Source organism: Scatophagus argus, chromosome 2, assembly GCF_020382885.2.
Source record: "Scatophagus argus isolate fScaArg1 chromosome 2, fScaArg1.pri, whole genome shotgun sequence".
In the NCBI taxonomy this organism is placed as follows: Eukaryota; Metazoa; Chordata; class Actinopteri; family Scatophagidae; genus Scatophagus; species Scatophagus argus.
Genome location: NC_058494.1, coordinates 22,490,153 through 22,764,086, shown reverse-complemented (window position 1 = coordinate 22,764,086; position 273,934 = coordinate 22,490,153). Strand labels below are relative to the sequence as shown.

The window sequence follows — 273,934 nt, the reverse complement described above, 5'->3', positions numbered from 1 at the left end:
TGCAGTTTTGTTGTGTGCACACAGATATTTGTGAGTTTTATCACATTCATTGGCTGAGTTAAGTAACAGCTTGTTAAGGATTTACACTGTTTTACCTTGCCAGGTGTGTGCTCTAGTAGTTGTGCCCATGTTTCCCCTATATACTATAATTATTGCAAAGGAGGACTTTGATTTTTTGTGCAAGCAACAATGAGCAACTATAGCAACTATGCAGTTTCCCGTGTTGTGCTGCAGTCTCGTTGCTGTTTCTGCACAACGTGTTCCTGACTGACTGGAACACGTTGGGTTCTACTGACACACCCTAACAACTGTCTGCATACTGCATCTATTGTTGTTTTTATCTCATGTTAGGACTTTGTTCTAGCATTTGTACAGAGCATTTAGATTAGATATATGATCACCTATATATATATATATAAGAGCACTTTACAGGCTGCAGCAGATTTCACCCAGAGGTCGAGGTGCAGCTATGATCATTTGAATGTTATTTAACATACTGTATGTGGCACTGAAATTTTAATTGCTCTCACTTACAAACCACATGTCACAAGATTATTGTAAACCGCTGTCATTTTGTCAATATCCATTACCTTTGATTCATTTGTTAATTTTTAATTTGCAGACAACCTTAGACTAATTCACAGACATGATGTCTCACTTCAGGTAGGAATTTGAGATCACTGAATCAATAAAAATCTACACCTTTCATCTGCATGCTCTTCCCTTACAAGCAGTGATCTGCAAAGCAGTTTCTTCTTCACAATGCTTCACATGCACCGTCCTGATAGCAGCAGGGATCAGTGAGTGCTTTAGATGTTTGGTTCTGCATCTCAGCAGATGATATCTGCAACCAGATGGAAGCAGCTGAACTCACTGAACAAATGATGACTGTGGTCAGCCAGAAGTGACTGGGCCTCCTTTGTGACCCTGACCTTACAGACCACAGAGAGGTCATTTAGACGTCCATTTTTAGAGGTTATTTAGATTTGATACCTACTAATCCAATCTGGTTTTTCAAGGGAGGTGATCCAAACCAACAGATAAAAGAGAAGGTTAAAACAAATTCAGGAAAGCAAGAATAAAGCAATGTCATGAAAGTCATGTCAACATTATAACTTCAGAGCTTCTGATAAAAACTTCATGGCTTCAAATATAGCATCAGTGTTTGGTTCAAATGTTAACTTGTCATCAATTATTGCCCTCAGAAATTTGTACTGCGGAACATTTGTTTTGTTTTAGACACATTTATGTCCAAGAAGGAGAGTTTACACCTGTCACTAAAGTTCTCCAATACCGGACCGTGATCAGTTTAATCATTATAGAGCAGAGACACAACAACAGAATCAACTGCAAACTTAACAATATGCAGATCAAACTTTTAGAGTTCTTTAAAAGGTTTAACACGATGACTGAAGAAAAGGACAAAATGACCTCTGATCTCAGCAAATCTGCACTATTCCAACTTACTACATAGAGCTATAGACTATAAATTATTTTTATGGTCCCTTTTCAAAGTCGACAGCATCAGAATCCAAATCGTCTTCCAGTGGTTTTACATCTTTTCAGTCTTTTACAATTAATTCTCAATCTGATGTATTGAAGGCTGCTGATATTATCTCCCTGTAACATTTTTCAGAAGAATTTTCTACCTGTGCCCACAAAGTTGATGTTGCTGCTCCACGTCCAGTCATCAAAATCAGAGGCAAGAAGGGAAAGAGCCTATGTTCTTAGTTCAGAGATAAGCAGAAGATGAAGCTTGTTATCTTCTGTGATGGAGCTTGTATGGTTGAAAAGGGAAAGTAATAAAGAGGAGATAAGGATAGTAAAAATTCAACAAGGAATGGGTTTCCCTTAAAGGTTCACTGTGTATAAGGGTCTACTGGCAACAATATAACACAGTGTTCATTGCTATGTTTTGATGAGTGCATAATCACTTGAAAATGGTAATAACTGTGCTTTTGTCACCTAAGATTGAGCTCTTTATATCTGTTGAGGGTTCAGGTCCCAGATTTTTGGTCCCATGCAGCACCAAAACTGCAGGCCTGAAAACGACTAGTCTAGAAATTGTATGTAACTTAGTTCTACTCAACTGGCAAAATTTGAAATTCACCAGCCAGTAATACTGTCTCTACCAGGGCATTGACCTTGGGGTTCCAATCTTGGTACCATATTGCTTTCAACCAACATGTTCTCTCTGGGTCAAGTAATTTGTGCTTCTGAGATTTATTTATAAAACTGCAAATAATAGATGTCTCATAGCTCGAAAGGAAATATAGTCTCCTTTCCAAGAAAAAGAGGTTTCAAAGCAAAGTGATCACTTTGTAAGATTGATTGTAAGCTAAAGATTGCTAGCTTTATGTGCAATTTGGAGAGACACAGCAGGCAAACAGATTGAGCCTTAACATAACACACTCCACCATTTTACACATGATTTTAAGATGATTTCTTGTTGACATGTTTAAACATAATAAGCAGGTATGTTGTTTGATTCTGTTCTTAATAAATGCTTAACTCTTAACCCACCACATCTTCAACAGATTTGTGGCAATGTTCAATGTGTTCTGACCAAAGTAACTCAGAAAGAAAAGAGCTAAACAAAACAAGAGACTTACAAAAAAAGAGATTCTTTAATGATGAAAGAAAAACATCTCATGACAACAGTGTAACAGTTCATCTGAACTTTGATGCTTTTAAGAGCCGAGAGCTGAGCTGATTGATCCATCCATCCATCCATTTTCTATACCGCTTATCCGTCAGGGTCGCGGGGCTGATTGATAAATGTGGTCAAGTTTTTGATACATATTTACCAGAGGCTTAATCTGAGTTGTTTGGTAATAAGATTTTAGATATGGGAGTAGCAGATCTATGGAGCCAAATCAAGGCAAAAAGTTTGGTACATTTGACGAAAAATATTTGAAATTGAAAGTTAACATTTTGATTTTGAACTTAAAAATATAAAATAACTTGAAAAATACAAAATTGTACTAGAATTAAAAATAAGTGTAGAAAAAACTTTTTTCAGTTTAAATATAACTCTTGAGTTTTGAAATTCTTTTGAATAAATGATCTATTTTCAATTTTCACTTTCATACATATTTCAAGGATTCAAGGATTCAAGGAGCTTTATTGTCATTTCACACACGTAGAACATGAGTGGAACGAAATTAGTTTCCCCGGTCCCAACATTTGAGGTCTTATGTTTTTCAGTTTCAGATCTTTTTTTCATTTTCAGGTCTTATTTTCTCAGTTTCACGCTTTTGAGGCAGATTGTCCTGGTGGTGCAGGAGCCATTGCTAGCCAATACTTCGTTGCCAAGTTCAGTTTAAAATGGCTTGCTAAACAGTTCCTTATCAATGGCATCAGTTTTTTCTCTGCCAATGATGTGAATATGATGTATAGAAAGTGTGGAGTCATACTTTTCCTGCACTTATTTTTAGTTTGAGTACAATGTTGTGTTTCTTCAAGTTCAACATCAAAATATCAATTTTTTTCAAATGAATAAAACTTTTGGCTATGATTTGGCTCCATACAGACATCCTTTACTTACAGGAAACAGGACTAATTTCTGAGAGTTTGGGAGAATGTTAGTTTTACCTGTTTCAATGCATTGGATCAATGCCAGGAAGGACAGCAGACTCCACCTCAACAACATTTTTCTAATGTCAGAAAGCTGTGGCTAGTTTTGCATCAAATAGTGATTTGTTCTACTGTTTGCATGATGTTGCATACATGTCTGCACAGTGTTATAATTTTACAGCTCACGGTAAGTAAATGTCTTAGCTTGCTTTTCCAACTCATTGTTGATAAGGAAATGTGGTGTGGAAACCGAAATGTGTCTGTGTGTGTGTGTCTCTAGATTTGATTCTGCAGTCAAACTCACACAAATAATGCAAGGAACATTAAAATTTGCTTCTCTCTTCATGTGAACTCGGCTAGCTTGTTAGTCTCAGCTAGCTTGACAGCTTTGAGCTAGCTGGGTGCGTTTCAGTATCCAAGTTTTATTAGGCTTGTCTCAGCTACACACACACACACACACAATCACAGACACATACACAAATATGTGAAATACTTGTTGTTATTCATTGGGGTATTGTGGTCAAGTCAAGTCAATTCATTTAGCAAACAAGCTGGTCTTATTTCTCAAGTAGGTTGATGCGCTACAAACATTTAGCACAAATGACTTACAAGTTGGGTTGAAAATGCTGTTGCTCTGTAATGTTATCAGTTCATGAAAGCTCATCATGCTGAAACATGTTCATGGCTGTGAGATGTTGCTTGTACACTGTAGGTACTGCCGTAATAACCTTATTCGTTCCGTGGTTGTTGTGTGGAGTGTTGAAGTTGTTTGCAGCATTACTTGCTCTTCAGTGCAGAGAACCTCACGTGTACCCATAGCTTTGGAAAGAACACAGTTCTAACCCATTTTCTTTTTGAGTCTTTATTTCCATGACAGGTCTATATTTATAATTCTAATCAGCAGAAAACCAAACAAAATTATATATATATATATATATATATATTTCATTTTGAAGTGCATATGTAAAAATGGTTTCTCACTATAGAGATGGTTTGTACCGGTTACACCTGTCTCCAGTCAGATATGGGTCGCAGGTCAGTGTGTACTCGATCTCAAAGCCGCCTCTCTTGGCTGGACAAGTTAATCTGTGTGTCCCCTGGCTCAGAGTCCAGGTACATGATCCCAGAAGGTCATCATGTTGCAAGTCCTCATCCCAAACCTCAACCTTCAAGCCCAAGTGTGTGTCCACCTTCAGAAAAAACATTTGAAGTTATGAAATAAAGAACTAAAATTCTTTTGAGCTGATGTGTAATGAGAAGATTCACTGACCTTCCCCAGATTATAGCGAGCATTCCACCAGGGATCGTTTGAGCGTATCATATGAGTCTTGTGATAGATGGAACCGTACCACAGGTTAGCATAGCTGTGAATGGGAGAAAACAGGGAAAAGCAACTGGTGAATTAATATTGTTGTTGAACAGAACACCATCAGATCTCAGTCCGAGGCCCCACTTGACCCACCTATCAGTCCTGCCCGTTAGATCTCCTTTTAGATTCCAGCCTCTGATGATGGTCACCACCAATGTTCCCCTTGAGGCCGCTTGAGGACAACAGTTGGACCTCAGGTTGGGAGTGTGTCTCCCACAGTCTGGTTCTTTGGGTGAGATTTTCACAGCATTGTCTTCTAAGTACTGCTCGATGGCAGCCTTCATCCCTGCCTTCTGTGTTGCAGTAGGAACCAGCTTGTACATTGGCCTAAGAGAGTATGAAACGATATCCGGGTGGTCCTTGAGGGTGCTGAGCCAATTCATGTAACCCTGGGAGTCATTATGAGCGACTGAAAACTCCCCCATCCAACCAGTGCCTCCTGCCACCTCTGTGTAGTGTTGGTGGAGACCAGAGCTGTATGAGTTGGAAGTGTCCTGGTTCTGTAGGACTTGGTTACAAGATTGTTGGGAACCAGATAATGTCACCTTCCCGAGACCTACGGAGACACCCAGTGATAAGCAGGAGTGGACCTAGAGGACAGAGGAAATAAGATACTATTTATAGTCAACGTATAATGGGAGACATTTACACAGTGACACAGTTGTTTTTCTGGAGTGTCATGTTCGATGTCTCTCTTTCAAACTCAACACTGAATGAATCATCATGAATCACATGATCAATCTGTCCCTAATAACAGGCTATGTACCCCAGTCCTTTAAAGTACCGTAGCTGTAGTCAAACCTCTCCTTAAAAAACACACACTTGATCCAGAGGTTTTAAGCAACTATAGACCAATATCTAACCTTCCATTTCTTTCCAAGATCCTTGAAAGAACAGTCGCCAATCAGTTATATGACTTTCTTCAAAATAATAACTTATTTGAAAATTTTCAGTCTGGCTTTAGAGCTCATCATAGCACAGAAACAGCATTGGTCAAAGTCACAAATGACCTCCTCCTGGCATCAGACAAGGGATTTATCTCTGTCCTTGTACTGTTAGACCTTAGTGCTGCATTTGACACCATTGACCACTTTATATTACTGCACAGATTGGAACACCTAATTGGCATCAAAGGAACGGCATTAAGCAGGTTTCAGTCTTATTTATCAGATCGATTTCAATTTGTTCATGTTAATGATACATCGTCCACACTCAAAAGTTAGTCATGGAGTTGGTCATAATATTGGCCCAAGGTTCTGTCCTTGGGCCAATATTATTCAGCCTGTATATGCTCCCCATTGGTGATATTATTAGGAAACACTCCATACATTTTCATTGTTATGTGGATGACACACAATTGTACTTATCAATGAAACCAGATGAAACAAATCAGCTAGTCAAGCTTCAGGCATGTCTTAAAGACATAAAAACCTGGATGACCAGCAACTTCCTACTTCTAAATTCAGACAAAACTGAAGTTATTGTTCTGGGCCCCGAACACCTTAGTAACAAATTATGCAGTGATATTGCATTGCCAGATGGCTTAGCCGTGGCCTCAAGCTCCACTGTAAGAAATTTAGGAGTTATCTTTGACCAGGACATGTCCTTTAACTCGCACATAGCAAATATTTCAAAGACTGCATTCTTTCACCTCCGCAATATCGCAAAGATTAGGCACATCCTGAGTCAGAAAGATGCAGAAAAATTAGTCCATGCATTCATTACCTCTAGACTGGATTACTGTAACTCCCTTCTATCAGGCTGCCCCAATAAATCCATAAAGACTCTCCAGCTAATCCAGAACGCTGCAGCACGACTACTGACAAGAACCAGCATGAGAGATCATATTTCTCCTGTTCTGGCTTCTCTACATTGGCTACCTGTAAAATTCAGGATAGATTTTAAAATCACTTATACTCACTTATAAAGCCCTGAACAGTCAGGCACCATCCTATCTTAAAAAGTTAATAGTACCCTATTATCCCACCAGAACTTTGCGTTCCCAAAATGCAGGGCTACTTGTGGGCCTTTAGTTATCAAGCTCCTCTACTATGGAACCATCTTCCGGTTTTGGTCCGGGAGGCGGACCCCCTCTCTATATATAAGAGTAGACTAAAAACTTTCCTCTTTGATAAAACTTATAGTTAGGGCTGGCCTAGGCCAGCCCCTAGTTATGCTGCTATAGGCTTAGACTACCGGGGGCCCTCCCATGACGCACTGAGCTCTTTCTTCCTCTCCCTCTCCTTCTGCACACATTCATGTCCCATTAATGCATATTACTAACTCAACTTCTTCCCTGAAGTCCTTGTGCTTTCTTGTCCCGCAGATTCCTAGCGATCATGACTGGACCTCCTGCTGCGGTCCTGCTGTCATCCTGCTCAAAACCTACTGAAATTACTACTGATTAGTCATAATCTGATTTAAATCTGTTACGACTCAGTACAGCTACTACCATTATTGTTACTACCATTGTTATCAAAATCACCATAATACCTTCTGTATACTTCATTGTCATTATCATTATCTACATTTCGATACTTCTGGTATTATTACTGCTGCTATGCATCTCTGCTTGTGTGCTCCTTCTCTCACACCCCACCCCCTCTGCATCTCTCCCTTGCTCTCTCTCTCTCTCTCTCTCTCTCTTGCTCTCCTGCTCTCTCTCTCTCTCTCTCTCTGTCTCTCTTTCTCTCTCTCTCTCTCTCTCTCTCAACCCAACTGGTCAAGGCAGATAGCAGCCCATCTTGAGCCGGGGTCTGCTCTGAGGTTTCTGCCTTCTAAAAGGCAGTTTTTCCTCGCCAAGTGCTTGCTCAAGGGGGAATGTTGGGCTCCCTCTATTTACAATTTAATTAAAGAGTTTGGTCTAGACCTGCTCAAATTGGAAAGTGTCATGAGATAACTTTTGTTGTGAATTGGCGCTATATAAATAAATTGAATTGAATTGAATTGAATTGAATGAATGTTGCAGTTGCCACACTGAGCGTTGCTCTGTGGGTAACATCATGAAGACTACGGCCATGTTTTATACAGTCTGTGGCAACAGTATGAAAATATTATAAACATCAAGCTTCAAATCATCTCTGAGGTGTCTGCCTAAACTCCCCGTCTAACAACATTTGGGTTTGTGTGCATATTGCGTGTGTGCATAAACGTGCACTTTGGTTTCTGCACACACTGTACAGACACGTGTGCTACATGTACCTCGCTTGAGGAGAGCCCATTCAGCGAGGACAAACAGACACGAGTAGCTGTGACACGCCTGAGTCGCCCACCAAGATAAACCTGGAAAGAAAAACAGTGTAGCTGTTTTGTTGTACAAAATGGTATTTTTTTACTTGTGAAATGAGGAAATTGAAATGGTGTGTGTGTGGTAACCTGTCGGATGTAGTGTGTGCCGTAGGTATGTATGAGCTCACTGTACTGAGCCTTGGTGGACGAGTTGTAGTGATTTGGCAGCCTGGCCAAGTCCTTCCTGAACTCAGAGCTGAGGGGTGGCCTGCCTGACACACGGTAACTAGACACACAGAGACAGACTAGTAAATTATCTTAACTGAAATCATCTTCACAAACCTGACTAACAAATCCCCTGTTGTGTTGCAGGGACCTTCACACCCTACCGATAATGGCTGCAGGTGACCCTGTGAATGCTGAAGGAGTAGCGATCCTCTCTGGTCCTTTCTGTGGCAAACTGATACGCAGTGGAGCGTGTTCCTCCCACCTCCAGGTTGGCAGACACAAACTTATCTATATTGAGCCCAACCTGATAAAATAAATAAAAAAAACAAGTCATGAGCTGCTTGATATCCACCCAAACTCATCATACTGGTGCTTGTTCATGCATTAATGGCTTACGGTGAGGACAATAGATTCAAAAGAATGAGCCATAAAAACTGTTCAGTGAAAATAATATTCAACACAAACATTTCCTACCTTCCAGTTGTTACTTTCCTGGGCGGCGAAAGTGTCAATCAATGAGCTGTGAGCAAAGTTTACAAGAAAAATAAATACTATTAAAGTCTTACATAGTCCATTTAAGTTTGTAGTTACAAATTAACAAGAAATAGAACAGTTAGATCTCCACCTGTAGTTAACATGATAAGGACAATGTTTATATAAGTCAAATGATTATTAAAAGGGAATTTTACAATATTGTGAAAGTACTAACAAGACAGAGAACTTTTTGATTCTAATGTGACTTTGACATAAAAGATAATCTATAGACAATAAATTTGGAGTGGAATTTGAGTCATAGTATAATGCTTTTCATGTCAAATTTCATTTAGAGAGACTGATTGGATGAGACAATCACAGTCTGTGACTTTGAGTTCTCCTGCCTTTAGCAGTGAAATAACATATACCATAACATCTAACATGTGAAAATGGCTGATCGAAGCCATTCAGTATACAATACCTAACAGAGGTGTGTGCGCTGCTATAGATGTCAGTATTGCATCGGCTGAGCGCACGCCAATCCTTTGCACAGATTGGCAGCTATAAATAAAGGTGAGGACACCGTGGATAACATGCACATGATAAAGTTGCTGTCAAAGTTGCTGCAGAACTATTGTGTATTTCTTAATTACTTTTTGCAGGTTATCATCTTGAAGAGGGTTGGAGCAGAGAGTACAGGTGTCTTTTGGAGTGAGGAAAGTCTTCACGTCAATCATGTAGGCTCCTTTACGCTGCAGGGTGACCACATCAAAGCCCTCCCCCACCAGGTTGTGGCCTGGCACAAAGGGAGCAGACTCACACTCTCTGCGAGTCCCAGTCCTACAGGAGAGAACAGGGGAGTCAGAGGACAGGAAGAGGAGGAGGAGACTCAGGTGGAGAGGGGGTGGGGTTAAAAAGGTCATAGTTGGAGTCAAAGAGACACTGAAATATACCAGAGAAAGACAGAGAACAGAAAAGAAAATCAATGAGTTATTATTTAATCTGTGTATGATCATCAGTGAAGATAAATTTCAGCTCCCTGTTACTTCTCCATCTAATATGCAGTATATTAAGTACAGCCTGATGGATGTTGGATGATTTTCGATATGAAACACATCACAGAGCCAAATCAGATGTCACCAACAGCAGTGTGGTTTTCCACAGAAAGACAATTAACACGTAAAAATCACTGCAAGTCTGATGAAGTTGAGTAGCATATGGGACAGGCTATACGACGAGCAATGCCAGCCTTTACTGTTAAAGCTGCAGTTTTGTTGTGCGCACACAGATATTTGTGAGTTGTGCGATTATCACATTCATTGGCTGAGTTAAGTAACAGCTTGTTAAGGATTTACACTGTTTTACCTTGCCAGGTGTGTGCTCTAGTAGTTGTGCCCATGTTTCCCCTATATACTATAATTATTGCAAAGGAGGACTTTGATTTTTTGTGCAAGCAACAATGAGCAACTATAGCAACTATGCAGTTTCCCGTGTTGTGCTGCAGTCTCGTTGCTGTTTCTGCACAATGTGTTCCTGACTGACTGGAACACGTTGGGTTCTACTGACACACCCTAACAACTGTCTGCATACTGCATCTATTGTTGTTTTTATCTCATGTTAGGACTTTGTTCTAGCATTTGTACAGAGCATGTAGATTAGATATATGATCACCTATATATATATATATAAGAGCACTTTGCAGGCTGCAGCAGATTTCACCCAGAGGTCGAGGTGCAGCTATGATCATTTGAATGTTATTTAACATACTGTATATGGCACTGAAATTTTAATTGCTCTCACTTACAAACCACATGTCACAAGATTATTGGAAACCGCTGTCATTTTGTCAATATCCATTACCTTTGATTCATTTGTTAATTTTTAATTTGCAGACAACCTTAGACTAATTCACAGACATGATGTCTCACTTCAGGTAGGAATTTGAGATCACTGAATCAATAAAAATCTACACCTTTCATCTGCATGCTCTTCCCTTACAAGCAGTGATCTGCAAAGCAGTTTGTTGAGCCTTTCTGAACTGAAGTGTTGGTCTACTAACTAGAGAACAAACGTTCATGAAGGATAAGGCAGAGAGAGCTGAGAATTTAGCTGGATAAAAACAAAAGCAATTCACACAAAAGACAGGGAATTACATAACACGATTCACCGTCCTGATAGCAGCAGGGATCAGTGAGTGCTTTAGATGTTTGGTTCTGCATCTCAGCAGATGATATCTGCAACCAGATGGAAGCAGCTGAACTCACTGAACAAATGATGACTGTGGTCAGCCAGAAGTGACTGGGCCTCCTTTGTGACCCTGACCTTACAGACCACAGAGAGGTCATTTAGACGTTTTTACACGTCCATTTTTAGAGGTTATTTAGATTTGATACCTACTAATCCAATCTGGTTTTTCAAGGGAGGTGATCCAAACCAACAGATAAAAGAGAAGGTTAAAACAAATTCAGGAAAGCAAGAATAAAGCAATGTCATGAAAGTCATGTCAACATTATAACTTCAGAGCTTCTAATAAAAACTTCATGGCTTCAAATATAGCATCAGTGTTTGGTTCAAATGTTAACTTGTCATCAATTATTGCCCTCAGAAATTTGTACTGCGGAACATTTGCTTTGTTTTAGACACATTTAAGTCCAAGAAGGAGAGTTTACACCTGTCACTAAAGTTCTCCAATACTGGACCGTGATCAGTTTAATCATTATTGAGCAGAGACACAACAACAGAATCAACTGCAAACTTAACAATATGCAGATCAAACTTGTAGAGTTCTTTAAAAGGTTTAACACGATGACTGAAGAAAAGGACAAAATGACATCTGATCTCAGCAAATCTGCACTATTCCAACTTACTACATAGAGCTATAGACTATAAATTATTTTTATGGTCCCTTTTCAAAGTCGACAGCATCAGAATCCAAATCGTCTTCCAGTGGTTTTACATCTTTTCAGTCTTTTACAATTAATTCTCAGTCTGATGTATTGAAGGCTGCTGATATTATCTCCCTGTAACATTTTTCAGAAGAATTTTCTACCTGTGCCCACAAAGTTGATGTTGCTGCTCCACGTCCAGTCATCAAAATCAGAGGAAAGAAGGGAAAGAGCCTATGTTCTTAGTTCAGAGATAAGCAGAAGATGAAGCTTGTTATCTTCTGTGATGTATGGTTGAAAAGGGAAAGTAATAAAGAGGAGATAAGGATAGTAAAAATTCAACAAGAAATGGGTTTCCCTTAAAGGTCCACTGTGTATAAGGGTCTACTGGCAACAATGTAACACAGTGGTCATTGCTATGTTTTGATGAGTGCATAATCACCTGAAAATGGTAATCACTGTGCTTTTGTCACCTAAGATTGAGCTCTTTATATCTGTTGAGGGTTCAGGTCCCAGATTTTTGGTCCCATGCAGCACCAAAACTGCAGGCCTGAAAACGACTAGTCTAGAAATTGTATGTAACTTAGTTCTACTCAACTGGCAAAATTTGAAATTCACCAGCCAGGAATACTGTCTCTACCAGGGCATTGACCTTGGGGTTCCAATCTTGGTACCATATTGCTTTCAACCAACATGTTCTCTCTGGGTCAAGTAATTTGTGCTTCTGAGATTTATTTATAAAACTGCAAATAATAGATGTCTCATAGCTCGAAAGGAAATATAGTCTCCTTTCCAAGAAAAAGAGGTTTCAAAGCAAAGTGATCACTTTGTAAGATTGATTGTAAGCTAAAGATTGCTAGCTTTATGTGCAATTTGGAGAGACACAGCAGGCAAACAGATTGAGCCTTAACATAACACACTCCACCATTTTACACATGATTTTAAGATGATTTCTTGTTGACATGATTAAACATAATAAGCAGGTATGTTGTTTGATTCTGTTCTTAATAAATGCTTAACTCTTAACCCACCACATCTTCAACAGATTTGTGGCAATGTTCAATGTGTTCTGACCAAAGTAACTCAGAAAGAAAAGAGCTAAACAAAACAAGAGACTTACAAAAAAAGAGATTCTTTAATGATGAAAGAAAAACATCTCATGACAACAGTGTAACAGTTCATCTGAACTTTGATGCTTTTAAAAGCCGCAGAGCTGATTGTTAAAATGTGGTCAAGTTTTTGACTGCGCCATTTTTGCATATCCTATGGGGGAGGGGGCATGCACCTTTCAAAGTGGGCTATGAATATAACTGGTTTTATGCCACTGAATATCTGCAACAACGCCTTCATGGACTGCAGGGGGTCTGCAATGGTTAGAAAGCACCTTTAAACATCTCAGGAGTCTAAAACAATAATGTGGAACCGCTTTGGCACACATAAAGTCGAACTGTAAAAGGTGACAGGAGGAAACGTACAGTAAATGAAGACATGCAAAACACACGCTTCTGCTGATGCTTTCTCAAACTTTGCGCATCATGTGAAACTGTTACCGCATTGGCAACCACTTCAGCAGAGTCACAGGCTCTCGCGTGTTTTTACTTCTAATGTGCCACTGCCACGGTTAATAAAAGCTCGAGGTCATGCAGGAACAATCTGCAATACTCCTTGATGTTCAGTGAGATTAAATTCATCAATAGTAACTGGAGCAAAAAGATCCCACTTAAAATAATGCAATTCAGCGCATAATCATTGTTTATTGGATAGTGTGTGTCATTAAAATAAATCACAGGTCTGGCTGGGTTTCGCTCTGTATATGTTTGTGTGTGTGTGTGTAAGAGAAGACATAAGAGGAAAGTACAGTTTGTGGCCTCCTCCCTTCAACCAGTACGTAGGATGATGTGGACTCCAGAGTCAGTAAAAACGGGACCACTCATGTCTCCCACTTTGAGAGCAAATGAGGCATCTTCAAAGGGCTTCTGCATTTGACCTGCAACACAAACACAGACACAGACACTGTACCTTCAAGTCAAAAACCAACAAAGTATCCAGATGTAAATAAAGACTCCCACACACAATATGTCATGCCTCATGAGCTTTCTTAATACTACTAAATAATCTTTTCCATAGTGTTTCTTTTATTATCTTTTACAAAACATTCAATTCAGTCACTTCTTTGTTAACGTTTATTAGGTTTCATATAAGTGAGCGCGTCATGTTGGCACAGGCAGTCATTTTTATTAAGTTGAAGGTCTGCCACTGCAGTGCTGAGAACTAAAGAGCTGTTGTTTGTAGAGATAAAGGAGATGGGTGTAACAAAACAGGTACGCTGAAGCTCTGCACATGGCTGAGAAGCACCGACTTGGGTGAACTGACTCTTTAACTGCTGGCTAATGATTAATGCACATTTATTATTCTAGTCCATATTTACGGCAGCAGGATGATGTATGTGTGGTTAACTCAAAATCACCCACACTGTTCACTACACTGAGGGAACAACCCAGCCACAGTAAAATTGTGTGTGTGTGTTTTAGCAGTTTTGGGAAACAATGGAGCTCCAGGGCAAATAGAAAAAAGCCACATCAGTGGCTACACAGAAAATACTTGTTAAAAGGAGGGAGGGTGTGTGTGTGTGTGTGAGGGGGTCTGTCCAAGGGATGTAGGTGTTCTTCAGACCTATCTATTGACCAACCCTTTTGTATTTCTTCTCTATTTTATTTGAATTTAAAAAAGCTAACAACAACAATAACAAAACAACACATAAAACACACACACGTATTCAACCACCTATGGCGTATGTGTGGGTGTGTGAATGAAGTGGAGTGTACTTGTGTGAATACTTGTGTATTGTCGTGCGTGTGTGTGTGTATGTGTGTGTGTGTGTGTGTGTGTGTGGTGTATCTGAGTGTTTACCTCTGCCAAATAATCCCAGATCTCCTCCGTTCTTAGCTGAGCTGCAGTCGCTGAACTGAGAGGCCAGGGACTCAAACTTCTCCTGTCCAGACTTGATCTCTTCTATGTATTCTACACAGAACAGAGAAATGAAGAGCAGATTCAGTAAGCTGATCAGATCTCATCAAAACAAAACCTTCCCTCCCTCCCTGATGTCTTACTTACTCTGAATGAGGTCCAGGGCCTCGTCTTTAGTTCGCGTGATATTTTGTTCCCTCCAAGAAGATGGACGACGTGACTGATTGTGTTTCACCAGCAGGTGAGAGCAGCGTACCTGAGTAAGTGAAGGACTCAAACTGATCAGTGTCAAAACACCTGGGAATCAACTAGAGAGATCAGGGTCTGGTCTTTTGTCAGTGTTCTCTTTTACAAGAACAAATAAGTTATTACTTTTACTGAACTATTCATTAATGCTTTACAGATCATGATTAATCAATTAATAAAATCCACTAAATCATTAATAAAATCCCTTATTCTGAATCCCTTATTCTGTTTACTTAATTATCTCTTTTTAAATCAAGCCAACACCTTACTAGAAACTGACCCCCATGACCCTTAAGATTTGCTCACATAACCTCAGGGCTTATTGGAAAATGAGTAAATTATTGAGTAAAATGTTTACATATGCTTCTTAAGATTTTCATTACACAAAGGCTTGAAACTGCTGTATGAAATTAGTGGGGTGTTCAAGTGCATCAGTGCCAATATTAAAAGTGCTGCTATAACGTCTGCAAACCACCAGATGCCACTGTTGCACTGTTGATGCATCCATCACGAATTTTAATTATCACTAAACTAGCTTCATTTTGTTTTTGTGTTATGTTGTAATAGTTTAGTGCTATTTTTTATAAGAAATACACATAATAACCTTATCTGGTTCTCCACGACCGTCTCCCACTGGACGTTCCCACTGGCTGGCATTGGTGATGTGGTTAAAGTAGTACACTTTGCCTGTAGGGCAAATAGAGTCATCAAAGTCATTGATTATTTAGCAAATGACATATCATCACCTCACAAAATTACATATACATTATTCAGCAGATTGTGTAACAGCGCGACGGATCCATAATACAAATTCTTTGTCAATACTGTCATGTCACCATATAAAAGTCAGGGTTTCTACACTTTGATGCATTCATTCAGTTATAGCAGACTGCCAACTCCATTTTAGTGCCACAGCAATCCCTGGTCTCATAATACTTCACATAAAAATTATTCCACTGGGCTCTACACAGTCAGCTGCACAGAATCTAAAAGTGGCAAAAAGAGAAGCTGGTATTTGGTATCAGAATCAGCATAAAGGACATGAACGTTCACACTGGTGCTACTTTAGTTGGCAAACAGTTATTTATACATAATGCAGACAAGAATCAACAATAGCAGTCCTTTAAAGGTCCTGTTGCTGATAGGCTGATGAATGGGAGTCCTTTTAGCTCCATCCAGGACTACATTCACACAGCAGCTCAAAGTGACCCAGTTTTGATGTTTTTCCCCCAGATATGATCTTTCAAGCCTTGACTGTTCACAGTCATCTCTATATGGCACCCGCATCTAATTCAACTGTACCTTAACACCACATTTCTCAAAAAAATATAACTGGCACGACAGACCGTCATCAAAATTAATACAACAGTGGCACAGGCTTTCATTTCCTGTGTTGCTTGCTGTGGTAACAGTAGTGTTTCTTTCACTGAAGGAGTTTCACATATATCTTAAATTTGCAGTTTCCTGTCTGCCACTCGTCAATGCTGCGACAATCTGTATTAGGCTTTGTCCACCACTGCAGACAATCGATGCAGAATGATGTAAACAGTGATCTGACCATTCACTCTGCCATCAGTATCTGACTGAGGACCACATATCGAAGTGGTCCCAATCAGAACAGAAAAATCTCATTTCACTTGATTTGTGCTGTTCACATTGCCATTGGGTAGTCAATAGCAAGTATCTCAAAGCTCATTTTTTAGTTAGTTTAAATTTAGTTTCGTTTTACAGCTGGCTATTGTGGTTTAAAACAAAGCTGATTTAAATTTTTATTTTGATGATGACTGTGTACAGATGTCGATTCTTTTAAAATTAATAATAATAAAAAAACTAAAGTGAAAAAAGACAACAAAACTCTTGACCAACAACTGAAGACCGACAGATCAAAACAGACTAAAACACAGCCAGTGGCAGTTCTGTCAGTTTGTCCCTGAAGCAACCCCTTTTGACATGTGATTGGATTCACTGGTAAAATATTGATTAGGGCGGTTTTAAGTATTGAAAAGCACCTTCAGACCTAGCTTATATGTTGAGTTGGGACCTGTTAGCGACAGGTCAACATTTTAACAGAATTAGACTCTACTAAGCTCTTTGGCCTCTCAACATAAACGTATAAAAACTGTGCTGAGGCTCGCCCTGTCCGCAGGTGAGGTACTAAGGCAGAATGACGTCATGCAGGGCCCTGCAGCAGCAGCCCGGTTGAATGGATTAGCTCTGGCGCGATCATGTAGCAATACGCTTATCAACAGCAAAACACCACATTCAACAAAATGCAACTATGATACCGAGTTACAAATCACTAGTTTCAGCCCATGCCCATTTAACTTAAAGTTGCATCTACCTTGTTCCACAGTAAACCACGATGCTGCGGTTGCTAGCTAGTAAGTTAACGGTAAGCTAAGTTTAATACATATTGATATTTAGCTGGTTAGTTAGCATATTTAGCCTCTCGTGGCTTCTGCTTTATTACCTGAAGAGCGACTCATTCTCTTCTCCCACCCAGCTGGTAGCTTCTCCTCGTCTGCCATAATTTTCTATACAAATTTAATTTCAATCTAGCTACCGTGTGACAGGTTGGGCTGCAACTAGGAAATTACGACAGTTAGCAGCATGTTTACGGTACGAGTTGTTTTCAGGCGCAGGTCCGCCTTTGACTTGCTTTTCTGTGCTGTCATTGGCTAATTGGAGCTGTCAGTCATTATTGTTTCTATTTGATTGGTGAAGAGGCTGAAAAAAAACAACTAAATCAGCTTTACGATAACCAGGACGGAGAGCGTTCCAGAAATTTTCAGAGAAAGGGGAAAATTCGCTGTTATTCTGGGAATTTCCAGGTAGAAATATCACACTTAACGCAGTATTATTATAGATGTAACACGGTGCTGGGCATTTTCAAGACAGAAAGTCGGATTAAGTGCGTAGTTTACAACATGACGCACATTCGTCGGTACGACGGTGTTGCGAGCTCTAGCAAATGTTAGCTAACGTACAGCAAAGAAACCTGATTGATTTAAACTGATTGTGAATGCTCTTATTCTTCACTATGACACACTCCGAATGAACCACATCAACTACAGCTTTTAACTGTATGTTATGTTTCCTGTATGGGGAAAGATTTAAATCGACTTAACGCTGAGGTGTTATGCTAACTCTGTCTCGTTTCCTTCGACCGACAGGAACTGAAGATGATCGAGGTGGTTTGCAACGATCGCCTGGGCAAGAAAGTCCGGGTTAAGTGCAAGTATCCTTACAGGCACTTTGATTATGACGTGGAATAATGTGCCCTGCCATATGTTCAAATAATAAACATCCATATCCGGCTAACGGGAGTGTTGAGAGAGGCCTACATTGTACAGTTCTAAAGTCTAACGTTTATTTGGATTGTTGTCATTATTGATTAATTGATTGGTTTGGTATATTGTCAACAGTTGCAGAGGCTGACATCACAACTTCATATAATTTTATTTTATCCGAACAATACTCCAAAAACCAAAAGATACTGAATTTATTGCCGTGTAAGACAAAGAAAAGAAGTCTTAATATTAAGGATTTTTTAAATTATTCCGGCTTTTGAAATGTGCCTTTAAATATCTGTAGCCATGAGTGCGCTCTCTATTCATGTTGTTTTTAATTTAAAAAGAAAGCTGTTCTTTTTCACTTTCTCCAAAATCAGCACATAAGGTAATTGGCACCAGTTACATTTGACCGTGCTGCTCCCTCCTTAACTCCCGTCTTTCAGCTCTGAGGATAGCATTGGGGATCTGAAGAAGCTCATTGCGGCCCAGACGGGAACGCGATATGATAAGATTGTGTTAAAGAAATGGTAAGATGCTCCTCTGGAATGACACCCTGCTTTACCATAACAGCTGTTTCAGTGGCTGTCTTCAGCAGCTAAATGTTCCCCATCTGTTCCCACAGGTATACCATATTCAAGGACCACGTGACCCTGGGTGACTGTATCCTTTTAAAACATTTTTTTCCTCTTCTATACTGTAGTACCAGTTTTTATGTTTCCACAGAGGTCAACATACCTTAGGCATCAGAACTCAATAACTTGTGTAAACCGAGGATGCAGTGGTCTACTGTACATACTGGATGTAGATTTGGAACTGATATATAAAAGCCAGGAAAAGTTACTCGTAATTGTCTATCTGTTTTGGCAGATATGATGACCAGTAGCATGACTCTTGCAACTGCAGAGGACAAGAAATACACATCAATACAGTGTTTGTAAACAAATTGTGATTGGCTTAAGAATATAAACCATAGAGTGTAATATATCTGTCTGTCTGTCTAAGAAAGGACATGCCTACTGCCTTTATGGTTGTTTCTCAAAATTATAGTGGACAGTAATGCCATTAATGTCCATTTATTTATGGCATTATTTCACTTCCAGTGTTCTTCCAGAGTCACTAAAGAATTGCAGTTACTTTAAGAAAAGTCTCATAAAAAGAAAGTGAAAATGTAATTTTTAGGGCTGGGCATTATTATCGCGTTAATGCATTGGTTGATTAGCACCGACAGTTGTTTTGTCGCGCATTAATGTAGTTTTTTTTATTATAGTAATTATTTTTAAAGTCCACTAATAATACTGTGCTCACTAAAAAACTACGTTGATGTGCGATAATAACACGTTAACTTGCCCAGCCCCTATAAGTTTGCGCGCAATTTTCTAATTTGCCAGCAGATGACAAACCAGCCAGCGATACATATTTTCATCCCTGTCATAATCGCAAATTTAAAAGCTAATTTCCACCTTTATTAATAGTCTGAAATTCTGTTTACCTTTACTGTATCGGGGTGGAGGCATAGGTCTCAGCAGTGGAGCACCTTGAAACCAAACTGGCAAATAAATTCACAAGTGTTTGCATGTGTAGATGCTGCCACCACTGATTTGGGTGAACTGACCTTGTAATAATACTTGCAGTTGCATATTTTTAATTACTGTTGGAGATCATGCTCATTTAGGCAACTATAGATAAGATGGTTATTACAAGACAAAAATATGTTGTGACATTGTGGATGTTAGTGGTCATGATTTGTTTATAAATCATCTTTACATGTAACTTAAAGCAGTTATTGTTTTCATATCAAACATGATTATCCTGATGCCTTCATCATATTAACAACAACAGTAATAATAAACTTGAACCAAGCAGATCTGTTGTACTTAACCACGACCTCTGCAGATGAGATCCATGATGGGATGAACCTGGAATTGTACTACCAGTAGATCCGAAGACAACTCTTGTCCATGCTACACAGACAAGCCTCCTCCTTCAGACACACACACACACACACACACACATATATGCAGAGATAGAATCGCTAGAATTTGTTGCAGGAAACCACTATGATCAGACAGCACAGCTGAAAGAGAAGGAGCAGCATCTCCACAGCGGAAAACCATACAGACAGGACATTGATCTCAGTTTTAGCTCACCATCTTTTCCCTCAAATTACATGAAAGACATGTCGTTGTTGTTTTTGTTCTACAATTTTTGTTTTGATATTTTAGAAATAAAGCAAATGTTTACCTACCTACAAGTCTGAGTGCTGGTCACTGTTGTGTTTTATTTTTTTATTTTTGTTCTATTTTTTTTGCGTAACACGTTTCCAAATTAGTCGTGATTATAGGGATGTTACGTCCGTTTCCTTTTGAAAAGCCTGTATTATCAACTTCTACTGAATGCAAAGGTCATTGCACGACTGCCAATTGTACAACATGTGCTAAACTTTGATTCTTTATTTTCTAGCTATGGAGAAGAACACCAGTGTGCACAAATATTATCTAAAGGAATAGCATCTCAGTACACACTGTGGGCAAAAGTATGTGGACAATCCTGCATACATAGAAGTGTGTACTTTTGGTCTGTTTTTTCCAAACTAAGTGCAAACTTGATTTACGTTACCTGAGTGTTAAATTTTTTATTATTATTATTTTTGTGCTTCTGCTCCATTACATTTCAGAGGGAAATCTCCTTGTTACATGTGCCTGACAGCTGCGGTTAAATGATGCTTAACACGATTAAGATTTTTTTGATGTAAACAGTCTAATCAGTTTGCTAACGTAAAGGACCCAGCAGTAAATGAAGCTGTTCAAAGGTTCCAACCAGCTACATCACGGAAGTCCTACATGCACACTAATGCATAAGTAACATTGAAGCAGTAATATTAAACCTTTATGTAAAATACTGAAATCAGATCTTGACAGATCTACTGTCGCCAAGTGCTTGCTCAAGGGGGCATGTTCGGTTCTCTGTATTACAATTTAATCAAAGAGTTTGGTCTAGACCTGCTCTAATTGGAAAGTGTCATGAGATAACTTTTGTTGTGAATTGGCACTATATAAATAAACTGAATTGAATTGAATAGATCTTGTAATGGAATATTTTAGAACTTGTACTGATACTTGAGTAAATTCTCTGAATATTCATCCACCACTATTTGACTGGGACTGTTTTTGCACAGTTTGGGCTTAACTTCTCTGTTCCAGTGAAGGTAAATATCAGTGCCAAAGTGTACATTTCATATTTCAGACAACACTGTGCTTCCAGCTTTGTGGCAACAGTTTTAGGAAGGGGACCCTCATCTTGTCTGAAAGTCTCACACCAGCCATCTTATGGTGCAGATGTTCAGCAGTCACATCTGGGTGTGATGTCTGAGCGTACACTTTGCTCCAAGTCAGCCGGACGTCAAAAAAGCCATTCGTCGAGGTCAGCTGAACAAAAAGTTTTATTCACATCACTAGACAGTCATTAGATCACAAGTAACCTCTCTCACATGTTCACAGCCACACTCGTGCATACGGGTTAATGCAATCAGGGGAAACCAGGCATCACACAGATACATCCTACACATACAGTATAGTATGTAGTATATACACATACAGCGTCTACACATCTCCTGTGGAGCCACGTCAGCAGTAGTCAGAGTAGTCCTCCTCCACATAGTTTGCTGGAAAGAACCCCACCTGGAAACACAGCAGCCATGCAGATTAGACAGGATGAAACCTGTGAATGTTTGTTTTTTTTGTTTGTTTGTTTGTTTTTTTTTCCCTTTAATACGTGAATGAAATTCCTCACCCGACCATACACCTCGCCTTTCCACCAACCGCTGTGACCCTTCTTGGAGAGGATCTTGATGGTGTCTCCTTCCTGCAGCGACAGCTCTGAACGGTCCCTGGCTGAGAAGTCGTACCTGGCCCTCGCTATACCGAAACACCTCACGCTGCCTCCTGTCGGACCACATGGATAAGCTTAAAAGAATGGCCGGACATCTCGTCAAATTACGTCGTTTGACTTCTTCCTAAGGGTTTCATGAATCTCGTCTGTTAAATAGAAAGCTACATCTTTGTTTGCATAAAGACCGCCAACAGAGAAACACAGGTTGAGTCTGTCCGAAGGTGTGGATGGAATAATCAAGACGTGATGTGGAAATTGCCAGCTTTACAGGTGCATGTAGGAGGATTTTTAGCTAGCAGCGTAGCTCTGAGAATAGCAATGGCCATCTGTTGGCTGTTCTTTTGATTCAGACTGAAATAACTCAACAACCATTTAATAGATTGTCATGACATTTTGTGCAGACGTTCATGGCACCCAGAGGATGAATCCTCCTGACTTTTGTTGATGCCCTGAACTTTTGTCGAGCCCCACAATGAGGTTAACACTTCGATTAAGACTATCTTCCAAAATGTCAAGCTATTAACATGATCATAACCAGCAGGAGTGTGTGGAGTGACACGTACCTGGCGTGCTGTTTGGCGTGCTGTTAGCCGAGTTGCTTTCCTCTGGTTGTTTGTAAGGTGTTCGCAGCGTGGTGTCCACCTCCTTGAAGTACTCCTTCAAAGAGTTCTGCTGGTAAAACTCAACCAACTCCTAACATGAGGAGGAGGAGGAGGAAGAGAGGAAGAAACATGTCAGAAAGATGCCAGCTGTGGTTTGAGAGGAAACGAGGTTACTCGCAGTTCACAATGTGAAGGTTTTGTCAGATTTTGGTCGAAGCAGTTTGTGAGACTCACGATTAAACCCTTGAACGCCTTTTTCTCATTGATGCGGTACAGGCCGTCAGAGGATGTGACCTTAATGTGTCTGATGTCCAAGTTGAATCTGGAAGAGCAGAAAGAGGCGTATTGATTAAAGACATTAATAACATTAAAAGGGAAAGTTCAGCGTTTGGGGAATTTGAATTATTTGTCCAATTCAGCTTAATAATCAGACAGATGGCTTTCATAGGACAATGGTTTTGTAGAACTGACACCAATCCATTGTTAGAAAAGGTATATTTCCCCACTTATGAGAGGAAGTGATACCTGGGCTCACTGACATCGGAACGATTTATCGAAGCTTACATATTCCATGTAGTTGAACAAGCACAACTTTGATCTTTTACAGGTCAAAATGCATTCAGTGTGTGGGTTAGCTCGTTTAATATAGAGAACTGCAACCAATCAATTGAACAGCAGATTCTTTTCCTCTTTTAATCGATCAGTCCTTTGGTGCCCAAGGATCCCAAGGTTACGTCTACAAATTTTCAGTTTGGTCTCAACAGGAGGTCAAACCCAAATATATTTGACCATTTAAGACAAAGAAAAGCAGCAGCTCTTTATAGTTAAGAAGCTTAAGCAAGGTTTGAGGCGTTTTTGCTTTAAAACGATTCTAAACAATCCCCGATTAAGAAAGCGCAGCATGGATGCTAATTTTTTTCTGACAATAAACTGCAAACAATTAATCATACTGTTTTTACATTTTACTGGGAGGCCGTTTTCAGCCTAAAAACAGAAGAAACAAAATGAACATCCCTGATAAGATAAAATTCTCCCAAAATTCAACCATGCTATCACTGATGAATTTGAAAAGCTTACTTGATGCTGATAGCAAACTCTCCACCATCTTTCTGTCGCACAAGGAAGGTCCCATCAGACCGGGAGATCAGCAGGTTTTTGGCAGCCGTTCTGTCCATGTTGCCCGCGAACCTACGAGCACAGCGTGAACCAGAAACTTATTCATTGCTCTAAGCAAGACGATTAACGTTTGAAAGAAGAAATCCACTCAATCTGCAACATGTAGAAGAAAAGTCAAATCCATTGCTGATTCAGCTCCCTGACTTCGTGACTCTGTTTGGATGGGCTACTGCCGCCGTAACACTCACTTGAATTGGATGTTTCAACAGAAGCCACACAGTTTTATGGCTGCAGTAACACATTACTTTAAGTGGCCCCCTTTAGCATTTCTAAGCAGCACACTAGAAATTATTCAGTGAACTACAACACACTATAACGTATTATCTGCTCTAGATGGAGTTATTATTGTTGATGAATGCATAAATAACCCGCCACACAAGTTAAATATTAATTAATGTTTCACGCTCTCATATTTTATATATTTTATATGACACAGATATGTTTCACAATACTGCGATGCAAGCAAAGTTTTTGCTTGTAGAGAAAATGATGCAGTCAGTGGGTTACTGCTTTTTGGTTTTAAGTCCAGTGTCATATTTGATTTCATCACCAGGTGGCGCCAAAGAGTTTCATTTTTAAATACTGTACATGGTGACTTTAAGGATAACAGCGTGTTCACATGCTGCTCACTGCGAGTCCTCTGGAGTTAGCACATCTTTGTTATTATCATGAGCTCGGGGCAGAGAACAGTGACTACCAAATAGGTGACTAATTGAAGGTTATTTTATACATGGAAACCAATGGTGGGAAGTGCTAGATCCTGTCTGTGTCACAGTAATACAGTTTGTCCCAGCAGCTGCTTTAAAAGCGGCAGCACTTTCAGTATCTGGTTCTGTTTTTGTGGCTTTATTAGCCCTGAAGTGTTTCTCTGTCCCTGCTGCGCTGTGATACAGGAATTAATGAAGCCATGAGGTTAACAGTGATCCGACGAGCCAGTCATTTAACTTTGTTCCTGTTGATACTCACCAGTGGAAGCTAGACAGGTCTGGGGTCGGCCTCTGGGAAACGGTGAGATCACGTTGAGGTTACATGTTAAAAAGGACAGTGAATGATCAGCAGGGTGACACATGATACCACTGAACTTTACTTTACTGTTAAGTTTTTTTCAGTTTCTTGGTGGGTGTCTGTTATTCAGCAGCTCGTGCTGGTTGGTGCATCGTACTCACAGAGAGGTAGGGCTGAACTTTTTGGAAGGGGAACCATCCCACATTTCCAACAGTCAGGTTCCTTCCCTGAGTGACAGGCGTGCAAGAAAACAAAAACAAAACACATGACCGGATTGGGTGAACCAAGCAGTCATTGCAACATAAAAATGAATCATCAGAAAAACATGATAAACAGCAACAACGTTACTCAGTGCTGCAGTGCAGATCTGAGACAGTTCATGGCAAATTTGTATGCAGGGAACAGTGAGGTCTTCTGTATTTCTGCTCCCGTCAATTTGACTGAGCAAAATCAATTTGAGCTTTCATGTACAGATGCAGCTAAAGGCAGTGAATGCAGGAACTGTGACAGGAACTCCGATTATCACTATCATTATCCTTCCCCCCCCCAGTTTTGCTCATCATTATGTTGGACTCGAACACTCTAAAAATTAGTTTCCTCCAGAAACTAAATGTAACGTAAACACGTAAACAAAAAAGCACATCATCCAAACGGTTTTATATTGCAGGGAGTAAAGTCTGAGAATGGATTAAAAAAAAAAAAACAACTACAAACTCAAGGCAGGCTTTGGGAAAATGATGAGCAACAAGGTAAATGTCATCTGATAGGCCCTTTTTCACCGCAGACACTTTGACTGGTCATAGTTGGAAAAGGCACAGGTGTTACTGATAACACTAACAATGGCTCCGTTCTATTCAAATGTCCCAGTCAGCCATGACAGTGTGACGCCGATGAGCGGGGTTTGATTTAATTCCACATAAAACATTTGAAATGAATTAAACAGTAGAGATACAAGCGCAGGTTGGGCACGAGGGAGTTTTTGTAGAGAATGAGATACAGAGAGGAAAACGACAAAAAAAAAAAAAAAGACAAAAAAGACAAAAGCAGCTCACACCTACATGTTAACCACAGGAAGCTTGAGAATACAGAAACGCTTGTGATCGGTTTATAATGTTACCTCCCACCAAGGCAGGTCAGCATCGGCTCGGGTCAGCTCGATAATATCACCTTTGGAGAGGTGAAGCGGTTGGCCGAAGCCCACAGGAGGTGGTGGCAAACCATAATACTCTTGACACACCTCCATCTTAGGGAATCCTGAGGAAGAGCGAGGAGGAAACAGAGGAGGCGTCAAGCTATGAGGAAGCAGATCTGACAGGTAATGAGAACACTTTAATCTCGTCAAATATTTCATCTACTCTTGAACAGTTAAGGAGCTGGTTTTGTAGAATACACATGAACAAGATTTTCTATTATGAATTTCTTACCAACGCTGGAATGTCCGGAGGACCTCTGCGGTCTATTCTGGAGGAGCAAAACATAGAGATGGAAAAGGGCATTAAAACTGACGTGAATTTGTGTGCACGAAGAGGAAAAAAGTCCCAATAATAATATAAAACATATGCACAACATCAAAGATTAACACAGTCTTACCTTCTTCATAGTACCAGCATGATCTGTAATTTGAAGATTACATGTCATAGGTGGTAATTATGCTGATAAATGATACTTAAACCAATAAGACGGCGTATTTAAAAGCAAACGCAGACCTGAGTTTCGCCCACAGGCAGGGACTCTGCCTAAACACTCTTTATGTGCAGCCATTTTGCAGCGTGTGCAGCGATAGCCCTGGAAAAATGTCCCCCTGCAGACGACAGAAAAGGGGATTCAGCCTCAGGAGATGAGTTTCTTTAAAAAAAAAAAACAAACAAAAAAAAACTGAAGCTGAGAGAAGCAGCTTATGAGACGAAGTACCTTAACAGCATGGCACAGGCCTTGCACGAGGTGGTCTCCTCAAAGCAGTGCATCTGGAAGTCATGGTTGTTGGCTGTCGAGTTCTCTGGACTCATGTTCGACCTGCAATGGTAAAGTACAACTGTTTCGACCGCGCTGGGGTAACAAGCACTCGCACAGCTGGTTGTTTAAACTGGCAGGTAGTTTAAAAAAGCTGTTGTTGCACTTATTGTTAAAATATTGATAACAGCTGCTCTAAACATTCCTAAGATTGTCTAATTTATATTTGAAGACTGCAGGAATGACTGCAGGATGCGAAAATGAATACTTGGGGAAGGGATGCATCCACCATCAGATGCAGTACCATCACTATGAGAAGGCATGAAAGTAAGTAATTAATCAGCCATAGTACTAAGTTTCTGACTGCTGCATGAGATCACTACATCAATACGTGTGTGTGTGTGTGCGTGCGTGTGTGTGTGATAACCCACAGAGCCATCTCGAACTGCTCCAGCCATTTCTTCTTCAGTTCTCTGGTTTTGAAGAACAAATCGTACCCACACCTCCCATAGCAGTCCAGCAGAAGGAACAAATGGGACCACTGCTCACACACAAACACACACACTGTTAGCTTCATGGACGCCTAACTGACGCACAGAATGGCGTAAGTGGTGCTACGGAGTCACAGAAAGACCTTCTTATTCTCCTTTTCTCCCGTGGTTTCATCTCGTATCTGGTAGTTCTGTAGTTCAATGATCTCCTTCAGCTCGAACGTCTCTCCGCTCTTCTTCTTACACACAAACATGGCCTTGTCGAAGAGGAACGCGTGCCTGAGGAACAGCCAAACGCACACCGACACAACTCGAGGTTAGACACGTGGCATTAGCGCGTGTCAAAATGCACCGAGGCACGCACAACACACACCTGTCCTGTTTAGACTTTTTCTCCGGGGTGCAGATCTTCAGCTCTCCGTCGATCTTGGGGCGACCGTAGAGAGCTAAAGACTGTGTCTGAAGAGACGAGGACAGAGGACAGTGAGGACGACCAGCGAAGACGAACAAAACAGCAGATGAAAAAGTGCAACACGTGACCTCACCAGATTTTCAATGGACAGCTGGAAGGTGGTGATCTGTCTGATGATCTCATTGTCTCGTTTAACCTCGTTCACACACTGCGCCAGGTCCTGGAAACACACACACACAAGAATTAATGAATGTTTAAGTCTGTGACTGACCTAAACACACAACGTTTCCCACTTACTCTCATGGCATCGAGAGCTGTGCGGAGGTTATCCTTGTCTGCAGGGTCCGTGGTGTGCTTTACCAGCTCCTGCAGGCATAAACAGACTGATTGTAGACTAACTGTAAAAAATTTACATGCACGGTCGCACATCAGCTACACACACACACACAAACACAAACAAGACACACACCTGTACAAACATACCTGTAGCAGCAGGTGATATTTGAGGACCCGCTGCATAGGGACCATGAGTAAATCTCTGAGAGAAAAACGCCCGCTGTTTGCTCTGTTTGAACACTCCTGACACAGAGAGAGAGAGAGAGAGAAGGAAGTGAGCATCTGCAGTAAATCGTATCTGCTAAGAGGATGTTGCGTGGCAGACAAAGCCTTCTGCCCAGAATCACCTTCTAGAGCCTGTGCTGTATGTAACACTGAATTTGCAGTCTACATCCAAGTCGCTCACATAACAGTGTATATACAGTGAAGGAATTTAATAAAAGCCATTAGGTGTAGTTCTTGGTGAAATGGAACTTATCACTATGTTGACACGTCTCATTCCAGTGAGGAATTTCAAGTGAGAAACACGTTCAATTCAATTCAATTTAGTTTATTTATATAGCGCCAATTCAAAAGTTATCTCATGACACTTTCCAATTAGAGCAGGTCTAGACCAAACTCTTTAATTAAACAGTAATACAGAGAACCCAACATTCCCCTTGAGCAAGCACTTGGCGACAATGGCGAGGAAGAACTGCCTTTTAGAAGGCAGAAACCTCGGAGCAGATCCCGGCTCAAGATGGGCGGCCATCTGCCTTGACCGGCTGGGTTGAGAGAGAGAGAGAGAGCAGGAGAGCGAGAGAGTGTTGTCATCACTCAGGGACTATTTTCAGAGAGGAGGACAGAGGACTGATGTGAGCTTGGTCACCACAACCATCAACTACAATCATCTTAAGCTCAGTGTCATCCAAACCAGTGGGTCTGTGGTGGACTCCAATAATTCAAATGTTGTTGCAAAGACGCTAAAGATTGTAAAACGTGAAGGTTCAACCCATCAGCACAGGAGAGCCGCACAGTCAGCACAGTTACAAGGTGAACACGTAAGATTAATGTCACCAATTCAGCATCTTAAAGACGGTCACAATCTGCACTTCTGTTCCTGAGTTCTGCTGTCGAATGAAGTCACACTGACGTCGACCTTCGATTTTTTGGATAAAGTGTCATCACTTCATCATTTATGCTATTCCCTCTGTCATAATTAATGCATGAATTCCTTATTTATGGCTAAAAACATGTTTTGTGACATGTTTTCGCCAAATTCTGATCAGCTCTTCTGCCAAATTTGCTGAAATTCCCTCAAGGCATGACACCTTCATAGAAGTTGGACAGACTGACGGATGGACAACCCGAAAACATAATGACTTCAACCGTGGCTATCTCCAGAGTGGAGGCATTAAAAAAATACAGCAAAGTATGGTATGTTAGGAATGCAAGTTACATTCAGATGAATGGGCAGCAATTTTGCTATCCCATAGTGTTCATTAAAACAACCATGAAAATGAGAGAAAGTGCTTTCTCTCTCGCTGCTTCGTTTCTGGATTGTTTCTTTCTCTGCACCTGCTGACTCATCACACTCGTTTCAGATTCGCTTTTTTTAGGATGTGGGAAAGTTGTACAGTTTCAGAAGACAAAGAGTGCAAAAGTACTACAAACCTTTACAAAAACACAAAAACACACATTCTGCTCATCATGTGCATGTTATGGTACATGGAGTGTGTCCTCCTCACCTCCAGTTTCATTCTGATGTCCTCCCTCATATTTGAAAGCTTGTCGAGGTGTTTTGTTGCCGTTTCCACCTGACTGCAGTAATGACCATACAGTAACAGTCTGGGTGGGGGGATAAGCACACGTTAGAACATACTAGAACATAGATGTGGTGTTACTGTATAACAGAATCAGGTGCGTGTGTGTGTTGTGTACCTCTCCTTGTAGTTTAGAAACACCTGGTGCAGGTTCTTGGCTCCATAAGTTAGGATGGAAGTGCGGATCTCCGCCAGCAATATACGGTGGGTGTTGGCCAGATCCTGTGAACCCACGCAGACGGAAAATACGTAAACAAAGTTAACACATGAAGGTAAACCTGTACACATGACTGTGATGTGGAGGTCATCTCTCCCATACCTCTATGTTGATGAAGATACTCTCAATGTCTTGCGCATGGAGAAACTTTTCAAGAGGCTTCATAAAGTGCTGCACAAAAACAAAGGCATGGTTGTTACGTGGGGGATTTTACACGTGTGTAAACGCACGGATCTTCGTTCGACAGAGTGAAAACGTGCACACCTGTAATATAGACTCCAGTGTATCAGAGTATTTCTCTTCTGTCTGTCTGATCTCCTGCAGGCAGCACTCTCGTTTGTCTACTCCAGTCTTCTGCTGCTGTTTACACACACACACACACACACACACACACACACGTTAACTGCCAAGGACGCAATTAGTAGCACTAAGATTTGTTGGAACTTGCATCTTGGTGCAGTTCTGTCTGTTTGTTCTCCCGTCCACCACTGAGGTCTTTATCAGTAATTACATTTCTTTAATTGATTTATTTTTGCATCGCATTTGTGGTTGTTTCTGATGACGCTGATGTTCCATTTGTCTCACACAGCTCATGGTGGACACAACAGTCCAGCTGATGCATGAATACAGAAGACAGAAATGACAAAATGCACAGAATACAATCCTACAGCAAGGCATTTCGATTTCTTTTTCCTCTTGAGGTCCTATTAATTTCTGACCCTGACTCTCGCAAGGCCTCATTTACACCAGCTGTCACAGTGTCTCACAGCCATAGTGTCTCATGTGGCTTTATGAATTATGTAGCTGACATTTACTCTTAATGCCTTTCCTGGATGAGGCTGCTAACTGAAGTTTTCTGTTAATGTTTCTTCTATCTGCATATGGAGACGCATGTCTGTGCATATGGTTTGGGTCAGCGGTTCCTGGGGTCACAACAGCCAAAATAAATCTGAGGGAATTATACACATCATTTTGCTACACAAAATTGTATTTGTTTCTCCAGACTGCCCTTTAACCTTTGTTTTTTAGAGAATAATTTTACTTGTGAATGTATCTAATAGGCAAATTGAAATAAAAGACAGAAACCGTGTAACCAGTGACAGGAAGCTTCTAGAAAAAAATTGCTTAATTTTAAGGGTCACAAGTCAAAACTGATGATCAGGCAGAGACTTGATTTTATACAATTACAATACAACTACCGTATTTTCTGGACTATAGAACGCACCTGAGTATAAGCTGAACCCACCAAATTAAAAATATATATATATATATTTGTACAAATATAGGCCGCACTTGACTATAAATCGCAGGTGTCCACATGTGACATTACCTCTGAAAGCTTTTGTCATCTTTTTGCATTGCGTCAGTTCTTCACGCTGCCGTCTCACTATTGATGCATTTACGCCAAGATAAAGAGCAGCAGCTCTATTTCCTTCTTGGACAGCCAGTTCAATTGCTTTTACTTAAAAGCTGCATCATATGCATTTTTTTGAGTGTTTTCCATGATGACGGTATGTGCATGACATGCAAAATGACTGTTAAAATTTACGCTTAAAACTAGCGTCTTCCTCTTCGCATCACCGGACCGTTAGCCCGTAAAAATCTATAGATTAGCCGCATCGTTGCTTAGGCCGCAGAGTTGAAGGCGTGGGAAAAAAGTAGCGGCTTATAGTCCGGAAAATACGGTACACAACCACCAAAAGTCAAAGACAGATTTGAAAGGTGGGTGTGGATGTTGTGTGGGCTCCACTTACAGTTTCAGGGTGTTCCTCTGTCCTCATCAAGTCTTCATAGATCTCACCGCCTTCGTTCTCCTCGTCCTCCACAAAGTCGTATAAGTCATCGTCCTCATCTACCGTGTCGCTGATGGGCATGGTACATACACAGCATTGTCACCATCATAGTATTTGTCTTGCCTGAATTAAGATCCTTACAATGAGCATCACTGCTTCACTCCACATCGAGGTCAGAGGTCACAGAACAACACAACACGGTTCCTCTTTTTCACAAGTTTTGGCTGAAAAAACTACATGTGCATTTTTAAAAAAATGCTGTAGACGAATAATATGTCGGGACAGGGTTTACTTTGTATTATTTGTCTTATTAGTGTGGCAAACCTGGAAAGGCTGAAGCACATATATTTAGCAATGTCATGTCATCAGTAAGGTTTCATATGGATCTCCAGATTTGTCCTCATCTTTTAAAATTCATTCAATTTCACTGATAAACCGGGAGCTCAAGATAAGTGTTTTAATATTATTGAGAAAAAGGCTTACTCTATCTGGTCTGACAGGCCGCTGTAGATCTCATCATCAGGAGTGCATCCTCCCAAAGGAAAAGGCCTGGAGGAAAGTGTGTGTGTGAGTGTGTGTTTGGAGAGAAAGAAAAGTGTAAAGAGAATAACAAAAACATGAATATTGTTATCAAGTAGCTGCTATCAGTAGACAGGCCCCCATTACTGTAACAGCACCACACTAAACCAGCATACAGCGTTGTGATGGATGTAAATGAATCACGTTTTTAAGCACCAAGAAAACTACACATAACTGTTACATATGTCAAACATAGTCATCAAATACCTTTAAAGTTGAGATTATAATCTACCAGACTTCACTGAAAGATATTCCAGTTTTAACAGGCTGTGTTGACATCAGTTAGTCTGACTTTGGACAGAACAGAGAATAAAAGCCACAACTTCTGCTGCATGAAGGAATCAGTGGAGATTTATAAAAGTAACACTTACTTTTATAAATCTCCATTGAATCCTCATGTTTCCATCACATTCGGAGCAGCACGCCAACAAAGGGCCGACCAGGGATCATTAAAGACTGAGCGATCTGCCCACACAGGGCCAATGCTGCACTGCCGCCCTGCTGATCTTTTGCTGTCTGGATACTGAGCTTTTTGGCTAAAATTACATTTTTTCAGAATCACGTTTTCTGATTTTTTTTAAAACAATAATATCAATAATAAATATAAATGATTTCTTCTGATTAAAATGCAAGAAACAGTAAACTGTGAGACAAGCAATTAGATGGATTAAGTAAATGAAGTAGTTGAAAGAAGCACCTTAACCAGGTGCAACATTAAAGTGATGAACACATTAATGCTTCAACAATTATAATCCAATAATATGAAGTATATTATTATAAAATGGGTCATTCCGCATAATGAGTCATTTTATATTTGGTACTTTAAGTATATTTTAATGCTAATTCTTTAGTACTTAAAAAAATTGCTGGACTTGTCGAAATACTGCACATTAGTAGGCACTTAAAAATGTCCTTTTTCTTTGAAGAAGAAGAGGAAGAATCACTTTATTGGCAGTATATTTATTTTTACATACACACACTGAATTTGTCTTCTGCATTTGTCCCCCAGTTGAACACACATGCAACACATGGCAAATTTACATGCAGTGAAACACACACAGGAGCAGTGGGCAGCATCAAGCTCCCGGGGAGCATGTTGGGGGGTTAAGTGCCTTGCTCAAGGGCACATCAGCCGGCTAATGAAGGGGGGGAGCATTTTTTTCCCATTAATCACTCCACCACACCCAAATTTTTCCTGCCCGTCCAGTGGGGGAATCAAACCGGTGACCCTCCGATCACAAGCCGCTTCTCCAACCTCTAGGCCACAGCTGCCCCCAAAACAACTCCATGATAGTGTGTAACCATGGCGACAGTCTGTGCCTGAGTCACATCAGGCGTAAAAATCACATTTATTTATTGGACATTTATTCCACTATGCACCTTATCTTATGTGTTTTTTTGCATAATTAACCTGCACTTTATAACTAATTTCTGAGTAGCAATCCGTGTACATATGTTTACACTGAGGCTCTTTAGTCTCTTGTTTTATACACACAGTCAATCTGGTTGACCTGCTTTCTCTCCACTCTATTGTGCTTTATGTAGCATATGTTAGTTTATTTTGTATGCTTAGTCTATTTTTCCCACTAACAGTTAGGCCTTGTTTGCTTGTTTGTTTGCTTACTTTTGTCTAACCTACACTGCTGTAATGGGCTACTGGATGCTTGAATTTCCCTTGGGATCAGTAAAGTATCTATCTATCTATCTATCTATTAAGTGTTTATATGTTGCTTATAAACGTTCAATAAGGGGGCACCAAAAACCTGCATTAGCATTTCAACTATGTGACAGAGGAAGGAAATTACTCACTGAAGTCCTCTTTGCGTAGCAATGGATGAATGAGAGAGGATGGACAGTGTCTCTATGACCTGTCACACACACACAGACACACACACACAGGAGGTACATAGTTAGCATCGTGTACAGAGAGACACAGACTGGTGGAGAAACAGTCAGAGCTGTTTCACACTTCAAACACTGACACTGAAAAACTTCCCGCTGAGCTGGTTTCACTCTTATTCTAGCACAGTTTGACTGGTAAACTTAGAACTGCAGCATCACGATGAGTGATCGCAGATGTGATCAGAAAAACACTCAAGACTGTCATACAATGTGTGTGTGTGTGTGTGTACTGTCCAAATAAGAGTATATTTCTCAGACAGTACTGAAAAGAGGAAAGACATGACATCAAATGAAAGACTGTTCAGAGAGAGAACATTAACCGTCCTAGCGAGTATTTTTTTTTATTAACAATATACATATAATTTTATGAACAATACTTTATAGGAGTCGTTCAACATTTTGCTTAGACTTAGATGAGATCCACGTTCATGTTTGAGAGGTTAGTATGAAACCGCAACTAGCAGATGGTTAGCTTAGCTTAGCATGAAGACTAGAAATAGTTAACCTGGCTTCATCCAGAGGAACCCGAGTCCGCTCACCAATAACAGTTTTAGGAGGATTCATTTTAGGAAAAACCCTGCTGAAAAAACTGTCATCCCATTTTAAATTTCTGTGCTATGCTAAGCTTACCTGCTGATAGCAGCAGATTCACACTGAACACACAGACATTATCATGATGGCATCAGTTTTGTGCCCTAACTCCCTCCCAGAAAGCGAATGAGTGTATTACCCAAAATGCTGAACTATAACTATAATGCTGTTTAACACTAAACTCCTCTGAACAGATTAAGTCATGCAATTATGCGTTACGTTATCTCGGGGGAGCAGAAATAAGGCACCACTGTTTCAGTTCTGTTTATCAGGAGGCCAGAACACTAAGTTAAATTTTGTAGTATCTGTGGCAAAAACCTGAACTAGTGTAGTGCCCTCACTCAAATTTTCCATGGTAGAATGTATATGTAATATTCAAAAATTATTAGCATTTCCACCAAAGAGATTTTTCTCACACTTTAGGCCAAAAGACGTCAAATGATCCAATATTTTACAATAAAAGCAAAGACTGGAGAGAAGTCTGAGAAAATGAAAACAATTTTGTGGAACTTTGATCGCCTTTCCTTCCCTATTAATCGTCTCAAAGATTTATCATTGGATGCGGTGCAACTCCTTGGTTACGAAACACTGGACTTAACAGTCTGTAAATAGGTCAGATTAGCTCCACTTCCACCAGCAGCAAAAAGCTACTTATGCATAGAACCTTCAGTATAACAGTCAGACAACCTTACATGTACATAACCAGGGTAAACAATCTTTTCCATGATACACAATACCTGTGTGTTTACTGTAGGCTGTTTTATTGTACTGGGTGACTGGAAGCAGTAAAAAGAAAAGGGAAGCTCAGTGACTATGACATGCTGTGAATCGAATAAACTCAAGCAAAAATAAAAAGCAAAACTAGAGTAAGGCTGAGGTTGAGGTTCACCTCATGTTAACTAATTTTTGTTCTTTAGGACACTGCTTCCTTGTGCTTAGTACATATAAACCAGAAAGTCAACCAAAAGTGACTGCACTGAAAATGAAAGAGAATTGTCAAATACTGAATTCATTCGTTCACTTCAAGCACAAACTACTTCCTGTTAGGGTTATGTGGGTGTCTGCAAGCTGCAATGAGGAGTGAGGACTGCTTCTGACTTCTACCACAATGACTGGAGTATGAGTGCATAATTTCTGTCCCTCACACAGGAGTTAACATTACACGTTATAGACAGACAGACAGATGGAGGTGGTGGTGTCATACCTTGCCAAAGTCTCGAACGTCGAACAGGTCAAAGGCCTCAAACAGTTCATTCTTTTTTAGATTAAACCTCGTCTGACAAACTCCCAGAAATGTCCGGATATTCTTCAGGCACAGGAACTAAAACAAACAAAGACACAAACATTTCTTTACCTTCACTCCACTGCAATTTTGAAATTGTAATTTTTATGCGTTATATTATTTTTTTTCCCCACAATTTTCTGTCGTTCGAGCGTTTCTAATTAACATGTAAATGTAATTAATTTTGCAGGTGTTGGGTGAAACAAACCGAAGCACTGGATGAATTACCAAAGTTATTACAATTCATCTTGATGGTGGGAACATGACTTTGTGTAATGTGTGGAAATCCGTCCCCCGGTTAATGAGGCATTTTAGAAAAACCCTCATTCCCAACGGTGGTGTAACAGAAAGTCAGTAGAATTCTTCACATGGGGAACCTGAAGACATGTACTCTGGTGTGTGAGTGCTTGTGTGAATGGTTATCGCTGATGGGCAGATGGCACCTTGCATGGCAGCGTCTGCCACCAGTGTCTGAATGTGCAGCTGAATGGATGAATGCTGGCTCGTGTTGTCAAGTGCTCTGAGTGGCCTGTAGAGTCGAAAAGCACTATGCAAGTACAGCCTGGAACAAAATCTGGACAAATAACTACCCGACTGACCTCTGACAAGCACGACTGAAAGCAAAAACACAAAAAACTAAGAGCAGTCGACAGCATTAAAGCAGCAGACTAAACATTTAAAAGACAACATAATGTGATCAAACAAACAGAACATGAACATAACACACATAACAAACATGCACACATAAAGCACACACAGGCAACATGAAACATGATGATATATGCTGTTGAGCATTGTGAGATCAGTTAAATATCTCGCTGGCCCTGCTGTTTGTCTAACGAGCAGAGTCTTTAACCTTGTTTCATTAAGTAACATCGCTGCAACGAAGAGCTGCTCTTAAAAACCAAAGGGTGCATAAATGCTGATCAGTCACAACGACCACATGAAAACGATCAGCAAAGAACCAAGACAGCACAGCGCACACAGTGCAGGGAACCACTGCCACAGTGGTCAGACACGCTGTTTGCATAACTTCCTGCACCAGCTGCTCTCTCTCTTGCTCTTTCTGTGTCTCTGTCTGCTCAGCAGTGGGGAATGCGGAACTCCAATTTCAGAAAAGGGGAAACAATGAGTTCTAACTGATACTGCTGCACACATCCCATTGCTCAGGAATACATAAACGCATACGTACGATCTTACAGCAACAAACCTTGTTGCAAAAGAACAGGGAAGATCCTCTGCTTGTATCATGTCATCAGGTGTGTGTGTGTGTGTGTGTGTGTCTACACGTCAGGGTGGACTATCATCTTGTTAATCACCGGATGTTTCTTAACCACTCTTGACCTCACCGGATTTCCCGGAGTTTCACACGCACGTGTCAGAGCACATTAACCCCTGCACATGAACACGTTTTAACACAGCACGGTGAATCCCATCAGATGTGATTCAAGGACTTCCCTCGAGACATTTTGGGACAACCACGTGACAGCCTGTGTCGTTTTTATTTTGTGGTCACGCCTTCTTCTTGTTCTCTGTCTTTCTCACGTCTTTGTCTGTTTTGTTCATTTGTTTTAAATACATCTGCCAGGTTGTAGTTTCAATCTGGTTTTCTTGTGTTATTGTTTATTATTAAACATGATATCTCAAAAACCTCAAAAAGGCAGCCGTGATCCAAACAGTAAAACACCTGTTTTGTTTCTGGTGTGGGCCTGGATTCAAGTGAACCCAGGAAATTTCTGAAAAGATTTCTTAAAGGATTAGTTTTATATTATAAAAATATGCTCATTCACTTTCTGACAGGACAAAATCCTACCAGCACAAAGCTCACTAACACTTTTTAATATATTTATTTAATCCCCACAAAATTCAAAATAGGTAAGTAATATAGGTAATAGGTAAGGTAACTTGTTATTTATTTTTACAGGGGGTTATGGTCTGAGAGCAGACCCAAGCAACCACCAGATTCTACAAAGGGTAACCACAATTAATAAATAAAAGATAAAGAGATGTGTATGACAGATATAAGGTATTATTTGGTGAGCTGGTAGGCAGATGTTTTTTTTAATGGTTTGACAAACAGGCTAACTGCTCTTCCCAGTCTTTACAGTATGCTAAGCTAAGTTAGCCTGCTGTTGGTTCTAGCTTCCTGACAGTGTGACTGAAGAGGTGCGCTATTGAAACTTCTGATCTGTCAAGACATTTTTGAAGATTGTCGAGTCATCGAGTTCAAAATGCGTCAAACAAGACAATCTGCTAAAGTCGTGAGATGATTTTAATTGGGTTTCTAAAATAAAAATTCTGTCCCTTTTAAGGACAGCAATGGTGATACCTACAAATACCCCAAACAAGTTGTTTTTTCTTTTTAAACATAATGACTTTTGGGGTTCAATAATAGTTTTCTTTCATCACCATCATCATCCCATGCAATCTCTGCACACTCTACCGATGTGGACAGATAAAGATCACAGTATTTTCCTATCAGACATCCTCAGGGCTTCAGCACTGGCTTCTGATCGCTATGGAAATGGTCTATGGAAATGAAGCAGGAAAAGTGTGTGTGTGTGTTACCTGGGACATCTGTGGACGCAGGTTGATCTCTCTCAGGTTGACGGACTGAGGCAGCAGGTTGTTGAGCAACTGGCAGAGCAGCACGCCATCTCTCAGAGCTTGAGCCAGGTCACACACCTGCCCAGCACACACACACACACAAAATTAATCTGACACAGGATGTGTGTACTCATGTGCAGTTGTGTGAATTTGTGTGTCACAGCAGATTTACCTGGGCACCCTCCCATGTTACCCGGTGGTTATCTGGAAGAACTCTACAGTCAATCAACCACATCGCACACTGCCGCCACAACTCCATCTTTGTTCCCTGAACATTAGACAGACAGACAGATGGACAGGTAGACAGACAGAATGATAGATATTTTGTTATACCATATCCAATCTTACACAAACAATATTCAGTAACCAGTGATCACTATGGCTTTGTACAGCACCAACAAGCAGTAAATCACTTATGAATTAGATTTACAAGGAGCCCAGAACAAAGTCTTTAAGATCATCTGTGAAGTTCACACTGAATAGAAACTAAAGACATTCAGTCTGAAATTCACACATACAAAAGCTCTTAGAGCATGATCACCATTGCTCCCGCATAGCACAGATAAAACAGCGCTGAATCTCACTTTGTCACAGTTTAACTTCTCCTCCTTCCATTTTAGCAAAGCAGCACATGGATGTGGAAATTATTTAAGATTATTCAATTCGTAACAAAATCAGTACACATCACTTGGCCTACAGCGAACACTGAGCAGCCACTCTCACTCCGTCCTTTCGCAGTGAAATATTGAAGTGGCCTTCTTGAAACCCAGTGAAATAACAAAAAAGCCGCTCTTCATAGTTCTCCAGCTGAATATCAATGTAGGGTGAATATCACAGTCAGCTCTCACCTTCACTGTCTCCTGGAACTTCTGTGTCTTCTTTCTCTATGTTCACCTCCCTGTCTTCCTTTCATTATCTCATTGCCAGACTTCGACGCGCTCGTTCTGCCTTTCTTCCGTGGTGGGTGTTCTGCAGAGCTGCACTGTGTCGAAGGCTTTTAACTTCATCCCGCAACTTCCTTTTTCCTCTGACGCGCCCTCTCACAGTCGCATACACACTCACACATGCACACAGTCGCACATGCAGACACACAAATCTGCTGCTGTTGCTGTTGCTGCTGCTGCTGCGAGCGGCAGAAGTTGATAAAACCAGAGTGTGGTATTTATGTGAAATGATGTGTATTATATGAGTACACAGATCAGATGAGTCAAAGTGCATGTGTGTATGATGCAAAAAAAAAAAAAAAAAAAAAAAAGTTTATCTGAAAATAAATATCATACAATGTCAACATTATTTACAAAACCACCAAATTTCAAGGATGTTATCTGTGCATACTGTGTGCTCTATAAGTTTGTGGGTCTAATGCAAAATTTAGAGACATCAGGTTCAAAGTGTCTTCCCAAAGACTGATGAAAGAGCCACTTTCACATCTCTAAAACACTTCATGAATGACAAGATAAAATTGATCAAACCCGTTACAATATCTGAAGGGAAGATACTGAAGTATATTGATATAATATTGAAAAAAAAACTCACATTTAATTTCTGAAGTCTGTCCTAAAGCTGGACAAGTTGAGAGATGAACTGCTGCCACGGTGTCATTTTAAGAAAAATCTTGGAGCTCAGACAATGACGGCACCTGGTCACGAGTTTACTGGGATGGGGCCACTTTTGTCGATTCACAGCTGGGAATCTTTACAATCAAAACTCATCAACATCTCAAACAAACAACAACAACAAAAATCTAGGAGTCACTTATTTAGGGTCACTGGATCAACAGGCACAAGTGTCAACCAGTACTTTGGAAACTCAAGCCATGAAGTGCTGATTAACAACACAGGAAGTACTGATGTACAACAATGAAATGCAATTTGAGAACTTCCATTACATGTTACTTTGTACTGCACTACAAGGAAATGTAAGTAAAACCTAAGAAAAAGATCAGCAGTCAGCAGACCTTTCACTTTCACTGCCACAAATCGCCTAAAGTGCACCTTTAAGAAAAAGAAGTCAAATGTCAACACTAGGTGTCAGCCTTACACACACGACCAATTTTCCAGCAGATACTGTATCTCCTGAACAGACAAGATTGCCTGTTCATGCCCATCTCTGACTTGACATGTTGACAGCTGCCTAACAGACTAACATTCTCATATCCCCTTTCTTGTTTTTCTGAACCCTATCGCTCTCTCCTGACAGGCCTCAACCTGCGCTCTCCACCTCCTGAGAACTCATGCTAATCCCTACGATGTGATTTGTTGTTTTCAGTGGGGTACTGTGCACCCGCGGTGCAATCTGATTGGCTTTTTGAGTGACCCTGAAGGTTTGAGGGGGAGCGGGCTTCCAGCGTAACCGCAAAGAGAAGGTGAGAATCAGACTTACTGACAGAGGTTACAACTTAGATGAGAGCAGCTGCAAAGGAGAAAGGAAAACAGACAGGAAGTCAGAAAAGTAAAAGGCATTATGAGATAGATAATATTACAAGGAGAAAGAGAGAAGCGATATCCCATAGTGTCTCGGTGGACCCTAAACAGGTAGGTGTTACATACTGCAGCTGCTGCAAGGCAAACAACACAAGGGCTCTCAGCCTGTGTGTCTGGTTGGCTGATTTGTAAAAGTAAGCTGATGTCAGACAACTCTTTCGTTTGTACTATTTCTCAAAACCTTGTGCAGAAAAAACATGTACAAGCATGAGTGTGAGTGTGTGTGTGTGTGTGTGTGAGAGAGAGTGCGTCTTCGTGGGTACGTGCATGATGGTATGCAATCAGTATCTCTTCTGTCTTTGCTGTTCAGACATGAATAATCGCTCGATCGCCTGGTGGCTGAGACAGATTGGCTTGTCCCAGTACACCAAGACACTAGAAAGTGAATATTATGGTCTGGAGGTACGTGAAAGTGGGAGATGCATCTCTTCTTCCATTTTGTTTTGCGCCTCACTCTCCACAATTCTCAATTTCTCTTTAATCCTTTCTCACTCATCTGATTTTGTTTCTCCTCAGGGTTTGCTGAACGTGACAGATGGAGAGCTGAAAGATGCAGGAATAGAGGATGCAACACACAGAGAAACCATCCTGAATCAGCTGTCAAGGCACCGACAGACACTGGACCCACACTCCGGTGACACTCACTGGCCACATGCACCATCACATTAAATGTTTATCAAATTTAAACATATCATGTTGTGTTGCATCCAATCAGGCAGACATTTTTGTTTTAATTTAACACATAATGTTGCAATGACCATCAGTATGAATATTCTGTCTTTATAGCCTGGCCTTTTTGATATAAGAACCAGTGCAATGTCTGAATTTTGGTACAGATACCAAAACAATACTTATTTTGGTTACTTACTTTGAGTCAGATCACCACTTTGGTCCAGAATATTGCATCTCAACAGCTATTGGATGGATTTCCATGAAATTTGGACGAGACGTTCAGATTCTTCACAGTATGAGTTCTAATAACTGTGTAGATAGTCTGAATTTTCCTCCAGCTCTGTCATCGGGTCTGTCCTGTTCTTTGTCTTAAGACTAATACATGCAAAACTAAAGACATTCTCATTAGTCTCCACTGTACTTTGTGCCTGGTGCTAATTAGGTACACATCGGACCTGCCAGACATCAGGTGTTGTTAGCATTTAGCTCAAAGCACTGCCGTGCCTAACTACAGCAACACAGAGCTGCTGGACTCTTAGGAGTATTTCTTTTAACATTTTCTCAGTACAGTAATTTTGCCTAAATTGGATTAATAATAAACAAATAGATGAACACATTTACAAATCCCACCAGAGATAAGATATCAGCATTAAGTACTTGATCCTTTTCCATATTGTGTTACAGATGCATTTCAGCTGGTAAAATATGCCTAATTTGATACTGATTTCAGCCATATCACCCAGTTCTAGTGCACACACTGATGCAGATTTGGTTTACATTCTTATCTTGGGTATTAGTTTATTCAAGTTTTTGACTGACTGTTCATGTAAATATATTTCTGTGTTATGAAACAGGCATAAAAATAAACTCTTATCTCTAAAACATCCTTCTGCAGAGCGTGCTATCTGTGGACATCAGTCATGCATAGCGTGTACAAACTGATTTATCAAAGCAAACTGTTACACATAAATTTATTTAGGGTGTTTTGTGGCTTTTTTCTGCTTGATACGCTGAGTTTGAAAATACAGACAGTGAGACCCGAATTAATTCAAGTAACAGTTTTAAAGTAAGTTAAGTAATGGTTAAACCTCTAAAGCTAACACATCACATCTTATTTCTTTCAGCTTCATATTTAACGGAACACGAGAGCGGTATGTATTTCTTCTTCTTTAACTTTCAGCAAAAAAGCCAATACGCATACAGCATTTTCCAAAATGTTGACCTATTCCTTTAAAAAGTGCTTTTGTCCTATCAGGCGTGCAACTGGAGCGCAGGGTGAGCCGAAAGTACTCCCTGGGATCGTCTATGGATGTGGTGAGAACATTAAGTTGCCACTACACAGCAATAAAAACCAATGATAGCACACAATGGTAGACAAAGACAGTGCAGGTCCAGGACTCACACTATTTGGGTCAATATCATTTCCTGCAGGTGAAGCTGAGGAAGGATCTGTTTCGTCAGAGCATTCTGCCCCGCCTCCAGCACACTGATAAAAAACACCGCCTTTCTGCCTCCTGCTCCCAGCTCCGCCCCCTGAATGAGGACAACACTATAAGTTATACAGAACAACGTCAGGACAGCAAAAGCAGGCAAGCTGACCCCCAATGGGGGTGTATGTGTGTGAATGTGGGTGGAAGAGAGGGTGGCTGTGCGTCTGAAAAATCCCCTAGCTCCAGATTGGAAACGTGTGCTTGGCTAAAAATTAACTAGTGCCTCATAAAATATATGTCATAGTGTGTCAGGTGAAGTAGGTGTACATGAACAAGATGACTGACACGATGGACTTCCTCTCAGGAGCGGCTGCAGCTAACACAATAAACAGCACACCCTGCCACTGAGCTGACATCATAATATTTTGGCCACTTTTCCCCCTCACTGAGCGGTGAAGAATGACAAAGTCCAGTATGTGTGTGTTTGTCAGGTCGCTACAGAAAAGAAGGTTCACCCATGTTACAAAAAAGACATGTTGATTTTCCACTCACTTTCTTGTGCTGTTAAACAACAGAGATGGATTTGGTGACTTTAATCACAGATGTGAGATTACTGTTGCCATACAGTTGTCTGTAAAGAGACAACATTCCAGGACTGAAACACACACACACACACACACACACACACACACACACACACACACACACAAAAACACAATCACTATTTGGACAGAACACTTTGGCTTTCCTACAACAAATGTTAGTCACTTCATACAAAAGCTCTGGTTTAGAGGCCCCCCTGACATCCTGGGCCCCAGACCAGTACCAGATGTTATTTTTTACTGCACAAAACTCAAATTAAAATACTACTGGGGATAAGTAAAAGGTTGTAAACCAAACATGTGGGTCCCAGAGTAACCCCCCCCCCCCCCCCCCCCCCCCGCGCGCTGATTGGCTGAGACACTGTCGAAAACAGGTAAAATAACTGATAAACACACGACCGCACAATATTAATGCGCAGTCTCAAAATTACCAAAACTGCAATTTTTAAAACTAAGTAAACATTTGGGAAATAAATAACAGACAATTATTGATAATTTAAAGAGGACTTTTTTTAAATAATGATTTGGTGTGGCTGTCCTGGAGTAGTTCCGGTCTTTGCACGCCTTTTGCTTCTGTAACACCGTTGGGCAATAATTTTCAGTTTGTGTAATAAAATGTCTGTCAGATGGACATGGCACAGCTGAAGAGACTAAATCAGTACCATATGTGGAGTTTACCGTCACATTCCACCCTGTACAGCTACCTACCATATAATACTGACTGTAGCCAGGTGATGTGTTAGCTCAGCTTGCGTCGGTATCCGAGGAATGCCAGTCAGACAGCGGCGTTGCAGCACCGGGCCCTGGGGCGGGGAAAAGGAGGGCTCGGGACAACTTGTGAGAACTCGTCCGAAACTGCGCACAGGGGAGGGCGAGGAGACGAGGGGGCTGGCTGGGAGGGACCGGAGAGGAGAAGGCTTGTCCACCAAAAGTTCACACAGCTGTTGTTTGGTGGCGTTAGCTTAGAGCACAAACTGTAAAACATGTCCAACACGAGGGAGCTGTGAAGAGCCCTGACAGGTAGGACCGTTGGCCGCTGCCAGATCGAACGTTTTTTAAACAACCGATGAGATTTTTAATTAACGCGAGACTTTCGATTAAGTGCGTGCGCTTTTTTTTGCGGCAGTTGATAAAACATTTCTGATGTGCTTTCTGAACATGTAATGCTTCTTCTGACACGTTAAACTGCTAAGATCTCGTTTTAATCTCGTTAGCCCTAAAGAAAGTCGTCACTTACTTTGATTACTTTTTGCTACCTTTAGCCTCGCGAGCCGACGTCAACCTACCTGTTGCACAATATTGAAGCACTAGCACTCAGAATGCCAGAACGTGTTGCCCAGGTTGGAACGAGCGAGACATGTTCACAGTAATCGGACTACAGTAATGTGAGCTTTTAGCTTTGAGGAATCGGATTAACAGTTTGACTGGTGAAGCCGGATAAAACATGTGTGGAACATGGTTATATATGGTGTCAGGTTGCATTTCCCAAAAGTGGCTCTTCAGCACATTGCACAGGTGTTTCTGCTGTGCTACCTGGGCCAACGCCCCTCAAACAGGATGTTGCACCTTTTCACTTAAGAACAAATCTCACAGCTGTGATTTATTTATCTGGATGTCTGGATATTAATGGTGTGTGTGTTCAAGTGTGTGTTTCTGCTGTCATTTAACTGAACGTACAGCTAACAATAACAGCCGCCATGTTATTAATAGGTGCGCCTATTTTTCACACAACCGACCTTTATTAATGCTAGTTTTTTACCATTATGTTGTTGAGTTTTTTCTTAGAGATTTTGATTCAGTGTTTATTTTGGATGCTGTAGTTTGTGGTATTATTTAATTTTACTTGCAGTGCTTTTAATAATTTATTCATCACAGGTGTTTGTGTGCACATGTATGTGTCTTCAATGGAGGTTAAAGGAACGTTTCACCTCAAAATCAAAAATGCACATTTTCCCTTTTACCTGTAGAGCTCTTTAACCATCTAGATTGTTTTGGTGTGAGTTGCGGAGTTTTGAAGATACAAGTTCAACAGCTCAGCAGTCTTTTTCAACGAATTGTGACCCAGTTAGTTGAGATAATCCATAGACCTTATTGTGAGCAGTTTCATGTAAACCTACGCATAAGAAAGAAAATATGTATTTTGGATTTTGGGTGAACTGTCCCTTTAATCTCCACTGAAGCATCACATGCTTATGTACACACACAAACACAAACTATTTTGCCTTTTCATTGGGCAACCCTAAAAATAAACAAATTCAGTTAATCTACCCTACTTGACAGCCCACAGTGGATAAAATTTTAAAAGCACTTTACAATTTAAGTACAATTTATCAATACGACAAACTACAATATGTATTTTTGATTTTGCGGTGAGCTGTCACGTTAATAGTTAGTTATATTCAGGGTCAAAACAGGGAAAATAAGTAAAAATCACAGCACTGTTTATGCACATCCCTCCAGCAATCCTTGAACTCATGATTTGTTCCACATTGATTCCACGTATTCACAGAGACGGAGAGAGGAGGGTTTAGATGTAGATCTGCTAGAATGGGTAGTAGCTCATCAGATGGCTGAGTCTTATGGTGTTGAGTTCTCTTGTGGATTCTCTGAACTGTGTATCTGTGGGCCTTGTGTTTACAGAGGCAGGAAGGTGGAAGCTTTGGGAGGAAGGAAGGAGAAAAAAGAGGAAGGCTATTAAAAGTCCCCCAGTTTGTATGGTGTTAATGACAGACGCAGACCTTGACAGTGGCCTTCCATCTTTGTCCTGTTCATGTTGAAATGAAAAACATGGCACCATCATCGTATGTGGCTCCCCGGGGTTTAGTTTTATAGCTCCAAATCACCTCTTTTCTCGTGTTTTTCAGCAAAAGGAGGAGCGTCAGCGCATATTTCAGCCAGCTGAAGGTAAGGGGTTATGCAAACGTCCTCTCTGTCTCTCACTTCTCATATCTTCACACATGCAAAATGTGAACGCAAAAAGTGCGAAACTACAGCTGGGCTGCCGCCGTGTGTGTTGTAGGTGTTTGGTGGTCGGAGAGAGATGGAGTCGCTGAAGAAAGAGCTGGAGGAGGAGCTGAAGCTCAGCACTGATGACCCGAGGAGCCATGCATGGTACCACGGACCGCTGAGCCGAGAGGTGCTCAATGGACTATGCCATTCTCAAAGCTGCTCGCTTTCACATAGTAAAACTATTAGTTGAGATATGCGCTTATTTCCTTTCTTGTAAAGATCAATGCCAGACCCACCTCCTGACTACAGGGTTTTGGCATGTCCTTTGTTTGAATCAGTATACTTTACATTTGCTGTGCATGCATGCTGGTGTTATTAAAAGTGTGTTTAGTTAATGGGCAATCAGACGAACCCCCCCGCAGCTTAAACTAATGCAGTTGACCCTATTTATATCAATGAGGGGAGGCTAAAAAACAGAAACACCAGTTGAAACCCCAAGCACAAACAACAGCCTCCAAAATTATCAAAAGTTGAATGAACAACTCTGCAATTAGAACAGAAATTGAGCATTATAACCCTCATAAAGGAACGATTGTATTGACAGACATATTGATTTTTTTTTCATCTTACTGTCCAGCCAAAACGCAAATAGTCTGAGTTTAATTCCCATGTTAACCTCCAAGCCAGCTGAGCCACTTATCCTGCCGATTTGTCTCCAGGCTGCAGAGTCTCTGTTTGAGAGGGATGGAGACTTCCTGGTCCGAGACTCAAGCTCTGCCCCCGGAGACTACGTTTTGAGCTGCTTTTGGAAGAACGGACCCCTGCACTTTAAGATCATACGAGTGACCCTTCGTCCTAAACAGGTGTCATTTTTATGTTTCCTTACGTTACACAGCTTCTTAAATTCTTCACTTACTTCCTTTTTTTGTAAAATTATTGCTAATTTTGTATTGCTTATATATTTAATGTTGGGGTTTTTAAATGTTGGTCAGTGGGAAAACAGCAACTTGAAGGCATCACTTTGGACTGAAATATCTTTCAGTATAATGAGGTTGAGCCCAAAAGTGCCGGACGCAGAGTCAGCAAAAACTGAACAAACCAGGACTCTTTCAGGACTGTTATGTAGTTAAGATTTCATTGTATTGCACAGGCGAACATAACAAACGTATATTTTAGCAGTCAGTCAATGACAGTCAAACATGGTAACCTGTTATAACCCAGGTTTTAGTTTGCTGTGCCTTTGTTAGGGCAGGACTATGTTGTGAATAAACTGTGCTGATCACTAAACGATCTTTTCATAGTCAAACACTCACCTCCTGTAGGCTGCAGGGTTGAGTATTTGTTACTTTTGTTGGACTATTCCTTTAAAAGGCACTGCTTGATGTATTATGTGTGTGCCTTCATAGGGCTACTCTCGGGAGCTGTTCCAGTTTGAGGAGGATCGCTTTGACAACGTTCCCGCTCTGATCCGATTCTATGTGGGCGGGCGCCGGCCCATCTCCCAGGCCTCCGGCGCTGTGATCTTTCACCCAATCACACGCACCCTTCCTCTGCGCGTCATCGCCGAGCAGCACGCGGAGCCCGGAAGCAGCAGAGGCGGCGCGGGGGGAGAAAAGCGCACTGAATCCAACAAAAGACGCAGCTTCAGCACTGCACACACTGACACACTGCAGGTCGTCAATCCACTGCTGAGGTGGGGGGAAATCTGATGAAATGTAGCGTAACGTGCACTGAATCACTCTGCATGTGCACAAATACAAATAAATTCTCTGATGGAATTAATTTTCTGCGTGGCAGGAGCGGAAGTCAACCCTCTAACTTGGAGAACGTGGGACGGAGGCCTTCGCTTCAGTCTGCCCAGTCTGACAGCAACCTACGAACTGGTACATTTATCAGAAACTTAAATACATATGTGTGTCTGTCAGCACTAATCCCTAACATCCACACGATCCAGCCGTCTTTCCAGCCTCTGAGCACAGCGTCTTGCTTGCAGTTCATGCGGGGCTCTTCTTTCCAATTCTCCATCTTTACACGCCAGGTCTGTTTTTGCCTGAGAAGCCCAACAATCATCTCTGAAGCATGAAATTCACTTGTAAATGTTTTGAAATGTGAATATTTGCCGACAGTTGACAGTAAGTTAATGTTTAATGATGGCTTTCCTTTTTCTTCCTCTCTTCTTCTGTCTTTGTCTACGTACAACAAAACTAGTTTTCCCTCCTCTCATATACATTATTCAGAAACTACAGATGCAAAGTGATGATTAAAAAAATTTTTTGTGTATCGTAGTTCACAAAGTTCATAGTACGACCTGAAAGGATCCGTTGCCGCACTGATTATAAATTGAGCTGCAACGTGGTTTCAGTATGTTCGTGAAGCAGAAAAGGTATCGGCAGAACAACTCTGAACAATATTGGATACATTGCCCCATTTTTAAAGTGCTTTCAGTAGACATTTGTGGACCATTTGAACCTGGACAGAGGCATGACTGAGCCGTTGTGCAACCTGAAATGCATCCAGTGGACAGTTAGGGTCAGTCTCCTTTCCTGCATGGTCAGCCTGTATTGTATTTCCAGACTTAATGTAAGAGGATGGAGCAAAACCCCATAGAAAACCACAGAATCTGTACATCACTCTGTTGTTTGTCTGTTGCTCTTCCTCATCCAGGTGTTCCACAGAACACTCAGTCGGAGGACTCTGGCCCCGCCCCCATCTCCCCTGTGTTTCGCACAGGCAGCGAACCCCTACTGAGCCCACGGCCGCGGAACACACGCCCCACCCATCTGGGTAACGCGCACACCTTAATGCTTTTCTTTATAGCCAGACTTTTTAAAAAACTTGTGCGTATAAATACTGAACACATACTCCTTGCAGGTGGTGGTGTAACTTTGCGAGGTTCAGATGGACAGCTGCACCCCAGAGCTCCTCCCAAGCCTCTCAGGGTCTCTGCTGTGTTTCCCAACACCGTCCCTCCCCCACCCACAGAAAGGGACTGCGACCCCTCCTCTTTCTATGGCGAGCTGGTCGTGCAGGTAGGGCAACTGCCCCAAATCTCAACCCAACCCTCAGCTGATCGTGTTTTTCCATCATCAGGTTTCTTTCTATTTGGGGGACATGAGGCAGGCATTACAGGCTGTCTGTAAATCCTCCATGGAGAGTTTATCTCCACTTCCTGCTGTGTTCAGGTGCCACAGTCCAAGCGGAAGGGTCATGTGGACCGACTGCGTGCAGAGGAGAAGTGGCAGAGCCGCGCCCGCCTCACAGAAACTTCCTTTGGCTTTCTGGAGGCACAGAATAACGAAGCATCATCACAGCTGCCATTGCTGCCGCAGAAGAAGAAGGTAGAGGAAGTGGAAGACTGGCAGTTTGAAAAGCCACAGGTTTGTATAAATATATGTATAATTTAGCAAAGTTTTAGCATTTGCTTCTGTGAAAGCAAAGCAAAATGCCAAAAATTTAGTGGGTCAAAGTTCTCAAATGTAGTGTATTATTTGTTTGTTGGCAGAATTTGAATTCTTTGGGCTGTTGGTCAAACAAAAATGGAACTCACGTTTTATAGACCAAATAATGCATTGCTTAATCAAGAAAATAATTGAAAATTTAATTGAAAATGAAAATAATTGCTTGTTGCAGCCTACAGTAATGTAGAATTGACAAAAATAAATGCAGACTTGATGTTCAGTCTGACGGATTACTTAACTCAAGCCAGTTTCAGGTTTCTGCAAATAGATTGTGATGTCAATCAGAAAGTAAAGTACATTTGCACTGATATTCTAAAACATGCAAAGCTACCTTTATTATCAGTGTAAGAGATCGTGTACAGGAATCTAGTTCATCTAAAATGCTTTTTAAAATGGTGACTGAGAGAAGCTGATCAGGATTTAATGTCGGCCACCAGGTGTCAGAGTGATACTGTGTGTGACGGTGTGTGTTTTTAATCTAATCTGAGGTCAGTCCTGGACTGCACTAATGTGTTCTAATATCCTTCTTACACCATCACAGGTGGAGATGGATTCGTGTTTCCAGTTGGACAGGTTTGAGTCGCTGCTCTTGCCGGAGAACAACCGGCCTTTAGATTCCAGCGTCCTGCTGGTGCTCAAAGAGCTCTTCAACCGATCAAATGCCAAAACTACCTCTCTGCACATGCTCAGTGTTGACTGCCAGGTAGCTCTCAGCCATCAAACTTCACCAAGAACATGCTCAGATTCAGTTTATTTATTTATTGTTGTTTGCACCCCTGATAAATATGATGCAAATAAAATGTAAGATGTACTATAAAGATACAGCTTTTACTCCAGTCACTTTTAGTAGTTTGATAGTCATGGCTTCTCTTTTTTAACATGGTGTACACAAATAGGAAATAGCTTGAATAATCATTCAACAAACTGAACTGACCATTTGACTTGTCGTTGCTGTGGTACTGCAGGTAGCACGCATAGTTGGGGTGACTGATGAGCAGAAGAAGACTATGGGAGTTGGATCAGGGCTGGAGCTCGTCACTTTGCCACACGGACGCCAGTTACGACAGGACTTGTTGGAAAGGTACGCGCGGGTGATGCACTTCACGCACTTAAAGATGGATAGCTGAACTGAGAATCGGTGTCCTCGTCCCTGTGGATAATAGAGGGAAAATGCTATTGGCAGTTTCCAGAGGAATTGTTTCTTTGGATTATTTGGTGTATAATACAGAATAACTGGGACGGAGCGGACAGAGATGTTGCTGCATGTAAATGTTCATTTCTGTGAGCACCATAAAACTCCATTCACCTTTACTGTATTCGAGTGGATCGATGCCACTAGTGGGAAGTGAGAGGACTGTTCTTCACCAGCTGCCTTATTCGATGTTCTGCCCACTCTCTCTCCCACACTCCTCTAAACCATTAATCTCTCATTTTTTAGGCATCATCTAATAGCACTGGGAGTCGCAGTGGACATCCTGGGCTGCACAGGGACCGTGAGCCAGAGGGCAGCCGTTTTACATAAATTAATCTTATTGGCTCAGGCCCTGAAAGAACACGCTCACAACCTCTACTCCTTCTCAGCTGTGATGAAGGCTCTGGACATGCCTCAGGTGGTGTAATTATGACTAAAGATCTGCTGACTTTTATGCAAACACAGACAAAGTGGAAGCTTTTTGACGCTCTCGGTATGTTTGTGCATACAGATAATGCGGCTGGAGATGACATGGCGAGCGCTGAGGAGGAACCACACGGAGACTGCGATTTTATTTGAGAAGGAACTCAAACCCTTCATGAACTTGCTGAACGAGGGAGACGGTGAGTGCTGGCGTTTAAAGAGAGAGGCTTGTTACACTCCATTACATTGATTTGGCAGATGCTTTTATTCAGTGCGACTTTTCAGGCTCGACAGCAGCCGTCAGTTTGTTTGATCTTGTTTCATCACTTCAGACATTTTATCAGACTTCGTAAAACTTTCATTTACATATATAGCAATACTCCTTGAAACCCATAAACAGACTTTGATGTGTAAAATCACATGTCCCCAGGATCTTTTACTCCAGACAGGTTTAAACAAGCGATACAAAAATAGCACTATGGCCCAGTTTTTAGGTAGTGAATGTGTTGCGCTGAGTCTAATGTGTCCTGTGTGCTCATGTTTTTCTCAAGACTCTGTAGTCCAGGGTCCAATAGCTGTGCCTCACCTGGTTCCCCTGCTGATGGCAATGGAGGGTGAGGACCCAGTGGAGAACAGTGAGCGAGGCTGTCAGCTTCTCTTCAATGTCCTCCAATCAGCTCGCAGTGCTGCCCTGCACGCACAAGATTATCAGCAGCACGCACACTCGCTGCTCGCAGGTACGCACACGCCTCTGGTCGCAGAGCTACACGCAACAGGAACTTTACCTTAGCCTGGACTTAAAGGAGGAGCTGTGAGTTTCTGAGATCTGGTCTTGAGCACAGACTGCCCCTCCAAAACTGCAAAGTGTTCTGCTCAGTTTAATGCACAAAAATTTTACCAGGAAGTAATTTATGTTATTATTTTGGACACCATGAAGCTTCCACTCCTGCTGTCAGAATTCAGCAAAAAAAAAAAAAAAATCGGTACGTCAGTCGAAGTGCAGTAAGTCCTAAGAAATAAAAGCTGCCAATGATGGAGCAGTGATGTACTGTGACAGAAACAAAGAATGACTGGTTTGATACAAAGATGGAAACTAAAAAGATCTAAAGGCAAGTTGGTCAAGAGGACATGACAGACATGATTGACTGTCTGCGTTTTAAAGGGGATGATCTACTGGACAGCAATCAAATTGCCATGCAAAAATATGGCCATAAAATCTCACAGCTGTTTTGTCAAACCTCAAATTGGCAACCTAACGACAGACGATATGGTGACAGAATTTTAGTTTTATCGGTGTTTATTAAGTGTAGTTTCTAATTTGTATTTATAGTATTTTTTCTTTTAGTTGATTTCTGCAGCAAATTCATTCAGATTAAAGCTGCAATTCTTCAGTCAGACAAGAATGAACAAAGACTGCGAACATGCGAAGTCTGTTCTTACATAAGGTCTGTTGTAAGGGAGAGTAAACACACTTGCTCTGGCAGGATGTGCAAAAGTATAGAGTATTATACTCAAAAACCATGTACATTGTGAAATGACATAATTTATATCAGTTCTGATCAAATGTCCATCACGCTGCTTGCGCAGGAGGCTGGGAGCCAGTCCCTGAGCTGCTGGAGGCTTTCCGAACAGAGTTCGCCCTGCGGCTGTTCTGGGGTCAGTCGGGGGCAGCGGCGGACAGGAAGGAGCGCTACGAGAAGTTTGACAAGATTCTTTGTGTCCTCTCGGATAAACTGGAACCCGTGGAGATCATCCCACAACAACCCGACCCTCTAACCTGAGCCCCGGGGCCCGTTTCATGAGAGGAAAATAGTAAGCACAGATAAAAGTGAAATGTTTTTATTTGAACCTTGGCGTGTTGCGGCAGCCGAGGTGGAGATCTCGCCCCTGAGATCGCACAGACATAGAGAAAAGTTGTTTTTGAGATGTGAGCGTCTGTCAAGCTCGTCAAGTGACGACTTAACTTACAAAGGAATGAGTTATATCTGCAATGTGAGGGCCCTGGGCAGTCCTTCACTGTGACAAGGGCTGCACTGGAGTCTGACATTGATTAACCAAAAACCATCATGTGTCTGCTCCTTCAAATGCAATTGCATTTCTGACACAATTCACACCACTTGTTTGGGATTCCAAAGGACCAACAGGATCACTACATTTGTATATAAACAGCTGCTGTAACGGATCACACTGGAAATTTTGTTTTTCATTTCGGTGTTTCTGATTCAATAAATGATATTTGTTTATTTTTGCTGGCAGTTTTTGCGTGTAATGTTTCTCATAAATGATACTGTAAAGAAACAAGACTTTTTTTTTTTATTTCCCCCTCTGACTTTATGACTCCAATGATACATGTAAATACATACACTTTCTCTTTAAAAATGCATCATACATTAATACCCCTTAAATGCTGAGCAAACATCTACTAGTGCAGGACAAAGTGGTAGACAAAGATGAGTAAACCTTATGTGGCTCAACAGGAGTGAGATTTACAAAATCCCCCTCCACTCATTAATATATTCTGCTTATTCCTCATTCTTTGGATGTTTTACGGTCACTGTGCAGACTGACGTATGTGAACAGTTGAACACTACAAGACTGATTTCCACCATATCTGCTGAATGAGGAAAGCCTCTCTGTACAAACCATCGTTACATGAGCGTGATTTGTTAACTTTAAACCTCAATTGCACATTCACTGAAACATGAACTTTTCAGCGTATTCATAGATTCTGGATGAGAGAGAAAGAGATGCGACTTAAAGACCACAAAAGACACGCATTTATTATTCACACCAAGATAAACACTCTGGAGCGGATCTTTAAACACTCCTATCAGATTTTAAAAGTGCTTAAATTTTTTCATCACTCCTGGCAGTGATCCAGTGAGGAGCTGAATCTCACATCCCTCCGAATTCAGTCCCGATGTCAACAATTCTTTACAAATTCGGCTGAGCAGGTCATGAGGGTCAGAATAAATGGTTTCGGATGTTTTGAGATGGCCAACAAGAGTGAGATTCAGAGGTCCAGAGGCTCAGTATAAGAAAACAGGCAGTTAAAAACCATAAAATGAGTACACATGCATGAGAAAGCTAAAAAACAAACCAGTTGATGACCAGGATTGTTACTGGTCTGCCACTTTTGTGCAAAGTGGGACTTCAAAATGTGAAAACCTAATGTTTGCTTGCTATGCACTGCTGGGTTGCTCATCTCGAGTCAGTGCTCTGTGATGATCTCTGAAGCCGCAACCTCACACACTCGCAGTTCACCAAAGTATTTGTGCCAGGAATTATAACATGCTAGATGCTGTATTTTTACTTAGCATTGAGCTTTAACCGTTCAATTCACAACAGACCGCAAAGCGAGTTTCTTTGCAGATGTGGTAGAGAAACTACATTTTATCATACAGGTTTACAGGTTTACACAACCTGTTTTTATTGGCTATAAAACATCCCCTCCTAAAGTGCTTCCAACGTGCATGTTGGGGAACAAATTTCATATTATATTTGAAGTTTATCAGAAGCTAATGTGACCCCCAGCAGATCTGAGTTACTCATATCAAGTTATCAAAGTTAGAACTGAAATTCCTCTGTTTTTCCTGGACAGTGTTGTCCCGCTGAGCTGCAGTGGAGGGATATTAATACAGAAAGTAGATGGATTTATATTTAAAACACAGAAACTTTGGGAGATACCCACTCAAGTTATGCCAACTCAGACTGCTGGGGCCTCAGATTAGCTTCACTGAAGCCTTTTCACTCGGCGAGGACACTTACATCAGATGAAGAGATCCTCTTTAGGGCCAAGCTGAACAGCTGGAAAATGGATTACAGCAAGCAAAAACCTGTTTCAATGTCCATATGACATTCGTGAATATGTCCTTTACGGTGAAAGTCTATTGAGAGAAGTTCTGTTTTGCACACTCCCTACAGAGTAGTGGTTTTAATCCAGCTATAAGTCATAAAATATCACTATGATTAAAAAAAAAAACTCACATTATCCTCTCAAAAAGAAGTTTAAGCAAAGGACTAGTCTTACAAAAAGTTAAAGGTGAACAGGTTGTTAGAAAAGGCAGCGGGAAAGTGGAGTGCGTGGATATATGGACAGAAGGAAATGTGGCGCCAGGCTACTGTGATGCTGAATGTGTTAACGAGTCGTCACTCAGCATGGTGACAAAAAGAGAGTTTCGGCATACGTTCAAAAGTCTGGATTTAAAAGAGCTTAAATTTATAAAGATCAGACAGAAGTGACAGTCCGTGTTCGGAGACGGCCTCTCCTGCTGCAGCGAGCGGATACAGGGAGTGATATCGCAATCAGCCTCGATAACGAGCTTTATAATCACTCACTTTCATCTCACTATGCGCGTCCCGGCTGAGATAAAAGATGTAGAGAACAGTTCCAATTATCATGGATGACTTTGTATTCACCTTTGGCTCTTAACTTTGTCTCACAAGTGTGTTTGTGTGTGTTTGTGTGCACGTGTGTGTTACGGGCTATGTCTGACATAGGAGGAAGGTATATATCCCTCCTCTCCACTGGCTCTAAGGACTCTCATCCATCCATCTCCTTTATCCTCCTCCATTATACTCAGCTGCTCTCCCTCCGTAATGGAAATGGTGCCCTCACTGTTGCCTGGAGACAAACAAGCACACACAGATAAGACACATGTAAAAGCTTAAAATGAGGTCTAATTAGGAACACGTTTGGTGTAAATGTACCTTCAAAGGTATACAGAGCCGTGCACTGGCCAATAGGAGTTTCTACGTCATCGAACTCGTCGTCGAACTCCGTGTAGATGTTCTGAGACTGATCAGCGGCTACAACACTGAAAATACACATCACCAAGAAAAAAAAAAAAAAGATGTGTAATGTGTAGACATGTCATTTCCTCAAGGACAGTGTAAAAAAAGAACCACTAAAAAAACACAACAACATGCAAACATAGCATCCAGTTAATTATATTCTGAAAGCCACATTTAAGGATCCCTGCGATATGAGTTAGCGTTCACTGTGGTGACAGATATGCTATGAAGAAAGTGTAGTAAAAAAACAACAAATGTACTTTTCAGTCAGTTCCTACTGTGTCTAACCCACAGTCATATAGTCCTCTAATGACGCGGCTCACACAACCAGCAGTGAGCAGCCCAGATTAGCTTGCAGGCGGTACATCGGTCAACCTCACTCTGCAGGTTGTCCATGGAGAGCCTGCCTGCTTCCAGCCTTAATGCTGAGCTGAGCAAACCACCTGCTGGCAGAAGCGTCATGTTTACTGGAAAAACTTGAAGCTGTTCCTGTCTCACCTATGTTGAGTATTATTGTTGATGACGTTGGTAGATTCCTCTCCTCCCACTGCTTCTGACAGCCACGTCTGTAATGAACCAGCAACAGATGTTGAGACTTGCACAGATTCGCAATACTGAACTCTGATCTGCCATCCACACAATATTAGCACGTGTAAGTGTATGTATCATCTATGGCATGTGTGATTACTTCATATTTGGTGAGCTCCCCCCTCAAACGGCCAATGTTCTGGGTTGTTTCTGTGATCTGAGGCTCCAGACTGGAAGGGTCTCCCATCTGAGGATTCTGCTCGTACACACCCTTCATTTTCTCCAGTGCGTCACTGAGGTCACATGGAAGCAGGAAACTTATTGTTTTGGAAACGCGTGCACTCATTAAGGAAGTTTTTTTTCTTGTGCAGCACTGCTGATAAGAACAGGAGGGATGGGCAGAAGTTTTGTTTAAATAGTTTGAAATACTTGCTGAGGGGCCTGACTTGTAGATACAATTCATTCCAAAGAGTTTCGCATTGTGTTGAGGTCAGGGCTCAGTGTGAACCAGTCAAGTTATTTTACACCACTGAGAAAATGACTTCGTTATGACCCTGGCTTCTTGCTTATGAGTGTTTAAACGGGAGAACGTCTTCTGCAAACTGCTGCCACCAAATTAGGGACACGCTATTTTCCAAACTATCACAGTATGCTGTAGCATTAAAATTTAAAACCTTGACAGCAATGGAGTTCTGTGCTAACATGTACTTTTCAACCAGAAGTGAAAGCTGCTTTGTTTATTTAATATGAGAGACGTTTGTGTGTGTGTGTGTGTGTCTGAGTGTATCTGAGTTATGGGCTTGCTGTCAATCAAACCTGGGAAATCTGATGAAACAGTTTAGCTCCTGTGTTAAATGTTTAATAAATAATGTTTAAGGATTTCTTTTTTTTTCTTTTCTTTGGTTGCTGCTGATTTCTTTTCTTCAAAAGTGAATGAAAAGTATCAAAATAGTTCATAACAGATCAAAAACATCTAAAAAAAAAAACAAAAAACAAATTGGACAAATTATAGCTAATCGAGACAGAAGAGGAACTGAGGGAACTTCAGATGATCACAGTGAACATCAATCAATCGTTATCAACTGTTACTCAGCAGCACCTTTGGTCCTGTGCCTTCTGCAGATCTTTGGTGATTTCATCAATCTTCGCCTGCAGCCTCTTCTTCCTCTGCTCTGGAGGAAGATGAGAGAAATCCTCTGCCGCTGGCGGCTACACACACACACACACAGCAAACACAGGGACATGCTCACAGTAAATGTTCAAAGCATCATTGTACACAACAGCCTTACCAACGATCACCACCAGATGTCACTCCTCCTTGTCTCTATCTCTGTTTTCCACTGCTAATCAAACGTTTACACACAGACTGACAGGTTAATACTGCATGTTAGCCAAACAAGCCTCACGACACTGAGCCACAAAATTATTCTGCGGGTCGAGGAAGCAAACCCCATTCGAGGTACGGCAGCAGTGATGTGAAAACAGAGCAGAAAGAGTGAGGAGAATGACTGTTTACAACCTTATCATCCCATGAGAATACCACTGACTTTCAGCTGTGCAGTTTTGCACTGGGGCATACTGTATGAACAACAGAGACAGCAACAGACAGAAACAACAAGTAAGAAACTCTACTGTGATGCCATACCAATATACCATTTGGTGAGCACAATGACTCAATAATTCTTATTTTAAACCAATATTAAACAAACAAAGATAATGAATGCAACTCATATTTAAACAAAAAAAAAATACTTGATCAAGTTTCTCTAAGATCTGGAGACTGAGTTTCTGAGTTGAGAAGTAACAATGGACTGAATCAGCTTTAGTTTTTCTATTCCTGAGCCACTGAAATATCTTCGTTTGTTTGAAAGATTTGCTCCAGAGTTTGAGTGAAGCTTGTGCAAACTGACTGAAAAAGGGTTTGAAGAAGCAGCCCAGTTTTTCATCTCCACAAAGACAAAGTTAAATATTGGTATGAGATTAGATATTTGAGACTATATCACTAGAATGCAACAAACAGTGTGAGCATTTCTTTGAGAGAAAGGCTGTTAAAAGTGTGTTGTTTAAAGTTGGGTATCAGTATAACATCACAGAATGAAGACTTGCTTCTCTCATATTCAGTTTGAAGAGAAAGAGTATAATGTTCCCTGAATAGATTTTAGTTCCCTGTTGAATGAGAAGAATGCATTTACTTTTGTATATTAATGAGTAACTCCACCCAGGAAAATAATCTTGCACCTGACCAGCAGGTCAGGTCACATGACATGCAGTCACACCTGCATTTAAAAGGGTAAAATGTCACAGCAAATTCTTCGAATTCTTTTTATTTTTTTAACATCAAGTTTAATTTGGTGAACTTTCACATAAAACTTGACAACAATAGCCATCTGTCTTGATAATTCTGACTTTAAATGGGTACAGAGAGCAGGAGAGGTCAAAATGGAGGAAGCTATTGCAGCTTAATTAAAAGCGGCGTTGCTTCATTTATTATTAATTAATTTTATCTTTATCTTTTTTTTAACCTTAATTTTTCTTTTGACCAAACTAACTGGTCTAAATTGGTGCCAATATGGCACAATAACCTGCTGCTTGTGTTCAACAGAAAGGGCAAGGACATGTCGCATTTCTTAAAAACAAACTTTTTAAATTATTATGCGGCACATTTTCCCATTAGAAGAGTCTCAGAATAGCGTTGTTTTGTTAAGTGGCCTTTTGGGTTTTTAGAAGATGGCAGGTTATTTTTGAAAAACTGAATGCTTAGAGCTACGATTTATCTATCTATCTTATTAATCTAAGAGCAATACATGAAAAGCAAAACATTTTATGCTAGTAATAGCCTAGCAAGCTAGGTAACTTGATTTTTCTTAACCTTTTTTCCTCTTCAGTAACTTGATATTTAGTAATATGTACAATCTTAATGTGCTAGCATGTTCGTACCTGACTAGCTGTTAGCGCAGACGCTACAGCAGTTCACCAGCTAGCAATGTGAGTGGCACTTTGTCAACAATGTGCTGAAGAACTTCAGAGTGCTACCTCCTGGTGTGACTGAGCATACCTGTTTTTACCCACAGAGGTCAGCACAGTATGTTCCACTGTAGAGTTACTCATCTGAAAACAATCCATTACCAAACAATCCAACATCAACATATTATTTAAGTGTCTTTTAAAGGTTCAGTGCCTAAAATTTAGTGGCATCTAGTGGTGAACACCACTCATCTTACTCTTGGCTGCTAAAATGTGAAAATACATAAAGTCCTCTGTAGGGCCAGAGTTTGTAAAAGTCTCATTCTAAGTTAACAAAACATGATTTTTATTTTCATGTAATTATACACTAATGTTAACATAATTCTGAATATTATATCCCAATAATGCCCCTGAATCTTACACACTGGACCTTTAGATCTACCCTCCATGTGACCATAATAAGTGTTACCATGTGCTTTTCAGCATGCGATATCTACACAGAGAGAAGGGACACTCAGAATGACACAGGTGTACAACAAACACAACACATGAGGAAAAACACATTTACAGTAACAAAGCTTGGTAGTTGTGTTTACAAACGCAAAGACCAAGACCAGAGTACAAACACTCGCGTATGTTAGCTTATTTAAATGAAAAACATCAATGAGATATATGGATGGGCTTGGGGAGTTACAGAACATGACAGAAGGGGAGGATGTGGACCGGACCTGAGCAGATATCGTCACTCACCAAGTGCTGTTTGTTTAATATCTTTAAGGTGGAAATCCGGGGTTTTACAGAGCGATTAAACTCTCTCAGACAGAGAGTAAGGGGGGTGTGCTGCAGCTTGGCGAGGGGGTTGCTTCCCGGTGGGAAAGGGGACGGGGGAGAGAAAGACGGAGGGCCAAACTGAAGGGTGGGGAGACAGGGAACAGGGAGCAGAGGAAGAGGAGCAAAGTAGAGAGAAAATTATACTGGTAAAAAGAGGAAAACAAGAGAGGGAAGTGAGTCAAACAGGCAGAGATTTCTGTGGTAAAGTGGATAAAGAGTTAAAAGGAGCAAAGGGTGTTTTGGGGGCAAGTCTGTGCAGCAGAATGGAATTAGAATTGGCCCCTGAAGGCAACAGGGTGGCGGGGTAAGACACGAGAGGAATGTGTGCTGCGTTTCCTGTGTGTTTGTTTGTCTTAAAGCGTTGTTTAGAAATTATGTGAGCGTCACTGTGCACTTCTTCAATGGTCAGCAGGAGCAAAAATAAGTCGAGAGCTGGATCCTGCTCTTTGAGTGATTTTTAAGTTCTTTACAGTTTAAAATGTATCTGCGACAGGTCGTCAAACCAGCTGTAACACGACACCTTTTCTCTGAGATGTTTTGAGATGCGCTGGTGTAATTATTATCAGAAATGAAAATGTGTCAGTAATTAAAAGATATGTCAAGTGATTTTCCGCTACATTTGTCAACAAGTCCAATGAACAGACCATAATACATCTAATTCCTCTGAGCCAGAGGCCTCCATTGTTGTCCTAAAACACATCAATGAACCACAGAGTCGCACAGGATTTATTTCTTACAATGAGCACGGGCCCTTTAGTGTATTGAACAATCCCACATACGTCACCCTGGACAGGTTCCATAAAAAAAAAAAACATCACCTGCATTCAAAACGCGTATTAATCCACGTCTTAAAATAGTGCCCAACAGATGCATTGTTTACTCCTGTTAGAGTGATGTTTGCTATGAACTACAATGCCCAGCTGTTTTGAAAAATTACTGGGGCTATTTTAAAAACTAAACCTGTTTGTTTTTGTTTTTTTTAAAGATCAACTTCATTCTAAAGATTAAAGGTCAGAGTGTTGAGAGGTGGAGTAATGCTTTACTCATTTCAGTCCTTTAAATGAGGCCAGTCTTACCATTTAAGATACTGTCATTGTATTTATCACTATTAAACTTCAGCTCTTGCAGTAAGAGTTTCCTGTATCTATACATGATTTAATGTTGAATTAAATTTGCTTCAAGAAACATTATTGCAGGGTTTAATTTCATAATTGCAGTAATTTTAAAGCTTCAAATTAGAACATTTAAGCACTTTCTAACTCGATTATAGGGCGACTCATTATTGTTTCCAGACTGTGCTCATGTTGCCTATTTCAAAATAAGAGCATGTAGTGTTTAAAAGACACAAAAGATAACCCTGTTAAACCCTCTAAAGAACCAGGATAATAACAACTTCAGAGCTTTAATTAGTTGAGCCCCATTTGAAGAACAGGACAGAGAGGATTTTCAAGTTGTCAAAAGTAGAAGCGGGTGAAGCAGAGAGGGGAGAGGCATCGTCTATCTTGTCCTTAAGACAGCACACTTTTTGTGCAGACTCAAAGAGGAGAAAATCTAACATGCAAATTTACCTTGTGCTTCTTGCTGAAAGGCCACAGCTTGGTTCGCACTTTGGGTGGGTTGAGGCTGGAGTCAGAGGTTGCTGCTCTGATTCCTTGGGTGTAATCTTCAAACTCCACATCGCCAGGTCGCTCAAAACCAGACTTGTGCTGCTCTATGAACAGTATGGAGTCCTGCAGGGAGACCAACAGTCAATGTGGATGTAAACAATGCTGAACTTTTACTACTTGTGTAAAAAAATAAATAAGTAAATAAAATCTGCTTAGCACACATGCGTCTCAATAAGCAACAGTTAATGTAATCAGAACTTGTGTTTGCTGACAAGATAACTCCACAGGACACCTATGAACTGTAAGAGGTATTCAAAAATAGTCATTTTGCTTTCTTGTCAAAGGACTGATGCCACTCTAGTTTGTGTATGGTAAAATTAAGCTACAACAAGATGATTAGCCTAGCTTAGCATAAAGGCTGGAAACACTGGAAAAGCAGCCAGCCTGGTTCGGTCAAAATCAGGAGTGCGTCACATTCGGTCTAACAAACATCTACCATCTACCTGTTTCTCATCAATTTTCTTCCCTGCTGTCGTGATCCCATCTAGACACTTGGAGATGATGGGCAGCACCTTCTTCTCGATGTCTGAAAACTGGCAGTATCCCTCCGCCAGCCGTCGAATCCTACGCTCATCCATGTCCTGCATTTTCTGCATGGCACAGGAACATACAACCGCCTCCTTAAACTGCCTTTTTCATTCACACTGTCTGCGTTTATTAATTGCGCACTCAAATGCATATGAAAACAATGACATATTGAAAGATAACAAAGGGTTGTGTTTGATTTTATGTCACAGTGCGCAGGCGTGTGCTGCTGTACTGCTTTGTGAATGTGTGTCTGTGTCTCACGTTGAAGATCTGCGGTATCTCAGTGTAATAGAAGAAGTTTTGTTCCTTGTTGTATTTCTGGAGCAGTGCTGCATAGTCGTTCCTGCACTCCTCCGCCGTGTGTGTGCGGGCATGGGCATGCTGCTTGGCCTTCACAGCGAACCACATGGAGGGGGGAGGGGGCGAAAGGATGCAGGAAGCGAGAGAGGAATGAGGAGATGCAAAACAAAATGCAAAGTGGGAGAAATGAGGGAACAGATGCAGGGAGGAAGTGGATGGAAGGGATGGGACACAAGGAGTAGAAGGCAGCCACAGAGGGAGACAGACAAGGACAGTCAAGGATTTTCACTGAAAATATCTTAAAAACCAACAGGTGAAAAAAAAATAATAATAATCAGCATGTGTGCTTGTGTGTGTGTGTGTGTGTGTGTGTGTGTGTGTGTTTACCTTCTCAACGTCGAGTTTCGTGGCATTGAGGTCGTTCTCTATTTTCTCTGCTTGTTGTGTGGCTTTTTCAGCTTCCCCCCACTCCTTGGCAAAGCGCTTCTTAGTCTGCAGAGCATTCAGACAGACACACACACACACACATTTTAATTTTAATACACTTTTTTAATATCATTGAATATAGCCTTCGAAATATTAAAAGTCAGGGAATTCAGTGCCATGAATGATAAATGTTTACTCATTTCCCTCTGGTGGTGCACACAGATTTATTTTAGTTTGGCCTGGCTTTGAGATAACAGTCTCAGAGATCACAGATCTTCTGTCAGCTCCCAGAAAAACTGAGGATTTGGTTTGTGGCGCTCAAACCGTTAAAAAACATTCAATACCATTTTACAAAGTTCATAAATTTCTTAATCCCTCTATAAAGGATGTATAAGTTATAATGAGTTAATTACTGGTTAGCAAATCATTCACTAAAGTCTCTTCCTACTGACTGTGTTGACCTCTGACCTTGCGCAAAAATGCTGCCGGGCATCTTGACTAAAATCCGTTTTGTTAAAAGTTATTATGACTTGACAGTTTGCTGAAAAACCCTTTGTTGTTGACTTGGTGGCATTTATACTTTCAGATGACTCACTAACTTTTGCTGATGGCTTAATAGAAAGTTGACGACGTTAAATATTGACTGTATTGATAACCTGACAATTAATGATTGGCCAGAGATTTTTCACAACCTGGCAACCCAAGACTTGTTCCCATTGATGGGACATAAACCATCCTGCTGAATGAAGTCATTAGTTATAACTTATTAACATTTAAGTAAGGGTTCACAATTATGAGACCAAAATTATAAATATTCAGCAGCGACACGTGTTTCCTTTGTCCCTGCGTTACTGTGAATTACCCACAGTTCTTGCTGTGAACAGTTTTCAGTTTTCTTCCACAGAAAGAAAGAAAAGATGTTTCCACAGCACAAACAAAATTCCATTCACTGCTTTGGCCTGTACGGGAGGGGCAGAAATCTGAGATATTTCCAAACCTGAGAAAGTGATACAAAAATAGCAACACTTTATTTTGCACATCTGCAAGTCTTTAATCATTTTCTAGATGTTTCTTGGGAAGAACCACCTAATTTGTTACTAACTATAGTCTTGTGGTCTGTGTGCGGCGGGTTTGTTGAACATGCAGAAATGTGCCGTCAACATACATGAAGATTAAACCAATGATGAACACCAATAAATATTTCTGCTTTTGAAATATTTATTGCTTCCTTCTTCCTTCTTCAAAACTAAAATAAGGGTCTACAGACTTGTAGGGCTGAATTTCCCACATAAAATTAAACTACATTACGCAAGACTTTCAGGGAAACTTTACCGAAATTGTTAGGAAAACATTAAAAAAGGAAAACCCGTAAAATAAAGCTTTACAAAATCTATCTGTATGACAAGATTCCATCTATTTTTTAATTTTATTTAGGTGAACAAACTCCTCAAACATGTGATCCAAGCAACAACATGAGACTCACGCTTTCTAGGTGTTTAAAGCTGCTCTCTAAATTCTGCTGGGCCTTCTTGGCTTCGGCCAGGTGCTGCGGAAAGGAAGAGAATTACGATGACACAATGAACGACGTCATTCTGCAATCCGCCCTGCTCCCTTCTCCCCTCGTGTCCCTCCCTCCCGCTCTCACCGTTTTGCGTTCCTGTTTCAGATCCTGAAGGTATTTGGTGAGCTCCACACAGATGCTGGTCATCATGTTTTCAGCGATGAGCTCCCGTTGGCCGGCGTAGTCGTTCAGCTCGTTCAGGATCTCCTGTAACGATGCGTGATTGCTGAATCTGCGGACCAAAATTTGGAAAATCATATCAGCTGGAGAGGCCAACAGTCGACTAAATCGCAGCATAGCAACCCTGACTAACCTACAAAACGAACCTGGTGTTACGCTCAAGTTAAGTATTTAATTAATAAGATGAATGGTTCCCCTAAAAAATATCTTGTCAGGACTTGAACATCCACCACATGTGAGCCAAGAAGCAACAATAAATAGTTTACAGTTAGTGTCCTGCTCTTGTCTCCGTTTGGGGAAGTTCACACCACAAGAAACTCCAGCCAAACTCGTGTTAAGACAGAGCAACATTTTCAGTTATTCCTCATGCTGTTCTGCTGTCTAAACGAAGCACAACCTCTGAAAGCAAGAACACTGAAGCATAACTTGCAGCTACGCTCGTCATTTCAGCTGTCAAGATCCACGTTTGTCAGCCAGAAATGAGAAGCTTTTTGCTTTTGTTTACTTCTCTGCGAAATCGAAGACCTTTAGTTTGAACATGCGCTGTCAATTACGGGTCGTAAATCCGCCACCGTTATCATTCCTGCTGTATATGAACAGAAATAGAAAACTTGACGGGCTTACAGCGGCGGTAACTGAGGGAGTTTAGTGAGTACAATTTGTATGTGCAAAATAAGAAAGGTGAGGGAAACATAAAGCAAACAGGATGTTTTATTGCTGTCTCACTTGCAGTCTTGCTCGTCTTTGCTCCCTCGCTTGGTGTATTTCTTTGTTAGACTCCTGTCAGACAGTGAAAAAGAAGCAGCGTGACTCTCCATTACCCGCACAGACACATTCATGTAAATGGAAATGAACTTTGAGAAACAAGCTCACAGAAACGGACAGCACACCTGAGCTGTTTGGCGTAGTTCTGTTCGATCTCCGTCCGTTCCTTCACAAACTTTATGTAACGCTCCAGCAGGTCGAGGCCCGACTGCGTGTGCTTGTCGATGTGATCGTACTGGTCCTGAGAGAGGAAGAGCATAAAGCATGAAGAGCATTAAAAAACAAAACAAAAAAACACGTCAGCTGATACATGCTTGTGTCACACACTGAAGGCACCTGCTGAGAGAGTCAAAAACCTCTGATTTGAAATTTAAAATCTTCAAAGTTGAGGTTGTTTTACATGTCTCATTTAAAAGTCAAAGTTCAAGATCCAAAGATTTTTATTGTCAGTTCACTATATGTGTTGGACATACAGGAGAACTGAAATACTGTTTCTCTCTCACCTTAGGACTGGTGCAATATAAAAATAACTAACAATATAAAATCCAACCTATGTACAACAATGGCAGTAGTGCAAATACAGTCACACACAGTGAGTCTTTATGTGCAAAACAGCTGAGGTAAGTCCTTGTGTAAATGGGTGTGTTACAGTCCGGGGGTGGACAGGGTCTAGCATCCTGACAGCCTGGAGGATGAAGCTGTTCTACAGTCACGGTCAAACTGCATGTAGCGTGAAATGGTCGACTTGCATGACGTTCTGGACAGACCAAATGAGTCACACGACCTCAGCTGTCATGCGTTTCCTTTCTAGCGAGGATCAGACTGAAAGCAAAAGGCCTCCGAAACAAGAAGTGAATCTGGCTGCAGTGACGGTCAGATAAAGAATCACTGGGGAACAACATGTGTGACTGCGTCATTAGTTAAACTGTTGGAGGCTGTGTACTACGTGTCTGCACTTTGGTTTGGATTGAGTCTAATTGCACTTCTGCTTTATTCTATACTCTGATTGTTTAGTTTCTTCAAGTTTATCTGTACTTAATGTAACCCAAATTTCCCCTCTAGGCGATCAATAAAGGATTATCTTCTCTTATCTTGTTCCTTTTCTTCGTCTCAATATTTTGTGATGCACAGATGAGTGACTGATAAAAAGTGCTGCAAATACCGACTGTTTTCATTACTCTTTAATGGCTTTATAGATTTGGTTAATCTATAAAATGTGAGAAAAGTTAACGACAGATTCCTCACTTAAGAGCCTATCATTCGATACGCTTTTGATAACAATGTGCGAAAAGACAGTCTGAAACCATTCATGAACTCATCACCTGAACCAGAAGCTCCTCTCGGTTTTTACCGACCTTCACAGAGAGTTTCAGTTCACATCTTTAGTGTTACACTGCTGTCAGAGTGCCATTTACAGCAGCAGGCAGCCATTTCCAGGGACCGTACGCCACCTCGTCAGGACCAAAGCCTGATGGGTTGATCCATTAATCGACTCCCACTTCGGCTCTAATGTGACTGTTATATTCACTCCAGCTCCACCAGGCTGTGACACAAGGACTGTCTGATCTCAAGGAAATTCAATCGAATGGGACTAGTCCCAGCCTAGTCAAGCAAGCATGAACTGACGAAGCCTCTTGGATGAGAGGTGAAACGTCTTCAAAGACAAATAACTAAGTCCAGTTGCATTCGATTGAATTTCCTTGAGATAACCATGACCTGGATGAATGAGAATATTCACAGGCTTAAGGACTGTCTGAGAAAGTGCAAAAAATGTCCAAACACAATGAACATTTTTTGCACTGTGCGACATCTTCGGGTACTGACAGCGACTAGACTGCTAGACTGACGGCTGCAATTAACCACTTCATCCATTATCTACCAGTTCTTTTCTTCTTCAATTAATCGTTGTCTTGAGAAAACAGCAGAAAGGCACATCACAAGTTGTCGATTTGTCCGTCTAAAACAGTTGACTGTTACAGACGAGCAAAATGTTTCCACTTTTTCTCTTTGACTTCAGCGATTAACCATTTATCAGTTGCTGATTCATTTTCTATGGATGATCTGAGCCACCAACTTGGCCCGCCAGATGTTTCTCTCAAAAAACTAACAAAAATATAAATCTTTGTTTATGCTGTACTTCCTTTGGTGAGGCAAAATGCTCTTTAAATATGTCAGGTCCCTGATTATTGTTCATAATCTCAGCAAGACAAGCCGAGTGACACAAGCGGACAGTCAATTAGTTCATGGAACTTGGGATCCTAGTAGCATTTTACATTTTAACGATACAACACAAACAATGCTTGCTTTTGGCCGTAACGTTCAGTTTGGGCCCCCTGGGGAAAATGTTTGGGCACCCCTGGACGAAACTGACTGCTTCCATTTGGATCACATTTCATCAGGCTGTGGAAACACACACACACACGCACACACACCTTTTCATTTTCCCATAAGCTCAGAAAGTACAAAGGAGCAGAGAATAGTAGTAGAGAATAAAGGCAAACTCTCCTTTCAACATTCCTCTCTCTCTCTCTCACCCTCTTTACACACATCCTTGCATTCAAAACACACACACACACACACGCTCAAACCTGTCGGACAGGTAACATTTGTCCTCTCTGTCCCCACTGACTTCTGTCTATACAGTGGCGGCACATACAGTGAAGAAGCTGAAAAACTGTCTGGTGTGATTGCATGAACGCACGAGAATCAGGACATACAAAGCAACAGGGTGGTTCTGTTGTTGTGTCTCTATGAAATACAAAGACAGACTCCACCTTCCTGTTGATTGTGTGTGTGTGTGTGTGTGTGTGTGTGTGTGTGTGTGTGTGTGTGTGTCTCTCTCTCTCGCTCGACAAGCTGCAGGGTCTTTTGGAGTCAGAGACACAGATAGCGAGTCCTCAGAGGAGGGGGAAGCTAAATGGAGATCATACAGTAACACAGTTAGCAATGTCCTGGATACGAGAGGGCTGAGAGGAGGCAGGGGAGGAGGAAGGAACCTGATCATAAACCTGCACCAGGAAGGAGAGGGATCAAGGTGAAGAGATGGAGGCGAAACAAACTATGGAGAGATTAAAGCCGGTGTGAAGTTATTCCTTCCAGCACTTTACTGTAGTACATGTGCATGTCTGCGTGACAGGCGGAAATACCGAAAGTGAAGCAGAGAGGGTTCAGGAATGAGATAATCATTAGCTCAGCGTGAACCTCCGCCCTATGACTGACGGTCCCGGGGGGACTCTCCAAACCCTGGAACCAGTCGGACTAGTCCCACCCCTCACCGTGACGGAGCACAGAAGCGTGCGCCCTTCCTGATCTCGACTGATCTGAGGTCACATTGTAGTTCACCTCAATCATAATGTTACAGGACTGGGTTACACCAGCCATAACTAGGTTTGTGTGAAGCTCTTAGCTTATTTACATATTTCACAACAAACTTTAAAAGGTATGCTATGCAGGTTTTTCCAATAACACAACGTGTTCTGGGCATCTGCGATTCTGAAAAAGACACTCGATTGTTGAGTCTCATTTTCAGGTTGTCCAATACTGACGTTTTGGGTTGGCGGTGATTTGAAGATTGGGGATGAGACTCAGCATTTATTTGTCTTTCTCCAGAAATGGCTTACAAACAGCCACCAACACATCCAGGCCTTTACATGTCTCACCTCGTAAAGACTTTAGTGACATTTAAATTGGTTGCTAGGAAACAGTTGCAGTCCTGTCCTACTGAAAGTGCTCGGCTATGTCTCGTTTGGTTTGGTGCAGCCGTCTGAGGTGGAACCAGATAACGTGCGACGTGTAGCCTTTGCTTGAAAAATGACACAGTGCGGGTAAACGATCATTTGCTCAATGAATGATGAATCGGTTAGCAAACTGACAGAAAATTAAGCATCTGTTTAGTAGGGCTGCAGCTAAAGATTATTTTTTATTAACAACTGACTGCTCGGTGGGTGAAATGTGAGAAAATTGTGAAAAATGCTCATCGCAGCTCCCCAGAATACAAAGTAAAGGTTTCTTCTGTCCAAACAACAGTCCAAAACTCAAAGACTCTTTAATCAGCAGCATAAATGACAAACAGGAGCAGTCTGGACACAGCAAACGTTTGATATTTTTTGGCTTGAAACGATTAACTGATTATCAGAGAAGTTGCAGTTGGTTTTCTTCCCGTTTCTTTTCTTTCCAGCGAATTCATTAATCAACTAATCATTACAGCACCACAATTTATCAAACACAAATTCATTGTTTCTAGCATCTCAGATTGGAGCTTTTCCTGCTTCTTTTCTTATTCCAATGAGACAGGATATCTGGATATCTCAAGGTTTGGATTACAAATGAAAATAATTATTAGTTACAGTTTCATTTTCAGTGGAACTGAATAAACGCCCAGGAGTTTCAGCTCTGATGTGTTTTGGTTTTTCCCAAAAATTAAGTCTGATTAAGCCATCGTTTATCAAACACGCCCCGAGCAGCAGCTGTCGAATGATTTTTGAATTTCAACTCTTTCCCAACAAACGGCCAGCATTTAAACAGGCAAGCCTCACCCAGTCTGTGTTTGACTGTGGTATAATCTCAGAGGCATGTGCTCAGACTTTGACCACAATCACAGCGGGATTCGGGAAAATGAGTTGTGTTTGCGCCTCATCGCCGGCCATTTAACCAACCATCATAAACACTTCAAGTCAGTATGTCTTGTTCGAGCCAAAACACACACTGTTACACATAACACGCAAGTCGTCTTCCACATGAGTGTGTGTGATCAGTGCAGAGCTAAAAAAAAAAAAAAAAAGAAAAGAGAGAAAAGATCAGTCTGTCAGTGGTTGGACAGCGATTGTCCAAAAATTAATCAAAAACATTCTGATTAATCGTTTTTCAGGCAAAAATGCCAAACTTTCTCTTGTTTTGGGCCTCTCTAATGTGAGGATTTCCTGCCTTTCGTGTGGTATGAGGCCGTAAACAGGATGTCTTTGGCTTTTGGACAGCTGGTAGGACAAAAACCAACACTTTTGAAGACATAATCTTGTCTCCTCTTCTAACATTTCACGATTATCTTTGTTCCTTTCATGGTCCAATGTAACGAAAAGTGAAAATAATCCTTATTTGCAGCAGCCTGTGACCCCCTCTGGGTCGGTCCAAACCACTGAAATGTTCACTGACTGCTGGCTGGTGTTGTGTGTGATGACTTGTTGACTGTCAGTGTGACTCACTGCTTACACACTGGCCAGTTGGTTAACCTGAACGCTTCCTGAGAAGTGTTGTCGCATAAAGCATATAAGCTAAGGAGTGGGAAAGAAGAAGAAGAAGAAAGATTACACCTTCAGCCCTCAGCAGATAAGGTGCCCATGAAGCAGGCTAATAAAAGCCTCCTCTCTCTCCCCTCTGATTATGATAAGGTATGCAGCAGGAGTTGCGAAATCCTCTGGCTGCAGGCTTTACAGAAGGACTCCTGCTGCTTCAACATTACTTAGCTCAGGCCTGCCGTGAAGGAAAGGAAACAAACAACAGTCCCGTCTAGCTTGTGACGACGGAAACAATAAGCAGGACAGCCTGCTCCTTGTGGGATGTTGAAGGTATTTCTTTTAAAAGACTTCTCCGCGAGTCTACTGTCAAACTCACCCAGAGATCCGTCCCCCAGTCCATGTCTGCCAAACCTCGGATGGAGGGATCCCCTCTTGTTGTTTTAGGGCAAAGAAAAGACTCAACCAGGTGGAGGTGGTGGAGGTGGAGGTGGTGCTGGAAAGTCTTCTCTCGTTTGCACAAAGATTCCACAAAACTTTTGAGCCTCGATGGCGGAGGAAATGTGTGGAGGAAGTCTACGCCTTCTCCTTGGCACGGACACGGCTGTCCTGTTTCTCCCAGCCAGCGAGAGAAAAAAATATGTTCAGGCGCTTTTTCCTGAAACAAGTTTAGTCCCATAGAGAGGGAGGAGGGGGAGGAGGGAGGGAGGGAGGGAGAGGGGGAGGAACCGGGTGGGAAAACCTACCAGCAGCGTCTCTGTTTGTTTTATCTTAAAGACGCAGCTTGAGGTTATTTCCATCAGAAGCGACCCTAAAAAGCGGAACCTTAAAGTAAACACATGGCTGCATTGTGTGGCAGCGAGGGCCGAGTGCCCTCCAGTTGTTACGCTGTGCACATGAGCAAATAAAAGTAAAAATGCAAAGATGAGTTTTACTGGACGACACCTGAACTGCTCACCGCCCAGTAAAAAGCGATGGATCCTCACCGTTTAACACTGCGGTTACTTCATTCAGACTGAGCTTTGACAAATAAAACGGGTGTAAAATATGATGCAATCAAAATATATTTACTGTGTTCAAGTTTGGGTTTTGAGGTACTTTACTCGGGTTTTCCCTGTTTTGTTTTGGGTTTTTTTACCACTTTGTACGTCTGTTCCCCTACAAGGCAAACGTTACTGCGCTGTATTCACCTGACAACTTCAGCTACTGGTTACCTAAAATATAATAATAAATTCCGGTGTAATATTATAAATTAAGATGATAGTTGAAATATGACAAGTCTTTAGTTAATTCAGATTTTTTTCCTTCATCTCCGAGCGCCACCAGCAGGTCAACGTTGTCATTTGTTCTGTTTAATATTTCAGTATTGGCACTAAATGTGTACAGACATTCATGGTTCCCAAATGTTGAATCCTACCGGGTTCAGTGAATCCCTTATCTTTTAGTCTAGCGCCACCATCAGGTCAAATGTTATAATGTTTTCACTAAGCACATTCTTATCAGCCTCAAGTTAAACTAAGGCGGTGAACACGATAGATATATATGTGTTGTAGTATATGTGATCAATTTTATACTACACTTCAATATATTATAATATAAACAAAAGCCACAAAGGCTGTTTATTCCCTGGCTCTACACTACTGCTGATAATAATAATAGTGATGATGATGTGATGTGATAATAATAAAGTTTATTTATATAAGTCATATCAAAACCAGTTACTGCAAAAAAAAAAAAAAAAATTAACAACGTAAATATAGCAAAATGAGCGACTGAATAAACGAGACACAGCAGGCAACACATGCATTCAGTCTGTGCAACTTAAATAATGTGACCGATTGTACTTTCACTTTGCTGTACACGTTGCTGTTGGTGAATTCAGTGATAACCACACAGGAGGCGTTTAGGCTAACCATTTAACGTTTGCATGAGCACGTGGCGACGGATCTGATCTTCATGGCGACAGTCTTGAGGGAGTAGTTCCAGCCCTTCCACGCGTGCCAAATGACATGGACGTTTTCAAAGCCGATGGCACCGTGAGGCGCGTACATGCCGTTGGGGTTGCTCATGTGGCAGGCGTTGTACCAGAATCCACCGAGGAAATGCTGAGCGCAGTTTTTGTCCCACTGATCCTGATCTTTGTCGAAGGTGGTGAACTTCATGTTGTTTTGATTTGTCAAACTGTCCCCTGCGAATAAAGACAAAGAGTTGAATTATTTATTGATTTGTATTTATTTATTTGTTGCTTTCATAATGTACACAGCTAGTCCTGTGTGTGATCTTTATGTCTTTAAACGCCTGTTCAGTGCAATAAAAGGATAAAAGTAATTTGTTGCTTATGTTGTGTTATATAATAGAGTGTCTTCTTTCCGTCATTTGGGGTGGAGTGTTCAAAGAAAATATTAACAATGGGTTTGTTTTTCGGGGGTTTTTTGTTTGTTTGTTTTTTACAAATGGGGTTTTTCTTCTCCCTCTTCCCACCCCAGTAATTTTTCTACAGTCCCTTACTGACTCTACACTCTTACTTTCACAGACTGGATCACCTGCTTTATAAATCCATCCATCCATTTTGTATACTGTTTATCCGTCAGGGTCACAGGGGAGCTGGAGCCTATCCCAGCTGACTACGGGCGAGAGGCGGGGTTCATCCTGGACTGGTCGCCAGTCAATCGCAGGGCCAACACACAAAGACAAACAACCACACACTCTCACACTCACACCTAGGGGCAATTTAGAGTAGCCAATTAACCTAATGTGCATGTTTTTGGTATTGTGGGAGGAAGCCGGAGTACCCGGAGAAAACCCACGCAGGTACAGGGAGAACATGCAAACTCCACATAGAAGGGCCCAGACCGGGATTCGAACCTGGAACCCTCTTGCTATGAGGCGACAGTGCTAACTACTGCACCACCGTGCCGCCCTGCTTTATAAATCCTAGAGATAAACAAGGTGCCTTCAGCTAAACGGGCTACACAGGTATGCTTTTAGAAATGAACCAAAGATTATTTAATTTTTCTCTCTGGGGAGGCACATTTTCACTGGTATCACAAAAATCAATGTGAGTTGTCAGCACTGTCTTCTGTTCTGTTAGCCCACAGTATTACATCCAGCTTTACAAGAATGCAGTAAAACTTCTAAGATCCCCTCCTGACGTGTATTACATGTTTTGTAATAACTTTCTTTTTCAACAAAAAAGTATAATTTCTACATTAAAGTCCTTAAAAGGCATCTAAAGGGCATCTTTTTGATTTCTAGTTTCTACCTAACTGTAAAGTTACTGTAAAGGCAGACTCTGAACATCAGTCTGCACAGCAGAGTTCAGAAATCCAACTGTAGGAATACAATGATGTAGGAATACAATGATATATTTTTGAGTGGAGAGGGATTTTAACTTGCAAAATAAACGATTCCATTGTTGAGTACCAGAACGTTTCTCATTTACAATATCCATTTGCCTTGACATTAAAACCTGAACTTCCCAAAATAAGATCCGCTCAGTGATCCTCACCTGCCCCTCCGTCTGAAAAGCTTCCCAGGTGAAGCTGATATCCGGCGTTCTCTGTATCGACGGAGAAGGAGGAGTACTTTGCGAACGCCTGGTTTCCCTCCCAGTCCTCCATGTCAACCCGCAGCTCGTTCTTCTTCCTCACAGTCAGCAGGAAGATGTTTTCCAGCCCTGAAAAGTTTCACAAACATCTGTTTCAAAAGCCATCAGCACCAAAGTCCTTTACATTTCTCTCACCCATCGCCCAGTCGAACCTTGTGCCTCATCTCACTTCAGCAAAATGGAAGTGGGAGATGGAAGGCGGCACATGTTATTGATGTGTTTCTCCTCCAGAACTCACCAAGCCAATATTCACCAGCCACGTTCCCAAATCCAGTCTTGTAGTGGCTCCAGGGTCTGAAGAAGCTTTCAGTCCCGTCCATCCTCCTCTGAAATACCTGAGAGGGAGAATCAGAGGAGGCGGGAGAGACAAAACATTCACTCATCATTAATTTAATATGTAATGCTATACATTCAACTAGTAAGACCTCAGATAAGTGTATACATCCCAACAGCCAACCAAGCACAACTTTGATGATTGTCTGTGCCGGGTTACATCTACAGTAGCTTTCAGTAAGTAAGTAAGTAAGTCAGTAAGTCTCTAACTTCTGCTGTTTTCATGTCAACAGAGTCAAGAAGTGAACTTTCCTGAGCTGGATGAGGATTTTAAGGAGACAGAGCCAAAAGATACTCAAAAGATTCATTCATCATTGTGAGTTTTCAGTCCTTCGACCCAGCCTTAAAGAAATAGTTTGACGTTTAGAGGAACAAAAAAACAAAAACAAAAAACAAAACACCTGTTGGCTTTATTGTTGCATGTCCTGAGTCTTCATAAGAAAATCAGACGCGTGACGCACTTTTCTACTGTTGCAGCATATTGTTGAAAATCTGAGATGTCACATGCAAGTGAAGCCTACAGCTCTTCGGTGTTTTACTCGAGGGTTAATGATTCAAACGCACAGACTGATGTTCATCCATGTTTAAGATTAGAAAACGATATGACGTGTACTGACAGTCCATCCTCCTCCATCAGTGTCCATGTCGCAGTAGACGCTCAGGGGCATGGTGGGACCTCCTGGATAGATGATGTGCACCCCACTGGGGGTGGTGTTGTCATGGCGATGGATGTCATCACAGTCGACAGGTAAATAAAACTCAGGGTCTCCATAAACTGAGGCTGCTAGAACCAGCAGAGCTCCAAGTAATGATGTTGCCTGGAAGTGAAAGAGATTACTGTGATTATCTGCATTTTCTTTTTTACTTTTTTTAAGTCACACAGCTTGTCCTGAGTGGGGTTTTTGTTTTTGTTTTTATTTTCACTTTTGTTTCAGAAAAGTCCGTCTCCGCACAGCAGTTCGAGCAGCTGGGATTTCCCTGCTGGCTGAGTTTGAACACATCCCACTGGATGTTTGCATTACAGCAATGCTGTGTTAATTATTAATCTGAGTCTCTCGGGAAGCAGAGGCTGTTAAACCAGATTTGGTTGAATGAAACTTTACCAGACACAAAACTTTATACTCCAACATACGTCTGCGTCTGTTCCCTGTAATGTTTCAGTGGAAACTGGACTGAACTGAAATCAGTGAGTTCACACGTGTGGAAACAGATATGAGTTCGCTGTGACTGAAACATCTGAACAACATTATAAAATCAACAATAATATCCTCAATAATCAAAATCAACAAACTCTACATAAAAAAGATCAAGATAAATCAGTTACTGATGTTGCATTTTAGTTATCAATTGGGTTGAATTTAATAAGCGTTATTGACTTATTCAAGTTACCAATAGCAAAATGTTTAGATGACTCAGATCAGCTATTAGAAAAACTTCCAGCAATTGATAAGAATGAGCAATTAGATCAGAGTAAACTGTTCTGTTATTGTTGTTGTTATTATTTTGACATTTTCTCACAGATCATTTAAATTGAGAGGAAAATCATTCATGAGAGCAACAGCTTGTTTGTCACAAACAAAATAATTTGGTTTAAATGTTCATTTCTGCAGCTTGGGTGAAATCTGGTGTCACTCTTACCTGCATCATCGTTGTGGAGAGGAAGGCTCACAGCTGAACTGGACTCCGTTTGGTCAGTCGGTCTGTCTGTGGGCACTTTTAAACAGTGCATGTGAGGTGTGTCTGTGGAGGCATGTGACACACTGACGCTTTGTGAAAACAGACCGACAGTCATAAAGTTCATCACTGTTATTCAGGGAACAGCAGAAACTGAAGTCGTACTGTTGGTTTTAAGTTTCTGTGGATGTTGTGATATTACAATCTGTAGTTAGACATCATGATTTTATTTTAATGTGGAGTCAAGAAAGAAAAAAGGATGGTATTCATAATCACATCCCTGACAAAGTGGAGGTGATAAAACTTGATACGAGTAGTATAATCAGAATATTTTCAAAACAACCAGACAAACAACTTTTAAATATGAAAAATTCACTGGTGGAATTTGCACTCATGACCTCATTATTTGCAGCGCATGACTAACACTGAGAGTATTGATTATCTGGTTACTCATTAAACGTAATTACCCATTTTACTATGAAAACTAAAGGCAAAACAAGAACAGAAAATATTTAGCCACTAAATGTACTGCAAACACAATCATAAACAGGCTCCTTCAAACTCATGCAAAATTCTGGAAATTCCAGTTTTATTTTAAAACTCCTTGCAGCAGCTCTTGTCCTGTGTGGAAACCCCACAACGACATCACAGCTGCAGGGTACAGAAAAACTGAAGCAACTCCGGAACATTCCTGGTTGTTTAGATATGATGTTGTTTCATGTGTAGCTGAAGTGTTTCTGTAGTCCTCACTATATTCAAACAGGCAGTGAAGCACATTTTCATGTCATGTCGTTCATGCATAATTGACTGTTGGACCATTTGTGTTTATCCCCCCCCCCATAAAATCAGTTTGTTGATACCGACTGCAAGTTAGCACATTAACCTACCTGCAAGTTCGTGTTCAACTCAGCCTCTGACTCAACTCAGAACCTGCCAGAAACTTTCTGCTTCGTTTTATTTTATTTCAGTCCGGTCTCTCGCCTTTTTTAAATCTCTAAACCGTGTACGTTTGTGAAGCAGATTCATGAGGCTCCAGACGAACACGAAGCTTGTTCTCAAGTCGAGACCTTTTGCTTTACTTTGTAACCGCATTTTCACATTGACTTTGTTTGTAATTGCTGTCATCACTGTGGCGTGCAGCCAGCAGCCACAGGTAGTGACTATTTTTCAGTCAAAAGATGCAAACATTGCCCTGTTTGCATGACTCAAAGCCAGAAAGGGACATTTTAAGATCCTGATTGAGATACTGTACATCCTAGTGTTTTTATATGCATGTTTCCTAGGATGGCATTCAGTCATTTTAATGAGACTGCAAGTCAAGCTCTTTCTAGCCGAACGCTGGGCACCACCAGCCTTGTACCTTTAAACAGTTTATCATTACCAGTGAGGTGGGGTGTGGTGACTGAAAGAATGAGAACAAAGCTGCAAAGCTGCAAAGTTTAGTTTTGTTTAGAGAATAGCAGGCCGCTGAAGGAGTACTTCTTGAAGGAGAACCACTGCTGCTTTGTAACAGTTTCAGACAGCTGAGATGGCTCAGGCGTCTGATTATGACACCTCATGGACGCCTCCATCTCCCATATCTCAAGTACATCAGACTGGGAGACCCTGCCACAGACCCAGAACCCTGGAGGGATTAAACTGTGTACCCCATCAGGCCTGAGTGCTCAGAGAGGACTCGGTTACAAAAGTGTCTGGACCACATCCAGTCCCTGGCCTGAATAGGCAGCAGAAAATGGATGTGTAGATAAAAATGGATGCTGCTGTCGTGGCGCTGTGGACCGGCCGACAGATTGACATGCCATCCCCCGAGCCTGTAGCGAGGCTAATTTGTAGCAGAAAGACAGAAGATGCTGCACATCTGAAGCCATCACAACCACCACATCAGTGTGTTCCTGCAGCAGTTCCTCTGCTGTGAGCGCCGTGGAGGCAGTACAGCGAGCCGTCTTTCTGTTAGACACCCACACTGACAGGCACAGACAGGCACAGACTGGCACACGCTGCAGGTGTTTCATCTTTTCTTCCTTGCACTGTTTTGATGCTGACTTTTAAATGTTAGGCATTTTTATATCTAAAAATACATGTCTGAATTTATATCGGGCCAGCTGACCATTAGGATGTACGTTACAGATTTGGTACAATAAAGACTTACTTAGTGAAGTCCTTCACTCGTCCAGACGCCTTGCTTTAACTCTTTGAGTACAATAAAGACTCAATATTTTCGACCACACTGATTCAAATGTAAGATGAGGATATTTGATTTGAAAACACTAAACTGGTTTCTTTCCCAGCTTCTGCTGCTGGGTCTCAAATTAAGCAACAAAAACAAAAGAGTTTGACGTCGTTGTGAAGTAGTGTAGGATCACGGGAATTGCTGTTGAGAATCTGACATGACCCAGACAGAAACGACTGCATTACAAAATGTTGTATTAACGTTTGGTTTGCGTTTAGGTTGAGCCAACTTCCTTCCTCACTTTCTGACTCTCTCCAGGAAGTTGCAACAACAGGGAGGAGACGCACCATTGCTTTGAATAAATCTGTGGTTTTGAACGTTGTTGGAAACATCTGATGAACTGATGATTTAACCACATTTAACCACCCACACACACCCCCACACACACACACACACACCCACACACACACACACTGGGTGTGCTTGCTCTAGTCATCACTTTTTGGATGTTTTGGTTGCACGTTTTGGTAGCTTTTTGACTGTGTGAGTAGATGAGCTGAGTTACATGTCCTCCCCTCCTCCTCCTCCTCCTCCTCCTCCTCCTCCTCCTCTTCCTCCTCCCCGTCTCCCCCTCTTCCTCCTCCCTCCTCCCTCTCCTCCAGAGGAGCAGAGTCAGTGGCTGCTTGACTTTAACAGCACAGTTATTGATGGCTCAGCACAGACACAGAGAGGAAAATCAAACACAGAGGCTTCTGAACGATGAACCAAGAAAAGGCCAATGATGGTCAATCGTTCTTCCATTTTCCTGTCTCCCTCCTCTCTCTCTCTCTCTGTCTCTCTCTGTCTATCTCTCTCTCTCGCTGTCTGTCGTATTACCTTTAATCTCAATCCGTGTGTCATGTCTGTGGTGGTGTATCATTGCAGAGGAAGAGACAGAGAGAGAGAGAAAGAGGGGGGATAACTGCTGATTTTCTGCCTGGTTTTGTTCCTCTTGACATATAATCCATGTTAATAAATGGCTCTTGAGGTCGTCACAATGTAGCTGGAGGGAAAACAGGCGAGATAGAGACGCAGGCAGAAAATAGGTTTCTGTGTGACTGAGACAGCGAGCGAACGAGAGAGATTCGAACTGAGAGCACACAACCTTTACTGTTAAACCTGTTTATATTTTTGGCATTGTGTATATTTTGTATTTTATACAACTGCGACTGCCGCACAACAGTTTCCCTCAGGACAAAGAAGGCTCAGTTTCATCTTAGGCTGATGCATGTGGCCAAAAATATGTGGACAGATCAACATTCCACCTGCATGTTTTATTCCAAAGCCATGGGTGTAAATCTGCTGCTGTAACAGCCTGCACTCGTCCACGAAGGCTTTTCACCGCATTTTGAAACCTGCCTGCAAGGATTTTTATTCATCCAGCCAAACCAGCATTAGTGAGGTCAATTACAGATGCTGGGTGATAAAGCCTGGCTCGCAAATCAGCGTTCCGGTTCATTCCAAAGCTGTCGGATGAGGGTTTAGGTCAGGGTTTTGTGCACGACAGTAAATTTCTTCCACAGCAACCTGATTAACATTTTGATCTCTCCAGTATTGTTAATGCAGTAACCCTACTTAAAATCCTGTTCAGTTTGCTTGATAAAGACGATGATTGATGATCATGAGTCTCTCATGATTTATTCTTTTTTTAGGAGGACAATAAATACCATCATGTGAGGCCTGTGAGTAGGTAGACTGCTGATCGCACATATTCATGTCATCACACCACTTGTTCCACTCTTTATGCTCTTGTGTGCTGTGAGTGAAATCTTACACAACAGTTTACACAAGTTTACTCATGAAAAAGTCAACATTTGTATCCACTCCTCTCATCGCTCGCTCTGCTGTCTGGACAGCAGAGGACAACGTTTGAGAGATTTTAGGAAGACGGTTAACTTGAAACAAACTGTAGACACAACATATCAAAAATCTAAGGGAACAATGTGAGGGAACAATTGTCTGTTTGTGCGTCGTGTTTCTCATGTTTACTCTCCTTAAGAGCTCCTGAGAAAATCTTTAGCTGCTAAATGGTCCACTTTGCTCACCCGAAAACTGCTGTCTGAGGCTGTCAACAAAGAGACCTGCAAGACTGAACCTAAACAGGTAACAAATTAGCGAAAAGACACCAAAACCAAAAGAATAACCACATTTGCACATCACTTTTAAAGGCTTCAGAATCTGTGGTTTGAGTTTGTGTCACAGGTGTTTAAATGTGTATCTGCGTGTGCTGCACTCTCAAAGTACCACACTCAAGGTCAGAGTGTGTGGCAGGGACCATATGTTGACGGTTTGCAGCTTCTTCGGAGCCGAGGACGGAGGGCTGAAAGCAGCCGACGTGTTGTGCATTGGGTTCGTGCGGTTACGAATGGGCGGCTATTTTTGTCAACAGGCAAAGCAGCGCAGATGAGCACAACATCAACAGATGTTATCAACAGAACAATAAGAGAAACCCTCAGCGCTGCAGCGCCTCTCTGAGCCACTGGATGGCACTGCTCTCTCATCATCCCCTCGTCCTCCCTCCCTCCCTCCGTCCATGCACTCCTTTCCTCTCTCGCCCTTTCCCTGCGTCTCCTCATCTTGTGTAGGAGGAAGATTAGAATTGCCAGAGAGCACAACGAGGATTACCAGATCGATATCGGAGACAATCTCTTTCTCCCATCTCTTTTACATGGTCTATCCCTCCATTTCCCTGTCCTCCCCGCTTCTGTCATTCACTCGCTCGCTGTGGGTAATTTGTGTTTTCACCCTCTGCCCTTCAAGTCCCTCATTGCTTCTGGGTATACAAGAGGAATGAGAGAAAGAGAGAAAGAGAGAGAGAGAGAGAGAGAGAGAGAAGGAGTGGAGGAGAGTGGACAGATAAGCAGAGAGACATGCACAAATAATAAAGAGAAAAAGGCCGATGCAGCTGAGATGAGAGATTCGGTTTCCTTTCACTCAGATGTCATTGATTCACCATGACCTGCTCGCACACACACTCATAATACGCAACGCTGTTAATTCATCTCACAGCACCGGCTGAGCTGAGGCTCCGGGAGAGACGGCATAACCCATTTCATACACGGACACAGATTCATAGCTGAGTGGCGGTGATAAAAACACCTAGAGGTGTATTTCTGTCCTCTCAGACAGACTGAGGCCCGAGGAGGAGAGGAGAGGAGAGGAGAGGAGAGGAGAGGAGAGGAGAGGAGGAGAAGGATAGAAATAAACACACACACACACACACACACACACACACACACACGCACACACACACACACAGGTGCACAGATCCATGCCAGTTTAAAATAACAAGTGGAAGCGAGGAGCCTTGTTTGTCCAGTTCCTGAGCACACAGAAAGGTGGTAAATGAAATCCTACAAAGAGAAGATTAGTCCATAAACTCAGGTACACACTTACAGATAAAATAGGGTGTGTGTGTGTGTGATGTGTGTGTGTGTGTGTGTGTGTGTGTGTGTGAGACGTGTGTGTGCATGTGACACAGAGGGGTAGAGAAGGACTCATCTTTTATGTATGAGTGTTTGTTTAGCTGCACTTGCAGCTGTGCCTGGGTTACTTCCCATCTCAGACACACACAACTGACTAATAAACCCTCTCGCCACTTTTAAGCACACACCACGAGACACACTGCAGTTAAAACTGTCCAAACAATCCATTCCTAAACATGAAGACAAACACAGAATCTGTACGATGTGTCAATTTGTAAAAACATTAAATATTCTCATGAGGTTTGGTGTGGCTCAGAGTTAATCGCCTGATTGGACTTGAACTTGTTTGTTTGTGCATGGGTTTTTGTGAGTGAACAGAGTGTGTGCGATTGTGTGTATGTGTGTGCAAGTTTGTGTGTGTGTGTGTGTGCGCGTGTGTGCGAGTGTGTGTAATGGCCACCTCCTGGTACAGAGTTCTTTCTGGGACAGCGTGGCTCACAATCATCTGTTCCCGACCAAACACCCATTTCCTGTGTCCAACTGAGATACAAGCTGGCCACACGAACACACACACACACGCACGCACACACACGCACTTCCTTTCTATCTTACATAATCAGTAAAGTTAAGTATGCCAAAACTCGTGGCTGTATCAGCAAATCCACATATCAGAAAGACAAAACACACACATGCAGATGCGTGCACACAAATCAACCATGACTTTACAGATGTGTGTATGTGTGTGAACCTCATTGATATGCGTGTGCGGAGGCGTGTTATTGGTTCCTACGGGCTCGTTTGGGGCTAATTAGAGAGAGTAATGAGATAAGAGGAGTGGGAGAGGGAGGCGATGCTCTGATGGATGTGAGGAAGGGGACGGCATCTCAATGAAGAGAGACTCTGAGGGAGGGAGGGAGATCAAATTAGAGGATGAAAGGGAACAAGAGGGAAGGTAGAGAGGATGGAGTAATGCAGAGAATCAATAATGTGGGCTGAAAGGGAACCTCAGCGTTCAGGGGTAAACGCTCGCCACAAAGTAGATCATCTTGACTCTGATGCAGACGGGCTCATTTAAACTTCAGTTGCTTGAATAATCACGATCAGTTGCTTTGTGTTCGTGTCCGTCCGTCCTCAGTGCTTCACGCTGGGAATCACACAGGGAGATCTTCTGAGCATGTCTGTGTTGGGGTCTGACCAATAACCACAAAACGTACGGGAAGACAAAATCAAAAGTGATCAATTCAGCAGGAAACGGAGTGACGTTTTGTGGCATCTCAAAAACAACATGACCCCAAAATTAAAGCAATTAAAGGAATTATTTGTTTGAGAAATACGCTCATTTGCTTTGTTTTTGTTGAGGGTCAGACGTCCACTCTTCTGGGAAGGCTTTCCACAACATGTTGGAGTGTTTCTGTGGGAATTTGTGCCCATTCATGCAGACGCAGCAGAGCATTTGTGAGGTCACACACTGATGTTGGACCAAAAGGCCTGGCTCACAATCTCCGTTCCAGTTCATCCCAAAGGTGTTGGATGGGGTTGAGGTCAGGACTCTGTGTGGGCCAGTCAGGTTCTTCCACACCAAACTCATCCGACCATGTCTTTGTGGAGCTTGCTGAAAAACAGCCCCATAAAGACATGTGTCTGGATACTTTTGTCTATTTTGTCTACTGCAGACGCCTGCAGAAGTTTTACACACAACTTCTGAGGTAAAAGTCGACAGAAATGCACATTTTGTGGTCTGGGAAGCTCAAGTTAACACGGAGAAAACATGTCAACATGTTTGCAGACACCGTGGATGCATCAGTGTCAGTGTTTTGTGATTAAGACATTACATGGACATGTGGAACACAATCATTACATTTAATGTTTTATTGTGCATATTGAACAAATGAGATATAACGTGATAGCTTTAGACGTGCTGGTAAATTGATTTTTTGTCTTTTTTAACCTTTGAACTGAGCCAGACTTGCAGTTTAATCCCAACTTAAACAGCAAGAAGCATTCCTGTGATCTTAGTAGAAGATGATTTTTTTTTTTTTTTTGGACTTGAAAATGTATGCGCTGCAGTCTGAATCTACTTTATAGTCATAGCCACAACAATAAAACCTTCTTCATAATCATCAGTCATCTGAACGGAGAATACGAGGTGTTTGCATTAAGTTTCCCCAGGGATTCGGCAGTGCAGTCTCTGTGTAGTTTGTTTTATGTATGCAGAGTGTTTACGTTGCCATTTAGGCTTTATTGCATTTAAAAGTCAAGATTTGCTGATACAGCTGTTAATCTTGGCTTTCACGTACACCCCAGGAAACTGAGGCACTCCGAACGTGTCTCCGCATATCAGAGGAGACGTCTTTTGTTTTGTTGATTGATTTGGGTTGTTTTCATCTGAACACAGAGGCACAACAAAGTTAACCCAAGCAAAACTTTCCATGAAGGCCACATGGGCTCAACGACGGTATGAATGAATTCAGGACGTGGACAGGAGGAACCGGGCATCAAACCCCTGACCCTGTGACCTAAATGCACTAAATTAATTCAATAACCCTTTGAGCTTCTTCTGTTAATTAGTCTCTCCTCACTGAACCGTAGAAACGATGTCCAAAAGCAGGTGTGGACACACTGGAGTGAAACAAGCGCACTCTGCATCTACAGTTGGACACTGAAACAAAAGTAAGTCGCCTCTGCCCTGCAACAGCTGCAACACAGGAGGCTTTCAGAGCAGGTTTAAAACCCTGTGCGTCAATTTCCCACTGAACTGTAACACCGCTGATTCACATCAGCGCCACCACAACAATCCCCTCAACTGAACATCAGCCAGGGTCATCATTAGCGGTCAGTGTCCCACAGAGGTCCCGCACAGCTTTGTGAGCGACGGTTTGCTCGTGGTGGTGTAGCTTGATTTTAATTGGCTGATTCCCCACCTCCCCTGTGTGCTCTGACTTCTATTAATAGAACAGGAGACGAGCCCTCTTTCCTCTCTCAGACCTCCACACCCCTTCTGTTGCTCGTTAACTCCCCTCTTTTTTCTAGCAAACTATCTGCCACCTCCCCCGACCCCCCCGTCATCCCACCCGCCCGTGTCTCCATCCAAGGCTATAGTCTTTCAGCCTGCGTCCTTGCTTAATAGGCCGAGCCCTCCATCCATCATTAATTAAACATGATCACAGGCCATGCGAGGCTTCCCATCCCTCTCTCCCATATCAAGATTTTATTTCTCAACTAAAGGTCCTGTCCTCTCTTATTTTCTCTTATCTGTCCTTCCTCATGTTAACTCTCCCCGATCGGTTTCCTCCTCTTCCTCCTCTGTGCCCCTCAGGTGGTCTCTTTTAACTGCAGTAAATTATTCAGGATATCCGCCCAGGAGACCAAAACCAATGGATAGATGGACACACAGAGATGAATAAATAAAAAGGTAAAAATGGGATATCCGGTGTCTACCTCAGCATTTTATCTGAGGATGTGTGTCTGTATGTGTGTGCGTGTGTGTGTGTGTGTGTGTGTGTGTGTGTGTGTGTGTGTGTGTGCGCGCATGACGGTGTGACCCTGCGTGGAAATCTGGTGGGTCTCTTCCGGAGAAGCACTTCCACGGTGCAGCAAATCTGAGCCAACGATGGTTATAAATGGATAGAAGGGAACCTAGCAGTCGGGACTGTGCCCAACTGACTGGGTCCCCGCCAAAGACAGCAGGGATGTGGGCAAACGAAGAAGAGAGAGAGAGAGAGAGAGAAAGAGAGAGAAGGTGGACAGAAATCAAACTAAACTGTCAAGTCTCTACAGATTGTCGCCGCCAAGTGAATCCTGCAATATACTCTTTTGTGTCAGAAAGCAGAGTTAAAATGTGTGCCAGCTGGTTATGTAACACGTCTGCAAGGATAACACCACAAACTGCAATACTGTACATGTGCTTAACTGTGTGCAAGAGACTGCAGTGAGCTGGTGAGGAAGGAGGAATCTTTTGTTCAACGTCCTTTGATGCTGTGTTAAAAAAAAAGCACTTTGGAGCTAATTTTATTGTTGGTTGGACTTTTAGATAACACAGAATTAAAGGTTGGTATTTTCCTAATGAATTCCTGTGAGGTTTCCTGGAAAGACACATTTGATTTGGTACTAATTATAGGGAAAGCGGAGGCTGTTAAATTGGAGCACTTAGTTGCTAATCTAGAGAGTAATTTAGTGAGTGCAAAGCAGCTCCGCTGAACATGCAAAAATGTGAAAAACGTTTAAAAGGCAAGCAAACAATTCAACAAGTGTGACAAGTAAATAACAATATTAATAATAATGAATACTCTGGTTTAAACTGAGCACTTACTTGAAGGAAATAAGTCCAATAAGTGCCAAATTACATTATTTTCATCTATCCAGAAAACATGGCTAATTTTAAATGTCTAAGCGGATAAAGTGTTAGACTTGAGGAGATATAAGATACAGGAAGTGGAGCTCTTTTGTTTTATTTTTTATTATTATTATTTTTCAGCCTTGATGAAGAATTGGAGTGTGGCATCTAATCAGACTACGCTGAAGGAAAAAAATAAAGAGTCAGTGCAGCTTTAATCGATATGTTTATCTCTGCCGAGCCAGAGGCCGCCGGTGGAGATCCCTTCAGCCAACGTGAAGCATGGGAGAAAACCTTGTTAAGGCTTCGATCTAAGCAATTGTCTTACTGTGGTTATAATCCGCTGCTATCTCTAATTACTGTTGTCGGAAAGGAAATGAGCAGGTGCAGGGGTTCACACCTGTTCTCTCTCAGGGCTGTCGCTGGAAATTTAGGAAAACACACGCTGAGCAAGAAGTCAACGAAGCAGGCTGAGGAAAGCGAGGGGGGAAAATGTCCCGAAACGTCGTGAACTTCACAGTTTATGACCGCGTGAGACTGGACTTTTCCTGCAGGTGTAAGGATTACTGATGTGTCCGAATGGAAAAGTTTCGATCCCATTTCATTTTGAGGGGCGAAAATGTTATCATTTTATTAACTGAATGTCCCTAATTAAAGAAATTTGGGTCGAAACTATTCGCCGGAGGATGTGGAGGCAGATCTGTTCTTCAAAGCAGTGACCCGTTCTCGGGGCAGTTAAACGCAACATCATCACAGTCACCATGGCAACAGAATAGCCATTTGTGATGTTTCCACAGTTACATCCGCGTATAGCCGAGCCTCTTCATGATTATCCTCCGTCGCTCTCCATCCATCAGCTGTCTTCTTCTTTGTGTCCACACGTCTTTAGCGGGTATGAACATCACGTCCTGCGTGTGTCGGTCACTTCTATTTTAACGCATGATTGTGTGTCCGTGTGTTTTGCCAGACTCAACAAACAGTATGGAATCATCTGTGGGGAAGCCACCGTCCGTTTTCTGCTCATAATCCATTTTCTATACCGCTTATCCATCAGGGTCGCAGAGGAGCTGGAGCCTATCCCAGCTGACTACAGGCAAGAGGCGGGGTTCACCCTGGACTGGTCGCCAGTCATTTGCAGGGCCAACATACAAAGACAGCTAACCACTCACACTCACACTCACACCTAGGGGGCAATGTAGAGTAGCCAATTAACCTAACGTGAATGTTTTTGGTATTGTGGGAGAAACAGGGGAGAACATGCAAACTCCACATAGAAGGACCCAGACTGGGATTCGAACCTTTTCAACCTTTAGAACCTCTTGCTATGAGGCCGCCCGCTCATAATGGCCACTTCTATATAATAATGAGCAGGTGTGCTTGACCCAAACACAAAATGACGCTTTCCTCTGAGCTCCCATCATCCATCACACGGCCATTAGAACCAATGAAAACATCATTACACAAAGAAAACTCACAATACTGACCGTGTGAATGTGGCTTGAACTCCAAAGGCAGCTTTTATGTCACGTGACTATGTGGACGGTGTCAGCAGTGTGACAAAATGAAATCTGCTGAAAGGTTATTGCTTTTATTGGTTATGCATGTAACCTCCAAAAAGTGTTTGTCTGCCTGGTGTCTGCTTGAATGATCCAGCTGTCTTTTTGACAGTATAGACATATTTCTGGCCATTTATGCCTTTGTTGGACAGGACAGTCAAAGAGAGTGACAGGAAATGACAAAAGGGGTGAGCACGCCAACACACACTCTGCCACACATCATCCCAGTGACCATGAGCGCTCTGGAGACGAGCTAGTAATTATCAGATGTGTTCACCATCAAATGTGAAACACCGGCCACAGAGGAAAAGCGTCGGACATCGTTTCTCCAAACACTTCAACCCTGCGGTCAGGCGTCCGAGTTCAACAACGAACGACATTAATATTCTGAAAAATTAAAACTGTGCATGTACAAAGTGGACAAAGTGCAGACATCTCACACTTTCCCCACGTTTCATTATTTAAGGGTTGGAGTCAGTGGTGTAGTTAGTGTGCATCATTAACTTTATGTGTGAGCGTCTCCTTCTAGTGTTTCTCACAACGGGGCCCCTGCAGGGGATAAAATATGGTGTGAAATTGAGTTGAACGCATAAGATTCACGTAGAGAAGACTGGAACTGCTGCCTCACAGTTTCATGCCCTTCGTGCGTCAGATCAAGTCGCAGTTTACATCCACGTCCGTCTTCACACACCTGTTCAACCTCTGGGAACACGGAAGATCTACTGCGCCGACTCAAGGTGGGCACCTGAGATTAGTGTCACCAGTCCAGGATCTGAGCAGGTGTGAAATATGGACACAATCTGCACTTCTGTTCCTCAGTTATGCTGTTGAGTAATGGACAGAAAGCACTGACGCTGTCACAGCGAGGTCGACCTTTGACCTTTTGGATATAAAATGTCATCGCTTCATCATTTTATTCTATTAGATATTTGGGGGGGAATTTCATCATAATTAGGGCATGAATTCTTGATTTATGGCTGAAAATGCGTTTTGTGAAGCCACAGTGACCTTTGGCTCCCAAAATCTAATCAGTTCATCGTTGAGTAGATATTCATGTATTATTCCTGTCGTTGCTTATGGCTCATAAACACTGCAGGGTGCAGGGCAGCCTTGTGCAGGGCGTCACGCCAGAAAAAGTTTGAGGGAGAGCTCATAGCTGACATCAGTGTCATTGTTTTTCCCTTCCTGACACACTTTAATTATTTACACAGTTTAATTAATCATTTATGTGCTTTGGTGTGTCCGCTTCATAATTTTCGTCGTGTGAGGCTGATTAGCCAGCGTCTAATGTTTTAATTATACTCATTAATTTCAAACCCAGGCCTGTGAAGATGGCAGAGTGGAGAAAGAGAGAGCAAATCCCTGCTGGCGCGAAGCTCTTTTGTCATGCTGGAGGTCACCTGTGGGCGCTGTTTTAGGTTTACGTTTCAGTCAGGTGTTCCCTGGCATTTCCCTTCCTTATTTGGAAGCTGGCTCTGGTTTATTTAGAAATAAATATAATTTGTGCAACTTACTGGCAGGCTTGTGTTTGTTAGGCTGTTTGAGTCACTGTTGCATAAAAGGTCTTAAGAGAGAAGAACAGGAGGTTGACAAACCGACATCAGTCCACGTGTGTGCAGGTTTGATTCATCTTTTGTTCTGTGTTACCGCCGCCAAACAGAGACCGTGAGAAATAAAAGAACCCACCACAAACACACATATTTATGGCTAAAACCGATGGCTCGTTTCAGCTCTCAGCTCCGCGGCAGGACAGAGAAAGACAACAGTCACGGCAAAGTTTGACAGTAAGATTTAATGAACGAACAACCATGCTGACTGAACAAGTCCACGATCACATCACAAACCCGGAACATCTTCATCAGGTCCGTCGCCACAGCTCGAGGTTTGGAGCAAGTTAAAATTCAGTTCACGAGCTGCCTTTTTTTTTCTTTTTCTTTTTCTTTTTTTTCCTCGACAATTGGACCTCAACCTCCAAAATCACTTCTCGAGAAGCAAGTGGAATGAAACGCAACGGAATATGGATGAGCTGAAACTGTCTGACTTCCTTCTTTCTGTCAGCGTGCGTGAAGCAGTGGCAGTTAATTCCCATCTTCGCCGTGATGAACGCTCTTGTCCGTGACCTTTAGACATGTGTTCGACAACCACGTATTGTGTCTGTGTTATTAGCCCAGCGAGCTCTCGCAGTCCTCAAGTCATTCACATTCAAACAAAGACAGCAATCACTTTCCTGATGACATGAATGGCCACTCTCTCTCTCTGTGTGTGTGTGTGTGTGTGTGTTTGTGTAAATTTCAGTACCCTTTAATGACACAATGCATCCTCCTCTACTATACTCCCTCTCTTTTTTGCCATTTCCCACGTGACGAGCTATCCGTCGCTCCGTATGACGTGAAACAGTGTGACGTTGTAGAGGACCTGGTGCCCGTTGTTCCAGGTGTACAGCGCCCTCTCTCTGGGGTTGTAGTCCATCATGCTGATGTGGGAGTACTGGTTGTGGAAGGGGATGTCGGTGTATTCGTACGTGGAGGAGTTGGTGTGGTAGGCAAAGTGGACCTTGGCCCCGGCCAGGTGGGAGTTGGTGACGTACAAGGTGCCGCAGATCATGAAGGCCTCCCCTGCACTGCGCTTAGGAAAGCCCGTGTCCCAACTCTGCAGGACCTCCAGCGAACGAGAGTCCAGACGACTCACCTGGAGACAGAGAGGGAGGGTTGGTCACACATGATTCAGTCTGCGATTTGATCATAATGCAGTTCACTTCTGCCAAAACCAATGGCAGAAGTGAACTGCTGTTGTGTAAAACCACAATGTCGAAACCTCCTCATCCGTCCATCCATCCATTTTCTATACCGCTTATCCGTCAGGGTCCCGGGGGAGCTGGAGTCTATCCTACCTGACTACGGGCGAGAGGCGGGGTTCACCCTGGACTGGTCGCCAGTCAATCGCAGGGCCAACACACAAAGACAGACAACCACACACTCTCACACTCACACCTAGGAACAATTTAGAGCAACCTCCCCATTTATAATCCAAATATGTTTGCCAAATGCAATAAGAGGCAATGAAAATTGCAGCAGATAAAAACATCACGTTTGTAGAGCAATGAGGAGAGCGTGACCTGCCTCAGATCAATACCTGGAACAAACGCTATCGGGATTGTGTCTACGTGGTTATCGCACATTTGCGGTTTGACTGCGTCATCTTTTTGCACCATCTTCTCCCGCATTGGCTCAATGGAGAATCAGCAGCTGTTTATCACAGCGTGTTCAGCTCCTAATATTCAGACGTTACTACAGCAATGGCGCATACTAAAAGATGGAAGATCATGTCAACACGTGTCCTAAAAAAGGCAGGAAACTTCGATTGACCTGGAATTAAACAATCGCTGCTCACAGGGAAGGATTAAGTGATCGGTCAGTTCATTCTGTGGTACCTACTGAACCTTAAGTTCGCATCAGTTTCATGCCATCCTGCATTTTCCTCCCTCAAACAGGAAGTTGAGTATTTTGAATTTTCTTTGGGGTGTAATTTAGTTTTTTGAGACTGATGAATTTTGTCATTTATTATTATTTGTTAACTAAGACTTTTCCACTTCCTGTCGAATTTATTTTTTTAATTTTATCGAAACCCACTCACACACACACACACACACACACTCTCCCTTCTTGTCCCCTTGTTATAACCACTGGATTGTAACAAGTGCAAGTAACAGAGAACATTAGCTGCAAATTGCTCAATAAGATTGAGCAAAACTGCAATACACTTGATATTCATTATGATAGATTACGCTGTTCAGTGCAGCAATGTGTCTCTGTCAGAACCTTTAACAGATTTTTATGGATTTTTTATTACTTCTGGAAAGTAAAGCAAACTTGCTGTCAGCAGTACCTTCTGACCGGAACAAAAACGCCAGAGGGTTTAGATTTGGTTTAAGTTTAAAAATCAACTTTAAATATCCCTCCTCGAACAGATTCAGAAAACACAGGAGCGCAGGAACACACACAGGGGCAGACTATACCACAATGTTTCCAGCATTTGGGATGGAGGTGTAGACGGCCCAGAGTCCCATCTCATCAGCCATGAGGTCGATGTCAGAGGAGCCTCCCCAGCTGTAGGGAAATGTGTTGTTGTACCCGGCCCCGCTCAGGCTGCGCTGGAGCAACACGCTGCGAGAGCGGAAGTGATACTGAACCTGGAAAGACAGACATTCGGATCATTTACTGTCAAACTCTTACTTCTGCCCTGTTTCCCCTGCAGCCGGTCTCCTACCAGGATGTTGCTCTGGTGTTTGTTGTAGTAGAGGGAGCCGTTGTAAACCACGTGGCCGGTTCCCGCCCAGGGGTGGGGCAGCAGGTGCTGCACAAAGTTCTGCCCCTTTGTGAAATCCCCCATGGTTCTGTACTCCAGCACGCGCCGGCCCTTATAGTAGCCGTCCATCGACCACACCTGGTGGAGGAGGAGAGGGGAAAACAAAAGGTTCGATCTTGGCTCTGCATCCGGGATGAAACACGGGCACCCATCAAGCACTTCATTCTGTAAAATCTGCTGAGAGATCCATGATGGCCTCCTGCCACGCTCACCAGCAACTTGATTAGATAATTACATGGTGTTTTGGCTGATACCTGCTGGCCACGGCACACCTTCAGCCAATGAAATCAAGGCCGATTATCACAAGAGCGATAAAACCCCTCAGCAGAATAAGGGTTGTCTAATGGATTTGATAATCAACATAAAGAGACTTTGGAGCGTTGTGCTTTCTTAAACTGCCTTTCCTAAACCAAGAATACAAGCAAAAATGAGCAAATTAATCTAACGCTTAAACGCTGGCTAATCTGGCTATCTATCTCACCACATACAGAAGTAATTAGTGTTTTACACATTCGTCATCCTCATGGATTTTTCTGCATCATCACTGCATTATTAAACCATTATGAGCTAGCTAGCTCCACCCGACAATACGAAGACAATGCTGTTTCTTAATTTCCATGTCTTCTACATAAATCATCAGCTGGTGCGCCTGAATAATATTTCCTGAAAACATACAGCTCTTCCCTCAGTCTTATGCACAATATTATATATGCAGCCACCAAGTGCATATCTAAGACCCTTTTACAAGCCTTCACAGCGTTCGGCCCACAGTGACACACGGCTACAGCTAATAAAACCTGCTAGATGATGAAGGACACCCACAGAGATCTGTGGAGAAACAAGCGGGCAAAGAACGAGAGAAGACGAGTGGGAACAAGAGAAGAGATGGGAGGGAAATTGAGTGTCGACAGCACGGAGGATTAATTACCCAAAGGGGGCCGAGAGGTGAAATAGATGAAAGAAAAGAGCAGAGAGCGCTGGCAAGAGAGAAAGCACTGTTGGTTAAAAAGACTCTTATTCCCTCTCAAAACCCGAGGAAAGTACAGAAGGTAGAGAAGAGGGAGCCCATAAAAGGGATATTTTTTGTGTGGGTCAAAGAAAAGGAAAATCACTCCTGCAGCGGAAGCACCATTTTATAAATTACAGTGAATTTGCAGACCCAATATTCGAAATTCTCAGACTTTCAGACAAAGGGAACTGATTGCAGCAATTCTGAGGGACCTCAGTAACAAAATGTTTAGTTGAGACTCAGCTTGCGGTTTGCAAAGACAATGAAACGGGCTGATTGCTCGCTCTTGACTAAAAACATTTTTTTCTCTCCTCTAAACACTCCCATTCTTCCCTATTTTTATCCCCGCTTTGCCAGATCATCTGATAAAGCTCGCTCTGTTTTAATTTCTTTTTAAACTGTGTTTCAAAGGAACACGAGTGCCTTTGTTTTCTGGCAGCTGTAATCTTCTCACATTTGACTGCACCCATTTGCTTTATATAAACCAGCTCCAGATGCTGATTACACAACAACTGGTGCATGCATATACAACAAACACCTTCCCACTTGGCCTAAACCCGAACTCCTCCTAAGTTTACTCTAATAAAATACCTGCAAGCCGTGACGCAATCTCTTCACAGTACAGCTACGCCGTAAATGAACAAAATCCACAGTTCTGGTTCTGTGCCAATATTTGCCCAGAAGTTCAGAGCGTCGGACAAAGCACAGCCTGCGCTGCGTTTCTGTCTGCCCTTAGGCCACTTTTTCATGCAGTCCAAAGACCAAAAGAAAAAGAAAAAAAAAGATTAAGTGTTGCCTTTCAGCTCCGGCCTGAGCTTTTGACAAATGAACAAAGAGGAATTAAACTCAAAAATCATATGAAGTGACTAGAAACCCAATATGAGAAACGTTATTTGAAGGGAAGAAAGACAGTTTGGAAGACAGAAGAAGAACTTCAAACTTTTATTGTCAGTATATGTTTTACATACACCGAAATTCTTCTCTGCATTTAACCCATCACTGACTGAACACACACATACAGTGAAACAGTGCAGTGCCATTACCAGACACCAGACAGCCGGGGAGCAAATTGGGGGGTTAAGTGCCTTGCTCAAGGGCACAGGGCACATCAGCCAGCTAATTGGCGAAGGGGGGGGGGGTTGATCAATCACTCGACCACCAAATTTTTTCCTGCCAGTCTGGGAGGAGGGGGAATCGAGCCAGCGACCCTTCGGTCACAAGCTGCTTCTCCAGCCTCTAGGCCACAGCTGCCCCCCAAGAAGAAGAAGAAGAAGAAGATGATGGATTCTGAACTAAAGAAACTGTTTATGTCAGACTGCTGAAGCCTCATACTGTCTGCAGCTGCAGCAGTGGCTGCGGATTTCGTCCTTGTCATTTCTCACAGAGGAGTCACGCCAGGAAGGGATCACTTCGCGGTCAGCGGGGAGACGAGGAACGATTACAGCAACCAATGACCCTTTAAAAACTCAAGCCCCTTAGCATCTCTAATGTCTGCTGCAATCTGTCCTGACCACTTCTTCCCCCTCTTCCTCTCTGCTGTTTTTTCATCATCGCCTCCCATGCTGCTTTCATGTCACCCCGCTCATCTGGCCCGTCTGCTCTTCTTTTGAACAACCTTCCCCCGTCTTGCTCTTACTCCCTTTGCTTCTTTCTCTTTCTGTCCACCTCCTCTTTCATTTCCCTGCCTCCACTTCCTGCTTCACACCTCCTCGACAACAGGCCACATTGCCCCTCTCTCTCTCTCTCTCTCTCACACCATCAGCAGAGACATCTTGACAGATCAGGGGATATCCACACCTCAGCAGCTGTTCTCAAATGCAGCGACAGGTGTGTGCAGGCGCGCGTGCGTGCGTGTGGGAGTGCAAACGTACACACACATTCTCGCACTGATGAGCTAATGAAGAATTCATAAATGCCAAACTGGGACCCTGTGAAGACACTGTAGTCATGGATACCAAAGGATGTAAGAGAATGACTTTACTTACAGAGTGTGTGTGTGTGTGTGTGCGTGTGTGTGTTCCATCCATATTTAACTGATAAGACACAGGTTATCCAGCCTGGAAATTTATATGATTTTTATCTGACTTATTCCATTTAAAAAATAAAATTAAAAAATATGAAAACTTAATTATTTTTGCTGGTTGTTTTCTGGTGCTCAGTGTCAGCAGCCTTATGTAATGCCCTAATGAAATATCAAAGGCTGCCAAGGTCATGCTGGACAAATTACAGACATCACTGTTTGGATGTGTGTCTGTAGTCCTACAGAGAAAAACTCCTGTCATTGAAAAATTGATTAAGTTTACTGTTCTACAACCAGTTAGCACAATAGTGAGGTAACAACATCTGTCAAAGTCACAAAATCTTCTTCACAACATCCAGGTCTGCTCCTTGTGCATGTTTTGTGTTTGATATTTATGTTTTCTTGAAGTCCCTCAACCCTCATACATTATAATAGAGCGTTCAGCAAACACCGAGGCAGCTTTGTGCACTGAAAATTGTTCAGAAAATGTCATTGAGGCCATGTTTTGTAAAATGTCAAACCTGGACTTTAGAGCAGTTCTTCTTACGCCTGCATTAGGTTTTTCATCAGGTGTCCAGAAATCTAAAGTCCGGTGGAGTGATAACGTTGGTCTGTGTCTGCTGAACGTGTTTTAACAGTCACCACTTTTCCAACGATGGTGTACGGGAAAACTGCTTTCTGGGCCATTACAGGAGCAGCTGTAAAATGCTGAATACATCTTTTCAAGCGTGGCAAAGACCCTGAAATGACTCTGTATTATCTGAATGTCCTCACGCAGCAGCTTGAGGAAGCTTTTTCATCGAATGTGTCCAGTAAGCAGCATTCAGGGGAATGAATGGGGCACAGTCTTTGAGAGCAGTTCTCCTCAATGCACCCACAGCTTACTGTAAACCATGCAGGTGGGAAAATAAAAATAAGTTCTACAAGTGTTTTGTGAAGAAAGAAACGAATCTGACACATTTGTTAGGCCTCCAGGATACGCACAGTGCATTTTGGTAAGAAGGACTAAATGTAAACACAAGTGTTTTGTTTATAAAAGAGCTCCGCAGGGGTTCCTTTACGCCTGAAGAGAAGTAAGATAAAAGTGATTTCAGCAGATTACAGCTTTTTCATAGTTTCACCGGCTTATTCATGACACAAATCCAGAAAGAACATTTACTGGATTTGTATAAAATGCATGCATTGCTGAATGTTCAGTCAGGTTCAGGAACGTCTCATATTAGACAGCATTAAAAAATATAGAGACAGAAAAAGCTCCCTACTCTTGGGACAGGTACAAACAGACGTGTGGATCAGGAAAGAGCCCGCACCCATAACCTCGTAACAGTAACAGGAGTCGCATTAGTTACTGGCAAAGAGAAGGCAGTAACTGGGATAGGGCTGCTGTGTATAGCTCTGTCTCATCGCCTGGGAGAAGCTCTAATGGGGAACAGGCAAGGGTCACCATGGCGATATAAATCACACCTGGCAACTGGGAGACAGTCGCCTTGACAACTAGTTTAATATGCCTGAACAAAACTGAGAGTGTGTGTGTGTGTGTATGTGTGTGTGTGTGTAGGAAATAGGTGAAGCAACGTCAGAGTGCTCATAGGAATCATGTTAGATGTGAGGCAGAAAGACATAAGAAATACATTAAGAAAAAAATACTGAGCTAAGAAGTACCATGTGGCCACATTAATAACACCTGCTTTACTTGTCATGCACACAAACACACGCACACACACACACACACACACACAGTCTGCCTACCCTGCTGTCGGAGCTGGGAATCATGGCGTCAGTCATCCAGGAGCCAAAGCGGGAGCCCGAGGCTCTCACGGTGATTGGGCTGCTAACTGCAGTCAGACGACCACAACCTGTTAACAAAAGATGGACATACTGTGTTCAGTATGAATGAATACGGTGAATTTTTAAATGCAGAGAGCAAACACAGAGGATTATGGAAGTGAAATATGGGGGTCATAGTTTCTGGCTTGGAGTGATTGATGCTGCCTGTCAAGGTCACCTGACCTGCCTGTTTATGAGCAGCCATTGCCTTCCACAGGTCCCAACTCAATTTACCAACTTTCATGAAATGTGTTGAAATAAAATACACTTGTGGCCCAAGCACGAGCTGTGAAAAAAACTTTGCTTCTTCATTACAAGATGATAACACAGACACGATAGAGACATGACTGCAGAGAGGGTGAAGTTTGAGAAAAGCTTCAAACTCAAAGAAAATATTTTCACCCATGAGTCAAATCTAAATTTTTCATGAAACTTTTTTCTTTTTTAAACACCAGACTCAACTACTAAATCCTTGAAGTGTTTATCCTCTTAGGATAAAATACTCACCTCCTGCAGCTTTTAAAGGTGGCTGTAAAATACAGTTTGCTCTTTCAGTGAGGACTGTGGTCAGCTCGGATTCCCAGCACTTCTATGCTGTCTTATCAACAGGTTCAGTAAGTCCTAACTATTCCATTTTTAACAAGACACTTCTTGCCTCTATCCCAATGTGTTGTGACCATGTCAAATTGTATGCTGATGTTTAAAAAATGTTTATATCATTTTATTAATTACTTTTGTTATCAAGCCTTTCCTTGTTTAGTAAAATTACAGGGCGTACAAGAAACAAACTAAAACTGAACGGTCAAATTTGGTAAAGCAGTGGCCAAGATGTCCCACGTGCTGTTCTTTGGTTCCTCGCTCCCAAAACACTGGATACTACGATTCCCACAATGCAATGTGATAGCATCTGCTGTTAAACCCTGCCTGTTTGATAAATATCCAATGTCAAAGGCAGCAATACCACTGAATAATATTAACCGAGTGCTCCTAAAGCTCCGGCACATACCGAGTTTGTTCATGCAGCTGTGCAGCCTGGTCTCCAGCAGTAAAACCCTCTGCTGAAGCTCCTCGTAGTCGTACGCTCCGATCTCTTCCTGGATGGCCGTCAGGATGACTGACAGGTTGAGGAGCTCCAGTCGCAGGGTGGCCAGCGTCTGCAGGTCCAATCTGTACTGCTCCATCACTGAGAGGAGGGGCCTTAGCTGAGACATCTGGCCCTTCAGCTCCTGAGGTGCACAAAATATGGAGATGAAAAATGAGCTCAGAGAAGAGAGAAGATGGGGTCCAATGCGGTTAAATCTGATAAAACGTCTTCTTCCTCTCTCTTTTTTGGTTGAGGTAGCTCAAAGGAAAACCACCCAAGTGTGACTTCTTCCCTGTGGATGAAGTCTGGGTTTGTGTACCTGGGAGGAGACACCTGTTTAGTAACTGATCAGCTGACCCGATGGTGGACGGTCAGAGGAACGGTCAGGCTGTTGCGGAAGCAGCGAGATACCAGTGAGAGAGTCTGACAACTTTAACAGATGAACAAAATTAACAGATTTATCATAAAGTATAGAATTAACTGTCCAACGTGTTAATGTGTATCACTCATAAATCACGAGAATGCAATATATATATTATTTTATCAGTATTGGAGCAGCAGCTATCAGGTGTTTCCCTTGAAATTTTCACTTCATAATTTCTAAAAAATATAAAAATCTATTTGATTTTCTCCTTTTCTTTAGTTTTCAATGTCAAAATTCAAGCAGAGGGAGTAAAAGCTGCACTGCTACATCCTCCTTCAGTGTGCTTCAGTTTGGCAGGTCTGACAGCAACTCTGACTAACACCTGCTGCACCAGTTTTTAATGACGAACACTCATTTTTTTTGGTGAAAAGTTTAAAAAGACAGGCAGAATCTCTTCCTCTGGTCTTCAATTTTCACATTGAAACCTGGAAGAAAAAAAAAATCTCTGCTTCACATTTCCTCACTTGCACATGAGTAAAAAGGAGCTAAGGCGCGAGAAAGAGACACGAGGAGCCGCCTTATCCAAATGGAGACCGAGAAAATGCTGGAGGGACTGCATTTATTCCATCTGCCCTGGGAACGCTTCACAGTCCCACAGGAGGGAGAAGATGTGGCTGGAGGACAGCTGCTCTGCTGGCACTGCGACCCATATAAACGCCATAAAATATATAGACAAATCAAACACAATCAAAGATCTTTTTAAAATGGTCTCACGGTGGAGAAATCTGAGCCAACGTGAATTTTTCTGCTACTATTTTGAAGTAAGACCCTATGAATTATATGTGTGAGACAGATGTGTGTTTCAGGCGACCTCTTTTTACTTCTGTTTCAGCCCAGACACTTGAGATGTCTTCTCACCTTCAAATCCCTCCCAAAAAGACTGTTTGCTGCGTGGAGAGAGGAGTTCAATTTGATATGGGGGGGGATTAAAAGAGGTGTCAAAAGCGAAGACAAAAACCTCATCATCTCCTCAGAACATCTCGTTCCCCCGCACACAAACACAACAACACGTCCAGGAAACAGCCTCCTTGGCAGTCAGTCAGACACTTTGTGTGTCTAATCCGTCCCCTGCCATACTCAAATTAAGGCCTAAATGCTCCTTTTCTGACATTGCTTCAAAACATTTTCTCATGCTGTTTCGGCACCAGTTTTCTACGTGCTTGAGCTGCCCTTAAATTCGGCTCCTTCATTCTCACTGATTGGTACCGGCATCATTATTTGCATGTAATTCTGAGCTAATTAATATGTATTAAAAATCAATCCTGACAAAAAGCTGAAAATGTCACAGCCTCCTTCATCTTTGCCTCTCTCCTGTCCTGTGTCACTCTCTCCCCCCTCTCTCTTCCAAACCTTTACCACCTCTCTTTATTTTACTCATTCCTCTCACCTCCCCAACCGACAGGGAAAAGTCATAATATGCAATCAGGTATTTCTTTCTATCCATTTCCTCCCCTTTTGTCCTCTATCTCTCTCAAGTTCTCGATCAATCCATCTATCTGTCGGTCTTAATCCTGCTCTTTGACCTCCCCGTCTCTGCTTCCCTTTCCCCCCTCATGGGATGAAAATACTGTTTAGTTATTGATAAATTTACTGTAGCTGCACATTGCATAAATATTCATAAGTTCTCAGTGCAAAGGCAAAAGCTTATGACTGTGAAAAACCCCCAAGGAGCGAGAAGATACACACACACACACACACACACGTACATACACAAAAACTAAGTGCATAAAAACTTAAAAACAGACCCCAGAGGCCCGTGATGTTGTTAAGAAGATTCTCGGAAAAAGATGAAAGTCAGAATGGATTCTTTTCTCTATTTGGGGAGGTACTGCGAGGGGTGGAGTGTGTGTGTCCTGTGTGTGTGTGTGTGTGTTTGTGTTGGTTCACCTCTTACAGAGCTTCTGTATCTCCTGGCATCTCATGCTCTTGGACATTAGATATATTACTCTACAATCTTAGGTTTTACGCACTTAGTTAATCTGAGTTATGTTAACTGTTTGGCAATTTGAAGCAATGAGTCTGTACAGTCAATGTGCAGCTCAAGTCAGTAGCCAGTTAGCTTAACAACAAACAAACACAGGAGTGGTATTAGTCTTCTCAATGACCGTTCTGTAAGACACAGAAAATTTCCCAAAACTATTTCTTTAGTTCTGTATGTGTTGCTCTATTATTTCTGTTGCCACCAGAGTTTGTGTGACCTTGAGTGAAGGCAGGAGGCCGAATGGTGTGATGAAAATTCACTTGTGAGTAGGGTTGCTATGTTATCAAATTATTAACTTTATTGTGTTTTGTCTGTTTTCTGGCAAACAAATTACACTCAAATTACACTAAAAAAGTGTAACGAGGTGGAGAGACCCTGAAACCACAAACGTGCAAAGGCCTACAATTAAAGAAATGCAGTTTATTAATCGGAAAAAGGCAACCAGATGAACCACAAGCTCTAACATCTAACATAATGATACATAATCATATGTATTCTCACCTCGGTATCAATACGAATAAATTGTTCTTTTACTTCAGGGGTTCAGACCGAATGAGAGTTTAAACTATCTCCTGTCTAAAATTGGTCCGACATCCTGCTGGTAAAAGTTCACATCACATTGCAAAATGAACCAGACCAGGATCAGTCCAGAGGTGAATATGTCTGCCTTTGTCCTCATCGGAGGTAACAGGGAGCGCGTCACCACACTGTGTCCCTTAAACGGTGCTGATCTGTACTCAATTCCAATCATTATACCGTGTCATGTGTTATTTCTGTCTTATGGGAGCATGTGGCAAAAACAATGTTTGAGTAACTCAGTAAGGCCTGAGCTGGTGATTTGCAGATTAAACAGACACGCAGACGTCTGGTTTAGAAAAGGGCTAAATTTGGTTGAGAATGACTATACTTAAATGTGAAGCATGTGCTAACTACGGACTGAAGAGCTGTTGAAACAATGATGTGCCCTAGATCTAAAAAAAAACTTTTCAGACAATTTTAGCCTACTTTTCACACTGACGTCAAGCGAGACACAAATACCCCAACTCAGTGCTTCCTGGGAAAGTTACATGCAGGTGTAGACAGTGCACACGGATTTACTGCTTTTGGGTGTCAGTATTATTGCCAATTACAGGCAGACAGACGGACAGTCAGACAAGCAGCGTCACAGCTGATTTAACTGTTCAGATCATTTGCCCTTCATTCCTCAAATACGCAGCCTTTCATTCTCTGCAGCTCTTGAGATAATCTTCCGCTTGCCTGCTGGTTTGTTGTTGGCACAGACGCCTGCCAGCAGCATGATGGCAGAGAGCACCGAGCCTGATGAGATTAGTACTCCTAATTTAAGAAGTGAAATACATTTAGATTCCCCTCAATAAAAGGCAGCACCCATCCAGCAAAGAATCATTTTCTTCTCAACTGCAAATTTAGAGCACAGACATCAATCTGGAAAAAAAAAAGGGATGTCACACATGAACTCTGCCTCTGCTTTGTGTGTCGATATTATGTAAATCTCTTCATTAATATTAAAATGTCACACTCATTCCAGACAGATTTGGGGTTTTGTTTTGTTTTTTTCTCGCGGGCTGCTCGAAGTCCTAATGTGTGCAGTGATGCTGCAGTTTTGCTGGCACCTTCTGTACAAAGCTGCGCGGCACTTTTACACAGCGGACATGATGCCACCGAATTGACAGCTTCAAGACAAATTTTGTCCCCTTCATGAAAGACGCTTGCGTGTCTGAGTGCAGACAGCAAACTTCAGCTTGGCATGCGTGAAATCAATGTTTTCACACCAAAGGTTATGTGCTCCCCGCAGCGACTGTCTTAAACTCTGTGTGTGTGTGTGCGTGTGTGTGTGCGCGTGTGTGTTTATACCTGCAGGCCCTTGGCCGTCAGAGTGCGGGGGTTGGCCACGTAAGTGTGTAAGCGTCCGTCCACTCCCCTCAGCAGTGGCTCAGAGTCTCGAACATACTGCAGGTCTCTGGCTGTCCGCAGGTCTACTACCTCCATGGACTGACTCACATTCTGGACCTGAAGACACACACACATACACATGCACAGAGTTCATATTATGACTGATTTTTGTCAGCATCCTCCATCGCCAGAAATGCTTATGACTGGCTCTGGCTTGTGTCTGATTACTGCCACCTGTTATTTGTTTCCAAACACCTGTTGTTTGCCTACAGATATGACTGTGTGGTGATGGGATGGAATATTTAAAGGGCTGCTTCATCCAAACACTAAAAAAGAATAACTTTTCTCACTCATACCCCACGTGGTATCTAGCCAGAAAGCAGACAGTTTTGGCTTTCATCTGCACGGGAGATATCCATCTATGAGATTTCAGCTTTCAGCCATAACGTTAGAGATAAAAACATAACTTCATGTCAGCCACATATAAGCATTGAAAAAATAGTTCCTCTAGTTAATCCGCATGGGGACTATTTATTCTTTAGTCCTCAGATATTTTGTTTCAGTTTTAGATCATTTCAAACTGCTTTTTATGTGTGTGCATGCAAGGTGCCGCATAATCAATGTGAGTTTTAATTACAATGTCACTGAGATTTAATGATTTGGAAATGCTGGAGCAGATATCTTATCTGGTTGTTTTAAATCAACCTCTGTGAAGCTGTACTAGATGACACCCTTACAGCGATAATGCTATCATGCTGATGCTGAGCGGGTATCATGAGTTCCTTGTTTACCATCTAAGTTTAGCCTATTAGCATGCTAACATATCCTAACTGGCAGGAAACTCAGATTACAGCTGAGGCTGATGGGAATGTCATTACTTTTTGCAGGTATTTGGTCATAAACCAAAGTAATGTGCAAATTAAAATTTCGACCTGACGATGGTGCTAGATGAAAACTGAAGGAAACACAAAAGTTCTTAGAACTTACATAAGTAAAAATCAATTTTCATTCAAGTCAAATAATATTTGTGTCTAAACATAATTTGCGAAGGCCACTGTGCATAACAAAACCCACTTCCCTTCAACTCAGCAGTCAACAAAGACAAAGAAAGACCAATTACAGTACATTATGCTGCAGCTAACTGCTGCAGGCAGGTGGAGAAACACGAGTGAAGATAAATCCACTTTTTAAACCCAAAAGTTTCAAAAAAAATGTAAACTCTGAGCTCTCCTGCATTGCATTGAATTTGTATGAAATCACACCAACCAAAAAAAATTCCTGTTTGGTCTGAACACAAGGGAATCATTTTCAGAAGGACGTTATTGACATCGAGATTTAAATTTGTCAGACTTGTTCAGGTTAAGCAGATAATGGAATTCAATAGTTTTCATTTTGCTATGAAGTGAAAACATCAACTTTATGAGAAAAGAAGAAATTCTGGTCATCCTCAGAGGAGCAGAAATGTCTGATCAAAGTCTCATGAAATACGTCCAGTAGTTCTTGATTATTTCAGTCTGAACCAAAGTGGTGGACCAACAGCCCTGCACTGCCGCCCACAGAGCCCCACAGAGATCATCCTGTGCTTTCAGGGGGGGTTGTTTCTTTGGCAGAAAGTGCTTCTGTTTAAACTGTTCACAATGAGGACATTGAATTATCCAAAATAACAGAGACAACGATTCTGCAAGGACAAACTGTTGAATCTTTTACATCTAATGTTTGGAAAACTGTGATCACCACAGACAAAATGCAATTCACCACAATTATCAAGTGGAGGTGGTGGTTCTGAAAAAAAAAATGCGTACAATGCTTGGCACCACAATTTATTGATTACACTGACGATTCTGGCTCCTTTGAATTTTTCTTTTCCAAGACTGTAGCAATACTTTTTAAAACACCTGCAAGTCTCAGGGACAGATGACTCAGAAGTAGTCAAATAAAATCAAAAGAGGTGTGAGAAACTGTGCTGTCTGGATTTAGGGTGAACATCATTATTCCAACCTCCTTGGCCCGACAACATGACGTAAAGTCACACTGATAATATTTCTCTTGGAAGGAGCTTCCCATTAGACGCATTTAAACATGAGAATCTCATCTGAAATCTGCTCTAAAGCAACAAACAAACACTCCCACGCTTCTTCTCATTAACCATCCCGAAACGCTACCAGATACTTCAAATGTCTTTTGATACCAAATGGAAAAACAAGAATGTGAAAAAGAAATCCATTATAAAAATGACCCAGATATCCAGAAGTGATACACAAACAAACAAACAAACACCCACACACCTCCCTCTGTAACACAAGCTTGGGAGGCCATAAACACACACACACACATTAACACTCACAGCAGGATCTAGGTGTCACTTCCAGAACAGCACTGAGCTAATTAAGATTCATAAACACAGAAGCCTCCCAACAGGAACAGAGAGGAGAGCGAAGACGTTATTCTAGATAGCGCTCATCCACCTCTCTCTCTCTTTTCCTAGTCTATTTGTGTGGAAACAGTACAGGATGCTACACCAGCAGTGAATGTAAAAAAAGAGGTATAATCCTCTTGATGTTAAAGTTAGTGTGCTTTTACTTTGGCGAGAAAACAGGATGCATACATCCTGATGTGTGAGCCTGGCAGTGGTGCATGCTTTGGGAAATGTTTTCTGGTCTGACGGTGTTCAATAATTCATCAACTTCTGTCACAAATCACTTTTGTTTCTTTCTCAGGACACACACATATACAGCGAGAGACACGCGCTTATGCAGCCAGACGCATATCCTCACGTATACACACACCTCAGCACAAACATATATGAACACATTCGGCAGACAATCCAGCATACAAATACTTATATACGGAGCTACACTCTGCATACAGAACAAAGAGTTTCTTTCCCTCCCATCTGTCAGTTTTTCCTTTGAGTTTAAACTCTTTTGGCACGTTGAATGACTGGGAGTCTTTAGAGGATACGGCTACTGATGTATCAGGGATACATCTGTCAGTGAAACCTGACTGTGTGTGTGTGCGCGTGTGTGTGTCTGTGTTCATGTGTGTTTCTGCAAGTGTCAAAACAAAGAGACAGTCCAGTGAATATTTCATTCCAGTACGCTGCCTCTCCCCTGTGCTGCATCGCAATGCTGACCACTGAAACATGCAGGAATGCACTCAAAGTCAGACAAACACAAACAAAACAACACACACACACCTGTTCAGTCAGCAGGCGTAGTTGTCGACTCCGAGGGTCTCGTTTGCAGAGGTTTCGTGCCGGAGCGACCACCGTGCAAACACACCTGCCGTCGGGATCTGAAGCCGTGCTGTACACCTGCCAGCCCTCCTCTGAGCCGGGGTACAAACCCTGCACACAAACAGGCTCTGCGTTAGCGAAGTCACTGCAGGAAAAACACATCAGCCGTGCTTTCAACAGAGGAGAAGGTCAGCAAAGTGGAACTCAGAGTAAATTATGGGATTTAATTGTTTGCATTTTGTTTTTGGCAAGAGCTCACATCTGTGAGGACCACCAATGCTGCTCCCGTTGACTTTGAAATGCGCTTCTGTGACTGGATTTCAGTCTGAGCTTTGCATTCTACCTGATTTAAGTTTTAAATGCTCAGATAATTTTATTCAAACTCATCTACAATTCTACTGGTGACCAATTGTGGCTTTTAATGCATTTTCTTGTCACGTTTTGAACTGTTTAATAGTAATACGAGTTTTCAAAGCCAATTCAAAGTTCCGGTTTTTGTAACCAGCCACTTCTACTGGAGTTTGATTGAAGCTATAAAATCTAAAATGCTTCCTCTTCAGTCCAGCCATTTTGACCAATAGAAGACGACACACACACAGATATCACATATTGATTAAATGTCTTTCTATCACGTGCAAACAGGATTTTAACGGAATAAGACACACTGCTTCTCATATCTGGTGTGATCAAAGAGGACATACAGGCGGTAGTGCAGCGTATAGGTGGCATCATTTTTATTTTCAAACAAAACTAAAGTGGCTGCCGTAGCAATACTTCAAAGTCCCTGAAGTGAATGTTTTATTATTTATTTTTTGTGAGAATCTGTGTTTTTGTGAAGTGCTTTTCAAAGGGATGCAATGAGTCATAGCACTGAAGCAATTTCTTTTGTGTGTTTTCGAACGCAACACGCAGTCTCTCTGCATCTCAGCATGTTATTCAGGTCACACCGTACTCAGACGTGCGGACAAATATTTTCCTGTTAAAATGTTTCCGTCTAATTTCTATCTTGCTGGTGATTCGCAGCGGGATTTCAGAAGCTCTCATATCGTGATTTAAGCGTCGATTTAGGTTCATAAAAAGGAGTATATTGTACTTGACTGCACCATAGACATCTGTGTCTAAATTGGATATTTCTCGTCTGCAGCTAAAATCAGCTGTGACATCTCCCACATGTCTGCATCCAGGAAAGCTTGCAGCACAACTGGAGACTTTCCACCCTCTCCATCCACAGCCGGAGCTGCTGTTCTTTCTGGCAAAAAGTCACCGGCACCCCAGAGCGCCCAGAAATCTGCACAGAAAAAATATTTTGCCCTCCTGGCAGTCCAGGCTAACACACAACTTTTCCTTTTCGTCTTGCTGGTATCATTTAATTCATTCAATTGAAATCCACATTTCATTGACATTTTCTTGTGAAAACAACGTAACTTTTTTTTAACTGTGACTGTTATCGTTAATTTGTAATTTTGCGACTAAGCAAATGAAAGGCTTAGTTATTTGCTTCCATAGAATAAAATCATTCTTTAAAATCATGAACCATAAAGAATAATGAAAACGGTTTTTAAATGAGAACAGGCATTTGTAGATGTTATTTTCAAGGCTGTAGCACACAGCATCAAACATAAATTTATCAATAGTTCTGAAATACCACCTAAGTTGTTATATAATGGGATGTGTTTATTTTTGTAAATTTTTTCTTTTGGCTTATTTGGGAGCTCATTAGGTAGTGCTGAGGTGACAGCAATTGTTCCCCAAGGGTCTACACGTTGGACCCAAGACACAACACATTAAATTAGAGCACATGTGAAACCATGAGCTCATTTTGGTGAGATTTAACCAGGACTTTGGTTTGACCTACTTGGTGCTAACATCCTAGAACAATGTAAACGCATGGCTGAGCTCAACCTGACACATACCAGCCTGTCACAGTAATCGCGCTGAGAAGCTGCCCTACAAACCCTGAAAAAAGAATAACGACACTGAAGAAAGCTGGAAGGATGGAGGAGTGCGAGGAGCTACAGGGAGGAGGAGGAGGATGCCTGGAGGGAAGCAACTGATAAATCAATCAGCTGGGATTGGTGTGGTAACCTTGAAGTCCCGTATACAATGAAGCTGGGGGGGGGGGGGGACAAGGAGGATTTAACACATGAGGACATGGATGGGATGAGAACATAAGCATCGTTTGTGCCGACTGTTTGATGTAATTAAACACAGGAGGACATACGGCACCTAAGGGCTCATTTCACACAAGGGAAAAATGATAAAAATCTACTCAGGCAGCTGAGCTGATTGTGATCACTGCAGAAAGAGCGAGCGAACTGAGAGCTAACAGGGCTAAATCCCTGCAAGGATTGGACAGACAGAGAAAAGAGGCGGAAGAGTGAAGACTGCATAAAGTGTAACAGCTCATTAGACACACAAACATCTAAATGTTCCCTACTTGTACACAATTGGGGGGGGGGCATGTGGAGAGGCTGTAGAGAAGGTCCACTAACATGAAAAACAAAACAATTTAGAGGAAAAAAAGGGAAAATAGAAGAGGAGAACTGTAGTCAAGGTGCTCCTGTGGTTTCTCCCATAAACTGCATTCATCTTCTGATCATCTCTACTACAGTGAACAAACAGCAAGAAACAAATAGCAAATAAATTCAAATCCAGCACACAGAGAACAAAAATTTCAGGAAATACTGAAGTGAACGTAATGTAATCCATCATCAACAATGACTAATTCATGTAATGTGGCACTGCAGTGACAGATAAAAGATTTAAAGATAAAAATAAACAATAAAGCCTGACAGCCTCCTCCCTGGCTTGGCTCCTCCTTCACTGTTTTCTTCATTACTTCCCTTCATCCCTTTTTGTCCTCTCGCTTACTTCACCCGCTCTTCCTTTGGTCCTCATTTTCATCTCTTTCTTTCTCTTCTTCTCTTTCAGTCTCATTTGCCATCTAATTTCCTCTCTCCTGTCATTTTCCCCTTCTTCCTATCAAAAAAAAGCACACAGTGTGTGCACACAGCCTAACTTAGCTACCTGGCAACTGGGCATCAGTGATTACCTAATGCTAGCATGTGTGTGTGAGTGTGTGTGTGTGTGTGTGTGTGTGTGTGTGTGTGTGTGTGTGTGTGTGTGTGAGAGAGAGAGAGAGAGAGAGAGAGAGAGAGAGAGAGAGAGAGAGAGAGAGAGAGAGAGATCTAAAAAATTTAATGTGGGTGGGGTTTGTCTTTAAGGTTGTAGCTTAACAGTTGAAATAGAGGGTTATGTGATAGAGGAATAGCTAAAAGGTAGCCAAATGAACGTGTTAAAATAGATAGCTAAAAGTGAAGGATAAATGACTGAAATTGATATCTATGGGTTATGGATTTGCCCAGTTGATTCAGCTAAAAACTCATGAATAAATATTTGGTAATGGACGAAACCAATTAAATTTGACCAATCTATAACATCAAATTTTATCCAGCGAACCAGCGAATCAGTTCAAATGAACACATCTTTAGCATGAAGGCATCGATGAATGAGTTCAGCTCCTCTGATGGGACTGCGAGAGGACTTCAGAGGAAAAAAACGTACACTCACACGTCGTCAAACTGATTTACAGTAACATAACAGCTCAAGAGATTCTCTGTCCGTCGTCTCCCAAAGAAGCACGAGGTACCAACACCGCACCACATTGAATTTCCCTCGGGATCAATAAAGTATCTATCTATCTATCTATCTATCTATCTACATCTCCATCTGCTCCCAATGGTTGTGTGTGTTTTTCAGCAGGCATCTACTTGTCTAAGACTGCTTGCACTTTGCTGAACTTGCAGAGTGTTGCCACATAGCAACTGTGAGGTTCCTCTCGAGCCAGAAAACTAAATCATGCAAAGCCCAAAGTGTGCATAAACACTCAAACACAAACACGCAGAGTATATGTACAGAGCAAAGAGATTTGCATGTGCAGTAGTACTGCATCTACACGACTGGGGCTGCCAGGTCGCTGCTAAGGCAACAAATAACCGGCTGTCCCTCGAGTGAGTCAGCCTTCCCCAGGAGAAATATCACTCCAGTAAGTCAGAGAGAGCGCAATCCCATTACCTCTCTGCATGTATGCGTGTTTGTGTGTGTGTTTCTGTGTGTGTGTGTGTGTGTGCAGCAGTGGCTTTCTACTGTACATGTGTTCTTTATGACTCATATCAACAGCAAAGGTTTATTTATTTATTATTGCTGTTTATTCCTCATATTTACAACAAGCTGCGCTCTGTTTTCAGCGAGCAGTTTTTTTCCCGCTTTTCTTTCTTTTGCCTGCACCAGCGAACAGATCAAATATCCGTTGCATGGAGGCTAAATGTTCCTGGATGTGTTGATCCTGAAATTTGACTCCTTTGTCTGGTGTTTCTTGGTGTTTTGCCACAATTCAAAGACAGCTAATTTTCTCATCAAATGCAAAGACTGTCACATTAGAGAGCTTATGCAATTAAAGGGAGTGGGTGTTGATTGTGTACAAAACTGAAGCACGACAGTGTACACCCAATATCTTCTGTGATGTTAAACTGACTCCAACAAATTCGTGAAAATGTCGAAAGATCAACTTCTGACAAATTAAAAAAATGTTTTCAATTCTGTGTCTGTATGTGCGTCTGTGTGTGTGTGTGTGTGTGTCTGTGTGTGTGTGTGTGTGTGTGTAGTGCCTATATCCAAAATACATACACTGACGAACCGCTCGTGTGTGCCCTCGGGGGAGACGATGGTTCCATTGAGTCCAACCAGCGACGGCAGAGTCTGGGACATCCAGTTGGTTACCATAGCCATGGTGCTGAGCACCGCGCCAATCTTCAACATGGGAACACTCATCCTGACATGCACACATTCACACAGCACACACACAAGCAGAAACTCTAGCTGGTTCTCACACACAGTCCAAACTGTTGACAGCAGTCATGCTAAAAACATCATGATGCTACAGATTTCAAGAAAAGAGTTTTCAGCTCTACAATCCAAAGTCACCGTTTTGTGATAAAACCACAGTCGGGATCGGCCCACCGCTGAAGTCTGCCACAGGTTAGAGAATAAATCCGGGAGCACAAGCCACTCCAGATGCCTCCATGGGAAGACACATCAAGTGCAAACATCCACGGCTCGGCTCAGGCTGCAGGAGATGCTCCTGGAAGCAGCTGGTTATTCCTCCTGAGCTGGGTGTGTGTTTCCTGGACTCCTTCCTTCGCCTGGCAGTAAGGAGCTGTGGCTGAGCCAGCACTGCTCTCTCATTTATAAACTAACTCTCTGCCTCCCCCTCCCTCCCTCTCTCTTTCTGTCTGTCTCCCTCTCTCTCTGTCTCTCTCCCTCTCACCTATTCTCTTGACTCATTCATCAAATGAGCACATTCAGCTCTCAAATAATATTTTTGTTTATTCTCTTTTCTTGCATTTGTTATCTATTTTCAAACACGTGCCCCTTTTCCCCCTTATTTTACTGTCCTCTAATGCTCCTTTTCATCTTTACTGAACACATTGATTTCTTTTCTTCTCTGTTCATTTCCCCTACTTTCCTTTATATTGATTAAATGCACACGCCTACACGAGAGCACAATGCTCCAGATTGACCTGTCCCTGGTCTGTGTGTGTGCGTGTATGTGAGTGAGTGTCTGTGTGTGGATTTGTGCTTCATATGCATTGCAAACTGACACAACACTGCCACCATGTGGCAGGCAGCGCCTCCCAACTCAAACTTAGTATGCAAGCTGTCTGACACTCGATTTAATTAAAACTTGATGGGAAGTACAAGATGTTCTGAAGATGTTTTATTTGATCTGTGTCAGCAGCGTATCTCTGGAAGCAACAAAGTCCCAAAACAAAATCCAGCCAACGTGCCACTATTGCATTTTGTAAAGTCTGTGTCGACAGGGACTACAGATGAAAAGGAGGTGCTGTCACGGTCCGGCTGTGCCTCTCTTTCACTGCGAGTGCTTTCTGCTGTCTAAGCCTCCCTCATGTGTCTCATTTGTTCCTTGTTTGTTCTCTTTTTCTGTCTGTCTGTATCTGAGTTGTCTGTCTGGGTTCAGTTTTAGTTCAACCACACAGCTACATTAGTTGGTAAATCTTTCCCATTTCCATGCTATGCAGTAAATGTATACAATATATACAAATTGTCTTAATATACTGCAGATGATAAAATGCAAAAAATGAATATACTCAACTCCCTATGGACCTGTTCAAGTTTGTGCTGACAATAACTGTGATATTAAAAACTGAAATGCTGATAAATTAATAATACACATATGATAATTTGGAGGTAAATATTTCACCACAGATGACCTTTGGAATCTTTTGTTTACTGTTGATTAAGTGTAATTGTTCTTACTGTACACTTTTCTGTCCAGTGAGAAATCTGACAGACAGCAGTACTTGTTTGGACATGATACTCTTGAAGAGAAAATCTGATATTGTAACAGTCCAAGTCTGCACACTGAATGTTCTGAATATACTTTTTTTGTCACCTTTCAAGTATAAACTCACTACTTTCTATTTTAAGAACTGAATTAATAACAATTAGTAACAATTAATATTTTGATCTGATGTGTTCAGTCAAACGTTAGATTAACCCTTCATTGTGTGGGGATCCACAGCCTCCACTACTCTGTGTGTACATACATTTTTTAAATTAATTATTATTATTATTTGCCTTTGGTCTGATATTATTAAAAATAGATGTGTAGAAAAGTATTTAAATGTTAGCTAATTCCCTTGGCCACAAACTGGGTTTCTATATAAGATGAAGATGGCAACATGGAAATGATCAGAAACCATGAACCAAAGAAGAAACATTTCACGGTTTATATGCTATATGGGCTATTTACTGAAAAGTCATTCAAGGATACTTTAAGGTGAAGCAGACCCCAGAAATCTCTAACTCAAAAAACAGAAATTCAAATAGACTTATATGGGATTTTCAGAGATACGGGTAGTTCTCATGGTACTATGACAAAATGAGCACGTCTTCGCTGCAGTACAAAAGGACAAGGCTGTTCTGTGGTTCACGCCGCCGGCGATTATATATGGACAATTTAACTAAACAACACTAAATGTTTTATTGTGCCTTTGTTCTCATCAGCAGTTACATGCTCATGCTTTCTTGTCTCAGGAAAGTGCCCCCAGGATACACATGGATTATACATAAAACACCCTTCAGCGAATATGCTGAACTAACATGAATATTTCAATCAGCAGCACTTAAGGGTAACACAGTCGTTAGGGAAATGGAGGTGCACAATAGTGCCGACATGAACATCGTGTCACGTCGATCAACTGATCGATGTGACACAACTTCGGGGTACTTATGGTCACTGACCCAGGTAGTTTCCTCCTAGTATTAGTATGAAATAGAAAAAAATAATGTTTTTTTTAATACAGCAAAAAGCAAAGTTGCAAAGTTGCAAAATACATCACAGCACACCAGATAAAAACAAAACAGTAAGCCAAAATGAGCTAAAAGAAGGCATATTAAAACGCACAATAAAAGATTAAGATGATGGGGATACTATATCTCTCAGTACCAAAATCCAGTAAAATAAATTTATAATAGCGCATTTTTGGAGTATCGGGAAGGAAGACTCTGAAGATGCTGGCAAAAACTCCTTGGCAGCAAATATTATATTTATCTAGTCCTTTTTATGCTGTCAATCCGTGAAGTATTTCATCCCTTTGGACACAGTGCAGAAAAGGCTCAGAAAGATTCAGTGTGAAAGCAAATGTAAATTTTCGAGAAGATGTGTGTTTTGGGAGATATAAATACATTTTACTTGCAAACAAATGTGTGCTTTAAATATAGGAATTGACAGAATGAAAAAAAGTGCTACACTATTTTCCATAGTGTGTATTATTATCCTAAAGTTCACCTTATCTATGCTTTGAGGTCCAGCAAAAACATTCAGTGGCAAATTGTCATTTGACAAAAAAAGGACTTTCTCTCCCAAAAGGATACGATTCTAAATTATTCACAAGCTTGATCCCAGTATATCTGACATAAAGTTGGAAAACTGCAACAATTATGTTTACAAGTTGGACGTTTGAGTATAGTGTCTTCTTACCTTACATGAGCAGACAGTAAATAGCAGCTGCAGCACCCAAAGGGCTTCAGGTGGACCCATCGCCATCTCCTTCAGGTCTCCTTTGTCTTGACCCAGTTTTGGATCACCGCAGAAATAAAAAACAAATCACCTAAGCACTTAGGAGAAACTCATGTACTTCAAGTACCACTGGGGACTGTGCATGTCCTTTAGTTTACTTCAGGGCCAAGCACTACTCTGGTGGCCAGACTGGAGTGAGTGAATGCCCTCTGGTTATGGAAGGAGAACACACTCCTGGTGTTGGCTGCATGCTGAGGAAAGCCACACAGACGCCAGCGGGAGAGAACAACTGTCTTAGAGAAGGTGAAAGAGGGGGGTGTAGGGAAGGAGGAGTTGGAGAAAAGGATGATTATCTGCTACGTCAAAACAAAGGGAGAGGATTACACTTTGTTAATGGGTGTGTGGATGGATTTGTGAATGACGGATTGCGTGTAGTGTTGTTTTGTCGTCATGAAGACACACATCAGAACTACTTTAGAGATAACACATTTGAAATACTTCAGTTTTTCCTTTTTTGTTTATAACCCTACATTGTACTGTAAAAGAGCTGATACATAAAGGTGAAACAATTAGTCAGTCGATCAGTTGAGTGACCAAAAATTACAGTAATCAGCAGCTAAACTGATTAAAATTGAAATCGATTAATTATGAAAATAATAGACATGTTAACTGACTTACTAAAGATGTTTTAACTGCAGTGCTCATTGACTGCCAATCTGAGTCTCAATACCAATTCCAAAACAAGTTTTTTTCAGTCCCTCTGAAGAATATAAACACATTTTTTGTGCCTATTTCACATAAGATGACATTATTTTTCATATGCTGGTTTTCAGAATACATGCAGTTCAATCAAATAATGTAAAACTATTTTGGCAGTAGCAAAACTACAGTTTAAATCAGGATCAAAATAAATAAATAAAAACCACAGGCCAAAAGTACTGGTCACTGATTCACGAACTGATGTATGAATGTATGAAAAAGCAACAGAAAACACAACTGACTTTAAGTTTTTATCAATGCTAGCGCTCTGCAAATAATTAGCTAGACCTACCTAGCTTAGCTGTAGTAGCTGCACCTTGAGCATTTTGGGCAGTTCGTTTTCCCAGTTTAAGCTTTAGCGTTAGCCTGTGTTATTAGCTAAGCAACTTTAGGCTAACTCATTTAATGCCATATTTAGTGTCATTAATTTATGGTTTAAAGCATAACTAACGTCGGAATTTATTGCACTGAACATAAATTGGATTATAATACTAGATACTATACTACTACACTACTACATCAATGTCATCGAATAAATGTGAAACTGCTGTAGGCTAACCTGTGCTCTAAGCTAACCGTTACTGCTAGGAAGAGAAAGTTAGCTAGTTTAGCATAGAACATTTTAACATGAAATGTTTACGTACTGTTGGCGCCTGGTTTAAGTCAGAGAATCACCAAAAAGATTATTTTAATCTTTGAGGAACTTAACTGCTAGTTCCATGTTTTTTTAGTTGACTTCAGTCTGACCAAATTATGGGAATAGGCTACAGACTACTGAGCTTGCTATCATTAGCCAGAGCACCAAGTGAAGAGGTGAACATTTCTTACTTTTACCGTTTTCTTTTCCACCACAATTCCTCTGTGGACACTGACATCTATCTTCAGTAAACTATCTGGAAAGAAATAAAATATTAAACAGTTTTTGACCAATGCTTTCCTGACAAGGATAGACTGAGGCTACAATTATGCTGATCCTCACGCTTGCTCTCACTCCGGGTGTAACTACTTTCATGTCAGGGCATCTATATTTCATTGTTTAAAATTAGCAGCTAAACACTCCTGGATGAGCTGTGCTTCACCTCATTAAAGTTTCAGCAACATTGGAAATGTCTTTAGCTGTGGTACAGATGTCAAGATAGAGAAAAGAGCAGCAAAAGTGGAAAAAGCACAGGAGGGATGGCGGTCAACAAAAAGCAGGCTATGGTCAGCAAACGCAGATTGTTAATACATTCAACACTCACACACACACACACACACACACACACACAAAACCCCTGTTAAATTTAATTTCACTTCATAATGGAAATGAAGAAAAAAAATAGGCTTCATGCTAACCCGAAGTTCACACTCACAATTTAGGGAACCATGTTTCACTCGAACTTGAAGTTTGAAAAGCAAATAAAAGGGCTTATTTATTTTTGTTTGAAATATGTTGTTTGTACTGCAGACCTAAAGAAAGTTAGGCCTATTCATGCCTTTATTTCAACCCATCCTAGCAATTTGCAACAGTCCATATTCTGCACTTAGAAAAGCACTTTGGTGTATGTTCAAAATGCAGCTGCTGGGCTTTTAACTGGAACTCTCTGCCCATTTCATACATTTTATCATCCATCCACCAGCTTGCAGTTGCTTTCACAATATTTTACCAATCAATTACCAGGCATTAAATGGACTTACCCTGAACTATTTTTCTGACCCTTCACAATAAGGTAAAAGCAGCCATTGTGTGTGTTGTCATATAACTGTACTTTGAATGTACTTCTTTAAAAAAGGGATATGCATTTTAGCAAGCAGCCTCAAACATGCTATATGAATAGCAGGAACACCGGATCAATCGCAGCCATAGTGGCCTTGTGAGGGTTTACTTGTGCAAAAGTGTGCTTTGAGCTAAATGTTAACATGCAGACATTAGCATGTTAGCAGGACTCATCATTCTAACGTGTCTGCTAGCATTAAATTGGGAGTTTCTTTCATTTTTACAGATTTTAGCTCATAAACCAAACTCTTGGACAAATTAAAACTCGATGAAAAGTCAGTGACAATCCACACAACTGCTGTTGAGACATTTAAGTAATGCACAAATATCAACCCCATTTAATTAATAGGGTCCTTCCTGTGGGGACCATGAATGTCCCAAAATGGCATGGCAGTCCATCCAACAGCTGTTGAGATCTTTCAGTCAGAGTTTCAGCCAGTCATATTTGTGGTCTGGCTCACATCGTCATCTCCAAAAATAGCTTTTAATTGCTTGGCATTATATTGTAGCACACACAGCCATCAAATACCCACTGCAGTAAGAAAAGTGCAGTTTGAGTATAATAACAATAATAAAAACAGATTAAAGTGCAGATCCAAAAAGACTGCACTGAAAGAAATTTTTGGTCGCAAAGCAGAAGACTGTTCATCTTTCTGCTCCTCAAACCTTTTCTCTGTTGACTTTGCTTAACAAACGCATTCAATAAAACTAAATTTCATCTTATTAAATTAAATGTACATTATGTACTTTTATTAAAATATGTTACTCAGTCACTTGCCCACACACTATGCACAGAAAGACCTTGAGGCAATCATGTACCACAGTTTGGTTTGTTATGTTGAAAAAATATAAAACATGGCTTCACAATATAAAAAAAAATGCACTGCCCCAGTTCCCTTTTGTAATGTACTCCGCAAAGAGCTACATAATAGCACCGTGAAGAATTACACTCCAATATACATCACATGACAGATAATTATAACAACAATACAATAACAACAACAGACAAAAAAGAAACACAACAAATTGAGGTTTGATAATAACAGTACAGCACGATGGGTGAATGTTGCTGAAATATGGTGTGTTTGAATTTTTGCAGATGATTCACTGACCATAATGTTTGCAGTGTTGTGTATGATTATGTATAGACGGGAATAGAGTGCATAGAATTACAGATGTATGAACAGACATGGATGAAACTGTGAGAGCACCACTCACTCCTTCAGAGAGGAATGAAGGAAAACAAGATTGACAGTCAATGTATTTATGTACTGTTCTTGAAAACACGTATGTATGTGTGTGATGAATAAGATGTTCTAATTAAGTCTGAATGAATGAATGCTTGTATAAAAGATGAATATTTAGATGAAGGAACACTGTTGTAGGTAAATCAACTTATAAATATGCTGCATCAGGTAAGTCTTGAATGCACTTTTCTCCCTGCATGTAAAAAGTGTCCATGGCTCTTTTTCCTATTAAATTACTCCTGTACTAATCTCCCCCGGGTTGGCTAACCATTGTAACAGACCGGGCCAACTTGAAAACCAAATTTCTGGTTCCCCTTCCCGAAATCAGAAACGGCTACGTCGAGAAGGGGGAGTGTGTTGGACTGCGGTGCGTCAAATTCCAACACTGTCCTCTCTTGCCCCGAGCGCGTCTACAGCAGAGAAACGAAACCAAACAATCAGAAAACAAACAGCTGGTACATGTTCACACTTTATTCTGTCTCTGTGTTACTCACCTGACACCCGTCATACAGCGCACTGATGTAATGTGTATTCTCATGTGTCAGCTCCTCTCCGCTGGCGCCTCTGAAGCGCAGTGCGTGCTCGTGGCTGTAGGTGGCAGTGTGCAGCCAGGCCGCAGAGTTCAGGCAGTGGTAGGTGAAGGTCTGCTTGGCGGTCGCACTCAGCAGCTGCAGGAAGGTCAACTGGACCACGTGGACTGGAGTGCCCTCTGACCCGGTGTATGAGAACTGGAGGAGGAGAACACAAGAATCACATACAAACATAAACATGCATGAAATACACAGATAGGAACTTGTGTACATTCAAACTAATACTTACAACAGGAAAACAGATTCAGTAGCAGATTATCACTACCAAATTTTATTACTCTAAACCAGCAATGTTCTGACTCTGTCGAATTAATGTGGCAAAAGGTGTATGGGCACAAAATTGATCATAAACAAAATAAAAAAATCATCATAAAGTTATTACAAATTATTGAGTCTATTTTTGCTTTTTACTTCTGTTTGAACTTGCTACCCATGTCTGTGAGCTTATGTGTGATAACCAACAAATCACTGAACTGTTCCTGCCTGCCTCATACACATACATGAGGCAGCAACACTGTGTTGTATCACAGTGTTGCATCATGCAAGTCTTAGGGCCAGTGAGCAGTTGTTATCAACTCCCCAAATCATGAACATGTTAACCAAATTGTCACCTGTTGGTTAGTTTTGCTGTCAACCGGTGTTACTCCATGCAGTTTTCTTCATGAGGGCATCTTTTTCAAAACAGCGACACTTGACTTTCATTTTAAAAATATTTTTAAAGCTTATAAAGCCAAGAACAGACCACCACCTGTCCTCCTTCAGCCCACAGCAGTATCTTTGCTGGAGCAACATATTTCTGATCCACTCCTCGCACAGAGCCACCCTCACACACAACTCCTTGCCAAAACTCACCAAGAGTATCTTGCAGCCTCCGCAGTTGTGGTATAAGCCCTGGGAGAGATCTGGACTGCAGACTGCCTCACCATCTTCACAAGCAGACTTTCATTTTATCTCCACTCTTCAAATAACATGTTGCCTGTTCAAGGTTCTGGTGCGAACTGCCGGCCCCTTGTTCTGTTTTACTTGCCATGACCATGGTAATTTGTACTGCTCACCCAACAAGCACTTACACTTTTTGGCAGCAACAAGGACATGAAGCCTCACCAGCTCACTGTCCTTGTTGACAGAAAACATAACCAAGCTGGATGCCACCAACCACCAAAAGGAAAGCCTCCAGTCTCTGCTGTGGTGGATGGGAGTGTTACTCCTACCATAAATGTACCCTTTGTCAGTCATCATTAGAGAAAGCAAGGAAGGCAAAAAGTATGACTTTCACCAACCAGAAATCTGCATTACAAAAGTGGCTGAAGCTTGTTAGTCGGGTAGAAAACTTTAGTCCACGTAGCAGCTACTGCACCTCCGGTTTGTTCATCACTAATATGATCTGACTGCAGCCAAAAGTTTAACATTAGTTCATCTGATGGTTTGGTCTTTATTGACACCGAGTAGTGAAGTTGAAAAACACCACCTGTCAAATTCTCTGAAAACTCACTGAAGTGTCAGATGCCTTTTATAGCTGCTAATTAGCATTCAACCCAATATGTCCCACAATTATGTCCAGACAGACATGTGTATAAATGTAATTGAACTATTTCACTATTGAAATTGTTTTCCAAGAAAGTGTTGCATGGAAACACACACTGGCACACACTGACAGTGTGTATAATTATCACATAATACCTGTTTTCCTTTCCTGAAATTGCTGTACCAGGTGCCAGGCTTTTCTCCTTTCCAAGCTGCTAACTTCACCTGATAGTAAACAAACAAACAAACAAGTTCTTAATCAACACACAGATGATGACTAAATAATGTTTAATCTCTTTCTGAGAGGCCATTCAGCTTTTGACAAAGGGTCCTGTTAGCTTCGAACAAATACTTGTCAAACACTCACAAAAGCGTTTGTGTGTGCGTCTGTGTGTTTATGAGAGAAAACTAACCGACTGGAACTTCTTGTCAGGGTATAGACATGTCTCTCCTTGTGCGGTGAAGTTACAAAAAACCTTGAAGGAGTCTCTATGGCAACCCTGGTTGGGATCTATCCAATAATCACCTAGAGAGAGTGAAAGAGATACAGAAAAAGGGAGAGGAGAGTGGAGGGGTCAAAGCACACAAGGCCGATATAAAGGTTGACAGCAAACGAAGAAACATCACAAATACACAGATGATATTAGAAGCAGAAACAGTCACATAAATGGGTAGATAAAATTACTCTGGACATGCAGGCAGGCAGCTGTGACAAACACAGGAGGAGACACAAACTGATGAAGTACCGTTGGGTAGCTCTGGGTGGAGGAGCCAGAGCTCCTTGCAGGTGCGGGCGGGGCTGTGGTACGTCCCTTGTGGGTTACGCAGACCCTCCACCTCTACCTTCATAGAGGATAGAGACGCAAACACCTCCTCCATGCCTTGGCCCTCCTTCTCCTTCTCCTTCATCCAGCTGTCCTGCTCCGCCTGGTCCCCCTGCATCCATTCCTCCTCGCCTCCATCTATCATGTCCCCTTGCTCCTCCTCCTCCTCCTTTTCTTCAAGTGCAGCACCATCCACCACGGTGTAGGTTCTCCTTCTCCGTCCCCTATCTGGCAGAGGGGACATCCCAACTGCTGGCAATCCCTGAGGACGTGAGAAACGGGTGATGAGGAAAGCAGGACACATGAGTGAAGTTTTTTATTGTTAATTGTCAGTTAATGAGATGATGATGCGAGTTGTGCGAAATTCCAATAAGCAAAACTCACAGGTGGTCCTGGAGGTCCTGCTGGCCCAGTGTCTCCTCTGGGACCGATGGGACCCTAAATACACACAGGGCAAAGGGATCAGTTTAGGTTGTTATGAGGCTCCAACATGGTAGTCCTGACTAAAATGAGCATCACAGTTACCTGGTTTCCTTTAGAACCCTTTGTACCAATAGCACCCTGTGGGAGAGGTTAAGAGTTCAAGGTAAGATGAAGGACGTCCTAGTGATCCTGACGGTAACGATGGTGATGATGATGATGCTGTCAAGATTATCTTGTATACTTACAGACAGACCCGTGGGGCCAGGGGGGCCGGGGGGACCTGGTGGACCAACTGGGCCCTGATATTGAACATAAAAGAAACAAAACTGTCAGATAAAGAGAACAAATAGTGGTGGTGGTTTTTTATCCTTTCATGGGATGACATGACAATTAGAAAATTAATAAAATATTGCCAGCCCTGTCATTTCAAGATGGATTAACCTGCTGTGGATCCCCTTGAAAAGATCTATCAGGAGCATCCACTGACCACTCCTTTTCCTCAGGGCATTGTGCTTGTATGGGAATCAGGCCTCAGTCTGAACGTTAACTTGTAAACTATCTAAAGCTTCTAATGTGATGAGACTACAGTAAGTTTTAAGTTCATGATTTTTTAGTTAAATTGGAGAAATACAAAACCAAATTAGTGATACACAATATTACATAAACCAGTTTATGTAATAAGGAGTACATGTGTTAAATGTGTTAATGTATTTCTTTACGGCAATGTAATTAAATACATTTTATTTTAAGTGTTTCCTCCCCTACCAAAACAAAACTACAGTATACAGCACATCCAACTGAATTTTGCAGATAGTTATACACCTACCATAAAGGCAGGGCTCACTTAATAACACGAGGTAAACCTGTGGGCAGGCTTCCCAGTTTGCCTGGTTGGTCACCCAGGCCATACAGAGTGTGTGTGTGTGTGTATATTTTCAGCACCTCATCTCCTTTTGGACCCGGTAGTCCCTGGTTTCCGGGCAGTCCTCGGTCTCCTTTCTCTCCAATGTCTCCTGGTGGGCCTATCAGACCTATCAGACCCCCGTGACCCTGCAGGGATGTCACAGATGAGCTCAGAGTCAAAGTCAAGGTTAGAGTGAATGTTTATGTGTGTACTTGTGTGTATGCTTGCACCTTGTCTCCCTTCTTTCCATGGTCACCCTTTAGTCCCAGTAATCCTGGTGGACCCTGAGAAAACAAAGTCAAGATGAGGTCAAACAACTTGAAATGTAGCAAATACATATAAAATCTCAATTATTTACCCCAGTGACTGCTTTAACTCGTCTATTTTAAAAGATAAGGATGTGAAATCAGCATCTGTTGAACATACTGTCCTTAAACTGTCAATAAAATCCTTCTCTTCCCTCGTAATGTCATACTATAGACAGACAGATAGACAGATAGATAGATAGATAGATAGACAGATATCTTACCATGGGACCTGGGGGTCCTGTCTGGCCAAGGGGTCCATTTAAACCCTGCTCACCCTGAGAGAAACACACACAGACAGAAATAATTAAAGCTCCATCTTTTCCATCTTTGCAGAATCTTTTATGCTTCACTTCCACTGCTTCACTCTTCGCTCTGACTTACTGCAGGGCCTGGGATCCCTCTTAAACCCTGAGGACCAGGCTTCCCAGGATGTCCCTGGGCACCTACGGGCCCTGTCTTCCCTATGGGACCCTCCAAACCGGGAGCACCCTGAAACGGACAGAGACGAGGGTGACCTTCAGAAGCTGTGAGCAGTCAGATGTTATTATTCAAGAGTTGATCCTAACGCTCACCTTCACTCCTTTCAGGCCTGCCTTTCCTTCCTTCCCCAGTTTTCCCAAGTGGCCCTGAAGAACAGCATTTTAAAACATTTTAACCTGAATCTGTCATATGAGTGCGCTCATGCACACACGTATGCACACACACACACACACACTATGAGAATACATGAAGGAAAGTAAGTTCAATCTCATTCTAACAAGTGAGACGGATTTTAATCTTTTACTTAAACAGGAAATAGGCAATGAGGATTGAGTGCATAAGAGATGCATGCAGGACAAATGAACACAAAAACACGCAAACCCTTCGGCCAGGAGGTCCAGGTGGTCCAGGTTCTCCTGTCGCTCCTGGTGGTCCCTGAAATATAAAGAAACTCTTGAATGAATGAACTCTTGATGAACTAAAGAATGTCATCGCGCACGATGTTGAAGGAATAAGCTCACCGATTTCCCAGGCTCTCCTGTGTCTCCTTTAGTCCCTGGCAGACCATCCACACCCTGATGAGGCAAGGAAAATAGTGACATGAGCAAAACTACATTCAATTTGCTCCAGAAAATAAAGCTGAACGTTAATCCTGAATTTGCAGCAGTGCGCAAATGTTAACACAATTAAAAGACATAATTAAGAAGTTCAATAAAACATTAAATTGCGTTATTTCAATCATGTAGGCCAAAAATAATATTTAACCACATCATGATATAGAAATACACCATATAGACAAAACTATCCAGACAGACCTCTATGGGGCTGGTTTTCAGGGGTTGGGCTCGGCCCCTTACTTCCAGTGAAGGGAAATCTACCAAGACATTTTGGACAATGCTATGCTTCAACAGGCCCTTTTCTATTCCAGCATGACCGAGCACAAAGCAAAGCTCCATAAAGACATGGCTGGATGAGTTTGGTGTGGAAGAACTTGACTGACCCACACAGAGTCCTGACCTCAACCCCATCCAACACCTTTGGGATGAACTGGAACAGAGACTGTGAGCCAGACCGTTCCATCAGGGTCTGACCTCACAAATGGTCTTGCATGAATGGGCAAAAATGAAACACTCTTTCCCAGAAGAGAGGAAGTTGTTATAGCTGCAAAGCTGTTTATGTATTTAGACCACGATGTCATTAAGGTCCCTGTTGGTGTAATGATCAGGTGTCTCAATACTTTTGTCTATATAGCGTATATAGAAGTGTGGACTACAGAGTTAATCAAGTCATTTTAGTACTGTCGTCTTCAGGCCTGTCTATCAGCCACTTATAGCCATACAGTCTTGCTCGACAGTACACTTGATATAATTAGTGTGAACATGTCACAGTGTGTAAAACTGAAGTCCGTGAGTCCAGCAAGGTGGACATTTGGATTCAACCAAAGAAGAGAAAAAGGAAGGGAAACAGAAAGCCCAGACACTCACATTGGGTCCAGCCTCTCCCTGCTGCCCGAGGTCCCCGGTGACACCTATAGGACCCTGAAGAGAGAATGAAGGAGATTGAGCTACTACAGCATCAGGCGGCAGGCTGCCCTTGGATTTCAAGTGAATTTCAAATGGAAATTGCAGTATCTACCAGCAAAATGTGTCCTTTGAGCTTTCTTGTCCTTTATTGCTCCTTAGGTTTACGTCTGTCTTTTGCTAAGTGTCTGTCCTTCCATCAATAATATTTAGTAATAATATGAAGCATAATGTAGGTTTAAGTGCATAATGACAATGTACTGTACAGTAGTGAAGAGTGGTTTTTGGTATGTTTCTCACAGCATTGCCCTTGGCTCCATCCTCTCCTGGGGGGCCCCTGGCTCCTGGAGGACCAGCTGCTCCTGGAGGGCCTGTATCTCCCTTCTCTCCTTGGTCTCCTTTTTCCCCCTTAAGAATCAGAGGAGCAGAATGAGTGGTTAACAGAGATATGCTAGAGGAGAAGAGCAAAAGTAGCTTAAAAACTGTACATGGAGCGAGGAAGTTTGAAGACGTCTTTGATCAAAATGTGGCTAAGCTCAGACAAAGAAAACAAACTCACTATCCTTCCTGAAAGACCGACTGGACCAGGGTCACCTGCCTCACCATCCTCTCCCTGAGAGAGACAGAAACTAGTATGTCAGAGTCCAGAAAGAGACTACTTGTTTGTTTCATATATTATGTATGCAAAATATGTCAATTTCTTAACCTTCTCCCCAACAACACCCGGCTGTCCGATCATTCCAGGTCGACCATTCGGACCCTGCACAACACAGGGGAGGTCAGAGTATTTTTTCATAGTTCAAAACAATTGTTCAACTAAATGAGGATGCATAAATATTATTGTGAGACTTACCTGTCCTCCAACTGGTCCCTGTGGACCAGTGGGGCCTTGTTGACCAGGGGGTCCCTAAAATCATTGAGTAATGTGGGAGAAATAACATCAGCATATTGTGTAAATGAAGGAAAATGTGATCTAAATAAGGGACAGGTCTTTAAACAGGACATAAGCTTACCATTAGTCCCACGTGTCCGCTCTCACCTTTCTCTCCTGGCAGGCCGGGCATGCCCTTAGAAAACACACAGAGATTTAGAGGATTAAAGTGAAAAGCTCCAAGTTCATGTCAACTATCCAGAAGACATCACTTCAATGATCTGCACCCTGACTGCTGTACAAATCTCACCTGTAATCCTATTGGTCCTTGAGAGCCCTTGAAGCCGCGGGGTCCCTCATCTCCTTTAGGTCCATACATACCTTGCTGACCCCGGGGACCCATCAGTCCATCTATACCCTGGGGCACACAGGAGAGAGGGGAGTGAGTGTGTTTATGACTTTTAAGTGATGATGAAATGGTAGTATTTGTTATAACTGACGGAAAAGCAGGAAGGTTAAAATGTTTTCATTGGTTGGAGCAGCTTAAGGTCAATTAAGTTGAAGTCACAGCTTAAATGCACTCATTAGCTTTCATGGTGAGAGTTGCATGAGAAGTTTGATATCACTCTTGTTCCCGTGAGGTAAGAATGAAGCTAAATGTCCCACAGTCGGTTAGCTTAACACAAAGATGAAAAAACAAGGGTTAATGGCTAGCCTAGTCCTGTCCAGTTTCAACAAAGTGCACCTTAGTCATTAAAGCCAGACATTGAGCGTGAAAAACAGCATCTGTCTAGGTTTTCCTAATCTAACAAATTTTAACCTGTGGGAGTTTGGGGATTCACAAACATCATAGTTGTGACAGAGTGAGATTTTAGTTCTTAAGACATCGAACAACACCAGAGAGAATACAAAGAGAAGAGCAGAATCACCGGAGGTCCTGGCTGACCAACTAGTCCTTGAATTCCAGTGGGGCCTGGGGGGCCCTGTAAAGAGAGAGAGACAGACATGATCAGATCTACTCTGGTTAGAGAGTACAGTCCATGTTCATGTAGTCCTCTAGCCCCAGACTCACTGCTTCCCCTTTGTCTCCTTTGCTGCCTTTCTGCCCAGGTTCTCCCTGTTCTCCCTGTGGACACACACAGAAGAGACAAAAACTTTATGGCCACAGTACTGAAACACACACACACTCTGACTCAAAGACACACATAGTTTACCTTATCCCCGTCGTCTCCTGGAAGTCCTATGGGGCCCGTAGCTCCAGGCATCCCCACAGATCCCTGTTCTCCATCCTGACCTGCTGGTCCAATTGGTCCCTTCTCTCCCTGAAAGACGAACACATCATATTATTATGACCTGTTATTGTGCATTCAAGCTAAATACACAAACACAGACATTAAAAAAGCACCTCATCAAACTGGATGTATTCCTATATGGTTTTCTTTCCAACAGCAAAAACAAAATAAAGGAAATCTAAACAAAAGTCACTAACTATGGTAATTTGAATAAAATGTAGACGTTAGATAGATGTAATTACAGGCTCGCCCTTCTCTCCCATTGGTCCAGCTCCTCCAACTGCTCCAGCCCGACCTGGCTGTCCGATGGCACCTGCTGGTCCTGGAGGGCCCCTCTCACCTGTTGGTCCCTGCAGAAAGGACATGGTGATCCTTGAACTTCTTGGCAATTAAAAGCACATTTTGAGCCACATGAAGCTAAAATATATGCATAAAAACTGTCAGAATCACCATTGTGTTTGATACTGGTGTCAATCATAACATAAAATTGTTGTTTTTAATGAGAATTTGTTAAGTGGAAATCATTTGATTGTGGTCTCGCTGGGCTTGATACCAGATGTGTAAAATAATGAAAGCATGGAAAACATAACAGCTGAAGACGCTTTCTTTTTACAAACATTTAACCCGATTTCAAAGGCATCCTGAAGAAAAGTGATGTATGTAACTCACTATGATTCCTGGGGATCCCGTAGGTCCTGATCCTCCTTTCAAACCAGGAGGCCCCTGGAAAGTTAACACATGGTTTGCACTGTGTAGCTCATATAATTTCATAAGATTAAGGAATCAGGTAGTTTGTATAGAGTGTAGTGTATGTGTTACCATGACTCCAGGGGCCCCTCTGCTACCCCTAAACCCTTTCAGTCCTGGAGGGCCGATCTTTCCAGATGTCCCAGGTAAACCAGGATCACCCTGAGAAAGATCCATTGCAGAATCAAAACATAAATGATGACTCTGTGACGACAATGATGATGATGATCAGAGTTTATGTGTGAGTGACTGTGTGGACTCACCTTTCCACCTTCCTTCCCAGCAGCCCCAGGTAAACCATGCTCACCAGGTACACCTGGTGCCCCCGGGTGACCGCGGTCCCCTGTTGGTCCGGGCTCACCCGATTTTCCCTGGAGAACAAGTGATTGGGTCACTTGTTAGACTTGTTAATGCAGACATGAAGCACAAGGCAGGAGAAATATACAACAGAAGTGATTCACATTGTTGAGCTCACCTGTGGCCCCACAACACCTGCAGGTCCCGGAGGTCCCGTCTTTCCTTGGAACCCCTGCAGTCACAGAAAAAGATGAATAGAAAACATATTCTTGTGTGCCTGTGCGTGTGGTGAAGACTATTTCTCAAAGACAGTATGCAGAAACTGACGACCTCTTACGAATATGACCTCACTCACCGGCTCTCCTCTTTGACCCGGGTGACCTGGAAGTCCGTCCTTCCCAGCAGGACCCTACACACACACACATACACACATACACCAAGACCAAAGTAAGTAATGAATGGGAGTTGTTGAAAGTTAAAGATGAAGGTCAAAAAAAGGTCTCACTAATCATGAGTAGAATTTTTACATTTCACCTTGCTGGCATTTCATTCACTGAACTGTCAAAAGAGGATTTCTTTCCAGTGCATTTTCAATCAGAAGAAGTTCGTTCCCGATTGCACAGAACAGATTTTGTCACAACTCACACTTGATCCTTTAGGTCCTGGCTCTCCATTCCTTCCTTGCGGCCCTTGAGGTCCCTACAAAAACATAGTCATTCGGTGTAACAGGCAATCAAACAACTCATCCATTTATTAATAACATAAATATCAACAGAGTTCCTCTTACCCTCTCTCCAGAAGATCCTGGGGGCCCATCTTGTCCCGAGGCACCCTAAAAAAAAAAAAAAATTAAGAGGGAGAAAGAAAATAGACGCAGTGAAGGACAGAAACTGGTCAAGCACAGCTAATAATGTAAGTGAATTCATCCGTCAACAATGACTGCTGAGGTGTTGCTATTGGCTGAGAGGAGCTGACCTTTTCACCTGGTTTCCCTGTTGGTCCTTTTGCCCCTCTGGCACCTCGTGCGCCCTGTCACAGAAGAAACATGAGTGAGACCAAATCCAGGACAGCCATGAACTTTTACTGACCGGGGACAGAAGGCGTCCAGGTCAGTAGGTAGTGACTCTCTGCAACTTGTGAACTTGTTAGGTTAGTGGTTCAGTGAACACAGTGATGACTCAGAGATCCGCCCATGACTGAAATTTTGAATTTCGTTTGGTGGAAGTGTTCTGTGTGCTCGCTTAAGCACAAACAAATTTTGAAAATCGGTCAAACCATAAAGTTTTTCTTGTCATACTATATTTAGTCTTTGGGCCCATAGGACTACTGTTTTATTCAAAAATGGGAGAAAATGCCTTAGAGGAATAAGAATATAAATTGCAATGATTTTTATTATTTACGTTACGCAGACATGCAAGAAGCTCCTATCTGTACACTTAATATACAATAACAGTTGCACAGAAATGTGCTTATTTATTTATTATTAAGCAGGAGAAACACTGGCTTGAGGAGGCACTCTCCATTAATTTCAATTGGTCTGAATGTATTTTCAGAAGATATGTCTGCTTGCTTCTATTAAACCTCAGATTATTTTTTTTTTGAGGAGGACTCTCAAACTGAGCAAGTGTACTAAGGTTCTATTCATACCAATTCTAAATGGGTATTTTAATTTGAACACTACATCATTTTAATCAAGATCCAACAAAATGACAAGCAGAGTTTAACAACAGCATACAAAATCCAGCAATCCAAGTCTGTAGTTTACAGTCAAAGCCTAAAGGAAGCTGCAGCTGAATGCTAATAAACCAGTCGTCATGCTTATATTTTACCTATCAGTGCAAAGGTGATCACAATATGAACAGTAAAAACATTTTAACTTTAACTGAGAAATACCAAGTACAAGAAAACAAAAGCTAATGGAAAAGAGAGTGCGGCTCTCTATTCCTGGTCATCTGACTCACCTGGTTTTCAAAATGCATTCAAGCAACTCAGAACATTAGCATGTGGCTGGCTTTTGAAAAAAATCTCACTTGCTACACTGTTCTTCACCTACTGAACTACAGAAGGTTTTGGGACACAGCACTCACATTTGGACCCCTCTGCCCTGCACTTCCTGGTTGTCCTGCAGGACCCTGGGTAAAGCCACAAGGGAAAGGACATTAATGGCTGATATTATGAGATATTAATATTATTTTAAACAGTCTACTCACTTTCTTCCCTTTCTCTCCTACAGCTCCCAGTACACCAGGAAATCCATCAGAACCCTGGGGAGGAGGAAGGAACACCCGTTGACTTTGTATAAACAATATCTACTACATCTGTAACGTGTTCACATTCATTCAGTCAATCACTGATCATTTTACCTTCGGCCCCTGTCGCCCTTGATATCCCGGCAGCCCAGGAACTCCCAGTTTCCCCTAAAACAAAGAGAGACAATGTAAGTCTTCACTCATCTTGTATGAGTGTTTAGTGCAAAATGACTTCCCAATAGTTACTGATATTTCTTCACATGTTGACTTAGAAAGCACCTTCTCTCCAGGAGTACCGAGAGGGCCAGGCTCTCCTTGAGGACCCATCTGGCCTTTGTGCCCCTCAGGCCCATCTTCTCCTCGGCCTCCTGGAGCTCCGTTGTCACCAACGTCCCCCTTCGCTCCCATCTCCCCTTTGGCCCCTGGAAACCCATCCTCTCCCTGCATGAATTGGAAGAGACAGCATGACAGTTAAACAGACAACATAAAGTCAGAGATGGAAGTGAACAACAGCATCCACACTGTAGCTGATCTGAGCAGGTCATGTGTTGTTTCCAGGGAATGAAACATCCTGAACGTGCACAGACTTCCCCACCTTTCTGTCTCTCACCTTTTCGCCTTTGCTTCCCTTTAATCCTCTGATTCCATCTGCTCCCTGTCAAACAGGGGAGGAAAAAAATTAAGTGAAAGTCAACAAGAAAACAGAAAACACATCATATAATATAACTTTGTGACATCTTCACGAGGTGTAAGCATATCAGTTAGCTTTGCAGCTGAACAAGACTGCTGGCAGCTTAATTGATTTTAGACGTTGGCTGGGTGGGATGGTAATACAGTTTCATTATCAGATGGACAAAATTTCATTCAAAAGTGGTGTTAATGGCAGGGGATCACTAAAGCTAAAGAGTCACGATGCTTTTACTCATTAGCAAGGAATATTTCACATCAGCATTAACTACCTTGACTCCTCGTTGTCCAGGGTATCCAACAGGCCCCTGCACTCCTAGAGGACCCTGCAAATTAAGACACATGCATTAAATGAACAGCCTGACATTTTGGGGAATATGCTTATTTGTTTTCTTGCTGCGAGTTACATGAGAGGATTGATACCACTCTCATGTCTCTCCACTGATGATGCCACAGCCAGCATCTTGTTAGGTTAGCTAAGAACAAAGCCTGGACACAGGGGTAAACAGGTACCATGACAACTGTTTTTTGTTTTTTTATTTTCCAAGAAGCTGGGAGCACTGATTAAGCATACTTCCTGAAATGTCACACTACTCCATGACACCTTTCAGCTGACCATAAAAACACAAACAGAATATGGCCGCATTAGACTTACCGGCAGTCCTTTTTCCCCTGGTGTACCTTCTCTTCCAGGGTGACCCTATTGACAAGAGGACAATAACTGCAGTTAGGCAGTTAGCTCTGATGTTAAGACTAGCATTAGAGAGAAGGTATTGAATTATGTCATTAGGAGCCTTCAGACACACATGGACACAAACACACATGAACTTACTGGGGGTCCGTCGTTTCCAGGTAAGCCCTGCATCCCTTTCTTCCCTTGAGGCCCCTATGGGACAAAGGTCAGTCAGTCAGTCACAGCTCCTTCAGTCAGTCACAACTCCTTCTCTCCAAAGTGTAAATCCAACTGCAGCTGTCTTACCTTCTCTCCTGGCAGCCCCACTAACCCCTGAGGGCCAGGAAAACCCTGAAGGAGACATGGAGCGTTAGCACTTCTCTTTATTTTCTTATTTTACATTAGAGTCACGTTTGTGAGTGTCTGTTCTCTGCTCGTACCAGGATTCCAGGGTTGCCTTGTTGTCCAGGTGCTCCGACGTCTCCTGGGGATCCCTGGTACAAACAGGAAACGATGTCAAGGGAAATATATATATATATATATATATATATATATATATATTTAAATCAGACTGATTATACTCACTATATTTCCTTTTGAACCTTGAACCCCATCAATTCCTCGAATTCCCTGTGAGCACAGAAAGGAGGACAGTTAATGGAAGTGTCTTCGAGTGCACTCAGGTGGCCTCCATATCAAAACATCTTGGAAAACGGAAGATATTTGAGAGCTTCTTAACTGGAGAACCTTTTAAATGTTCTTTCTCAGGAAAGCCCTGATCTCATTCACGTATCTCATGCACACTCACACCTGGAGTTTGCTCTATATATTATTATTATTATTATTATTATTATTATTATTATTATTATTATTATTATTATTAATAATAATAATAATAATAATAATAATAATAATAATAATAATAATAATAATAATAATAATAATAATTCCCCTGTAGGGTTTTTCTTCTGGCTGTCACTTGAATCCTCTCTTCCAAATATAAATTTACTTTTCCTGCCTGACCAAAGAACATTTACAAGGATGATGCACTGCCTACTACCTTTAATTTTTACATTTTCTTTAGGCTTGTTACATGAGCCTCCTGAGACAACAAATAAATAAAACAGGAAATTATCTGCTACTCTGTTGGTTCAGGCTCTGCCATCTCATTGCTTGAGGCATTTAATGCTTAATTAATCAAATCAAAGCCTACATGTGTATTTTAAAAAGCGAATAGTGCTCCCCCCATGCTATCAGATGAATACAAGTGTTAACTTGTGTTTCTACAAGTGAAAACACAATGTTAGCCCAACCAGAAAGAAAATGTTTGAGGCGTCTGGGGATGTATTGTTGCATTTGGCAAGGAGACCTTTTCTCAGATGAGATAAGAATTACATAACGTCTGGTTTACAAATGGAGAACTTTGGTTACATCACAATTAGGCTTTATTGTGTGGCATCATCTGATATGAAACCACAGCTGAATATAAGTTGGTGGTGAGAAGAAGTTTATTTTAGCTGCAACACGAAGGAGAGATAGTCGGATAATTACTGGTATCTAATGTCTTTTACTTGCCAAGGGTAGAGATTAATGTGTGTGACTGTAAATGTGGTGTGTTTACGCAGATCATTACACAAAGTGTAAATCTGACACTCACAGACTGGCCTGGGGGACCAGGACGACCTCTGGGACCATTCAGACCCCTGGAACCCTGAGAAACAGAACACATTAACATGTAATGGGATATAAATGCCTGCAAATGGAAGTGTGTGCGCTTCCACTTCCATTTTTGTAAGGACCGTTTTGACCCGAATGAGGACACTTTTTCAAAATCTGACTTCTTCAAAGGGTTGTTTAAGGATCAAAGCTTGGTTTAAGGGTTATTATGAGGGGCAAGGGAATCCATTATGTTAATATACGAATACACAAGAACAGTGCATGTGTATCTTTTTGGATGTGGCTGGGTAACAGGCACAATTAAAGAGAAATGGAAATGTGCTTTTAGAGAATACATTTCTGTGTCTTTTGTTTTGTGTACATGTGTGACTGTGTCCATATGACCCTTTGATGGCTTGTTGTGTTTAAAAAAAAGGCTCAGAGCAATGAAATATCAGCTAAAACACACATATTTGTTTATTTATATTTTTCTTTTTGATCAGAGTTAGATAAAAAGATCCATACCATTCTCATGTTATTTCAGTAAATATAGGCATATCGCCAGTTAGCTTAGCTTAGCACAAAAAAAATGAGAATGAGAAGCAACTGGCCTGGCTCTAACTCTGTGAGATCAGTATTGACTGCCTCATACCACTTTCAGAAAGAGAGCAAAGAAGCACATTTCCCAATTATTCCTCTAAGGCTGAAACATGATACGTATATTTCTATAGATACTGTAGGTAGAATAAAAGGTATGGGAGTTAGGCTTGGGCAGATGTAATGTTTTGGTTGTTGATACTTACAGCATCACCTGGATGTCCTCTTGGCCCCTGTGGTCCCTCAGAGCCCTGCAAAAACACAAACATGTAAAAATCCATACATACATACATTGTACATACAGAGTCAGATGTCTGCTTCAAAATGAATGCCCATGAACACAGTGACCCCCTCACCTTTTCTCCTGGCTCTCCAGGAGGACCTGGAAGGCCCGGTCTACCCCTGTCCCCCTGAGAAAACACACAAATCGAAGATGGCAATTCGTATAATAAATTATCTCTCATCTCCTTAGCACCAAAACAATCTAGATGGATAAACAGCACTACATGCAAAATATAGATTTTTTTTTTTTAATGTTGGGGTGAACTGTCTCTTTAACACCACTGACTCATTCAGCCAAATAACCCACTTGATGTCCTTTGTTTCCAGGGAGACCTGGCAAGCCGTCAAAGCCTCTATCCCCCTGTGAGAAGAAAGGGACAGACCAGCTCATATTTTAAGATGACAGTGAAGTATGTGAACAGCGTGACCTTGACATCAGCTCCTCCTCACCTTTGCTCCAGCCTCTCCTATTGCACCACGACCCCCATCTGCACCCGGTCGACCCTAATAAGCAAACACAAACAAGTCAGACACGGCTGATTTCCTGTACATGTTTAAGATTTTGAGAGATTTGACAACATGATAACTGATTGCAGGTGATGATTTTTATTGAAAAAGGCTGCAGTAAATAGTCTCACGCTTTTCCCAAGTCGTCCGTTCTGACCCGGGATACCTGGCTGTCCTGGAGGACCCTGGGGAGACACGGGCGGAGAGAGAGCAGGTGACAGTCGAGCTGGTTGTCAAACAATTTCCAGCGTTATAAAAAGCAGTGAGGTGCTGAGTGTGCTTCCATCTGACTCACTGCAGGCCCCATGTCTCCACTGCTCCCCTTCAGTCCAGAGGGACCTGGTGCACCCTGAGACAAAAAAGTTCACAACATTTAAACTGCTTTGTGATCCATTGTCTAGTACTGCATGAATCTAATACTGGATTTTTCCACTACAGGAACTTAATGACCTGCAACTTAGTGTGCAGCTATTGTCACAGTTGCTGCAGTTGTTTCTGCTGTACTCCGCCTGCTGCGAGGGTGAGGTTCTGAGCCTACATTTGTATCCCCCTTTAGGTTGTTTACAACTCAGAAAACACCACAATTAATAAAGGAGAACTTTTGTTTAGCTGAGCAGTGCAAAGAAGTCTGTTAAAACAATTCATGTTCTGATTCAACATCCGACCTCGGCCGCCCTCTATGACCACTGAGACCTATGAGAAGGTCAGAATTAAATGGTGACTGGTTTCACAGTGTTGGGAAGTACATTACTAGTTTTATAGAGTAATGTTCAGGTTGCACAGGTATTTTGAAAACCATGTCACATCTCTAGTAAATCAATTTTTTTCCACTGCATAACAGAGTAGCTTTATTGTGCTTAACCTTGAAGAAAAAACCCTGACTGATGATTGCACTGCCTTCTGTAGTCTGTTCTGCAGGAATGTTCTTAACCTTATTTACTCTTAGCAAAAAGTAGTATATAGAAAGTATACTAATTTAATACTTCTTCAAACTAAATTGGAACATTTTTAAGTTTATAAAAGCATACTTTAAGTACACTTAATAATGTCAACTTAAGCCTACAAAAGTACAGTATAAGTACAATCATATATATACTACTAGTGTACTAGCTATACACTTCTAGTCCACATTTTAGCTTTTCGAAGTACACTTTTAAGTATACTGTATAAAGTCATTTTAAGTTTACAAAAGCACACTTTCAAGTATACCACAAGTACACTCATCTATATACAACTATATACAACTGTACTACTTATATACACATTTTAGTCTATTGAAGCTTCCTTAAAGTATACACTCTACATTGTACAAGGTTAAAAAAACTGAAAACTGTTAAAGCTGTCTGGCCTGACATGATTAAAACAAAAATCATTGTTGAAACGGTATATATATATATATATATATAAGATATACTAAGTATTAGAACTTTGTGGCAGAAAGAAGTAAAAGGTATACTACAGTAGAAGTATAAGCTTTTTTATTATACTTTAGTAAGTATAATTGTAAGTGTAAGTATTAATGTACTTAGTCTTAGACTTTTCTTTTCACTTATGAGTGTAAGTCAAGTATACTTCACTACACTATTCTTATAAAATATAGTATATAAAAAGTAAACTTCAAGTATACTGCTTCAGTTTTAGTATAAAATAAGTATACTCGTAGTACACTTGAATAAACTACTTTTTGCTAAGGGTAGCCTTCACCTGCACCTCCACATCTTCTGATTAGGAGAACATCAAGCATGGGGCATATGGGATGGGATGATGTGCCTTCTAAACAGCAACCCGGGTTTGAGTCTGGCCTGTGGTCCTTTGCTGCATGCCCTCCTCTCTCTCACCCCCCATTTCCTGTCACTCTCTCTAACATGCACACCAAAATCTCAACAATCTCACTCACCAGCGGTCCAGGTCTTCCCCTGAGGCCGAGCGGCCCTGGAGGTCCCTTCATAGCCAGCTAGAAGAGGAGGAAGATGTGAAAGGATGGAGTCAGACAGCAACACAAAAACTGCAGTAGTTCTACGTCAGCTCCTTGTGTGTGTGTGTTTAAGATGTGACGGCACCTTAGTCTGCTGCAGGATGGCCTGAGCCTGCGCCTCCTGTGCAGACACCACGGTACCTGTCTTTGGATCACCACCTGACTGGAACTGAACACACACACACACACACACACACACACACACACACACACACATAAAAGATGCCCTTCAGTCAAACTCAATACCCCACCTAGTGGCCAATAAGCAGCACTGCTATTAAAGTGCATGTGAGTGAAATAAAATGAAAAATCTGAATAATTTACAAGGCAAACATAATTAAATTAAAATTTACGGAGAAAAGTAAATTGTGCCAAAGCTGATTAATTTCACACAAACACTGGACCAAATACATCCACTAACACGAACGATCGAGGTCTTTGGTTATACTTTTGATTGACACCTACGTAGAATTCCTGTCTTATTTGAGTCCTGGAAATGTTAAGTGAGGGACAGGTGATGGTCTTACTTGCTAACGAACTTATGTAATAACAATCCTGAGCGATTCCTTTTTTCAGTTACATCATTCAAAAATTCCCATTTTCCCTGAGGCTTTGCTAAGGGTTAACAGGACCAAATAACTGCCATAGCAACATCACTGCAGCTTGTAAGGCCTCAGGCAGCGCAGATATATCTTCATGTTACCGGTATGAGCATGATGTTTCCTGGGGGACCTGGTATTCCATCAGCTCCGTTAAGGCCTGGTCGCCCTGGAGGGCCCTGGGACGAGACAAAGGAGGACAGTTATGGAGAGACACCAACATGCGGTGGACTCACACAAAAAGCTGAGGATGGTCCTCACCGGCTCCCCAGGATCCCCTCGAGGTCCAACTGGTCCTGTGACTCCAGGAGGCCCAGGCTCTCCCTGCCGCATAGACAAAAAAAAACACAAAAAAGAGAGTCTGATGGAATTCATTTCCATATTAAAAGCCACTGCAGTTGTGTCTGCCTTTAAAACATGCAACACTATTTGTTTTTTGCCAGAATACTAAACAAAAATGTGTTTCAAGTTAGATGTTGTGTAGCAAAATTCACTAACCTCGGGTCCTGGAGGCCCATGTGGTCCTGTAATCTGTGTTCCCTGCAGAAATTAAACAGAAATTTCCTTTTTGGTTAGGGTGGAACCAGTCATAACAGTGACACTAATTCAGGTCCCAGCTTCCTGTACTGCTACCACTTATATGCCTAGAACTGAATAATACAGGATGTTTGAGGACATTATGATCTTAAGCTCAACAGACCTGAAAATGAATTTTAATATATACTGAATGTGACTTTAAAAAATTGGTTTTATCTGTTGTGATGTAGTCTCTCACAGTCTCCACAGCGATGTGTCAACCAAACACTCTGGCTTGTTTGTATGTGAGCCCTGGCATTAAAATGACCAACGCTGCAACACAAATCTGAAATTGTTTTCCCAAATCTGGAAATATCAGCATATAAACAGCTGATGAATGAAAGAATAAGTAAACATAAAAACAAAATGTTTTCAGGAGGAGCGTCAAGCACATGTTTCATCATGTTCGTGTGTGTTTTTAAGCCTGTGTGTGTGTTTTTCTCACCACCCCCAAGTAGCCTGGCTCTCCTTTCTGTCCTTTCTCTGGCAAATCCTAATGAAAGGAGATAAACATAGACATGAGGCATTATGATAAAGAGGTGAAGAGGGTTTGTTTTCTCCTCTCTGCACACGATTCCTTTATATATAGCTGACAGTTTGGATGGTACCTCCGTGTTCAGAGAGTACTCTCGTTCTCTCTCGGCCGGCCCATATCGCTCGTGTTCTTCCTCATATTCATACTCGTTCACGTGGTAGTAATCTGTCGTGTTGTCATAGTCTTCATACTCTATGATCTGCCCAACAAACATATGCACAGAGACAAATAATGAGGGACAGGAAGAGGCAGAGGGAATAAAAACACTCAGGGCGATTGCTCTCATTGCGGAGTCTCACCTCATACTCAGTGACATTAGGACCAGCGGTTACCGTGGAAACAGACATGTCATCATAGAGGTCACTGTAGTCAAACTCCTCAAACTCCTCGACCACATGTTTCTTAGGTGCTCTTTCCACCTAAAGACCATATAAGAATCAGAACAGAGACGCGTGAGATTAGCACATCTTAATATTTTGTTTATACACACACAGAGGATCCAAACGCACTAATATACTTGATGAGATTAAGAGAAATTTAACTTTTAGGACGTAAAAAATGCCTAACGGTATTTGAGATTCACTTCCTCTAGCAGCCCTGTCTGGCTGAGTGCTCTGTTGCATGAAAGGTAAGAAAAAGCCAAAAAATGCAGCCCACACATGGCATGGCTACAGCTGAGCTTTTTCTTTCCACCTTTTTTTTTTATTTTTTAGCTCCTTCAGGACAGCCTGGTCAAGCATGACGGCTTCATCACAGAGTCATTAGAATACACAAAAGTGTCTAAATTCCACGTTAACGGTTGACTTATTCCTGTTTGGTAGCGTTACAATAAAATAACTGAACATATAACAACCAGGAAGCCTGGAGTGTTCGAGCTGTGAGCCAGATGATAAATCGCACAGCAGCAAGCGGAAGAGGATTTTGAAAGCATTCCCACGAGTGTGGGGCTTTGGCACAAAGAACCTGGCAAAGTATAGTGGATCAAAAAAAAAAATAAAAAAAAAACATACACTGCGTTGTAGCATGAAGAGTAGGGGATAAGGAGCTGAAGGGATATGTGGCACAAGAACTCAGTGGACACTAGTAGCTTTTTATGATTTCTAACTTTCTTTTAAAGCTGAAGCATCACACCAACAAAAAGGAAGCGAATAGCAAACATCTGAGTGACGCTTCTTAAACTAAGACTACTGGGAAGCTGTGTGTGTGTGTGTGTGTGTGTGTGTGTGTGTGTGTGTGTGTGTGTGTGTGTGTGTGTGTGTGTGTGTGCTATAACTTCCCCTCTTTGGGGAAGGCTTTCCACAACATTTTGAAGTGTTTCTGTGGGAATTTTGCCCATTCATGCAGTAGAGCATTTGTGAGGTCAGACACTGATGTTGGACCAAAAGTACTGGCTCACAACCTCTGTTCAGGACTCTGTGTGGGCCAGTCAAGTTCTTCCACATCAAACTCATCCAACCATGTCTTTATGGAGCTTTGCTTTGTGCACTGAGGCACAGTCATGCTGGAATAGCAAAGGGCCTTCAACAAACTGCTGCCACAAAGTTGGAAACATAGCATTGTCCAAAATATCTTGGTATGCTGAAGCATCAAGATTTCCCTTCACTGGAAGTAAAAGGCGGAGCCCAACAGCTCCATACAGAGGTGTGTCCGGATAGTTTTGTCTATATAGTGTACATGGATCAACTCTCTCTCTCTGCCTCCTGTGACCGACTGTTAGACTTACCTCCTCAGCCTCCGTCAGGATGCTGTTGTAGGGCAAAGGTGCATCACAGTCGGGGATGTAATCCTGACAGTATGTCTCAGCTGCTCTGGGGTCATCGATGATCAGCAGCTGCTGGATTTCTCCCTGTGTCGCAAAAACACACACAAATAAATCTGACTCACTCAGTACTAATGAAACCATATGTTCATCGCATTAAGTGACATCCCATTACGGATGTCATTACTGGTCCTCACTGTATATTGTCATTTGCAGCGGTCTCCAATGTTTTTATCTCTAACTGTAATGTGTTCATTTAGTCAGATCAAAGTGACTTAACAGGCTGTTTTTATTGCGGCTCTGCACTTAATCGTCTCCAGAGCTTCAGTCTCGAGAGGTGCCAGCACATTAGGTCCACAGACGGACGCAAACTATTTCTCCCTCTCGCTCAGTTTTACACATCCACACACATGGAAGGGAGCCCAAGCCAAACCTGGGCAGGGAGTTGGTCAGTTGAACAGATGGCTCACCTGAATTCACACTTGACATCTGTCAAGATGACCTCATACTGCTGAGGACACGACAGGAACAAAACTCATCAAAGTTTTTACACCGATTTAGAAGGGATTTTTCCAGTGTTTATCGCAAGTAGTTTTAGCAGAACAGCAGTCAGCAAAGAAATAACCATACTGCATCTACTTGCACAATTGTTTGTCATAGGTTTTTATCTGAGAACACATTCAAATCCTGTGCAGCTTTGCAGTAAAGTTCAGCCAACTCGATGTTTGTGGCAGTTGGAAAAGTGCAGTACATCCTCACAGCCACTGGAGGGCAGTGTAGAGAGACAAGCTTTTCCGTTTATTAATTTGTCACCATCTGATGGAGGCATCAAGGAAGCAGCAAGAAGCAGGGACACTTACACTTAACAGAGTGGATGGTGTGGATGGCATGACCTTAGTCCTTTCTTATATAATTTGTGACAATGGGACATTTCACCTACATTGTGTTTCCTTCATAATATGCCTTTAAGCACATCCATGACCCTCAGTCTTACCTCAAACACGCCTTCGTCGAGCAGTCGCGTTCCAAACACAGTAACCCCCTCAGTGCTGATGTGGGGATCATAACCTCTGAGCAGGTCCAGGGTGTCCACTTTGACACAGTCCAGGTAGAGAGTCACTGACTGGCCCTCCACACTGTAGGCTATTCTGTGCCACCTGACAGGATGGAGAGAAAAAGAAACTCAACTTTTCTTTCTGAGAAGGTCTGATTGTTTTGTTTGTGTGATATGTTTTGAGAATCCAGAGTTACCCACTTGCCATCAGCCAGGTTGATCTTCCGAAAGGTGGGGTAAAGTTCTGGAGGTGGTTGGCCCTCGTGGTCCTCATAGAGGAAGACAGGAGAACGGCCGATCTCCACACCCAGCTGCTGTGTGCCCTGAGACAAGTAGGACGGGTGGAGAGATGAAATCATAACTGGGGAAAGTGTTTACAGCTAGTTGGGATTTAGTTTTATTAAGTTTTAGTGTAAGGTCAGTTTAATATGTTACTATAGTGGAATTTTGATGACGTTCAGCATCGTGAGTGAAAGTTTGGTGTTTAACATCCTGGTGTGGCGTGTGTGATGCGCACCTGTGAGTCGTACAGGGAGAGGAGAAAGACCTGTGAGCCCTTCACAGCTCTCACTGTTGTCATCACTGAGAAATTCATCGGGAATGGTGAATCTGCAGGGAATGGGCAAAGGCTCTCAATGACCAAACGCATTAACATCTGCACTTTACTATCTGTTCTATCAAACAACCCCTCTGAGATTTATATTAAAATTTACAAGGAAAGAGCTGCTTGGTGGGCGCGCTCAGCTGAATCTTCCTGTTGATCTTAAAGGAGAGGTCCGTCTCCTCTTGTCCTTCCCTGCTGGTGCACAGTCCCGACTCCAACGACACGCCCTCCATGTCCTCCGACAGCTCCAGGACCTTCAGGACATCAATAGGGTCGGCTGCAAATAGATAAGAAACAGTGTGACTGGATGGATTGCTGGTTTTGATGAGCAGCTAATCTGCCTCATTGGGGCCTTCATCTTCATTTGGGAGGGTATCTATCCGTCTACAGAGCACTTCATTCAAGATTTGCTCTGCTTCCTTGAACCAGTGGTAGAACATCTGCATGGTCAAACTTAAACTCTAGCAGTAAAAGAAACAAAAAGAGCTTGTGCACGTGTCTGAAAACTACATCCCCCATTTTCTGCAGCTGCTGCCACTGAGTTTCCTTCTTCCTGCTCTGAAAGGGCATTTAATCTACAATTTCTAGTCTGGGCTTCTGACCCAACCCCAGTTTTACAGCACCTTAAATCACCACATCAGAAGCAGTGATTATGTGTCACGAAACAGCACACAAGGAAACGTGCTCTCATCCAGCATATTCACCATCACAGTTTGCATACAAGAAACAATACAGACTTAAAAGCCGATGAGTAGAAGTATTTTTTAAGCTGCTTCTTACTGCTGAGGATATCATTGGACTGTCACGTTAATTAAACACCTGATTGACAGCTAAAGTGTATTATGAGTCAAAACTGTGTTTGAGAAGCTTTGTTATACTTATATTAAGCTGCATTAACAAGGTATCAAAGATCTTATTAGCCTCTTTTAGGTTTTCTTTTCTTTGCCTCAAAACCTTATCACTTAACAACCTCTTTTCCAGCTGAGCCTTTTTCAACAAACAAACTTTGCACAAACCCAGCACCAATCAGGATAAAGTAATTAAGTAAAGTAGATAAAGTGGATTTTTCTTAGCAGTGTGTTATAAATACACAACTCTCTGTCGATGTACACAAATGTTTATTTTCTGTGATGTTACCTATGAGACATGTGGCCCGTAATTAAGCCACCTTGTAAAAAAAAAAACCAACAAAAAACAAAAACACCCAAAAGAAACACTTTATCAGTCAGACCATGTGCTCTTTGTCTGTCTGTCTTTCTCTCTCTCTGTCATTTTTCCTTTTCTCAGACACACACTTGTTGTAGAAGCTTGGTGTGAGTCACAAAATAATGCCAATCTTGTTCCCGACAGCTGCAGCTACAGTCTGCATCACGCAACAAAGACCAACGCCAGCAATAAAGCAATAAAGAATACATGTGCTCTGACAACGATTGAGGCCGAGAGCACCCACAGAGGAGCACAAAAAGCCTCAGCAGAAGTGCACGCGCACATTCCTTTGAACCGTGCGGACACTGCGGATGGACTAAGCAGAAAAAGATGGGATGTAAAAGACGAGATGAGGGGGGAGACGAGAGAGAAATGTGCAACATATTGAAAGTGAAGAGGGAGAGAAGGGGGTAAAGAGAGGAGATAATAGATGGTAGGGGAGAGGAGGGCATGCCTCTACTGGTATGGCTTCTTTTCACACGTATTTCTGGGGCTTACGTAAACCCTCCATCTGCCTCGCACCTTTCGGCACACACACAAGACACACACACACGTGCATGTGTATACACATCCAAGGTTGGCATAACGTCTGAGTCTGAGTGCCACATGTATTTGCAGCTCTTCTTTTTTTTCAGTTTGTCCGTCTGTTTGTCCATCTGTTTGTCTGACAGCCTGCCTGCTGGCATTCTGTCAGCCTGTCTTTCATGTGCAGGATATCAGACTATTTACTGATACAGCCGATAGACGGCTGTCGAAACTTCCAACTTTTTGTTGCTTTATGAGTTGAAATATCTGGAAAAAAAATTTAATATTTAGGAGTTTTGCTTTCAGTTATTTGAGCCCTGATTGCTCATCGCAGCTTCAGCATTTCAGCATCAGTGTTATGCAGAACACTGTTGCACAGGTTGAAGATGCATTTTGTGGTTGCAGTTAGCTGCTCTCGACCTGCTTCCAGTGTTTATGCTAAGCTAAGCTATGCTAATCAGCTGCATCTTTATATTTCCTACAAAGACATCAGAGAGGTATCGATCTTTTGGTCTAACGCTCGCCTATTTATCAAAACATCAAACAATGCCTTTAAAATGCTCTTATCAATCTTATCAAGATCAGAGATTCACGTCAGAAGTATCTTCTCAAAAACACATTTTGACTAAGCACCATTAAATCTAATTGCATACTGCTAAATGTATACATTCTTTTTTTTCTACCCCATACCCTGTGATTGCATTAGAAGATATATATATGAGCTTTATATTTCCAGTCAAATGTTAGCGTGACTAACATGCTTTTCTGAAGGCTGTATTTAGGCTACAAGGTACCTCATGGTGATCAGCATGAAGGCTGCAGTTAGACTAAAGGTGACACTGCTCCTGAGACTCAGGAGGGGTTTCACTTATACATACAGAGAAACGTTCAGCAGCGCTGACATCTGAATGCAGCAGAGGACAAGACAAGACACGGAAACTTTGCTCTTCCTCTATATCCCCTTAAACACATCAGGCAATGTTTCCCTACTGCTGATGCCTGAGCGTGTACAAGCTCAAAACAACATGCACACGATATGTATGCACTCACACTCTCTCTCTCACACACACACACACGCACTCACATACAAGGTACATACACTGTGCTGTACATAAACAAGAAGGTGTTCTGGTCTCCATCAACTGTTGATGTTATCCTGAGGCTCTAAACTGTGGTGTGAAGGACACCACGACCAACATGCACACACACGCAGAGCATGTCAAATGTAAGCCTCGAACAGAGCGACTGGGGTCCAAACAGGAAAATCCACAACAAGAATGAACTATTCAACTACAACAGATAGAAATAGATAGATAGATAGATAGATAGATAGATAGATAGATAGATAGATAGATAGATAGATAGATAGATAGATAATTTGTATGATTAAAGATGAGGTGAGTGATATCTTTAAAGGCATGTGTTGATTCTCATTCACAGGTCGTTCAAAACACTCTTCTGACTGCATCAGTCATTTGACCTGTGAATGAAACCATGTTTCTTTAGAAATGCAGATGTCCAGAAACACCTTGAACACAGCAAAGTAAGAAGAATAATAAGAAGAATAATAATAAAAATTAAATACAGGGAGAGGGCAGGGTCTCTGCCGATACAGACACCACTGCACACTTCTGCTAGGTCACTGATGTTTGAAAAGGATTATTTTTGCATGAAACTATAGATCTGTTTGGTTTTTGGTTTTAGTTTTTAGGAAAATTCTGCACTGTCTACCCATCCATGCTTCCATGCATGTAATGCAAGAAATATTTTTCTACAGGTGTTGATCCAGTTCATTAGTTTTCAACTATATCAGGCTCTGATACACTCATTTTATTTAGCACTGTTTAACACTGGCCTGAGCACCCTGGGACAATCAGCTGACCAGGCCAACAGGAATTCTCCCAGGGCTCTGAATGTACATGAAGCAGTGAAGTGTGAGTGGAGGTCATTGTCTGTTATCAGGGGACCACACTGTGGACCCTTAAAGAGAGAGTGGGGCAGTAAAGCAGACGCAAACAAAACACTGACACACACAGACAACTTAACAGACACCATATTGGTAAGACTACAGATTTTACTGGAAACCAGATGTGTGTCTGTGTTTGTGTGTGCACAGGAAGACTGGCTAAGTGTGGCTGGCTCTGTGTGTGTGTGTGTGTGCGTGTGTGTGTGCGTGTGTGTTTGTGATTAGTCTGTCATTAACTCAATAATAGCGAAGAATGCAATAACATGCCTGTTGCAGAGCCTCCTACACTGCACCAAACACACTCCACACACACATACACACAAACAAGACACCACACTGGGGTTCTAATCCCCCACACAGGTTTTGCCCGGGGAGCCTGTCATTACAATCCTTTACCTCTTTTAGTCTTTCTCGAGCTAACTCTCTTGTTCAGACGCTTTTCTCAAACGTCTCTCTCTCTCTCAAAGATCTGATACAGCTCTCCTCAGAGACTAAACCAGGAGAACGATAAAAAGAGGCAGATGAAAACCAGAGAGGAGGAGAGACAAGAAGAAGAAGAAACAGAACAGAGGGAAGAATAGGATGGAGGGACCATATGTTTTCTTTCCTCTCAGTTCAGCTGGCTTTGATCAAAGAACCACACTGGATAGTCTCTCTTGCTGTCTGATGCACACACACACACACACACACACACACACACACACACACACACACACACAGACGCATTACTTGTGTGAATCATTAATATCCATAACAGAGAGAGGTAATAACAAGCTGGCGGACAGACATGTGCTCCTGAGCTCCTTCGAGGAATACTGCAGTACGATCACACATCATCTCAGTCGAAATCGTCTCTCCTCTTGATCCAAGTTAACGACGAAGGGTCTCGCATACGTTCATTCCGACAAAGTCGCTGTTCCTCTCAACCACACATCAAAGGCTGCATCAATATTAGTCAGTCACAGGGCTCCAACTCTTGTCTCGCAAGACTACACATTGTTTTATGTGGCTCTGTGCTCTATTATTATTGGGCGTTGCGACATACGGTGGCTTTGATTTTTGAGAACAAAGATTGAGCTTACTTTCAAACAAAAGACAAATTTATAGCCCACAGACCTCCTATGGCAGAGTGCAAGGATGAGACTCAGACTTTTTGTGCTATTTTGGTGGAATTTCTGTTCTGCATGCCATATTGTATGACCCATCCTGTATAACTAAAGCTTCCATGAATGAAAATTAATGAGCAACATCTTTACACCAAATCATGAATGGAAAAAAAGAACATCTGTACTCAATCAGAGAAATTAACTTAGAGAGCAGCAGCAAAGACCCCCTACTCTTATGAATGTTCATATTTGTAATCCCCACAAATGCTGCTGTGAAACCTACTTGTTGCACAGCACCAAGCTACAATGTGGTAGTTTCTTTAAGTACCTGATCAAATATTTCAAAATAAAACTCTGACAATGCAGTAAAAACAAAAAAAAAGCTGAGAATCAACAGCAATAAAAGAACTGTTTCTGGACACCAAGCCAGAAGGTTCTTTGGGTTCCCTGGAGAAACAACCAAAGAACCAACTGCACATCCAGTCATCTAACCGAGAAGACCAGTTAGACTCACATCATACATGAAATGACTACTGCTGCTCAACTTGATATTTTTGCCGCCAGCTGCTGGTCAGTCGCTGCACACGTTGACAGAACACCCAGGGCTCAGTCAGTTTTAATTTTGCCCTAAGCCCTGCTTGTGAACAACTGAGCCTTTCAGGATGCACCTCTCATAGCCCATCATGATACCATCACCTGCCTCCACTTAACCTGTTTACCTGTGGAATGCTGCCCCTGTCCCAACTCATTTGAAATGCATTTCTGGCATCAAATTTAGAATAAGCATATATCTACAGTCAACTGAGATATGGCAAAAAGACAAAAAAATTATCAAGTTCTGTTTTATTTATGGTTATATGATTGCTATGGAGAACCTAATCAGGCTGTGCTTATGGATTGTAGTACTTTCTCCAACCAAACACATTTGGGACCCTAAACACAGACACTGGACTAAAACAGTGTGACCACTGAATCATAACACAACAATGGCAGACATCCAACGACATCCAATGCCTACCTGTTTTTAGAGCCCAATGTTGCCCCTTGTTGTGAGGTACGGTTACAGGGACTGCTCAAACTGATCTGAAAACCTATTAACCACACTCCATTACAAGGCCCACAGTCATAAATCACTGCACAATAACTTAATTTAAGCATACAACTCCACAAGTTGTTTTGGTAATAAGAATCATTCGGCTACATTACAACCAGACTCTGGATTCACTGCGTCCTCGTAATTGTTCAAAGTACCCAACATATCTTGGAGGAGATTTAACAGGAACCTGGGACAGCTGTCACCTGGCTGTCACTGCTTTTTGTATCACACTAAAATGGCAAACATATGCACCGTAAACACTGTATTTTACCCATATTTATCTACAAGTAAGCAGTGGCTAAGCACTAAACCACCACCAGAAGGACCAGGGTTGTACAGTATTCCTGGCCTGATACTTCCATCTCGGTGCACAGTGAATTCCAACTCAAGGTTCACCTGCTCACACCTTACACACTGATTGTGGGAAGGAAGCTGCTGAGGGATCAGTCAGCACCACTGGATATTTGTGGCACCTGTATGGAAACTCATCAACATCTGCATACATTATGCTCTTGTGGAGAAGCTTTTTGCTAGAAGCTTAGGTGAGACATGCTAAAACTGGTTTCTTTATTTAAATGTTTTGTTTTATATTCTATTTGTATTCAGCTTATATTTCTATTTTATTCAACTTTTCATTTCATATTTCTATTATCTACTTACTGCTCCTGAGACCTGAGTCCTAATTGCGTACCATAAACATGTAAATGTAAACTGGTATGACAAAAAAAGTTCCTTGAATCCTTGAACATTCATGCCAACCAGTAAATCAGTGGAATTATTATTGACAATCTATGTATGCTAGCTTGCTACCATTTTCCTTATCTTAGTTAAGCATGTTAGCATACTAGCATTTGCTAATTAGCACTAAACAACTAAAGTACAGCTAAAACATTACAATTCACCTTAAAGAGAACCTGACTGTATGTACAAAACTTCCACAGAAATCCATCCTACAGCTGATGAAATATTTCAGCCTGGAGCAAAGTGATGTACGACCGACTTTACCATCCCTAAAGCTGCAAGCATGGCCACAAATATCTAAATAGATGATTTCCACAGTGAATCGCATGTGGTAGAAAACCACTACTGTTGAGCCTCAGGCACATATCCCAACAGGTGATGTCACCGGCAGGTGTTTCCGATCATCTGTCAAATCAAAGACACCTGCTGTAACACCACTTATTGGGGTGTGGCCAGAAGATCACCACAGTTTAAATGTTCAACCTACTGTATGCACATGGATGCAGGTAGTAAGAGTTTATCTTTGCCTTTAATGCTGTGCTTGGCTGGAAAGTCAGGCTGTAGTTGAGGCCAGACAATAAAATATAAGCCCAGACACCGGAGGCAGGTATCCTCCTCTTACACATACTTAACATGTGTCGACTTGGCTGAGGGCACAGATCTTAAACGAAACCTGATTTACTCAGCTCACAGAAAGCTGAGATTTTTTTCAAATTCTTTTCCTGCATTCACACATTGTACAAGACATAAATTGTGTCTTGCATAATCACCCAGTATTTCCACTGGGGACCGGGCTTCCGATTTCATTTTGACTACGGTATTTCTGGAAGAAAGTAATTCCAACTAGGAAGGCTTTAAACTAAACAAAGTTGGATTTTGCTACCTAACGCTGGCAACCGTGCGATCTTAGAATCAGTATTTTAAGTATTGAACAGTTTGAATAGTTCAAAAGCAATAAATAGCGTGGGTCACACCTACTGCTACCTGAATGCACAAGTTCCACACAGACAGTGAGGGCGGGTGAGAGACTGAAACACCTGAGGCCACAGCGTGACACGCCTGACCGTAACTTGACCACATTGCTCAGATAACTGTGATCATAATTCAAACCCAACCTGCTGACAGCCAGGTGTGTGACCTTATTTGACAGTAAGCCAAAAATCAAGAGTGTCATGTAACTGAAGACAATTTAATAATGGGTGCCGAGAAGACAGTTTGTCCAGTAGCTGAACGTGAGGGCCAAGCAGAAGTACACAGAATATTCACGTATGTTTGTGTTTCTGTGTATCTGTGTTTCTCTTTACCAGGATGGTTATTTACAAATAAATTCTTATTTACAAGGATGCCTTCTATGAGCGCCAGGTGTGAGATGCTACAGGGTTCACATCCTGACCTAGTCTGACCCCTGGTGAACCTAAAGGTCCAAAGGTCACATTAGTCACTTCAGTAATGACCTTCACAGACAGAGCAAGGTTTGACCAAGAATGTGTGAGTATTGCTACAGGATATATTTCTATAGGATTATAATACTGCCTAACAAAAAACAAAGCAAAACAAAACTCACTTTTCATTATGTTTTCTTATTTCTGAATATATTGCTGAGTCATGATCAAATAAACTATAATAAGTAGCAGGCAGGCAAGTTTTCTATAATCTTCAGGACAAAGCCAGGTAGTTAATAATGACTAAAAGGCTATGGGGACATAACATTAATACTTTTCCTTGTTCTCAACATCTTCTCATAGTGGAGCCAAGTCACCTGTTAGCTCATTCTCACAACGAATCGCTGATGAAGTCCTGCAAAAAGCCGGTGGATGTTGATGAAATAAAACGCCCATTAGATGAGGAAAACAACGAATACAACAAAGTTGAGATGAAGGATGTGTGAGATGTGTGGCTCAGCCTTGAGGTTTTAAAGACTTTTTTCCTTGGTGTTTCCGAGCGAGATATGCTGATGCTGTGGCCATGTAAAGGCTGTAGCCAATTAAACAACCCATAACGCTAACCATAACCCTAACCCCAAGCTCCATTTTGATCATATTACATGATCTTTATCAGCAGACCTCATCTTGAGTTTGTTTTGATATCCAAGGTCAAAAATGAACTTTGAAGTTCAACTTTTAAAGGAACAGTTTTGGGAAATTCTCTAGTTTGTTTTCTTGCCAACAGTTTGTCTCTGTTTGTCACTTAGCAACCTCACAGAAATAAAAAGGCACCAGGAAGTTACTGCACGTGCCCAAAACACTTTCACTATGGTTTTTGAACAGATTAAACAAGACGTTAATTAATGATCTTTACAGATGTCGATAAGAATATTTTGTGACAGTCAGACAGAAGCGGGCTTGCTGTTTCCTCGTCTTCCCAATCTTTGTGCTAAGCTCAGCTAATCAGGTATCATCTCTTCTCGCCTAACCCTGCGAAGAAAGTGAATACACACATTTCTCAAAACGTGAACCTGTTCCTTTAAGTTAACGTGGACAAGTGGTGCTTGGAAAAAATGTAAAACATCTACAATTACATGGAATCTGACAACTCCATCTTCTGACGATGATCGCGTATTACAAACGAGAGCCCAGTTTAATGAACCTTGAGGTGAGACTGTTTCGGTAACCAAAGCTCTATGCTAATGAACTTTGAGGCTCAACAGTGTATGTCTTACTGGAACAAAACAAAGAAACTTGACTCGAAAACCCAATGACATGCCGCGACATCACAAAAAAGTATTTTTCAATTTAATACTAAAAACTCATCTCAGTCATCTGATTTGTCTTGATGCTTAAGGTCCGATTCAAACAGGTCAAAGCAGACAAAATGTCAGTCTCTTACTAGTTTTCCATGTTTCCTCAGAGGTGTATTACCTTATATGGGACTGCACTACTTTCAGCATATTCCTTCACAAACCTACGCATAACATATTGATGCACACTTATACATCAGTGACACCAGCCTCTAACCCACCCCTCCTCGCATGGTCCCAGTGCAGCTTCAGGGGCTTCTGCACGCAACCAAGTGTTCCCAGTACAGTTCAGCATGGCTCACTTTAATCTGCCTCAGTCTGTTCCCCACTACCCAGCTGCACAGGTTAAATATCCTGTATACTGCTGTATGAGAGGACAGACTGATGCAGCAGGTATGGCAGAACAAGTCTAGACATATAGGCCTATGCTTTTGACTGTCTAGCAAATGTGCAGTGGGCTAAAGGAGCCCAGAACAAGGCAGCTCAGTTCAATAAGCTTTAGGCCTGCATGACCTGGCATGACAAAATCATCTGTCAAAGTACAGACCGAAGTCTATTTTTCTGGCATTTGAGTGGAAAGTGACTGGGAGACGTTTCTGTGGGAGGGTTGGGTCTGCTGGGTGGAATAGAAATAGATCTATGTCTGACAAATGAAGTTTACATCAACACACTCACTCTTAAAGACACAAATAGCCAGGAGTTAGTGTGTTTGCTGCATGGAAAGGATTAAAATGTTAGCTGTGTGTTAAGAATGACATTTAAACCTGCTCGTGAGGGTCGACATGGCAGGTGGTGACAACAGAGGAGAAGAGAAAGTGAGAAGAAGGGAGGAAGCACGAAATAATTTAACTTTTTTTTTTTTTACAGTTTCCAAAATACAATCAGGTGATTGAACTCAAGCCAATTATCTGCACAAAGATAAACAAATAAAAAGTCCCGGATGGGCTAAGTCAACCTACCTGCCCTTGAGGTGTAAAACACCGTGACGAGCAGCAACAACAGCCATGTCTCGCGCACTGAGCTCCATCGATCCATCATATTTCACCTGAAACTATCGGTTATAATAATAATAATAATAATAATAATAACAATTTCCTCGTGCCTCCCCTGAGCTCCGAGCGTGACACCTGCGGTCAGACGAACTTGAGGGCTGCTGCCTCGAGCCCGTGCGTCAACGTGCGCTCCGCCAGGTGGTCCGCCAATTAAGAGCGCGCAACCATGTATGCTGATTTAACGGAACAGAAATGGATCTTCAGCAGCACCCATACGCTCCTGTCTTTGCTGTTTTCTTCTCCTTGGCGGACGGATGAAGAAGGGAGACCAGCGGGGGAAAACAATCCCTTAATCTCAGAAGGTCTTTCCTCCTTCACCCGCAGAGAACTTTCTTCACTTTCCCTTCTCTTCCCTCCTCCTCCTCCTCCTCCTCCTCCTCTCTCCTCCGAGGTGACCCCTCCCTGCCTCCCGCCCTGGTGAGACTCCTGGTTGAAACTCGTGGGGCTGCAGAGGAGCATAATTAGTGCGCGTGTCCTTGTTAGCATCCTTATTGTCTGAATGATTTAGTGGACTACGTAGCGTCTCTACCTCCTTCTCACACGGGCACGAGTTAGCACGCGCGCCTCCGTATTTTAAACGCTGTCACGCACATATGCATGAACACGTGCAATAAGTTTAAATGCTTGATCACAAACCTGCCAGCAAAGTTTTTTTTCCTCAAGAGGGCCTAATACAAAACACAAATAACATGAACAATGAAAGCTTATTTTCATTTTATTTTCTGCTCCTTTTTTCTCTTCTCTCGCTCTCTCTGAAGGCACACACACACATACACACACACACACACACACACACACATACACACACAAAGCATGCTAGGACAGGACAACGGTGCTGCCCAACTAATAAAAATATGCTGCTGCAGATTCCAAATTCCAGTACCTGTCTGTCTTTGCCCACCCCACACACTCTTCAAACACACACACACACACACACTCCATATTCTTCCTATAGGCACCATAAAAACCCAAATGTTCTCCCTGCCTTCTACTTCAAGGGTTCATCATCCTTTGTCTCTAATGTGAAAACATCACAAGAAAGCAGCAGCTCAGTGTGAGATATCAGACGTCTTTTTAGAAGTTTATAGGGTGAAAAGGGCTGACAGAATTGGAGCTCAGTACATGCACACACATGCATATACGCTCATGAAGACCAGTGCGAGCGATCTCTCCTGTCCTGCTTCAGCTTACACTGGTTTGTACTGTTGGGAAATATATTTTTCATGTGCTATTTTGAAACTGAAACGTGACCTGGACTTAGAATAATACTTTGGACAGGACCAATGCCATTATGTACAATCAAATCTAAATGTATTTTTATACTACTGTAGAATGTTTTCAAATTAGTTTGACACATAATAAAAATGCGCTTGATATTAGCTGATGGGGTAGTTTTAGGGAGGAATCACTGCTCTTCTTGTTGCCATTTTTGATGCCATCTTGCAGCAACATTTTAAAAAAAACTGTCACTGCTTTATTGTCTTGTCTTTGTGAAGGTGAGAGCAGATTGCTTTCCAGCCTGTGACTCATGAGCAGATGCACAAACCCTTTTTGTGGTTTTGTGAAGATCCTGGAGAGAAAAAGGTCTAATATTTGGAGACATTTAGCACATTCTGGTTAACTGTAGATTATATGTTTTAAGACACCATAAATGCAGTGTATAATAATTATTAGAAGTTTGTGTTTTGGAAACAGTGCGCACATACATCCTGACTTTTTGGTAGAAGAAAACAGATTCCAGGCATATTTCCAAATGCCCTACCCCCTGCTTCAAGTAGGTTGTCTGTTCAAGTGTGTGTGTGTGTTTGTGTGTGTGAGAGAGAGAGAGTGAGAGAGAGAGAGAGAGAGAGAGAGAGAAGAGGGAGCAGGGGTTCATACGTACTACTTTGATAATAACCACTTTTATAAAGGTGTGTGTGTGTCTGTGAGTGCCTTTACCCTGTCTAATAATAGTTCATAAAAATAAATATACAAATAAACATCCTGAGGTATCATCATGTATAATTTAGCCAGACTTTTCTTGCCTTTGACTACCAGAGGAAGTCAATCCCATTCACTCTCGTCATGCAATGCTTTGACGAATATTCACATTGACCGCTGGGTGGCGCCATTTCTCTTTGACTGGCTTTTACAAACTGATATACAGTGTGGTATAACTTCAAGTCATTATCAGTTTGTTCTTCACACTTTCAGTTACACAGCCAGTAAGAAAGCAAACTTCTCTGAGAGTCATGTGGTTCATGAACTTAAGACTAATGTCTTGGTATCGTCCAGTCATGGATTTAATAAAACAACAAAGGTTTAAATAATAACCACAGTGGGACAACAGACTGCATACTGGTTAGATAATCTTAGTCTTGTTGTGTTCTGTCCATGTGACTTTCTCTCTGTCTCTGTTATCCTCTTAAAGTGCCTCTCACCTCAGATCAGCACTCATCCTGCAGAGCTGCCGGTCTGCTGCTGTCTCTCCCAGTCACAACACAGCGCAGAGGCAGCGGGGCATCATGGCGAGTCCCGGACAGAAAGTGGTGCTCATCACCGGCTGCTCGTCTGGCATCGGCCTGAGGATGGCCGTGATGCTGGCGAAGGATGAACAGAAGCGTTATCACGGTAGGCGTGTGTGTGTGTGTGTGTGTGTGTATGTGTGTGTGAGAGAGAGAGAGAGAGAGAATATTTAATTTCAGTTTCAGTTTGCTTGGTGATACATCCAACAGGTCACACTTGCTTTGCTAAAGGATACAGACAAGGGAATAGTTTAATAGTAAATAAAAACATGGCTGAATAAAATCAGTTAATGACTATTACTTATAGTAGTACCTTTTTTTACATAATTTACATAAGCATTTTTACATAATTTGTTAAACCTTTCACAAACCTCCAGCCTGTATCACTCGTCCACTTCTTCTATTTGCACATAAGATGCTTACATCATGAGTGCACATAAGAGTATTACAGAGTGACACATGATTACGCAGATTAAAGCCACTGTCTCTCATTCCGTGCATCCGAACACACTGCAGATGTGTGATTTCTCTCTAATGCTGAACGAGATGCCATTTGCAGTGGTTTAAATTTAGACGGAAAAACTTATTAGTCTGAAACACATTAGTGGAAATGATGATCCAATTTAGATGTAACAAATTAAATTGAATAAATGACAAATTAAGACAATAAGGCCAGCTTTAGGCTGAGTGCTGTCTGCCGAACACCGAAGAGGAAAAACTCCTACACCACCTACAGTATTTCATCTCCGCACAGGGAGGTCAGAGTTCACAGTTAAATTTCTTGGGGACTCTTCTGAAGAGGCAGAGCTTTTCACAATTAATCTACCAAAAGGCGTTCATTAAGAACAGTGGCTACTTTATTGATTTTCAGCTTTCAAGACAAATGCAGAACCTGGACTCACAGTTAAAACACAATCAGAGCGGTTCAACAACATGAGAAATGGTTACAAGCATCTCAATCTAGAAAGGTTTTCCGTACATTTTTTAGACATTTCAGTGCACCCACAAAGTACAAAGATGAGATTCTCCACCTGCTACATCATTTCTCTCAGCCATAAAGTCAGACTGGGTTGGGCTGGAGGGTTTTTGTACTTTAAGAGAATTAGCCTAGATGCTAATAGAGTGACTGAAGTTTTAGATTACTGCAATTAAGTGATCAGGTTGTGTCACTGTTAAGAAAATATGTAAATTGTTTAATACTGAAAGATGTGTGCCAAGAACACAGGAAGTAGTTTGCCAAGTTTTACCACAGAGAAGTGAAGTCAGAGCAGCATCACATTGTGTCAAATCTAAACTGAGGCTTTGTGTAGTTCTCAGCAGGCTTCCTCCCACTGCTCATCTGTTACAACCCAAAATCCTCCTCCCAACCAGATTTAAGGCACACACAGTCCATATTTAATATACTAGGCTATTTTATATAAATCATGTTCCTTCAACATAATAAGATGTCTACATGATGAAATCACGTACAAATTAAGTATGTAAATATGTGAACATCAATTCATTTGCTTTCATTTTTTTACTGTTTTTTTGGACCCACTTGCTCAAGTTTTACTTAAAAGACCATGGCAGAGTTTTTTTAGTTTAATATATCAGTATATTACTAAAACTAAAACTCATTTTCTGCCTTACATTACAGCTAACCATTTAGCGAAACATGCTACAATGATTTGGAGATTGGAATGTAGTTTTCTACTAGTTTCTACTGTTCCAGATTTCCATTGGTTTCTATTCTTACAGTATTGTTACGAGGGACAGAAGCCCAAACTCATGACAGAGATTCATTCAGACTTAGAACAAAAGGTTTTACATAAGCAAATTAACAACACCGTCCTCTAGATGTAAGAAAAATACATAACAATATCAATCTTTATTGCTAAATCTAAGAAGCAAACTAAAGTTCCCGGCTGAGCCAGCCTCCCTTCTTCCACACACATGGTCATATCTCTGATCCCAACTTAACCTTTGGCCACTCTTACATGAACATGTAAGACCAGACAATAACTAAAAGCCCACTACAGCCTTGCTTAGGCTAATTACAGCCAGGCTCGCTGAGCTCCATTGTGGATGAAGGCTGATGAGGGCTATTCCTGGAACAGCCAGGTGGTGTGAGCTCCACGGCAAGACGCCAACGCTTACATGTAAACTGGCTGCTGTAACAGAACTGTTTACGAGGACAGAGCATCTATATAAGGGCTACTTAAGGTTATCTTTACTACAGTGACTATCTTTACCACTGGCTTTTCTATTGTTGTTATTTCAGGCAGTTATTCAGAAAGTGCTGTCAGGAAAACATAACAGACTGAGTCATAAATGGGATGCATGTGAACACCGTTCCCTTTGTGTGTTTGTGCCTTACCCTCCATTCTCGCCCCATCATCCCGTGTGTTTCTGGGAATATTTTTCTTTCATCTCCGTCCCAGTGCTTCGTAACATTTACTCCTTTCCTTCCCTTCATTCCTATGACAGAAAATGTACACTAAGATCACTTGAGATGCAAATCCTCTCCTAAAACTCTACATATACACATGAATGCACACAGACAGAACATAAATGTAATGCATTTCTAAACATGTATCGAGACATCGGAGTCTACTCAACATAACACAATGCTTATGTGTGTGTGTCTTGTGTGAGCCTACATGCAGAATGAGCCAATGAACTCGGTTTGACTCTCCATGTAGCAATGATGTCTTTCTTTAACCTCATTTGCCTGGGCAGGTTGCCTAATCACACATGCCTATTTACAGCAGCAGCCTGAGGGCACAGTGCTGGAGTTGCGGGGAAGGAGTATTACATCCATTGACAAACTGACACTTGAAAACTTCCCATGGAAATTAAAGGAGCATAATTATACACAGGGAAAGCAGCAGTGTTGAAATGACATGTTGAAACACTAATTGGATTTGGAACAATTAAATAAATTTGCAGCTTGAAACCTCTGTGGAGATGCTACTATTTCCACTAAAGTTGCCAATGAAAAGACCACAAGTCATGGAGGCTGAGGGGAATGTCAATAGTTTTACAGGCATCTGGGTCATTAGCACTGATTGGTGGTGGCATTAGATCAAAGGTCAGGGACCTCAACACAGTTACAACAATTAATCCTGTGGGGAACATGTGTTGGCTTTCTACAAAGCTTTATTCTTCTCCATTTACATGCCTGATTAACATTACCATTTTTTCCAGTCTGTACAGGCTTGTTAGAGATAGAATATTGGTCAAGTAAATCAAAACAAAAGATAAGACAATAAATACAGTGTGTTCTATGCTCCTATGAACTCTGCATTATTCCCTCTTTCGCCCTGTACGCAGTCATAGCAACAATGCGCGATCTGAAGCGTAAAGATAAGTTGGTGGAAGCTGCAGGGGATGCATACGGGAAAACACTTTCTCTGGCTGTGCTGGACGTCTGCAGCGATGAGTCCGTCAAACAGTGTATTAACGGCATCAAAGATCGACACGTGGATATCCTCAGTGAGTAAAACGCGTTTGTATACGCCGTCCCAAAGCGATGTTGATGCTGAACACTTTTTACCTTGCCTTCTGTTTCCTTCTCCTGAACAGTCAATAACGCTGGTATCGGCCTTGTGGGTCCAGTGGAGAGCATCCCCATCGAAGAGATGAAGAAAGTGTTTGAGACCAATTTCTTTGGGGTGATCCGCATGATCAAGGAGGTGATGCCTGATATGAAGAAAAGGAAAGGAGGACACATCATTGTGGTCAGCAGTGTGATGGGGCTGCAAGGTACCAGACAGAGATGTGTGGATGAGTGAAAGGAAAGGAGGTGGAGAGGGGTGTTAAATGATACAGGGAGAAATGATAGGTTTGTCAGCTTCAGCCTGATGCATGCATGAGGTGATGATGTACAAATGGAAGAGTGAGAGGATAATGACAGAAGATGAAGTATGTCTTTACAAGCCGGGATGCTTCTATGACCCAACGAACAAGAGGACCTGATCTACTTTAGTGTTCATGATGTCTGAAAATGAAATGTTAACGTTTACTGTGTTCCCACAGGTGTGGTGTTTAATGACGTGTACGCAGCTTCCAAGTTTGCTATGGAGGGCTTCTGTGAGAGTTTGGCTGTGCAGCTTTTGAAGTTTAACGTCACGTAAGTAACACTGATGCTGCCTCCATCATTAGTGTCAAACCAGAAACATGGATACATATCGTCTGATAGGCACATTATTGGCCTGAAACCTACAAAATATTTTATTATTTAAATATTTCTGATTTCGACCCAGGTGAATTCTTTGAGGCACTGTCCACACCTCTTTCTATTTCTGCAAACTAAACAAAATTCGACTGAGTCTGAGGCTTATACTGCTCTAACAGAGAATGCAGAATTTTCCCTGACTGTTACTATGAAACGTTACACGACTGTGTATGTCATATATTAACCTACAGAAATCTAAAGGTTACAACGTACAGCAGAATATATGGTGACTAAAGCCTCAAAAATATGGCGTCTTCCCACTTTAAAAGCAAACTGACAGTTAAACACGGTTATAAATCTTTTAAAACTTTGAGTCAAAATTGCAAGGGTCTTATTACAAAACATAGTCAATTTGTTTTAATTTAAGCAGATTCCATTCAAATTGTGCTTGGGTGTCGATGGGCTCAGTCGTTAAACTGCTGCTGATTTATATTCAGTGGTGCCATTAATCCATTAACAATTTCAGGATAAGCATTACTCTTTTCTCCATAGAGCTCTACATCAATCTAACCACGCTCTGTTGTTGAGCCTCAGTCTCCTTACGTACCCCCTTTGTTTTCTGTCTCTCTCAGTTTGTCACTGATCGAGCCGGGTCCAGTCCACACAGAATTTGAAGCAAAGATGATTGAGGATGTGAAGCAGAAGGAGTATCCCGGAGCTGATCCTGATACATTGCATTACTTCAAGAATATCTACCTTCCCTCTTCTGTTGACATCTTTGAGACATTGGGACAAACACCCGATGACATCGCCAGAGTAAGTTCACGGTCTGTGACTCGGCCTCACTGTGTCTGCTGCAAAGGCTGACCAATACTGTACGCCTGACCACTAGTTTTGAGTCTTTTTTTGTCCATCCTCTCACTCTCTGCAGTGTACCAAGAAAGTGATTGAAGCAAGCAGGCCGCGATTCCGTAATCTGACCAACCCCTTGTACACACCCATCGTAGCGCTGAAATACGCTGATGAAACTGGAGGCCTGTCTGTCCATGCTTTCTACCACATGCTCTTTAACCTGGGTCCTATAATGCATGTCAGCATGACTGCCATGAAGTATCTCACCTGTGGATGTCTGAGGAGCAGGACAATTTCACCAAACTAGAAACTTACTGTATATCTTGCATGTGTGTATCAACAATACAAACACCCTGAGTAAGTAGACCACAAAAAAGAGTATATTCAACTAACTTGGCTTAGTTTGTCAGAAGAAAAAAGAAATCCATACATGAACAATTTCAAAATGTTCATCTTTTGTGACCTGCCATATTTCCTCCTCTACATATGCAGTCTGTATTGTAATGAACAGTCCTACATATTTTCTCTTCTCTGTATAGCGCTGTAGAGATAACAGATTAAATGCTACAGATACTGATTTGTTAGCCCACCCAGAGTGCCAAATTAGTAGAGTTTGCACTTAAATACCGTAGAGTGATTTCATTATTTTGTCCCAACAAGTCTCACACAACTTTACATTTCAGATCGTTTTAAGCTTGGTTCAGAAAAGCAGTCTTCAACATTGTTTAATTGTAGCCTATGTATTTACATCTGTGTACATACATGTCCATGAAGCATCAATCATGGCACTAAAAATGTTGTTGTTGTCATTTGCTGGAAACTATCACAGAGTTTCCAGCAAATGTAGTTGCACACATTACACGATTATGGTAAAAGCGTATTATATATAAACACTTTCTCTATGCACAAAGGATTCTTTCCTGGCACATTTCAGCAAAAAAATGTCTCTGTAGCTCTTTTATCCTGATGGAACACCATTTGCAATTCTGTTTGCAAATAAAGTAGTGATATAAACAATTACTACCCAAACTGCACTGTTTTGATACAATAAGGGAATAAAGAAATACTGGAACTGCAAATGTGCCCTACACCTTAAGGATGATAAACTTCTTATTTTTGTTTGTTTTTACTAACACCACCTAGTATGTTACAGTATGTAAATATATACTGTTAATATGTTGTGTTATAATTATGGGGGAATTCCTTAAGTTTCCTATGCCCAGAAAACAGACATAATAAATGAAAATATATAATAATAATTATATAATAAAGGCCACACCACTGTTTTTATGTGTTATCTGTGTCTAACTGCAAGAGCCTAAAAATGCGTTAGCTAAATTGCTGCCAACCTTGTTCCATAGTACATATCACTGTAGATTTTTTGAACATACTGAAGATACTTTAAAGTCATAAGTGACCAAATGCTGTACTCTGGAAAATTATCGCTACAAATGTGTGGTAAATGTTATTTTTAGAGGACAATGTGGCAAAAATATTAAGCTTACTTGGCTCGAATTCTGATTACGTTACAGGTTTAGCTAGCGGTCATATCAGCTTGAAAAGAGGCCAAGCAAAGTTTTTTCATAAAAATCCTTCATAAATAGCAATTTACAGATTTGTGAAACTCAAAACCAAGATTTTTGGTTTAATAAATGGGAATATGCTACAGTGTTTTGACCCGAATATGAAGCTGAACTCAAGTATTTAATTTGACCAGTCACAAGGTTCCATTTACCTCCTCCATTCATCTGATCGAGTCATCGGAGCTCGACTGCTCAGGCCTGTTTGAGGGATTCGCGGGAAATTGGGACAGAATCGATACCAGCCTAATCGAACGTCAACATAAACTTTTCATGGACGCAGCAGCGATGCCACTGTAAGTCTCCCCTAAATTTTTACATTAACTACATGGACGATTAAGTTGTCATTTCAACGAACTAAGCCGAGTGCTTTTGTGTGTAGAAAACTCTTTTAACAACAACTTTTAACATTCGTGTTTCGGTGCTTTTAGCTGTGAGCACAATGACGCAAGTGACGTTAAGTTACGTTGACTAATTTCGAAGTATACCGTTAGCTTTCTGGCTATGGAAAACGTAACATTTTCTAACCACTACACACACCAGCTAACGAATGTCATCTTAGTCGTACCGCATGTACACATAACTTCCTGTCTGCGTAAGTCAGTGTGTGTTGTATGTATCCCAGATGTTAAGACCCAGTAAGTAGGATGGAGAACAGTGTGGGGGATATCTTGATTTGTGAGGAGCAGCTGAGGACTACACTGCACTGTGATGACAAGGAGAAGGTATTGTATATTAGTGTTGTATATATTTTATGTCTGCTGACTGCTGCTGACGTTAAGATTTTACCCTCCCAGCTTCGCAGGAAGTTGTTACTGTTGCAAAGGGAGTACATCAGGACAGCTCAGAGATTACAGGTAAGAATCACTCTTTCACTTTACATCTCTTGTGTAGAAAGTCTGTGCTGCTCACGTGCAGTTCTGCTTGCAGCGTGCTGAGCGTTCAGAAGCAGTGCGTAGACATGTGAGGAGCAGGATCACACAGCAGAACCACCAGGACCAGAGAGACCCAGAGGTTACACCTAACCCTTGTCTCAACCCATCTTCGCTGACAGTTGACACCACCAATGGGACAACCTCAGGTGTACCTCAGTGCCAGGGACACACTGGAGGTGAGTGTGTCCTAATCAGCTGCAAAGTACATGTAGTTTGTCTCTTGCACAGTTCACAACACCAGTGACAATTAGCTAGGAAGACAGGTTGTAAAATATCTGAAAATGTTACAGGAAATACATTTAAACTATAGAATCATTCAACCCTACGTGCATCACACATAGGACTGTATTAGTTCATCTATAAAGTCATATGTTGTTGATGCAGTAACTCCTGTCACTGCATGGCAGAGGTGAGATTAATATTTTCAGACTTTTTTCCTTTGGTTGAAATTCACCCTACCTCCTACTTAACTGCAGCTTATTCTTATGCAGACTGAAGTGATTACGTTAAAATTGTTGTTTTTGTGAGCTGCATGGGAAGATCTAGGGATGTTGTGCAAAGAGGGGAGAGCAGTTTCTGAAGATTCTCTTGAAATCTCTTAATAGTGTTTAATTTTACCACAAAGCAATAATATATTTCTTATTGGACTTCAATACGCACGTATGCATATGTATCCCAGAACATCTTGTTATATAGTTAAAATTACACTGTCATTGCTGTTGTGCTTTGTTTGCCTGCTTAACAGATTCTGAGAACTTCACGAGGAGCCCAGTGATCAGATTCACGCTCCCATCTGATGCTGCTTGCTCACAAACCACGCATCCCAGCCAAGATGCGGCTAAAGGTCACAGAACCAGTCCCGCTCTGCGTCTCAGGTCTCGACGCAGCCGCCTGCGCTGGGAGAGGAGGAGCGCTGAGGCTGGCAGGATCACAGACAACACTGAGGAAGGACAGGAGCAGAATGAAAGGATGAATACTGCTGGAACACAAGGAAGTGAAGACGGAGCCAAACACGAGGGAACAGAAACTGTGACTGAAAGTGAGGGGCTGTTTCCTAGCACAGAAGCCGAGTCTCCCTCACTGCTGCTGACACACTGGAACACTTGTGGACAAACTAAAACAAGCACTTTGGAGGAGAAAGAGATACAAGGAGGACAAGAACAAAAAGAAAAAGCAACGGAGTTGAGATTTGAGAAGATTAAAGAATCAGAGTCAACCTCTTTGCTGCAAACATGTTGGAAACCTGCTATACACACCAAAGGAAAGGTTCAAGATGGCTCACAAAATGGAGGAAGAAAGGAGAGAGAGGTAGGAGAGGAAGATGAGGACAGTATAGGACAGAGGGATGGAAGTCTGTGTGAAGACAGCAGTAATAAATATACTGAACAAAATAAAGCAGAACAAATACAAAGTGAAAAAAGTTATGGTAACACAGCTGAAAGAAAAGAAGAAAAAAGTGAGATGGTTGGAGGAGAGCATGATGTAAAGGGTGCAAGCTTCCTGGACTCCTGTACTTTAGTGGAGGGACTGCTTTTCCCAGCGGAGTACTACGTTCGAACCACAAGACGTATGGCATCTTCACAGAGCCTGCCTGACATGCAGGCTGTCATACTCTCCCAACTAAGCAATGGACGACATCGCAGGAGCCGAGGCCGCGGCAGAGGACCGGACAGACACACACAGAGTCACAAAGGTTCAGATCAGCATTCTCAGACAGATTTCTCCTCGCTGATGACTGCATCTCCATCTGTAAGACCTCATATGGAATCACAGGCGGCTGACACATCCGCTGAGCTGGACGATCAGAGCTCAGATCAAATCTCAGCTTGTCAGATCGACACGAATGCTTGTTTTTCTCCTACGGTCAGTGCTGCTCGTTCAGCAAGAGGTAGAAGGAGGAGAAGAGGCAGGGGAACAAGGAGGCTTCAGACCCCCCAACGCTCTCTTAGTTTAGTTCATCAGTTAGCTCTTGAGCAAACCTCAGATGATCCCCAGCCGACCTGCTCCCCGATCTCTTTCTCCCCATCACTCAGTGGAGCTGATGCACCAAAGCCCTGTCTTACCCCCCGAGAAACTGTTCCAGTGCCAGACGACCCTCCACCTGCCTCCACCCAAAGCACAGCTACACAGCTCTCTTCTGGAGGTAATGAGGCTCAGCCTAACTCTTCCCCTGGATGTCAGGTCTATCCCATCTTTCTGAGGAGCTGCAACAGGACAAACAGATCCACGCAAATGAATAGAAGTAAGACTTGTTTTGTAACTCTGTATATATGTGTGTGTGTGTGTGTGTGTGTGTGTCAGCCATGGAGATTAAAGGGCTGCAGGTTTGTCTCGCTAAGATTAAAATATTGATTAAGATGTTATTGTGTAAAGTGAATCAAAGGCTAAAGTCATTTTTATACTACAGTTCAACTGAAGAGATTAAATTTAATTTTCATGTAATAACCTAAGAAGTTCTCAGTGTGTACACACAGTTTGATGTAGCCTGTGACTGATTATGTTATCAGATAGTTGATTGATTTTTGTTTTGGTTTTTTTTTTGATTTTGTTGTTTAAGCAGTCAAATGATCAATCTTTTAAAACTGCCCAATCAAGTACTGTTAAAGTTATGTTCAATTCAGCAAGATAATTTAGAGGGTAATACATTTTATAAACTATAAACATACTGCACAAGAACAGATAATAATAGTACAAAGGAATGTCATGTCAAGAGTCACTAATATTGAACTTTTGCACACTGTAGGGAACATTGTTTATAGGAGAGTTCAGCTGAACAACAGCCATTTGAAAACACTGTCTCCGAGCCTCTGTGCACAGGCTGCAGCTTTTCCCTGCCATCTAAAACAGTTGTTCTAATTATGGATTATTCTTCAGGTTGTTTTTACAATCAATTATCTAGTGCATAAAATATCAGGAATTTGTCAAAAGTTCTCTCCACGGTTAGCCACAGCCCAGAGTGACGTCTTCATATTGCTTCTTTTGTCCAACAGACAGTCCAAAACTCAAAGACTCAGTATTTAGCATCCTGAATGACAAGATTTAAAAGCTGAAAATGTTTTAGAATTTGCTTGAAATTATTAAACAATTGCAGCAATTATCAAAGTAGCTGGCAAATTTTCTTTTGATGGACTCTTTGCTTGATCAGCTGATTGCTTCAGCTCTATTCTCAAACCAGGAAAACTATGAAAATGAATTTTTTTTTTTCTTTGTGTTCTGCAGGCCAAGCAAGCTGGCGATCTCTCCCCTCGTCATCCTCTCCACAAACATCTTTGCTTCCTCTTCCTTCTCTGTCCCTTGGCCCACTTGTTAACAACATGGTGAACTTTGATATTCCACAAGATTTCCATCTCCCGGATGACCAGTTTGCCTCCCTAAAGCTGCACAAGCTCCGCCAAGTTGCTGTGGAATCAGGAGCTGAACGTTTTACATCGTCGTCTTACAACACACGCAGGAGCATCCGGTGCTACGAGTCTCATCGCAGCAGCAGGGATGCGCTCAGTCTCACACCCACAGTCTCAGATTCAGCTAATTCCACTGCACGGTCCGTGTTGACAGGACACAAGCTTACAGATAAACTGAGAAGCCAGTCCTTAACTGAAGAGTCATGTGACCGAGAAAACCCGCAGCAGACTGAAAACCCTCAGTGTCAGACTCAAACCGCCTCCACAGGATTTGTGTCAGTGGTGCAAGATTGTGCTGCTGACTGTGCCGATCAATGTGAAGCGAAAGATACTGCGGACAGACCTGCAGGTGAAGTCAGTGATCATTTCATCAGTCAGTCAGATGAGCTTCATATGAAGGAGTCTTATGTCATTTCATCAGAAGAACACACAGATTGTGCTGGTGCAGTTCATCCTCTCCTCATCCAGATGTCTCCAAACCACCAAACAGAAGACAAAGCTGGTGTCAAGACTCTGCCCTTTGATTGCACTTTAGAGAAAACCCCCGAGGAGCCTTCTGACAACGGCACTGCTGTACATGCATGTAATGACAGTCAAGTTCCAGGAGAGTCTCCTGCGCAGCACCTGAATGTGAAATCTCCTGCCAGAGAAATCTCATTTGAGCCCACCACACGTTCTCCCAGAGAAAATAAAAATCCGGACAAGTGCTTACCACTCCACGGTGTCCACTCACAGCTCCTATTGAGCCCTCAGGCATCAGCACCTTTCATAACCCCACATCTGTGCTCCTCCGCCCTTCACTCCAGCCCCACGCTTCCCTCACTAGGACTCACCCCCCACACTGTCCCTGCTGGCCTCCTGCTGACCTCCTCTCCCTCTGCGCCAACTCTCATCCTGCCTCCCCCTCATAGCCCGTCCACTCAAGCCCTTCCCCCTCCAGATTTGTCTCCCTGTCCATCCCTCACTTCCCTCCCTCCTAGCCAGCCCCCCGTTTCGCCAGCCGTTCAGACCCAGGCTTCATCTGAGCCGTCCCAGAGGGCTGAACCTGCTACCCTCCTGACTGTCTCCGGGGTCCAGTCACAGGACTCAGGTGGACAGGTGGGCCTGAGAACAGAGGAGGCTGTGGAGGCACACATGATGAGGTGCACATACAGGTTGAAGGTAAAACATTTTACTTGTTTCACAGTTAAGAATTAGTGCTCAGCTTCAACTTGTAGTTTTAAATCCAAGACAGCAGCTGGATTGAGTTTGTGTTATTATTATTATTATTATGTGTGTGTTTTGTGTGTTCAGGGCCCAGCAGGAGGCTGTCTGGTCGACGCTTGCTGTCTGCCTGGATCCTCAGGTGGTTTGTGTGTAGCCGCAGCTGGAAAGTGGGCCGTGTGTCTCTGGAATCAGGTCTCAGCTTCTGATTGGAACTTAATACACACCTGGTCCTTCGATGAGGTGAGTGTGTGGGTGTGTATGTCCTTGTATCAGAGCCATTAATTAATCTTATTTCTTTATGACATGCTGACATTTGCTTGTTTTAGCGTTTTTTTTTCAGATATCAGGATTCGTTGCTTTTCTGTTTGATATTATGGTAAATTGAATGAAATCATGTTTTAAACTGCTGGCTTAACAGAATTAACAGAATTAACAGTTTTGTGGCATCAACGTGAAACTTCTAACTGGCTGATTCCACCAGGTGTGGTTTATGTATCAGTGGCTTTTGCTAATCGCAGCCCTTTTAGTCAGTGTGATTGTGTTTTATTGATGAAGGTCGCATCAAGCTGCACAGAGCAGATCGAGCCCAACAGGAAGTCAGGCAGAGGAACAGCATAGAAAATTCAGCCAGTTTTTAAAATAAAACACAATGAAAACAGACAGAAAACAAAAATGACTGTTGGCAAACTCAGCGTTTAGCATGGCATACTTAAATTTTAATTTTTAAATTTTCATGATTAATTTCTGTGTTTGCAGCCAGTGATCAACGTGTTTCCTGTCCTGGATGCTGCTGGGCTGATGTGTGTGACTCTGGGTCAGTTAGAAATCAGAGAAGTGAGGTGAATACAGACTTTGTGAATATATTTTATACTTTTAGCTGATTGTCTGTGCAAGTCTAATGCCAAACTAAAGATCTTTCTCAATGGACTTTTCCAAATGTGTTTATTATTTATTGTTCCTGGGGAAATGAGCTGCTGAAGTTTCCAGCACTTTAGTCTTTCAGAAGTTAATCTGAACTGTGTGTGTGTGTTGTCCATGTGCACAGGATGCTGTCCAGCTCCAGCCTCTTGCAGGTGCTGCTCTGTGAGGGGCTTGTTCAGACTGTCATTTGCGTCACCAAGTCCAGAGTGGTTACCTCGTCCCACTCTGCGTCTGGTTCCACCCTGCAGGTGTTTACGCTGTCAGACCGCGGCAGGTAACGCAGAGTTGGTTGTATTTATTCTCTCTCAGGTGTTTTTTCTCATTGCACAGATATCTCAGTGTCTCATCTCTCTGTGTCTGTCTCAGCACACTGAGCTCTCAGCCTCTTGTGTCCCCCGGTGTTTGTGTCGGGGCCCTCGCTCAAGTGGAAGGACTTCCAGATGCTCTGATCGGCACAGATGAGGAGGGACGTCTCTTCATCTGGTAAGCAAGATTGTAACGGAGAGATCTTCAAGTCACTGCTATGCCAGCGGCTAAAATATTAAATATTTGATGACATCCAGCAGAGTTATGCATACTTATGGACAGTAAAATATACAATAAATGTTAAGTTTGTACACAAAATAAAAATGATAATCTGTCCAAATTTTAGTTAGAAGATTCTGGCTGTTGAAAGGCGAGTGGACCCAAAGCATATATTATTTAATTTGACATTAAAATTGCAATTTGTCATTTGAACACTAAAACGTGTTAAATAATTAACTGTCTAGCTCACTTTGCTGAAAATTGTTTATGCAATTGAAGCTGCATTTTGAGTCATTTTATAAAACTTTCTGTCCCGTGTAAAACAAATGCTGATCATGCTGTCGGTGCTCAACTCGTTTTGCTTTTATTTCACAATAAGAGCATCAATCTTATTCCCGAAAACTTGGTCCATGACCGACAAACCAACTCAGACTATAGCTGGATGGGAATCAAAGAGGATTATTCTCACCTGATAGCAGCTTGTTAGCTTAGATGAGTCAAACCACATTCTAACTTTAACCACAAACATTTAAAAACTGTGTTTCCTTTTTCTCTGCTGTTTTCTGTTGTTGACAGTGGAATGTGTTTTCTGTTTTTGTGTCGCAGGAATTTGGAGACTGGACAGCTGCTGCGGAGAATCATCCTCGGAGATGCTTTATCACACACGGCCTGTCTCAGAGGATACTCTGACTGCGTGAGTCTGTTTCTGGTTATACAGTTGCTTGCTCCAACTCACCTGTCTCCCTCTTCAGGTGATTTTACTCCTGTGTGTGTGTTTTGTTTTGGTTTTTTTGGTGAATGTTGGTGCATACAGGGAGTGTTATTTGTCCTGCTGCAGCACCAGCTGATCATCTCCCTGGAGGACGAGGATAGAGAGCCCACAGGAAAAGATCAAATGTTTCTGGAAGAGAAGAAGAGGGACGGAGAGACGGAGACGGCCCTGCTCTCCTTCGTGGCGGTTAATCCTCTGAGTGGAAAATCCGTCGTGGCTACTCGGCTGTATCCGCCCAAAGCCTGGTCTGGCAGGTGAGATGAGGTAGATGAGTGTTTGTGCTGTCTCTGTGTATGCGATCATGATACTAACTCACATCCGCCTCTGTGTTGTGAAGGCTGTGCGAAGCTGACGTTAACAGCTGCAGCGTGGTGGGCCTGAGTCAGAGCGGCTGTGTGTGCGTGTGGGAGCTCGGCCGTCGAGACTCGTCGAGGATGGTGTGGGCCCCTGAGAGCGAAGGCTGGCAGCTGGCACGATGGGGGGCGGAGGGGGGCACGCTGGTGACTGGACATCACAACGGAGACGTTACCTTACACTGCTACAGTACGAGTCAGCCTTCACTCTGCCGCTAACAATAAAGACTCTTTGATGACTTTTATCAACTGAAAAGGTCCATACGTCGCTGCGTGAATGTTCACATGAAGATTATAACATGGCTTCAGTTGAGACAAACCATTTGAAACACTTCAGCGTCACATTTTCTTCATTCTGCCTGATCTCGAATGCACAGAGAAGAGTCTCTGTAGCTTCCCTTAAACTTAAGGTTAAGTAAATTCAACTTTCATATGCGTGAGTGTCACCTCCAGGCCACGAAACTGTTAAGATAAAGACATTAATACACTGTAAACTGAACATACTCAGTGCTTTCTAAGTTGAACTAGCTTTCCCTCAGCCTTTTACAAAAGTTTCCACTCGTAGTTTTTAGATTACTATCAAACACTGAACCTCTTGGTGTGACGCTGTCTGCTTCATGCAGGATTTTCACTTTTTAGGCTGCTTTAACCCCAGTTTGAAAATCAACTTTGTGTTTTATTACTGCTGCTGATTTCACTGTTTCTTACTTGAACGTGATGTTTATATTTCTTATATTTAAAGAAAAAGAAGTGTCAAAGTTTGTTTTTATAATCTCCATTAAACGTTTGTGAATTCTGTGAATTTGTCTAATTTTGTATCGCTAAGTTGGACCAAACCAACATTTACATGCTGTATTATAATTTAAGAAGGTGCGCAGTGTTGATATGCTTTTTATTTGTCAAAACCTTAAACATTCCCTTACACATTATCACTAAGAGTAAATACAGGGTTTCTGTGCTGGATTACTGTATGTCTCACTAAATTTGCACAGTGTAGGTCTGCATAAAATGTCCTGTAAGCTGTAATAACTACTCGTCTCAGCCAGGTGGCAAAAAATTCTGATTTACTGTAAAGGATATCAGAGCTTCAGTACAGAAACTTTCCAGCTTTCTTCCACTAGACTTTAACAGGCAGGGGAAATAAGTTATTTCACACCAAGCAATTGTCTCCTACTAAAACTTAATTTTATAAGATTGTCTCCAGGCTTCCTTAGTCACACTCCTGAGACCGTTTGTCTTGGGTTTGCCTAAGACATTGGGGATGTATGAAAGGCTACACAGCCTGTTCACTTTAAAGAATTTTTGAAGCAATGTGTGATTTAAGTAGGCATCAACACAAAGTTCATATAGCAGCTATTCTGGAGCTTTCATAACTTTTTCCCCTTTTATGCAAATGTAGCTTTTCTTTAGAGTTAATTTATTATTTTTTTTTAACAACTTTTCGTAACAGCTTCCTAACCAAGAGCTTTTCATTTCGAATGTGGGTCCAGTGAAAATATCATGAGCAGCTAACATGGCCGAAAAACATGCAACCTCGTTAATTTGTCATCTTTCAGAAAATGTTTATTTGAACTTGTGTAAAATTAAAATCTTTACAACATGTATGCATATTCAGCAGTATGTACAAGTTTGCACATCTTGTTGAAAAGAACATCTAAAATAGACAAAGCGTAAGAAGTAACTAGAAGAAGAATGTACATGATGAAGACATAATCACATGGTCCTTTTCTCTACATACAACACATATAAAAACAGACGAAACTTGAGAAGCAGACCAGAGAAGCTTTCGTTTTCCCTCCGTCCACACAGCCAGTCTGAGCGTCAGCCCATCTAACCATCTTAGAAGCGTGACTGATAAACAAATGCAAACGAACAGAACGCTTGAGGAATGTATAAACCCGAAGATGAATTTTAAACACAAGGACACATCATCATCATCTTTCGTCTTTCCTTCCCTCCAAGACGCATTTGATTGTACGGGGCCACGTGTGCTGTGCTACCAGCCGTCTCAGATCACGTCAGCAGGAATGGGTTCGTCAGGAGTAAGCTTCATGAGGAAAGTTAAAGGTAAGAGAAACGGGAGGGGGAAGGATAAAAATCAGTGGCTGAGCGAGTGAAATTCAACGTTCGTGTACAACCATGGGGGAGATTAAAATTTCATGGTACGTGTCAAAGCCTCAGAGGTGACACAGCAACTGCTAGAATCTTCAACAAAATACACGTGACTTTAAGGGTCTGTTCCGTCGCCAGAGAGGCTGGCGGGCAGGAAGAAGCGGCCAGTGATTAAAGACAGAGTGAACAAGTGGTGTTAGGTGGTCTAACGTGGCAGGGGTGGGGGGGGGAGGCTATCGGTCCAGCAGTTTCTCCACCATGAGCTTGGCGTAGCGGAGGCGGCTGGCCAGCTCCTTGGTGCAGCCGAACTCCTCCAGCAGAGACAGCTTGTAGGTGCGGAAGTCTCGCTTCTCGTCGATGTAGGTCACCGCGGCCATCAGCGGACACAGGATCAGCTTGGTGTGGTCCTGGGCAGGGGGAAAGCGCAAGTTCACGATTTTGTGCCCGGGACATCGGGAGAAACACAAAACGGGACTGTGGTTGGTGGGAGTCGATGTGGTGCACGTCTTACCTGGAAGAAGTTGATCTGAACGGTGCCGTTGGTGAGGTGCAGGACGATGGCGCTCTTGGTCCTGAACCAGAGGGAGAGGTAAGGCAGCCGTGCCAGCTCGTCTCCTTCCCGCCGTGCGATGTTCGCTCCGGCCTTCAGCAGGTGCTCGCTCATGTAGTTGCGGAAATATTTCAGCAAAGTTATCTAAAACAAACAAATAAATAAATAAATAAACGAGGGGGGGAAAATGTACAAAAGAATCCATACGATGCTGAGATCTAATAAAGTGTATCAAAATAAAAAGTAAACTGACAGATTAAGTGTTTGGAAGCAGCCAGACAAAGGCCTCGACTAGCCTGCAAAGTTTAACCAAAGGGCTCAGGGGGTAAACGCTGAGTCACCACTGACCTTCTTGTTGAGAGCCGAAGGGTACGAGCGCACGTTGAGGTAGGATTCTGCTGCCGTCTTGTCGATGTACTGCAGGCTGTCCCCGTCGGCGTACATGATCAGACGTGTGTAATCGTTGAACAGCACACCCACGCTGTTGTCACACAGCTGGTAGCCTGAAACACACACACACGTCCATTCTTCCAAATGTAACATCTGATGCATCCAGATAAAACTAAGAGAACTGTTGGCACAGCGTTTGTTTTTCCCTTTGCAGTCACGTGAAGGCTGCTAGCTGAAGCACAACCATCACTGATCAACTTAAGTCACCCATTTCATTCACACTGAGGCCAACTTTTATCTGTGACCTACATACGGATCCAATGTGTGCCAGATTTAGACCGTTTCTATGCCATGTTAGTGTTACTTTCACAAGAACCAAAAGACGCTGAAAAGAGATGATTCTTGTTAAACAGATAAAAGTTTTAGAAAAGTGTAAGCCTTTCTGGATGCAGGATCAGAGTCAGGCTCTTACCTAATCCATATTTGTCAGAGTAGTCCACCCATTTGCTGATCCAGAAGATGGGAATACATGCAGGATCCTCTGCCTCTTCTAGAAATATACACACAAAAAACTCTTTGTATGCAATGTCAATGGGCAAAAAGATTATCAAACACGCAACACTTTAACAATTTCCCGAGTGAACTGAGGAGTCGGCGCCCACCTTGGCAGATGACGGCCTTCTCAGAGGGCTTGGCAGCAATGATGCTGTTGAGCTGCTGCAGCATATCTTTCAGGTTGTTTTCTGCAGGTTCAGCCTCCCTACACGGACAAGTTAGAACATTTAACAAGACAGAAGGGGGAAAAAATACACTACTCTTGTAGAATAATGTCACACAAAACGCAATTCTACATTGTCACACAATCTCAGTGGCAACAGGTGTCGTTCCATAAGAGCTCTTTAAAGTTACAGGGACCACAGTAGGACCGCTACATTGTTAATAACTGAAATGAGCCTAACATATCAGAGAGAAAGTGAAGCACGTTTGTGCTGAAGCTTGACATTGTATAAATGAGCACTGGACAAACATCTCTCACCTTTGGACAGGCTCATCCTTCACATCCACCTTCTCTGTTCCTGCTGAAAGGAGGAAAAACACACCACTAACATTTATGCAGGTGCTAAAACAATTACCTGGACACACATCACCACTGCCTGCCTATTATGCCAAGAAACTTAAATATTCCTGCGTTATTTTTCATAATTTGTACACTAAAGGCTTTTTTTTTGGTCAGTTCTACTCAAGCGATTTACTGCCGGGACAGTTACCCTTGTTGTTAATAGCGGTCAGTGGGCGTCTCTGGTTGAGCTCCGCAGCTGTGGAGGGGCCCATGGAGAACCGCGGGGGCACAGTGAGGCAAGTAGTGGGCAGGCGCGAGGGGACGTAGCCGGTCGTGAAGAACTCGTCCGCCTGGAGGTCAGCGATGGTAGGCCTTTGGGCGGGATCGGCGTGCAGCATCCGCTTGATGAGCGAGGATGCGGCCGGGTTGATGTGCTGCAGAGACGGTTGTAAATTCAGATTATGAGAGGAGTGCAAGTTAGACGTGTAAACAAAAAATGTCTACATATTATATTTTGGAAGAACTACTTTAGTCCAGCTCACCCAGGGGATGGTGTAGCTGTTCTTCTTGATGCGGTTGTAAGTCTCCTTCAGACAGGAGGTCTCGAATGGGGGTTTACCCACCAACAAAGTGTACCTGAGAGAGTACAGACAGTGAGCAAGTTGATGTGACTGCGCTGAACGATGTGGAATAGTACTGCTCAGCGGCAAAACTGTTGCCCAGGTGTGCTTGTGCGTTCAGACTTACAATATACACCCAAGCGACCAGACGTCCACTTCATAGCTGTGGCCTTTCTTGCAAAGCACTTCCGGTGCAATGTAGTTGGGCGTTCCACACAAGGTCTTCTTCCTCTCGCCATCAAACTCGATCTTAGTGGCCAAACCAAAGTCACCTTAAAAAAGGAGGACAGACAAGATTTTGTAAAGCAGCAGACTTTTTAAAAAGTACTAGTTTTTGTGTAAAACTCTGAATATATTTGTGTTTATTTGTGCATTTCACCCTCATCTCACCAGCAGTAAATGGAACCACCTTTTCCAGGAAGTATGACACATTGTACAAGGCGAGGGTTGGGCTGTGCCCTAACCTTTTGTTGTTTTAACGGGACCAACAGGTTGGTTTGTGTGCGTCAAGAAATGTTACTGGCTTTTATTACCCCTAACTCAGGTATGACCAGAGAATCACACTTAAAGGTATTCTATCATTTCAAATCTAAAAGAGCACATTACCTATCTTGACCTCCATGTCATCGTTTAGGAAGATGTTTCCCAGTTTCAGGTCTCTGTGGATCACTCTGTTGTTGTGCAGGTACTGGACACCCTTGAGCAGTTGTGTCATGTAGTAGCGAGTCTCAGGCTCAGTCACGGCCTTACGACGCTTGTGCAACTCCAACAAGGACTGAAATAGGAAAACCAAAAATCAATGTGAAGAAAACCAAGTCTGTTGCTCTAACTTTTTTTTTTTTAATGTTTATTTGTTTGTTTAAAACCCAAAGCATTGCTGGATGGACAGGACAATTATTCCACATATTTAGGAAGTGACCAGGGTAGCTCAAAAAGGGAAAAAGCGCGACAATAACAAACGATTTCTGGTATAATAGCCGACTTAAAGTTAGATTTTTAGTGATTAAAAGAATCGTGTTTAGCTTTTCTTGCAATTTAACCGACCTGCACTGGGACGGGTAGGACAACGGAAGAGGCCGCCGTGATAACGGCTGACCCCGAGACGTGTTCACCAGAAAGAGGACTTGCATTTTCCCAAATGTGCACTCACCCTTCTCCTGCAGATCTCCAAGACAACAAAGACGAAGTCGTCGTCTTCGAAAAACCCGTGAAAGCCGACGATGTTCGGGTGGTCGAGGCTCTTATGGATGGCGATTTCAGAGGTCATCTTCTCCCTCTGGTGCTGCTTCAGGATAAGCGACTTGGGCACGATTTTTCCGGCGAAAACCTGCTTCGTCTCCAAATCTGTGATTTCGTAGCATTTGGCGAAACCACCTTTGCCGAGGAATCTTCCCCTGGCGTATCTTCTCATGGTGCGTGAATCAACCAGAACATCTGGGATTTCTTTCAGAGGAGCTGATTTCGGGTCGACATGTGCCGACGGATTCGCCGGCTTCGCAATGCCTGCACTCATTTTGGATCAAAGCTTTCCTTCGGCGTCTTTAAAAGAAACGATTGAAACTCTTCAGCAGCCGAGGTATCGATAATAGTTCCAAAGATCAAACTATTGTTAACCCTACCTCAACCGACGTTAGTTTAGCTCTGAAAGCTCGCTTGCTCCCATATACGCGTGAATTCAAATCAAAACTAACGTTAACTACCTTTAAACACAAACGTTATTCAAACCTTAGATTTAAAAATAAAAATGAAGTACATAAGAATTTCTAGATTTAAATAAACCTGAGGTACACATAAAATTAATCGCCAGACTCTTCCCTGGGTGGTTGCAGCGTTGCCCTGTTCTGCCTTTTGACAACAGTCCCTGCTACAAGTTTAAAATGCTGCCTCGGTCGTTAAGGTGCTCTCTGATTGGTCGGCTCGATTTGAATTCCAAAGCGGTGCAGCAAAGCATCGTGGGAAGTTTAGTGCAAAAATAGCCAATCACTGAGCGAGAAAGTCATATCCTGCGGTGTGATTGGCTTAACTTCGGTTGCGGTCTGCTACGTTTCCTAAAACACAGTGCTGACGGGAAATGTAGTCGGAGTGGGATTTAAATTGCACAGTCGCTTAGCACAAGCTGATGTTGTTGTTGTGGTAAATTGCTTGCACGGACGGGTTTTAAATTCTTTACTCGGGTAAAAATATCTACAGTAGTGTGTAAAATCTTATTTGTATAAGTTTGTATAAGTATAAGTTCCAACTATTAACATTTCACTTAAGTAAACACCATGATATCCAGCCTGTTGGTTAAGAGTGGTGGACTGACTCAGCTACAATTTGAGATGTGTTTGACTTGATTATGATGGACCCTGTTTCAGCATTACTGGGAATAACTTTCTTCAGTCTAGATTTCAGATTTCAGGGACCTTGTTTGTTTTTTTTTTGTAGCCACTGTGTACTTCCAGTTGTTTTCAAGCACGATCGTTTTACATCATCCAGCTGACGTGGGGATAAGTGGAGGGAGATAAGAGGAGCATAAGTGGGTGAGGAGAGAGCAGATGAATGGAGAGGAATGAGAACCTTGTTGTTTGTGTCTCTATGTTTTCCACTTGACAATGTGTGTATTTGTGTGTTTGCTATCCAAATAGCACAATGTGGCTTCATGCAAATGGATGAGCTATTTCTGTTAAGCATCGATTGATCTAAATATTCTCTCCATGCATCCACTGAGGCTAACAATGGCGGCTGACGTTCACTGGTGTGAGAATGATGAAGACAGAAAAAGCCCTGTCCGTGTGGATCTATTTGTGGAGCCAAGGTGACAGTTTAAAGATGACATTTTGTGTGAGATTTTGTGTCTACCTCTGGAAATTAGTGTGACAGTGACACAGAGAACCGTATTTAAGTGGCTGATGGTGTATTAAGTGGAACAAACTCAGGTGTCCAGAATTCATGAAGGCACCAGTAAAAATGAATGGAAAATCAAATTTTAAAGCATAATTTTTGTCATACCATGTACTTACATAGTATATATGAAAGTATAGCCTACATTTACTTCTTTGCAGGATATCCAACAATCCTGGAGCTGCTTATACTTTAATTATACTTCTACTCAACTACATTTTAGAGGCAAATATCAGACTTTCCCCACAACATTAAGCTGTACTTTTAAGTTATATGTTCAATATATCAAGAGGTTAATTTAAAATATCATGCAGTGATGCAGATTACATTACACAGTTGAAATTACCTTTACCCTAAACCAGCCACAATACAAAATACTGCTTAATGTATCCATAATAATAAACCCAAATGTTATCTCACACTGACAGGGTTCATTTTGCATGACAAGCACTTTTACTTTTGATAGCAATGGCATGTTTTACCGCTGATACTTCTGAAAGCCAAAGTGTCCTGATGTAAAATTGTGAATGTCAAACTTGCACTGTAATTTATTACTAATACTGTACTTTACACTGTGGTACTTGTAAGCCAGTGGTACTTTTACTTTGAATGAATAAAGTATCCCACTCGCTTTCTTTCATTGAACAATGTAAACTTATTTAAAATGTATTAATATTGGGGTGTAGGGAGTTGAAAATATATGAAACTGTAGACACAAATCAAAACAAAAATATTTTATTAGCACAAGATAAAAAAATGTCAGCCTGCGCACAAAAATGTGAATCTTTAACTGGTAAAAAACCAAAAAAAAAAACACATATAAGCCTATCTGAGGTCCTTTTAAACGGTCAAGTTTCCTACAGTTCATCAACTTTCCACCTCTGGACAAACCAGGTAGAGTACTGTGAAGACCAGCAACACCTGAACACGCGCAGTCCAGCTGCAGAGTCCATCACCAAGCGGAGAAAACGTTCCTATGACAGGACACAGCTGTTGTGCTTCTTCAGTGGTGGTCTTTTCTTGACAGCTGGTCTGGGCACCGTGTCTCTGCGCCTCCACACCGCAGGGCTCAGCCGGTGCGGCAGGTTCACCTGTTGGAGCAGCGCGCGGAACACTCCGACGGTGTTTCCACCTGTGCGCGCGGACGCCTCCACGAAGTTGGCGTCCCACTCACCCTCTACTGTGGCCATGACTTGAGCCGCCAGCAGCACGCGGCCCTCGGCCTCGGTCAGATCCGCCTTGCTGCCAACCACGGTGATGGGCGCGCCCTTGTCGCCCCGCAGCTCCAGAATCTCTTCGCGAAGTCGTCGCACCTCGTCGAAGGAGCCGGGGTCGTCCACCGCGTACACGAGGGCGAACGCGTCACTGTGTCTGATGCAGAGCTCACGCATGGCCGGGAAGGAGTAGCTCCCGCTCGTGTCCAGGATCTCCAGACGCATCTTACCGGACCCCGCGGTGTCGTACTCCAGCACGTGAAGCTCCTCGACTGTGCGCGTGTACTTGTGCTCGAAGCGGTTGTGCAGGAAGCGGTGGATGAGCGCGGTCTTACCGACCTCCGCTGACCCGAGGAACACCAGCCGGGTCGTGTTGGTGCTCCCTGACAGAGACATGCTGAGCTGACCTGGGGGAACCCGGAACGAGAAGCTGTGGCGTCCGGGGAAACACTGCTGCTGCACCGAGCGTCCCTGGTGATGCCAGCGGCTCTACTCGCCTCGTTCAGCATTGATGGGTATTTATAGGCCGCTACCAATAAGAGCCCCGCCTCGATCCCTCAGTGTCTCGTGCGCGGGGGTGGAACAGGATGGAGAAGAAATCAGGTCAGGTAACTTGAGGGATGTTAAGTCGAGACCATGCAGCACTCGGACATTCGACAGCACGTAAAAATGGATGAATTCAATGCCTTGAATGTCTTTTTATTTATCCGATATGCCAACAATCAGCCAGTCATATTAGAGGAACTCATACTGGCCATGTAAGCACATGCTCGTGTTTATACGGCCTGTGAATCATCATCTGACATCATATGTGCACAAAAGTTTGTCTATAGATAAACAGGTGAGAAAAACACAATTTATAATATATTAAAAAGATAATTTTAGTCAGCTAAAAGTGTAGACGTATTATTAGCAAAACTAAGGCTCCTACAAGCAGCAGTTTTCACAGGCAGCAGAATTGCCCCAAACATGTTATTTATTATTATATTCTGTACTATTACATTATTTGTCACTGATGCATCCCTGTGTAAATTGTATTTTATGTTGTATTTCTAGCTGGAGCTAAGTCTAAGCAGGCTTATTGTATTCTGCTGAGTAGTTTAGTCTACAAGGCACATTTGATGTGTAATGTGCAGAGCATCTGGTGGTATTTTTTTTCCTTTTCCTTTTATTGATTTAAAATCTCTTTTTCACGCGAGGCCATAAGTACTGAGCAAGTATTTTCCTTTAAAATGCACTTGAATTCATTTAAAGCAATAATCCGTGAGGTTGTTGAATATCACGGATTACAAAGTACACTCTTTGCCTCGAATTTGTACTTGCATGCAGTACGTGTGTAAACCACTAATCACTAATGACCTACTTTATGCACAAGTCATTTTCAGTCATAGTGAACCTGCTTTGCTCCCCAAGCTGAACTAAAATGCCACACATTAATACTTGATGACTGTAACTTTGTTTCTGGTTAATTTCCCTAATTTAGTTTTGCTCTTGGTCCATTGTTCCCACGTGGTTTTTATTTTGTTCCAGGGAACTCACAGTCATAAACAGATGATCATTCATGCACACACACAGCCAAGATACGGACACGTGTTGTCATATTTACACCAGGTATGACTCATGGAAGGTTCCTCTTTAATGATCTCCCGCAAAGATCTGCTGTTTACACTTTGTACGCACATATTTCCTGTTATTCAAAACATTGGAATTAAGTTGGTGGGGTTTTGGTCTGAATATTTAATCGTGGTGCTCGATGAACTTTTGTAGATGATTTAAGCAGCCTAACATTTAGCAAATGAGGGGGTCACACCTGCATGGTTTTGTTGAGAAGCACTCAGTGAGGTGGTAAAGTCAAACAGCACAACAGATGGGTAGGAAGAGCAGGATTTGGAAGCACAGGTCAAGCTCGCATGAGGCCATCGACGTGGTTTTACAGAACCTTTTAATTGTCTTCTCCTGAAGCGTTTCATCATCGTTACGAGACACACATCCAAACCCCGACGTTCTGTCTCTTGCTGACTCTGATTATTTGGCTGGACGTGACTATCGGTCGGCAAACAGATACGCAGATAATTTGTCAGCGTGTGCGTGCACATGAGTGTGTGCATTGGTTTGTTCTGTCCCTTATCTGTATCCTTGAAGAAGGTCAGTGCTTCTGTTTAATATAAAGGAGCAAATAAGACAGGAACAAATTAAATAATAAAAAGAACAAACCTGCCAACAAACTAATATGAGCCCCCGGTTGCAACAGCACGTTCACAGGATGCAGTGGTCGGGCATACTTTAATGTGGACCTGCTCACTCTCTGTATCATTTCAGGCAGGCCTGCCTTTTGGCGTGAATGTCAGCGTTTATGGCCATTTGGAAAGCAGCCATTTGTAATGTATTTGTTTCTCTAGGGCTGAATTCCCAGCAGTACTGTCAGGAGTGTGTACAAAGCCAAACAAAGTCAAACGCGCGGGGCATCCAAACAAAACATCTTGACATCACACCCGCATTCGACTGCTGAACCTCTCGATAAACCGCCTCCAATCTTTAATTTTTGAAAATGAAAAACAAATAAAAGCTAATATTTTCTAAATGCATGTTCTTGTTAAATAATGAAGAATATTTGTTTAGTGTTTCAGGTGCTGCCACAAGATTTTGGAGCCTAGTTTCTTTATGGGGCCTGGTTTTGCTCTGCTTGAAACCTTCAACCTTTGGAGCCTTCAACGAAAAAAGTTTCAAGTTCTGTAAAGTTTGAAGCACACTATTGCATGAAGTATAAGCGTATGCTGTGATAAAAGTGATACTTCTTAACCGAAGCCACCGAAACCATGAAAAACAGAGATGTCTACATACTTTTGGGCATATGGTGCACATCGTGAAACCAGATCAAAATCTTCCTCACACCACTTGAGCGAGACCGCCGGACCACACTAGATGGCAGCAGTAGGCTCATTAGGACAACATTACATGCTCATATGCAATATACTGTACATGTGGAGGTAGCAGTGATACAGTTCACAGGTACAACCCCTTTTAGCAGGCTAATCAAACTGTTTTGGCCGTTAAAGTTCCTTGGCCAACTTGATATTTGAAATATATTAGAAAATCTCAACTCCAGGTCCTCTCTCACTAGTGTTTTTTTCCCTCACAGTTTACTACCAGTTGCATTTTGAGCAAACTCCATCCACTGATGAAGACCATGAGATGCGGAGGATCCACTCAAGTGCCACATTAGCTTTGTTCTAGCAGAGAAATTTAGTGAGGCTCCGCCATTTGTTTTCTCCTACAGACGACAGGTTTTGCACACACAAACACAGACGACCAACTCAAACAAGGCAGAAATGGGAGTATTATTGTGTAATGTGAGCACGAGGGAAGCTCCACTTCTGTCGCCCTTATCTCAACGTTTTTATTTACAAAAAGCCCTTTATCAGTCACTCAGTGTCTTAAGTGCCTGAGAAGCAGTTGTTATTGACTCACACTGTAACAGGGTTTATTAAGGCGATTGATGTGTGTGTGTCTGTTAGATCTCGCAACATCCACCCTCCTCATGCTCCATCCCTGCCACGACCTGTTACCATGGCAACACGCAGAGATTCCGCAGGTCCGTTCCAGTCTTTCTGCATCAGAACACACATGTGAAGTTTAGCACACAGCAGAATGACTTTGCTTTTTCTTTTCTTTTGTTACCAAGTGGGAGAGCTGAGTTTCCTCTGCAGAAGGACAGAGAAAGTGGAGCAGGTTACCTCCCTCTACCCTCGTTTTCCTTTCTCTCGTACAGTTTTGGCTCAGTGAAATCTCAAGGGGACGCGATGCAGGCGCTTTCTTCCTTCTCCCACACACAGCAGCATTTGCTACAGTCATGACAGTGGATTTTCTTATCAGAGTAGCCACGTCAGATAAACTGCAACAACTAGCTAAAATTGAGGCCATGGTGCTCATTTTCTATTCAGGTTTGAAGGGAGGGAACTTCAAAACACCCAGTGTAATATTGTGGCTCACTCATGTGAGTTTAATGCTTTTTGTGGAGCACCAAAAGCATCAGGCCATTGTTGGTTCTGGCCTTTTCAAAGATTTCAGCAGTGATTATTATTTCATTTTATTTTGTTGCTGAAAGGTTTTTGACATGGGAATCCATCGATGCGCATTCAAACATGACCACAAAAGTCTTGATTCCAAAGTGGTGGACTGGCAGGGCTGTAACTCGAGCCATGGCTAAAACAATATGCGAAAATACTGTTTCTTTGGTAGAAAAATAGATCCAATGAAAACTGTCTGAGGAATGTTCATGTATTTATGTAGACAAATCAATGGCAAAAAAAGAGAAAAAGAATAAATAAAAAACGAGCAGGTCCACTGTTCAGAGGGAAAACTTTATTGTGGGTTTTTACTCGGTCATTCAGTTCAAATGTAAGAACATGAAAAAGACTGAAACGCTCTATGGAAGGCACAGGCACAGTAACAGCCAGAGAGATGACTGACTCCGTCGTTGTGTCTAACACCAGTAGCAGCAGCAGCACCCAATCTAAGGCAGACATTTCATCCCAACAAACATGTGCTTTTGACTTCTTGCAGTTGGACACTACATTAATGTGCAGTTTTAGTGTCACAGTTGGAATTCATGTACCCGTGACTGCATACGTGTAAGAATTTCTGTGCATTTGAATGTGTAGTAAGTAGGCCTTACCCATCACCTCCTATTCATTCATTTGAAAAGAAAGCGCTTTGAGGACCATTGCTCCTCACACTCGTCATTTCCTTTCCTTTGTCCCTCCTGAAGTATGACTGAAAACCTTACACTAATCTGAGGAACCAGAAAGAGCAGAGTGGATTATAGACTCAAAGAGACACCTTTGCCCACTTTCTCTAGATGCACTGTCTGCATACAGATCTCATCTGTCTGCACATCTAAGAGGGACACAGGAAAACTGGAGAGGAGCAGTAGGTAACATCCAGGCGGAGAAAATCAGTCAGCCACATCCTGTTTCTTTCACGTCCCCATTTTGTTTCCTATGGTTACTATGTTTTTGACACATTAAGTGAAAAAGAAAGCCTTATTTACAGCAGAGACAGTAACATCCCTTTATCTGAAGTGTGTTATGCTTTACGGTTTGAAAGAGAACAGGAAATGAATGCAGTGAAATAGAGCCGGCAGGACATTTAGCGGGAGAAGGTTAGATATTGTAGGTCATGAGTTATAGCGTTCTACATGTTCGTTTAACACCAGTACTCACCACGGACAGGCAAAAGTAGTAACAGCGGTCATCCTCACATTTATCAAGTACAGCTTGGGTAAATTTGACTGGAAGTGTAACAAGCAATGTGCAACCACACCATGGTACATTCATTAAAACGACAAGTCGACGTAAATCCAAAACTCCAGTAAAAAGCCCAATAAGAAGAGATACTGATTGAGAAAGAAAAATAATACAAAATTAAACACCTATAGTGCTTTGGTGCTGTGACTTACAGTTTGTCAGCTCCAATTTCCACCACACATCCATCCAGACAAATTCACAATTACACACACACATATGCAAAAAAGAAAAAAAAAACAGCTACCAAGAGTATCTATCAATAGTTTGAAGCGTTGTGTCAGACAGTAGAGAAGTCCGGCTGTGCTTTCTCAGTATTCCCAAAGGGTGGCGCTGTCCAGGGAGTCGGCGCTGGCCTTTAGCCCACCGGCATGGTCTCCTTTAAGGTACTTCCCCCCCAGGGCACAAATGGCCATCTTGTTAAGATCACAGAACTCAAACAGGAACTGGACAGGTGTGGAGCTGCTGCACACCACCGCCGTGTCGTCTCCAACACACCAATACTTCCCCTGGGAGTCTGGACAAACAACACACACTTAATGAAGCCTGACTCACCCGTGGTGCATGTAACGTTGGCCGACCTGTTTACGTATTTAAAGTTACGGGTTAAATAATCAAATTGCTGCTTGCTGTAAGGGCCTTATGATATGAACTTCCTTCTCATCATTTTCACTGAAATGTTACATGCAGGGGAAAGACAACAGGCCATACTGATTCATTGTGCAGCCCTAAGTAGGTTTGCTGGTTGAACTGGTAAAAGGTTTCAGATGACTGGCAGTTGTTGACCCATATGGCCATAATATTATCCCCATTAGATGTTTTAAATATTGATTTTCTCTAAAGCACGGCAGAGCTAAACAGGGCTGTGGTGAGCACTATTTTTAAGGCCCACGCCGACACAAGAGCAAACAGGGACATTGTGCAGAGGATTATCTGATACATCATCTGATTATCTGATACAAAGATCCTGAAAAAGCTGAATTTCAAGGATGCCAAGTCATTGAATGCTGCCAGTGCACTGTGCTGATGTACAGTATCCTTCAAATCCTAGAAAAGTCCTTCGCACTGAGATTTTTCAAGGATGCCTGTTTGTATCCTCAGCGCCACAGAAAGTATTAACAACCCTGTGATGTATGCAGCATTTTAGCATCTTTCAGCTCATTGTTTTGGTTTTGCAGCCTGAAGTAGTCAGTCCCGCTGTTCTACTGGCATTTTTTTCCAGACACAGCCGTCCGACAGCTGCTGTTGGCGACTAGCTAAGACTCAGACGCAGCTGTTTCCAGTGACAAAGCTCTGATAATCTGACAGTACATGACCTGTCCAGCACCGAGCAGCGCACAGACACAGTTTGTGGCTAGCTGGTGAATGTAGTTCAGCAAATGAACTACATTACTGCTAATACTGCTTCATACACTATATAGAGAAAAGTATCCAAGACCCTGTTCTATTCCAGCATGACTGTGCCCCAGTGCACAAAGCAAAGCTCCATAAAGACATGGTTGGATGAGTTTGGTGTGGAAGAACTTGACTGGCCCACACAGAGTCCTGACCTCAACCCCATCCAACACCTTTGAGATGAACTGGAACGGAGATTGTGAGCCAGGCCTTTTGGTCCAACATCAGTGTGTGACCTCACAAATGCTCTACTGCATGAATGGGCACAAATTCCCCCAGAAACACAACACAATCTTGTGGAAAGCTTTCATAGAAGAGTGGAAGCAGCTGCAAACCTGTCTGTGTGTTTAGAACGAGATGTCATTAAAGTCCCTGTTGGTGTAATGGCCAGTTGTCCTGATACTTTTGTCCATATAGTGCATACTGTATATATTCTGGATGTGTAATGGGCAACAGATTGCTAATAGGTTTCCAATCTCAGCGTGGTACAATGTTAATGTTCTATTAATTCCTTGTTTCTGATGTTGTCAAGTGGCCAAAAAGTGAGTCACTGTGTGGGATTTGAGCATTTTGGACTGTGACATCACCAAGTGTTAGCACCAAAAAAGAACTTTCTCATATATAGTTCGTATGTCAAACATGCAAAAACGCCACAACAAGTCTTTAAGCTCATTGACTTTTTTTTTCTGTCTCGCTCACCTTTGAGGGAGTAAGCTCCATTGTGGAACTCCAGCTGGAAAACATCGTATGATGCCCGGTTGGAGTCCAGGGTCGCCATTCCAGCTTTGCGAGCGCCGATGAAACCGTGCTCTCCGCGAAGGACGATGATTGGACGGTTGATCAGCTTCATCAGGAACTGTTCAGCCTCCCCTGAAGAGACATGCTGATCAGGATTGTGTCAAACGGATCTGGGCCTTGTAAAGGGTTATGGTTCATCTACAAACTGAAATAATCTAAGCCAATAGACAGACAATGATACTCAAATTATCTAAACTATAAATATGCTTTTGGGAAAGTGGAAAGTGGGTGCCCAGTCTGTTATCTCTCCACTTTAGGGTTGGAGAGAAAACTTTCTACTTGATCAGAAAAACAGAATCCTGATTTTTCCTACTTTTCTATTTGATCAAAGCACTTGTAATTGGTCACTTTCCAGCGCTGCTTCTTTTTCAAGAGTTCGCCTCAGTTCAGAAACATCAGAAACTGACCTGCATTGTCAACAGTAGCAGCGAGCTGCCCGTTCTTCTTAGCGATCACATATTTGCCGTTAGCTGCACGCACACACACGCGACCTTCATGCCACTCCAGTTCAAAGAAAGTGTTGGCCGACCTGTGACAAACAAACTCCATGAGCAGGCTGTGAAGGACGGGTGTGTGTGTGAAATAAAGTGTTTGATATTCAGCGTTATGCAATGTGTGTGTGTGTGTGTGTGTGTGTGCGTGTGTGTGGTTACTTGGTGGAGGCGGTGCACTGCAGTCCTCCACTTGCTGCCAGAGTCCAGTATTTCCCAGCGGAGGTTCTGAAGGCACACTTCCTGTCCTCGCGGCTCATCTCCATCTGGAAGACTTCCTGGTCCCCTTCCTCGTTCTGATTGGCTGACAGGTCCATGCCTAGAAAAGTGGGACAGTCTGCTGTCAGTTTTCATTTGTCTCTGGAGGTTTTTCTCCTTGTCTGAGACTCATCTACCCTCTAATTCATGAGGTTCCCCAGATAGACTCTTAAAGTGACAGATCATCCTAAACTATATGTGCCCTGCTGTTAAAGGTGTGGTTGTTACTGGACTTAGTTGCATTGTGCACCCACACAGGGGATATCCTCAAAGGGACTAATTATGGGTTGGTTTGGGGTGTTTTTGGTCAAGGTAAGAAAAAAAAATTGCAATTATCAGTCAAATGCAAAATATCTTGTTGCTGTGTTGCATTTTGGTCTGATGAGGACACTGTGGACAAATTAACATCTTTGCTTCTCTCATGCTGAATATAAACAGACTTGAGACTTGAATTCAGAACATACACACTGCAAGTCCCAAAAATCATGACTTGAGAGCTGACTTCCTGAAGAACTGACATGAGACTGGAGAGCAAAACCACTCAAGTCTCTTGTGTTGGCCTGATGAAATTAGAAATCCGACAAGCTTTCCATGGCACAAAACTTGTTATATTCACCATTAGGCCAATTTAAAGGCAAGGTCTCAGTAAGAACACTAGTAAAACATTTTTAATTGACTTGCAGAAACTTAGGGGCAATAGAACAGGTTATAAACACATCAGAGACAGAAGGTTGTAAAATTGAAACAACATGCTGCAAAATGTTAAAATACTGCACAGCTGAGTCATTATTACTTTTAATGTAAAACCATTAATTAGTGCAACTTTGCAGCTTTGAAGGGAAAATGTTCAAATCTGGAAAGACCGTCTTATAGAGACTCGAAACTCGACTTTAGACGCGTCTCTGATGACTTAAAAAGGACAGCTGTGAATTCCTCCACTTCGGACAAAAAAAAAAAAACTCTTGCTCTTCAATGAGAGGCTGACACAAAAACCCATTTTTCACAGTTGAGCTGCTGGCTAACAAAATGCCTGTGCATGTCCAAAAAGAGAAGCACGGGTGGCCCCAAAATCATGTGTGTATGGATGTTAAAACACCGTCTCCTTGCCTCTGCTGCATGCATGCTCAGAGGCCATAGCTTCAGTGAAAGACCAGGTCACAAGTCACTGCCCTACAACGACCTCCTTTAAACAAAGATTATCTTCCCTCTCCCACAGTCCATCTCTCCTGGAATGCACACCAACCATTCCTGCATGCATTAAACCTCACTGACTGCATGGTCAAACTACACTGTCAGTGATCAGTCCCATGTGCCCGGCAGGACAAAGAGGTTTCATGTGGCATAAAAATCCACATTCAGCAGGACCGCCTGAGTCACACCTCCCTCAGTCTCTTTTCTCTCCCTCCATTTTATTCCATTGTCTCCTAAACAAATCCCTCCTCATTTTCTGTCTGTCCTCAGTCTATTCTGAGATAAAGAATGACGGATAAGTGCAGGCTGAGGCTGACCCTGAAGCAGCAGCTACAATGCAGGGGTAGAATTACTGCAGAAAAATGTTAAGCTAGGCAGAGGCTGGCTGAGGCTGGCCAAAAAAGAGAGGGAGGGAGGGAGGGAGGGAGAGAAAAGTGAGAGCATGATAATGAAAAACACATGATGTGAAGAATGAAGCAACACGAGTCTCCAATTCTTTTCTGATTTCTCTCTCACACACACACACACGTCAAAATCATGTAACAGCTGCATGTGGTGTGTGCCCAGTTATGCAGTGACTTCATCTTTATATGGTGAAATGTGACCGTCTGCTGAGCCTCACCTTGCCGCGTGGAGACGTTTCTCTCGTTGCCTGCAGTCAGCACGACCTGCGCGTGGCTGCGCTCCAGGCCAAACAGTTCATCCTTCCCAACCCGGGTGCTTTTCCCAGACTTCATTGTGCCGGTTGGGCCCACGGGCGCCAGGTAGCGACCGTTGCAGTCGCGGAATGCCACTTTTCCTGAACGGAACTCCAGCATGTAGCCCGTATCCTTGTCCGTTTTTGCGGACAGGCTGCCATCATTGCGGAGGAAGCGGTTGTCACAGGTCTCGAGGTGGTAGCGCTGGTCACGGTAGACCAGAGTCACAAGCGAGTCGACCCCCCAGGGAATATCCCGGTTTATTGACACCTCCTGCCGCTCCCCTTGCGCGCTCAGGTGGGCGAAGCGTTTGCGCGCAAAGCTGTACAGGTTGACCTGCGGGTGCACAGCCAGGTGCACGCTCCATTTCTCTGCTGGGGACGCGGTCTGCGCAAAGCAGGTGATCCGGTCCTCGCTGCCGCCGAGGTACCGGCCGTACGGCTCGGACTGCAGAGACCACCGCCCGTCCTCGTGCGCGGTGATGACGAAGCGGCAGTCCCTGCCGCGCGTCTCGCTGTCTGCGGTAACGTTGCCGTCTTTGTCCGCGGCGAGGTACCGGCCCAGGTGGGACAGGAGGAACACGGCGCTGCCGTCCTCCCCGGTCTGCTCAAGGGTCCAGGTCTGCTTCTTCTTCAGACTGCTGGCCGAGGCGTTGATCTTGAAGCCGAAAGTCTCCGCGGTCAGATACTTCCCCACGCTGTTGATGAGCCCCAGGGGGATCTGCAGCAGGTCCCCGTCGGCGCCGTTTGTGGACATGATTGTCGTGTGTCAGGAGAAGAAAAAAGATGCTGTGCCTGTTTAGAGAGACGGACGGAGAGGGAGTGAGTGTGGGGGTGTGTGAGGGAGAGACAGAGAAAGAGAGGGAGAGGGTGAGAGAGAGAGAGAGAGAGAGAGCTGCTCTGCCCTGTGCTGACTGATGATGATGATGATGATGATGAGTGTCCCCTGACTGCAAATCCAGACTGCCTCGCTGGAGCTGCAGGAGTTGCAGGACTGGGAGTTTTGTTTTATAACGGTAGTACACGCCCCAGATAGATGCAGGGGCGCTGCAGGGAGATTACTGCAGTTTTGTCTAACCACCCCACCCCTGTTCACACACACACACACACACACACACACACACACACACACACACACACACACACACACACACACACACACAGAGCCAACTGTGTCATCTGAACCATTACTAATACCAGTTTCCCACAAATCCATATTTCCCCCTGCTCTCCCTGCTTTTGATTGTAATCTTTTCAGCCTCACTTCCACATGGACAGAGCCATTCACCCACTGACAGTACAGTGTTTGTGCTCAGGGCTGTGTGTGCAAGATGTGTTGGCCGTGAAGATACAGAGATATCAGAAATTGAACTGTATGTGGCTCAAAGTAGACTTATGTCTGATCACTTGTCTGTGTTTGGGCCAATTAAAGGACATTTTAAAGTACTGCCACAGCACGTGACATTTGTTTCCAACGTTGTGTCCAAGAGTCCTGACCTCAGCCCAGTCCAGCACCATTTGGATGAATTAGAAGAGAAAGAAACACACTGAACTTCTCTTCCTGTCTGTCTCTTTCTCTCTCCTCCCTCTGCCTTTAATTGTCCCTGGTGACATCTTGTCATGGTAACGTATGTTTGCTGTATGGTGAGAGGGGATATGTCTGTTATAACATCTCCCTGCCCCCCTCCCCAGCTCCTGTCATGACTCCACATCCACCTTTGTTTATACTGGAGAGTTTTACTGGGTGTGTGCTTATCTTTTCCTCACACTTAATACAATAATATTAGCAGGGTAATGCAATGCCCCATGAGAAGCCAATTTGTCCAGTTAAGCCTTTTGGGCACATTCTGCTGCTCTGTTTTTGAAATATCTGATTACAGTGAGTGTTTCCTACAGAGTTTAAAGAATACCAATGGAGTGATACAGTTAGTTCAGTTACTTTACGTTTTCTCTAGAGGTGCAGAACTCCTCCTCAAGGCTTAAGAAGCTTTCATTTGCACCGTTGAATGTAATTTGAGGAAACATGACTCGCGTTAGCCCTGTTTTCCTTTGGTGGAAATTCGTGGTCAATAGAGAGCAGGCTTTAGGGGTAGTTCACAGGAGGTTCATTTGCATACATTTGCATGGATCCGTTTCTGGATTCCTCTAAATGACAAAAACAAATTTCAAAGAACAAAGTCCTTGCTCTCACTGTAACTGAACTTTAGGAGTAGTCACAGATTCATATACTGAATCTGTGGCCTTTCAGGTTCCCTGACCTCCAGGACACATGCAGTGCAGTTTGACACTCACTAGGTGGCAGACATGCTACCTTTGCCAACATTTTACACACATGGCATACAGCATGCTGTCCATACTAATATACGCACACACACATGCGAGGTAGACTCTCTTCCATATAGCCAGCAACAATGGAGAAAAGAAGGGAGAAAGAGTGCAGAGGATCATCAGAGGAAATATTTTGTCTGTGTGGTGAGCGGTCGTCGTTTGAGGGGATCACTGTTTGATTTTTTTTAAAAGAAATATAGAAATCACATCAACTGCAAGTCACACTGCACATTTTTCAGATTATTAGATGCTGATTTTCATTGTTGAACCGGTTGAACTCTTTTATTAAAAAACAAACAAAAAAAAGTTGGACCTCTATATGTTTTATATGAGATCTACAACAGGCTTGTTTGCCTGTGAACAAAAGCCTGCTGGTGTGCCGGACTGTGTGCCTTTAGGGGTCCACCACCTGTGCAAACAGTGCGGATGAGAATATGAGACAGTAACAACAGCCCACTGCGTCCTCCACAGAGAGCTGAGAGAGGAGAAGGAGGAGGAGGAGAGTGTGAAGAACCGTGCAGAAGACGAGAGGGGCAGTTTCCACGAGAGAGTGGAGCAAGTTCACATACATTTCTATAGTGTACGAACACAAATGTATCCAGCGATGCGGTTCTCACCTGTGCTGATGTTCCCTCCGGTAGAGGTGCATCAACTGCCTGCTTCCACATGTATGCCAATAGGATGGTCTGTAGGGCAAGAGATGGCAACACAGTCATGACATACTCAGAGTTGAGAAGAAGAAAGGAAGAAAGGCGAGGGATGCGAAGAAGACAGAAAGAAAATACAAAGTAGGGAAAATGTACTAAAAAAATATATGTTTTGACTCACAGGATGCTGTGGGAACTGTGGCTTCATACTCGGGTTTCATGAGAAAATACAGCCAATGCAAGTATTACAGTTTGTCCAATAGGCTGTTGCATTGTTGAGTATTTTTTACATTTGAACCTCTTTATTCAAAAGTGTTAAGCAAAAAATGACCGAAAGATTTAGGTTTTAAAGCTACTGAGAGGGCACTGCCTTTGGTTTGAAATCTGTTCATATGTATCATAAATATTAAAAGCATTATAAATATAGTATAAATAGCATTGTATATTATTTTAAGTAGAAGTATAAACAGTCTTAAGAATGTTTCCACGTATGTTTTATATGTTCAATCATGTTCTGTAAAATGTGATGAACTGTGCAACATGGGAGCCCCATGTTGACTTGCTGTGGCCAGACATGAACGGACCTGCTGGCTCGGTCTCCTTCACCGTTCACTTTTCCTCGTCCACTTCTCTCTTGCTACTGGAGGAAAACACTTTAGATCCCGCCTTTTACAACCTCTCCACCAATGGGAAACGAGAGGAAATGAGTCCGAGGCAAGGAGGGATAAGAAAACTATTTACATTCAGCCCTTAGTTTGGGGTTTAGTTATTAGTTCTGTCAAGCAAACTAACGCTGAATATATACAACCGGCTTGAATTTTCAAGTCAAACCACTCATTGAAAAGCACATTTCCATATTCTTTAAAATATTCCAAATGTCTGACCTGTTTCACTGCATAGGCCATAGAAAAATGACAGTTGGTTGAAATTTGTGGTAACCTTACGCGCAATTTGATAGAAGTTTGCTATTGTTTGCGTTGTGTGTTCTTTTATTTTGAAGGCACAGAGATAGTTTCCGGTGAGACTCTGACTTTTTCTAGCTAGCTTAACGCTGCTCATTAACCGCTACCTGGTTGCTAGACGACTCAATCTGCAACACCGATGTGGAAACAGTCGTCTTCATGGAAAGAAAACAGAATTTTAACGGATATCAGGAAGTTATGGTCAACAGCGTCTCTTGCCGGTTTATTACATGGAGAATCCGCTGTGTTGTGAACGAAAATCCGACTTGTAGCATAGCTAACGTCTCTTTTGTTGCCCCGTGTTTTTACTACTAGCAGGAGGGGCAAACTGAAGTGCGCTTTTTGATTTAGGGAAGAAAATGAGAGCATTACACACGGATAAAGTCAAGTTTTCCAACGTAACGTAACGTTTGCTTACCAGCTATGTTTAGTGCAACTGCTAAAACGTCTCTGGAGGCGAGTGATATTCAGACAGATGAAGACTGTGAGGAGCTGGTGAGTCCTTAGCTTTGGTCAGGTCAAGAATACGACTGACTCTGTTAAATAAACTTTAAGCACTCATTTAAAGCGCCCAGGCGTGCGATTTGTAACCCAAAACTGCGCATAATACAGTAGTTCGTGGCAGTTGTTAACAACACTTTTGGTTTGTAAGTTCTTAAACTTAGGTGATGTCTCTTTGTAATGCTTTAGTAAAGCATTTGTGTTATAAAATTAGTTTTTTTCTTACTGATGAATGTCAGTGTGCTGGGGTTGGGAGGCACTGTTTTATGAGGGTTAATTGGACTGATGCAGATTAAACATAAGTGTTGTGAAATCTTGGTCACTGATAGTCACTTCTGTGTCTAATCTATCAGGATGGCTTCTCTTTCTCTGCTGATTTTTTGGAGAAGGTAAACTGACTTTTTTAAACTAACTAATTGTTTTTTTCCTTTTGCATGACACTTTGGTTTTGATCAGTACACATTTCCTCTGCTTTAATGTTGTGTATTTGTTCACCGTCAGAAAACAAGCAGGAAGACGTCTTCCGTCAAGCCTCCTCCTTCTCCACGTAAGACCTGCCAAGCAGCTCAGTGGGAGTAACTGCAGATCATCTGATCCATCCACTTTTCACATTATGTGATTGTTGACATATGGCAATGTGTGTGTGTGTGCAGGGTCTCCATACCTCTCCAGTATGAACGTGAACCCCAGGAGAGCAGCAGTGGCGGCCTGGAGACTGCCGAGGGCTGCCCTGGGGGACACCAGACGGGACACATTTGGGGAGAGCGGCTCAGCTCGGCTCACATCCCTCAGCAACGGCCATGGTAGGCGCCTCACAAACACAGCTGAAGTGTCTGTCCCTAGGAGGGATGGAGGGAGGAGGATGGATTGAGACGTGAGAGACTCGTATTGTTCAGCTGATAACTGGTTTGCTCGCTATGCAATTCCTCAGAGGTGCTTTAAGTTTACAGTAACCTGAAAAACACAAAGTAACTTTTTTGTTTTAAGTTGTCATGTCTTCCGCATTCTCTCTGTGTTTTAGAGAGGTGCTGATACAGTTTTATGATCTCTTTGGAGGATATAGTTGTAGGTACTGTTTTGCATAATATTATTTATTTATTTATTTATTTATTTTAATATACTTTATTAATCCTAAACTGGGAAATTACTTCTCTGCATTTAACCCATCACTGCTTGAATCACACACACACATGCAACATGCAGTGAAACACACAGAAGCAGTGGGCTGCATCAAGCGCCCAGGGAGCATATATTGGGGGTTAAGTGCCTTGCTCAAGGGCACATCAGCCAGCTAGTGCGGGGTGGGGACATTATCACTCCACCACACTCAAACTTTTCCTGCCCGTCCGGTGGGGGAAATCGAACCAGCGACCTTCCAATCACAAGCCGCTTCTCCAACCTCTAGGCCACGGCTGCCCCCATAATGCAGAGAGTCACAGCTGACTACAGGCGAGAGGCAGGATTCACCCTGGACTGGTCGCCAGTCAGCTGCAGGGCTGACACACAAAGACAGACAACCACACACTCACACAGGGGCAATGTAGAGTAGCCAATAAACCTAATGTGCATGTTGTTGGGATTGTGGGAGGAAGCCGGAGTACCCGGAGAAAACCCACGCTGGCACATGGAGAACATACAAGCTCCACGCAGAAGGGCCCAGTCTGGGATTCGAACCTGGTACCCTCTTGCTGTGAGGCGACAGCGCTAACAACTAAAAAAACATAATTAGATCGGTGGAGCTTGAGGGAACTTGCTTCTAAAGGTGTTGGAGTATTGATTTGTGTTGGGAAATATCTCGATCCTCTCTCTGTCTGCCTGTTTTTCAGATGCATCCCAGACGCTGCGATCAGAGTGCGACGTCACACCTGAGCTTCTCAAACAGACCTTGAGCATGAGGAAACACAAACATCTCCACTCTGGGTCCAATGGTGAGAGAACAGTGTGTCAGAACAAGAAACTAAGCGAGGAAAAATCGAGACGAGCAAAGCTGAAGGTCAGATTTTGTGCTGAGGATCGTCTCAGGAGATGGTATCAGAAGGCAGACAGGACTCCTCCAGGTGTTTCATAGCTGCAAGGTGGGAATGTGGGTGACTCTGTGTGATTATGTACCATCTCCCCATTTGTTCCTGTGTGTTGCAGGCCTCGCCGTCAGCACAGGTGACTACAGAGCGAAGGAGGACATGTACGATGAGATTATTCGCCTCAAGAAGGTAGAAGAGTTATACAAGGAATGTTGTGCACTTGACTTGCTTGTGGATTAATGCTAAAATGTGCTGACAGGCCTGAGGCTGCGTCAGTAGTAGCGAGAAGGGAGATTTTTCTTCTGCAGAGGAGCTTGGCATCAGTGTAATGTGACGCGTGTTTCTCTGATCTGCTGAAATGGCCTTGAGCAGTGCAATGAATGCTTGTGGCTGTCTCAGACTTTCATTCCTCAGCAGAAAGGAATACACAAACACACAGATTAAAGCTTTACTTAGATTTTGCGCTGCAGTATTTGAATATGCACTCTTTAAATGTTGAACGTTTTGTTTTGTGCCTGTCTTGATGTGTGATGAGTCACTAGTCCTGTTATCTACAGAGTCTCCAGGCACAGAAGTCTGACAACCATCAAATGAAAGCCAAACTACGCCGCCTGGAGGAAGATAACGCTAAAAGGGAGAAACAGATAGAAGAACTGTTGGATCCCACTAAAGTATGGTCACTAAATTGTTTGGGTTTTTTTTTTTTTGTCATAGAAACTTTGAACAAGAGAGACATTTTTAAAACCTTTTCTTTCTATAGGGATCTGAATATACTCGTAGTTTGGTGGATAAGAAAAAAGAAGGGAGCATGGTGAGTGTGTGATGAAGATATCAGAGGTTATTTGATGTTTGATCGTCCACGGATTTTGTAAAATTGATTCTGTCCATAAAGGTTCTCAATGGGCTGAAACAGAGAATCCTGAAGCTGGAGCAGCAGTGTAGAGAGAAAGAAAATGCTCTGAGGTACGACCCCCCTCATCTTTACATATATCACTTTGGTTTATGTGCAAAGCAGCATAATGTTCAGGTTTTGTGTATGTGTGGGGGGGTTTCCAGTAAACTACAAAGTGAGCTGAGGACCACCAACCTGGAGGAGCTGAAGATTACAGTAGAAACCTACTTTGAAGAGGTAACATCTCTGCCTCTCGATGCAGAATGTTTTTACTTGTTAAATTAAAGTTTTTGGTGTGCTACTGCGTACAGATCTTTCAAAGCCAAACACCTGAAACAACCACCAAAAGAATGAGAGAAAGAAGCTTACAAGCTAAAAATAGTGTTTGGATGAAAGAACTTTTTCCTGCTGTGATGCGATGTTATCATCACGTTTACTTTGCTTGAGCTCAGCTGTGGGAAAAGAAATCTCACCTAACCTGTGACGTTTAAGTTTGTGCGTCTCGTCTTTCAGATCCAGAGGCTGAAGATACTTCTAGAAGCTGCAGAGAAGAGGTACACATCAGCTGATCAGTTTTAACCTTTATCTTTATTTATGCTAGAGGCCAAATTGCTTCACAGAAAATCATATTAACATAAATCTGAATGGGTAAATGTGGGTCATCAGACGTGTGTCTCGTCATAAAAGTTTTTTGTGATCATGGACATCTAGCTTATAAAGACCTTTTTTTATTACTGTAGAGTTAGCAACATTTGGGAAGGCGAAGGGGATTAAAGGAGTTCTGTTCTGTGAGTGGTGAGGTGAAACCAGTGGTCAGACATCCTGGATGTCCGCACAGATCATTCACAGGACAGGGTTGTAGGATTTTTGCTGAACGTTCAAAAATACTGCCATCCCTGCATCTCTTATCTTTCCCATGAACCCCCCTTCTTCTATCTGCAGTAGTCGGGCAGAGAGTAAGTGCTCCCAGAGGCAGCAGAAAGCGCTAAGCTCCACGGTTCGCCGTCTGTCTGAGAGCCTGAAGCAGCTCCAGCAGGAGAACACTTCGCTCAGAGAGGAGCTCGACACTGACAGTCCTGCAGGAGGAATCAAAGGTCTTTTCTCACACAGCAAAACAAAGAAAACGCTGACACCCTTCGTCCCACTGCTTCCAAAACTGACCAGATTAAATCAGCCACACAAATAAAAAAAATATTACAGAATGATCTACTATAAGTGGAAACAGTTACTTGAATTAATGAAACATAATAAATAGCCATTAAACAACAGTCCTGCAGACAAACTTGGTAAATGACAGATAATTTAGTGTTTAATTTAGAGTTCAACATCCTGTTATAGTCTGATAAATTAATCTGTATAGACTGACAAAGTGTGTGTGTGTGTCTCCCAGGTTACAGAGAGTGGAGTAAACAGAGATTGTTGAGAAGGCTGTTGGAAGTGGAGAAGGTGAGGGAAAACAGTAACTAACTGCTCATGTAAACACGTGCAGTCACATGTATCGGTTTGTCCCACACAGATACATCACAAACTGACTCCTCTCTCGTCCTATCAGAGGCTGGAGGACAGCAAACGACAAGCCCAGCCGGCAAAGAGCAGCGACCGATTGGATCAGGAGGTCCAAGCCACGCCCAATGAGATTGTGGGGTTTTCCATGGCAACAGAGGCAGTGGTCTCCGTGGGAATGATGACCGAGCAAGGGGAGGAGGTTTCTGATCTGAGAGAACGGCTCAGCCAGTTGGAGAAGGAGAGGGCGGAGCTTCAAGAGACTCTGTCAAGTAAAGAGTGAGTGAGCAGCAACCTGAGACCACTCAGTTCACCTACAGCTTTCACACCATGGGACACACCATCTTTTCAAGTTGTAGTAAATGTCTAAATTCATGATATTCATGATATACATCAGAGGAGAAATCAAGTTTAATACTAGCATAATATTACATAAGTGACAGTTGTGAGGAACCTGTTATTGTTGAATTTTGTTTTCAAGACTGAATCTGTGTTGTGTTTGTGTTTTCAGTGATGAACTGAGAGAGCTGAAGACAGAAAAGGAAGAACTGGCGAAGGAGACTGAACAATGGAAAGCCGAACAGACAAAAGAGAGAGACAAAGAGAGACAGGAGCATAAGTATGTTTGTGATGTGTGTGACTCAACATGGCATCCATGTATCACTGTGTCTCTGCTGTTTGTGGGCTGGAGATTGTAAAGATTTGTGAGGCTCTGTTTGCTTTTAGCGAAAGGCATCTGAATACATTTTCATATTCTTTGAACGTGTTGTGGCATTTAAAAGAACGTCCGCCAGCTGCTTTGTTCATAACTGCATCTGAAACTGTAATTTTAGGGGGAAATCTACAGATCAGAGCTGATGCCTCTGTCACGTATGCTTTGTAGTCACATCAAAAATGTCCCCGCAAACACAGTTGGCATCATCATAAAGGTTCCCTGGAGAATTGTCTGTATGGAAATAATGTCTAAATATATAACAGCCAGGCAAGAAACGGAGACCTGCTAACCGTTAAAGGACATCAACTAAGGCAGCTAGTGGCGTTTTGTTTATGTTGTATGTTCCCATTTCTCAGACAGGAAGTGGACCAGTTGAGAGCGAGGATCCAAACTCTGGAAGACCAGCCTAAATGTGCACAAGCTGAGCTCTCCTCTCTCTCCACCACCTCACCGGAGGACAACGAGGACACAGCAGGTGTGGAAGAGGGACAACAGAGGGACACTGGAGGTGAAGAAGAGAAAGGGGATGAAGGAGATGAGCAGCCGGGTGCAGAGAAGAAAGAAAGAGAGAAAGCAGCGTTGGTCATCCAGACAAACTGGAGGGAGCACAGAAACAGGGTAGGTACCGCACCGCTCAAAAGCTCAAAGCTCAAAGCTGTTGATGTCTGAGAGATATAAAAAAATGTCCAGACGCTTTGCCCCACGTCTTCTCTTTCTGTCTCTCTGCATTCTATATTAAGGACTTTGTGATGTTGCAGTCAGCATTAAGAGGCCACCTCCTCAGAGAGTCACAGCTCAAGGACCTGCTGAAACACACACAGAATAAGGTTTCGCCCACACACACACCAAACACGTCCATATAGACTCACAGCCACTGAATCATGTCCCCATATTTGGGCCGAATGCAATGACTGGATGGGCCTTTCACAGGCCTGCTACAACTACAGATGCTTTTGATTGTCTCTTGATCCAATTTTCTTTCTATTGTTCCATAAAGTCGAGCCAAGAGGAGAAAATTATGCACAAACATCATTTTCCATTTCAAGTTCCAGCCATTAATTCTAATTTGCAAGCTTTGATACCAAACTTATCACACTCTAACTATCCTCATGTACTTTTATTTCTTTTTCCTTTTTAATCAATCTCTTCCTCTTCTCCTCCTTTCAGTCTGTAGGAGCAACAAACGGCGGTGATGCTGCATCTCCTGTGGAAGGAGAGCTGGATGTGGCTGCCTTGACAATGATGCAGTCTGCATTCAGGGGACACTTGACTCGCTGTAGCCTTGCAATAGAGAGGTGACTCATGTTTACGCAGACAAATGTGCCCAGCTGAACATGAAGTGCATTTTGCCACATTATATATAAATATGTGTGTGTGTGTGTGTTTGTGCTCTAGCTCCGGGTTCTCAGTGCCTTCTCTAATGGGAAACAATTTGCCCACGCTGGTACCTAGAAGAGCTCGCTCGACACACACAGCCGGCAGAGCAGGTGAGGCTCACATATACTTTGTTTCTGATCTATAGCATCATGCACCAATAAGCTCAAAAAATAACAAAATACTGGTAGACAAAACAGTTTCTCTCATTAGCATTAGACTTAAGTTCTTTCATGCTGATGCTTGAGAAATGTAAACAGTGCATATTAGACTAGCATACGCCTGCTGTTTGATGCCTCTGTGCTGTGTGAGTGTCACTTGTGTTTTTGGCTGATTGATGACTTGGGACTTCTTTATGCTGGATATGTGGACAGGCATACAACTTTGACAGGAAAGACACCATCTATACAAGCCCTTAGAGTGTCAGTCAGGGCTTGACCTCGCTGTTTGTTTGAGTATACAACGCCATGACATCGAGCTGCTCTCAATCTCAGAACTGATCATCACGTCCACCTGACGCCTTTCATGAGCAGTGATGGATCTTGCTGGCACACTGATCTAATTCTAGGGTTCGCGTCTCCTCTGCAGACAGAAGTTTGATGGCCAGTTGCAGCTGAAGACACTCAGCGGCACTGCGGTTCCAGAAATGTCACTACCTCACATTAAGCCCTAAAGAGCTAACATTTGTCACTGTTCAAGAGACTCCATCCTAAAAACTCACCTTTCTCTATCGCGTTCCCCTTCATCAAGACAGCCGCTGCATCGGCTGTGCTTTTGGGCTGGTCAAGCTTCAACATGTGTTCCTGATTTCCACGATTTCTTAAGGCTTTTTGCGAGAAGACAGGGCAGAAACACGGTCCATGCAAGAACACAAACGCAGACATTTTAAGCTACGTGAGATCGATTTGCACAAGCTGCAGTCTGAACAGCCTGCAGCCTGTGACCGTTTTACCATGAAACGAGAGAAGGCCGACATTTTCTGTCTGGGTTCCCTTCCACTCTGAACAGTCACTATGGCTGACCAGTTGGACGAAGCTCTAGCTGAACGTGTGTATGACTGCCGTACTTATGACACTTAGTCACATCTTCTCTCCTCATTTATTCCTTTTTCTCTTCCTCTACTGCCCCAGCTGGGCCAGGCATTGTCATTTGTGTGTGTGTGTGTGTGTGTGTTCTTGCGTGGACCGTGTTTCTGCCTACAGGGTTGTTGTAACTGTTGTTTTGCTGTAATGGTGAAAAACACAGCAGTCATTTACAGGCTACGGTGTTGATGCATGTGGAATGTAAGTACAGAAAGCCTTAATTCAGCGCTTCCTGCTGAAAGTACCACAGCTTCGTCATCTACGCGTACATTGTGAGGATGTGTCTGACCTGAGCCGTGAGCGGCTGGTTACTGAATGTGTTGTGTTGCCAAGGTGCTGCATCCCTCCATAAAGACGATGAAAAGCAGGGAGAAGAAGAAGAAGAAGACGATGACCCCGGGCTCGCCTCTGGCACTCACTCCTCCAGGGTGACACCCACAACAGGTTAGAGGAAAAACTGTTAAAAGCTCTTCGGATCAGCCACAGTAGATTAGATTAGATAAGATTCAACTTTATTGTCATTACACATGTAACAAGTTCAAGGCAATGGAATGCAGTAAGCCACAATATCTACAGTTACATATATAAAGGTATTGCTATGGATATTTTTTACAAGTGGTTTATACAATTGATATGTACGTTATGAGGTCAGTAAATATGGTCAGATTTGCATAGTATGTAAGTGGCTCTGGATTCAAAATTACAGTGTTATTAACCACAATTATGCTGTGACTACCTCCCGCAGACCAAACGAATCTTCACTGCACAGCTGAGTCCGGTGGAGCTGCTGCGACTGACTCTGACGACTCCGATGACATCATCATGTCTCCATCGCGTCCTCTGAGAAGCAGAGAAGTCCTAATGTTATAGACCTCCTGAATCTGAAGTGTCTGTTGTCATATGCAACAAATCGGCAAACGATAGCTGGGATAATCCAGTATTAGTCAGGATAATAATACACAATATTTGCTGTCTGCTGATTGCCGCCTGTGTGAGTGCAGTTTTTTTCTACAGTAATAACCAGAATGTTCTGGGATGTTGTGTGCAGGGTCTTCTAAGACATGAAGTTAAAAGGCACATAAACACCTCACTTTGATCATGGTCTTATTTGGGATACTGTCATAATACAATAATGACGATGAATCCCAGTGTTGACATGAGGCTATAGGATATTCTCTTTCAGTGCAGGAGGAGGCACTTGCATGAACTTAAAATGACCGTCCGCTTTCATTTTAAGCTATCTTTATTCTTGTGCTTTGTCATTTCAGCCAAATATCCCATTTCAAGTGCCTATTACATGGATACTCAGATTAAAAGTCAGGTAATAAAGGAATTCATTGGCTTCAGTGAGCCGCATCACTCTGATTTCCTCTCTGCATTTCACAGCTTTGAAATAATTAATTAAAAATATTTTGACAGGCTTGATTTGTAACATATAAAGGTCGTTGCACTAAATCTGTCATGTACGCTCCATAAATTATGTCTGATTCTGAGGTATGACTGCGGGATGATTCTCAACCGATGCACTATTGAGTCAAACTGTGAATAAATTATAGATCAGTCTGCTGCAATACTAAACACACAGTCAGTACAGTGGAGGATACACAGAGTGTGCCTCATGCCAACGATGTTTGTGCTTTGAAAAAGACAAATGATCACCTATGGGGCAGCCAGCAAAGAGGATGGAGGAGTTTTCTCCACATGATGTGTGTAACTTAATTTCTGACACATAATAAATGAAAATAAAATGCTGTTTTTATAATTAAAACCTCTCATGTCTGATGTTCTTGCCAGAAAGCCATGGTGAAAGTATTTACTGAAGTACTTACGAGGTACAATTTTGAGGTATTTACATCATTCTATTTTACACTGTTCCTCTCCTACCATAACACGTCAGAGAGAAACACTGTATTCTTTACTCATCTATATTTATTGACATTTCATTAATATAATCTATATTTAAAAAAACACAAGCTGTTGTCTATCTTATTAGCATTATTAGAAATTTCCCCTTTAACTTCCGCAGATGATTTCATGGAAGCGACTGTTTAAGAAGAAGAAGAAGAATCAGCTTTATTGACAGTATATATATTTTTACATACACACACTGAATTTGTCTTTTGCATTTGACCCATCCTTAGTTGAACACACACATGCAACACCCGGCAAATTACATGTAGTGAAACACACACAGGAGCAGTGGGCTGCATCAAGCACCCGGGGAGCATATTGGGGATGAAATGCCTTGCTCAAGGGCACATTGGCCGGCTAATGGAGGGGGGCATTAATCACTCTACCACACCACCCAAATTTTTCCTGCCCGTGCGGTGGGGGAATCAAACCGGTGACCCTCCGATCACAAGCCGCTTCTCCAACCTCTAGGCCACGGCTGCCCCCAACTTTGAGGCTCAAAGAGGTGAAAGTATCTAAATGCATTCAGATCTGCCCAAAATGTAAAGAAGTATTAAGATATTCTGTTGTGTACACTGCAGACTCATCTTTGGCACTGGCTAAATTATCATGTAATATATCATGGAGGTGCGCTCTCTCTGCCTGTTGACATCAGGCAGGCTGCGTCATCAGCATCTTTTAAATCCTCTCTTAAAATTTTCTTTTATAGGAAGGCACTGATGGGTTCTTATATATGTGACTGGGTTTTACACTAACTTTGCATTCTTACTTTTCAGACCAAGCACTCTGATAAAACACTGATGACTATAAAAGTTTGTAAACTGTAGACTTGCTGGTGAACTCAATAAAGGACATTTTATTGTTTTTGTTTTTTAAGATGCACTTTGCTTTAGGAATCATTAAAACATCTGGAGGCTGTGTGCACTTTGCAGGGGGATGTCATTCTTAGCAGGGAGGCAGAACTCAGCACAGCACCAACACTGGAAGTGAATTAACTTTGTGTCCACTTTCAATAAGGGCTGTCCATTTGTCTCACTTCGTTTGAGTTTCTAAAGAAAAATGCCAGCAAATCAACACCACAATATATATATATTTTAAAAAAAATAAGACTGTGTGTAAATCAAATTTCTCTGTTTTGTGTTACTAGAACAACTAAGTTTTAAAAACCTATCCTATGTAACTTTATTTGAGGTTTCCAAACGACATCCAACAGTTTCCGCTGACGGTTTATCTCTTCCTCGTACTCAAAGATGGCTTGTTTTAAAAACCCGGAATATTTCTTCAGCAGCAGAAGTTAGTCCCTCGTTGACAAACTCTCTCACACATTCAAGCGAAGACATTGTTGCTTATCTGCAAATGAAATGACTGACTGCGCTGCGTCTACGCTGACTTCTCGTCTTCCGTGAAACTGACATTACTGGCGCTTTTTGTTATTTACTTCCGTTCGATGTCACACTCTTAAAAAATCCGGCAGTGGACCTGCGGGAGTTTTTCGTTCCGCTTTCAACTGTGGTTAAAAGTTACATTTGTCTCCCTGCGGGGAAATTAGTTTGTTTTCTTTGTACTGCTACATTTAACTGATGTCTCTAGGAGATATTTCGTAGACACTAATTTTAAGTATCAACCGGAAGAGCCTAACACATGTAAAACAAGCTGTTGACAAAGTGTAGGCTACAATAACTGCCTGAGAAATGCAGTGTAGTAGAAGTAGGCTAAATATAATAATGAAAGTAAGATGAAAGTATTGTACTCAAAATACAAATACCTGAATATATACATATATATAGATCTATATCTATATGTATATATTGAGCATTTCCAATACATTTTATTGGAAATGCTCGATATAAATACAATCATCAGGACAGTCAAAGTTGTACATAAGTACAGTAGGCTGCTTGAGTTAGAGTAGTGACTTTCCACCACTGTGCATACAGGCTGCTTGCTACAAACTGCAACATCAGAACGCCTCTTGCATGTCATAATTTAGCACCCTGAAAAGAGAGTCTGATATTCTTACTTTATCTCTTGACAAAGCTTAGTTGTTAGAATAAATGCATGAGATATAAAAACAACAATTTGTGACCCACACTCCTTCAGGCACTCATCGCGGTGTGCACTACCAGCACTTGGACTGTTAGTGTTTGGAGGAGTTAATATAATCCTCAGCCACAGGAGAACCCTGAGAAAGAAACGAAAGGTGGTCACTTTCCTCATAAATAACAACAACAACAATAATAATAATGATGATGCTTATGAAGAATAAGCAAAAGATGTCTCTTCTTTGCTTTGATGTTTTTTGTGGGCTGCAGCTGCCATGGAGTTTTTATTATTATTATTACATCTGTGTGTTTTCTGCCCTGGTGGCCTCTGCTGTATGAGGCGGCAGGCTCACAGCTTAGCATTGCTGTGTCCATGAGATTCTCAGTTTATTGTTGGCCATTATTTTAACTGCCTCAGTTCTGTATTTTTTTTCTTCTTTTTTTCTCTTCACACCGAGGAGGCGGTTGTATTTTTATAGTTGATAATCAGGTATATGCAGAATGCAAAGTGTCCTCGCTAGGAAAATAACAGTGATTGTTATTGTATGGCACTGTGATGTCCCACTAGTGTGTACATTTACTGTCATTTAGCCTGTTTTCATCATCAAGAAGGCCAGTCATGTTGTGGAAGAGGAACTGGACTCTCTGACAGTGGTGTCTGAGAGGAGGATGTTGTCCAAAATAAGAACTATACTGGACTTTCCCTCTCACCCTCTCCACAATGTGCTGATCAGCTACAGGAGCTCGTTCAGCAACAGACTCATACTGCCACGATGCACCACAGAGCGACACAGGAAATCATTCCTGCCTGTTGCCATCAAACTGTTAAACTCAGCACTGTGACGGACACACTCACTTGTATATACAATGTACATATTGGCTACTTCTACTTTTACACATTGTACATACCTGTATTTTTAAATTTTCTTAAAAAATTTTGAACACAGTTTTTGTAAATACCTGTACTTGAGATTTTAGTTTTTGTTTTATCCTATTTTTATACTATGCACTTTTCTCCTTTCTTGGTTTGGAATACTGCATGTGCAATTGTCTGTAGAAACAAGAATTTCCCTCCAGGGATTAATAAAGGAATTCTGATTCTGATTCTGATTCTGATTTTATGGTGTAAATTGAGGGTGGTGCCTCCAGTGTGTGTGTGTGTGTGTGTGTGTGTGTGTGTGTGTGTGTGGGCAGGGGAGGGTGAGGAGATGGGAGGGTCCACATGGTTGCATGGAACCCAAGGTTTCCCCGCAGAACATTGCGTTGTTAAAAGGCGATTCGTGTTATTCACTTCACCTGTCAGTGGAGTTCATGTTACGGCTGAGAGGTGCAAACCTGCGAACTGCAACACGTAGTAACATCAGTTCAACGTTAGGGGGAAGCCTCTGCGCAGTTGCTCTCTCTCTCTCTCACTCTCTCTCTCTCTCTCACACACACACACACACACACACACACTTGCAGAGCCGGAGCTGCCGCAAAGCCCCGTCCTCCAGGGCTTTTTCAACACCGTGTTTGCTTCACGCTCCAACAATATCATCCAATTGAGGAGCCGCAGCCGCTAAACGCACCGAAGCGACGGTCATCGTGGGAACAGCGCAGACAAACACAAACCATTATGGTTTAGGAGAAGGACAGAAAACGACCGCATCGTCAGTCGGTGAACATAAAAACAGTAGATACTGGGTTGCGGGTCAACGAGTTTAACCCTTAATCTGCCTTAGCGCCGTTGCTCTCGTTGAAGGTAGTCAAAGCAGCAAGGAAGCCTCGATGAAACGTGACCGTTATTCCGTTACTTTCAATGTGGTTGGGACCGCAGCCGACTCGGTCGTCGCAGCTGGCTCGGTACGGCCGCGTTGATGCGGCAGCAGCGCACGGCTGTGGGGTTCAAATCCACCACCGGAGCTGGGAAGACAATAGGTGAAATATACGCCGGCCTGGACTCCCAAGCCTACACTAAAACGAGAGTCTGCACCCGCTTTGGCTTCACCAGGTAGGTGGTAACAAGGTCCCTACCCCCGTTTAAACGCTGGGGCTTTGACGTCCACGGACGTGAAGCCCCACGAGCGGATTCTTGTCTTTTCTCCCCCTCGTTGCCTTGACTACTCTGTGAGTACTGCGGTAGTTTTAACGGACGAAGCGCGTTAACGTTAGCTAATCCGGGTTTTGCTAACAATTTATGCGCTCAACGTGTAAGAACAAATAAGGGCTTGCGGCTTGAATATACGAGGACACCCTCGACCGGGCTGCCCTGCATGTGTTGGTACAGTAATGGCAGTGTAACAGAAAGAGTCGTGATTGTGTGGGGTTTTCACACAACGGCCATTTCACCCTTCACAACACGTTTTATCTTAGGGATGCTGTGTTTTTGCCGTATGGGCGTAAATTGAGTGATGCCAGGCAGCTGTCAGCCACGCTATTGTCGTGCTATGAAGCTAATTTATGTACAGTATGTTCACATACAGCATGGGTTTAATGTTTGTTTAAAACTGGTTAATATTAATTCTAATATTACCCCTCCTCGAGCTGCATTTAATGTTTGTTATGAGGGTGTGGATGACAGGTGCCCGCGGTTATTATGATTCAGGCTCGTTATTTTGCTTATTACAAGGCAGTAGCCCACAATACAACAGAAATGAAACAAACAAACCAAAACAAAACAACCCCGCCTTGAAATGCGGAAATGATCATATTTATTCACTTGAAGTGAAATAGTGTGTCATATTGCAGTGTTGTACACATTCAGTGTGTACAGGTGTGTCAAAGGCTGAACTGCCAGTCCATTGTGCTCCTGTGTTTCACCACTGAAATCTTTTCAGTCAGTGCAGATGGGGGGAAAAAAGCAAATTACTGTGTGAAAATTATATGATGTCATGTTAATAAAGTGGTGAAGGAGTGCGTGTGAGATGTTGGCATGTTGGTGTTTACTGACATGTTTTGGTGGTGACTAACCACTGATAACTCATCAAGTTTGCCTCTTATTGATGTCACCCATCAGTAGATACTCCAGCTGGTGCGAGCAGATTTTGAAATTTTGGTGGTAAACAGTATTAGCAGCAAGGACTGTGGATGCTGAACCTTCATTTTGCTTCATATGTTTGGTGATATGACATTTCTAGCTCTGCCCGTCGTGACAGGTGGTGTGAATTGTCATTTCTGGAGTCATTTCTGCACCCTGTTAACCCACAGTGGTCCTAAATTTCTCTCCAGTGTCCCAGTGAGGAATCGGGTTAAGTGAGTGAAGCGACAGCCGGCAGGTAGCTGGATCAGGATGGCGTCTGTAGTGAACTACTCCCCGCCTTGGTGGGTGAATCTACTTCACCGGTTGCCCCATTTCAACATGGAATTCCAGGTTTTGAGCAGTGACTTCAGACCGGAGGACTCCGAGTACCAGAAGGTAAGACCAAGTACGGGGGAATAATTACCTCCCACTCAGAATTCATCATTCTCTACATCATGCAGCATCACCTTATCGTCCTACCTCCTGCCACCTTCCCACACTGTAATTTCACACCAGAGTGGCCAAGTGGTGACTGAGGCTGTTCTGAAACCACAGAATTGTGGATTCCCTTCCTGCATCGATCAGTTCTGTGTGTGTGTGCATGTGTGTGTGTGTGAGAGAGAGAGAGAGAGAGCGAAATGTCCTTGAATCCAGACACCAAGCTTCTCCATCATTGTTATGGGTGAATGTGGTGCAGAAATAGTATTTGATTAGTTAGGTAGTACCCAACATGGGGACCCATAATGGCTATAAAGATTATTGAAGTCTTGCCTTTTAGAACTCAAAAAAATTAGTTAAATAAGGGAATCTTAGAAGGAAACATTTATGAAATCAGTGCTGAGGATGTTGCTTGTCTGGCTCTCCAAAGATCACAAGACAAAATGTATGGGAATCAGCGATTTAGTCAGCGGACAGAAAACGATTGCCAACTATTCTGATAACAAATTAAGAGTGTAAGTATTTTATAAAGTTGGGCTTTGGGAAGTTATGATAGACATGTTTCACTGTTTTCTGGTATTTTATTGGAGTGATGATTAATTAAAAAAGAACTTAGTAGGAAAAACAAGCAGAATTAGTTAAAAGCATGAAACTAATCACAGTTGTTCTGTGAGTTGGCAGCGCTTGCCTTAGAGAGCAGCTCGATCTCAAAGAGGGGGCTTTGGCCCAGTTTTTCTGCATTTCATTTGAATCCTAAAACAAGGTGACTTTCAGGTCTCTGCACCAGAAAACACATCCTCGCGAGCTCATGCAAAAGCCAAGACGCATTGTTTAGAATCACACATTTCATGCACTGCAGTCACCCTTCAGTGTAGTTTGCTGACATGTTCAAGAGGAGGGAGGCCGTGCAAGTTCAAGAGCTGAGCGTGGGAAGGCACCCACGGCCACGAACAAGGGAGGGAGATGGGAACTGGAGGGGAAAGCGGGGAGGGAGGGAGGGAGGAGGAGGAGGAGTGAGAAAGATAAAAAGAGACTGATTGGAGGCGAGAGGAGAGAGAGAAGGCTCCATGAGCCATGGGAGGTGCTTCTAAATTGCCAAATAGCCACTTCCTGCAAGCTATTCAGCGTTTCACTAAGAGCCTTTGTGTGTGTGTGTGTGTCAATGTGTGTGACCACTGGAATTTTAAGGGACCCCCCCCCCCTTTTTTTTTAGACTAATTACATCCTGACATATTTTAGCAGACGGGGCAGTTTCTATGTCACTGAGCATTCAGCACTATGATCATATGTCTGTTTGTACATCATTTATATGTACAGTAGTTATACATATTACGCTGTATTTATGCTGTATATGTCACATGCAGCACATTCACTTTCTGTGTCAGTGCGTATTTAGCACTTAGTTTTGTTTGTCGAGGTGAGGTCACAGATCTCCCTCAGGGGTCGTGTGTGTTATAGTGTGTGTGTGTGTGTGTGTGTGAATATAGGGGTTCTATTCAGGGCGAAATCATTAATTCTGGCTAGACGGAGGAGGGAGAGGGAGTCATAGAGGGTGAGAAGAACAAGAAGAAGGAGGCTGAATTGGATTCGAGGAGGGAGGGAGTGACGGGGGAGAGAAAGAGAGAGAGAGGGTGGGAAGGAAGGGGGGGCTGTAGTCTGTTGTGAAAGAATGCTCTCTTTCTTTCTTTCTTTCACTCTTTCGCTGAAGCCCGTCTTTAGATTGGCTCAGTATATCTGTCTCAAAGGCTTTCATGCATCCACTCATCCAGCTGAGAAACACACACACACAAACAAGGTCCTACACAGTGTCCTTTGGTGCGCAGAGTCCGTCACCACAGCACAACACACACTCACACACTCCCACACAATAGAGACAGATTCTTCTGTGTGGTGTTTTTCTTTCTGATGTGATTTGGCTCAGGTTCATTTGTATTCAGCTCTTGAGCGCTGAGGCCCCTCAAAACTTTCTTCACTCACTCACTCAGGTTCTTCTTCACTCTTATGCAAATGATTTTCCTCTTAAGCAAATAAAAAGTCTGTTTAGCATTCATTCACAAGAGCAGTTGGTCTCTGATGACTTTGACTTTGTGGGGGATGCTGACTCTGTGACTTTCTGCAAGAAAACTGTTTTATTTTTTTCCAGAGGAGCTGAAATAGGAGCTCTTATCCTGAGGTTCTGCAAGGCATTGGAATAGCTTGCTTGTCTATCTGTGGTGTGTGCGTGTGTGTGTGTGTGTTTTCGCCTGTTTGTATGATGGCAGAATCGCAGAGTCAGCTACCAGCCACAGTTTAACAGCTGCAGAACATTACAGAGGAATCATGTGACCTGTAATGACACATGCATATATTCCCAGCTGTGGAAAATAAGACTGTAATTGGTATTTTGACTAGTGTGCTGCAGTTTGCACAGTGGAAGACATTATCTCATAGCCTTTTGAGAAGGATCACAGTGGCTCAAAGATGACAAAAGGTGCCACTCTTGCATCTTTTTTGTGTGTCTACAGATTAAAACACAAAGTACAGATTTTGCCGTTAGTGTTTTGGTCGCTCTTTGACCCTGTAGCGCAGGTGAATATCAGGAGAGTGAACTCGAGGTCAGTCAGCGCCTCAGGAAAGTAGTTGAGAGGATAGCAGGCAAGGCCAAACTACACAGTAGCACACAGGCAGGGAGAGTGCAAGGACAGCTCATTGGGGTGGAAGTGATTGATCCTGTCAGCTCAAACACACACACACACACATTCGTAGGCGTGCACGTATACACACTTACATGGACAGATTGAAAGTAGATCACTGTGCCTGGACGTTTAACATTTAGCCCCTCCTCCAGCCTGCAAGCTGATCTCCACTAGCATGGATGCACACACACACTTACATCTAAGTAGACACACACACACACACACATGCACAGCCCAGCTCACCATGCTTATTAGTAGCTAATTGATCCATGCTTAATCTGCTCTGATGGTTTGTCAGCCAAACTGTTAATCTAGCGGCCATCATACACAGTGGGAGGAGAGCAAAGAGGCTGCAGAGACCTGGTCTTCAGTCAGATTAGAAGTTTAACATTAAGCCCACATACCAGACATTAACAGTCCTGGATCAATTGTTTTCTCATTACTGTCTATGAACTGCTTTGATGTAGTTTCAGTGTTAGTTAATGAATTAGGTAAATGTTAAAATTATTTATCAAGCAAAAATTTCTCTCATAGTTATTTGAAGAAATTACCTTGAGTTTTGTGAAGTTGTGATGGGAATTTACTTCTTGCACAGCGGACGAAGTGGAGGCGCGTTGTCCATCTCGAAGAAGTGGCTCCGTGTGCGTTTTTCTTGATTATGAAGAACCATGAATATAGAGCCAGAGTGTGTCACACTTATACTCTGTTTCCTAGTCTACTTCCAGTGATTACACTGCAGCCCCTGTTGTTCTTACCTTTCTGTTATATTTATGATGGGCTGATGTCATGAAAACATCCATGGTTGTTTAGCGTGAGGTTTCATTCTCATTCTGCAACGCTTAATCTGTCGTATATGGTTTAAGCCCTGACGTTAATTGTAAAGGCATGAGAGATCAAACAATGCATTAGTGGAACGCGGTGCGCCTTTACCGCAGCGCACTCTGGAACTAAGCCTGCAGATAATAACACAGGATAATACCAGGGACCAGGAATCTACAGAGCTCATCTCCCCCTCCTCCCATCCCCATCTTCTATCTTCTGTATAGAAGTGTCCCATATAATATTGCTCATAATAATACCATTGAATTTTTAGTGTAAAAAGATACAAAAAATTTTGATTTGTTGACCTAACGGCGTTACGCACGACAGCAACAAACATGGCCGAAAGTGGAAGCAAAATTACCTCTGGCTCTGTGGTGTAGGCGCTCCAAAGACGGCAACAACTTCAAGCGGTTTGATTAGAAATGATCGGGTGTACAACAAACCATGGTGACATGTGCAAGAGGACTGCAACAACAGAAGGAGCCAATACATTGACCTTATTTTACCACCGGAAGCAGTTGGTTGAATGTGAGGTCTTGACCAAAAATATTCTTAAGAATTTTGCCATAATGACAAGAACATCTCCATCGCAGAAATACAATGAAATGTGGTTTTTATTATTTTAGGACCACATTTCTCACTCTGTTAGAGAAAAGAAGTCCAGTCAGTATGAGCTGATTTTTTTCTCTCACTCATCCCTGCTTTACCGACTGCTTCCCATGAGAAAGTAGTAACATATTATTCCTTTGCGATTATCGTACAAGTTGTAATTCCAGTTGTAATGGGATAGAGCCACGGTCACTTCAGTGGGAATATTTTAAGGTTATTGTAATGCTTGTAATTTGTATCTGCCAGGTGCAGGCTGAGAGACCTCATGCAGTAGAAGTGCATCGATGCCTCAGCAGGGATTCAGAGTTGTGGTTTGAACTGCTGTTCAAAAATTAGCCCTCCTCTCTTCCTGCAGATGTCACATTATCCCACTGCAGGTCACATCCTATTGAATCATATACTGTAGTGTTCTAGTGACCCACTAGCCTGGACAGATTGGATGCAATACTTTTTGCAGGCCTGATTATACATCTGCCACCGTTCACACTTCACTTGGAAATGCTGACCTTATTAAGCTGCATTGTTTTTCAATGTGGGAAGAGATTTGTGCCTTTGAAGACAAGCTGGCGACAACATATCAGCTGGCCGTCATGTGGCTGGTTAGTCTGAACAGTCATTTCTTTGACATTTCCGTTTTTCCCAGAATTTCGTAGGAAAAACATCGTCACAGGGGTAAGAAGACATCCCACAGATAAGCACAGCAGCGGTTCACATTTTGGGATAACAGTGTTTACGTATCAGCCGTGGCCAGCAAACCTCTCGGGATGGCAGTCAGTCAGTTCGTCCACCGTTTCACTGTAAGATGGATTACCAGGAAATTTTGTACAGACGTGCGTGGTCTCTGGAGAGTGGACTGTAATGACTTGTACAACTGATCACAGTCCCATCAGCTTGATGATTAGCAAATGTTAGCACGTTGACTTGTTTAAGTGCAGTTTCGTTTGGGAAAGCTGAGGCCGACTTCACGGTGGAGGGCAGCAGGCAGAGAGAGCTGAGCTGGTGAGGCAGGAAGCCAGAGACCATGGGAGGATTATGAACCTGAGGCAAACACAGGGTTAGTGAGACTCAAGCAACATTTGGAATCACAAAACCAGAACTTAATTTGGCCTCAGCACTAGCTTGTTGGCAAACTGAACAATCTGGTGAAGAGTGGCTCAAGTGGGTATAGAGCAGAGGGGATGACTGCAGGTGGGTAACCTGAACAGGTTATCAGGATGTCAAAAAGTAAACTTAGATGTGCTTAGGTTTTTTTTTAATGATTCAAGCCAAGCTCTATAAATAAGTACCTCAAACAATGCATTTTCATTAAATTAAAATAGTGAAATTAAAAACAACCTACTAGAAAACAGGGTAATGATTAGCACATCTACCTACACCTTCAGGCTTTTTCTCTGGTTTTGTGTGTGTTCGGTTATTATTAGTTATTTGAATTCTACGTATGTTTCTAGTCGTCAGTGCTGCTCGGTGGCTGTGAACATCACTGTTCTCTCTTTACCGCTGCTGTTTACCACAGTGTATTGATTTGATCTGTGTTCGACCTCCTCTGGCTGCTTTAGAATAGCATGCACACACACGCTTATCTTAACTATTCGAACCTGTGTCAAATTAGTCTGATTACATGAACTTGAAATGACCCTCATGAGGCCGCTGCTTTGGCCCTGACTGATTTGTTAGGATCATTCAGGTCAAGTGTCTGCACTTGGTGAGCTTTATGGAACAGGACCCGGGTTGGAGACCCCAGCACATTATGCTTAGCATTGAGATGGCATCCCTACTATATTTTGAGACAGGAAGCAAAAAAATAAAAGCTCAGAATTAATGGATTTTTGAATATGATGTCAGTTTTGGCACTTGTGTATGTTTACAGTAGAGGTGCACAACTTGCCGCAGGGTGAGGAAATTGCTGGCTGGCAGTAAGGAAGAATTGAGGTCAGCGCCGAAAACAGCTGTTTAGAAGCCTGGGAAGCTAGGAAGTTTGTGAAGATCTGGAGGTGGAGTCAGGTTTATTTATTTTTATCAATCCATGGAGGCGTCGCCAAAATCCCACTATGTATCTGGCCGAAGCAGAATTCTTTGTCTGTTGTAAGTAGTCTAGCAGGTGAAGATTTTGGTTCTCCAGAAATGTGCCTTTGTTTCTCCATGGTCCTGAAGAACAATGAGTTTTCCAGACACCCCCAGAGGGGAAGGAAAAACTAACACTGTAGTGTGTGTGTGTGTGTGTGTGTGAGTGTGTGTGTGTGTGTGTGTGTGTGTGTGTGGTTAAAAAAAAAAAACTTCAGCAGTTCCAGGCATATTGCTGTAACAGCCCTTGTCTCTGTCTTCATCCATTTCTCCCTTTTTAGTTTTCACTTCAGTCGTCTTCTTTCACATCTTCTTCCCTTTCTGTCTCTTCAGCCTGTCTCTCTCTCTCTTTTTTTTATATATATATATTTTTGTTCCAAATTTACTCCCTCCCCACTCCTCCTTCTGTTTGCCCCCCACCACCCCTTCCTTCTTTTACACTTCAAAGCTTTTAGAGGGTGTCTGATCTGTGTGGTGGGTCTCCAGTGCACGCAGCTCCCCAGCAGCATAGCTTCCGCTCAGCCCATGAAGGTGTGCGTGTTTGATGGTGTGCAAATGTGTTTTTAATGGTATCCATCAAACGTCCATTTAACAGCCACTATTTTCTGGTATCAAGTAGCTGCAGTAAGGAAACACGCAGTTGTTCTGTCTGCGTGCGTCTGCCTACACTTGAAACACTACATCATGTGGTGTCTGTCTATCTGCTTTCTGCTCATATCAGCTTGTCTGCTTCCTGTGTATTTAACCCACTTCCTAAATTGTCCCCTTCCATGTGATGAGAACCGCATTCAAACATGATAAATTTGTGTCCTGAAGGAATTGTGTTCATACATTGATGGAAAAAGTGCATGAAGTTTGTTATGAAATCATAAATGTCTTTTCCTCATTTTTTCTCAATCCCTCTTCTTGCCAGTCCATTTTGCTGCTCGGCGCCGTGGCCTTGTTGTGCCTGGGCCTGGACCTCCTCTTCCTCCTCTTCTACTCGTTCTGGCTCTGCTGCCGGAGACGCAAGAGTGACGATTCATCGCACTCCCATTCGCACTCCCAGCAGCCCAGCGCTGACTGCTGCTGCACCGCCTGGTGCGTCATCATCGCCACGCTTGTCTGCAGGTGAGAGGTTACCCACGGAACTGTAACACCTCTGTACGCCGAAAATAAACCCATGTGTATCTGAAGGCGTTTAAAACCCCTTCTCCCCTGTGGTTGTGGAGGAAAAGATTTGTTTTGTTAAGAGTGCTTGAGTTAGTAAGGGTTGATCTTTTAAGTAATTCTAAATCTTCTCAATTAAAGGAAGTGCCCTGTCGTCTGAAGCGAAGACTGTAGCTTTTCTTTGGGGATTGGTGGAGAGGATTGACACTGATTTTCTGGCTCTGTTGTTCACTTATCACGTACAGACCGTATCACTCATGACAACGTAAATGTCCTTTGATTAATGGTTATATTTCTTTTCGCCTGTTATTGTGCACATTTTCAGTTCGAACATTAAAACTAGGGACATTCCAGAAATGCAAAAACAAATGAGTAGTTTTGCATGTTGAAAAAGGAGAAGGTGCAGTGCAGTTTGAAGGAAACAGGTGTTGTGGCACCTGTTTGTGCTTGTTCTGCCTCAGACAAAAGTTTCATTTTCACTGTTAACACGCTGAGCCGTTGCTGCGTGTCGCAGCCGTCTCCATCACGACTGCAGCAGATAAGAAGACTGCATTGTGAAGGTGGATCACAACAAACAAATTCCTTCTGGAAGAGGAAAACAGAAATGCCATCCTTTCTTGAAAGCAACAACAGATTAATTTATTTGGCAATCTTGTATTATCCTCCCAAAATATGAACGCTTTCACATTTTATTTAGCTGAAATTCGTTTAAAACTCGACCAACATGTAATGCGGTACAGTCCGCGTATTGCAAAGTCGTCACTCGACAACAACAACAACAACAACAGTTGTTGTTCTCTCCATTATGAGTGCAAGTCTGCCATCACTGAGTCCACTCGGTCTTGTTTAAGCATGAACTCCCATGTGGTGGAACTGGGCACCAGCCAGGTGGTTACACTCCACTGTTTGTGTTTATCCGACTCTGAAGGTTGTGTGTACACTCTGAGATCGTTCACCCGACCGACCCGGCAGCAGGGCGGTCCGCAGATACTGAGGCTGTGTGGACTCTGCTCTTTGTTGCCACACAAATGACACACACAAACATGTAACCTAGTCCTCCTCATTCGCCCTCTCAATGCTTTCCCCTTCTCTTCTCCTGATATTTTCTACATTTTTTTTGTCCTTTTCTTCGTCTCTGCCAGCCCCCCCTCCGTTATTTCTCTGCTCAGCCTTCTCCCTGGCCTAGAAAGGTTGCCATGGAGACAGAAGCAGATTTGAAGCAGAGACTAGAAATGAATTATACAGTCAGAGCGAGCTATGTCTGTGTGTGTCTGTGTGTGTGTGTGTGTGTTTGCGTGACTCAGTGCTGAAGAGTGTTTTTTGCAGGTTTTAATATTTTATGATTAGCTATAATATTTCTTATTGAATATTTGATGTGGCTGTAAGTGTGTATATGTGTGTGTGTGTGTGTGTGTGTGTGTGTGTGTGTGTGTGTGTGTGCTCATGTGATTCTTTGTCCACAATGTAATATGACATCATATTTTATTTTTGGCACGACACCAGCCACACATGGCCTTCCTCCATGTGTGTGCAGGTGCAGTGTGTTTAGATCGAGGCTGCCGTGTCTTGTGTTAGGATTACGATTCTGCTGTAAGGGGGAGTCAGTTCATGGTTTATTCATTTTCTGATTAAGTGAAGACAATAAGAAAACAATCTCAAAACATTTCTGCTTCTCAGGAGTAAATGCAGTATATCTATGGGTTAGTAATTTTAAGATGCAACCTCGGACTGTGGGAATTTTTCTCTACTTTTCTCTTAATTTTATGGGCAAAATGATTCATTTATTGATTTTAACAATACTGATTCCTATTCCTCAATTCAGAGTAAAGTTGTCGCTTTGTAAATTTTAAAACTGGATAAAAGGCTGTGCTTTTTTAAGTAAAATGCTTTTGTTTAAGGAGAATCTTGTACACACTAACACAGTACTGGTACAGAACAAGTCAGTGAACACATACCAGCACATGCGGTACTTGGTTATTTGTAATAATGTTAATATGTGTGCAGCCTCGGGGATCTTTTTTTTTCTAACTATTATTTTAATTATAACTTTGGTACTTTCGATACTGTGCAGTGCAGATATCATATTGTTCAAACATGTGATATCAAAAAAGTATCGACACTTTTGACAAGTACTGCATCTGCTCAACTGATGCTGGTGTTCGCGTTTCCTCTAATTTAAAATATGTGTATCAAACTGCTTAAAATTGATTGTGTGTATCTTTATATAAAGTGACCCAGGAATGAGACCCGACTCTGTAGCTGCTCTTCTAGTGTGTTCTTACAATCATAAGGAAATTAGTTAAAGTTGTAATTCTTAAGATTTCAGTCCTGGTTGATTTGGTGACTGGTTACTGGTGGTGCTAGTAGGGAATTTGAATCCAGCATTGAAATGACATTAATGACCAAAGTGCCTGCATGCTAATTAAAATCAGTATGAAATCCTGTACAGATTTCGTGCATCCATAAAAATCATCATTACTATGTGCCCAGTTTTATATTGCTCGTAATATCTTCTCACTGCAGTGGAGTTAGGCCACCTGTTTACATGGCAACAGCTTTTTATGTGTTTAGGATCCACTGTTCCTGAGTGTAGAGTAAGACATGTTGTTGGGTTGTGCCGACGCATTTGTTTTGCATTCAGGTAAATTATTCTGGTTTGGACTTGGGCTCGTCGTGGACCCCATTTTGACCGAGTGCAACCTACACTATCTAATCCACTCTCTCCAGTTCAGTGCGTTTTAGAGTGCCTGTTTAAGTACTGCAAAGCATTTTTAGCGTTACGATGTCAGTCCATTTCAGCTGAAAATGGACTGAAGCAGAGACTAAAGCAGCACTCTCATCTCTCCGAGTTAGCATCATGCAGAGTAGGTTGCTGTCTCTCAAAGGAAAAACGATTTCTTAGCGGTGTACACGTGTTTTTCTGTGTGGGTGTGGGAGGGTTTTTTTTTTCTCAATAAGAGCTAAGATGTCGAATGCGTCCCTGTCAATTACCTAATTACCGGACTTCTGAACTTACTGTCTTTTTTTGCCTTACTGTCTTTTATGTCTCGTATCCTAAGCTGTCGGTTAATGAAGTCATGAAATCCCCTGATAGGAGCAGCAGGTATTAAACCAGCGAGAAGGAGAGCAGGACGGATGAAGGGAACTGGAGAGAGGAAGGAGAGGGAGAGGGAGAATGGGTGGCAGAAGAAAAGAAGAGGAAGAGGAGGATGAGGCAGTGGAGATGTTAAACTGTTATCAAGATGACATGGAGGATGGAGTAAGATGGTGGCAGACAGAGATGGGTGGGAAAATGGACAGTTGAAAGAGAAGATATTTACATCAACATGAAAAGCACATTAATGTGTCACCTGTATTAATCTCTCTGTCCTGTTCCTGTCGTAAAGCCTGCCTCTGTCTGTACTGCTTGTTTTATGTCGCATGTATACATAAAGTCCACTGTAAAGCTCTGAAACACACACACTTACACAATGGTGTGTGTGTGTGTTTAAAGCCGCTGTAACACGGGGCTACTCAAGATCTAATGGGCTTGAATGAATTGCCTTAACAATGGCCATAAATTTCCATCTATAACCTGCCTGATGTTAGTGTGCAGGCAGAGGCGTAAGCAGTACAAAGAGTGCAGTCGTACACACACATGCGCACATGTACACACACAGTGCACAAAGAGAAAGGAGGGGTTAACGAGAGCTTCACAGAGTGAGGTGGTGAGCGGGGGCTATGTGGGGAAAGAGGGTTGAATTTGATGAAGTGGAAAGTGGAAAGGTGCAAGTGGTGGTTTTGGCCAGGCGGGGGGGTTAGTTGTGGTGTGAGTGTTGTCAGGAAGTACTGGGGTTTGTGAGAAAGGGTGCTGGGGCAAAGAACCTCATATATTGTAGCATGTGTCATGTGTGAATGTGGACGCAGAGCTGCAGAAGGATGATATTATGTGCGGTCTGGTGACCCAATTATTGTGTACACACTGTGTTTGTGTGTGTGTGTGTGTGTGTGAATCATCCCTGGTAGTCCTGTGCTCGCCTGAGGCCCAAGGGTGACACCACAGAAAAGAGCTCAGCGCCGCCTGTTGCTGGTTACCAGAGGAACTGCATGTTATAACTGTTTTTGCTGCAGTTTTGTTGTGCATGTGTGTGCTTGGGCGTGTATGTGTCTGTGCGTGTGAAAAAGAGGGGGAAAATAGCTATTTTTGAGCTCATTCATCCATATTGATTAATTTGACACCATCTGATGGTTGAATTAATCATTGTGTTAACACTTGGCACGTCCTGTTTTCTGCCTCACAGCGCTGGCATTGCTGTAGGATTCTACGGAAATGGGGAGTCTAGCGATGGAGCCAATCGTTTGGCGTACTCCCTCCGTCATGCCAACCGCACTGTATCCGGGGTGGAGAAACTGGTGAGTTAACCTGCTGTGTCGTCACAGTTTTTTCCTCACAGTCCAATAAAACAAATGAGAAACGTGTCTGATGGCAGCATCTCAATGAATTTCATTTTCATCAATGTCCAGGTGTCAGACAGCGCCATCGCCTTAAACCAGACAGTGGAGGAGAGCTTGGTCCAGTTGGAGACAGCCTTCCAGGACCAGACAGACTATGTGTCCATCGTCCAAAAGCTGCAGGGACAGCTGGATGAGCTGGTGAGGCTGATGGTCGATGTTCCCTTCTGGTCCAATACTGACGTTTCCCTGGAGGACTTGGCGAGCAAGACGGAGACTTTTGATTTTTACAGGTCAGTGCTAACAAGTATGAGTTTTTGTGCTGGATCGAACTGAAAGATGACCTGTTCAGAAGGAATCAGCAAAAGTTATGGTGTGACGTTCTTACATTACAGTACAGAGTGTATTCTACCACTTCTTCTAAGTAAATATTTACCAATAATTAGCGAGTGATGACCCGCATGTTGCACGTTAAAGGGTTGATTAGCTCAGTCCCAGACGTTGACCACCCTGTGCTTTGTGGCTGTTTCTGTGTATCTGTATGTGTATGAAACACTGAGGTAAATTTGTATTTCCACAGGTGGTTGGGGTACCTTGGCCTGCTGCTGTTTGATGTGCTCATTTGTCTTCTTGTGCTCTTCGGCCTGATACGCAACTCTAGAGGCACTCTGATTGGGTACGCCACGTCGCATCGTGACTCGAAAGTTGCTCCTATTGGTCGATTAAAATCCTTTCTAGACTCCGAGCTCGTGTCTGTCGAAGCTGCGTGATGCCTGCCACGTCAGTAAAGCTGAATCTTGACTTTAAAAATATGTTTTTGTTTGTCCTTCAGAGTGTGTCTGCTGGGCGTTCTGACTCTCATCATCAGCTGGGGGTCTCTCGGCCTGGAACTGGCTGTCGCTGTTGTAAGTGTAACCATGGCAACACCGCCGAGGTCTCTGGCTCTGCAGTGATGTAATCTCTTTTCCCACTGCTCGAGCCAGTTTGTGCAGCGTGGATGTTACTGTAGCCTGATGTGTGCTCTCCCTCTCGCAGTCCGCCAGCGACTTCTGCGTTTCCCCGGATACTTACATCACCAGGGTAACCAAGGAAAACGCTGTCATCAACCAAGGTATGCAGACAAGAACACACAGAATCAGCGATCTGTGGAAGCCTTTTTTTAATGTTTTAGAGGGGTTTCGCAAACCTTCAGGCTTGTGAATGTGAAAGCAAAACAGCGCCTACATGTAATCACTTGCCACAGGATAAGTCAATTTTTTTTGTGAGCAGTTCGACCAAAGGCAAATTTTTTTCTCACACACTGCTTTATTTTAAGACTTTTAGAGGCCTATAGAAGGGCAACAATCCAGTATCTCCTTGGAAAAAAGCAAAGATTATGTTCCCTTTTCCCAACTGCGCAGATTTATTATAACTGGACCCTCCTCTAGACCCTCCCCTTCTGTAGAAAAAAATTTTATAATGTATGATTAACATTATTATTAAAATTCTGAAAAATGGAGAAGGAAGGAATGAGAGGTCTGTGGTCTGCTCCGAGGCGGATTCTGCAGGTTCACAGATAAGCAGAAGCATCTTGAATCGACTCAAGTTTCAGCACTGACAGTTGAATCTCGCCCTGACATGTTGGCTTCTATTTTAAGAAACAAGTGTGTGAGTTTGTGTGTGTGTGAGTGTGTATCCGAGGGGATTGCGTTTGACTGACACTCTGGGATCTAAAAGCTCTTACTCTGATGACTGCAATGCATCAGCAGTCCTGCACACACACACACACACACACACACACACACTGTTCGCTCTTCCCCCTGGTCGCCCCAGATGTTTAAAATAAAAAAAAAAACAAAAGTATTCAAAGCGCACTTTTGCTTTTTCACTGAGGACCATTATCTGATTTGTTCTCTCTCTTCATCTTTTTATATCCCTCTTTACCTCTCAATTGCTCCCTTTCTTCCTTTCTCCCTCCCTCAATTCCCTCCTTTCACTCATCTAATGAGTTCTGTTGTCTGTCAGTTCTTTCCGCTCTGTAGAGCACAGATGTTGCCTCTGTAAAACACACACACACACACACACACACACAGAGTTATGCCTCCATGTAGAGATACTGCACTCATAAAGTCTTACATACAGTTGTCTTTTCCTTTCCTTAAGTTTAAATGTATGTTGATAAGTATTTATTGGTACATTTCCAGACATACTGCAGTATTACCTGAGGTGCAGCTCTGGCCAGGTGAACCCTTTCCAGCAGGTAACTTCAACCTCTTGTTGGAGTCATTCTTTTGATTTTTGGCTTTTTTACAGAGTACATTTCTCTTTGGTTCCTTCATTAACCTGCCCAAACCTGTAAAGCCGCTAAATCACCAAAAGACACATTTGTGTGTGTGTGTGCGTGTTTTATTTGTGTCACCTGTGTGTGTTTTATAGAGGCTGTCAGGGAGTCACAAAGCATTGGTGGAGATGCAGGACGACGTGGCAGAGCTACTGAGATCAGCAACACGCGATTATGCCAACACCAAGGTTTGTGCGCTTGTGTCTGCAATGATCTGTAGGTCTTTATTTTCACGGACCAATGGATTTGCATTAGTGGGAGTGTGGTGAAAGTGGCGGTTGCGAAGCACACGTGTTCATCTGGTGTGTGTGCATGTGAAATGCGTGTGTGATCTTTGCTCCGTGTGTGCAGGGGAGTCTGGAGCAAATCCAGTCCGTGCTGAATTCCACTGAGGTTGGTCTTCACCAGCTGACGGCTCTGGTCGATTGCCGCAGCCTACACATGGTGAGTCACTTTGCGTGTTGCGTTAGAGGAGAAAACTCCTCAAATCCGTCACGCCCCCAGCTGACTACTCTCCTCGACCTCTTCATGCAGGACTACGTTCAGGCATTGACTGGGCTGTGCTATGACGGCGTGGAGGGTCTCATCTACCTGGTTCTCTTCTCCTTCGTCACTGCCCTGATGTTCTCCTCCATCGTGTGCAGTGTGCCACATACCTGGCCTGGCAAGAGGTAGCACACACACACACACACACAGATACACACACAGTCTCTCAAACACACACGACTCGTACAAACCTTAACATTCCTACAACTGTCTCTTCAGTTAATCTACACGCTAACAGCTAACATATTACTAGTTCTAACTTATTAATTGTCTAATTTAATTCATCTTATGGTCTGAAAACAGTGGAAAGACAAATAAAGAATCTTCTCGGTCCCCATGCATGTCATTCTTTAAGTGTAACTGCCTCCTGAGCTGTCGTATCCTACTTCTCCCTGCTTGTCTTTTGCATCTCTCCAGTTTTTTTTTCTCTGCAACTTCTGTTTATTTTATTGTCTGCTGTTAGCACTGCCAGTCTGGCTGATTGTTTGTTTCTATGTTTGTACATATGTTCATTTTCTTTTCTCCGCTGTGAACTTGGAGCACCATTGTTGTGTGAGATTGTGTTATCATCACTTTTTATTTTTTATTTTTTGGTTTATTTGTTTGTTTGTTTGTGCCACACTTCCTCCTTCTGTTCCGCCCCTTCCTCCTCTCTCCCTGTCCTGATTTGGAAATGCTTTGGGCTTCAGCGAATGATGGTGGATATTGAGGAAATTAAACGACCCTATGGTCCAATGAACTGCCCGTTCAAATAGCCATTCAAACAACGAAATAATTCTTTGGTTAAAAAAAAACATCAGTGCTAAGAGCTCTAAACTATACACGCAGTGACGGGTTTCACGCCAGTGAACGATCTGAATTGTGAAACACAGTCGTGCCATAATAGTGTTGTTTTACGCTTGTTTATTGGGTGCAAATTAACCTCAATGCTAAAGCACGGCCCAGCAGGTATTCAACAATAATCCGCAATGTCCCTGAACTTAGCAAGAATAACTGCTCATGCCGTTGGTTGCTTATTAAGGCTGACTGTGTTGCAACTGCTGAGTCTGTTTGATGTTCTGCACAGTTTAGCTCTCTTTTTGGTTGCCTGAGTGAAACACCTCCACCTGGTGGCCAGTCAGGGCAGTAACTTCTTTTGTGCCTTTTGTCTCTGTTAACATGGGGGCCCTGCAAAATGTTCTTCTCTTCTATGAAACAGTACCAGCTTGATGGGACTGTGTTAGTATGTGGACAGCTGGTATAGACCTCCCAAAAACAACAAAGAAGATAAAAAATAGTCCTAATAATAGGATCTGCATATACAGTTATGCATGTACTTTGTGGTTGACCCATACATGATAGAATCCAGTACATTTCTGTAGCCAGAGATCCAACTTCCAAATCAGCACATATCTTATTTGATGCCTCATTCTGTTATGTTGCCGGCCGTTTTACATTTCTGACCATTTTATGTCTGAAAATGGTTTGCCCAAACCAGCCATATTATCTCCTTTTTTCCTGATGTTTTTGCTTTAAGTTTGATGGAGCACTCAGTGATGCATGAAGTACTTTAAAGAAAATTGATTTTTGACATTTGATTCTGTTTGGACAGTTTGAAATAGACAGTAATTATCAGGAGTGGATTCTCTTTAGAGGATGGCTGCATGACGACAATGACTGCATGCTTCTACATTGAAGAGAACTTTGAGAATATCGCAGAGTGTGCTATCTTCATACATTCTAACATTACGTAACCACAAATAGACAAAAAGAGCTTCATGGGTCCACTCTGGGCTGTGTAGTAATATTAGAGACTTGTACTGTTCTTGTGGTGGACCTGTTTTGTAGATGAATGCTGCCCATGTTCCTTTTCTTCTTGTCCAGCTGCTTTTGGGCTAAAGGCATGGCCTTACTCAGTCTTTTGTATCAGGGGACTCCGCATAGCACACCTTCCCCTCTCCTAACCACCTCTTCAACCACTTGTTTACACTCTGTTGTCTCTCTCGGATCTCCCTCCCCTCTACCTTTTCCCCTCCTGTTCATCATGCCCTCTCGTGCCCTGCCCTTACCCTGACCAATTGAAGGACGGATGAGGAAGATGGAGAGGACGAGTCGGGTGCCTCACGGGGCGGTGTGCACGATAACCTGTACCGCGTTCACATGCCCAGTCTCTACAGCTGTGGCTCCAGCTACGGTAGCGAAGCTAGCCTGCCCGCTACAGCCCACACTGTCAGCAATGCCCCCGTCACTGAATACATGTGAGTTAGCACCCACCGCTAGCTAGAGGCTAGCAGGATAAATACACTGCCTGCCATAGGTAGCTGATGCTTGACGCCCCTCCCACCCCAGTGACCCAGACTAGCAGCATAGCGACGCTCACTGCCTGCGATACTGGAAGCTAGAATAGCTAGTTTTTTGCTATGTGTGGCTCGCATGTCCTTTGTGACACACTGTCAGCAATATTTGTCACTCAGTGAGTTCGTTCCAACTCTAGCCTTTGTTTTGATGCTGATAGAAAAATGGCTGCCTGCTGTATCAGCCAGCCTGTTTATATCACTCCACAAAACCTGAGAATTCTGATTTGCACTTGCCATAGCAGAAGTTAATACTTTCACCCTGCTTGCTACAGTTTGCCACAAGACTGCTTTCTCTGAATACAGCAAAAAAAAAAAAAAAACACAAGAGAAACAAGCATAGTATTGTAGCTGTGAGCTAATCATGTAAAATGGGGTTTTTGCTGCTAAGGAAAGAACTGTAATCCTGCAGCAAGAGATAAGAAAATAGACAGTAACCTTTATTCTGAAAGTCATTTGGCATTTAGACTTTTTTTTTAGACCATTAAAGGACCATGTTTTCCATGTTTTGGGCCATTAACAAATCCTCTGAGTTAACAAGGCTGGTGATTGTATTCCAAAAGCATACAATAGAGCGACAATAGAGAGTGATTTATTCTCTTCCAGTATAGCCAGATAGTCAGTTTTGGTCCATACCATAATAGCCTGAGATAAGTACCCCCTTACAGTGAATGTTTGCTTGTATTTAGTTTTTAGACGACGTTAAGCTATCATTGCATGATTATACAGCTGTGAGCGTATATTTTTCCTTGTTGTGCTTGTGAAATCTGACATTTAAAAAGAAGAGTCAGCCGACAGCAGGAAGACTACCTGCTGCCAAAGGACCAGGTTTACGTCATCCCAGGAAATGAGTTCAGTAATTTACAGTAGACCTATACTTTGGAAAAGGATTTGGCAGGAAAGTAAACTAAACATTTATAGTTAATGGACCAAAACATAGAAAACCAACTTTAGTATAAAGATCTCACTGAAACAGAGCTTTAAATACTGAACAATGAATGCTGTGTGTTGTTTATGTTATGCTACTTGGGTAAAAATACATTTGACATACATTTGAAGTTTAAAAACTGTGGACACTTTCCTTGTGGGCGCTATGCTTTAAGTTGAACCATATTCCTTCAGTTTTTTTCAGGAATTTAGAATCTCTACCTGAGGTTTGTTTGACTGTTAACGTCAGCCATCAGCTGCACTGTTGTAGACAAAACATCAGTCCTTCTATTAAATTGTGTTTACAGCAGATATTTCAAGCTTAATGAATGAACATTTTATGTTTAAAAATCTTCTTTTTTACATCCTTTAATGGTTGAAACAAATTACTTTTTAAAATAATGTGTCTAAGGCACTAAAGTACTATTTTACTGAGCCAGTGCCCTAGTGTGGGACTATATATTTGTCAATTAAGCATTGTTAAGAAAGAATGTCGACTATGCTGGACTGTGGCAGTGGTCTTTAACCCCTGGCCTCATGGTACCACCAAGCTGAAGTCCCTGAGTTTTAGTTATGACTTAATCCATTTGTCAGAGAGTCATGTCGAGCCATGAGCAGACCACAGATCAACAGCTCAACAACTAAGCACCAGTGGCAGGGTGACCACATGCAGTAACCTCTTATTCTATAATGCAGGAGCCAGAACGCAAACTTTCAGAACCCTCGGTGTGAGAACACCCCCCTGATTGGCAGGGAGTCCCCTCCACCCTCTGTAAGTGCACACTTTCTAGAACACACTCTCCCTCCACTATCTTCCAATACCCACAGCGCAGCTGGGAAATACTCCAGTCCGCAGAACCCACTAAGATGGCATTGTATCATTTTAGTATGTAATGAAGGAAGAACGGTGTTGATAAATCGTATCATGTCTGATGCTTTTATAGCATGCTAGTGTGGATATTGGAAGGTAGTCCCCTACCCCTACACCACTGCAAGTGTACTCTGTGCTCAGACTAGAGCGTGATCATGGATCGTCTTTATGAAGGTCATTTTGGCAGCCTGGGATAACCGGACGTTTGAAAAGAAGCCTGTTGTTTGCACTTGCATCAAAAGATTTTCTTGACAAGCCTAAGCGTTGGGTCATGTTAGACACAAAGTCATCCTCTATTTCTGATGTAAAAGGACTGGTGAGGAGAACTCGTAGACCACATTATATAACAGATGACCAGCTAGGAGAGAAGAAGTTTTTTCTTCAATTCCAAAAGACACATTTCTGCCGGTCTTCCAGATGTCTGAATTGCAAATCTTGTTTTAAGCACAAACAGGATGAATATTCTGGCTTTTCTGGCTTTGACAAGATGCCGCTGGGCCTGTAGGTGTGGATGTTGTTCCATGCAGTATCAACTGTATTACTTCCGAACACCTTTTAGGATACACTCCCTGCTCTGTATCCTGCAGTGAAGCTGAAACAAAAAGCCCAAACCTCTAAAGTTCCTCCCTCCTGTTCCCCACAGTGTGTCTATGTGTGCATTTTCTTGTCGAGGTGTATGTGTCCTCTGTTTCTGTGCCCCCTCACCCTTCGCCATTTAACAGTCACAGGAGCACATGTTTCGCACCTCCACTGTCAAACTGTAGCAACCACCAGAATGGCCACGATTCATCATTCTTAGGCATGGCTGTCGACCGGGACGCCGTCCTGTGCCAGAGTGCTCACCTGTCATCAGTCTGCAGTCAGGTGGACCCCAGACAACCTCCGACAGGAACTAGCTAGCTGCTCACAGGAGACCACTAACTCATACCAGGCTAACCTGCCATTCTACATCAGAACTAGAGCACTAACTCCAAACCACTGACAAAATGGACCACATCTGCTAATTTATATTTAATAACAATTTAATAACATCATCCCGACCTAATCAGCCGTTATATAGTGAATGATTGTTATCATCGAACCCCCCGGCTGTCCAAATGACTGGTCAAAGTATTTCTGCTGTATCTGTGTGTGTGTTCATGTGACTCACACATCTATCTATCTATCTATCTATCTATCTATCTATCTATCTATCTATCTATCTATCTATCTATCTATCTATCTATCTATCTATCTATCTATCTATCTATCACATTATTTAACTGTGAGACTGAGAATTTTCGTTCCTCGGTGTATATAAGGCTTATCATAATCTGCACATGTTTTCCTCTTCTTGTCTTGTCTTTCTCCCCTGTTTCTGCCTTCCTTCCTGCTCCTAATTGTTTCCCACTTCAATTTCTCCCTCTGGTTGTCTTCTTTCCCAACATGTTTCCCCCTCTCACCCACCTCTCTTCACTCTCCTCACCCTCTACACCCCCTCCTTCCTGTTTTCCTCCATCTCTTCAGTACACCTCCAGTATGAGAGCCAAGTACTTGGCCACCAACCGACCGGACCAGAACCGACGCTCCGTTCCCAACGACCAACTGGACCCGGCTAGCCGGCCTCACCCCGCTGCCCGCCCACAGTCCTCAGTCCACTAGAGACCAGATCCGCACCAGTGCACCCCCGTACTGCCTGAATCCTCCAGTTCTCACAGCCAGTGACAAGCTCCAACTCAGCGCTCACCAGAGCTCCACCAGAGCTGAGCTTTTATGTTTAAAGCACCAACAGGACCCCAGTTTGTCAAGGTCCACTGAATTTCACCAACACCGACCGGTTCACCAGAAACAGCACAGCAAGCCAGGAAATCCGCAACCAAGCACCTCAGCAAAAGACTGCACTTTGAAGGTCAACCTTCACCTCTCTCCCACAGTTATCAAAAAAATGAAAGCCCATCGCATCAGATCACAATTTCTACTCCTCTGCTCGTTCTGCCTCTGCTGTGATGTAACAGCCCTCATACCCACAATGCACAGCTGTTAAAGCGCCTCGGCGCCAGTCTCCGGTTTCTTCTTCTTTTACTTTTCAATTTTCTCCTCCTTCTCCTCCACCTCCTCCACTGGGATCTGTACACTGCCCCCTAGTGGAGACAACTACGTCACTCTCACCTCTCAACTCTCAACTCCCCAGACACGTACACATACAGACCACACACTCACACGCAGACAAGTAAATACACACACACACACACACACACACACACACACACACACACACACACACACACCACACACACACACACACACACCACACACACACACTGTACAGATCTGTAAATAGTAAACGTGTGCTTTACTCTGATTTCATGAAAAGTAGACTGTTGAATCATTACTGGTAAATGTGGTGTGCTGCGTGTTTATCATGGGAAATTTTTGCTGTATCTCACACACAGACGGTCGGACATGTGTATAAATAATAAGCCAGTGAATCAGAAAGCCATGTTTAGATAGAAACAGTACCAACACATCCACATTCTCTCTATCTTAACATTATCGTCTAACTAAGACTTGAATCATGAGCTTGAAAACTTGTGTCCGTGTCTCTCTCCATATTTTGTTTACGTGCACATACAGTACAAGCACCGATTAATGCATTTCTGAATATGAGCCAGGAATCCTCTTGTGGAAAAACTATTTTGAATTTGAGGATGTGGAGCAAGAGACCAGGGACATAAGAAGGCTCAACCTGTGCCAAAAAACTCTGAATAATGAGGGATGCCTGATTCTGTCCTCCTCTTCTTCTACTGCCTCCAGATGTCTCACAAAAAGTGGGGGGGGGGACAAAAACCCCTCCAAACCCGACTGTAAATAATAAGGGAACGGGAAAGACACTCGAAAAAGGAAAACGATGAATGGAAATGGAATAAGACTCACTGAGAATTGCGACTACATGTTTGCCAGGTGCTAAGTCAAGCTCCCAGAGGACGACCGGAGCTGAGGAAAAGGTTTTATTATTTTAATGTTTTGTTTTCATTCAGGGATGTGAGCAGGAATATGAAAAACAAAAGCATTAAAAATGTAAACAGCTTTCCGTCATCACTGAATGGAAGTTGTGTCCCAAAACTTGGAGGAAAAAAAAAAAAACAACATGTCCCTGATAAATAATGTTATATAGAAGTGTGTAAAATCAAGAAAAGTGGGTGTTTTTTTATGTTTTTATGAAATTTGAGATGTGATACTGTGACCAACTTTAGTATTCTGTTTCTTCTCCTGCAGAGTTTTCTTTCTTCCCGTGCTTTTATTTTGTTAAAGCGGTCTTCAGTTTTCTTTAATTTTTTTTTTCCTTTGCTTTCTTGTCGTACCCACAAGCACAAGTTCTCTTCAAGGTGACTTTGTGAGGAGGATGGAGAAGTAAAACTGCCTGGGACACTGCCAGTGGGTTTTTCCCCTCCTCTCCTGCTCTAATGCTCTCTGTACAGTGTGTAAAAACTGTATTTGTGAACCCGTGTGTGTGACATCTCTGCAGCGTGATTGGCTATTGCTCTATCTCAGTGTTACTGTGTGTAAGTACAGTGATCAGTGTGTCTGACTGGCAGCAAGCAAGGGCCAGCCTACCTAGCCTGAGTCATTTCTATACGGACGCCTCGCATGCCCTCATAGACACACACACATGCTGTACAGGCATCCACACTCAACACACACACCATAGTTTCTTATTAAAAAAAAACCCCATTTCTCCCCAACATTTGTCCCGTTTACATCCACCTCTAGAGCTGTAGTAAGTACACGTCCTCCCACGACTGTGACATCACACTGATAGCCATTTGCATTATGGGTGATGTAGTAGGTAGAGACCTTGGAAGCTAGTATTTAGCCAAGTGAGCAGAGCCCTAACATTCAAACCACCTTCCAACCACCATTCCTGTACAGCATTTTAATATGTTAATATTAATCAATGACCACTTCTCGTATTAGCGAGACAATCTTACATGTGTGAATTTACTAGGAAGAAAAATGTCCATGTTATGGTAACAGTGCTACCTATGGTCTAGTACTTTACAGTGTTCTTTTTGCACCATCGATGCAAGCGATGTTAAGATCTGTGGGACTATAGTCACTGATTAATGGCCTTTCATAATGTTTTTTAACTCTTACAACACTTCATATCACAACATGTTTTTTTTTAATTTTTCTCTGTCTTGTAAAATTCAGACTTTAAAGATAAAATAATAGCTAACTGTTTTGTAGGAGAATAAAGGCAAGAGCAGCGTTTTTCCTCTCTTATTAATGGTGAATGACTCTCTGTCTTGCAATGTTTTAATAAAACTATTCCAGTGTCGTCTGTACACCTGACTTAAAGTTGTATTTGAATTCCTGGGCGACGCTCTCTAGGATCTTTTCAGTCGGATATGCTGATGTTTAAGAGTCAGTAATGCTGATGTGTATGTGTGGCATTAACAGGACTTCAAATGCACCTCTGTCCAGATGTGACGGACCAACAATGTTTTCTATGGCTGTTTTTATTTTCTGATGGTTTAACTAAGATAGTAATGATGTACATGTCAAAAATGTGGTAATGATATCATTCAGCCTGGAATAAATGTTTTAAAAAAAGGAATTAAAGCAACTTTAACGTACTGATCAAGACTGTGGGTTCCTTTCAGTGTGTAGGAGCGAACAGAAAAGCGTCTTTTTCCTTGATGTAACTCAGTGTCTTTCAGTTGATGGATTATAAAGCTATAACTGAGTTCTGCAGGCAAAATCCCACTATTTAAAACAAAAACTGCTTTAAGTACCTACTCTTAATTTAACTACCCGTGTGTGTATTCTATGTGACTAACGTAGAGGTCTACAAACATTCATGTTGCTGTGTAAACCAGTGTTGTACAAGAACAAATCCATGAAAAGTTAAAGTACTCTGCAGTAAAAGGTCCCCTGTGACTAACATATTCACCCACTGCAAAGGCCTCGTGTGAGACTAAAACTTTCAGTGTGTAGGTGGATTTTATAGCCACTGAACACACTTATTGATTCGGGTGCCAGCATCTTTCTGTTGCTGTGATTCATCTCAAACTCATACCTCCAGACATACCTCCATTAATCGTGACTCGACTATGACATTTTCCAAAGTATTTTGTAAAGTGCGATGATAATGCATTTAATGGGATGATTGAACCGTCTTAGGATTCACACTGGGAAATCAGACTGACGTGTTTTATTTATCAAAGATTTGTTTACCTCAAGAAGTTTATGAATATCGCTTTTATCAGATTTCATTTAAAAAGAAGTTGATGTGACCAAATGTAGGATACATTATATTTTGGATTCGGCCTTTGTGCTGTGCTTCACATCAATACCGGATCAAATTTTAAAGTATGAAAGCAAAATCCGAAGGCAGAGCAGGCAAATTAACTCCTCCCTGAAAGAAATATATCAAACACGATCAGAAGACCATCAATCACACCTTAGATACCTTCTCTCTGTATTTGCCACCCTAAGACATAGTTGGAGGTGTGATATCAGGAATTCACATTACATCATCAACCTACATTAGACTTCATGATCTAAGAAATGGTCGCTGCTTCACCTTTGACTCCACCTAGTGGTCGTTTAGCTGTACTGTACACCCAGAATTCTCTCATCTGGAAGGAATATTTCACATTTTAAAAATGTGTGCAGCAGTACTGTATCTAATCAGGATCAGCGTAGTAACAAATGTGCGAACGCAGCTGGTGCACATAATCATGTTGATTCAGTCAAGTGATTTCTCCTACACGGACAGGAAGGGATCAGGGCCAAAAGTTTCCTTAATTTGACAAAGATATGTCAAAACTTGAAAAACATATCATTGTACTCGAACTACAAATAAACGGTTCCTTTTTTCAGCAGGGTACTTGGCAATTGCAGCGAGACTTCATTAACAAAAACAATAATTTTGCTTTAGTTAGTTTAGTTTAAGTCAACTTAAACCATTTGATCAAACAAGTAAAATAACTCAGGCTGTGTTTGCTTATTCTAGGAGTAACCGAAAGGGGGACTAATTTAACCTGTGTTAGATGATCTGGATACTTCTCCCACCTCTGAACGTCTCACAATAACACAAACAAACTAGCCGATGGAGGCACGGATACTCCAGCAACTTGTGTGTTCTGCTCAGTAAAATTACTGTTTTTGTCAATGGAGTCTGGTTGCGATTGCCAAGTACCCTGTTCTCGATAAATAATTCACCGATTTTTGTTCCTATCAATTTTGTCATGTTTTCTACTGGACATTTTAGCCGTTTCATGTACTCATCTGCCGGACAACAATATGTGACACTGGCCAGTAGCCACATATGCCGGCTAATGTACACTCTGCCAGTCCTGTGCTTAACTTCCAGCTTTAGTCAGTTCCCCCTAAGGTATGCCCCTATGTTACAACAATTACCCATAATTTTAACACTTGGGATAATTTCTCCGAGTATCTCTTCAAAAAATAGCCTGTGAAAGTGAACAAAAGATATGAAAGTGGAAAAAAAGTAACATTAAAAAAGATTAAAAAGATTTGAATCTGTAAATAAAAGATGGTGAATCTGAAGAGACAAAATCTGCAACTGAAAAAAGAATGAAAAATTGACATAAAAGTGAAAACTGAAAATAGATCAAATATTTTTTTTCTTAAATTAATGAAACTTTTGGACCTGATTTGGCTCCATAATCCTCCATAATCTTTGAAGTAGCTGTCCAGAACAACATCAGCAGCACATGCTTTAAGTTGGTTAAAGGTCATGGTGTCAAACAAAATGTGACAATAATGTGTCTCTGAAGCTCTCCAAAAACTCAAACACACAAAGCAAACAGGTAAATGTGTTGTGCGACTATGCAGATTCTAGTTTGTATTTTCCTGTGCACCTTGAGTCAGCTTTTCACAGGGGGAATCATGTTTGGCTATTGTCTGTCTGGCTATTTCTGGTGGTGCTAACCTACTTTTGATATGCAAAAAGTGGAGGAAAAAGAAAGCGGTCAGAAGACTGTTTTGACCGGTTTGGTCTGGATTTATTGTTAAAAGTTAAAACTAAGAAAGTGAAGGTCATTTTTGATGAGGGGTCTGATGACACACTTGCCACCCCTGTGTTTGGTTTGATATTATAATATATTTGGAAACACAATATGTCGAACTTTGTCAGGGACACACTGATAAAGTCTGGGCTTATTTCCCTCTTTGTCTCTGGTTTACACAATCCAAAGACCTTTACAAAGACCTCTGACAAGCTTTATAATAGAGTCAATTGAATTAAAAGTGCCTCAGGAGAAGCAGCAGTGAGCCGGTCATTATGCAGTAACACATGCAGCCAGGAGGTGTCACTGTCCGCTCAGGAGCATCTTAAACTTCCAAACTCACTGCTTCACTTCTCTGTGAAAGTGCTCCTCTTTGCCCACACGGTCCAACATCGATCAGCTCGATCGGATAAGAGGACTGCTGTTGTTTAAGTGTGTGTATGTGTGTGCGTGTGGTGAAGTTTTGTGGGGTTTTGTGTGGGTGGGGACGTTTGGTCTCCAGGCAGGAACCCAACAGATCATAAACAAGGTCAGAGGTGAAAGGTCACAACCCTGTTTAATTTTTTTAAAGTGTTACAGCACATTATTTGACCAAAAACTAATTTTTATTAAGTTCAACCATAATGTCCAGATACTGGAGAGAGAACATGTGCTTCAGAAGCAACAGTTCATCATATACATTCATTTAACAAGGGACAGAATTTAACTTAAGGACTTTCATTCAGTTTTAACAACTGCTTTCAGTGCGCAGAAAGGTAGAAGACGACTCAACATGAGTCACATGTCAGCAAAATCTCAAAGGGGAAATCTTTGTTACACTGCTGGTGTATCGTGTATTATCAGTGACAATCGTGCTCCACTCCTTTAAATGGATGAAGACAGGTGATATTAATCGTTTTAGAAGACAAATGTTTTCACAGAGGCCTGACTGGACGAATTCAGGATATGAAATCAGTCCAGTTATTGTAGAATAATACTTCATTCAGTCGTGCTTTGGATTCTTGCCAGGAGTTGGATGAGAAGATCGATTCTGCATGGTGAGCACGTGGCTGGAACCAGCAGTCGGTTAGCTTAGCTTAGCTTAGCTTAGCACAAAGACTGAGGACAGGAGGAAGCAGCTGGGCTGGTTTTGTCTGAACCACGGGTGAAGCTCTTTCAGTAACACCTTATGTCTGTACACAAACTGAAGTGTAAAGTCACAGGGGGTTGCGTCAAACAGCGCCAGGTCAGCTGTGTCGGTTCAGCTAAGCTAACTGGTGGCTTTTAGTGTGCAGACATGACAGTATTATCAATCCACTCATCTAACTCTAGGCAAGAAAACAAATGAGTGCATTTTCCGAATCGCTGATTCCCCCCCCCCCCAATGTCAGTTTATCTTGATGAATCGGAAACAGTAGAAATAAAACAGCAAAGTGCTCAGTCATTATGATATACTTCAGAGAACAGAAAACTGACAAGATAAAAAGCCTGGAAAAACCATCAAAATCCCCCTGACGTTCGGTGCCTCATTATGCTGAAAAATGATGAATGATTGTTCCTCCTGCATTTCTGTGCTGATGAAGCTCACTTCATCATTTGAATCCAAAGTAGCTAACACTGAATGGTGAAAAAAGCGGGACAGTGGGGTTTCTGCTACATTCAAACCAGTCTCATGTTTAGCTCAAACGCTCAAACATGACAGTTCAGTTCAGGGTTAAATCTCTCAATAACTTATCGGGTGGCCTGCCAATACGGTGCATGAATGCTTTGGTGACTCCAGCGACTCAAAAGCGTCCATTTAGCCAACACTACAGTAAAAGGACAATTCAATTTCTTAAAACTTGGCTTGTCGTAGTTTTGGCCATAATCATAATCTCCTTAGTAATGATATCGCACTCACCATGTTAATTGCTGCACACTAAAAAGATGTTTTCAAGGGGAAAGAACCCTTAAAGAACGAAGGTAAAAGCGAATTTACGGTAGTTTACAGATGACTTCCTGCTTCAACTTTGACCTTTGACCAACTTCAGTTTTTCCTCCAGATAAAATGCTGTGGATAATTTGATAATAATTTGACCCAGTCGTTGCTACGTCGTCATGTTCCCGGATTTCAGTAATGATGCTGGTGAGTGCGACGTTATCACAACCGGAGACCCGATGGGAGAAAAACAAAGAGACAAGCCCGACTCAGGCTCTCGACGTTACGTTCAATGCACAGCTGAGCCCGAGTACAGCTGGAGCTGAAGAGCTGAGACTGACAAAGACAGAGGAGGGATAAGGCAGGTCTGACAGGCTGCACCATGCAGAGGATAAACCCTTTTCATTCAGGTGACAACATGGACTTTCCTCTCCTCCCAAACTTGGGTCAAACTTCTTTTCTTCAGGATCTGAGAGTTTTCTAGATAGATCAACTTTTCATATTCTCCTCTTGTTGCAATTTTTGGCCTTCTGACCCCCGGCAGAGTTCAGGTGTCAGACTCATAAAACATTAGATCTTCCCAAAGGAAGGCAGTGCAGACCCAGACCACACACGTCTCAGAGATTCATCAGCTGGGTGGAGGCTGAGGAGGGCAGCAGTGAGACTCTTTATCCTTGGATGTCTGCAGTGATTTCCTCCTCCTGGCGAGAAAATTGAGTTTAGGCAGACATTATTCTCCTCCACCAGTCTGCCTCCATCTCTGGATGGGTGTTAAAGTCGCTGGGGGCTGGGGCACCAAGGAGTGTCTGGGTACAGCAGACAATGGACCGACCTGAACCTGACAAAGAGACGGAAATTAGTTTCACAATGCCTGGAAGCTGCCAACTGGGGATTTCAAAATAAGACTGTGAATACAATTAGTCATGAATACACACACGCACACACAATGAACAAAGCCAGGAAACTTGTCATAGTAGTAAAACATTCACAACATGAAGCCCTTACATAAAAGAGAAATGCAGTACATATGTGTTAAACTAAAGCTTTTCCTGAAACGGACAAAAATACCACACACACACACACACAATGTGCTATTGCTTGTGTGAAAAGACTTTTAGTCATTTTCAATTCACTCATCCACCTGTCCACAGGCTTATCTCAATATCTCCTGCCCTCCCCCCGCCACCCTCTGGGCACACAGCCATCGGTGCCGATAAGGTACAGAAATAACATGACAATTAGCCCATTTCAAGACACAATAATACTGATTGGAGGATGAAACAAAAGCAAAAGAAAGGAGGGAGGGGAGGCAAAGAAAAAATAATTCCCCTTAATGTCAGGAAGACTTGAGATAAGATCAGTTTGTGTTTTATCCTTTGTTTTGCTTTGTTTGCCTCTGATGTCAGGATGAGTGTGCTGATGTAATGCGGCCCCTGTGCTGCGATTATTCACGGATTATTCAAGGCCACCTCTCATGTCAGACTGAGCATCGTGGAGAGTGGATTGTTTGGAAGAAAGCGAACAAAAAAACAGGTCCTGTATTCACAAACTTTCATCTTTTTCTGTATTTTTTCTGTCGGTTGGCTTGAAAATAAATCAGAAATGAAAAATTAATTCAGTCTTTAATTGGTTTCTTGATCACAGCCATTTTCAGAAACTAGTTGTCAAAACTTTTCTAATTTCAGCTTCTCAGCCGTGAGGATTTGATGCTTTGCTTTGTCTTCGATAACAAACTGAATGTCTGAAGGTTTTCGATTGTTGGCCAAACAAAAGAGGTTTTCTGTTACTGGAAGTTTTATGACATTTTCTAGGCCAAACAGTAAATCATGACATAATTGTTAGCTGTAGCCCCAGATGTTTCACTGTATTGAACTTTCTGCATATCTGCCATAAAAAGACACACACACACACACACACAAACACTTTACCTTGTAGGATCTTCATTTGCTAAAAACGCTCCTCTCAGGTTGACAGTGTTTCTGCTGTTTTCCACTGTTCCATAGCTGAGCGTCACCTAAAGGGGGGGCAACAAGCAGTTTAGACAGCTGGTAGACCTGCATGTGTGCGTGAGTGTGTGTGTGTGTGTGTGTGTGTGTGTGTACCTGGCTTTGTATGTCTGACACCAGTCCTAGGTTCTCCAGGTGCGAGTGGAACAACGGCGAGCGGGTGAGGCTCACGCCAAGCTGCGCTTCCACGATGTAACCGACAGTGCAGTCATCCGGGAGGCGGATGTGCTCAGCTGTGGCCATGAACGTGCCATCACTAAACGAAGGGAGGAGCAGAGAGCGTGACAGCGAGCAGGTTTTACGATGTAGCTGACACAGCGCCAAAACAATCTCGTAATTTTTGTTGGTGGAGATTTACCTCGCCCAGGGTTTCATCTTGCGAGCGAGGCCTTGACTCAGACAGAATCCCGCTCCTCCCGTGGCGAACCAGAAATGCACCTGCCTCTGCACACAAACACACACAGCGAGACTGAAGGAAGCTGTAATGAAACAGCGCTGGATGCTGCGTTTCAGCCCCGGGACCAGTGAACCAGAAACAAATGTACGTGTCACTCTAGACGAGGTTGGAGTCTACCCGAGGAACGAGATCTACATTCATATTTTAGTCATGGAACAGGGAGGAGGGGATTTGTTTATTTATCTGACACAGAAACAAAACCCTGAGTAGTAACTGAATAGTAACTTTACTGTTAGAGTGTAAGTGTGTGATTGTAAGTGTATGGGAGAAAGCGAAAAAGTGGACGGGCCATGCACAAAATGTGGCAGACGCTTTTCCTCATTGCTGTTCTCATTGCATCCATCCACACGTCCTGCAGGGACATTGCTATCCACCACAATGCAGTAGAAATCAAAAATAAATAAGCTAATAAAAGTCAGCAATCAATAATAAACGGGAAATTGTTAAAAATGTACCATTTGGGCAGTGCCAAGCTTCTCTGTGGCCTCTATCGGCCGTTCGAGGCTCGGCCGGCCGATGTAAACGTCCTGCATGTGGCTGTACTGAGACAAGAGCTTCAGCAGGGAGCCGACGTTCAGGTAGTTATCATCATCGACGTGACAGAACCACCTGCAACAGACAGCAATGAGAGTTAGGGAAACACTCTTTGTGTGCGTGTGTGTGTGCGTGCGTGTGCGTGTGTGTGTGTGTGTCTTACTTCTTGCCAGAGTTAATAAAAGCATCATATTCCAGGGCCATCTTACAGGAGAGGGCCTGGCGGTCGTGGGCCGCTGAGCAGTTGGTGTTGATCAGGTGGGCTCCTGATAACCAATAGAACACATAAATTAATGACCAGCCCTGACACAGTGATGGTAAAAGACTTTGAATGGGGATGAAAAAGAAAGGTCTTTGTTTAATGGAGCAACTCTGACTAAATGTTCGTATCTGACATAAGAAATCCCAGCATAACCCGACTGCCTGAAAACGTGCTAATAAAAATCCTCATTAAAATGTTTTTTTCTGTGCTGAGCTGTGCAACGTGTCTCAGGGGATACCTCATTCAAAGGATAACAAGACCGTGAGTAAGATGAGGAAAAGCCTGTTGATTAAACTGAAGTGACTTCCTGCTTTTCATGGAAACACGGTATTGCCCAGTCAGCAGCCTGGTTCCTGCTTTGTGCAGATAACACTGCTGCTACTCAGCAAAACCGCTGTGTGTGTGAGTGTGTGTGTGTGTGTGTGTGTGTGTGTGTGTGCGTGAGTGTGTGTGTGCATAAGCAACTCACCCATCCTTTTCCTCAGCTTCTCATCCTCTCCATCACTGAACACGTACGTCTGAAAAACACACAAACCCACACACACAGAGTTCAGTCGTTGTTCCAGCGTCTTGCAGCGACCAGCAGGGAAACAAAAGCACCGCCATGCGGCAGAGGAGGCTCTCGCAGCTCCACCGTCATTGTTCGTGAACAATTGTTTGTGATCTCAGGTGAGACTCCACCTGTTTCCTCGGTCACACAACAAACTGAGCAGCAGCAAGCGATGCTGATATTGGATGGAGGCCAAGACAAAGGCTAGCCTCTTGTCTATCAGCAGCAGAACAGCTGGTCTCAACCCTGTGGCTGGGTGTGTGTGTGTGGTTGTGTGTGTACACGAGTGTTTATGTGATGAGTGATGGGGTTAAGGGTCATTGCGCACTCAGGAAGCCCCAACTTTCCACAGGAAGTAAACACACACCCTGGGTGCACATGCAGAGCAGTCTGTAAATACTATCTTGGCTCCGACAATGGGGTGGAACTGCTGAGTCTCAGCTTTCATTTTAGGTCCACACCAAGCGCACAGCGTAGGACTTTTACTTCTTTATGTACAAAGTCTCCAGATTTAAGAGTAATGCAGCAGGACAACATAAATCAAGAACATGCTGACAAAGTATCCTATCAGTTTTCATGGCCATGCAGTGTGATGTTCTTGTCCAAGTCAGTTAATTAACTCAGACCACTCGCTGAAGACTGAACTGAGGTCAACCCCCCCCACCCCCCCCCCCCCCCCCCCCCCCACCCCCCCCCACCCCCCACCCCCCCAAACAAGCAACAACCAGAGGGAGCGATGCCCAGAGAGCACGATTGTAGTGATTGGCAGGGCAGATAAGTCTAGAGACGTGCTAGCTGCTCGGTGAGGATGTACTAACATTTACCACATTCACCATCTTACACTATATAGACAAAAGTACTGGGACACCTGACAATTACACAAACAGGGACTTTAATGACATCCCATTCTCAACACACAGACAGCTCTGTAACTATAACAGCTTCCACTCTTCTGTGGAGGTTTTTGAAGTGTTTCTGTGGGAATTTGTGTCCATTCATGCAGCAGAGCATTTGTGAGGTCGGACACTGATGTTGGACCAAAAGTCCTGGCTCACAATCTCCGTTCCAGTTCATCCCAAAGGTGTTGGATGGGGTTGAGGTCAGGACTCTGTGTGGGCCAGTGAAGTTCTTCCACACCAAACTCATCCAAGCATGTCTTTATGGAGCTTTGCTTTGTGCACTGGGGCACAGTCATGCTGGAATAGAAAAGAACCTTCAGCAAACTGTTTCCACAAAGTTGGAAGCATAGCATTGTCCAAAATGTCTTGGTATGATCCCCATAAAGAGGTCTGTCTGGATACTTTTGTCTATATAGTGTAGTTTAGTGTGTCAGCATGCTAACATCAGCACTACACACAAAGTACAGCTGAGGCTGATGGGAAAGTCATTAATTCACTATTCAGTTAGTGTTGGACAAATTAAAAATGTGACCTGATGATGGAGCTCAATGAAGAACTGGGGGCCACAAAGTTACAACAGTTCATCCTCTGGGGACTATGACTGTGTGTATGAAGTTTAATGGCAATCTATCTGCTAGTTGTGTGCAGACTAAAGTTCTGGACATTGCCATCCCTTGAGTAACTCTGCTAAATTTGGTTGCAAAGGGTTTCTGGATGTCTCGGTTAGATACGGTTTGAGTCTTCTGAAGGCAACCCGGCAACTGTATTTCAAGTCTAGATAAGACCCACTTAATAACGTAACATAGTTATTTTAATGTCGTTAAAACAATGCACTTTGTGTCCTTGAAGTCTATAAAACTTTAACTTTTCAACAGCAGATGCCAAGACAACTTTCAACAGATCAATACTTAACGGGCTGCTGCAGTGCAGGCCTGGCAGAACATCAGTTGAGAAAATGCCAAAAACTCTGCTTCCGTTTATGGAGCCAGCCTTCAGACACTAATTTATTCCGAAGGACCTGACATCAAATGATTACTGTAACAACATAATTTTAAGTTTGCCGTAACTTGTCTATTTACTTTTTCCTCCTAAAAGCCCTATAATTCATGCTTTGTTTCACCCAGCTAAAAGTCAGCCAGCAGCACAACACCCCCCCCCCCCACTGAACATACTGTCTGCCCCCTCCACCGCAGCTCAGAGGGATCCCACTTAGTTGCAACCTTCCTGCCATGCAGCACAAACTCAAACAATAAATCTGTGTGATCACCACCACTGCCTGTGGTAGAGACAGAATCCAGCCAGCTGTGAGTATTCGTCAGTCTTTTTTTCCCACTCTCTGAGCTTCTCAAGCCTCTAGAGAGCAGTCAGCCTCTCGTTAGAGTGTGTGTGTGTGTGTGTGTGTGTGTGTGTGTGTGTCATACCAGTGTATGCTTGAGCCAAGCTGGGGGAGCAGTGGGAGGAGGGGTGGGGGGTGTCAGAGTGAAGAGAGAAAATGTGGTTTTGGATGGGGGGTGGTGGATCCAGGAAACAACAACAACTGAGGAGAAAGTGGTGTGTGTGTGTGTGTGTGTGTGTGTGTGTGTGTGTGTGTGTGTGTGTGTGTGTGCTGTTCTCTTGTGATCAGACACATTTTTAACTTCCCATGAGAAATCTGTTGAGTTCCCATGGCATCTGTGTTTGTGAAGGTAACACTGTGAGAACACTTTGTGTGTGTGTGTGTGTATTTCCATTACTCAGCAGTCTTACAGCACAGAGGTGTGTCTGGGAAACAGGTAGGGTTACACACACCTGAGCGTGAGAGCAGAGGCAGGAGCGCTTCAGACACACATCAGCTGATTTCCCCTCCGCACAGGCTCTGTTTACACGTCAACAGCGTCCGTGCGGCACGAGATGAGACGCGGACAAGTTCTTCGAGGTTTAAACGGAAATCAGAACGACCGCCGCGCGCTCCGCAGTCGCGTCTGCATTCGATTACGAGCTTTGAAGCCGCTGGGTGCAGTTCGCCACAGTCGCCATGTGTTTTATAGCAACAGATTCGTCTTTGATTCGCTCACCACTGTGCTTCAGACCAAAAAGCTGTCTGTGCATCGCGTTTGATCTCAGATACTCATCTGTGAGGCTCTGCAGCTGAGACTCCCTCCTCGTGCCCAACATCCTTTCTTTCAGATCCAGTAGTCATGTTGTAACTCCTCCAGATCACAGGACTGGTGGTTTAATGACTTGGACAAGATTTTTCCAATATGACTGAGCAAAAAAATGACTATTTTCTGGTTTTCTTCTTCTTCTGTGATAGTAAACTGCACACCTTTGGAGTGTCAGAAGACAGCACTTTGAACTCTGAGGACGACGGACATTTACTACAGTTTCCAGCAATTAATCAAACATGTAATTTACTTGAGTAAAGGGGGTACAAAAGAAAAATACTAAAAGTTAATCTCTTAAAAAAGCACTTGAGTAAATCACTGGCTTATGGTTAATCTATTGGCGCATAAAGGACAATATTTCGCTCTTAAATGCAGTGGAGTAGAAGTAAAAAGCTGAACCAAAAGTACCTTAAAAATCCTACTTTTATTTTGCCACTTTCCACCTCTGAAAAGGCGAAGTGCTTTGAAATTTCCTCGACTTCCCCTATCACCTCAAAGCCATGACCAATCAGATGTTCTGATGCTTAGAGCTGGCTCTTCAGGATGACAACAACTGAACAACTGTTTTGTTGTATTTGCAGTCCTGAAACCAATGGGGGGACCACTTGATGAAACCCAGACCTCATTCATCCACCACAGTCCGACAGTATAGTGTTTCCTGTTCATGCCCCCTGCCCGTATTGTGTCAACACATTAGCAGCAGTGTGCCCGGCTTGTTAGCCCTCAGATGTCCCTCTCATACATTACAAAGGCTTCTATCTCTGTTTTACGATCCTGGATCAAAGGGCCAGCGGAAACCAGTCGCATTTCAGGGGGTTTAAAACTTGCTTGCAATTGCAGCAGGAGATGAGGGAAACCGTTACGCACATACAACTTCCCTTGATATTAGAACTGTTGCTGTTATAATGCACATCGGAGCTCTGATCCTGAATGACACAGGAAGTATTTGGTGAAGTGAGGACAGGTAAGGAGCGAGACGTTCTCCTTAACCTGTTGGTAAACAACATCAACAAAACACCTGAGTGATTTCCAAGTAAAGTAAAACAGCAGCCAGGCAGCCTGTTCATTCTGACGTCGTGTGACTAAAATTTGCACACAATAACAATCATTTCCTGAATGCTTTGGACCTGGCAGCTACAGCGGTCAAGTCATGCTTTAGTTTTTCTCTCTAAAAGTTAAAATCTAATCAATGTCTGCGATTTGACCGGGAGAAATCTCTCTCATTATGGTCTGATCTCACAAATTTCCCTGTAAGAAATTCGGCTGAACTGTTTTCTCTCAGCGACTCACCTGTTGCATGTTTCTGGAGATCCAGGTGTCCAGCAGGAGCTCCAGCCTCTGGCGGTGATACCTCCCGGTGGTTTTCACCGCGATGAACAGGTCGGCCGCGGAGAGATGCTCCACCGGCCCGGGGGGTGGGCTTCTCCTCGGGGGGCCGCTTATCGCCCTCCTCTCCCGGCTCAGTTTCCTGAAGTACGCCGAGAAAACTTTTCCACCCGACGCTGGAGCGAGAGGCTCCGCCGGGTCTCCGCTGCTCAGCTGTCCGACGGTGACGACCAGCATCCCGGTCACGAGCAGGCAGGTGACGGCGGCGGCGGCGGCGCTGAAGCTGAAGGCGGCGCTCGTTGATCCACCGGCGGGTTTCCACATTGTGACCGAGCGGGCGGCTTCACAGCTTCATTCGTGGACTGAGAAAAGTCTTAAGAACTTCTCAGGGAGTTTACAACATCTCCGCCGTGCAGATACAAGTAACTGCCGTCCTCATCTGTGTCCTCCAGTGGATGGATGACCTCCCACTGTGCGTCTCGCTGTAAAGTTACAAACTCCACCAGTGGGTGGGACGGTGTCCCGTCGAACCAATGACCGGTTTGAGCGCGCTCGGCGTGGGCGGGGATCATCCGCACAAGAAGCGGCGAGGCTCGCGGAAGATCAGCCACATGGCAAAGCAAGCTTCACTCACTCTGTACTGCCATTTAGAAAAGTTACAAAGTGTCTCACAAGAGGAAGAATATGGAAAAAATTGAAGGTAACGGAATAAAAATAATTAAATGTATAAGCCAGACTTTGCCAGACGGGTCTTCGCCCTCAGTCTCTCAGAGGTGTTCAGCTGACTTGAGATCAGGTGACTGTGAGGGTCATAATACAGGATTCACACTGTTTTCATCCTCGTTAAGCTATTCAGTGAGCCCGTCTCGTTGCGTGGAAGAGTCTGCATTTGTTACAGACGCTATATAGACAAAAGTATCCAGACATGTGGGGCTGCTTCTCAGGGGTTGGGCTCGGCCCCTGACTTCCAGTGAAGGGAAATCTTAATGCTTCAGCACACCAAGACATTTTGGACAGTTTGTTGAAGGCCCTTTTCTATTCCAGCATGACTGTGCCCCAGTGCACAAAGCAAAGCTCCATAAAGACATGCTTGGATGAGTTCGGTGTGGAAGAACTTGACTGGCCCACACACAGTCCTGACCTCAACCTCATCCAACACCTTTGGGATGAACTGGAATGGAGATTGTGAGCCAGGCCTTTTGGTCCAACATCAGTGTGTGACCTCACAAATGCTCTATTGCATGAATGAATAGGCAAAAAAAAAAACCTCTTGTGGATGAGCCATCGCAGAACAATGGAAGCTGTTATAGCGGCAGAGCTGTTTGCGTGTTTAGAATGTAATGTAATGTCCAGGTGTCTCAATACTTTTGTCTATATAGTGTATGCATAGTTGTAATATGTTGGATAAGTCAGCACTGCAGGTGTTGCTGAGGCTGCTGAAGATGAAACCAGCAGTTTTCCTCGTTGCCTGGAGTTCTGGCGGGTAATTCTCCAAGTGGACAGATGTTGAAGATGACCGTGACATCGGAGTGTGTGTAGTGCTGCCAACTCTACACACACACACACACACACACACACACACCACAGAAGACAGACATGCCAAGCAGTCAGGTTGCCAGATCCACCAACCATCTGAGGAATGTTTCCTCTCTAATAATGTGCAGCTTGTCTGTGCTGCATAATCTGTGCTGACCCCTCAAGCAAAGTCAGTGTAGTGTTACATTTTAGATATTACAAATACCAACACAACTATGAATCCATTTAGGACTGCCTTGCCCAAGTATGATAAGGCTATTAAAGAGTAACTTAGGCCAAAAAACTGTCCTGTGCTGCCCTCTCTTGCTGAGAGGTTCACCTCTGATCTCACCAAGCATCACTGATGGGTGTGGTCAGGAGTGTGTTAATGATGAACCTGTATCCGCACCTGGATACCTACCTGGTCACCACACCTAGCTGTGATGTCACAGGGTCCTGCAGTACACCTGTGTATCACCAAGGTGGGAAGTTACAGTCCTGGAACTCTGCAAAGACAACATTTTCAGGGGGTGTTTAAGTTGGACTCACATGGAGCCTATACTAGGCCGTCGTTTTTAATCCAAAATTTAAATTATTAAAAAAAATGAAATATGTTAAATATGATGACCTGTTCAAATTCAAAATTTACAGTATATAAACACAAGATAAGCCTTTTATTCCCGCAAAATCTCCTACACAAGACACTTCACTACTACAACCACAACAAATCTGAAGATTCACACACTGAGCTGCTGAGCAACATCAAATATACAACCTCATGGGACTGCCTACACTCAGGAGCACACTCCTCAGGCCTGTGGGTGTAGTCCTGCTGGAGCACACCACTGTTTCCACTGTTTTTTTCCCCCTAGTGACTCCTGGAAACAGTTTCCATTGTCAGTTTGCAGCATTTTTCCTAGACGATTCACATGTGTTTTCAAATTGGCGAAACAAATGTTATCTTAATTTGTTTGCTCGTCAGCGGTTTGAGCTCCAAATCCTCCCCGTGGGCTACTATAGAACAAGTACTAATTTCACATGATAGGAAAGAATTTCTGAACGTTTTATCACAGCATGTATCCGAATTTTGATTTTTATTGGAGCTTATATTGTAGTAAGATTAAATAAAGGATGTGAGCTTTGGCCAAAAGAAAAAGGTTTTGTCCGTATTTTTTATCACAGAGGCAGATTTCCTGCTCTGAGTGACACTCAGAGGAAACTCTGTTAATGACTTGGACAAACAGACTCGCACTGAGAGAATCAGCAGGAGGAGAGCAAAGCCAGGCCTCTCATTATGTCCTCTACTGTCCGCCATGAAAACCTCTTCAGTTTTTAGGCGATAAGAACGGCTTACTGTCCTCACTCGCGTCCTGCTGGAGATCACGCAGCGCCCAGCTGCGCACACACTCACACACAAGCCGCCCTCGCTGTGATGGATTCAATTTCCTCGCAAGCCATATCTGTGCAGCCGCAGTGCTGAAGTTGTGTGTGTTTGAGTGTGTATCTGGAGAATGTTGTGGTTGTTGAGGATTGAAGAATCCCTATTTATAGTCCTGTCAGAAGCTCAGTGTGTGCGTGTGTGTGTATGCTGCTTTTTTCTTCCTTTTGTCTGTGTTCACACCAAAATAATAGCTCTCATTGGCTGTGTGCGTGTGATGTGTACAAAAGTAACATGTGAGGACAGTTGAACTCTATTGTTTCTGTCGCCTGATCCCCATTTTCTTTGACTTCTGCCTCTCTCCTCTCCCCTCCTTTCTTTGTTTTCCCTCCATCCTTGCTTTTCTCCCCTCTTGCTTCATTTGGTTGTCAATGCAGCAGGATTCAAAGTGCAAGGTCACAGTTTTCCAAGCCTCGAGTTGGGACTTTTCCCCCAGCCAGTTTCCTCTCGCTCTCTCAAACTGCACAAACCAAGACAGAAAAGAGACGCACATTCCTGAGTTTTCACAGTCCCTTTCATCTGCGCGCTGAAATTAATCGGCGATCAACTGCTGCTTAAATGTGGTTATTCCCGTGGAAGGAGAAACGGCCTGTGTGATTGCGAGTGGGAAGGAGAACAAACAGCAAGGATGTGTCCTTCCTCTCTTCTCAACCAGAATTGTGGGGGGGGGGGGGGGGGTCCCTCTCAGACCGCAGTGGAGAGGAGGATGGAGTGGTGAAGGGGAGAAAGAGGCGGTGGAAGCAAGTGAGGACAGGGACTTGGATGTCACAGGTCTCAGTCTGCGATGGGGCTTTGCGGCTATTGTGGCGTCAGTCATGGTTTCAGGGGATTTTTTTTTTCCACAATGTGATATTGATTAAAACTTTTCTTTTGCCCTGAAAGACAACAACAACACGAGGATTAGAAAACAAACTGCTTGTGTGTTTTCTGCATGTGTTTGAGTTAAAAAAAAAACTTCTTTTCAGTGGGATTGAAAGGCTGCTTTGTAGCTTGTTTTGGTTTGTGGAGGACAGCAGCTGTAGTCAGCTTGGACTCCACAGAAACATCGAAAAAAGCTTCTCAGAACTCTTGTCTTAACTTCTCAAATCGCTTCTGCAGCACAATCACGCTGATCCTCCGGTTCAGGCTGAATTAGGCCAACCAGCCAGGAAAAGTGGAGCCTCGGACACCTCGAGGATCATAAGCTGTGCATGTGCTGTGTGTCAGGTGTGCTAGTAGCAGAGCCTTATGGATGGAAATTAGGATTTGGATGGCCTGGTAATGAGACTAAACAATCAATGATCTTACACATTGCACCTTTACGGGAACAGCTCATTTTAGGAAATACTGTGAAGATGGGACATGGCTAACCTACCCAACATAAAGCAAAAATAAAAGAATCACCTCGTAAACACCCTGGAGGTGTGATAATAGGTGGTGCTGCAGTGATAGTTTAGGAAATATCTGTCACATCTGTCCATTAAATAAGATGTTTAAATATTAAAAAGGCTCAGGAGCAGTTTTTTTTGTTTTTTTTTTGCCTTTTACACTTTTACTGGACCACGTCAGTTCAGTCGAGCTTCTAAGCTATGACAAGAGACTTATGTGACAAGAGGGAAACTAATTTGTGCTAATGTGGCTTTTTAATAAACAACGACTGGAGCAAAACCCGTTAATGAACAACAGAGAGGTGGATAATCAGCAGTTGTTTGTAAAGTATTTTCATACTTTCTTTGTCTCTTGGTTTCCATTTGAATTAACTGTAGCTGTCGTCTTCTATGGAAAGCCAGCTACAAAACTGTCCGAGCCAATTTCAGCCACCTTCAAGCCTAAAGTGTCAGTCTACTCAAAAGGCAGATTTTTGTTGAACTATTCCTTTAACATGTGACTTCTTTAGATCATGCAAAGTCAGGGAGGCAGCACAGATAGGATCAAACAGACACTGTGCAACTGTGTGTGTGTGTGTGTGTGTGTGTGTGTGTGTGAGGAAGAGAGACAGAGAAAGAAAGAGAATAAGATTAACATTTAACAGAAGGCCATTTGTTGGCCTTGAGGAGAACAATCTTCTCTATTTTTATCTGTCCTGCTCTTTTCTCTTCATCCTCTCCATCCCCTCTTTATTGTTCGGCACATTCATCATCTCATCCTGCGTCTTTGCCTCACCGTCTCTCTGACTCGTCCTTTCCACTGGGAACCGCTGACCAGAGGAGGGATGCAGGCGACTGTGTGGTCCTGCCAAAACTCCCTGTTCACTGCTTGTGTTTCACGTCATTTGCCTGTTTGTTATGCTGTAAAGCAATTAAAACTCCATCAACAGTGAAATATGTGCGTGTTTTAATCTATCTGAAACCTTCTGTTTCTTCTCCTGGATAAATAAACCCACAGACAAGAGAAATTGTCTTACACTGTTGGACAGTTTCCAGTGTGTGTGTGTGTGTGTGTGTGTGTGTGTGCGCTGTTACAACAAGAGGTCTTGTCATCTTAACCAGGATTGTACAGTCATGTGTTTCTCATTAAAATACTTCCCTCAGTTTTGGATAAAAGGACTACACAGTGTGTGTGTGTGTGTGTGTGTGTGCGCGGTGGATGTGTAGTCCTTGTATTATGTTACTGTTAAAGTTCTAATAAAGAGTGTGACTAGCGTTTCAGCTGAGCAGGAATAATGAACTGCGTCAATACCACTTAAACCTGACATGCTTACATAGATAATGTATTAAGGCTGTTGCTGCTGCTGCTGATGATGATAATGATGATGATGGCGATGATGACGACGACGACGATGATGATGATGATGATGACTGCAAAATGATCAGAGCCACATCAGTTTCTAAGCTAAAAAAAAAGGCAGGTCATAACCATATGATTAATCGAAAACTAAATCTTCATGGATGACCTCGCAGCTACTTACACAAAGCTGATTAACTTGGACCATGTGAGTCCATTAAATGATATTGCGACGGCACATACCACCCGGAGTGTGTGTGTGTGTGCTTCTGTGTGCGTGTGGCTGCATGTGTGTGTGCGTGTGTGGGTCAAAGGCGCCTCCCAGGAGCAGTTGGAGACAGTGTTTGATCCCCGGGGAACTGAAGCGCAGAATCCATGATCACAAGATTTCACGGCAGTTACTTTAATGAGTCGGCTGTGTACACTGTGTGAGTAACATGTTGTGTGTGTGAGTGTGTGTGTGTGTCTGTGTCTGTGTCTGTTTGTGTAAGAGGCAAAGTGGAATGGAGATAGGCAGATAATGTGAGTGATTGACAGTTGTGATCTTAATGCATTAAAAAAAATCTGCTAAACTCTGATTAATGAAGACAGTTTGAGATGTAGTGATGGATCCAGAAAGGGAGCAAAGGAGAGAGAGGGAAAGGAAACTCTTCCCTAAAGGCCTTAAATTGAAAATCCCAGATACAGATACATAATGAAGACAAAAGTATTGGGACACACCTCTTTAATATTAAAATCAGGTGTGGTATGAGGCTGTTTTACAGGGTTTGGACTGACTTCCAGTGAAGGGAAATCTTAATGCTTCAGCATACCAAGACATTTTGCCCCAGTGCACAAAGCAAAGCTCCATAAAAACATGGTTGGATGAGTTTGGTGTAAAGGAACTTGACTGGCCTGCCAAGACCTTTGGAATGAACTGGAAGAGATATTGTGAATCAGGCCGTCCAACATCAGTGTGTGACCTCATAAATGCTCTACTGCATGAGTGGACAAAAATTCCCACAGAAGCAAATCTTGTGGAAAGCTTTTTCAGAAGAGTGGAAGCTGTTAAAGCTGCAGAGCTGCCCGTGTATTTAGAATGCAGTGCCATTAAAGTCCCTCTTGGTGTAATGATCAGGTGTCCCAATACTTTTGTCTATATAGTGTACTTCTATGCCACTAGTTTTACTACTTCTGATGCTACGTCTACTGCGATATTTCTGTTGCAACCTCAGCACAATGCAAGCAACTGAAGATCTGTCTCTGGCAGTGGTGACATCCAAAAGCAACCTCTCCAGAAACAGCGAGTATCCTGTTGGTGGATGGACATTACTGTCCTTGTGATTATCCGTCCAGAGGGTCCACGTAATATGTTGCGCATACTAACATCATATCGTGGTTTCAGAAGCCTGAATAAGCTCTCACCCAGATTTAAAACCTGCAGTTACTGATTTTTCTGGCCACTTGGGGGCAGTAGAAACAAAATGTGAACCTTCAGCAGATACAGAGATCAACATTCATTTGGAGTCATCCTTCTGGTCACCTGGTGAATGTAAACCCTTTGTTTCACTCTCTTTTTAGATCTCCCGAGGGACAAATCTGACTCTTTAGCTGCAAAAAGCTTCGCTATGTTTACCAGTTCGCTAAATGTGTCTGTTTACTGTTTGGCTCTGGGCAAGTAGTGTACACAAGGGTTTTTAGAGCTTTTTCTCTGAAAATGGCTGACTGTCGTGCCTGGAAATGGCAACGATAAGATGGCAAATGGTAAATGGACTGCACTTTTCTGCCTTAACAGAAAAATCGCTTTCAAAGCATTCACACACACACACACACACACACACACTCCCTAGCAACAGAGCTAGGATGTGAGGCACTGGGAACATATGGTTTGTGCCCAATGAGACGAGGATGGAGCCTCAGTCTACCAGTTTTGCTTATTGTCATTGACAGTTGCTTGGAGCACCTCACCTCCTCCTGTACTCCATTTGGACATACTGAGGTAAACCCAAAATCTCAGCTTTCCGTATGAAGTCAGAGATTCTACGTCTGCTGTGTCTTTGATTCTTCTCAGTCAATAATCATATAGTACCTTCAAAGGTGTACGTGTGTGTGAACTTGGATATGAGGCTCTGAGGAGTCTGAACAGTGTGTGTGAGCTCATAAAACAGGCTATAGTGAGAAGCTCAGGAGTTATGAAAATGGAACCGCCGGGTGAGAAACGCAGCAGAGGAGGAGCAAAGGGCGACAGGGCTGCTATGAAGATAAGTTTGAGTCATTCACTGGTGCAATAATAGAAAGACTGATGACCTTGTGATGCAGTACATGACACCAGAGAGAGTCAGACATGATCTTCTCTTCTCTCATCACCTTTTTCACTTCCTGCCATCACCTCTCCCACGATCATCCCACAGCAGGCAGTGCTGAACTCCACATTATCACTCACACTAAAGGCAGCACCGTGATGATTAAAGCCCTGTGTGTGTGTGTGTGTGTGTGTGTGTGTGTGTGTGCCTGAGAGACACACATTAGGCTAAAGAAGACAAATAATGTAGGGAATAAATTAACTGCTGTTTCATTTGGTTCTGAGCCAAAAAAACATCTAATCAGTCTGCGTTAATATCACAACATGCTCTCTCTCTCTCTCTCTCTCTCTCTCTCTCTCTCTCTCTCTCTCACACACACACACACACACACACACACACACACACACACACACACACAGGGGGAAGGCTTAAGGGAAAACAAGAAATGAATGAAAAGAAAACAGATGAATATGAAGCCAAGAGGTTCATGTGTCCAACACTTTCCCAGGACTCCACTGGATGGAGGGATGGATGAATGGATGAATGGATGGATGGATGGATGGATGGAGGGATGGATGGATGGATGGATGGATGGATGGATGGATCCTTATCAAAAACTAAAACTTAACTGCAGTATGCAAAACATGTGCGTTGAAAGCTGCAGAGATTCAACAACCTCCTGCTTTGTTTGACATTTTGAATCTGCGCAAATACCAGTAAGTTGAGGCTTTGTGGTTAAAATACCTTTGTTCAAGACTTGAAACTCAAAGGCTGAGATGTGCAAAGACTTGGGATTTCCTTGACAGCAACTTCCCCACCTCTGCTGTAAACGAGAAAGTAAATGGATTGTGTCAGTTTAGCCTGTCTGGTGTAATTAATAACACCTGCTGTAACTACACAGTATGTTTTCAATTCAAAAGCAGACTTCGTTATCTTCTTCCCACTGATGAGCTTCTGAGTAAAGCCGCAAGCATCCACAGCAACATTTATGGAAAGACAGTGACTCGGTTAGTGTTGATCTTTTGGTGAAGCTGTCAGCTACTGTTTGTCCGGTGCAGTTATGGAACCTGCTGAATAACTCAACAAACACGTTTTCAGGTAGAAACTTTATTTGTACCTGAACTGCTGTGAACTCAACAGCTATGATCATAAAAAATTTTGCTGCAGTGGGTAACAGATACAGCATTTGTTTGACCTTTTATAACATCTAGTTTTTGCCTTTTGTTTCCCATCTAATTCTGTCACAGTTTATATTCTGTGCTGGCTTGTTCACACTCTTCAAACCCAAGACTTCATGCTTTTTCTATGGCTGCTACATTCAATCTAATGAAAATAACCTGGATGGTTTGTGCATCGTTTATGCACATTTACCCAAAGTTCACACATATTGGAAACATTATTAATTAATCTCATATGAGAATTATAAATAAAGGTTCTGTGGGTGGAACAACGTTGAACTGCACACTGTAGGTTTGGCCCACCAGCTGGTCAGCGGAGTTAAAGAGGTTAAACTTGTTTTCGTCACCTCCAACTAAAAACTCCAGCCATGTTGCCTTAACCCAAGCCAGTCGCTTCCCTCCAACCCTTGAAATACAAGAGCCGATTTGTTCTCCTTCCCCTGGCAATTCACCCTTGACCCTTTGATTTCCTGGTCCCTGAAATCCATACCTTTTGCCCTGACCTCCTTAAACACACACACACACACACACACACACACACACACATTCAGCAACTTTAACCCTATCCGCAGGCTCTGTGAAATCCAGCCAACCGACCCTCAGCCATGACAAATGCAGAGGAGCCTCTGGTTTGTGTGTGGAGCCTCGGCACGGTCAAGGCGTCGCTGTCGTCGTCTGGAACTGGAAAGTGAATCTGCTGCACTGACATGAAACTGAAACAGGTAAAGACCGCCGTTCAACCTCTGTGGCTTCAAGACCTTTCTGCTTTCAAACACACTGAATTTGATTCATGGCAGTACGTATGATTTTCTGTCATTTGAGATGGGAATGGGCCTTTAATGTTATGTTGTAATTGAATGCTGAGATGACAGGACAGGACGTTGGGGGCAGATCAGGTTTTGTTTGCCTCCACAGACTGATAAATCTACAGCTGTTATTCAGTCTTAAACATACGTATCTGGTTAAAAGGTCTGCTGGCCCTGAGTGTGTGAGAACTGAATTTTACTTGCTAAAAGAGACTTTCTATTTTACAGCACATGACACTCACGGCAGCTGCTGACCTCCCTGTGAGCGTGTGCGTTTGTCGCAAATGTGGCCGCATGGAAACACGGATTCATACACATCTACATTCAGTCTGTTCATGCTATAACAATGTAACATCTCCCCCACAAATCATGCATGTAGCATCAGAGGCAATTAATGAAACAAAACTGTCTGCAAACAGACTATAATTCAAGCTCACAGCAGCTGGAGCATCAAGTCAATTCAACCCTGACGTTTGTGTCCTGCCAAGAAGCCTCAAAATATCGGATTATGTCACTAAATTACTAAAATATGCTCATTGCTGAGATCTGTTGTTGTGTTGTGGCTCGCGGTGTGATCAACAATTTTGGAAGTTGAATCTAACTGTCAAAATGAAGACAGCATTCACGATGAAAGGTGATGATGTCAGAGTCCACATTGTTGCCCTGTTAGACTTTAAGACGGTGGAGGTTTTGTCTCTGAGGACAAGAATAAAAGCTCAAACACACAAGGACATGGGTGATGCAACTGTCAGCGGTTTCACATTGTTTCTCAAACCTGGGGGTATTGTGCTAAGCAATACAGCAATGGGCCAGGAAAGCAAGAAAAAACGGTTGGAGATGAAGGAAATCGGACGGAAACAATGCAGGTTTCAAGCTTCAAAGAAAAACTGACATTCTAAGACCTTCAATGCGTACGGAACGAGTACATTCAGCATGCTGGTAGACCTCAAGGGTTCACACAGTGTATTTTAATGAATAACACTTAAAGTAAACATAAACTTTTTTGTTTATAAGAAAACTTCACATGCACTGAAAGCAGACTTTTACTTCTTTGCTGTCAACCATGACTCACTTAAGATGAACTGCCTGAGAGCTTGACTTGACTCAGACAAAATTTGATCAGGCAAAATCTCAGTTTTTACGGCACAAAATAACTTGAATCTTTTATTTAGGTAGTCAGTTCTGGGAAATCTTGTTATCTTGTGTACTGGTAAGTCATGTCTGCCAGGTGAGGCCTGGTTGTCCCTTTGGCCACTTCAGAACGGATGACACTTTGAGCCCTCCAAGGCATCTCAGTGAGAATAAAGCATGCAGCCTTAGTGCCCAGGAAACAAGGATCAGGTGCGTAAAAATGCTGTAAAAATATCTGCCCTGGAAACATAAAATTTCAGCACAATTCATTTATTCTATGAAAGATTCAGTTACATGCATGCAACAGGATTTGCTACTATTAAAGGTCCAGTGTGTAGGGTTCAGGGCTGCACTGCAAAGTAGCCCAAGGTAAACCTTGTTTTTGACCCTCCAGATCAGAATCAGAATTCCTTTATTAATCCCTGGAGGGAAATTCTTGAAAGATGAAGATGAAGATGTGATTTAAGATAAGATAAGATGAACTTGGGTGACATGTTTTTCATTACAAAGAACACACAGAGTAGTTAAATTTAAGTGATTCCCAGCTTTACCAGTCTGCTGCTGCAAACGTCAGTTGCTGCTGAAAATAGTTCCTAACAAATGCACTATTCACTCATGTTTCATAAAGGTTTGCTTAAAAACCACAGTGCACAGATGAATATGGATCATTTTGTCCCGTTCAAAAATGATTATATATTGGTAACCCAGTTTTTTAAAGATTTATATCTTCAGCAGGAATGAAATGGCTTGGGGGCCTACAGACAGAGTGGAGAGGTACTGAGAGACAGACTAATGTACTATTGATTTAGATCTTTTCAGTCGTAACAGCAACAAAGATGCAGAATAACGCCATACTTTTAGAAGAGCTCTGGTCAGTGCCTGCAGTGCAACTGGCAGAAAGGAGCAAAACTTTTTAAACCGCAAAGCCTGTGACTCCATGATGCAAATAATTTTTAGTGCATCTGAGGAACTGATTGCAAAAATACCCTTTTATAATAATTAATCAGACAACTACTGCACTTACGGTGACTCTTAGTAAATTCAGTGGTGAGTTCAGCATGAGTCACAACAATCAGGGAGTTGATCAGAGTTCATTCACCATTCATCCTGTTTCCACTCTACTGAGACCTCACATAGCCCTGATACAGCTGCCCTTTGGACAAAATGAGCCCAATGCAAGGGAACAAATTCAACGCAATGTCCTCACAAGTGTAGCCAAATGAGACGTGCCTGGTGTGTATGAGGCATGCGAGTGATAACAGCGCTTCAAATACGGCAACGCATTAATCCGTCGGGTTGAAAGGAGCTGACACCTTTGGGCTTGTGCGAATGTGATAGTGACAGCCACAGTGTCTTATCAGTGAGGTACAAACAGGCAGCAGAGATGTGTCACATCGGTCTGACACCTGCAAATCTCCACTCAGATGCTGCCAATTCCATTCTCGTCATGGACTTATCTGTCACGCACACACACACACGCACACACACACATATACCTATCAGCTATAACATTATGACCACCCACCTAATGTTGAGCTGGTCTCCTTTTTGCTGCCAGTATTGCAGCCATAACAAATGTTATGTCTGATGGATGTAAGTGTAAGTAATAACAAAATAAGCCAGAACAGTATCTGTTGTCACAAGTGAGCCAGTGAGTCATCATAGTGTGAGAAGAACTCTCTCTCTCTCACACACACACACGTACTCCAACATAAAACAAATGCACACATTAAACACCACTACATAGTTCCACTATACATCTAACGTTTTATCTAATTTACACACCTTTTCTCTCTTTTCTATGTTTTCCACTGTATTGTACAACTCCAGTCATCTTTACACTGTAGTTTATGATAAAAGAAAGGGACACAACTAACTTCCTTGAAGTTATGTCATGTGAAATCTATCTGTTGAATATCAAATGTGGCTGTAAAATACTTTTCTTCTGCTTCTTTACACGGCCTGGTAGCTGTGGTCTGTAAAGTTGAGAAGGACTTTTGAAATAGTTCACTCATGAACACAACACTTTCTGTGTGTTGTTTAAGGTGTTGTTTATGCCCCCCCCCCATGTCTGTGTTCAGTGTATTTGTGTTGAAATCTGTGAACCTGCTCTCTTCTGGTTGAAATGTTCTGCTGATGCAACATCTGCCTTGGTGTTGATAGTTCAAATCATTTCTTGAGGCAACTGAACTTTGTGGTCATGGGATGTTTGGCATGTGATTTATGATGCTTTATTACTGCTACATGTTGTTGAAATATGAATATTAATGTTCAAGTCTTGGAGGCCTTGGTGGCTTGATTTGGTTTGACCTGATTTTGTTGGGGGTTTTTGGTTTTGTGCATATTTTCTCTTTTTGAATGTTGCCATTATTTCATTTACAGTAATTGCAAATGTTTATTGTACGTCAATTTGAATGTTTTCATGGCTTCTGTCACTCAAAAGGTGTCACGTTTATTTTTCTTCTCTAACTTTATATTCAGATAAGCATGTATGACTCAAAAGCTGTGGCCTTGACTGAACTTGCTTTACTATTCTAATCAGTGTGATTAGATCTGCAGTAAACTGAGCCTCTGTTCCGTTGGTTACGTTCACGCCAGGTGCCTTGTACCGTAACTCGCTGCTGTTTATAACGTGGATTATTTGGTTTACATATTTCCCCATCATGATACTTATTATCTACCTACTTGGAAATGCAAACACACAGCAGGTTTCTGGTGGCACTTTGGGTAAATTGCTTCGGTCCTCATCAAGCACACCCTGTTAAAATGCTCAGTGTTTCTTAGTTATAGACCATGCAGGAGATGGATGAGATGGAGACAGTGATAAGGTGAGGCAAGCTGAGTAGGGAGTAGTTTGAATCAAACTTTCTCCACTTTCTAGAGAAAATTAAAGCTTAACTGTTATTTATTAGAACTTGGGTCTAATTTTCCTCGATACGGCCATTGATTCCATCAGAAATAACCTTAAGGTAATTGCTAAGATCTGGGCACACAGGAACATGGTTTAAATGTTGCTGTGTGTCTCTGTCTCTGTTCCAGAAGTGTTTTTTCCTCAAACAGGTGTGTAGTGTAGGTCAAGTGTAGAGCGTTTATGCACAGATTTAAAACTGCTCAACATCCTCAACAACAAGTCCCACCCCCTGCATGCCACACTGGAATCCTACCGCAGCACCTTCAGCCGTAGACTGAGAGCACCGAGGTGCTCCACAGAACGCCACAGGAAGTCCCTCCTCTCTGTGGCTATCAAACTCTTCAACTCATTCCCCCTTTCTCCACATAGGACAATAACAATTTATCCTGCACTACAATTAACACTTTAAAATTGTATCCGCACATTCTGCACCTTATCTGCCGTTATCTCATGTATATACTCTGTTATTTTTATATTTTGTGTGATTACTTGCTTCTTTGTATTGCAACCCTGGCACAACAATTTCCTGCGGGATCAATAAAGTTCTTATCTTATCTTATATAAATAAATTGACTTGAGCAGACAAACAGTAAAATTGCTGCTGTAAACAAAAAACAGTCTGTCCGGATGGTTCAAATTAAATCTACCTCACTTACCTCATGTTTATGAATACACGTCGGTTTTCCTGTGCAGCAAAGAATTACATCTTGGTCGTTTGTTTTACAGACGCTGCAGTGCTCCTAGAATGAGATTTTGGCAATTACTTTTGTGAGCACAGTGTTATAACAGACAGAAACGATATCCCAAACTAGTTATGTTATGAACAGCTGTGTCTTTTGTAGGTTTTGAGGTTTTTGAGGTTTTGTAAGAAAACATGTTGTTGTTGTTTTTCAACATTCAGTTCTGGTTTTGAAAAATGCTGACAATATCTAGCTTAGTGGTTAGCACTGTCGCCTCACAGCTCTGTGTTGCCCCTAGGTGTGATGGATAAGCGGTATAAAAAATGGATGGATGGATATCTATCTGAAGCCAATTCAGTGAGGTATATGTGGAAATACTCCCCTAATGTAGGTGAATAGTGTGTGTAGTGTTTATGAACGCAGTCCTAGGCATGACTTCTCCCCAGTCAATTCCCAAGTTATACACCTATCAGCTATAACATCATGACCACCCACCTAATATTGACTTGGTCTCCTTTTTGCTGCCAGTACTGCAGCCATAAAAAATGTTGTGTCTGATGGGTGTGAGTGTATGTAATTAAAAAATAAGCTAGAAAAGTATCTGCTGTCACAAGTGAGCCAGTGAGTCATCATAGTGTGAGAAGAACAGCTCTCTCACACACACATACACATACACACACACACACACACACACACACCATCAGCTGCCCTTTTAGTGCAACACTTTCCACTGACAGTGATAAGCAAACAACCCTGGGGAGATGTGGAATCATTTTTAGCACCATTTTAGCATTCTGAGCGTGTTTGACTGACTAGTTCCGTACATATGTGTGTGTGTGTGTGTGTAAGCTGAGACAAAAATCAAGCAGAGTGTGTATAAGCTATAAAGTTCTTTACAGTAAGACAGCAAAGTTTCTCCTACAAAAAGCCTTTTTCTCGGTCAGAGAGCCCTCAGAATGAAGCCATGTATGGGTTTAATTCTCCTCAGGACTCAAACATGACAAGACGAATCAACAGAAACCACTCAAAGGATGACTTTGAGCTTCAAACCGGATCTACAAGGCCCGTGGTCAGATTAAACTAATCCACGCTAACCCTGAGACCATATCTGGAATTCAGGCACTTTATAGTCCTGTAGACAAAAGCTGCTCTAATCCTCTGAAATACTTTGGGTGGTTTTACTTGAACTGGCCTTTGAGAGCAGCGTGGGGTTTTTTTCCCAGCTGAGTCCTTCAGGATGGAGCAGAAGATGAAGCTCAACTTATCAATCCACTACACAAGCTGCTTTTCTGTTGACTGTTATCAGCTAACATGCTGGTAGTGAAGCTAATATATGATGTAATCGCGACCTTACATAGACAACTAGAGATCTTAATTAAGTTTTTAGAGTTCTATCTTAATATAATTCTTATCACCATCCACCTCGTCTCACAAGTGAATGAAAAATATGCTGCGTCAGTTTCGTGGAGAAGTTCATACACCGGCAGAGTGGGGATGTATATTAAAGTGTATGTGGTGCACACAGCTAATAATTATCTCCGTTTTGGACCATCTGCTTCTGTTTGCTCACATCAGTCAAGGTTGGGTTTCACAAGGTCAGTGGTACAGCAGCTTCATGTGTCAAACGTTCCTTGAACTTGAATTTGAACTCTAATTTACTTTGCCTTGCACTGCTGGCAGTCTAAGTTATTTCCTTGAATTCTAAATGTGGTTCAGACCGAGCCCTAAAGGCCTCAGTCAGAAACTTTGTCTGTAACATCTTGTCTGAGTGGCTGCATCGGCAACTTTTTTTCCTGAATTTCTTGGTTTTCACTTCTCATTTTAGTCCTCATCATTGCCACATGATGCCGTACAAACCGCCGTTAAAATGCTGGATTTTATCGCTTCTAAAACGATTCCATAGTTAAATCCATTGCCTGATAACAGCAGAGACACCACCTGCTGATGTATTAAAGAACTGAGACAATCGCTGTGTTTCCATCTAATGTACATGAGACAGATGTTGTCACTGATACATCAGCGGTGAGATGGGATCGGCCAGAAACATGAGGACACTCATGAATTGTTTTCCCACAGTGTATCAACTCAAGTCAACCTCTGCAGCAAGAGGAAATGATATTGATTCACTTTTAGCCAAACTTGACTCTGTGTACTTAACTTGCAGTCCCCTTAAGGCAATTGCAGATTCTTCTATAAAACTGTAATGAGGCATTTTCTCTCACACGAGTCAGATTTATTTATTTATTCGAGCTTGTACCACTGCTGTTCAACACATGTAAAACAAGTTAGAACGTGGCAGAGCATTTCTCCCCAGTAGATGGTGCTGTGGCCTCTTTCTGTGGCACATCACATTAATACACACAAATTCCCAAAGACATATTTAGTTGTTTTTTTTTTAGTTCTTTCACACAAACACACTCATGCACAGACAAATGCATGTATGAAAGGGCATGTGTGGATCCATTGTTATTACCCTGAAAAACCGATGGCGAGGATGCGGGTGGGGGTGGGGTGCAGCTAATTTGATTTACTCATCATGATGCTTCATACATCTTCCCTACGAAATGGACGGGGACTCATCGACGTGTCAGTGTGTAACAGAAACTCTCAAGAGAAAAATTCATCTTGTGGTGCCATGGGGAAGTACACAGGCGCAGTCCATGCTGCCTCCTCCTCCTCCTTTTTCACACACGTGTATGCACATCTGTGTTGCCCTCCCTCCATCCTCCCTCCATCCTTTCTCTTGTAACTACGCCCCCTGGCTGTTTGTGTCAGCGTTCTTCCAGAAACTGCCTGGTGAAACGAGGGTGGAAAAACCTATAGCCTGTAGCCAACAGATAAAAGAGGCCTGTGCTTTTCCTGTGACGTCGTTGGCAGCTTGTCTTGTGTGTCTCGTTATAGGATAGGATGAGGTTTAGAGTTCAAAGATGAGTAAGAGATGATTTTCCTTGTATTTCCATGTTCCTGTCATTACTGCACAGCAAGTGTTCGCACAGTGTGAAGAGGGACAGCGATGCATAAAGAAGACTCACCTCACAGAGGGACATGTGGTCCTTAGTTAAGTCCTATTTATAGTAGCTTTCATTTCATATTCTTAGAACCTGCAGATTAGTATGTTCAATCGCACACAAAGCTTTGGAACCCATTTCAGCTGAAAATTTATTCTGCCTGTGTTAAGTATGTTACAAAGCCATCAGATGAGTTTTGAGTGCGGCCCTGTTGCCAGAATTAAATGTTGCCCTTGTGTTGCATACGTATAATATCAACATTTCTGAGGTGATGTGCTGATTACAGGTTAATGAGCTTTCTCCTGAGGAGGAGGGGATGCTTGTTACGTGACCCTTCAGTGAGACAGGACTTTTCCAGCTGTGTTTGTGGTGACAGAAGTGGATATTTTGACAAAGCCAGGCTTTTCAAATCAAAAATATGATCAATTAGCTAACATCGACCAAGTGGATTTTGTGCCTAAACTGAACTAGACCTCAACCATAACCCATTTTCAACACATCTGTTACATGAAACGTACAAACTGCAGAAACAATGCCAACTTTTACTATGGCGGTTTGAAAGGGAATTAACATCCACACTCCTCACAGAAAGACCCCATGGATTCCTCTGAATCGTGTAGTCTGTGTTAGTGGACTACAAACTGCATTTTACAGCAGTCACTTGCGAGGCAGAAATTCCACATCCATCACTAACAACAAAGTTTTCTCCTCAATATCCGCTTTTTGTCAGCAACGCTATCGCTGTGGCCCGCTTAGTATTTCCTGAATACCTTCATCATGAACTTCACACCACATCCTGTTCCTGTGGCTTGAATCGAACTCGAATGTGACTGTGAGTGGGGAAAGTTGGAGGAAGGAGACAGGAGCAAATAAATCAAGCTCGGAGGAAGATGTGAAAGGTGGCTTGGGGAGTTTAGTTTTGTGGTTGCAGATATACAGCTCAGTGAGCGACTGCTGGAGGGGGGAAGGATAAAGGCCGAACTGAGGGGTGACCAGGTTGCCTCACAGCGAATGTACGAAAGTTACTTCATGGCCTAGTACGTCAGCTGCCGGGTCTTGAATCTGATATGAGCGGCTTTGTCATCCGTAGGGCTGACTGCACATGCTGTCAGTTCAGCACTGCTTCATATCAACTTCAGGGGAAAAATGACTTAAACATGAATGTGGCTCAAGTGTTGTCCAATTAAGACACTCTCTTGCGCACTTGCGCTGAGAAATGCGCATGCATGCAGAGCGGGGCAAGAACAAGGCTGATTTAAGAAACAATTACACATTTAGAATGCAAAGCAGTGGGTTGGAAGCCAGGAATTGCCCCAGGCTCACAGAGTAACTGCACTTTATTTCAAAAGCCTGAGCATGATGAAGGCAGATCAGGTTGTCCACTCTTCAGAAGGTAGGTGGTTCGATCAGTGGCTCTTTCACTGGTGTACGTGTGAATGGCTGGGGGTAGAAATATCATGCAGCACTCGACACCTTGAATGGAAGCCTCTGCCGTCAATGGCTGGCAGAAGTTTGAGTGGTTCTGAGACGAGAAAAGTGCTACGCAGATGCAATTTACCGCCTCATCTCCTTTTCTACCACTTATCTGGAAGTCAGTTTACCTTTCCATCATTTACACTTGATCAGGGACAGAATGTCTTGAAGCCGAGCTGCTTGCCATGTTTTTCACATGAAGCGAGATGAGATGCAGGGCGTTGCAGCAGAGCTACATACAGATATACAGTCAGTTCAGCCTTACACCTTGCTCATCAGTGACCTTCCAATGCACAAGCAATGAGACCACAGCTATTGCATAGTGATGTGCTCACATTAATACCTTTCATTCACACTGGACAAAAAAGCCACTAACATCTGGATTTTGATGAGAGGGAAAAGACACTAACGTAATGTAAACATGACGGCTGGGTGGACACGCTAATTTTCACCCTCCTTCAACATACGTCATGCAGGCTCGTTATCACTTTTCCATTCGCTACTGGGCATGTGCAGTTCTCAACAGAGATGAAAGAAGGAAATGAGATGACTCACCCCTTACCTATTTCCATCACCAGGTCTGATGTACATATTGAAATGCCTTTGGCCTCTGGTGGAGCTTCTCAGCTTAGCAGAAATATTGTAGCCAGTTCACACACAGAAACTTGCAGTTTTTGATGATCAGTTTGCCCGTTTGTGTTCGTAGTTTGTCAGTGTCAAACTCTTCCCTGTGGCTCATGTGTACTTGTCTAATGCCAAACACCGAATGCCGATAAAAGAACCAAACTGAGAAGTGATGCCTGGATTCATTTTGTTTTGAGGATCATGAGAATTCAGAGTTTTGAATGTCACAAGCAGAATCTACAGCTGCTCAGCTCACATAAACAGATTCATTTATGCAGATTGGTCTGCAAATGGGATAATAAAAGCAATCAGCTCGGCCCGTGCTGTGGAGCATTGTTTGTTAAAAGTTCATCAGCACATCCCTTCTCTAAATCTGTCCTGCGTTGCATTAGATATTTTATCCATTGATTATGCTTGGAGGGGCGGCACGGTGGTGCAGTGGTTAGCACTGTCGCCTCATAGCAAGAGGGTTCCAGGTTCGAATCCCGGTCTGGGCCCTTCTATGTGGAGTTTGCATGTTCTCCCTGTGCCTGCGTGGGTTTTCTCCGGCTTCTCCGGCTTTCTCCCACAATACCAAAAACATGCACATTAGGTTAATTGGCTACTCTAAATTGCCCCTAGGTGTGAGTGTGAGAGTGTGTGGTTGTTTGTCTTTGTGTGTTGGCCCTGCGATTGACTGGCGACCAGTCCAGGGTGTACCCCGCCTCTCGCCCGTAGTCAGCTGGGATAGGCTCCAGCTCCCCCGCGACCCTGACGGATAAGCGGTATAGAAAATGGATGGATGGATTATGCTTGGATGCAAAAAATTCTTTGACACATTTTCTGTTTTTTTTTTTTTTTAATTTCTGAACGCTTTCCTACCACACATATGCCATACAAACCTACACTTTGCCTCTGCGCTTTGCCACCACTTTACAGCTGCAGAGCTTAATGTGTGGGCAGCCTAACTGCATGCTTTAGTTTCTAGAGAGAAAACAAAGCCCACAAGAGGGAAACGGATGATAAAATGCAAACACAAAGGCAGCTATATGAGACATTTGGGAACATGTGGTCACACAAACATATTGTTGTTGACAGTAGTTTTGTTACGTTGTTAATTCAGTGTATCATACACATACCCAGCCCATATGGACCGATAAAATATACTGATTATACAACTGCACAGAAATACTGTTACAGTGGTCAAATGTTGTAATCAATAACCATTCTTTTAAACAAAGTCATTCAAAATGGACTTTGTCTTCAGTCTTATTCAGTAAATGTCGATGTACCTGAACCTCACACAGAGATCTTTGACTTGTGGTTAAACTCTTCTTCGGTGAGGTGCTGTGTGTAGTGGTTTTTCATCACACAGTGTGAATGTAAATTAGGATTGGACCAAAAATCATCAGACCATCCTCCCACGTTAGGAAGAGTTTGCACTCAGAATCATCAATATTACTGAAGCGTGCATAGATTTTACCAGACTAATCCAGATAATCCAGATAGATCCACTGCAAAATATCCTTGTGAAAGAGTTTTCTTGTGAGCTGCTGTTCAGTTTAATATAATCGTAACAGGATTTGCAGATTTTTTTCTGACAGGAAGAAGCTTAAAAATATCCTTTAGTAAAGACAACAAGCTGTGTAATATGTTAGGATGTCGGCCAATTTAGCAGTTTTTTTTTTGAGTATTTTCTTTCACAGTTATGGTTGCTGTGGCAGTAAATGCTAAAGGTCATGACAACATAGTGAATTACTTGGATTAAACAGGCTGGGGAGAAGGGAAACTGAACAGGAATGTGCTGTTGTAGGGATTTTCACGGCACCTGCTGTCTCTAAAGGTGCTGCTCGTCAACTTAATGATTTTGAATTTCAGCTAATTATAAGTTTTCATGCAATGTGGGGGTGGGGAATCGTGACGTGTGCACTTTATATGTGTGTGTATTTGGACGGGGGTTAGCAATGCCTCGGGAAATCGACTGTCCCCATATACACATCCTGATGGCTGGGATGGTTCGTTAAACGCTTCCAGAGATTCAATTAATAGCAAAAATTAGATCATACTGTGTGCATGTGCATGTATATGCGTATGTGTGTGTATGTGTACAACATGATTCATGTGTGCCTTCAGCAGGGATCCCAGCATCTTCACGGAGCGAGAGAAGCTCTAATGATTTATGATAATCACTTCCTGTCCTCAAAGGAAGATGAAGATAAAATATTATGTCAGGAAGAGGATAGAATAACGAAGAGAGAGAGAGGGAGAGTACTGGACTGAGCTCAGGTTGGGTCGCTGGTTCGGGTCCTCACGTTGGCGGCATATCGACCGTCACTGGTGCAGACAAGAGAAAAATATTATCAATATCAGTAAAAAACCAAACAAACAAAAAAGCACTGCAACAAGTATACACCATATAGACAAAAGTATTAGGACAGAGTTGAGAGTAGAATTGGTCACCACCTTGTTCACCAACGAGGATAAACTGAACGTTTTGGTGGAACTGGACCTTAAACAGGCTGTTTGAGGAGCAGCTGCTGACAGCACAGGGCAAAAGTGTGAGTTTATTCATTCATTCAGCCTATAATGGGGACATGAAGACAGATAGAAATGGTGCCAGACTGCCAGCCTGACTGGATCGTCTGTCAGCCTACATTTTCCCGGGAGACTTCGAGCATGATGGAAGACAAAATTGCACAGTGAAAGGCAGGTTTATAGAAAACCAATTTAAACAGTGATGATGAGATTACTCTATAGCCATTATGCTGTGCCATCAACATTTATTTTGTAATGATACATCATAGAGAAAACAACTTGTCTGTTCACAGTTTAATGTTAAGGTTCAGGTCAGGCTGTTTGGGGAAGTGATTGTAACCTAATGATTAAGATTAGAGACAGTGAAGATCATCAAAAAATAGTAACAGTGCATTACTATTTTAGACGAAAGTATTGGGACATAGTTAGCGCCCTGACTTCCACTGAAGGGAAATCTTAATGCTTCAGCATACCAAGACGTTTTGGACAATGCTATGCTTCCAACTTTGTCAAAGTCAAAGGCAAAGTCTAAAAAGACATGTTGAGTTTGGTGTGGAAGAACTTGACTGGCCCACACAGAGTCCTGACCTCAACCACATCCAACGCCTTTGGGATGAACTGGAACGGAGATTGCGAGCCAGACCTTTTGGTCCAACATCAGTGTGTGACCTCACAAATGCTCTACTGCATGAATGGACAAAAACTCCTACAGAAACACTCCAACATCTTGTGTAAAGCCTTCGTAGAAGGGTGGAATCTGTTCTATCTGCAAAGGCAGGACCAATTTGATATTAACATGTCCCTATTTAGAATGTGAATATCATTAAATTCCCTGCTGATGTTATGGCCAGTTGTCCCAATACTTATGGACATATAATGAATATGTACCTGTTTATGAGCTGACATGCCTTTGCACATACTAAACAGATCTTCAGGTAAGACTCTAAACGGCTGTTTCCTCCTGCAGGTCAGGAATGAGGGTTCAGTTTTAACCCAATCTGGAAAAGAAGTCCTTTAAAATGATCAGAAATTAAAATTTGAACATCTGCAGTTTCATGACAGCTCGATTAAAAAAGAAAAGAAAAAAAAAGCTCCATTTGATGATAGGGCTCATGTGATATGAATGAAAACTCCAGAACAGCAGTCTAAATGGGCTGTGAAATAGGATTGCTTTGTCAAATGTACATGTGTGTTTAGCCTCCTGCTGCAAATCATTTTTATCTGTGGTTTTAAGTATAAAAACACACTGGATGTTCAAATTTTGTTTAAATCATTTTTAAATGCTGAACGCTCCCACCCGGAGTTCGTAGTGTTGCTTTAGCATAATGGTGCGCAGTTGGAGAGTTGACTGTGTGTTTTCCATCTAACAACGAGGGCTCAGAGATCTCTGTCGTGTGTGTGTGTGTATGGATGCTTTGTGGCAGCATGTTCATTATCTATGTTCAATTTCAAAAGGTTTCATTATTTTGCTTGATGTATTCATGGGTATTTGCAACCATGAGCACAAACACACGCTTGAAAATCAGATTCTGCCATCACTTTGCTTTCTGCAAACCAGCCAAACCGAAGATGGAAAAACGGTCTCTTATCTTTAAATACAAAATAAATCCTGAACAAGTCATAACAGTTTCTGTCTGTTCATGCATGCGTATGTGTGGACTTAAATGCATCACGAGAGTAGTGGTGGTGGTGGTGGTGCAATTACAGTAACAAAAAGATTCAGGTCATCACACACATGTAAAGCAACAGTTTGTGAGACGCACAAACACTCACAGCAAGCCATTTTATTTGAATTGAAAATAAAAAGCCCGCTCAGAATGAAATTGCCCCTCTGACCCAGAATGCAAAGCTTTTTCTGTTTCTTATTTGCCTCACTTAAATGGCCACGACTTTGTTTCAATAAATCTGTGGGCCACATGAGTCAATGTACACTTCAAGTACGACCATTAAACGCGTCCTGCAAGCCGCCAACAAACACTCCTTTTGACTGAAGCAATCAAGACGGCTTGTTTCAGCTGTGCAGAGAATGAACACTGTTACATTCGGCATAAATAAGAAAAATGTTCCTAAGTTTTACCTGTAAATTTAAGACAGATTTTTGGTTGTGCATTTAGGGGTTTTATGGTTTGTTAGCGTGAGAAGGTGACCCGAACAATTTGTTTTATCTCTTGAGATGAGACGATGGCCCACATTTTGATTGTCTCGGGTCAAGTCAAATCACTGCAGCCCAGTTGCCTCTGTGGCTTTTAACCAGTGGCTATGGAGAAAACAGTGAAGGCTGTCAGTGCTGTGTTTGATGTCAGTCAAACTGCACACTTGTGGATCAAGCGCAGGTTAACCCTGTCACCGTCTCTGCTGCTTGTGCTACGACCAAAGGGGGGGAAACTTGTGAGTCACCACAAACTGACGTAAAGCAGCACAGGACGCGAGTCTTATAAGAAACCCGTGGCTTAAAAAAACAGATGTGCTGATGAATGGTTATAACTCCACAGCTGAAATGACTACACTGCAAAGCACTCATATAAGTCATACATATCAGCAGAATGAGGCAGGTAAGGTAGCACTGCTCGTTTTATTTTTCTCGACTTTGAGGCTGGGAGTTGCACAGAAGCAGTGAGGCGTCACGAGTTGGACCATAGAACACAATTTTATGGTTTCCTCTCAGCATTGATGGTGTGTCCCACGTGACACAAACATACTCTTTGTAGGCTACCACATTTGAGCTGGTCACCCTAAGTGTAGCAACCACATGGAGGTCCTCCACTGTGATTGGCTGCCTTGGCTGATTCATGTTTTCTTCCTACAAGTTTCTGATGCAGGTAGAGACCAGAAATGTTAAAGCAAGATAATAAAATTGAAGAAAGATCATGGGAAAGCTCGCACAGAGCGCGTTCGTTCAGACTGTTGATGTAACTGTACAGACGTGAGCTGCAAACTGCTTTGTGTTTGTGTGTATCGTGCCTCACTGTGAAGTCCAGGTCTTTTGGTTATCTTCCGCCAGTCTCTCTCCTTTTTATCTTCTCATGTCTGTACCTTTTATGGAGCACAGACTCATAAAACGCCAAGTGTGAGCTCTTCACTCAAGCTGAAACATTTTCGGCTCACACAGGCCTTTTATTCTCGCACGCCCCCGGACAAATTTTGCATCTCCACTGCGAACCTCCCTGCAGTTGTTGCTCTTCACAGTAAATGAAAGTCACAGCAGTAGTCTCTCTTTCAGCAATAGAATAAAAGTTGTCTGGATGTAACATTAGTTACACTAATGTGAGTAAGAAATGTGAAGATGGGGAGAAAGAAAAATCAAAATGGGGCCTATTCGCGAACATTCGCTTAGTGCTGCTGTGAATGAGGGAAAATCTGACTGGGCCTGCAAACTCAATTTAGTGCATTTATACTGGTCACTTTTTATGTTTGGCTTCACCAACAGGCCCTGAACATCGTCAGAGAAGACAGGCAGCAGCTCCCCTCTTTGAAGAGGTCCAGTCTGCTCTCTCTTCAAATCTGCAAGGCTCAAAAGAAATACTCTCTCTGGGGCTTTTCAGCTCTCGAATGGGAAACCTTTTGAACACTGAGGTGAATTTTATTTTCATCTTTTACATCCATCATTGATTGTACACCTTGGCTTGTTTTATTTAGAGCACGTCGTGGTTTTATTATTATGCAGTTATGCTATGTGTGTCTGACTGTCTGCACTATCAGAGCTTACGAAAGCTCCCTCACTCACTCACTCGTTATGTGATTTTACGCTGCAAAGTGAGAACCAACTTGGCAATAAAAGAATCCCAAAGCCACCTGCCGTTACTTCTTTTGGCATTACGACACAAGCAGAGAGTTGAAAATGTGAAGATTTGTTGAGATATTTTACTTGTGATGGAGCACTTTGGTAAATGACTCATAGCGACAGAGTATCCTTTGTGATCGCCAAGGCCTCGCTGAAAGGCAATGACACATTTAAAGCCTGCGGGAAAGCAGAGAATGAATGTAAAGTTAAGTTGCGAGAGGGGAAAAAACTGCAGAGGAAGTTAGTTTTTTGTTAAGTTTAAAGTTCTTCTGCTGAAACCAGTTCATTGTGAAAAGCAATTAGTGGAAAGCATTCATTTTTAATTATTATGAGAATCACAAGCAATTTTGGGGAGAAAGACAGAAAACTCAGAAGAAAATACGTTTGCAATCAATTAAAACCATCCGCATGGGTGGATGAAACTAAAGGCAAGTGAGAAAATGTTCTCTGTAATTTGTGTAAACTGACCATGTAAAGCCACCATCTGTCAAATGAAAATTCTGAAATAATAAAAATTCATAAGCTTAAGGCATGAAAACGATCTAAAAGACAGTTGGCTCTAAAAAGTTTTCTTACAGTTAGAATGATCTCATTTCTGAGATGAGTAACAGCGACGCGTCCACGAGGCCTCGCTCGTGTTGATTCCACTTGATTCCGAATCGTCCTGATGTGTGAAGGTGTGCGTCGGAGCAAACCCCAACAGAGCTCACGGGTCCGCATGAGGAGGCGGGCGGATGCTGCTGCCCTTTTGTTTTGCTGCCCTTTTCAGGCTGAAACACACAGACAGCAGTTTCTAAACAAGGTGCTGCTACAAAGGGTCCAAATGGCATTGACTCTGCAGCGTTTAAGCATATTCAAACCTGGCACACGCACCTCCCTTCCTCTCGACAGCAAATCAAGGTCACATGAATAAAAGTCGACGCTCCTGCTCGCTGCTCCTGTGAAGAAGAAAATATGCAGTTCATTTAATTTTAAAAGCCTACATTGAGAAGGCTGGAAAAAAACATTGTTAAATTGATTTCATGATTGTGATTTTGTATTTATTAACTGTAAATTACTTTTGGTTAAAGTTGCCATCAAAATGAACTGCACATACTTGAACTTAACAACATATATATTAAACCATGTGTGTGTGTGTGTGTGTGTGTGTGGTTTGATCTGAAACAGAGCATTTAATTACAAAATATTATCAAGGCACGTATCCTGTGTTGGATGCGGAGTTGAAATTCACCAGATGAGTACGGTTAAGGAAAACATAAATGATTCAGTCTTTAAAATGGAGCTAAATAATAAATATCTGGAGCTGACTCATAACTCCAACACTGACGTTTGCCCCAGCCGTCAATATCGCTCGGAGAGTCTCTCTCTCTCTGTGTCTCCTTCTAAAATTATACTGAATGTGACGGCTTCTCTTTACTGTGAACGGTGGAGATGAAAACAAACTACAACAGCGCCGGAGGGTGGGGGGGGGAGACATATTTTCACCAAGGCCGATAGTCCGCTCCTCTATGATATGTAAACCTGTAAGTGCAACCACTTTATGTCTGGATGTATTTCCAAAAGTGTCAAAATTATATCAAAATGTGGTTGTGCGTGGCTGAAGCATCTGCGTCGCCTCTCGGAGTGTGTGGTGGAGTCTGCGGAGACCCTGTGTGTACCTCCATCATCACCATCATCATCATCATCCTCGTCTTCTAATATTATTATGTTGACTTTGACCCTGGGCATCAGACTTTTGGGTGGTGGCCTCGCAGCGCCCATCTAATTGCAGTCGATGAGGTCGGACGTCTGTGTCTGTTTGACAAACAGTCAGAAAACAGCTCTTTATTTCTGTTTCAGTGCTTTATTGCTGTAAGCATCGCCTCCTCTCTTCATTCACTTTGCTCCACCATGAATGAATCCTATCTGTTCTGTGGAAGAGAATAATAGTTAATGTATCCACCGTGTTTCATGCTGTGATTTGGATCCACTCCAGAAATTAATGGTCTGTTTCTTTACCCGTGCTGCATCCTGCGACCAAGTTTTTCTGTAGTCCTGCTGACAAACAGACAAACCAGACTGAAATCGTAACCAATTGGCATAAATAACATCAGCAGGTTCCCAATCTGATGTGTCATAATGCGTCTGGTTTCAAACCTGTGTTAATCATTTCTATGATGCCAGGCTTTTCCATCTAATATGTAACAAAAGTTTTTAAAAAAACAAAAAACAACACCAGCATGTTGCTTTTAAAGTTAATTTTACCCTCTTTGTTGCTCAGACAGGCCAAAGAAAATGTGCTGCTTGGTTTCGCCCACATTAAAAATGTGCGAACTGGTTATTTTGCCACCAGCCATGAGCTCACTGTTTGTAAAATAGACAAGAGACACAACCTGTCGGCCTGATACCCGCTGGTCCACTGACAGCAAGGGATGCATGAACTGGAACTCAGCAGATTTGATCAAAATGCTGTATGACAGGGAATTATTAATTCACTGATACTGGGCTGAGGCCCAGTGATTCAGGTTCATGGCATTTTAATTTAACCTTCAAGATAATTAGGTGGAAATTCCTTTTTTATCCGATATGATTGGTTGTTAGAAGCTTCTACTCCAAGCCCTGTGCATCTGGTGCTGCAGTCACCAGCGAGATCTCTAAGGCTAATACTGTGACCTATCCAACTGGTGAATCCATCCTATTCGAGTCATTTAGATGCCTTTCGTATCGCACCAGCACCAGATAAAAGTATGGGACTGGTTTGACGTGGTCTGAATGGGTGGCTGCTGAGTGACATTTTATAAGAAGCTTCTGTAGCAGCTGTGATGTATGATGAATCCACGTGTGGTTATATGAACATCTCCTGCTTGAGCAATGAAGCCTGACGATGTGATCAAGGTGAGATTCTGAGAATTATTTCCTGTCCCTTCCTCGTCTTCATGGGCGCTCCAAGTTGTAAAAAGTCCTGCATTCAGAATCTAAGAGTTTACGAAAACGAAAGTACAGAAGAATTATCAGCAAATGTATACTAACAGTCCTTGTCAGATGTTACGTGATCAGATTACTTTCTGATCATAGGCCGTGTACCATGGTGGTAGAAGTTGCTGCTTGTATTTTGTGTAAAATTTGGTGTTGGAGCCGTTAGAATGAAGAATTTTGATGTTTTTTGTCAAATTGAGCTATTTCATACCGATGAGCAGTCTGACTTATAAAAAATGCATCTTGTTTTAGAAGACGATCATAAGTTTTGATACATTTGGTATCTAAATCTGCACATGAACTAGAATTTTTGTTTTTGCACAATTTACTGGAGTGACTGTATATTCTAAACTATGGCTACCTATGGCGCTGGTCTTACAGAAGATTCCTTTAAAGGCCATAAATATTATTATATTCTACTCTGTTGATATGTATTTATCACATTCCTAAACAAATGTGACTTGAAATGTCTGTGCTTTTTGTTACCCTAGCTTAGGCTTCTTTGCATTTTCTCGCATCCCATTACCGCTTCCTATTCTTGAAGGGGCTTGGAGGGAGGAAACACAGTCGTATATGCTTACGTTTTTACCGCACACTAACAACAACAACAACAACAACATCCCTTTGATCAAATGTCTTTACTGACTGGTCAGCTGGTGTGATGGTTGGCACCAGCAGCAGCTGTTTGTAAAATGAAAATTACCGAATGTTGAATCGTAAAATACGCTCTTGTAACTTGATTATTTTCCTCATACACCAAACTGACGTCACTGTGAAACCAAAGATTTCGCATTTGGCAACTTGGCCTCCTCCTTCCT

General features: G+C 42.5%; 17 protein-coding genes and 2 long non-coding RNA genes across 38 annotated transcripts; 7 read left to right on the top strand and 12 right to left on the bottom strand.

Moving 5' to 3' along the window:
* Positions 1-4,537: 4,537 nt before the first annotated feature.
* Positions 4,538-11,631, bottom strand: LOC124049508 (perforin-1-like). Its single transcript, XM_046371231.1, has 9 exons — positions 9,529-11,631; positions 9,357-9,436; positions 8,876-8,921; positions 8,563-8,705; positions 8,321-8,459; positions 8,147-8,227; positions 5,039-5,535; positions 4,847-4,940; positions 4,538-4,766 (listed from the first exon to the last, which is right to left on the bottom strand). The coding sequence occupies exons 1-9, from the start codon at positions 9,889-9,891 to the stop codon at positions 4,557-4,559; spliced, it is 1,653 nt and encodes a 550-aa protein (XP_046227187.1). The 5' UTR covers positions 9,892-11,631; the 3' UTR covers positions 4,538-4,556.
* Positions 11,632-12,876: 1,245 nt separating this feature from the next.
* pin1 (peptidylprolyl cis/trans isomerase, NIMA-interacting 1) lies at positions 12,877-17,600 on the bottom strand. The gene is made up of 5 exons (XM_046371204.1): positions 17,444-17,600; positions 15,578-15,660; positions 14,875-14,983; positions 14,671-14,781; positions 12,877-13,747 (listed from the first exon to the last, which is right to left on the bottom strand). The coding sequence occupies exons 1-5, from the start codon at positions 17,499-17,501 to the stop codon at positions 13,638-13,640; spliced, it is 471 nt and encodes a 156-aa protein (XP_046227160.1). The 5' UTR covers positions 17,502-17,600; the 3' UTR covers positions 12,877-13,637.
* Positions 17,601-17,669: 69 nt separating this feature from the next.
* ubl5 (ubiquitin like 5) lies at positions 17,670-30,540 on the top strand. Of its 2 annotated transcripts, XR_006841420.1 has the most exons (6): positions 17,670-17,804; positions 18,147-18,211; positions 18,710-18,793; positions 18,889-18,926; positions 20,160-20,277; positions 30,514-30,540. XR_006841420.1 is itself a non-coding variant. In XM_046371215.1 (5 exons), the coding sequence occupies exons 2-5, from the start codon at positions 18,156-18,158 to the stop codon at positions 20,201-20,203; spliced, it is 222 nt and encodes a 73-aa protein (XP_046227171.1). In that variant the 5' UTR covers positions 17,670-17,804; positions 18,147-18,155; the 3' UTR covers positions 20,204-20,523. The 2 variants fall into 2 exon arrangements, 1 of the variants encoding a protein (XP_046227171.1); XM_046371215.1 differs by lacking the exon at positions 30,514-30,540 and having other exon boundaries at positions 20,160-20,523.
* Positions 21,688-44,931, bottom strand: LOC124049447 (proto-oncogene vav-like). Of its 4 annotated transcripts, none has more exons than XM_046371098.1 (29): positions 44,795-44,931; positions 39,072-39,167; positions 38,861-38,977; positions 36,215-36,331; positions 34,327-34,385; positions 32,422-32,487; positions 31,900-32,008; positions 30,410-30,505; positions 30,248-30,316; positions 30,047-30,150; positions 29,854-29,953; positions 28,274-28,369; positions 28,088-28,156; positions 27,924-28,010; positions 27,752-27,837; positions 27,522-27,657; positions 27,319-27,428; positions 26,849-26,950; positions 26,644-26,738; positions 26,528-26,550; positions 26,362-26,398; positions 26,055-26,191; positions 25,099-25,164; positions 24,899-24,930; positions 23,834-23,944; positions 22,991-23,078; positions 22,718-22,847; positions 22,056-22,207; positions 21,688-21,943 (listed from the first exon to the last, which is right to left on the bottom strand). In XM_046371098.1, the coding sequence occupies exons 1-29, from the start codon at positions 44,795-44,797 to the stop codon at positions 21,890-21,892; spliced, it is 2,547 nt and encodes an 848-aa protein (XP_046227054.1). In that variant the 5' UTR covers positions 44,798-44,931; the 3' UTR covers positions 21,688-21,889. The 4 variants fall into 4 exon arrangements, with proteins under 4 accessions (XP_046227054.1, XP_046227083.1, XP_046227064.1 ...); XM_046371127.1 differs by having other exon boundaries at positions 26,175-26,191; XM_046371108.1 differs by having other exon boundaries at positions 30,410-30,502.
* On the top strand, positions 41,680-54,357 carry sh2d3a (SH2 domain containing 3A). Of its 3 annotated transcripts, XM_046371068.1 has the most exons (18): positions 41,680-42,016; positions 43,179-43,205; positions 43,310-43,368; positions 43,486-43,643; positions 46,951-46,990; positions 47,106-47,222; positions 47,755-47,898; positions 48,442-48,728; positions 48,833-48,918; positions 49,700-49,819; positions 49,907-50,064; positions 50,218-50,412; positions 51,035-51,196; positions 51,459-51,574; positions 51,932-52,103; positions 52,197-52,308; positions 52,660-52,845; positions 53,696-54,357. In XM_046371068.1, exons 1-18 carry the CDS (start codon positions 41,695-41,697, stop codon positions 53,887-53,889), a joined length of 2,655 nt encoding a protein of 884 aa, XP_046227024.1. In that variant the 5' UTR covers positions 41,680-41,694; the 3' UTR covers positions 53,890-54,357. The 3 variants fall into 3 exon arrangements, with proteins under 3 accessions (XP_046227024.1, XP_046227033.1, XP_046227042.1); XM_046371077.1 differs by lacking the exons at positions 41,680-42,016; positions 43,179-43,205; positions 43,310-43,368; positions 43,486-43,643 and adding an exon at positions 44,968-45,106; XM_046371086.1 differs by lacking the exons at positions 41,680-42,016; positions 43,179-43,205; positions 43,310-43,368; positions 43,486-43,643 and adding an exon at positions 45,450-45,471.
* A 45-nt stretch (positions 54,358-54,402) lies between these two features.
* LOC124049463 (cdc42-interacting protein 4 homolog) lies at positions 54,403-72,567 on the bottom strand. Of its 2 annotated transcripts, XM_046371141.1 has the most exons (15): positions 72,260-72,567; positions 66,778-66,893; positions 66,614-66,667; positions 65,792-65,939; positions 65,630-65,692; positions 64,108-64,212; positions 63,682-63,810; positions 63,336-63,482; positions 62,794-62,955; positions 60,864-60,887; positions 58,530-58,639; positions 57,591-57,723; positions 57,401-57,468; positions 56,819-56,925; positions 54,403-56,732 (listed from the first exon to the last, which is right to left on the bottom strand). In XM_046371141.1, exons 1-15 carry the CDS (start codon positions 72,557-72,559, stop codon positions 56,587-56,589), a joined length of 1,812 nt encoding a protein of 603 aa, XP_046227097.1. In that variant the 5' UTR covers positions 72,560-72,567; the 3' UTR covers positions 54,403-56,586. The 2 variants fall into 2 exon arrangements, with proteins under 2 accessions (XP_046227097.1, XP_046227105.1); XM_046371149.1 differs by lacking the exon at positions 60,864-60,887.
* A 983-nt stretch (positions 72,568-73,550) lies between these two features.
* LOC124049488 (microfibril-associated glycoprotein 4-like) lies at positions 73,551-77,608 on the bottom strand. Its single transcript, XM_046371190.1, has 5 exons — positions 77,459-77,608; positions 76,438-76,638; positions 75,726-75,822; positions 75,389-75,556; positions 73,551-74,068 (listed from the first exon to the last, which is right to left on the bottom strand). The coding sequence occupies exons 1-5, from the start codon at positions 77,465-77,467 to the stop codon at positions 73,797-73,799; spliced, it is 747 nt and encodes a 248-aa protein (XP_046227146.1). The 5' UTR covers positions 77,468-77,608; the 3' UTR covers positions 73,551-73,796.
* Positions 77,609-90,790: 13,182 nt separating this feature from the next.
* Positions 90,791-116,960, bottom strand: LOC124049396 (noelin-2-like). Of its 9 annotated transcripts, none has more exons than XM_046370993.1 (11): positions 116,813-116,960; positions 116,562-116,626; positions 114,936-115,267; positions 111,560-111,704; positions 106,835-106,984; positions 103,600-103,755; positions 99,245-99,464; positions 98,161-98,267; positions 93,284-93,460; positions 93,033-93,206; positions 90,791-91,705 (listed from the first exon to the last, which is right to left on the bottom strand). In XM_046370993.1, exons 4-11 carry the CDS (start codon positions 111,701-111,703, stop codon positions 91,385-91,387), a joined length of 1,449 nt encoding a protein of 482 aa, XP_046226949.1. In that variant the 5' UTR covers position 111,704; positions 114,936-115,267; positions 116,562-116,626; positions 116,813-116,960; the 3' UTR covers positions 90,791-91,384. The 9 variants fall into 9 exon arrangements, with proteins under 9 accessions (XP_046226949.1, XP_046226968.1, XP_046227003.1 ...); XM_046371012.1 differs by having other exon boundaries at positions 114,936-115,263; XM_046371047.1 differs by having other exon boundaries at positions 114,936-115,263; positions 116,568-116,626.
* A 1,252-nt stretch (positions 116,961-118,212) lies between these two features.
* Positions 118,213-155,257, bottom strand: LOC124049363 (collagen alpha-1(XI) chain-like). Of its 2 annotated transcripts, none has more exons than XM_046370906.1 (66): positions 155,119-155,257; positions 142,379-142,546; positions 142,183-142,274; positions 141,867-141,988; positions 141,606-141,768; positions 140,576-140,698; positions 139,152-139,271; positions 138,926-139,051; positions 138,763-138,810; positions 138,240-138,281; positions 138,003-138,065; positions 137,846-137,920; positions 137,228-137,311; positions 137,065-137,121; positions 135,463-135,516; positions 135,299-135,352; positions 135,111-135,164; positions 134,968-135,021; positions 134,735-134,788; positions 134,585-134,629; positions 133,783-133,836; positions 132,711-132,755; positions 132,566-132,619; positions 132,432-132,476; positions 132,285-132,338; positions 132,108-132,152; positions 131,725-131,778; positions 131,376-131,420; positions 131,045-131,206; positions 130,880-130,933; positions 130,727-130,780; positions 130,604-130,648; positions 129,492-129,545; positions 129,304-129,348; positions 129,162-129,215; positions 128,872-128,925; positions 128,695-128,748; positions 128,483-128,590; positions 128,292-128,381; positions 128,142-128,195; positions 127,715-127,822; positions 127,395-127,502; positions 127,253-127,306; positions 127,110-127,163; positions 126,491-126,598; positions 126,323-126,376; positions 126,163-126,216; positions 126,016-126,069; positions 125,869-125,922; positions 125,610-125,717; positions 125,274-125,327; positions 124,311-124,364; positions 124,171-124,224; positions 123,882-123,935; positions 123,691-123,798; positions 123,531-123,584; positions 123,232-123,285; positions 123,040-123,147; positions 122,343-122,396; positions 122,200-122,235; positions 122,059-122,112; positions 121,597-121,936; positions 121,264-121,376; positions 121,007-121,075; positions 119,231-119,464; positions 118,213-119,146 (listed from the first exon to the last, which is right to left on the bottom strand). In XM_046370906.1, the coding sequence occupies exons 2-66, from the start codon at positions 142,500-142,502 to the stop codon at positions 119,000-119,002; spliced, it is 5,121 nt and encodes a 1,706-aa protein (XP_046226862.1). In that variant the 5' UTR covers positions 142,503-142,546; positions 155,119-155,257; the 3' UTR covers positions 118,213-118,999. The 2 variants fall into 2 exon arrangements, with proteins under 2 accessions (XP_046226862.1, XP_046226853.1); XM_046370897.1 differs by lacking the exon at positions 155,119-155,257 and adding an exon at positions 152,606-152,852.
* Positions 155,190-160,995, top strand: LOC124049384 (retinol dehydrogenase 8-like). The gene is made up of 6 exons (XM_046370956.1): positions 155,190-155,308; positions 158,518-158,679; positions 158,770-158,949; positions 159,223-159,316; positions 159,994-160,177; positions 160,293-160,995. The coding sequence occupies exons 1-6, from the start codon at positions 155,203-155,205 to the stop codon at positions 160,518-160,520; spliced, it is 954 nt and encodes a 317-aa protein (XP_046226912.1). The 5' UTR covers positions 155,190-155,202; the 3' UTR covers positions 160,521-160,995.
* A 936-nt stretch (positions 160,996-161,931) lies between these two features.
* On the top strand, positions 161,932-170,708 carry palb2 (partner and localizer of BRCA2). The gene is made up of 13 exons (XM_046370920.1): positions 161,932-162,089; positions 162,419-162,518; positions 162,591-162,650; positions 162,724-162,904; positions 163,474-164,970; positions 165,948-167,290; positions 167,423-167,575; positions 168,092-168,174; positions 168,381-168,530; positions 168,623-168,739; positions 169,388-169,475; positions 169,596-169,807; positions 169,891-170,708. Exons 2-13 carry the CDS (start codon positions 162,441-162,443, stop codon positions 170,123-170,125), a joined length of 4,197 nt encoding a protein of 1,398 aa, XP_046226876.1. The 5' UTR covers positions 161,932-162,089; positions 162,419-162,440; the 3' UTR covers positions 170,126-170,708.
* Positions 170,709-171,443: 735 nt separating this feature from the next.
* plk1 (polo-like kinase 1 (Drosophila)) lies at positions 171,444-176,479 on the bottom strand. 2 transcript variants are annotated; one of them, XM_046370944.1, is made up of 11 exons: positions 175,789-176,479; positions 175,245-175,413; positions 174,766-174,910; positions 174,561-174,654; positions 174,227-174,452; positions 173,995-174,034; positions 173,621-173,718; positions 173,431-173,508; positions 172,917-173,071; positions 172,530-172,712; positions 171,444-172,425 (listed from the first exon to the last, which is right to left on the bottom strand). In XM_046370944.1, exons 1-11 carry the CDS (start codon positions 176,149-176,151, stop codon positions 172,252-172,254), a joined length of 1,725 nt encoding a protein of 574 aa, XP_046226900.1. In that variant the 5' UTR covers positions 176,152-176,479; the 3' UTR covers positions 171,444-172,251. The 2 variants fall into 2 exon arrangements, with proteins under 2 accessions (XP_046226900.1, XP_046226889.1); XM_046370933.1 differs by having other exon boundaries at positions 173,995-174,037; positions 175,789-176,478.
* Positions 176,480-178,240: 1,761 nt separating this feature from the next.
* Positions 178,241-179,244, bottom strand: rasd3 (RASD family member 3). The gene has a single exon (XM_046370970.1). It carries the CDS (start codon positions 179,129-179,131, stop codon positions 178,496-178,498), a length of 636 nt encoding a protein of 211 aa, XP_046226926.1. The 5' UTR covers positions 179,132-179,244; the 3' UTR covers positions 178,241-178,495.
* Positions 179,245-183,077: 3,833 nt separating this feature from the next.
* LOC124049356 (fascin-like) lies at positions 183,078-191,882 on the bottom strand. Its single transcript, XM_046370886.1, has 6 exons — positions 191,814-191,882; positions 188,794-189,663; positions 186,885-187,041; positions 186,639-186,760; positions 186,133-186,303; positions 183,078-184,555 (listed from the first exon to the last, which is right to left on the bottom strand). The coding sequence occupies exons 2-6, from the start codon at positions 189,623-189,625 to the stop codon at positions 184,350-184,352; spliced, it is 1,488 nt and encodes a 495-aa protein (XP_046226842.1). The 5' UTR covers positions 189,626-189,663; positions 191,814-191,882; the 3' UTR covers positions 183,078-184,349.
* A 995-nt stretch (positions 191,883-192,877) lies between these two features.
* On the top strand, positions 192,878-202,661 carry iqce (IQ motif containing E). The gene is made up of 21 exons (XM_046370874.1): positions 192,878-193,300; positions 193,660-193,695; positions 193,808-193,853; positions 193,960-194,109; positions 195,133-195,234; positions 195,446-195,516; positions 195,885-195,998; positions 196,088-196,138; positions 196,220-196,290; positions 196,384-196,456; positions 196,733-196,773; positions 197,162-197,313; positions 197,610-197,665; positions 197,772-198,001; positions 198,234-198,341; positions 198,794-199,055; positions 199,178-199,264; positions 199,605-199,732; positions 199,833-199,924; positions 201,227-201,337; positions 201,639-202,661. The coding sequence occupies exons 1-21, from the start codon at positions 193,229-193,231 to the stop codon at positions 201,761-201,763; spliced, it is 2,178 nt and encodes a 725-aa protein (XP_046226830.1). The 5' UTR covers positions 192,878-193,228; the 3' UTR covers positions 201,764-202,661.
* Positions 202,662-206,279: 3,618 nt separating this feature from the next.
* Positions 206,280-231,643, top strand: LOC124049327 (protein tweety homolog 3-like). 3 transcript variants are annotated; one of them, XM_046370836.1, is made up of 15 exons: positions 206,280-206,836; positions 208,054-208,240; positions 215,363-215,559; positions 219,879-219,990; positions 220,102-220,322; positions 220,610-220,705; positions 220,862-220,934; positions 221,065-221,140; positions 222,213-222,268; positions 222,445-222,537; positions 222,701-222,793; positions 222,884-223,020; positions 224,959-225,132; positions 226,852-226,927; positions 228,533-231,643. In XM_046370836.1, the coding sequence occupies exons 2-15, from the start codon at positions 208,115-208,117 to the stop codon at positions 228,665-228,667; spliced, it is 1,665 nt and encodes a 554-aa protein (XP_046226792.1). In that variant the 5' UTR covers positions 206,280-206,836; positions 208,054-208,114; the 3' UTR covers positions 228,668-231,643. The 3 variants fall into 3 exon arrangements, with proteins under 3 accessions (XP_046226792.1, XP_046226810.1, XP_046226801.1); XM_046370845.1 differs by lacking the exon at positions 206,280-206,836 and adding an exon at positions 206,976-207,106; XM_046370854.1 differs by lacking the exon at positions 224,959-225,132 and having other exon boundaries at positions 206,282-206,836.
* On the bottom strand, positions 212,376-214,012 carry LOC124049343. Its single transcript, XR_006841389.1, has 2 exons — positions 213,763-214,012; positions 212,376-213,426 (listed from the first exon to the last, which is right to left on the bottom strand). It is a non-coding gene; the product is annotated as an uncharacterized LOC124049343 (long non-coding RNA).
* Positions 231,644-236,109: 4,466 nt separating the features above from the next.
* LOC124049318 (beta-1,3-N-acetylglucosaminyltransferase lunatic fringe-like) lies at positions 236,110-244,915 on the bottom strand. Its single transcript, XM_046370815.1, has 8 exons — positions 244,082-244,915; positions 239,668-239,716; positions 239,100-239,202; positions 238,858-239,011; positions 238,304-238,389; positions 238,042-238,201; positions 237,868-237,953; positions 236,110-236,777 (listed from the first exon to the last, which is right to left on the bottom strand). The coding sequence occupies exons 1-8, from the start codon at positions 244,439-244,441 to the stop codon at positions 236,711-236,713; spliced, it is 1,065 nt and encodes a 354-aa protein (XP_046226771.1). The 5' UTR covers positions 244,442-244,915; the 3' UTR covers positions 236,110-236,710.
* An 8,042-nt stretch (positions 244,916-252,957) lies between these two features.
* On the top strand, positions 252,958-254,764 carry LOC124049323. The gene is made up of 3 exons (XR_006841386.1): positions 252,958-253,153; positions 253,806-253,955; positions 254,268-254,764. It is a non-coding gene; the product is annotated as an uncharacterized LOC124049323 (long non-coding RNA).
* Positions 254,765-273,934: the final 19,170 nt, after the last annotated feature.

Excerpts from the sequence above, each read along its gene's own strand:
- LOC124049508 (XM_046371231.1), bottom strand. The coding sequence starts at position 9,891 with ATGATCATACACAGATTAAATAATAACTCATTGATTTTCTTTTCTGTT. Across the intron at positions 8,922-9,356 it reads AGCGCACACACCTCTGTTAG|CTCATTGATTGACACTTTCG; the intron begins GTATTGTATACT and ends CTTTGCTCACAG. Across the intron at positions 5,536-8,146 it reads ATGGGCTCTCCTCAAGCGAG|GTCCACTCCTGCTTATCACT; the intron begins GTACATGTAGCA and ends TCTGTCCTCTAG.
- pin1 (XM_046371204.1), bottom strand. The coding sequence starts at position 17,501 with ATGGCAGACGAGGAGAAGCTACCAGCTGGGTGGGAGAAGAGAATGAGT. Across the intron at positions 15,661-17,443 it reads GAGAATGAGTCGCTCTTCAG|GCAAAGTGTACTACTTTAAC; the intron begins GTAATAAAGCAG and ends TTTGCCCTACAG. Across the intron at positions 14,984-15,577 it reads GTCGTGGAGAACCAGATAAG|GTACGCTGCTCTCACCTGCT; the intron begins GTTATTATGTGT and ends TCACTTACTCAG.
- ubl5 (XM_046371215.1), top strand. The coding sequence starts at position 18,156 with ATGATCGAGGTGGTTTGCAACGATCGCCTGGGCAAGAAAGTCCGGGTT. Across the intron at positions 18,212-18,709 it reads AAAGTCCGGGTTAAGTGCAA|CTCTGAGGATAGCATTGGGG; the intron begins GTATCCTTACAG and ends CCCGTCTTTCAG. Across the intron at positions 18,927-20,159 it reads CCACGTGACCCTGGGTGACT|ATGAGATCCATGATGGGATG; the intron begins GTATCCTTTTAA and ends CGACCTCTGCAG.
- sh2d3a (XM_046371068.1), top strand. The coding sequence starts at position 41,695 with ATGAATAATCGCTCGATCGCCTGGTGGCTGAGACAGATTGGCTTGTCC. Across the intron at positions 50,065-50,217 it reads ATGGCGAGCTGGTCGTGCAG|GTGCCACAGTCCAAGCGGAA; the intron begins GTAGGGCAACTG and ends TGCTGTGTTCAG. Across the intron at positions 51,575-51,931 it reads CGACAGGACTTGTTGGAAAG|GCATCATCTAATAGCACTGG; the intron begins GTACGCGCGGGT and ends CTCATTTTTTAG.
- LOC124049447 (XM_046371098.1), bottom strand. Across the intron at positions 34,386-36,214 it reads ACGTTCGAGACTTTGGCAAG|GTCATAGAGACACTGTCCAT; the intron begins GTATGACACCAC and ends TGTGTGTGACAG. Across the intron at positions 22,208-22,717 it reads CACGCCAAACAGCACGCCAG|GAGGCAGCGTGAGGTGTTTC; the intron begins GTACGTGTCACT and ends GTGGTCCGACAG.
- LOC124049463 (XM_046371141.1), bottom strand. The coding sequence starts at position 72,559 with ATGGGACTAAACTTGTTTCAGGAAAAAGCGCCTGAACATATTTTTTTC. Across the intron at positions 65,940-66,613 it reads AAAGACGAGCAAGACTGCAA|ATTCAGCAATCACGCATCGT; the intron begins GTGAGACAGCAA and ends TTTGGTCCGCAG. Across the intron at positions 60,888-62,793 it reads CTTTCAGCAAGAAGCACAAG|ATATCGCATGCTGAAAAGCA; the intron begins GTAAATTTGCAT and ends CTCTCTGTGTAG.
- LOC124049488 (XM_046371190.1), bottom strand. Across the intron at positions 75,557-75,725 it reads GGCTGGTGAATATTGGCTTG|GGCTGGAAAACATCTTCCTG; the intron begins GTGAGTTCTGGA and ends GAAACTTTTCAG. Across the intron at positions 74,069-75,388 it reads CTTTTCAGACGGAGGGGCAG|GGGACAGTTTGACAAATCAA; the intron begins GTGAGGATCACT and ends CTTTATTCGCAG.
- LOC124049396 (XM_046370993.1), bottom strand. The coding sequence starts at position 111,703 with ATGAGTGTTCCCATGTTGAAGATTGGCGCGGTGCTCAGCACCATGGCT. Across the intron at positions 106,985-111,559 it reads CACACGAGCGGTTCGTCAGT|GGTTTGTACCCCGGCTCAGA; the intron begins GTATGTATTTTG and ends GTTTGTGTGCAG. Across the intron at positions 93,207-93,283 it reads AACACCAGAGCAACATCCTG|GTTCAGTATCACTTCCGCTC; the intron begins GTAGGAGACCGG and ends CTGTCTTTCCAG.
- LOC124049363 (XM_046370897.1), bottom strand. The coding sequence starts at position 152,684 with ATGATGGATCGATGGAGCTCAGTGCGCGAGACATGGCTGTTGTTGCTG. Across the intron at positions 138,282-138,762 it reads AGCCAGGCTACTTGGGGGTG|GGAACACAGATTACAGGACC; the intron begins GTGAGAAAAACA and ends TAATTTCTGCAG. Across the intron at positions 125,718-125,868 it reads TCGGTCTTTCAGGAAGGATA|GGGGAAAAAGGAGACCAAGG; the intron begins GTGAGTTTGTTT and ends CTGATTCTTAAG.
- LOC124049384 (XM_046370956.1), top strand. The coding sequence starts at position 155,203 with ATGGCGAGTCCCGGACAGAAAGTGGTGCTCATCACCGGCTGCTCGTCT. Across the intron at positions 158,680-158,769 it reads TCGACACGTGGATATCCTCA|TCAATAACGCTGGTATCGGC; the intron begins GTGAGTAAAACG and ends TCTCCTGAACAG. Across the intron at positions 160,178-160,292 it reads CACCCGATGACATCGCCAGA|TGTACCAAGAAAGTGATTGA; the intron begins GTAAGTTCACGG and ends CACTCTCTGCAG.
- palb2 (XM_046370920.1), top strand. The coding sequence starts at position 162,441 with ATGGAGAACAGTGTGGGGGATATCTTGATTTGTGAGGAGCAGCTGAGG. Across the intron at positions 167,291-167,422 it reads GGTGCACATACAGGTTGAAG|GGCCCAGCAGGAGGCTGTCT; the intron begins GTAAAACATTTT and ends TTGTGTGTTCAG. Across the intron at positions 169,476-169,595 it reads TCAGAGGATACTCTGACTGC|GGAGTGTTATTTGTCCTGCT; the intron begins GTGAGTCTGTTT and ends TGGTGCATACAG.
- plk1 (XM_046370933.1), bottom strand. The coding sequence starts at position 176,151 with ATGAGTGCAGGCATTGCGAAGCCGGCGAATCCGTCGGCACATGTCGAC. Across the intron at positions 173,072-173,430 it reads CTCTGACAAATATGGATTAG|GCTACCAGCTGTGTGACAAC; the intron begins GTAAGAGCCTGA and ends TGTGTGTTTCAG. Across the intron at positions 172,426-172,529 it reads TTCAGATCAACTTCTTCCAG|GACCACACCAAGCTGATCCT; the intron begins GTAAGACGTGCA and ends CCCCCTGCCCAG.
- rasd3 (XM_046370970.1), bottom strand. The coding sequence starts at position 179,131 with ATGTCTCTGTCAGGGAGCACCAACACGACCCGGCTGGTGTTCCTCGGG.
- LOC124049356 (XM_046370886.1), bottom strand. The coding sequence starts at position 189,625 with ATGTCCACAAACGGCGCCGACGGGGACCTGCTGCAGATCCCCCTGGGG. Across the intron at positions 187,042-188,793 it reads AAACGTCTCCACGCGGCAAG|GCATGGACCTGTCAGCCAAT; the intron begins GTGAGGCTCAGC and ends CCACTTTTCTAG. Across the intron at positions 186,761-186,884 it reads CAGTGCACCGCCTCCACCAA|GTCGGCCAACACTTTCTTTG; the intron begins GTAACCACACAC and ends TGTTTGTCACAG.
- iqce (XM_046370874.1), top strand. The coding sequence starts at position 193,229 with ATGTTTAGTGCAACTGCTAAAACGTCTCTGGAGGCGAGTGATATTCAG. Across the intron at positions 195,999-196,087 it reads AACTGTTGGATCCCACTAAA|GGATCTGAATATACTCGTAG; the intron begins GTATGGTCACTA and ends TTCTTTCTATAG. Across the intron at positions 199,733-199,832 it reads TGTAGCCTTGCAATAGAGAG|CTCCGGGTTCTCAGTGCCTT; the intron begins GTGACTCATGTT and ends TTTGTGCTCTAG.
- LOC124049327 (XM_046370836.1), top strand. The coding sequence starts at position 208,115 with ATGGCGTCTGTAGTGAACTACTCCCCGCCTTGGTGGGTGAATCTACTT. Across the intron at positions 215,560-219,878 it reads ATCGCCACGCTTGTCTGCAG|CGCTGGCATTGCTGTAGGAT; the intron begins GTGAGAGGTTAC and ends TCTGCCTCACAG. Across the intron at positions 219,991-220,101 it reads TATCCGGGGTGGAGAAACTG|GTGTCAGACAGCGCCATCGC; the intron begins GTGAGTTAACCT and ends ATCAATGTCCAG.
- LOC124049318 (XM_046370815.1), bottom strand. The coding sequence starts at position 244,441 with ATGTGGAAACCCGCCGGTGGATCAACGAGCGCCGCCTTCAGCTTCAGC. Across the intron at positions 239,717-244,081 it reads TCTCCAGAAACATGCAACAG|ACGTACGTGTTCAGTGATGG; the intron begins GTGAGTCGCTGA and ends TGTGTTTTTCAG. Across the intron at positions 239,012-239,099 it reads TTTATTAACTCTGGCAAGAA|GTGGTTCTGTCACGTCGATG; the intron begins GTAAGACACACA and ends TGTCTGTTGCAG.